The sequence below is a fragment of the Mobula birostris genome, chromosome 10 (assembly GCF_030028105.1).
Source record: "Mobula birostris isolate sMobBir1 chromosome 10, sMobBir1.hap1, whole genome shotgun sequence".
Lineage (NCBI taxonomy): Eukaryota > Metazoa > Chordata > Chondrichthyes > Myliobatiformes > Myliobatidae > Mobula > Mobula birostris.
The window spans coordinates 13210603-13498960 of NC_092379.1; the positions used below are offsets into that span (position 1 = coordinate 13210603).

Here is a 288358-nt window from a genome sequence, read left to right on the forward strand (position 1 = left end):
GTTCATCCTCCCGTGCTTGGGCTCCCATATGACGACAAGGCTGGCAGGTAGCTCGGGGTGGCGTAGACAGTGCCCCGCTAGTTGCAGTCTTCTCGCCTCGATTTTAGTGGTGAGCATCAGTAGGTTGTTATAGAGCTCGACGTTTGTCATGTGCTGTTGCCAACTCACGTCAAGAGCCATCCGGAGCATTCGTGTATAGCAACCGTCGCATCGTCTTGGCGAGCGTCCACGTCTCGCATCCGTACGATCGTGACTCAGTTAAAACTAAGCAAATTTGGTGATAGTCAATCAAATCAAGCTCAGGTTTATTGTCATTTAACTATATACGTGTCTACTGCCAAACGAGACAACGTTTCTCCAGACCAGGGTGTGGAGCACAGCAATACACAGAACACTCTTAGAACACACAATAACTTAGGAAATTAAGAATTAAATCTATAAATGAATTGTAGGGTACAGCACAAGCTAACTAATTGCAATGGATAAAATTCTAAATTGGTAGGTCAGAAGATGAAAACATTTTAAAAGACTATAATCAGGGTGGCACGACAGCATAGTGGTTAGCACAACGCTTTACAGTATCAACGACCCAGGTTCAATTCCTGTAAGGAGTTTGTACGTTCTCCCCTTGGCTGTGTGGGTTTCCTCTGGCTGCTCTGGTTTCTTCCCACAGTCCAAAGATATACCGGTTAGTAGGTTAATTGGTCGTCGTAAATTGTCCTGTACTTAGGCTAGGGTTAAATCAGGAATTGCCGGGTGGTGTGGCTTGAAGAGCTGGAAGGGCTTATTCCACAGTGTATCTCAATAAATTAAAAGGAAACAAATAAAGAATACTTTAGGGAAGGCTCTTGTAAATATGAGAACCTTACTCTTCCCAAAGTATGAGATGGTGCAATGGTCCTTGAATAAGAGCTCCATGGTACAGTAGTTAGCACGAGACTAGCACAGCTTGGGGCATTGGAGTTTGGAGTTCAACTCCAGCGCCATCTGTAAGAAGTTTCTACATTCTCACTGTGACTGCATGGGTTTCCTGTGGGCGCTCCAGATTCCTCCGACAGTCCAAAGACATGCTGGTTGGTAGGTTAATTGGTCATTGTAAATTGTCCCGTGATTAGGCTAGGATTAAATCAAAGGTTGCTGGACGGTGCAGCTCGACGGGCAGGAGGGGCCTGTTCTGCACTGAACAAATAAGTAAATGATTGCTCTTGAAGCTGTATCCTCCTGGTTTAATTCCTACAATCAGGAGAAAAAAAAAGACAACCTCACAACCTTCCCTGACATTACCCCAACTCAATTTCCCAGCTCTACCCGCTCAGATCAATTCACTTTTGCATTTCTTTTTACCCACCGATTTTTTAAGACGTGCAATAAAAGACATTCATTTAAGTCACATCCAAAACTGCCTGTTTTACTTGCTAACAAACTTCCATAAAGCATCGAAGCTGACAGAGCAATGAAGTACCGAGGGAGTGCCACATTGTCACTTGTGGAGATGTTTGGTCAAGCTTCCACCTGTCTTTTCAAGTGGTCATAACTGATCCCATAGTGTTGTTTTGACACAATGCCAGTTATGGCTTTGTGCCCTCTCCAATATAATACTTTATACGTTATTGTCGCCAAACAATTGATAATAGAACATACAATCATCACAGCAATATTTGATTCTGCGCTTCGCGCTCCCTGGAGTACAAATCGATAGTAAATATTAAAAATTTAAATTATAAATCATAAATAGAAAATAGAAAAGGGAAAGTAAGGTAGTGCAAAAAAAAACTGAGAGACAGGATATTTGGAGGGTAAGGCCCAGATCTAGGTCAGGATCCGTTCAGCAGTCTTATCACAGTTGGAAAAAAGCTGTTCCCAAATCTGGCCGTACGAGTCTTCAAGCTCCTGAGCCTTCTCCCGGAGGGAAGAGGGACGAAAAGTCTGTTGGCAGGGTGGGTCGTGTCCTTGATTATCCTGGCAGCACTGCTCCGACAGCGTGCGGTGTAAAGTGAGTCCACGGACGGAAGATTGGTTTGTGTGATGTGCTGGGCTGTGTTCACGATCTTCTGCAACTTCTTCTGGTAGTTTATTTATTTATTCCTCGGTCAACATGGCAAGATAAAGCAACTATTCTTTATCGGATTTCCGCTTCTAGTAGTGTGTTGCAGTTCCAAAACTTACTGCTTCACTTTAAACAAAAACATTTAATTGGTTATTATGTGTTGCAGGGCGCCCAGAAGTTCTGAGCAAATTTTGCATTTCTGATACATAATTGCATATAGAATATGCAGTTGTGAAATATGTGCTTGGATCTGTACTAAAAATAGCCTTTGAACCTCTGTCACATTCTCAATGTATAAAATGTTCAATCTATTTACATGCTTGGATGGTTTTGCTTACAAAATCCAGACAATGCAATTTGAATGAAGTGGCCAACTACCAGAGTGCAACCTCTGTGGAGTTTCAATCACTTTGTAAATTACTGAATTCAGCAGCACGTTTAAAAGCATGCTTTTGACTTATTATGCGCTGACTTTCACTCAGCTCCTCCCAAGGGAACGGAGCTGGTTAGGGCAGGACACCTGTTTTGCTCTTCATTCGTCGCTGCGGTCACAAAGTTTTCACATTTCCTGACCTGTTTTCAAGTTGCTGCCGGCCGGCGTTAAAGTGGCATCCACACCGGACTTCGAGGCGAGCGGTCCCGGGTCCGAATCCGGCCGGCTCCCTTGCACGCTTTCCATCCGTGCTGGGTTTAGCGTTGAGCTATCGACTCAGCCTCGTTAAAAAAAAACAAAGCCTAAAGAAAGGGCAAGGTTGCCGTCTGACGCACCAAGCAAAGCGCGGAGAGGAAGTCAACTTTCAACCTGCTTAGTGGTGCTAATAGGTGCAACTGACAGTGAACAAGTTAAATTTTTTTCTCCAACTTGTACTCCCCTGAGCTCATTACTACATAACTTGTGGTCACTGCTAGGTCTTCTGGATAATCACCGTACTGCAGTCAACCAATTAGGCTCTTACATAGGTGATCTTCTTACATTCACTCCACAAGACTTGGAACACTTGGAACCTGGGACGCATGCTTCTGACATGGACCGAGAAGAAATTCACATTTATTACTGTATCTAGACATGGCAGACAGAATCATGTACACAGCCAGATCCAAGTGAGTACGGGAGGAGAAAAAAAAAATCATTCCATGAGTTGGGATCTCCTCTTCTTGAATGCGGCTCAGAGGGGAAATGCAGAATGCTATTTAGAAACAAATCTAGAGCTGTTGGACTGTATGAAGATTGGGGCTACATGGTGGCGTAGAGGTTAGCACAATGCTTTACAGTACTAGTGAACCGGGTTCAAATCCTGCCACTGACTGGAAGGAGTTCTACGTTCTCCCTGTGACCATGTGGGTTTCCTCTGGGTGCTCTGGTTTCCTCCCACAGTCCAAAGACGTACCGGTTGGTAGGTTAATTGGTCATTACAAATTGTCCCATGTTTAGGCTATGGTTAAGTCAGGGTGGCTGGGAGGTGTGGCTCAAAGGGCTGGAAGGGTCTACCAACACTGTATCTCAATAAATAAATAAAGGTTACTAACTGCCAATGTAGACTGAAGGTGACTAGAGTTAACCACAATAACACTGAAACAAGTTTAAAGGGAATAAACAGGGCTCAGTTATAAATGTTATTTCATTAATGTCTGAGATTTCTGGAAAGCAAGAATTGTTACTCCAGCGGGAGGGAGGAGAAGATGGCGACGCGACGCAGCGCGCGCAGCCGTTCCGAATGAATATCGTACGTGTTAACTAGGGGGCTGTGCACAATCTGGATTTGATGGAGACGGCCGTGAGAAGCACGGAGGAACACCTGGAGGAACTTCTGAAATGCCAGCTTCGCTGCCGCTGCTACTGTGCGATCGAGAATCTCCGGAGGGGAAGGCCCCAAATCCTCGACTTTGCCTGTTGCTGGCGGCCGGGGCTGGGGTCGAAGCGCTCGGCAGAGATGGTGCTCGGTGCTCGGTGTCGGAGAGCTGGTCGGAGGCTCGGAGTTTTCGGACGGACTCGGAGTCGGACTGTGGTCGGATGCTTCCGGGTTGCTGCATCGGCAAGTTGGCGGCGCTGGAGGTTCACCGTCTGTGTGAGATGATGGGACTTTCGAGAGACTTTGAGACTTTTACCGTGCCCATGGTTTGTTCTTATCAAATTACGGTATTGCTTTGCACTGTTGTAACTATATGTTATAATTATGTGTTTTTTGTTAGTTTTTAAGTCGGTTTGTCATGTGATATCATTCTGGAAAAAGCATTGTATCATTTCTTAATGCATGTATTACTAAATGACAATAAAAGAGGACTGCGTGTCCTCATAATCTAATCCAGTAAATTGATATACCAAGCTTGCCAATAATATTCAGCAGAGTCTGGGAGTAGTACATTCATGTCTTCTCCTGCTGTAGCTCATCCATTTCAATGTTCGACGTGTTGTGCTCTTCTGCACACCACTGTTGTAATATGTGTTTACTTCAGTTACTGTTGCCTTCCTGTCAACTGGAACCAGTTTGGCCATGATCCTCTGACCTCTCTCATTGACAAGGCGTTTTTGCCCACAGAACTGCCGCTCACAGGATTTTTTTTTGTTTTTCACAGCATTCTCGAAAAACTACAGACTGGCGTGAGAGCAAATCTCAGGAGATTAGCAGTTTCTGAGATACTCAAACCACCCTGTCTGGCACCAACAATCATTCCACGATCAAAGGCACTTAGATCACATTTCCTCCCCGTTCTGATGTTTGGTCTGAAAAACAACTGAACCTCTTGACCATGTCTGCATGCTTTTATGTATTGATTTGCTGCCATATGATTGGCAGATTAGATACTTGCATTAACTTGCAAGGCTAATGCGTGGCCACTGAGTGTATATTCAGCTGAGTCTAGGAAATATATGCTCTACTTAAAGAGCACAAAATACACCAATAATAAACCATAGATGAAGAAAGACAAGGAAATCACTGAGGACAAAAATAGAAAGATACAAACTAGGACACAGGAAAGATGGAGTGAGATAACTATTTTCAGGTGTATAAGATGATGAGAGGCATCGATTGTGTGTATAGTCAGAGGCTTTTTCCCAGGGCTGAAATGGCTAACACAAGAGGGCACAGTTTTAAGGTGCTTGGAAGTAGGTACAGAGGAGATGTCAGGGGTAAATTTTTTTACACAGAGAGTGGTGAGTGCGTGGAATGGGCTGCTGGCAACGGTGGTGGAGGCGGATACGATAGGGTATTTTAAGAGACTTCTGGATAGGTACATGGAGCTTAAAAAAATAGAGGGCTAAGGGTAACCCTAGGTAATTTCTAAAGTAAGTATATGTTCGGCACAGCCTGTATTGTGCTGTAGGTTTTCTATGTTTCTAACTTCCTTTTATGTTAAGGATAGAAGGGAATTTAAAAAAATGTTCAGAATCTAAATTTTCATAGAACATATGAAAGAATTTTACAGTGTAAAAGTCTTAAGCAGATGTAAAAACATTTGTAAAACTAATATGCTTTCAAAAATAATGAAATGAAAAGTTTCTACATATTTAAAAAATACTATATAGAGCAGTAATCAGTAAAGAAAAACAAAATCATATCAATCATATCAAGGGGCGACCACCCCTTGCCTTCAAAACTGCATCAATTCACTTAGGCATATTCAGTTTTATAGGAGAATTGGCTGTTAGGTTTGTTCTTTTTTTTTGGCGTGTGCCTGCGTGCGTGCGAGTCTGTGCGTCTGCGTGTGCATGTGCGTGCGTGCGCGCGTCTGTGCGTGTGCGTCTGCGTGTCCGTGATGATGGATTTTTCATGGCTTTTTTCCCCCAAGGTGCAGAGCGAGAGAGAGAGAGAGAGACTGTGTGGCGCGCCAGTATTTTCACAGTATTTTCCCTTTGTTTTACGAGGTCGAGTTGTGGTCTCGGCCCTCAACCCGCCACAGAAAGAAAGCGTGCTTGGGAGCGGACTCGACTAGGTTCGAACCCGGGAACCTTCGCTCTCGGGTCCGGTGCTGATGTCGTTTCACCACCAGCCGGTCCCTGTTAGGTTGTTCTAATCATCTTGGAGACCACGCCAAAGTCTTCTGCAGATTTCAGCTGTCTGGCTTGCTTCTGTCTCTCCAGGTAAACCTAGACAGCTTCGATGATGTTGAGATCAGGGTTCTGTCAAGGTCATTCCACCTGAAAACGTTTAAAAAATTCAGGCTGCCTAAGCCATTTGCACAGTACAGCAAAATAAAACGTTCTGCAAGGAGGTAAGTTAGAAGAAGACTAGGATAGATGTAGAGGTTTCAAAGAATGGACAAAGAGAGTAAAATAATCCAGGTAAGAGATGGCACAGCTGCAGTTGTACATTTGGAGCAATTTCTTATAAAAGGCAATGGTGCTAGAGTACTGGCATTTAGCTGACAAGATACAGTATATGCTCTTTAAGAGGAGAGACAGAAGTGACTTGAACATTAGTGGCTGTGTTGGCCTTCATTAGTCAGGGGATTGCGTTCCATAGCCACCAGATGATTTTGCAGCTCTATAAAACATCAGTTAGACCACACTTGTTCCATTCCGGCCACCTCATTGTCAGAAGGATGTGAAAGCTTTAGAGAGGATGCGGAGGTGATTTACCATGATGTTTCCTGGACTAGAGAGCATTCCTTTTGAGGATAGATTGAGCAAGCGAGAGCTCTTCTCTTTGGCATGAAGGAGGATGAGAGATGGCTTGACGGAAGTGTGCAAGATGATAAAAGGCATAGATAGCAGACATCCCACCTCTCCTGGAAGTTCCGGGAGTCTCCCGCATATTGATAGTGGCTCCCTGACGCCTGGAAATTATATACAATATCCCGGAAATCGATTTTTTTGGGAGGGAGAGAGAGAGCGAGCATCCTGATTGGTCTCTCTTCGTGCTAAGAGTGGTCCCCAACCACTGGGCCGCGAGGAAACAATATGATTTGGCGATATGAAATGATATGAGTCAGCTGCACCTTTCCTCATTCCCCGTCACGCACTGTTGAGCTTGAACGCATGTGAGGTCATTACCCGCACGTCATCCTTGTCAGCATGGGAAGAAGATCAAATCATCGAGCTTGCAAATGACAGTGGGCTGAAAAGTATGCTTGACATAACATCTCTGCCGGCATTCTGGATCAAAGTCAAGGCTAAATATCCTGAGATAGCCACGGAAGCACTGAAAACGTTGCTTCCATTTCCAACATATCTCTGCGAATTGGGGATTTCTGCAATGAGTGCAATGAAAACTAAATTGCAGAATAGACTGGACATAAGGAACCCCTTTCCGGTATTGCTGTCTCCCACCACCCCTCGATGGGACCGTCTTGTTGCAGGGAAACAAGCCCAGGGCTCCCACTGATTCAGCGATATTGGTGTGTTGCAATGATTTTATATGTTCATACGAGGAAAATATGTGCTGTGTGTTTAATATCCAAACGTTACTTAAAATGTTATGATGTTATTGACTTATAAGTGACTTATAATTGACTTATCACTATATTCACGTGAGGAAAATATGCGCTGTGTGTTTAATATTAAGTTCGTTAGATAAACACTTTTAGAAATGAAATTGAGTGTATTAGCCACTTATAAGTGACTTATAGTTGACTTATCACCTATATTCTGGTCATGATTAACACGACCCCCCCACCCCCTTCGGCCGGCCCACAAGAACATTGCCAATATTAAACCGGTCCGTGGTGCAAAAACGATTGTGGACCCCTGCTAAGTAGACCTAACAGTTTTCTCTGTGGGCGGGCTTTACAGTCGACCTCAAAAATAATGACAGTGTTGCTCGCTGCACTGTTTGCAACAGTGACTTTTCTATTGCCCATGGTGGGTCAAGACTGTAAAAGACATGTTGAGGTGAGTTTAACAGGTGTCATTCGTTCATTAGCATAGCTAACGTTATTTAAACTAGCTGGCTAACTGCTGAGGAGCTACTCTATTGATGTCCTACATGATGAGGCCAAATTCCCTGTAGACTTACTTAAAGTTGTAATAGAATAAACATGATAATATAATATAATATAAGTACATATTTTAATGTCACATTTTCTGCATATACCCAACTTGGTTTACAGATTAGACAGAATCACTAAACAAAGTAATACATACACCCTTCAAGGTCGACCGGGGGTGGGGAGGATATGGGGTTGCAGGGGGTGGGGTTGCTACCTCCCTGAAATGGTGGTGCTACCTCCCTGAAATGAGTTTTTGCAGGGTGGGATGTCTGAGATAGAATGGACAGTCAGAGGCTTTTCTCGCAGGCCGGAAATGGCTAGTAGGAGGGGGCATAATTGTAAGATAATTCGGGGATTGTAAGAGGTAGGATTTTTACAAAAAGAGCAGTGGGTGCGCGGAACGCCCTGCCATGGGTGGTGGTAGAGGCAGATACATTACGGGCATTTAAGAAACTCTTAGTTAGTGTACAGTATGGATGACAGAGAAATTGAGGACTATGTAGGAGGGAAGGGTTAGAGTGATCTTAGAGTGGGTTAAAAGGTCATGGACAGTGCTGTAATGTTCCCTGTTCTATGTTTTTAAATAATGGAATCAGAGATTCAGCTCAGAATTTGTAATCAGAGTGAAAACAATCGTGTTTTCCTAAGAAGTCGTCAGAAAAACTTGGCAATTTCCGGAGCGGCAATTTCCCCTTTTCTGATACCTGCTCCTCCTGGGCATAGGTTCAAAAGATCTCTGGCACCCATCAACTCTGACGTCAGTGATGCAGCTGAGTACACAGCCCGATTTAAAGAACGTTGCCCTGGGGGCAGTCAGTTGTTCATTCTGTTACTTGTACTCTTGATGCCACAACCACCTTACTCCAAGGCCTCTTGGAAATCACGAAAAATTACGATCATTCCTAGAACCAGAAAAGCACAATTTTTAATTAACTTTATAATGAGATCATATAAAGGCTGTAAGATACCAATATCTAAGTTATCAGCTGAATTATAATAAAATTGTAAGAACCAAGTCACTAATATGTTTAAATATTCATGCTGGCGAATTAGAGCACGCTAACACAGTAGTTTCAAGGAGTGAAATAATTATGGTGTAGCACACCGCTTAAAAATCTCAGAACTCATAAAACAGAATTTCAGGGTATTTTAAAATAAGCTTACATAAGTTCCAATGGTTCTCCTTACATATTTGTAAGTATAAATGGAAATCCTCATTGCTATCAGGTTCACATTTTGATTACGTTGAATCCCACCCAGCCAACACACTTCTCGTCCCTCTTCCCTCCGGGAGAAGGCTCAGGAGCTTGAAGACTCGTACGGCCAGATTTGGGAACAGCTTCTTTCCAACTGTGATAAGACTGCTGAACGGATCCTGACCCGGATCTAGGCCGTACCCTCCAAATATCTGGACCCGCCTCTTGGTTTTTTTGCACTATCTTACTTTCCATTTTTCTGTTTTCTATTTATGATTTATAATTTAAATTTTTAATATGTATTAATTTTTACTATTTTTAATATTTAATATTTGTAATCCAGGGAGTGAGAAGCGCAGAATAAAATATCGTTGTGATGATTGTACGTTCTACTACCAATTGTTTGGTGACAATGAAGTATAAAGTATAAAAGTATAAAACAATAATTTGATTAATGCACACAAAATTCTGGAGGAACTCAACAGGCCAAACAGCCCCTATGAAGGAGAACAAACAGTTGATGTTTTGGCCTGAGACCCCTCATCATGTGTGGGGTAAAAAAGAGAAGTCAGAGTAAGAAGATGGGGGAGGGGAGGAAGAGGTACAAGGTGGTGGGTGATGGGTGACAGTAGGAGAGGGAGAAGGGATGAAGTAAAGAGCTGGGAAGTTGTTTGGTGAAAGAGATAAAGGGCTGGAAAAGGGGTAATCTGATAGGAGAGAACAGAAGGCCATGGAAGAAAGGGAAGGGGAAGGAGCACCAGTAGGAGATAATGGACAGGTAAGTAGATAAGGTGCGAGAGGAAATGGGAATGGAGAATGGAGAAGTTTGGGGAGGAGGCTGGGGGGGTCAGAATTACCAGAGGTTTGCAAAACCTATGTTCATGCCATCAGGTTGGAGGCTACCCAGATGGAATATAAGGGGCTTATCTTCCAGCCTGAGTGTGGCTTCATCGTGGCAGTCGAGAAGGCCACGGACTGACTTGTTGGGATGGAAATGGGAAGTAGAATTGAAGTGGGCAGCCACCAGGAGATCCTGCTTTGTCTGGTGAATGGAGGGTAAGTGCTTAGTGAAGCGGTCTATCAATCTACGTCGTGTCTCACTGATATACCGTGAGGAGGGAGGAGAAGATATGGTATTGTTGCGCTGTTGTAACTATATGTTATAATTATGTGGTTTTGTCACTTTTTTTTCAGTCTTGGTCTGTCCTGTGTTTTGTGATATCACACCGGAGGAAATATTGTATCATTTCTTAATGCATGCGTTACTTAATGACAATAAAAGGGGACTGCGTGTCTTCATAATCATAATAATATACTGGAGGTCGCACTGAGAGCACTGGATACAGTAGAAGACCTCAACAGACTCACAGGTGAAGTGTTGCCTCAACTGGAAGGACTGCTTAGGGCCCTGAATGGTAGTGAGGGAGGAGGTGTAGGAGCAGGTGTGGTACTTGTTCCACTTGTAAGGATAAGTACTAGGAGGGAGATCAATGGGGAGGGACGAATGGATAAGGGAGTTGTGGGGAGCAATCCCTGTGGAAAGTGGGGAGAAGGAAAGGTGTGCTTGGTGGTGGGACCCCATTGGAGATGGAGAAGTTACGGAGAATTATGAGTTGGATGCGGAGGCTGGTGAGGTGGTAGGTGAGGACAAGAGGAACTCTATCCCTGGTAGGGTGGCAGGTGGATGGGGTGAGGGCAAACACGTGCAAAATGGAAGAACTGTGGGTGAGGGCAGGGTTGACAATGGAGAAAGGAAAGCCTCTTTCTTTGAAGAAGGAGGACATCTCATTAATTCTCACCCTGAGCGCAGATGCGGCAGAGATGGTGGAATTGAGAGAAGTGGATGGCATTTTTACAAGTAGCAGAGTGGGAAGAGGTATAGTCCAGGTAGTTGTGAGAATCAGTGGGTTTATAACAACAATTTGATAATCATTACTGCTGTAGAATCCAAGCCCAACAAACCAAAATAATAACGATAAACACTTAACTTGGATTCCAAATGAGAAAATTTGTGCTTGGCCAATCCCATTGTGTTCTTCGCAACCAAGAGTGGCCAATATAGGAAGTGGAATAAAAGTTATCTAGACACAAGAAAGTCTGCAGATGCTGGAAATCCAAAGGAATACACACATTAAATGCCGAAACATCTCAGCAGGTTAGGCTGCATCTATGGAAAAGAGTGAACGGTCGACGTTTCAGGCCAAGACCCTTCTTCAGGACTGAGAAGGAAGAGAGAAGACCCCAGAATAAAAAGGCAGGGGGAAGGGGAAGGAGGATAGCTAGAAGTTGATAAAGTCGGGTGGATTGGAAAGATAAAGGGCTGCAGAGGAAGGAATTTGATAGGACAGGAGAGTGGACTATAGGAGAAAGGGAAAGAGGACGAGCACCGGGGGGAGGTGATAGGCAGGTAGAGAAGAGGTAAGAGGTAAGATAGGAAGGGGAGGGAAAAATTATCTAGAGGTGAGAGAATATAGAATCAGCACAAACTGTGGAATGGATTGCTGACTGGCCTTTAGAGAGCAAGCAGAGAGGACAGTTAATTAGATTGATGGTGAAAAGCAAGACCAAATATGAGTGGAGGACCACCACTATTCAGAAATTATACTGTCAAGATTCTTCCTAGAAAAGGCACAATGTGTAAATATGCAAATGAAGGCAGGGAAAAGTTCCAAACACGATTTTTGGGGAAGTTACAGTAAATTATGAGAGAGAGCTTGAACCATTATTTTATAATTAGGAAATAAATTTTAATAATATCTATTGCATTCTTCTCAGCAAAGGGGGTGCACATTGTTCATAAAATAAAGAATAAGGAGAGTAGCAAAGTGGAGCCAAAACTGACGCAGCTGCATAAAAAAAGGAAGGTCTGTTGTTGGGTATTTTTATAACAGCAGTCAGTATTTGATCCTTTAATTTTTGTAATATATAATTAGAACATAGAATATAAAATAGGACAGCACAGGAATGCAAAGTTGTGCCGAACCAATTAAATTAGAAATCAAATGGCCAACTAAGCTAACACCTTGTGCCCACGCAATGTCCGCATCTTTCCATTTCCCTCACATTGATGTGCCTGTCTAAATGGCTCTTTAAAGTCTCTAATTTATTTGCCTCTATCGCCACCCCAGGCAGTGCATTCCAGGCACCCACCACTCGCTGTGTAAAAAAATACTCGTCCCTCACATCTCCTTTGAAATTCCCTCCTCTCACCTTCAATGCATGCCCTCCGGTAATAGACATCACAACTCTGGGAAACAGATACTCCCTGTCTACTCTAAGTTTAAGGCATCCGTTAGTCTTGCGAGACCATGGATCTGCGCCTGGAAAGTCTTCACTCTCCAGGGCGCAGGCCTGGGCAAGGTTGTATGGAAGACCAGCAGTTGCCCATGCTGCAAGTCTCTCCTCTCCACAACACCGATGTTGTCCAAGGGAAGGGCATTAGGACCCATACAGCTTGGCACCAGTGTCGTCGCAGAGCAATGTGTGGTTAAGTGCCTTGCTCATGGACACAACACGTTCCCTCGGCTGGGGCTCGAACTCACGACCTTCAGGTAGCTAGTCCAATGCCTTAACCACCTGGCCACGTGCCCACACCTCTCATAATCTCATAATCCTCTATCAGATCTCCTCTCAGTCTCCGCCATTCCAGAGAAAACAACCAAAGTTTGTCCAACGTCTCATGATAGGGCAAGCCCCCTAAACCAGGCAGCATCCTGGTAAATATCTTCTGCACCCTCTCCAAAGCCTCAACATCCTTCCTATAGTGTGGCGACCAGAACTGTATGTAACACTCCAGATGCAGCCTAATTAGAGTTTTTTTTTAGAAAGCTGTGACACAACTTCCTGACTGCTAAGCTCAATGCCTTTACTAATAAGAACAAACATACCTTTTTTAACAACCCTATCGACCTCTGTGGCCACATAGCCTGAGTAGCCGTTATACATGATTCAAAATCTGTAGATAGAAACATCAAATTGCTAAGAGCTTCTCCGAGATTAATTTAAAGAGTAAAAGTGTGCTGAATGCATTTCATTGCTGATAAATGCAGGATGATTCACTTTAGAACTAAAAATAGAAAAGAACACATTCCAACTCGTGGAATGTGAAAATGGTAGCAGAGACACAGTAACTATGCAGATTATTAAAGGCTCAAAGTAAAAGTCATTATCAGAGTACATACATGTCACCACATACAACCCCGAGATTTTTTTTTCTGCAGGCAGACTTAGTAAATGTATAGAACAGTAACTGTAAACAGGATCACTGGACAACAATCTGTGCAAATATAAACAAATAGCAATAAATAACGAGAGCATGAAATAACAAGATAAAGAGTCCTTAAAGTGAGACCATTGGTTGTGGGAACATAGAAACATAGAAAATAGGTGAAGGAGTAGGCCATTTGGCCCTTTGAGCCTGCATCACCATTCTGTATGATCATGGCTGATCATCCAACTCAGAACCCTCTACCTGCCTTCTCTCCATACCCCCTGATCCCTTTAGCCACAAGAGCCATATCTAACTCCCCCTTAAATATAGCCAATGAACTGGCCTCACACATAAAAGTTGCTGGTGAACGCAGCAGGCCAGGCAGCATCTCTAGGAAGAGGTGCAGTCGACGTTTTAGGCCGAGACCCTTCGTCAGGACTAACGAAGGGTCTCGTTAGTCCTGACGAAGGGTCTCGGCCTGAAACATCAACTGCACCTCTTCCTAGAGAGGGTTAGTCCTGACGAAGGGTCTCGGCCTGAAACGTCGACTGCACCTCTTCCTAGAGATGCTGCCTGGCCTGCTACGTTCACCAGCAACTTTTATGTGTGTTGCTTGAATTTCCAGCACCTGCAGAATTCCTGTTGTTAATGAACTGGCCTCAACTGTTTCCTGTGGCAGAGAATTCCACAGATTCACCACTCTCTGTGTGAAGAAGTTTTTCCTCATCTCGGTCCTAAAAGGCTTTCCCTTTATCCTTAAACTGTGGCCCCTCGTTCTGGACTTCCCCAACATCGGGAACAAACTTCTTGCATCTAGCCTGTCCAATCCCTTTAGCATTTTATACGTTTCAATAAGATCCCCCCTCAATCTTCTAAATTCCAGTGAGTATCAGCCTAGTCGATCCAGTCTTTCTTCATATGAAAGTCCTGCCATCCCAGGAATCAATCTGGTGAACCTTCTTTGTACTCCCTCTATGGCTTTCCTCAGATTACGGGACCAAAACTGCACACAACACCAGAAATGGAATGAGTGTAGTTACCCCCTTTTGCTCAAGAGCCTGATGGTTGAGGTGTAATAACTGTTCTTGAGCCCAGTGGTGCGAGTCCTGAGGCTTCTGTACCTTGTACCTGATGGCAGCAGCGAGAAAAGAGCACGGTCTGGGTGGTGAGGATCTTTGCTGATGGATGCCGATTTTCTATGGCAACGTTTCATGTAGATGTGCTCAATGGTTGGGAGGGCTTTACCCACGAGGTACTGGGCCAAATCCACTACCTTTTGTAGGATTTTCCGCTCAAAGGCTTTGGTGTTCCCATTCCAGTCAGCACACTTGGCACCACACATCTATAGAAGTCGATGACATGCCGTATCTCCACAGACTCCTGAGGAAGCAGGGACACTGTCATGCTTTCTTCACAATTATATTTATATGATGGGTCCAGGACAGGTCCGCTGAGAGAGTGACACCCAGCAATTTAAAGTTACTGACCTTCTCCACCTCTGATCTTCTGATGATTGTTGGCTCATGGACCTATGGTTTCCCTCTCCTGAAGCCTCCGATCAGTTCTTTGGTCTTGTTGACATTGAGTGAGAGGTTGTTGTTATTACACCCTTCAGTCAAATTCTCAGTCTCTGAACCGCAGGCTGATGCATCCCCACCTTTGATTCGGCCCACGACAGCAGTGTCATCAGCGGCTCCTGCATGGCGCTGGTGCTCTGCTTAGCCACACCATCACAGATGTAAAGAGAGTAGAGCATATCAGAGAATATATTCAACATACAGCCTGAAATTCTTACTCTCTGCAGGCATCCACAAAACAGTAGCGAAACCTCAAAGACAGAGTTACAGAAAAATGCAAGAACCCTAAAGCCTCCTCTCCCCCTCCCACGCATAAACAGCCGCAAAAGCATTAACCCTCCCCACACTTATTCCAGCAGAATCATCCGCCATGCAAGCATCAGCAAAGCCCCCAAAGACAGACCATGATCTACAGTCTATAGAAAACCACTGCTCACCCAACAGGTCAACATGTCACAGGCTCCCTCTCTCTCTTACCAATTGAATTTATGTTGAGACTGAAAGGAAATAAAAATTATGCGAGGATTATACATCCTGCGGTCAGACCTCCTTTGCAATCTTGATGTCCTGGTTTTGGAAAGCGGCAGAAACTCAACATACGAGTAGCTGAACCGAGGGTTGAATACAATGGGCAGTTTCACAGGCGATATTTCCAGTCCCTGCAATTTTGAAAGCCAAGCGGTGATACGATTGAGTTTAAGATTATAGGAGAAACCAGCAGAATAAATATAGGAACTATTTTCGCTGACTGGGGGCAAGATCTAACAGTTGCCTCTGGGCCTTCCACAAGATTGTGTAAACATTTACTGCAGAATGCTTTCTTTACTCCATTTGGCAATTGAAACAGTGTCAGTTACTGATGGAGACAAAAACAAAGTAGAGAGTTGAAGATGCCTCAAATAATCCACTAAATACCCATACAGTCTGAATGAATGAAAGAACCTGCTCCTGTCCAATCTTTTAACAAACTGTCTAATTCCCAATTTGAAAGGCAGAAGTAGGTGAATAAGAAACTTTTTTTCAACCCAGAGGCACTAACCATATTGCAAGTAAGCACACTTTAAGAAATTTTAAAGTGGCACGGTAGCATATTGGTTAGCACGACGCTTTACAGTACGGGTGACCCGAGTTCAATTCCCGCCACTGCCTATAAGGACTTTGGTACGTTCTCTCCTCGTGACTACGTGTGTTTCTTCTGGGTGTTCCGGTTTCCTCCCTCAGTCCAAAGACGTACTGGTTGGTAGGTTAATTGGTCATTGTAAATTGTCCCGTGATTAGGCTAGGGTTAAATCAGGGGGATTGTTGGGCGGCGTGTCTCGAAGCGTCGGAGGGGCCTATTCCACACTGTATCTCGATAAATTAACAGATACATAACACAGAGGCAATGAAGGCCAGCGTTTAAATCCAACTTTCACACTTTACTCCAATCTCCAAAGGAGGTCATCTAAACCACAGGGATCTAGTTAAATACACATTAGCATACTTTAAAAAGTGAATTTTAATTAAAGTTGGAAAGGAGTGCTTAAAAGAATTTACATTTTATTAGCTTTAATAGTAGGAAAGTTCGGATATTATATTAATAAGTCAAACAGAGATGGGTCAAAGGACTTAAGAACGTAAACAGAGAAGCTGGTTTCAGTTAGCTTGAAGAGTTATAGCTTTTTATATCAGTGATCTTTCATGAGGGATAAAGGGGTCAACTTTACTCAATCTATAAATAAACATTTAAATGTATTAGGAAATTGCTGTGAAGTGTTGGCAGAATATGCAACGAAAACAATAACATTCAATAATTATACGGAATAAAGGATTATATAAAAATAAAGTTAGAAATACAGACATGGAATAAAATGTCCATGAATACATAAATACCAGCATGTACAGTACTGTGCAAATGTCTTAGGTACATATATATAGCTAGGGTGCCTCACACTTCTGCATGGTAGTGTGGTAATTTTATGTATTACACTATTCTGCTGCCGCAAAAGAAAACCAAATTTCATGAAATACGTGAGTAATGATTCTGATACGGGTCTCTATTGTGGACTGAGAGTGGAAAGGGGGCAGGGAGAGGGAAGCACCAGACAGACATTCTGTAATGGTCAACAAACAAATTGTTTGGAATCAAATGGCCTTGCCTGGTGTCTCAGGGCTGGGTGTGTCTGCACCCACTCCACTACCCCACCCCTGGCACTCCTTCTCTGCCACCTGGCCCACACCCCTCCTGCAGTGCTTGCAACCTCACCACTCCCAACATCCTTTGATCCTGCCAGATTTACAAACTCGCTCTCCACTACTCATTGACAAAAATCCGTTAGCCTTGCGAGACCATGGATCTGCGCTTGGAAAGTCTTCACTCTCCAGGGCACAGGCCTGGGCAAGGTTGTATGGAAGACCAGCAGTTGCCCATGCTGCAAGTCTCCCCTCTCCACGACACCGATGTTGTCCAAGGGAAGGGCATTAGGACCCATACAGCTTGGCACCAGTGTCGTCGCAGAGCAGTGTGTGATTAAGTGCCTTGCTCAAGGACACAACACGTTCCCTCGGCTGGGGCTCAAACTCACGACCTTCAGGTTGCTAGTCCAATGCCTTAACCACCTCGCCACGTGCCCACACAAATATATTTGACAAAAGTAGTATTGTGCAAAATTCTTAGGCACCTTAACTATATATGTGTGTGTCTGAAACTTTTGCACAGTATGATATTTACACTGTAAACAACATTATAAAAAGTGGTTTAAAATGTTCACAGTGCAGTGACTGAGGAATAGATAGAAAAATAGCATGGGGCTCAGAGAGGCTAATGAGAATGGTCGACCAGATTAACTGCCTGAAGGAAGAAACTTTTAAAATGGTATGATTTTTTTTTTGTTTTATTCGCCCCATGACACTTTTCAGAGGGGAGCTTTTGGAAAAGGCAGCTTGCAGGGTGAGTAGTGCTCGTAATGATTTTTCTTGGTGCTTTATGTTAGACGCATAAAAGTCCTGCGGTGATGATCTTTTCTGCTGACCTGACAGTCCGCTGTAGTGCTCGTATATTGTAAGAATATAACCAGACAGGAACGGCTGATGTGAAGGTGCCCTCTACGATAACCAGTGTGTTCACCAAAACAGTCTTTTTTTTATTATTCTCTTATTTTCTCAGTAAAGAAAGTTGAATGGCGTTTGCAATACTTGCAAACCAGCCATTCAGACAGGTGAATCCACGAATTTTCATTAGGTTTCTATTGGATTATCTCCGCCGAATAATTCACCATTGCGAATTACAAGTCATTACATGGAGTGGATTTTATTAACAGCAGGTTTACTGAGGAAATTGTGCACAGGAATTAATTTAATTCGCATCAGTGGAAAATAATGTCAAAAGGGTTATATTGCTCGACTAACAGCTGTTTTTCTGGGTCACTAATCCAGAAGTACATCAAATTCCACTCCCTCGTCGGCAACTGTAGGATTCAAATTGAAGCATTTAATTAATGGATCTTGGAGCCCTGAAACCACATTTTTGTAAAAAAAATCTGGGTTGGAAGAAAATGACAACCTTGCTCAGTCCAAACCGATCGAATGAGTTGACTCTTCAGTTCAGGGGATATTAGGAATGGACTTGGAGCCATACAGTCATAGAAAAGTACAGCGCAGAAACAGGCCCTTCGGCCCATCTAGTCCATGCTGAACTATATAAACTGCCTATCCCCATTCACCTGCACTGGAACCACAGCCCTCCATACCCCTACCATCCACGTAGAACATAGAACATAGAAATCTACAGCACATTACAGGCCCTTTGGCCCACAATGTTGTGTCAACCATGTAACCTACTATAGACACTGGCTAGAATTTCCCTACCGCATAGCCCTCTATTTTTCTAAGCTCCATGTACCTATCTAAGAGCCTCTTAAAAGACCCTATTGTACCTGCCTCTACCATTGTCGCTGGCAGTGCACTCCATGCGCCCAACACTCTCTGTGTAAAAACTTTACCTCTGACAACCCCTCTGTACCTGCTTCCAAGCACCTTAAACCTATGCTCCCTCGTGTTAACATTTTCAGCCCCGGAAAAAAAAAGCCTCTAGCTATCCACACAATCAATGTCTCTCATCATCTTATACACCTCCATCAAGTCACCTCTCATTCTCTGTCGCTCCAAGGAGAAAAGGCCAAGTTCACTCAACCTATTCCCCTAAGGTACACTCTTCAATCTAGGCAGCATCCTTGTTAATCTCTTCCGCACTCTCTCTATAATATCCACATCCTTCCTGTAGTGAGGTGACCAGAACTGAACTCAGTACTCCAAGTGGGGTCTAACTAAGGTCTTATGTAGCTGTAACATTACCTCACAGCTCTTGAACTCAATCCCACGGTTGATGAATGCCAACACACCATACACCTTCTTAACAACAGTGTCAACCTGCGCAGCAGCTTTGAGTGTCCTATGAACACAGACCAAGTTCTCTCTGATTCTCCACACTGTCAAGAGTCTTACCATTAATATTATATTCTGTCTTCAAATTTGACCTACCCAAATGAACCACTTCACACTTATCTGGGTTGAATTCCATCTGCCACTTCTCAGCCCAGTTCTGCATCCTATTGATGTCTTACGCTAACCTCTGATAACCTTCCAGACTATCCACAACACTCCCAAATTTTGTGTCATAAGCTACCTTAATTAACCCACCCTTCTACTTCTTCATCCAGGTCATTTATAAAAATTACAAAGAGGAGGGGGTCCCAGAACAGATTCCTGCAAGAACACCACTAGTCACTGTCCTCCATGCAGAATACGAACCATCTACAACCATTCTTTGCCTTCTGTGGGCAAGCCAACTCTGGATCCACAAAACAAGGTCTCCTTGGATCCCATGCCTCATTACTTTCTGAAGGAGCCCTGCATGGGGAACCTTATCAGATGCCTTAATGAAATCCATATACACTACATTCACTGCTCTACCTTCATCGACGTGTTTTGTTACCTCCTCAAAGAATTCAGTTAGGCTCTTAAGGCACGACCTGCCCTTGACAAAGCCATGCTGACAATCCCCAGTCAGATTATGTCTCAACAAATGCTCATAAATCTTGCCTCTCAGAGTCTCCTCCAACAACTTGCCCACCTCTGAAGTAAGACTCACTGGTCTATAATTTCCTAGGCTACCTCTAATCCCTCCCTTGAACAATGGGAACAACATTTGCAACCCTCCAATCCTCTGGTACTTCTTCCATCCCTATTGATGATGCAAAGATCATCACCGGAGGCTCAGCAATCTCCACCCTCGCTTCCCATAGTAACCTGACTTATCTAACTTAATGCTTTTCAAAAGCTCCAGCCCATCCTCTTTCTTAATGTCCATATGCTCAAGCGTTTCAGTCCGCTGTAAGTCATCCCCATAATTGCCAAGGTCCTTTTCACTGGTGAATACTGAAGCAAAGTATTCATTAAGTACATCTGCTACCACCTCTGACTCCATTCACAAAGAGGAAGAAACTGTTCCGAAGGAAATTGAGTGAGGGTCTTCAGGGTCCTGTACCTAAGAGGGCATAATAATAGATGCCGCCTTCTGGTGCCATGGTGCAGCTGGCTGAGTCTACAACCCCTCCGCGTGCTCTTTCAATGCTGTGCATTGGAGACTCCGCACCAGGTGGTGACACAACCAGTCAGGATGCTCTCCACTGTGTATCCGTAGGAATGCGCTAGCATCGTTGGCGACGTACCAAATCTCCTCAAGTTCGTAATGAACTACAGCTGCTGGCCTGCCTTCAAATAGAACACAAATGAGGAAGAATGCAATTGTTGACTTCAGCAGGCAAAATAAATAGGTAGCAGATGAACTAAATAGAGTGAGACTGCAGATGCAGAAAGATCTGTATGTTCCACTGCACGATACACCAAATGGTAGCAGCTAATTAGGAAACCTAACAGAATGGTATTGTTTATTGCTTGTGGAAATGTGTACAGACGTCAAGCTGTTATGCTTTGATTCCTACAGGGATTTGCTGAACACAAAACTGGACTCCTTACTTAGTGATGCAAGTACGTTGGAAGTATTTCAAAGAAGGCTTACTGGTCTGATATCTGTAGTGGGTGATTTTCATGAAGAAAGGTAATAGTGGATGGTAATAGACCCTCACCACCCAGGATATGCCCTCTTAGGTACAAGACCATGAAGACCCTCACTCAATTTTTTTAGGAGCAGTTTCTCCCCCTTTGCCATCAGATGTCTGAATGGTCTATGAACAATACTTCATTATAAATAGGCTTATTTCTGCTGGACTTCAGGATGAGCCACGGCTGAACAGATCAGCAGCAATGGAAAGGCATAAACTGTCGATGTTTCGGGCTAAGACCCTGGATCAGGACACTAGTGGAGAGGTGTGGAGACAGACGTTGGTAAGACCTCAGACAAAGTCAGGAATCAAAAGGTTGATCGACCCTCTGATGAGTGTCTCAAGCTGCGTATCCTTCATAGAAACATAGAAACATAGAAACATAGAAAATAGGTACAGGAGTAGGCCATTTGGCCCTTTGAGCCTGCACTGCCATTCAGTATGATCATGGCTGATCATCCAACTCAGAACCTTGTACCTGCCTTCTCTCCATACCCCCTAATCCTTTTAGCCACAAGGGCCATATCTAACTCCCTCTTAAATATAGCCAATGAACTGGCCTCAACTATTTCCTGTGGCAGAGAATTCCACAGATTCATCACTCTCTGTGTGAAGAAGTTTTTCCTCATCTCGGTCCTAAAAGGCTTCCCCTTTATCCTTAAACTGTGACCCCTTGTTCTGGACTTCCCCAATATCGGGAACAATCTTCCTGCATCTAGTCTGTCCAATCCCTTTAGCATTTTATACGTTTCAATAAGATCCCCCCTCAATCTTCTAAGTTCCAGAGAGTAACAGTATAAGCCTAGTCGATCCAGTCTTTCATCATATGAAAGTCCTGCCATCCCAGGAATCAATCTGGTGAACCTTCTTTGTACTCCCTTTATGGCAAGGATGTCTTTCCTCAGATTAGGGGACCAAAACTGCACACAATACTCCAGGTGTGGTCTTACCAAGACCTTGTACAACTGCAGTAGTACCTCCCTGCTCCTGTATTTGAATCCTCTTGCTATGAATGCCAGCATACCATTCGCCTTTTTCACTGCCTGCTGTACCTGCATGCCAACTTTCAATGACTGGTGTATAATGACACCCAGGTCTCATTGCATCTCCCCTTTTCCTAATCGGCCACCATTCAGATAATAATCTGTTCTCCTGTTCTTGCCACCAAAGTGGATTACCTCACATTTATCCACATTAAATTGCATCTGCCATGAATTTGCCCACTCACCTAAACTATCCAAGTCACCCTGCATCCTCTTAGCATCCTCCTCACAGCTAACACTGCCGCCCAGCTTCATGTCATCCGCAAACTTGGAGATGCTGCATTTAATTCCCTCGTCTAAATCATTAATATATATCGCAAACAACTGGGGTCCCAGCACTGAGCCTTGCAGTACCCCACTAGTCACTGCCTGCCATTCTGAAAAGGTCCCGTTTATTCCCAATCTTTGCTTCCTGTCTGCCAACCAATTCTCTATCCATATCAATACCTTACCCCCAATACCGTGTGCTTTAAGTTTGCACACTAATCTCCTGTGTGGGACTTTGTCAAAAGCCTTTTGAAAATCCAAATATACCACATCCACTGGTTCTCCCCTATCCACTCTACTAGTTACGTCCTCAAAAAATTCCATGAGATTCGTCAGACATGATTTTCCTTTCACAAATCCATGCTGACTTTGTCCGATGATTTCACCGCTTTCCAAATGTGCTGTTATCACATCTTTGATAACTGACTCTAGCATTTTCCCCACCACCAATGTCAGGCTTACCGGTCTATAATTCCCCATTTTTTCTCTCCTTCCTTTTTTAAAAAGTGGGGTTACATTAGCCACCCTCCAATCCTCAGGAACTAATCCAGAATCTAAAGAGTTTTGAAAAATTATCACTAATGCATCCACTATTTCTTGGGCTACTTCCTTAAGCACTCTGGGATGCAGATCATCTGGCCCTGGGGATTTATCTGCCTTCAATCCCTTCAATTTACCTAACACCACCTCCCTACTAACATGTATGCAAGAAGTATCGTAGGGAAGGCGGATGAGCTCAGGGCGTGAATCAACACCTGGAATTATGACATTGTAGCCATTAGTGAGATTTGCTTGCAGGAGGGGCAGGACTGTCAGCTCAATATTCCAGGGGTTATGTTGGTTTAGACGTGACAGAGCTGAGAGATTAAAGGAAGAGGGGTGGCAATACTAGTCTGGGAAAATGTCATGGCAATGCTCCATCAGGACAGACTGGAGAACTCGGCTAGTCAGGCACTATGGGTGGAAATGAGAAATAAGAAAGGTATGATCATGTTAATGGGACTATATTACAGATGACCCCAAAGTCCTAGGGATTTAGAGGAACAAATTTGTAAAGAGCTTGCAGACTGTCACAAGAAACATAGGGTTGTTGTAATAGGTGACTTTAACTTTCCACATTTTGTCTGGGAATTCCATACGGTAAAAGGAGTCGATGGGATGGAGTTTGTCAAGTGTGTTCAGGAAAGTTTCCTTCATCAATACGTAGAAATCCCAATGAGAGAGAGTGCAATACAGGATCTGCCGATAAGGAATGAGACAGGGCAGGTGACAGAAGTTTGTGTAGGGGAACATTTTGCATCCAGTGAACACAGTGCATATTAGTTTCAAAGTAAGTACTTTATACTATACTTTATTGTCGCCAAACAATTGATACTAGAGTGTACAATCATCACGGCGATATTTGATTCTGCACTTCGCGCTCCCTGGAGTACAAATCGATAATAAATATTAAAAATTTAAATTATAAATCATAAATAGAAAATAGAAAAGAGAAAGTAAGGTAGTGCAAAAAAAAAACGAGAGGCAGGTTCGGATATTTGGAGGGTACAGCCCAGATCTGGGTCATATGCTAAAAGATAAGTCTGGTCCATGAGTATGAGATTGTAAGATGGAGAGAGGCCAATTTTGAAGGTATCAGAAATGATCTGGCAAGTGTGGATTGGGACAGGCTGTTTTCTGGCAAAGGTGTACTTGGTAAGTTTGAGGCCTTCAAAAGAGAAATTTTGAAAGTACAAAGCTTGTATATGTCTGTCAGAATAAAAGATAAAGGTAAGTGGAGGAACGTTGATTTTCAAGAGATATTGAGGCCTTGGTTAAAAGAAAAAAGGAGGTACATAGCAGGTAGGAACAAATGAGGTTCTTATGGAGTATAAGAAATGAAAGAGAACACTTAAGAAAGAAAGCAGGAAGGCTAAAAGATAACATGAAGTTGCTCTAGTAGACAAGGTGAAGGAGAATCCTAGTGGATCCTACAAATATGTTAAGAGCAAAAAGATTGCATGGGACAAAATTGGTCCTCTGGGAGACCAGAATGGTAATCCATGTGTGGAGTAAAGCAGACGGGGGGGATCTTAGATGAATTCTTTGTATCTGTATTTACTCAGGAGGTGGACACAGAGTCTGTAGAAGTGAGGAAAAGCGGCATCAACTTCATGGACCCTGTACAGATTACAGAGGAGGAGGTGTTTGCTGTCCTGAGGCATTATCAGGGTGGATAAATCCCCCAGAGCCTGACGAAGTGTTCCTTCATACCCAGCGGGAGGCAGGTGCAGGAATTGCTGGGGTCCTAGCAGAGATATTTAAATCATCCTTAGTAACAGGGGAGATCCTTAGCAACAGAGGATAGAGGGAAAGGCAATGTCGTTCTGCTGTTTAAAAAAGGCTCTAAACAGAAAGCACGAAATTATAGGCCAGCCAGTGAGTCTGACATCAGTTGTGGACAAGTTATTGGAAGGTATTCTAAGAGACCAGATTATATACGTATTTGGATAGACATAGACTGATTATGAATAGTCAGCATGGCTTTGTGCTTGGTACGTCATATCTAACCATTGTTAGAGAATTTTTCAAGGAAGTTACCAGGAAAGTGGATGAAGGCAAGGCAATGGATGTTGTCTACATGGACTGCAGTAAGGCATTTGACAATGTCGTCCCAAATATGAGGCCGGTCAAGAAGGTTCAGTCAAAAATGAGGAAATCTTGAGGTGCTGGAAATCCAAGCAATACACACAAAATGCTGGAGGAACTCAGCAGGCCATGCAGCATCTATGGAAAATAGCAAACTGTCAATGTTTCGGGCCAAGACTCTTCATCAGTTCCTGTCATCGTCCTCATGAAGGGTCTCATCCCGAATCATCGACTGTTTTCTCTTTTCCTTAGACGCTGCCTGGCCTGCTGAGTTCCTCCAGCATTTTGTGTGCGTTGCTAAGAAAGTTCAGTCGCTCGTCATTCAGGATGAGGTGGCAAATTGGATTAGACATTGGCTTTGTTGGAGTAGCCAGAGAGTCGTAGTGACTGGAGGCCTGTGATTAGTGGTGTGCAGCAGGGGCTGGTGCTGGGACCTTTCTTGCTTGTCATCTATATCAATGATCTGGATGATAACGTGGTGAACTGGATCAGCAGATTTGCGGATGACACCAAGATTGGGGGTGTAGTGGACAATGAGGGAGGCTATCATGGCTTACATCAGCTGGAAAAATGGGCTGAAGATGGCAGGTGGAATTTAATACAGACAATTGTGACGTCTTGCACTTCAGTAGGACCAGCCAGGGTAGGTCTTACCCCAGGGGTGGCCAACCTTTTACATTCCATGTGCCGATTTTTTCATGCACGAGTTCAGATGCAATTTTTTCACGCATGAGTTCTATATTATCAAATTTTTACAAGAATTGTGGGGGTATAAGAGTTGTATGGTGCATCATGCGTGAAAAAAATTGACTCATGGAATGTAAAAGGTTGGCCACCCCGTCTTACACAATGAATCTTCTCTTTTGATTGTCACCTTGTCGTGGTGGAGAAGTTTGTGTGGTCCTGAGATCCCGAGAGCAATGCCGTCTGGAGCTATGCTCCTGGTAGGGTCACCCATGGTGGTAAGGTCGAGGGTGAGGTCCCTGACGAAGAACAATCCAACCAAGACCTCAACGGTGGAACAGGTGGATGAAGTTACTTCAAACTCAATGGCTGTGAAGGCGGATGAAGGCTGCAACAAATCCTTCAGCTCCAATCGTTGTGGTTTCCATGCCATTGGAATCAGTTGGTTGATTTGTGAAGTATCGTGTGCCTCTTGGAGTGCAATATCAAGTACACGTTAAACAAATACACGCACAGGCGTCTTCACTCTGTGGGCCACTTCTTCAGAACGAAGACCATCATCCTCGACCTCGATGGATAGCCACGACAACGACACAATGAATGGTAGGGCACTGAGGATTGTGGTGGAACAAAGGGACCTGGGAATTGAGGTCCATAATTTGTTGAAAGTTGCATCACAGCTAGATAAGGGTCGTAAAGTTTTTGAGAACTTACTCAAATACACCACTGGGTCATTTCAGACTTTGAAGAGAGTGTTATTCATGATACTGTGGGGAGTGGGACTGCTAACAGTGGGTCTCAAACTCCAAACAATACAGAGAGCACAGCTCCTTTTATACATGTAAAACCGATTGCAAAAACAAAGCTTGTTCGATTCCCTTGTGAACTACCTCAATTCCCTTATGAATTACAAAAAAAACCTAGGTTCACATGCAGTTCTCCTGTGATAAGCTATATCCATAGCAACAGCCAAAGTTAAAAATAATTCTCTTAATAAAGAAAGTTTGTCCCATATCCTTGAGGGTAATTCTTACAAGATAAGCAACTGCAAGTATTTATTCTGAGAATTGTCTCTGCTAAAAGCCAAGGTTGTATCAATGACAAACTAAGTCGCAAACTGGTTTTCATACTCAAAAAAAAACAATATTAACCCTTTATCTATCAAACTCTTTAACTCAAAATACTTTCCTCCACAATCCCCTCCTTTCTGATCGCAGGATCAACGATGAAATTCAGAGTTCGCAAGTGGGGCTTCATAATCGGGTGGTAGGGGTCTCAATTTTAAATATTCCTCTTCATTATACTCCGAGGGAACATAGAAACCGGGCGATTCGTTAAATGGGGTAGACTTACACGTCTGAGCTGAGTGGCCAAAACACAGACTATTACTGTAGCGATGATAATTCAATAATGTGCTAGCATTCCCCACCAACCACTAAAGATGTTGCTGAAGGGTCACCATCCACCAGAAGGACTATAGTTGTGGAGTTTTTCTCCACTCTTACGTATCTGTTCTTCACTTTTTTTTGGGTATGATCGGCCAGGTGGGTTATGTTTTCAAATTCGTCAGGAATATAGATACAACATTCCTGCCTGTAATGGCACCTACTCCTCCTTTCTTAGCTAGCATGATATCTAAGGCCATTCTATTTTGCAAGGCCACAGTTTGGGTGGCTACTACTTCAGCGGTTAAGACTTCAATCTGCTTTTGCGTATCTTCTAGAGCTGAGGCGGTGTCATTAGCTAATTTCTCAAGGGCTGAGGCCATGTAAGTCAGTTCCCGTGCAGCTTTCTCTATCCCATGATAAGGGAAGGCCGTCATCCAGAACGTTTCTGTGTTCGTAATCGCCCTTTTCTTTATCGAGAGGGTAAGCAGGGTTAGTTGGTGAGAGTAACGCACTATAGGCACCACAAATCCAGGTCCAGTTAAAAGGAGGCCAGGGGTAAGCTCGATCCCCACATATACAACATGTGCCTTTTAATAGCCGTGGAGATCTTTCAGAAGTGCTATGGTCACCTCACCATCTACTAGTATCCTCTCTGCACTTATTCCCGTAAATTGACTTGTCTTATCCACCTGACACCAAGCACAACAGTGTCTCTTCCACCTCAGGCGACTGAATAAGTTCGACGTGAGCCCCCAAATTCTCAAGGCCTACCACAGGGGCACCATTGAGAGCATCCTGACTGGCTGTATCACCGCCTGGTACGGGAACTGCACCCACCTTGATCGCCGGTCACTGCAGAGAGTAGTACAGACAGCCCAGCGCATCTGTGGATGTGAACTTCCCTCCGTTGAGGGCATTTACAGCAGCAGGTGCAGAAAGAAGGCCTGGAAGATGATCGGGGACACCAGTCACCCCAACCATAAACTGTTTCAGCTGCTTCCGTCTGGCAAACGGTACCACAGCATTAAAGCCAGGACCAACAGGCTACGAAACAGCTTCTTTCTACAAGCCATTGGACTTATAAATTCACAAGTCTGTACATTACGACGGAGTCATAACACAGAGATTTTTTACTCTCTCACGTTGTGGGATGGGTGCAAGATTTAAATAAATACAAATTCAAACTTTTCAGTTGTTTGAGTAGCTACATGCAATTCAGCACATTAGGGTTTGTTAAATTATAGTTAGGCACGTACCATCCCTGGAAGCAATTACTCCCAGAAATTGACACCCACTTAGACTTATTAGCTCATACTGTGCTGGCTGGCTGCGTCAGCCTTTCTTCTAAGGCCTTGGCTATATTCTGGAAGCATTTCCTGTTCCTTTTCATTGAAGGGTGCTGGCAGTAAAGGTGCACCCTGGCCTGCCTGAGTAGCAATCCCCATACGCACCCAGCAGCTTGAAATACTGTTTCAAGTAGCACACTCATATGCTAAGCCTAAACAACTATTATAAGCCCAGGTAAGTCTAGACGCTAGAGTATAAAGGCAAGTAAGTCCATTTATCGTTAGCCACTTTATTTTTTTCCTTCAGTTTTCTTCGCTTCTGGCGCACCGTTGGACTTCAGAAGAGAGGGCAGATATAGTTCACACTTGGTTCTGTGTACCCAGTGGGCCTTGCCTCGTACCTTGACCGCCGAACGGATGGTTAGTAGCACCTGATAGGGTCTCTTCCGCTTAGGAGAGAGAGAATAATTTTCCAACTGTATGACATATACATAAAAACCTGATTTAAAAGGATATGTATTTTCTTCAACCAACACACATCAAAGTTGCTGGTGAACGCAGCAGGCCAGGCAGCATCTCTAGGAAGAGGTACAGTCGACGTTTCAGGCCGAGACCCTTCGTCAGGACTAACTGAAGGAAGAGTTAGTAAGATATTTGAAAGTGGGACGGGGAGGGGGAGATCCAAAATGATAGGAGTAGGGAGGGATGTAGCCAAGAGCTGAACAGGTGATTGGCAAAAGGGATATGAGAGGATCATGGGACAGGAGGCACAGGGAGAAAGACAAGGCGGGGGGAACCCAGAGGATGGGCAAGGGGTATAGTCAGAGGGACAGAGAGAGAAAAAGGAGAGAGAGAGAAAGAATGTGTGTATAAAAATAAATAACAGATGGGGTACGAGGGGGAGTTGGGGCATTAGCGGAAGTTAGAGAAGTCGATGTTTATGCCTCAGGTTGAAGGTTCTTCCATCTTCTTCCATCAGGATTTTCTTCCCAAGATTTGGGTAGGGCCACTGTCACTCTTTCTTGATTCGTTCTAATAGCTTTGTCTTGGCCTCTTACTATCTCCAAGGTTTTCTCCTCAGTCTATATCAGCGCAGTCTGAGCACTTTCGGGGGGTGGGGGGTAGGAGTCTAGAACCTGCGGGCATCAATTTTTCAAAAACAGTCTGTTTCGTGGTTCTGTTAACATGATTTCTCAAGCTATACAGAGCAATCGCAACGCCTCAGACTATGTCAGTCCTGTGTCTTGGCATCCTTTGGCCTAGGCGTCTTTTAATACTCCATTCATTCTTTCTACTGAGCCTGAAGATTGTGGTTGTTAGGGTTGGTGCCATGCCCAATGCTTTAGTTAGTCTCATTGTGAAATCACTATTAAATTTACAAGGAATTCCAAATCAGGAATAAATACCCACACCAGTATTTTAACCACTGTCCTGGTATCATCTTTTCGTGCTGTAAATGTCCCTACCCATTTGGAAAACGCCCACAACCACCAGCAGGTATTTATAACCCCCACTTGCTGGCATAGTGCAAAGATTATCTGCAGATTCATAAACAAAAGAAAATCTGCAGATGCTGGAAATCTAAAGCCACACACACAAAATTCTGGAGGAACTCAGCAGGCCAGGCAGCATCTCTGGAAAAGAGTAAACAGTCTCGGGCCAAGACCCTTCATCAGGACTCGGCCCGAAACGTCGACTGTTTACTCTTTTCCGTAGATGCTGCCTGGCCTGCTTGGGTCCCTCCAGCATTTCGCGTGTGTTGCTGCAGGTTCATAAATGTTGCTTCTGGGGTGGGCAAATGGTCGAATGTAGCAGGAGACTTCCGCCGGTTCTGTCTTTGGCAAATCTCACAAGTTTTGACCAGCTGTTTTGCTGCCTCTGTCAGCCCCGGCACAAACCATTGTTGTTGTATTTGATGGGTTACCCCTTCTTGCCCCACATGCGCCTATCTAACAAGGGCATGTAGGAGACTACAAGGACAGAAGGGATGTCCGTCATGGGCCGGCCACAATCCACTATCACGGGTGCAATTTTTATTTTTCCAAATTTGCCGCTCTGCTGCATTAGCCACCTGTGTGCTGCTAGCAAAGATTCAAGGGTAGTAATTTCAGATACACTTTGCTGTAAGTTCACAGAAACCATCATGACTCCAGGGGAGGAGGCTGCTGTTTTGACCGCTGCATCAGCGGCAGCGTTAGCGTGTGCAATTGGGTCTGAGTTGCCAGTATGGGCTTCACACTAAATCACTGCAACCTGTTGAGGCAAAAGAGTGACCTGCAGTAACTTTGTTATTAATTGGGCCTGCTGAAGAGGTCATAAATCCTCCATGCTGCCACAGGGTACCCAAATCATGTACTACCCCACAAGCATATCGTGAATCGGTATAGATGTTCACAGTTTTGCCCTCAGCTAAGATGCAGGCTCCGGTGGGTGTAAATAGTTCAGCTGTTTGCGCTGATGTTCCTGAAGGGAGGGAACCCACTTTCGGATTCCTCATGAGGAGTCACCAGCCAAAATCTCAAAATCATCAGGTTTACATGATGAACCTGAACACGTAGAAAAGAATCAGATCTGGGTGATCTAAAAGGGTAGAACTCAAACCAGGACGAGGGGTGGTGCATAGTTAACTCACAACCATGTCGTGCAGTGTCACCATGAATGGGAACAAGGGTGGCCGGATTAAGGACGGCTGCTCTTTTAAAAAAAATCAAATTTGGCTTTGATTAGATTAGATTATGAGGTCACGCAGTCCTCTTTTATTGTCATTTAGTAATGCATGCATTGAGAAATGATACAATATTTCTCCAGAATGATATCACAGAAACACAAGACAAACCGACTGAAAAACTGGCAAAAATTACATAATTATAACATATAGTTACAACAGTGCAAAGCAATACTGTAATTTGATGAAGAACAGATCATGGGCACTGTAAAAAAAAGTCTCAAAGTCTCTCGAAAGTCCCATCATCTCACGCAGACGGTAGAAGGGAGAAACTCTCTCTGCCATGAGCTTCCAGCACCACAAACTTGCCGATTCAGCACCCTGGAAGCACCTGACCACGGCTGACTCTTGAGTCCATCTGAAAACTTCAAGCCTCCGACCAGCCCTCCGACACTGAGCACCATCCCTGCCGAGCGCTTCGACCCCAGCCCCGGCAACAGGTAATAGGCAAAGCCGAGGATTTGGGGCCTTCCCCTCCAGAGATTCTCGATCGCACAGTAGCAGCGGCAGCGAAGCGGGCATTTCAGAAGTTTCTCCAGATATTCCTCTGTGCTTCTCACGTCTGTCTCCATCAAATCAGGATTGTGCACGGCCCCTATTTAACAAATACAATATCATTTCAGAGCGGCCGCGCGTGCTGCGTCGCGCTGCCATCTTCTCCTCCCCTCCACGGATATGAATGCTATTGGCGAATGGAGGGAAGTCTCATGTTTTTCTTAAATGTGACTTGCTGGGGTGCCACAGAGGCAATGAAACCCACACGATTCTTATGCAATGCCTGTGGGGATGGGTCAGACTGGAGAGGAGGGGGTGGGCAATCACGTTTAAAAACACAAGTGATCCTGAAAGGATTTACTCCAGTATCCGGTGTGAAATAAGTTAAGCCCACTGGAAAGGGGTCCTGGGTCCCCTCCCTTAATGGATTTACCATCGGGCCCAACTCTAGACTGGCGGGGGTTATGCCCAAAGACACACGAGGTGCGGAACAGTCAATGAAAAAAAATCTGAGAAGGGATTAGTTGCACTTCAACAGCTGAAAAAAATTCTACCTATGAAGTGCATGTTTTGACAAACCCCGTCAAGAGCCTTGTTCATCGTCACTATCATAAAGCCGACAGGCTGCGGGGCAATTTAACTTTGGTATCAATTCACAAGTTGCAAACTGATCCCATCAAAAAGTCCCCTGATTGGGTTTCGTTTTCGATCAAGGTTTGTAATGTCCCTATCTGGGAATTTCCCGCTAGCCGCCAACTATATCCGGCTAGCGATTCGTTTCGGGTCTCGGCTTGCGGTAATAGTGCTTGAAACCGAGGCACCCTCGGTTCCGGCAGTTTGAGGTAAAACGCATCGGGGTGAAATGGATGCGCGCTTTTAACTTGCACAAGACTTGTCGACCTAACAAATTGGCGAGAGAGTTTTGAGCTTCCACAATTGACTCTTCTACTGTGTGTTCTCCCGTTTTAATACTTACAGGTCTGGATAAGGGCTCTATCACGGGGATTCTGGCTATCACTTTTCCCTCCTTTTGGTAGCGCCGGAATCGATCAGAGCTCTTCTCCATAGGTGCTGCCTGGCCTGCCGAGTTCCTCCAGCATTTTCCGTGTGTCGCTCGGATTTCCAGCGTCTGCAGATTTTCTCTTGTTTGGTATTAAAACTTTTACCAGGTTGATTAATTTTTAGTAGTTTTTGGATGCTAGCTTAGACACAACCAAGTATGGTTTTATCCCCCCCCCTCCCCAGGTGTTTTTGTAGGCAGGGTTTTTTCTGCACTTTCTCTCCTGGTGTACTTGAGACTTAAGATGATAGTCAGCAGGCAGTATGATCTGCTGTAGGTAACTATACATTTAATTCAAAGACCAGATCACTCACGACTGGCAGGAAATTTCTGAACAAAAATTTATTGTACTATAATGGACTGCAATAGAATTTTCTGGCTATCTAAACTCAAGGTTCCTCTGTATTGAACATAAATCATATTTCAAGTCATTTTCTCCAGGGCAACTAACCGAATGCAATGCTTCAAAAATCTTTGGCTTAAAAACGTTTGTACCTCTTCAACACAATGTAATTAATGTGCCTATTAAGTCTTCTTAATTATTTCACAAAGAAGCTAATTTGGTATTTTCACACACATTAATAAGACCATAAGGCCATTAGACATAGGAGCAGAATTAGGCCATCTGGCCCATCGTGTCTGGTTCGCCATTTCATCATGGCTGATCCATTTTCCTTCTCAGCCCCAATCTCCTGCCTTCTCTTCATGCCCCGACCAGTCAAGAATCTATCAATCTCTGCCTTAAGTATACATATAGACTTGGCATCCACAGCCCCCTGTGGCTACAAATTCCACAGATTCACCACTCTCTGGCTAAAGAAATTCCTCCTTATCTCCATTTTAAAAGGACACCCTTCTATTTTGAGGCTATGTCCTCTGGTCCCAGACTCTCCCAGCATAGTTTAATGCTGATAAGTGTGAGGTGCGACACTCTGGTAGGACTAATCAAAATAGGACGTACATGGTAGGGCATTGAAGAATGCAGTAGAACAGAGGGATCTAGGAATAATGGTGCAAAGTTCCCTGAAGGTGGAATCTCATGTGGATAGGGTGGTGAAGAAAGCTTTTGGTTTGCTGGCCTTTATAAATCAGAGCATTGAGTATAGGAGTTGGGATGTGATGTTAAAATTGTACAAGGCATTGGGAAGGCCAAATTTGGAGTATTGTGTACAGTTCTGGTCACCAAATTATAGGAAAGATGTCAACAAAATAGAGTACAGAGAAGATTTGCTAGAATGTTACCTGGGTTTCAGCACCTAAGTTACAGAGAAAGATTGAACAAGTTGGGTCTTTATTCTTTGGAACGTAGAAGGTTGAGGGAGGACTTGATAGAGGTATTTAAAATTATGAGGGGGATAGATAGAGTTGACGTGGATAGGGTTTTTCCGTTGAGAGTATGGGAGATTCAAACAAGAGGACATGAGTTGAGAGTTAGGGGGCAAAAGTTTAGGGGTAACACGAGGGGGAACTTCTTTACTCAGAGAGTGGTGGCTGTGTGGAACGAGCTTCCAGCAGAAGTGATAGAGGCAGGTTTGATATTGTCCCTTAAAGTAAAATTGGACAGCTACATGGACAGGAAAGGAATGAGGGATTATGGGCTGAGTGCAGGTCGGTGGGACTAGGTGAGAGTAAGCATTTGGCATGGACTAGAAGGGCCGAGATGGTCTGTTTCCGTGCTGTAATTGTTATATGGTTATAGGAAACATCCTCTCCACATCTATCAAGGCTTTTCACCATTTGATAGGTTTCAATTAGGTCACCCCCTCATTCTTCTGAAATCTAGCGAATACAGGCTCAAAGCCAGCAAACACTCCTCATATGACAAGCCATTCAATCCCAGAATCATTTTTGTGAACGTCCTTTGAATCCTCTGCAGTTTCAGCACATCCTTTCTAAGACAAGGGGCCCAAAACTGCTCTCAGTACTCCAAGTGAGGCCTCTCCAGTTTTGATATAATTTTAACAGTAGTCTGTGGAATTCAGCATAATTACCCAAAGTTCAAAGTAAAATTTATTATCAGAGTACATTCATGTCACCACATACAACCCTCAGATTCATTTTCCTGCTGGCATACTTAAACAAACTATAGAACAGTAACTGTAAACAGGATCACTTAACAACAAACTATGAATTGCAATAAATAGTGAGAGCATGAAATAACAAGATAAAGAGCTTTTAAGGTGAGAAATTGGTCTCTTTATGCATTACGCATATCCTTATGGATTTCAGACATTAATATAATTAAAACAGGAGTCAGTAGAATTCGACATAAATATCCTTATGCATTTTACACAGAGTAACTTCAATTCAGCTGCACTTTCCAAACCTTTCATGTCTTGTCCCATGAAGTGTCTTGTCCCATTGAGAAATTGAATTCTATTGTACTCTTAGTTGTTGATGTCTTCTCCCATCTTATCTGTTAAAGAACGCCATATGTGAAGTAACAAATCTGAGATTCGTTCTGCATCGATTGTCCTAAAAATGACAAGAGCATGGCAACACATTGAAAAAAACACATATAAACTTTGAATGAAGTTTTATTGTGAACGTGTTTTAATGTGCTGTTTCTTAATTCTCTTAACTTATAATGGTGGCATCCATCATTAAGGATCTCAATCACCCTCTTATCATTGTTACCATCAGGGAGGAGGTACAGGAGCCTGAAGGCACACACTCAATGATTCAGGAACAGCTTCTTCCCCTCTGTCATCCGATTTCTAAATGGACATTGAACCCATGAACACTACCTCACTTTTTAAAATTATTTCTGTTTTGGTGCTGTTTTTAATTTACCTATTTAAATATATACTTGTTGCTTTGGTTTACTTATTTAATTTTTCTATATTATCATGCTTTCATTGAACTGTTGCCACTATGTTTACAAATTTCACTGCATATGCCAGTGATATTAAACCTGATTATAATGTAAGCCTGTTGATGTTTGAAATTGTCAGTATTGTTTCATCACTGTGTTTTAATATTATCCCAAATGAGCCTTAACATGCAAAGAGGATTGATCATCTTTTTGAAAAACTTATGGATGAATAAGTGTGTTGCACACTGTTAAAATGAAGTGTTTCTTCTGATGGCCTATTAACTTAGCCTCGTGATCCATTATAATTTGCTGTGAGCTTGTTAAAAGCACAAACTTGCCTACATGTAGCTATTTCTTGTTTATTTTTAAATGATAGCCTTGAAATTCCTAACATAACTCCTGTACCCTTAGCCCATGACTGGCCCCTTGGACTTCTCGTTTGTTATCTGATAACAGCATTCCACTTTGTTCCATTCTATTGCGAAGCGCCTGATTTACTTCATTAAATGAACTGGTGAGGCCTTTTGGAGGACTGTGAGCAGTTTTGGGCCCCTTATCTTAGAAAGGATGTGCTGACATTGGGGAGGGTTCAAAGACAGTTCATGAAAATGATTGTGGGATTGTAAAGCCTTTCACATGCGGAGCGATTGATGGCTCTGGGCCTGTACTCACTGGACTCATTCCAGGTCTGCAGGGTATGAACTATGACAAAAGATTGAAAGAACTAAATCTTTTTAGCCTAAGTAGACGTGGAATGAGAAAGGACGTGATCGAGGTGTTTAAAATCGTTAAGGGCCTAAGTAAGGTGAATGCCAGCTGCTGCTTCAAAACTAATCCATCAACAAGGACACAGGGCCATAGGTGGAGACTGGTTAAGGGGAGATTTCAGATTAGCACCAGGAAGTATTTCTTTACACAGCGAGTTGCGGACACATGGAACAAACTACCTAGTTGTGTACTTGAGAGTAGTACCTTAAGGACATTCAAATTTAAGCTTGATAGTTATTTCAAGACACGATGTGAATAGTAGGTTGGCAAGCTTTGTTGGGCCGAATAGCTTGTTCTTGGCAAAAACTTTCTAATATTCTAAAGTTTCTTAGAGCAGGGAAAAGTGCTCAAAGTGTGTACATTGTGAAAGCTATTTAATGTCTGTGAGCACAATGTACTAAATTAAGATGGTTACTGGGAAAGTTCAGAGATGCAAGCAAGAATTCAGAAAAATGGGAGGGGGAATCTTATTGAAAACTATCAGATGTTGAAAGCTCTCGAAGGAGTGAACGTGGAGGGGATGTTTCCTATGGTGGGCGAGTTTAAGACTGGAGGACATAGCCTCAGAATGGAGAGACATCCATTTAGAATGGAGGTGAGGAGGAATTTCTTTAGCCAGAGAGTAGTGAATCTGTGGAACTTGTTGCCACAGAACTTGAAGCCCAAGTCATGGGGTGTATTTAAGGCAGAGATTGACAGATTTTTGATTAGTCAGGGCGTGAATGGACACGGGGAGAAGGTAGGAGATTGGGTCTGAGAGGGAACATGGATTAGCCATGACTTGATGGACCAAAGGGCCTAATTCTGCTCCAATATGGTAAAATGTAACAAATTTAGAAGGGGAAAATCTTCTATTGCCAAAATCAATATTTAGCATAAATGATTAAATTAAGAACTGAACGTGATGCTAATCCGTAAAACTTATAGAGTGTTTCTGCTGTTATAATGAATACAGATCCAATTATCATAATCTTACCCAGTAAGTGGTGCCAGAGCAAAGTGTTTAACTCCAAAGGTGTAATATTATCAACAGGTGCTGTTACTGCTCTTGCCACACTTACTATCAGTTACAAAGGTCACTGACGATTAATGACTAATGATTAATTGGGGTGGCATGTTAGCATAGTGGTTAGCACAGCGCTTCACAGTACAGGCAACCCGGGTTCAATTCCCACATCTGCCTATGAGGAGTTTGTACGTTCTCCCTGTGACAGCGTGGGTTTCCTCTGTGTGCTCTGATTTCCTCCCACAGTCCAAAGACGTACCAATTGGTAGGTTAGTTGTTCATTGTGTCACATGACCGGCAACAATGAATATAGAACAGAATTGAGTCAAGTTTTATAAAAACAATCAAACATTTATTATACTCTGCTCAATATAAAAAAAATAAACAAACGAAAATCTTAATCGGAAGTAATCTGCTATGCGGCCATTTAACAAACCGCCACCCAGTACTAGTTCTTAAAGCGATAAATGTGAAAACAGTTCTTAAAGCGGTAAATTCAAACACAGTTCTTAGAATGGTAAATTCGAAAGTCCAAGAGATTTATACAGTCAATGAGGAGACTTTCCTGAAGTAAAGAATTCCTCGAAGACACAATCCTCCAGCAGGATCCTGCCTTGTCCGCAGGATTCACAACGACGGACATGAAACGGTTTAAAGGCACTGACCTTTCCCTCTAGATATTAGATCCTGCACAGCCTTTTCTCTGTCACTTTTAGCAGAGGCTATCTCATGCAGATCACTCTTTCTTGAACGAATTCAATAATGGTTGATCCTTTCAACTGTCGAACGACTCCTTCAGCTTCCTGTCTTCACTCTCCAATACTACTGAAAAGATACATCAACAAACGTGGCAGCAATTGATTAAACTGCCGGCCCAACACTGTTGTACCTTACAATAGAACGTAAAGTCCGTTTTAAATCGAAACTGCGTCATAAAGCAAATACGCAGTGGAGCTGAGTATCTGGCTAACATTCTAACTAGAAAACTAACTGCGTCACCAGGGGTCTACACTTATATACCTGGTGAGAACAGGTCATCACGTGACCTCACATTGGTGGGAAAATTACATCAGGTGACCTCCAAGAGACCATTACATCATCCTCATAAGACAGTCACAAGATCTCCATGAGGTATGTAACAATTGTAGGCTGGCATTGCTTGAAGGGCCAGAAGGGCCTATTCCTCAATAAACCAATATACCAATAAATTAATTACAACCTAATGTTAATTAATAATTAATTAATTGATTGACATTAGGTGAAAAGCAGAACTTAAAATATATGAGGAAGTCTGCGATACTAGAATTTCACCACAACACACACAAAATGCTGGAGGAATTCAGCAGGCCAGGCAGTATCTGTGGAAGTGAATAAACAGTCGACATTTCAGGCTGAGACCCTTCACTAGGACTGGAAAGGAAGGGGGAGACAACAGAATAAAAATGGTAGGAGGATAACTGGAAGGTGATAGGAAAGATCAAGAGCTGGAGAAGAAAGAATCTGATAGGAGAGGAGAGTGGACCATAGGAGAAAGGGAAGGAGGAGGGGGCACCAGGGGGTGATAGGCAGGTGAGAAGAGGTAAGAAGCCAAAGTGGAGAATAGAAGAAGAGGGAAGGGGGTGGGAATTTTTTTTCTCCAGAAGGACAAATTGATATTCATGCCATTAGGTTGGAGGCTACTCAGACAGTGAAATTGCATAAAATGCCAATGTAAAACAGTATATATATCTAATATTGATAAGTGTAAGATATTGATTGTAGCACAAGTTTTAAGTCATAAGCACAAGAGATTCTGCAGTTGCTGGAAATCTTGAGCAATACACACAAAGTTCAGAGGAACTCAGCAAGTCAGGCAGCATCTATGAAGGGGAATTAACAGTCGATGTTTCGGGCCAAAATCCTTCATCAGGGCTGCAAAGGAAGGGGAACAAGGCTGGAATAAGAAGGTGGGAGAGGGGACAAAGTCCTTCATCGCCACCATTCTCTGCTTTGACTTCAGAAGTATGACTGAGGAATGTGTGCGAGTTTTTAGAGACCTGAGTAGTCCTTCCAGGAGAGGCTGTCGTTGCCTATTAACGGGACGCTCAACACATGCACTCATTCCTCATTTTACTTGTGCACAAGGAGTCCAGCATGGCCCCTGTCATCACAATGCTCTGACGTCTGAATAAAAAAGTGTCATTTTTATACAGAATCGACTAGCAGTTACTGATACTGACCATTTGGTAACTGTGTATATTTAAATTCCTTACTTGCAACATCAATCACCATTCACAATCCAGGTGTAAAAAGTCAATAGAAACTATAAGCTAACAATCAATGATACTTTGAAGTTAGTAAAGTAATTGTCCTCTTAGTTGGGGTGTGTGTGTGTGTGTGTGTGTGTGTGTGTGTGTGTGTGTGTGTGTGTGTGTGTGTGTGTGTGCGTATCCTTTCTTTATATTCTTATCTTGTCTCTGATACATTCTTATCTTGTCTCCGTAAGGGAAAAGGCTCTAGTAACCTGCGTTGCAAAAGAAAGCTATGATTTTAAAGGAAGAGGTACAGTTGATGTTTCGGGCCGAGACCCTTCGTCAGAACTAACTGAAGGAAGAGCTAGTAAGAGATTTGAAAGTGGGAGGGGGAGGGGGAGATCCGAAATGATAGGAGAAGATGGGAGGGGGAGGGATGGAGCCAAGAGCTGAGAGGATCATGGGACAGGAGGCCCAGGGAGAAGAAAAAGGGGGAGGGGGGGAAAAACCCAGAGGATGGGCAAGGGGTATAGTCAGAGTCAGAGGGACAGAGGGAGAAAAAGGAGAGAGAGAGAAAGAATGTGTGTATATAAATAAATAATGGATGGGGTACAAGGGGTAGGTGGGGCATTAGCGGAAGTTAGAGAAGTCAATATTCATGCCATCAGATTGGAAGCTGCTCAGACGGAATATAAGGTGTTGTTCCTCCAACCTGAGTGTGGCTTCATCTTTACAGTAGAGGCCCCATCCATTATTTATTTATACACACACACACACGTTCTTTCTCTCTCTCTCCTTTTTCTCCCTCTGTCCCTCTGACTATACCCCTTTCCCATCCTCTGGGTTTTTTCCCCCTCCTCCCCCTTTTCTTTCTCCCTGGGCCTCCTGTCCCATGATCCTCTCATATCCCTTTTGCCAATCAACTGTCCAGTTCTTGGCTCCATCCCTCCCCCTCCTGTCTTCTATCATTTCGGATCTCCCCCTCTCCCTCCCACTTTCAAATCTCTTACTCACTCTTCCTTCAGTTAGTCCTGATGAAGGGTCTCGGCCTGAACCGTCGACTGTACCTCCTCCTAGAGATTTTCCCTGGCCTGCTGCGTTCACCAGCAACTTTGATGTGCGTTGCTTGAATTTCCAGCATCTGCAGAATTCCTTGTGTCTATGATTTTAAAAGATTTTTCTTGCCTGGGCTGTCTGCACTCTATCTTCAATCCATTCCTGCCTGGACATTGTGTTAACCTTTGCCTTGCCACAACTTCACCTGCATATCTGTTGGTGTTAGGATCAGAATCAGGTTTATTATCACTGGTGTGTAACGTGAAATTTGTTAACTTAGCAGCAGCCGTTCAATGGAATACGCAATCTATCAAAGAGAAAAAAAATAAAATAAAACGTAATAATAATAAATAAACAAGTAAATCAATTATGTATATTTTTACAAATGTGCAAAAACAGAAATGCTGTATATTAAAAAAAAGTGAGGTAGTGTCCAAAGATTCAATGTCCATTTAGGAATCGGATGGCAGAGAGGAAGAAGTTGTTCCTGAATTGCTGAGTGTGTGCCTTCAGGCTTCTGTACCTCTTCCCTGACGGTAACAGTGAGAAAAGGGCATGGCCAGGGTGCTGGAGGTCCTTAATAATGGACGCTGCCTTTCTGAGACACTGCTCCCTAAAGATGTTATCTATTCTTTCTGGTGCTACCAGTGAGGCCTTGTCCACGTCAGGTAGAAACAATGCAGCATGAGGGGAGCACTTTGTTGAGAACCTTCACTCTCTGCTGCAAAAAGCAAGATTTCCCTGTGGCTAGCCATTTCAATTTGACTTCCCATTCCCATTCTGACAAGTCTCTCCATGGCTTCCTCTACTGCTATGATGAGGTCAAACTCAAGTTGGAGGAGAAACACTTCATATTCTTCTGGACAGCCTCCAACTTGATGGCGTGAACATTGATTTCTTTAACTTTTGGTTATTCCTACCCCTCCTCTCTTTCCATGCCCCATTCTGGTTACTTCTCACCCCTTTCTTCCAGGCCCTTCTCACTCCTTTCTTGTCCTTACTGGTGCATCACATCCCTCTGGTTTCCCTCCTCCTTTCCTTTCTACGTGCTCTATCCTCTCCTGTTTGTTCCCTTTTCCATCCACCTATCCCCTCCCAGCTTCTTACTTTATCACCCCCACCCACCTACCTCCCTACCTTTCGCCTCAAATAGTCTCAACTATTTACTTTACTTTATCATTTACCAGATTGCACTCCTTCCTCTCCTCCCAACTTCTTACTCTGGCTTCTGTCCCTCTCCCGTTCAATCCCGATAAAGGATCTCGACCTGATAGATTATGAGAGGCCTAGGTATGGTGGATATTGTGTAAAAGTCTTAGGCACATAAATATAGCTAGGGTACCTAAACTGTTTGCACAGTACTGTGTTTGTCAACGTGGAGCAGAGAGCGAGTTTGTAAATCTGGCAGGAGCAAAGGGTGTTGGGAATGGTGAAGGTGGAGTACCATGGGAGGGGTGTGGGGCAGATGGCAGAGAAGGTGGCGCTTTTCAGCCAGTAATTGTAAGGGAGAGAGTCTACCCTCATTACCGAGCACCAGCCACTAGTGTCCATTTTCAATCCGTAGAACAGATCCATAGATCCATAAACCAAATGTATGGTAATATAAAAACAGCAGGATACTCCCAACTGCCAATTGTACATCGGTAACCAAGAGATTGAACAAAAGACCAGCTTTAATTACCTTGGTAGCTTTATATCACAAGATGCTAGATGTAAAGTAGAAATAAAAAGAAGAATTGCCATTGCCAAAACCAACTTCCAAAAAATGAAACCCATTTTTACCAACGGACATATGTCTACAACAACAAGGCTTAGGCTACTAAAATGTTACGTCTGGTCAATCTTGCTGTACACTTCCAAATCATGGACTATAACACCAGAACTTCAAAGAAACTTCAAAGCAACAGGAATGTGGTTTCTTAGAAGAATGCTGAAAATATCATATAGAGATAGGGTAACTAATGAGACAGTACTCCAACGTGCCCATACAAAAAAGATCTTTAATGAGAATACTAAATGAGAAGAAACTTAAATTCCTGGGCCATGTCATCAGAAAGGGAGAAATAGAATGCCATACATTACAAGGCCGTATGCCTGGGAAACGTGGAAGAGGAAGGCAAAGAAGAAAATATATGGACACTGTGAAAGAACTAACAGATCTAAGTGTGTGAGATATCATTGACGCTGCATGGGATCATTCGATGTGGAAAGCCATGATCGTCCAAGCGTGTAACACGCAAGGTACATGAAGAAGAAGAAGAATAGTGCTCCGCTAACAGGGTGGAGGACACAACTACGAGATCAAATTCCAGAGGACAACTCTTCACGAAAATTCTGATGGATTGTCCCGTTTACCGCTGGAAAAGGAAACACCTGAAAAGTTTACAGAAGAGGACTCTCCTCTTGATGTATTCTACCCAATGCAAATCAAAAGTTTCACTATTATGGCAGAGATGATCCAAAGGAAACCAGAGAAGACCCCACACTGTCTCAGGTCTACATGGCAACCTATAATGGCTGGAATGTGCAACAGAAATTCTAATTCCCTCATTTTTACCAGTGTTGGGATGATCTTGCCCTTGATGGGGTTGCCTTATGTAGGGGTTGGGAGTTGTTGCACCATCCCAGCTGAGAGCTGAAGAGTTGGAGGAGCTACATGCTGGTCATCTAGGCGTGGTCAAAATGAAAGCACTGGCTCGAAGCTTTGTCCGCTGCTCTGGGATTTATCAGTGGATCGAGCAGCTTGCCATGCACAGTTTGGGATGCTAAAACGCCCAGAAGATGCCCCAGCAGCACCTCTCCATCCCTGCGAATGTCCTGTGTTGCCCTAGCAGAAGATTCATGTGGACTTTACTGGACTGTTCATGGGCACAAATTTCTTGGTAGTAGCGGATGCAGTTACAAAGTGGCCAGAAGGGTTTCCAACAGCCTCCACTACGGCCACGCACACTGTTGATGTGTTGAGAAGCCTCTTCTCAAGGACTGGTGTTCCAGAACACTTAGTCAGTGACAAAGGACCACAGTTTGTTGTGGAACAGTTTCAGTTGAAAATGAAAGGAATAAGACGTGTTACATCTGTGCCGTACCACCCAGGTACAATTGGCTTTGTGGAAAGGTTTTGTCCAGAGTCCAAAGAACGCACTTCGAACAATGTCAGAACATACCACACTGATGCTAAATCAGAAGCTTGTCTACTTCCTCCTTGCATATCGCAATGCAGCGCACTCCACAACCAACAAATCACCGGCCATGCTGTTCCTGTGTCGTCCCTTGTGCTCACACTTGGATCTCCTCAAATCCAATCAGAAGGAGTATGCAGGACAAACAGCAGGACAATGCAGGACAATTTGAGGGCTCCTCAAACAAGGAGGTTCCATGTTCCGCTCCTGGACAGGCAATCCTGGCAGAGGTGATCAAAAGTGGGTACTTTGTAAGATTATTGACAGATCTGTACTACCCTCCTAAACAGTGAAGATTATGTCTGATGTCATCTGGAGATGATGCGTCAATCAGTTGAGGAGAGCAGAGTCAATCGTTAGAGAAGAAAGGGGTCCCGAACTGTCAGAACCACTTCCTGCAGTCCCAGAGTCAACTTCTACAGCCACCATGGAGGAGGCCCCAGAATCTGAGATTGTTTCACAGCCACAAGTTTCACTGGTCAAGCAGAGTGACCACCCCCTTGTCAGGAAAACGTTAAAGATGCAATCCCACAAGAGTAAGAAATCTTTCACTGTGATTAAATCTTTATGCCTGAATGGGACAATTTTAAATTCACTATGCTGTGGATGTCTACATAGTGTACTCTGTATGTTGTGTGTGTGTGTGTGTGTACAGTATATGTATATGGCTAGAGAGCAATATGTTACATGTTTCAGTTGAGATGCATTCTTTATTGAGTTGGATTTTATAGCTAAGCAGGGAGGAGCGTAGTGCATTTAATATTTCAGTGGTATTGTAAATATATTGTTTGATTAAGCATTCTTTCTTTGTTTATATAATTCTTAAGGGTTATATGGGAGAAGCACGTGAATGGCACACGTCATATGTGAGTGCCTCACTGAAGAATAGTCAAGTACCCCTGGCTCCCGTGTTTTTCTTGTGATCAGTTTAACACTTAACATCATACAAAGTGAATCTAATAATTATATAGAACGAAAATGAAAAGTAAATTTTTTAATTTAAAAGTAGAATGCAAGTTTGTACCTAATTTCCGCGAAAGCTCATCATTTTAACCTACATAATCGGGCTCCAGCATCGCTGCAAATAATAACAAGCACATATGTGAAATTGTTGACTACGAATACGTTGGATAACTGATCATTTACAGTTATTTTCCCACTGTAATCCGTTATCTCCAACGTGTTTGTTTTTAACTCCTTGTTAAAATCTCCTCCTGAAGCCCACCCTCCGCCACCTCCAGTTTAAATTCCAAACGGAATATTTTGGAGGATCAAGAACCAAGAACTCACATCAAAGTTGCTGGTGAACGTAGCAGGCCAGGCAAGTAGAGATGCTGCCTGGCCTGCTGCATTCACCAGCAACTTTGATGTGTGTTGCTTGAATTTCCAGCATCTGCAGAATTCCTCGTGTTGGCACCACCAAGAACTGCTTCTTGCCCGGTTAACACAGATCAGGAGACCTACCCTCATCAGCGGTGTGGACAGATAATCAACATGGTGCCCAAGGAGTGGGTGGAATTGTTAATTTGGGAAAGTATTAGAGCCATTGCCTGCCTTTATTGTTGAAAATTTTGATTGTTAATAAGTCTTAACACTTGACCAAGAGTTGAGAGTAAACGCATGATTTACTGCAAACATCTTTCATTTGTAAATGAACAGAGTCAACGCAAAATTTTATTGTTAATAACTGTATTGAATAAGGACTCACAGTCAACGAATGGTTTTTTTTTTCTGTATGTAATTATTTTTATTTTGTAATATTTCTGAATAAAGTATTTTTGGAAAAAAAAGATCATCCCGGACTCCTCACTGCACGCAAGCGCACTAGCACTGTCGTGGTTTGCTCTCGGTCCAGTGCTATGCATGTGCTGGACGCATGCCGTTTAAGACGCATGCGTACAATGCAGTTGCCGGAAAACAAACGTCGGAGGGGGGGCCTCGAGGGGGGGGCGGTTGCCCTTTAAAACTGCACATGCGCATTGCGTTTCCCGCCGTCATTAGACCCGGCCGGAGGGTTGTGTAAGTAAGTGGTTAGCATCATACGCGGACTTTTTAAAGAGGCCGCTCTTTAATCCTCAATCAATCTCAGTCAAACACGGAGTGATTGTGATTTTCTGTATGATCCTTTGTAAGTTTAAACAGCATAGGTAAAGTAGCTCGGAGGAACTAGGGCTTCCCGCGTTGTTCTGTTATCTGTTTGCTCTTCCTCACAGTTTAAATAACATCTAATCGCTCCCACCATCCCCTTTAACTCCTAACCTTTACTGCTCTGGTAATTGGTTTGTTGTCATTTCAGGCACCGAGACACAGTGAAAAGCGGGTGTTTGCGTCCATACAGACAGATCATTCAAAACATAGTACACCCAGGTCGTGCAGAAAGAAAAATAACGCAGACTATAGTGGAGCTTTACTGTTACTGAGAAAGTGCCAGACAAATACCGTGTATACTATTCAATACTTTAATACAGTCTTCAAAAAGCAAGTATTGAGTTTAAGTCGTCCTTGAGTGTAACCATGAAATTCAGGTTAACACTTCAGTCCAGTGGTGAATTCATGTTGTCCGACCAAGCCCCCTGTGAAAGATCTGGGTAATATTTCCAACTGGGTGAGAAATACCCTGGTCAGTCATGGCATGGGAGGCACCAGAGACACCAGATGTGGAATCTGGAGCAGCGAAAAATCTGCTGGAAGGAACTCGAGCAACATTTGGTGATGGATGTGTAGAATGACATGGCATGAGAGGCAAATGCTGGAATCTGGAGCAGAAAGCAACCTGCTGGAGGGAACTAGGGCAGCATTTGCTGATGGATGGATGTGTGGAATGACATGGCGTGCATGGGCGATGTTGGTGTCCTTGCTTAGAATGGGATTTTGCCACAAGACATTGTGCTTATCTCTGATGAAATGGGTTGTTATGAGGAAGCAAGTATGATATGCTAAGTATCTTAACAAAAGAAAGACCCCATTAGAGTTGTATATTTTTTCCTAATTCTTCATTTCTACCTTGCTTGGAATAGGATTTTGCCACAGCACCTTGTGCTTATCATCAATGGGTTTTATTAATGACACCTTTTCTATTTTGAAAAAAAACATACGTGGTAAACGATCACCACAAACAATGAAGAGGCGAGCGAAGGCGAGGCTGGCTCGAAGGTTGAGGCGTGCGGGTGCAAGATGGATTTGGAGCGAAGTTGAGGCAGGTTCAAGGAGGAGCGGTTGGAGTCGGGGCATGCGAGGCGGAGAAAGGTTGGAGCAGAGGAGCTTCGGAGCCTGTCCACCCAATCCAAGAGTGAGGTCTGGTCGATCTAAATGCCGGGCCGATTTGGAAAGGTCGGATACGGGCCGGAATGTGGCGGCAGGGTCCAGGCCCAGTGTTTGTCGCTGCGGGCGGTTTGGGGTGGGGTGGGGTGGGGGGGTGGTGGCAGCTCTTAGAGGGAGGAATGACCCAATGTTTGGAGGATTTAAACACCCGGCAGGTTGGATTGAAAAGCCAGGGTGCAGGACCCACAGGTGAGGATCAGGCTCTGCAACATTTACTCAGCTCTTTGCTGCACTAAGGTGAGGCTGTGGGCCTGCTCCCCTACTCTGGACTTTGTGTCTGCGGGCCCTGCGACATTTTGCTGCACTGTGCGATGAACTGGAGCTGAGGCTGTGGGCCTGGCTCCCCTACTCTGGGCTTTATGCCTGCGGGCTCCGTGACATTTTCCAATGCCATGCGATGAACTGGAGCTGAGGCTGTGGGCCTGCGCCGGCCTTTGTGTCTATGGACTCACTTCTGTTCTGAATGCTGTTGCTAGCTTTTATTGTTTCCATGTGTTTCATTTTCCTCTCTATGCATATTTTTTAAAAATGGGTTCTTTTGGGTTTCTTGTTTTTATACTATCATAGAAATCTACAGCACATTACAGTCCCTTCGGCCCACAATGTTGTGCTGACCACGTAACCTACTCTAGAAACTGCTTAGGATTATCCTACTGCAAAAATGAGAAAATCTGCAGATGCTGGAAATTCAAGCAACACATACAAAATGCTGGTGGAACACAGCAGGCCAGGCAGCATCGATAGGAAGAAGTACAGTTGAAGTTTCGGGCCGAGACCCTTTGTCAGTCCTGACGAAGGGTCTCGGCCCGAAACGTCGACATTACTCGACTGCATAGCCCTCTAGTTTTCTAAGCTCCATGTCCCTATCTAAGAGTCTCTTAAAAGACCCTATTGTATCTGCCTCTACCACCATCGCTGGCTGTGCATTCCACAAACCCACCACTCTCTTTGTGGAAAAACTTGCCTCTGATATCCCCTGTGTACCTATTTCCAAGTTCCTTAAAATATGCCCCCTCGTGTTAGCCATTTCAGCCCTGGGGAAAAAAGCCTCTGGCTATCCAAATGATCAATGCCTCTCATCATCGTATACAGCTTTGTCTCATCCTCCGTCGCTCCACTTATCTGGGTTGAATTCCATCTGCCACTTCTCAGCTCAGTTCGGCATCCTATCAATGTCCCACTGACAACCCACCAGACTATCCACAATACCCTCAACTTGTGTCATCAGCAAACTTACTAACCCACCTTTCTACTTCCTTATCCAGGTCATTTATAAAAATCACAAAGAGGAGGGGTCCCAGAGCAGATTCCTGCAGAACACCACTAGTCACTGTCCTCCATGCAGAATACGAACCATCTACAACTACTCTTTGCTTTCTGTGGGAAAGCTAATTCTGGATCCACAAAGCAAGGTCTCCTTGGATCCCATGCCTCCTTACTTTCTGAATAAGCCTTATCAAATGCCTTACTGAAATCCATATACACTACATCCACTGCTTCACCTTCATCAATAAATTGAATTGAATTGACTTTATTACTCATATCCTTCATATACATGAGGAGTAAAAATCTTTATGTCACATCTCCGTCTAAATATGCAATGTGTTTTGTTAACTCCTCAAAGAACTCAATTAGGATCATAAGGCATGATCTGCCCTTGACAAAGACACACTGACTATCTCTAATCAGGTTATGTCTCTCCAACTGCTCATAAATCCTGTCCCTTGGAATCTTCTTCAACAACTTGCCCACCCCTGAAGTAAGACTCAATGGTCTATAATTTCCTGGGTTATCTCTACTCCCTTTCTTGAACCAGGGAACAACATTTGCTACCTTCCAATCTTCTGGTATTTCTCCCGTCCATATTGATGATGCAAAGATCATCACCAGAGTATCAGCAATCTCCTCCCTCACTTCCTAGAGTAGCCTGGGATATATTTTGTCCGGTGCTCGTTACTTATCTAACTTAATGCTTTTCAAATGCTCCAGCACATCCTCTTTCTTAATGTCTATATGCTTAAGTGTTTCAGTCCACTGTAAGTCGTCCCCAAAATTTTAAACCCTCCCCAATAGCATTAGCAAACCTTCCTCCCAGAATATTGGTTCCCCTCCAGTTCAGGTACACCCATCCCACTTGTACAGATCACACCTTCCCCAGAAAAGGTTCCAATGATCCAAGAACTTGAAACCCTGCCCCCTGCACCATCTCCTCAGCCACTCATTCATCTGCATTATCTTCCTGTTCTAACCTTCCCCAGCTCGTGGCACTGGGAGTAATCTGGAGATTACCACCTTGGAGGTCCTGCTCTTCAGCCTCCTTCCTAACTCCCTAAACCTACTGCACAGGAACTCTACCCCTCTCCTGCTTATGCCATTGGGACCAACATGTACCACGACCTCCGGCTGCTCACCCTCCCCTTCAAGAATATTCTGCAACCGCCCAGAGACATCCTGGACCTTAGCACCCAGGAGGCAACCCACTATTCTGGTGTCTCCTTTGCTGCTACAGAATCTCCTATCTGTCCCCCTAACTATCAAGTCCCCTATGACTATTGCTCTGCCCTGACTTCACTGTACCCTTCTGAGGCTCAGAAGCTGACCACAGTGCTATTGGTGTGGCTGCTGCTGTCTTACCCAGATAGGTCGTCCCCCTCAGTGGTGTCCAAAGGGTATAACTGTTGCTGAGGGGAACCTGCACTGGCTTGTAAGGAGACAAATTTCAAGGTGGTATAATGTAGACCTACTTTGATAATAAATATACTTTGAACTTTAAATGTGAAGCTAAAGCAAGTATAATATGCTAAACTATGCTAAACATTGTAACAAAATAAAGACCCCATTAGAGTTGCTTTTTGTTCTAATTCTTAATTTCTGCCTAGGCAGAAGGCTATGTTCCTTCTTACTGTAGCTTTGAAGGTACTGAGGAGGATCTTCAAAGTCAGAACAGAAGTTCTACTTAAATTCACCTGAGATTTCAGAAATTGGGGCACATGCGTCAATGCCTGTGGTATTATCAGTGTTAAAATGACGTAAAAGATTGTAAAGCTCATTACTGATGATAGAATTCATACCATGAAGATGGGTTTCTCCTCCAGAAGATGGCTCTTCCAATGACAACTGATTTTGGTGGCACAAGGGCAAGCAGTCAGATCAATATTAAAATATTGCTCTAGATATTTTAAATAATTTAAGAATCAATATAGATTCACAATCAGATTTTCACTGTTCAAATATGTTTGATGTCTATGAAAATATTATTTACGGGACATGCCAATGGATTTGCACAGTATTGAGAAGTCGTCACAATGACTGTCAATTTTATAATCTTAATCTCTGTCCATTTCCAGGGTTGCCAACCTACCTCACCCTTGCTATAATGTTTAAACTCTATGGTCTTTTTTGGCCCATGTGCTTGGCTTACCACTGTGAATGGCACACAGACTTGAGCAAGTTTAGTAATCGTAAGGAATTCTCGGAAGCTATCCTACAACAACACCCAGCTGCCAACCTTGATCTTATATTTCAGAATTTAACTGACCAGGGTATTGACTCTGATGATAAACTTGTAGTAAGTATATTTATGTTAATTCAGAGAACTGAGTTAACTTGTGCATGAATTTTTGAATTTGATGTATGGCTCCAGTTGATAAACTTTATTTTTTTTTAGTTTTTAAGCTACTATTTCAATGAATTATGCTTTTGTGAGCATTTTTGCTTCTTTGCGAACAATACATGGAAATAATTTATTATTGTGCTTAATTAATACTTATTGCCTATTATATCGCTAACATTTAGGACAGTAATGAAGGTCCTCCATCTCTGTCTGTCCATTCTGTCACACACAGATGGAGAAGAATTCTTCATTGCTGTTTCCATAATTGTTTTTTGAGCAGTCAGCGTTGTTAGTCCTGAGCTGGATGCTCAGACCTGAAAGACTGGTCGACCACTCAGTCTGACCTCTAACCATTGACTTTTTTGGCATGGGTGACCCTATCAAGAGCCAAAGCACAAGGCCCCGACTCTAGCCAACATAGCTCTTCAGGTCATTGAGGCACGCAAGCCTCCAAAGCCCATGACAAGGTTGTGGTCCTTTTGGAGTACTTAATTAATGAACCAATCAAAGTCATTTAAAAAATAATTCTCATCACAAACAAGAGAAAATCAGATGCTGGAAATCCAAGAAATCCAACAAACACATGTAAAATGCTAGAGGAACTCAGCAGGCCAGTCGACATTTTGGGCCAAGACCCTTCAGGAGGACTGGAAAAGAAAAGATGAGGGTCGACATCCTCCCCCCACCTTTTAAATCTACTCCTCATCTTTTTTTCTCCAAACCTGCTGAAGGGTCTTTTCCATTGATGCTGCCTGGCCTGTGAATTCCTCCAGCAATTTATATGTGTTGCTTAAAAATGTTTCTTTTTTTCCTCAATGATTTTATTTCAGAGACAGTTTACCCAATATCAACACAGAATAGCTGTGGTTGGCTGGAAGCATATATTGTGGTGGGTTATATTTTCAATGACTAGATAATTGCACTGCAGATTTCAGCAAGAGTACTGGAAAAGTTGATAACTATCTCACCTAGTTTTTTTTTGCACAAAATGAAGAAAATTAACTTTGTTTCTCATATGAAACAACTTGCTTAATTGGAATAATTTCAGTTTAAGAATAAAATGTCTTAGTTTAAACAAAGAAAAGTGTACATAGTAAAATAAGTGGATTTAATCATAACAAGGACTCTGTGTTCATCCTGCAAGATAAAAGATAAATGATTCTATCCAAATTGCCTCATCTAATGTTAACTGGTTTGCCTTCAGTATTAGGAATATCCTGGCTTATGCAGAATTTTATAGTTTTAGTTATACTTACAGTCCCTATTATTGTTGGGCAGAATGCACTGTGAGGTAGCTCCAAAAAAAGACTGCAAGTAACTAATATTTCATTTACAACAGACCTGTTCTTTTATCATTTGTTCTCTTGAATGCTTTGGGGATAAAATCTTTCTTAGATGCTCTTCTTCTCAGACTACATTTCCTCCAGTGGATGTTCTCATAAATCAGGATTCTGTTCCATTGGAGAATCTTCAGTGTTCCATATGTTTTGATTCTGTGAATATCTGCCAGTGACTCCCATGCTTTTTTTTTACATTACTCCCAGATCTAACCAGTGTTTAGATTAATTTTTTAAAAAACAAAGAACTGTAGGAGTTGGAAGCCTGTAACTAAAAAAAACGCTGAAAATATTTGGCAAGTCAATGAGCATCTGTAGGAAGAGAAACAGTTAATATTTCTGGTTGATGCTACTTGGTCCTGTTAACAGACCTTACTGTTATAATGATCTTCTATCATTCATAATCAGTTTCAGGTTTAATAACATTGTGAAATTTGTTAATTTTGCGGCAGCAGTATAATGCATGATATAGAGAAAAAAACTTAAGTACAGTAAGTATGTATGTATATTAAATAGTTCAACTAAATAAGTAGTGCAAAGACATACATTTTTAAAGAAGTAGTGAGTTAGTGTTCTTGGGTTTAATGTCCATTTAGAAATTGGATGGCAGAGGGGAAGAAGCTGTTCCTGAATCGCTGAATGTGTGCCTTCAGGCTCCTGTACCTCCTTCTGCAGCTTATTTTGATCCTGTGCGGTACCCCCGCCCCCCAATACCAGACGGTGATGCAGCCAGTCAGAATGCTCTCCATGGTACATCTGTAGACGTTTTCAACTGTTTTTGCTGACAAACCACATCTCCTCAAACTCCTAATGAAATATAGCCACTGTCTTGCCTTCTTCATAGTTGTATCGATATGTTGGGTCCCGGTTGGGGTCTCAGTGATGTTAACACCCAGGAACTTGAAATGGCTCACTCTCTCCACTTCTGATGACATCAAATTTATGCCTATATTAAATGATGAGAGGCATAGAGTAATAGGATATTTTTTTCCCATCGTGGTGTATAAAAAGAAACATATGTTCAAGATGAAAGAAGTTTTAAAGAGGAATTGAGAGGCAATATTTTTACGTAGAGTGCATTTGATATCAAAGGACGTGGTGGAATCAAATACAATCACTAGGGTCAGTCCTGATGAACGGTCTCAGCCTGGAATTTTGACTGTTTACTCTTTTCCGTAGATGCTGCCTGGCCTGCTGAGTTCCTCCAGAATTCTGTCTGTGTTGCACTAGGGTTAAGAATCATTTAGACAGGCTTTTGAATAGGCAGAGCATAGGAGGCTTTAGTGTGAGTCAACATGGATGCGATGGGCTGAAGGCCGTGTTTTGTGTAGTATGTTTCTATAAATTATGTGCCATCTTTCATGTTGGGGAGAAGCAGGAGAGTATGTTAACAATATTGCATTAAAATACATGTCAAGGATTATTACACTGTAGAAAGAGAAACAGTTAAAATTTCGGGTCAAAAAGCTTTCATTAGAGGTGGGAAATTTGGGAAAAAAAGTTAATTTTATTCTGCAAAGGTGGTGCAGAGGGATGGATAGGACATTAGGAATATTTCTGATGTGGCGAAATTGAGATTAGCCGAGGGATTCCAGTGTTTACAGAGTTTCAGGTTAACATATTAATGAGGGTTGTGAGTGAGAGGTAAAACAAAAGGACTTGTTAAAGCCAGATTTGGGAACAGCTTCTTTCCAACTGTGATAAGACTGCTGAATGGATTCTGACCCGGATCAGTGCCGTACCCTCCAAATATCCGGACTTGCCTCTCAGTTTTTTTGCACTACCTTACTTCCCATTTTTCTATTTTCTATTTATGATTTATAATTTAATTTTTTAATATTTACTAATTTTAACTATTTTTAATATTTGTAATCCAGGGAGTGTGAAGCGCAGAATCAAATATCGCTGTGATGATTGTACGTTCTAGTACCAATTGTTTGGCGACAATAAAGTATAAGGTATAAGTATAAGTATAAATATAGGCTAGAGGTGTCTCTGAGCCTTAAGCGAAAAGAAAAATGCTGGAAGTAGCCAATGCATCAGTCTGTATCTGCGAAGCAAGAAGTGAACCAAGTTGATATTACAAAGTCATAACCTTTCAGAAGAAATGGCCAATAAAAAATTTGCAGTTGCTAGAAAGCTGAAATAAAGATGCACATGGTTATGATAAGAGTCTTGGACTGAAATGTTAACTGTTTCTCTCTTTTCATAGATGTTGCGTGTCCTGCTGAATATTTCCAGCATTTTCTGTTTTCTGATTCTAGAGATTCTTTGTTAGTGTCCATTTATTGGAACCAACAAGTATAACCTCACTATATAAGAGGGGGGAAGAGAGAAAACAGGAAGTGAATGATCAGTTAGCCTGATGTACATAGTAGAGAAACTGCTGGCATCTATTATTAAGGAAATAGTAAAGGGCATGTATAAAATGATAATGGAATTTGACAGTACCAAATATATTTATGAGATATAAGTTATGTTTGACAAAGCTGTTAAAATTTTTGAGGTTGTAACTAGCAAAATAGTTAATAGCACTCTAGTTGATATGTCTCTGTTCCTTCAAAGGACCTTCAATAAAATGTCCCAGAAGACATTACTAAACTCAATTAAAGCTCTCTGTACTGTAGCATACAATGTAGATTGATAATTGGTCAATGAACAGAAAGACCAGAGTAGGAATAATCTGGTGGTTCTTGTGTTGGGAGCTTGCATCCAGTGGGGTGCCTTAGGTATTGGTTTTGGGGCTCCAGCTATTCACAATCTAAATAAAAGCATAAGACATAGGAGAAGAATTAGGGCATTCAGCCCACTGAGTCATAGAAAAGTACAGCACAGAATCAGGCCCTTTGACCCATGTAGTCCATGCCAAAACATTTAAACTACGTACCTCCATCGACCTGCACCGGGATCATAGCCTTCCATACCCCTGCCAAACTTCTCTTAAACGTTGAAGTCGAGCTCGTATACACCACTTGTGGTGGCGGTTCATTTCACACTTTAATGACTCTGACTGAAGAAGTTTCCCCTTATGTTCCCCTTAAACTTTTCACCTTTCACCCTTAATTCATGACCACTAATTGTAGTCTCACCCAACCTTAGTGGAAAAAGCCTGCTTGCACTTACCTTATCTGTACCCCTCATAATTTTGTATACCTCTATCAAATCTCCTCTCAATCTCCTACAGTCCAAGGGATAAAGCCCTAACCTATTGAATCTTTCCTTGTAACTAACTCAGGTCCTCCTGACCTGGCAGCATCCTTGTGAATTTTCTCTATCTTCTCTGCCATTCCATGATGGCTGAGTTATTATCCCTCTCAACCCCATTGTCCTGTCTTATCCTTGTAACCTTTGGCACCCTGACTAATCAAAACCTATCATCTTCTGCTTTAAAGATACTCAATGACTTAGCCTCCACTGCTATCTGTGGCAGTGAATTCCACGGCTGCACCCACCACCCTCTAGCTAAATAAATTGTTCCTCATCTCTATTCTGAATGGACATCCCTCAACATCAATGAATTTGATAAGTAGATCAAGGATAATGTGCTAATCATACAAACATGGGTTGTGGTGAGCTTATAGGGTTGCTTGAGGGGAATATTGTAAGGTCATCCACATTGTTTAAAAGAAATGATGGGGAATATTTTTAAATGTAAAATAATTAAGAGTATTGGTGTTCAGAGGGACCCGAGAGTTGAAGTCAAAGCTCTGTAAGACTGCAGTTATCATGTATATACATATGTTAGCCTTTATCTCTTTCACCAGTCAACTTCCCAGATCTTCATTTCACCCCCTCCCTCCTCCTAGTTTCACTTATCATCTGTCACTTTGTACATTTTCTTCCACACCTCCACCTTATTAGTCTGACTTCTTCCAGCTTCCTTTCCAGTCCTGATGAAGGGTCTCGGCCCAAAATGTCGACTGTTTACTCTTTTCCATAGATGCTGCCTGCCCCGCTGAGTTCCTCCAGCATTTTGTGTGTGTTGCTTTGGATTTCCAGCATCTGCAGATTTTCACATTTTCATGTGTGTAATCTGCCTTTTTACTCAGCTGGGTGTACTGAGGAATGCAGAAAGTGCCAAATCAGATAACAATTCCACATCATGAAGCTCAATAGAAATGAAGAACTGAGATGATTAGAAATCTAAAGACCTCTCAGTGACTCACAGAGCTTAATTTGTCTGTGCCTAAAAAAAAATGAGGTAAAAGCATTTGTACTTTCAGAAGAGCTTTGACTTTGGGGAAAATAGTTCTGATATACAATCTTGTTGATGTTTCTTTTTATTTCTTGCTGAATATTATGGATATGAGAATATTTGCTGTTTACTTTGGGCCACCATATACAAAGAGTAAAAGTCCTTTGTAACAATGTTACCTAATTTTTTAATCTTGTGTTCAGAGCCCAATCAGCTTTTTAAAATTTATGCAAAATTCCCGAATTATAAAGGCTTATTAGGAAAAGGCTATTGATTTCTTTTGGCACTTGGAAGTTCACGTAGATATGTATTTGTTACTTAAATTATTTTGTTGATTGCAAGATCAATTTTTAGTGTTAAGTAATTTGCACAATTTAACTAAATCTTCTTTTACTTTCAGCACTACTATGCTTTCCCTTATTTCATAAAGATAACATTATCCTGTCAAAATCAGGTACTGTGCTATTTATTAAAATCATACAGCACTTACAACTTTCTGCATTTATATTAATAATAACAGGGATATTAAGACTTTTGAAGTGGGTTTTGAAGGGGAGCTGGAATTAAAAACAGTTAGTTGTTGGTCTGAAATCAGCAGCTAAGGGACTAGAGATGAAGAATTTTATAGAAATGGGGAGGACGAGGCCAAAGAGAAATTAAGCTCAAGTGTGAGAGTTGAATTTCTTCTGGAATAGGAACATGTGTAATACAGTGTTGTGAAAGTGGTGCAAGTTTAAAAAATGGGTATCGTTATTTTGCATGAGCTATGCCTAGATATTGGATTTTATTATTTTTGGCGCATTAAAGCATTGTTGTCTATAACACCAACTCCAAACTTTTTAAAAAAGGTCATAAATGCTGTAACCAAATATACAGCAGGATTAGTGCGGAGTCCATTTGAAAAAGGTTTGTTGAGTCACGACCTATGGTGTTCCAATGGAAGCCCTTGCAAATTATTGCACTCAGTGCCAAGTTAAAGCATGACAGTCAGAAGAGGATGTCTGCCTTAAAAGAATTCTTCATGGAAGCCAGGCATGGGGATTGCCTTAGGAGAGAGAGCAGCAAGAAGAGTGCATCAAGGTTCTCAAGGAGAGGTCTTGAAATGCTGGTGATTGAGGCACAAGCCACAGTGGAGAACTTGTGTACAAAGAGAAATGAAAAGGTTTTTAGATATCATTGGCTGGAATTGGAAATCAGGACATTGGACTTGGGTGAAGGGTTTTGGGAGCCCTAAAGTAAGCACATGTTGAAGATGAAGTGTCAAAGTAAATTACCCAGCTTTGGTCTGATCTCTATTAAGTACTGCTGAAGATGTGCTCCAAGTCCACATTCAAAGGCAATACAAACACATCTGAGAAATACAGAGCTAATTTCGGAAATACAGTACCCAAAACAAATTTTGCAGGATTTTGAATCCAATTTTCAAAAATGTTTGTTTAATTGAAATTGATTCATGTAGCATATAAAAATACAAGTTGTCCTAGTTTGAGTGCGGGTGCCTGTTATTGCAATGTTAATTCTGATTTTTTTCTGCTCAAATGCCTGAATCAGGAAAGGCTTACAAACTTCTGTCTGGAAGAGTACTATATAGAGTGAAAACTGATGTGGATATCAAAACTTGCTTCCTGATATTTATAAAAATAATAATTTAAGATTGATTGTTATAGCAGCAGTAGTCATTTTTTGAGTGTAACCACATGTGGGTCAAACTGACTGCACTGGAACTTCCATTTGCTAGTGAGGTATTTTTTTTACATGAATAAATCCCTAGTCCCTTATAAAGTCAACAATGATGATGAGGCTTGATGACTTTTACTGCTGAACGGTTAATAAGAATTATCCTGGGAAGAAGTAGAAATGTTTTGGTTGAAATAATGAGGAGAAGCACATTAAATACTTGCAAGTACTTAATTAAGTACAGGTCTTGTTTGAGGTAGTTAGAGCAAAATTCTTAATGATTTTTCTTAGGGAAGAACAGTGGCAGAGTTTATAGTGCTGTTTTCGCTCAAGTTCGGCAAATGGGTTCAAACTAAACTCCGGTACAGGCCATATGGAGTTTGCCTATTTTCTCTGACGCTGCTGGGGTCTCCCCAGGTGATCCAATTTTCTTCACACGTCAAAGTCAAAGTTAATTTTGTTGTAAGCAACGTGTAGGCACAAGTGCAAAGAAAAACTTAATTGCAGCAGCATCGCAGGCACATAGCATCATATAAACAGCATTCACAAGGAAAGTATAACTAAAATATAAATTATACACAATATCTACAAGATCAATTGTTACAGCTGATTGCAGATTACAACTGTAATGATTACAGCGGGCTCAAGAACCAAATGGTTGAAGGAAAGTAGTTGTTCTTGAGCCTGGTGGTATGGGACTTCAGGTTTCTGTAACTTCAGACTGCTGATAGCTGTGAAAAGATGGGGATTGTTGATGATAGAGGCTGCCTTCTTGAGGCAGTGCTTCCTGGAGATACTAATGATGGTGGGGAGGGACGTGCCTGTAATGTATTCGGCAGAGCCCACTACTCTCTGTAGCTTCTTGTGTTTTTGTACATTTGGATTGCTATTCTTTGTAACTCCAAAAATCATTCGAAAGAAAAACATGGGAGACTGAGGATAATGTGGGTGCTCTTCATTTTTATGTTAGCAAGGTGCGCACATATGAGGTGGTGACATAATGATGAATGCCATTCATGTCCTTTTACGTATAACCCGTAATGAATTGGGTAAACAAAGAATGCTTAATCAAACAATATATTTACAATATTACTCAAATATTACTGAAATATTAAATGCACAACACCCTTCCTACTTATCTATAAACTCCAATTCAATATAGAATGCACCTGAACTCAAATGTGCAATGTATTGCTCTCTAGTCATTTATATATAATGGCAGGTGAGACTTGCGGCTGTGAAACAATCTCAGGTTCTGAGGCCTCGTTGTGGTGGCTGTAGGAGTTGACTGTAGGACTGCAAGAAGTGGTTCTGACAGCTCAGGACTTCCTTCTTCTCTAACAATTGACTGCTGTCTTCAACTAATTGATGTGTCGTCCCCATGTGATATTGAATGCAATCTCCAATGTGTAGGACAGCAGTCTGGTTCTGTCCTTAATCTTTCCAAATACCCATTTTTGATCACCTCTGTAGTCTCTTGCCTCGACTGGTTGATTTGCATTGGTGAGAATCTGACCTCCTTATTTGAAAATCCTTAAGTTTGTCTTAGCTACATATCCAGCATACTCCTTCTGAGATTGGGTCTGAGCAGATCCAGGCTTGAGCGCAAGGGACGACCCAGAAGCAGCATAACTGGTGAGTTGTTGGTTGTGGAGTGTGCTGCATTGCCATCTACAAGGAGGAAATTGGCAAAATCCAGTTTCAGTGTCAGTGTGGTGTGTTCTGCTGACATTGCTTGTAGTGCGTTCTTTAGACTCTGGATGAACCTTTTAGCCAAGTCAATTGTGGCTGGGTGGTGTGGTGCACGTGTAATATGTCTTATTCCATTCATTTCCAAGAATGACTGAAACTATTCTGCAACAAACTGTGGTTCATTGTTACTGACTAAGTGTTCTGGAGCACCAGTCCTTGAGAAGAGGCTTCTCAACACATCAACAGTGTGCAAGGCCATTGGGAGCCCTTCTGGCCACTTTGTGGCTGCATCCACTACTACCAAGAAATTTGTGCTCATGAACAGTCCAGCAAAGTCCCCATGAATCTTCTGCCAGGGAAATGCAGGACATTCGCAGGGATGGCATCTTCTGGATGTTTTAGCATCCCGAACTGTGCATGGCCAGCTGCTCGATCTGCTGATCTATCTCAGGCCACCAGACGAAGCTTTGAGCCAACCCTTACATTTTGACCATGCCTAGATTTTCTACAGCTTCTCAATACTTCAGCTCTCAGCTTCTACAACTCGCAACCCCGTCAAGGGCAAGTTCAGCTTGGTGATGGTAAAAATGGGGGGGGGTGACTAGAAATTCTGCTACATATTTCAGCTATTTTGAGTTGTCATGTAAACCTGAGATAGTGTGCGGTCTTTCTGTTTTCCCTTTGGATCATCTCTGCCGTAATTGGGAGACTTTTGATTTGCATTGGGGAGAATTCTTCAAGAGGAGTGTCCTCTTTTGTAAAGTTTTTGGGTATTTCCTTTTCCAAGGATAAGTGTAATAATCTATTAGCATTTCCATGGTTACTTTTTCTCTTGAATTCAGTCATGTAATTGTGTCCTCCAAGAAACAGCCCATCCATGCATTTGTGCAGCTGCCGTTGTGAAACACCCTTTTCTGGATTGAAAATGGACATCAGTGGTTGATTATCAGCAATAAGGGTAAACTCTCTCCCTAAAGGTCCTGAATAAAATGTTTTGCACCCCAGACTCAAGGCCTCTCAGTCAATCTGTACTTGATTCTTCTCTGCAATGGGTAAGGGTATTTGATGCAAAGCCTATGCAGTGTTCACTTCTGTCACTCATAACATGTGACATGACTGCACATACCACAAGGTGAAGTGTCACAGGCAAGCTTCATTGGATGATGTGGATCATAATGAGTACAGCTACCTCGTACTGCTTTGCTTATTGACATTCCTTCCCGATCTTTAGTATTAAGCTCAAGGATTGAAGCACAGTAGCCAGGTTTGGCAGGTAATTGACAAATCCAAAGGAATGCAACTGTGACATGTCTTTTGGTCCTGGGGCATCCACCACTTATCACAGCACAGTTGTGTAATCCTTATGTGTCAATGGTCTGACCACAGTAAGTGATGCTTAGTTTAAAGATTTCACACTTGTTATGTCATGCTCTGAGCCTATAATCTTCTCATCTTTTCAACACTGTCTTGAGATTTTGGAGATGTTCCTTGTTCTCCTTACTGGTAACAATGATGTGATCCAGATAACATCTGGATGAACACCCAATGCCTGGGCACCTTTACAGCACTTGGTCCATAGCTTTCTGCCAGTGTGCAGCTGTGGATGCTACCCCAAAAATAATCCTATTATAGTGATAAAGCCCTTTGTGTGTGTTTATAGTGAGAAACACTTTGAAATATTCTTCCATCTCCATCTGTATGTAGGACTCAGCAGAAGTTCACTTTGCGAAGTGTTTTCTCCAGAAAGGTCTGCAAAAATATCCTCTATATGAGCAAAGGGTATTGACCTACTTTCAGTACTGGTTTAATGGTGACCTTGAAATCACCACAGATATTGACAAGACCTGTTCTTGGCTACTGGTACTATTGGGGTTGCCCATGGGCTCCATTCAACCTTGAAAAGAATTCCTTCAGCTTCCAAGTGATCTTGCTTACTGGCTACTCTTGATGGATGGTATAAGGAACTGAATGAACTTTTCAAAACTTGGGTGTGGCATTGACATTTAACACTATTTTACCTTTGATACCCTTGAGTTTTCCAGTGCCATCCTTGAACACTGATTTGGCATCAGCCATTACCTTTCTTATTTTGCTTTCAGTTGATCCAATCAGGCTGTTATTGTCTCAGCTACTCATGTCCCCACAATGCTAGCCTTTCTGTTTTTACCACATACAAGCCCATTGTGACTTGTTGGTTGTTGTATTTCACTATTAAAAATATCATTCCCACAAAAGGTATCTTTCCTCCAGTATAAGTTCTTAGTTGGATATCTGCAGGCTTCAGTTCAGTATCTTTGAAATCTCATTGTTAATCATTTTGTGAAATGACTGAAACAGCTGAACCAGTGTCCTATTCCATTTTAACTAATTGGCTGTTCATTTCTGGTGTAAACCATACTTTTTGTCTCTTGTTAGTTTTCACATTGTAAATCTTAAGGCTGCTCAGTCCTGCTTCACTCTCCACATTATCAGATTTTTTGTCAAAAGTAGACGTTCAAAGATTCAAAGTACATTTATTATCAAGGTATGTATGTAGTATACAACACTGAGCATGTTAAACATCAAACCATAGTCTTGAAACAGTCCAGGAATGTTCAGTTTAGTTGAGTTCAGATGAATTTATCTCTGTGTCATTTGTGGACTGCAAGCCACAGAGCCCGTCTATGCCGAAGTGCCCCGATCAAAATTGCACAAAAAGCAATTTGTTTTAAAATGTGCTTATCACCACTGTTACGTTTTGTAAAACCAAAGCTAATTGAAAGAAAAACACAGAATGTTTGTTTCATTCTTACTTTTTTGAGGTGTGCACATATTATATGGTGTCAACATGATATATGCTATTTACGTAGTTTTACATATGAACTCTCATGACAGCAAAGAATGCTTAATTAAACAATATATTTGCAATATTACTCAAATATTGCAGCTTAATGTGAAAAAGACTAAGGAGCTGGTGGTAGACCTGAAGAGAGCTAAGGTACAGTTGACCCTGGTTTCCATCCAGGGGGTCAGTGTGGACATGGTGGAGGATTACAAATACCTGGGGATACGTATTGACAATAAACTGGACTGGTCAAAGAACACTGAGGCTGTCTACAAGAAGGGTCAGAGCCGTTTCTATTTCCTGAGGAGACTGAGGTCCTTTAACATTTGCCGGACGATGCTGAGGATGTTCTACGAGTCTGTGGTGGCCAGTGCGATCATGTTTGCTGTTGTGTGCTGGGGCAGCAGGCTGAGGGTAGCAGACACCAACAGAATCAACAAACTCATTCGTAAAGTCAGTGATGTTGTGGGGATGGAACTGGACTCTCTGATGGTGATGTCTGAAAAGAGGATGCTGTCCAAGTTGCATGCCATCTTGGACAATGTCTCCCAGCCACTACATAATGGACTGGGTGGGCACAGGAGTACATTCAGCCAGAGACTCATTCCTCCCAAGATGCAGCACAGAGTGTCATAGGAAGTCATTCCTGCCTGTGGCCATCAAACTTTACAACTCCTCCCTTGGAGGGTCAGACACCCTGTGCCAATAGGCTGGTCCAGAACTTATTTCATTATTTACTGGCATAATTTACATATTACTATTTAACTACTTATGGTTCTATTACTATTTATTATTTATGGTGCAACTGTAATGAAAACCAATTTCCCCCTGAGAATCAATAAAGTATGACTATGACTATATAACTGAAATATTAAATACACAACATGAATTAACATAATGGATCAGAATATTTTCAATAGTAGATCTTTAGAGGTTTGGTAGTGTTCAGTGACAAATTGAAGCTCTCCAATCTTGTAAGAAATTAAACATGCTGGTGCAGATTCCTTATAGTTGCATCTATGTGTGATGCTCTGGACAGGCCATCTGATATGTTAATGCCCAGGAATTTAAGCTGCTGACTCTTACCCCTGTTGATCCCCAAATATTGACTGGCATATGTCATTCCTCTTTCTGAAGTTAACAGTCACCTCTTCAGTTTTACTGACATTGAGCAAATAATCATTGTTGCAGCACCACTCAACCAGGTATCCTGTCTCTCACCGATAGACTGACTCGTCACCACCAGTGACTCGTACAACAACAATGGTGTTGGCAGTGATTTTATGTATGACATTTGAGCTGTGGTTAGACACACAGTATTGTTTGTGTGTAGAGAGTAGAACCTGTGGACTAAGCACTCAGTTATGTTGTTGGTAGGTGAGGAGGTGATGTTACCAACTCTCACTGAATGAGGTCTGTCAAAGAGGAAATCAAGTATCCAGTTGCAGAGGAAAGTGCAGGGGCCCCAGTCTTTCAGCTTCATGATGAGTTTGGATGAGATGATTATGCTGAGTTGTAGTTGATGTGCAGAAGCCTGACATAAGAGTTTTTGTTATTCAGATAGTCCAGAGTAGAATCACAGCTGTTCTGGCAGAAGGCAAATTGAAGCAGATCCAGGTAATAACAAAGACAGGAGTTAATTCATGCCATAACTAACATCAAGAAGCACTTCATTATGTTTGATGCAAATGTAACCAGATGGCAGTCATTGAGGCAGGTCACTTCGCTCTTTGTGCATTGGTGCAAATGATATCCCTTTGCAGCAGGGAGAAGTTGAATACTCCAGCCAGTTGGTCTGTGCAGGTCTTTAGTGCTTGGCCAGTTATGTTGTCTAGACTAGACGCCTTTTGAAGATGCTCCTTCTTGAAGGACCCTCAGATGTCAGTCTCAGATTACGCTGGACAAGAAAGATTTTGCTTCCCGAATACTTTTGGGTGTATCTTATAGACATTGGGCTGCTGATCATGAAAATCACTGTGAAATTTCCCTATCATGCACCATTTTGATGGGATCTTATAGAAACATACAAAATTTTGAAACGGATAGATATGATAGAAGTAGGAAAGTTGTTTCCATTGGTAGGTGAGACTAGAACTTAGGGACATTGCCTCAAGATTTAGGATGGAAATGAAGAGAAACTGTTTTTTTCCCAGAGAGTGGTGAATCTGTGGAATTCTCTGTCTAGGGAAGCAGTTAGATAGGATTTTACATAGTAAGGGAATTAAGGGTTATGGGGAAAAGGCAGGTAGATGGAGCTGAGTTTACAGACAGATCAGCCATGATCTTATTGAATGGCAGGCAGGCTAGTTGGGCCGGATGGCCTACTCCTGCTCCTATTTCTTATGTTCTTATTTTTGAAATTGCTTATATTTGTTATTTCAATTTATAATCCAAGTCAGGATAACTGATGTTAAGATTAAAGAAGGCACTTTTGTGGGTCCGCAAATCAAACTGGTCATTAATGACAGGCAATTCGAAGAACTTCTAGTGGGATCAGAGGAAATCGCATGGAAGGCATTCAAGTATGTTGCTGAAAGTTTTCTTGGCAACTACAGAGCACCAAACTATATGCAACTGGTTGACAACATGATATAAGCATACAAAGCCATGAAGTGCAACGTGTCACTAAAGATTCATTTTCTGCATTCCCATTTAGACTTCTTCCTTGCAAATCTTGTCACTGTCAGTGACGAGCTTGGTGAAAGGTTTCACCAGGACATTGTGGTCATGGAGAAGCAGTATCAGGGCAAATGGAATCCATCAATGCTGGCTGATTATTGTTGGACACTTCAGCGAGAAGCCTCAGACACTGAATACAAATGAAAATCATCAACAAAACATTTTTAGCTTAGTTGAACTATTTCAAAGTGTCAGCCCTGTTATGCAATTAAAGGCATTATATTCAATAAAAGTTAATTTCTTGTTTCTCTAAATTCTTATGTGACACAAGTAGTCTGAAATTATATTTGTGTTCAGCTTCAAGTGGTCTATCATAAAGAAAAAAAGTACTGAAAAAACAACACTTGGGGGTAAAAATTGTTGCGCAGTGTTGTAGGGTCATCTAGAGATGTGGATCTCATATGGGTGTGTCATAATTCTGCCTATCAAAGCATGGATAAAAGGCTTTGAGCTCATCTGGAAGTGATGGACTATTTAGTGGGCGATGATCGAATGTGGGGAAATAATTTGCTATGAAATTTACTGGGTGAATATGATTGCTCTGTGAACTGGTTGACTTAATGAGCCAAAATGGCTGCCATGGAAATGTGGAGAGGCGAAGCAATAATCAAATACCTAAAAAGCTTTGTAAGTGAATAACGTAGCCAAAATATTTGTGAGTTCATCTTCTTTTGGTCACAAAAGGATCGATTTTTAAACTTTTATTTATCATTTGATCATTTTATTTTACTACAGAATAATTTCTGACTATGTTGAAAATCTACTTGATTTCTGATTAACTCGGTGGTAGGTTAATCAATATTTCCATTATTATGTACCTTTGTCTGTTTGCTCATAATATTACTCTTAAACTGTTTGTTTTTATTCACATACTGTAATTCCCTGTTTTGCAACAATTTTTCTTTTTAGAAAGAAAATGAAATAGCTGCTCGATCTGCATACCTTCAGGGGATGTGTCCTATTGTCAATATAAAATTTCAACCGCCCGTCAATTCAATTTACAATCTGCCAGAGTTGCTGGAGATGTCCATAACTGCAGCAGCAATAGCTAATGATGGTGAGTATACTGTACAAATAAAATGTGCAACTGGAGATGAAGGCAATGCAACAATATTAAAAGAAAATTCGACCACCAAATAAAAAGGGAAAAATATCAGAGGACCAAAGCATAGTTTTTCACCCATATTTCGATCAAAGATTGTACCAGATGACTGCATGATTGTTGATGTAACTCTCCTATTTAAAAATACAGCATGGGAGAGAGCATTAATTCTAATCTGCAGAGGGCAATAGATGGCTTGAAGGAAGTCGACAGGCCTTTGGTATGACTGCTAAGTCCTTTCTAGTGCTGTTTCCCCATACTGAAAAGATAAAAATCAAGTTTGGCACTTATTAGGCTGTTTTATTTTTAACTTCAGTCCAACGGTCCAAAGCGGGAGCTGTAGTCAGCTTCAAAGTTGGCAAAGGCGGTGTGGAGCTATTTGATAGTGGAGTGAGTTTAAATTTGTAGGTCAGCTTGGCCTAAACACCATCAGTCTCAAACATTATTCTCCCTGGGTAAAGCGTGCTTAAAATCAAGACCTAACGTTACAGACAAAAACATATACATACCCTGTAGTTACCTGGTTTGTAATTATGTGTGCATAATAAAGAACTTCAGTTCAAGGGGTTCACCTGGAACCAAAAACCACCATGGTGACATGCTTGTGCATGCACGGGGTTGAGCAGCAGTTCAGTAATAAAATATTCTAAAGTAAACCCATGCCGAGTTTATATTTATTGTGACGCCAAACCAAGCTATCGGACGATTGATGCTAATTGGAGAGATAAGAGAGACAATGGAGAAACATTCAAAATGCTAATAAGGGAGGAGAGAGGGATTAACGGAAAAGAAACACAATTCAGAATATTGACAGACCAGTTACTTTGAACCTGAACTGTTTGATGTTTGATGGACAGGTGATACCCCAGCAGGGGGATAAAAAGAACAGGTTCGCTAAGGCACGCGACACACCACGAGATAACGAGACCCTGGAAGAGCGGTGTGCCCCCACAAGTTGGTAGGAGTTTGGAGGTCCGGTTCGCGGGAACTGACCATAGGCTCACAGGGTGTAAAGGTACGATCGGTGGGAACCTGGTGTGTGTGTCCGCCCTTGCCTGGGTGCCGGGTTCACCACGGAAGAACGATCGTATCCGGAACGGAGGGGTCACAGTCAGTGACACTGTGACCACAGCGGAATATAAGACATCAAAGGGGGTCTGCCCGAAACCAACTGTGAAGACATCAAAGGTCTGACTGAACCAAATTGCATTCCCCCCCCCAACAACGGCACAACAGTGATTACTGCGAACTGTGCTAAGCTGAACTGAACTCTGCGTCACTTAAGACTGATCATTTTACCCCTAGACTGCGATAGAGCTTGGTTGATCCCTATTACCCTAGTTCTGTGTACATGTGTGTATTATCATTGCTAACCTGTTGCATTTATATCCTTACGATTAGAGTACTGTGTTACTTATTTCTTTAATAAAACTTTATTAGTTTCTAGTAATCCACACTCCAACGAGTGGTCCATTTCTGCTGGTTTGGCAACCCAGTTACGGGGTACGTAACATTATTAAGAACAAACATAACACCTGGTTTATCTCTTTTTAGAACATTGGTTTTATATGGTTTATTTTTAAAAGAAAGTTAATTCTACATAAGCTGGACTCTAAGCAAGTATAATAAGAATTAAAAAGTCACTTACTATCTTTCACAAAAAGGACAGACTATAACTCTCAGTTTTTTCCAGTTCTTTGAGGTGTGATCACTGCTATAATGCAGGAAATTTGCACATATGGGGAACAGTCAAGTAACAATATGAAAAGACCAAATAATCTGTTTTAGTGATGCTGGTTAAGGATAAATGTTGGCCAGGACACAGATTAATTTACAATAATGGTATCCTTTATGTACACCAAAAAAGCATGTGGTTTACATTTCACTCAAAAGGTAGCACGGATTGCTCGTGCCTGTTAGAGACTGTAACTTGGGAATTCTTAGAACTTGATGCTAGAGATTTTAGAATTAGTTTTTATGTGATTTAGAATTAGTATTCTAATTAATAAGGTGAAAAGAAACATTAAAATAGCCAAGAACTTATTACACTTGTTTTCAGCACCATTTACTTGGGAGATCATGATGGGCTTGGGTAGGTACTTTGGAACGATTTGAGGGTAACAAGGGATAATACTGCACTCATGGAGTCATGGAGCTATATAGCATGGAAACAGGCTCTTCGGCCCAACATGCCAGCTAATATTTCCTATCCAAGCTACCTCATGACATTTTTTTAAGTTAGTATAGCATAACCTACTAGTCATAACCAGTAAATTTGCTTTGGTTTTTAAAAGAAAATATTTATTGAGATACAGTGCGGAATAGGCACTTCTAGACTTGCGTGCCATGCAGTCGCGGTCCCCCGAGTTAACCCTGGTCTAATCATGGGACAATTTACAATGACCAATTAACTTACCTACTGGTACATCTTTGGACTGTGGGAGGAAACCCCATGTGACTACGGGGAGAATGTACAAACCCCTTACAGGCAGTGGTGGGAATTGAACCCTGGTTGTCTGTAGAAAGATAGAAAATAGGTGAAGGAGTAGGCCATTTGGCCCTTCGTGCCTGCACCGCCTTTCAGTATGATCATGGCTGATCATCCAACTCAGAACCCTGTACCTGCCTTCTCTCCGTACCCCCTGATCACTTTAGCCACAAGGGCCATATCTAACTCCCTCTTAAATATAGCCAATGAACTGGCCTCAACTGTTTCCTCTGGCAGAGAATTCCACAGATTCACCACTCTCTGTGTGAAGAAGTTTTTTTCTCATCTCGGTCCTAAAAGGCTTCCCCTTTATCCTTAACCTGTGACCCCTCGTTCTGGACTTCCCCAACATCAGGAACAATCTTCCTGCATCTCGCCTGTCTAATCCCTTCAGGATTTCATACGTTTCAATAAGATCCCCCCTCAATCTTCTAAATTCCAACGAGTATAAGCCTAATCGATCCAGTCTTTCATCATATGAAAGTCCTGCCATCCCAGGAATCAATCTGGTGAACCTTCTTTGTACTCCCTCTATGGCAAGGATGTCTTTCCTCAGATTAGGGGACCAAAACTGCACACAATACTCCAGGTGTGGTCTCACCAAGGCCTTGTACAACTGCAGTAGTACCTCCCTGCTCCTGTACTCGAATCCTCATGCTATGAATGCCAGCATACCATTCGCCTTTTTCAACGCCTGCTGTACCTTCATGCCCACTTTCAATGACTGGTGTATAATGACACCCAGGTCTCGTTGCACCTCCCCTTTTCCTAATTGGCCACCATTCAGATAATCTGTTTTCCTGTTTTTACCACCAAAGACTGTACTGTAAACCATTGTGTTAACCACTATGCTACTGTGCCACCCCTCTCTGTAAGAGTGACGATAATAAGTTTTCATTCCTTAATTTTGTGATGGAATTAATGTGATTAGGTATTTTCATTCATATGGTTCCAGGACCACCTTTTGTTTTGTGTTGCAGATTCTGAATGTTTGGAGGAAATTTGTGGAGTGGCGTGGTATGTTCCTTTACCTTATAGGAATGGATCCGTGGTATCTGAAGTTACTATCACAAGCAATAAAATTAGTTTTCGTATTCCAGACAAGAAGTAAGCATGACAATATAAAAATTAACCTCAGTAGAATTATATTGTGAAATGATAAGGTGCTATACTTATTGCATTCATCAGTTCCCCATTTAAGTAGTTTTTCACTTCATTAGAACAGAGGGATTTAGTAAAATAACATTAAAACTTTAGATGTATTATGGTATAGTTTTAAAGGCAATGGTGCTAATATGAGTCTTTGTTAGTGCAGGTTCAAACACTCTAATCCAGGGACTTTCAACCTTATTTTAATGTCTTGGACCAATACCATTAAGCAAGGGGGTCTATGGACCCCAAGTTGGGAACCCCTACTTTTGTGGTTGAGCAACTCCTATAGTCCAGTATGTTTTAAATGTACAGATTTGAATTAACTAATTCTAACTAAAATTTAAAATTAACTAAGTTTGTGCTAATGTGTAGCTAATTAACCTGTCAATACAACTTTTTGTGATGTCTGCTAATAATGATATTTGTCAAGAGCAATGTTCCTTTTAAGGGTGGATGGGGGTGTGTGTGTGTGTGCACACATCTTTTGCTACTAGTGCACAAAGGAATTTAAATTGTGCATAAAAAGTTGTCACCCTCTACTCTGTTGGCATGTTAAGTATACGTCCCAACTGTACACAATCACATTTCCTTTTCCATTTTCTAATGCGGACAGTGTTGACAATGTAGAGTTTGTCATGATCTGTCTGTAGATTTTGGAACTGGCTTATTTATACCGCTATTGTTGAAGAAATTATTTAATACACACGTTGTTTTCACTTGGCAAAAAAATGCACAGCACAAGATTTTTGTGGACACTGGTCATTACAAACTAGAGGGAACATTGGGCAGGAGTATTTACAACTTCCGGAAACTTTGGGTCCCAGATAGTTCTATAAATACTTACGCAACCTGAGGAGTGTCTATACTGCTCGGAGGAAAATGATGGGTTTGGGGGAGCAATTCCTGTGGTCCAGATTTTTTAGTGCAAAAGGTGCTAGACAAGAATTTTAACCTGCATTATAAAAATAGACAGTTCCTGTTCCATTAACAACAGTTGGATGCTTTTTGTAAATTTAATGTGAGGTTATTTTGCACCACTAACTGAGATCATTTTCAATCTCTTGATTTAAAAACCTGCATACACAAGTTTTTATTTGATAGTAGTTGTCTGATTCAATAGGGTAATTTTTTTTTATGTATGTTTTCATGAGAAGAATACTTTTCATATTTTAAACATACCTAACCCCAGATTCATTAACAGACTAATTAATGAGCTATCCAAAAGCAAAATATTGTAGATGCTAAAAATCTAAAGAAAAATTTAACATGCCAGAATTATTCTGTAGGTCAAGCATTTGTGCAAACAGAAGCAGACAATGTTCCAAGTTGAGGACTTTCCACTAGTTTTATCATGTCCTGTAGGGAGTATGACAAATCTGTGAATATTTGAAATCTGTGTCAATCCGGTTTGTGAAATGAAGCAGCATGAGCAAATTAGACATATTGACCATGAAACCTGAGGATGTATATTGAAGACCTGGTGTGCTGGAGGAAATGAAAATATTGATCGAAGAAAGGGAGAGGTGAGAAAGTGCAAATAGGATAATGGTGATAGTACAATGTGAGGAATAATCTGACAGTGTTTGCTTAATAAACCATTGTGTGCTAGTTATAATGTTATGGTTGAACACTGGACTAATATTGAGACCTGGAGAATTGATCCAGAGATGAGCTTCAATCTCTCTTCTGGAGAATAATACTTCCAGATATTAGACTGTATAATGCAATTATAGATAGAATAAAAATTATTCATGGTGATTATGATACTAGATGATTGTGGTATAAAAACAAATCCTCCAGAAAGGAAGTTGGTCAACCTTACCTAATATATGATCCTATACCAACTAGTGGACCGATCTTAACTATCCTTTAAAATGGTCTATTTGGGGTTAGGTGGTGGGTTGCAAATAAGAAAAAGTTAGCTTTGGCACAATGAAAACATTGAGGAATAAAGGATAGTTATCATTCAGCAGGTGAATTATCAGTGGTAATTTAGTCCAAGTATGTTCTACTATTGATGCCTATCGATAGCTTCTTCATTAGGGTCTCTTTCCTACACTCTCCACTATTTAAGTGATGTCTTGTGAAATAAGGTGCAACCATTTCCTTTTCCATAAAATTTTCTTAGGTGTGCACTATTTCTCCAATGGGCACAGTGTTTCCCTTTGTGTAGGTGTGGTAAAATTAAATCATGCCTGCTCACATGAAACCTGCTCATGCACAAGAGTATGGACAATCTATATTGAAGAACAATAATTCCATGCTTTTCCATTTCTCCAGAAGTTGGGGGATTAAATTCAAGAGCCACAACATAATGTTGCAGCTTGATCAAACTCTGGTTAGACCACACTTGGAGTATTGTGTTCAGTTCTGGTCACCTCAGGATGTGGACATTTTAGAGAGGGTACCGAGGAGATTTACCAAGATGCTGCCTGGAATTAAAGAGCATGTCCTATGAAGAAAGGTTGAGTGAGATAGGACTTTTCTTTTTAGAGTGATAGAAGGTGAGAGGTGACTTGATAGAGGTGTATCAGATGATAAGAGGCATAGGTAGAGTGAACAGGCTGTGCCTTTTTGCCATGACGGAAATGCCTAATGTTTCAGGGCATAATTTTAAGGTGATTAAAGTAAAGTGCAGGAGAGACATCAAAGGTAAGTTTTTTTTTCTCAGAGTAGTAAATGCATGGAGTCCACTGCCATTTTAGTGCAAATTGATTGAAGTAGTCATAGTCTTGCTAAACTGTAGTTCAAGAACTGAACAATGTAAGGGAAGTAGCTGTTATTGAACCTAGTGGCTTGGGATTTCAGGCTTCTTTACCTCCTACTGATGGTACACGTAAGAAGGTGGCATGGCCTAGATGGTGGGGATCTGGGGACATTAAATGATAGATGTTGCCTTGAGGCATGCCTCCTGTAGATACTACTGGTGTTAGGAACCGATTTGCCCATGATATATTGGACAGTCCATGACATTTTTGAGGCAGTACCTCCTGGCATTAGATTCAAGATTCAAGATTCAAAAAACTTTATTGTCATTCTAACCGTACATCAGCTCTGCAGGGCAGAATGAGACAGAGTTTCTCAGGAGCAGTGAAGAATTTACTTATAATCTATTGAGCGGAGTCCATGACTGTCTGTAGCTTCTTGCATATCACCTACTCCTGGTGCCCCTAGTGTTAATTGGTTGATTATTTTCCTACTGACACAAAGTCTAGCTTTCTGTGCAAAATGCTAACAATTATATTATGGAAAACAGAAATATTGTGGTATTAACATATTTCTTTGCTAGAAATTTAAGGATTTGCTTTCAATGTATTATGAGTGATTTTGATAAGATGTATTTTTCTGTTTAGTTGATACCTAAATATAGATTAAGATGTTTTGTTGTTTAATTGTAAATCGGCTTTTTGTTTTCTTGCTCAACATTGTTTCCTCCAGGATCCTTTTAAATGTTGATGGTTACTTAAATCTGAAAGTGAATTTCCAAGTAGATGTTGACAAGGCTATCAGACAGTTTGACATTGGACATGAGGTTAGCAGTTTTTGGTTCTTTATTATATTAGGTTTATTTGCTTGAATAATTTCAATTAATTTTGCTGAATCTAGTTGCCCTCTGCTATTAGCATGGATATTTATCAAGTTTCTTCCAACCAAGGTATCTTAAGTATTCTATATGCAGTGCTCAATAGAATTGTCAAAAGGCAGCGACTGTGAATCTGAAGAGCATTCTGATGATAATAATAATAATGAGTTATTGTTGCCTGTTATGCTGCTGGTCCTTAGGACAGCAATGAAGGTCCTCCATCTCTGACGGCTTTCAGGGCTTCCTTCATCGTGTCAGTAGCTTCCCCTCGGTTTTACATGCAAGTCCCAGGAGGAGACTCCGGAATACTGTTGCACTGAGATGTATTCTTCATTGCAAAATTCGTAGAGTCATACAGAACAGAAACTGGACCTTTAATCCATCATGTCCATGATGACCATCGTACTTGTCTCATTTACCCACACTTGGTTTGTAGCTGTCTGTGCATTGTCAATTCAAGTGCTTGGCTGCTGCTTAAATGTTTTGAGAGTACCTGCCTCCACCAGCTAGTTAGTCAGTGCTTTCTAGATTCCAACCTCACTGTCAATGAAGGAATTCCTCTTCAGGTTTCTGCTACACTCCTACTTCTCAACCTACAGCTATGCCTTCTTGCATTAGACATTCTCACCATCTGGACACCGTATAATTTTGTATACCTTTACCAGCATGCCCACTCCCTCCCCCTCCCTTGGCCTCTTCAGCTCCAAGGTAAATCAACCCAGTCTATTTAATTTCTCCTTTCAACTGAAATGCTCCAGTCCAGATACTATCTGGGTGAATCTCAGCTATACTCTGTCCATGGTACAGCATCATTTCTATAGTGCGGAGACCAGAACTGCACACAGTTATAGCCTAACCAATGTTCTGTAAAGTTGTGACACAACTTCCTCTGCTTTTATGTTCTGTGCCATGGCTAATGAAGGCGAGAATCGTATATGCCTTCTTCGCCAACCTATCTCCCCCTTCCACCAACTTATGGAGATCTGTGGATTTGTAAACCCCAAGGCCTCTCTGTTCAGCTACGCTCTGTAAATCTCTCCTATTTCCTACATACCATATGTATTATTTGATCTTTCAAAAGGCATCACTTCGCAATTATCGGTATTAAATTCTATCTGCCTTTGCCACATATCTTTCCAGCTGATCAATATCATGGTGTAGCCTAAGATGATCATCTTTGCTTTCTACCATACCACACATTGGGGCAGCACAGTAGCATAGTGGTTAGCACAATTTACAGTGCCAGCGATAGATCTTTGCTTGTTTCATGATCAGCGTACCGTTAAGCATCATACGTTCACTCTGATCCTGAAAAATCCACTCTTTCAGAACATATTCGAGATCTTCATTTTTGTTTGTTGCAGTTTTTTTTGTATTTGTCATTAACTTTTGTTTATTACTTTCAGCGTAGAATTTTAACAGTTTGTCCTTCTGTTTCTTCAGGTCATAGATGGTGGTCATTCCAGCACCATACTCCTCTGTTAGATGCTTCACACTTACACTGCCGTCAAGATTTTCCAGCAACTTGACTTCCTGTGTTATAGAGAAACATAAAAGCTGCTTCTTTAACTTTACTTTAAGCGATTACCCATAGGGGTAACTGCAGGCCTTTTAGACATTTTCAACAACATCTTCCCAACACAGAGCAGAGAATAAACGCAAAACGCGTGGTAATCACCGTGAGTAATGCACAAAGGTCTGGTTCTGATGACTACTGAAAACAGACTGGTGCCAACAGGGAATGTCAGATCACTTCTCAAAACTGTCTGTGATGCATAGGGACCTGTGCTTCACCTGGGTAACTTTCCAGTGCCTTATGGAATTATCTATTTGTGGCATCATGTCAAGGCCCAAAAATAATTCGGATTTCGGATTTTCAGATAAGGTGCACTCAATGTGTATATAACACACTCTTTCCTCCTGACTACACAAATACCAACTTCTAGCTTCTTTTATGCTCTAAGCATAATTTGGCTTGCTGAGCATATTCCAGTAGGCCAGAACTACACAGTAACACATGAAATGAACTCAGAATCTTAAACTGAGCTACCTACACGTGACTGCTGTCTACCAGTGAACTTGTCTTTATTTTATACGTCGTTCTCCACCCTTGTTGCTACCTTGATTAATGTTTCTGTCTTTCTCAAGTCTGATAAAGGGCCCCTTGCCTGAGACAACAAATATTTATCTTTCTACAAATCTTAATTTTTCATCTAGTGTTTTTATATCATGTTGGCTCAGTTTTCCTTATCCCATTTATACAAATCTGGCCTGCTGGGAAGATGATTGCCATTAATAACATAATAGACAGACACAGCAGCTGAGTGTATTGCTAAGTGCCCCCATTTAGCCATTTCAACTCATCCTATCACAGACATTCCTTCTGCTTTACACAAGCTCCCACGTTCTCTCCTACTGAAAAAAATAATGTGTACCTTTCTGTTTCCTGGTTCTGTTGAAGGGCTGCAGACCTGAAACGTTGACTGTTTCTCCTTCTGCAGATGCTGCTTAAACTGCTCAGTTTTATGACCTTTTCTCTTTTTTTCAGATTTGCAGCATTTTTAATACTGTATTTTGCTTCTGTATGACCCTTGATATCTTTTCTCATGTATCATGAGTTGTGAAAGAAAGTGTATAATGCTATTTCAGAAGTCCCAAAGCCTTTGATGTCAAGTGCTTCTTAAGTGTGCTGATGACTACAATGTTCACAAGAGCATTCTGATTTCTTGTAATGAGGACACAATATGTATCCTAAATATTCTGCCTGCAGCCCAAAAATCCAGATGCAAAATAACCTTAAGGCATTTATACTGATGCATTATGCTTTCTAGTATTTTGATATTAAACTTTGTACAAAATCTGAATGCATTCAGCAATCTTTCAATTTTGTTCTGTTTTAGGTTTTAGAAATTGATAATCTAATTCCTATTCCACATAAGTCACAACCCCTCTTCTACTTGACTGATAATAACCCAGTTATGATACTCGGAGGAGTTCCTAATCGCAAGATTGTTCTTTTATCAACCAATGAATTTGACAGTTTTTCTATTTTGGAGGTAATTTTTAATTTCACATGAAATCTTCAGATGCATGTATTTGAACAATATTAGAAAAGGTATATACTCTGTATCACTTTTCCCTACTTCAAGATATCCTAAACCATTTTAGGATGAAAGATGTTCTATTGAAGTTGTAAAAGATGACTTAATAGAGATTTTAACCTGAAATTTATCACTATTGATGCTGTGTCTAGTAACAAGATGTCATTGCCCATTCTTGTGGAGCACTGTAGAGGAACTAGGACCACAGTCTTGGGGTTAACTGCCAATTTTAATAGTGAGGCTACATGGCCTTACTAGCATAGTGCTAGACTGGGATGTTTGCGGATAACTAAATTACCCTGTAATACATCCTCTCCCACCACCCTTGTTTGATTTCCCAAGATCAACTCCTGCAATGCTTTTCTTGATTCTCCTCACTAAATCCACCCAACACCATTGCACTCCTAATTCCCTTATGCTAACTGCTGATTTCTGCTCCATATAAACCCCATCTGGAGGGCAAAATGAGAAAAGATCCGTTTTTCCTTAAAAGGCTAGATTATGGATGCTGGACAACTACTAAAAGAAGTTGATTACAAGAATGGTTAACCCTCCTTTTGGGCTTCTCAATCTCGTTGGTAGGGAAGCTATTTGACTATAATACCATATGCTATACTATAGGAGCAGAATTATGCCTTTTGGCCCATTTCATTATGGTTGATCCATTTTCCCTCTGCCTTCTCCCTGTATTCCTTTGTGCCCTGACCTATCAAGAACCTATCAACATCTGCCTTAAATATATGTAAAGACTTGGCCTCCACGGCTAGCTGTGGCAACACATTCCACAGATTCACCACTGTCTGGCTAAAGAAATTCCTCCATGATGAATTGGCAAATTGATAACAAAATTGGGTTGCCCATGAAAGACAGATGGTAGTGGTGGGGGAATGGTTTTTTTCCTGACAGGAGTTCTGTGATCAGCAGTCTTCTTCAAGCATCATTTGTGGAACTTTTGTTGTTTGTGATGTGTATTGATGGCTTGGATGAAAATGTAGGTATTCTGAGCAGCAAGTTAGCAGATGGCTCAAAAATTGGTAGAATTGTAGATAGTGAGGAAATTTATGGTAGGATATAGATCAGTTGGAAATTTCGATGAATAAATAGCAAATGGAGGTTAATACAGATAAGTGTGGGTTGTTGCATTTTGAAAGATCAAATGCATCAGTAGCATCTACACTAAATGGCAGGACCCATAGGAGCATTGATATATTGGTAGAAGAATACTGAAAGATAAGTCCATAGCTCCCGGAAAGTGGCAGCAGGAGATAGGATGGTAAAGAAAGGTATAAGGCATGTATGTCTTCATTGGTTGGGGCATTGAATAAAAAAAATGTAACACTCAACGTTCGTCTAGGGGGAAACCTCCGACTGCCCGACAAACTGTGTCTCACGTTTGCATAGATGCTGTGTAATGCACCCCGGTACAAACCCTACAACGTACACATCAGACAGTACACAATGTACGATTAAATGATTACACTTTATAAATCTTACTGTGACTATGTGGTTAGTAGGGGAAACAAATATGAAAGAAAAAGGCGCCACACTTATCAGAGTTAATCAGTTTGTGCACAATCGTTGGAGCTCAAGGAACAGAGTCTTCTCTCCACCATTCGATCTTCTCTGAACTCCGCAACCCTCGGACTGGGACCAACCACAGTGGTCTACCAGAGCGCTTCCCGCATGTCCTTCCTCTTTGCCTCTCCTCACCGAAGTCCTGTGCACTCACTCATGTTCTTACACATACAGATAGAATAACATGACTTCCATTGGTTAGTTCCCTGTTATCTATAATTATAATCCAAACATTTCAGCTACAAAGAACGTTACCTCATCAGTTAACTTTACAGAGAAGCCGTTTCATTATAACACTACAGAGAAGCCATTTTATTATTATCAATTAACAGTTAACATTACAGTTAATATTACTGAGAACCCTACAAAACTTTAAGTCATGTTACAGCTGTATAAAACTTTGGTTCAGCCACTTCTGGAGTACAATATGCAGTTCTGGTCACCACACGATGGGAAGGATGAGGAGGTTTTGGAAAGGGCGCAGAAGGGATTCGCTGGGATGTTGATGGGATTGGAGACTGTTAACTATATTAAAAAATGGAAGCACTTAGATTGTTTCTTGTGGAGAACTGGAGGATGAGGGGATACCTGTTTGAAGTTTTAAGATTATGAGATATTGATCGGTAGATCAAGTCTATTTACCAGGATGGAGATGTTACATATTTGACAGCATTAAGGTGAGAGTGGGAAAGTTTAAAGGATATGCATGGACATAGTGCCAGGTGTCTAGAATACACTGTCAAGGACAAAGGTAGAAAATGGTAAATTGGTTTATTATTGTCACATGTACTGAGAGTGAAAAACTTTATTTTTCATGTTGTCCATGCAGATCATTTTGTTACATCGGTGCATTTAGTACAAGGGAAACCAAGAACAGAATGCAGAATTAAGGTGCCACAGTTAATAATTACAGAGCAAATGCAGTGCAGGCAGAAAATAAGGTGCAAAGCCACAATGAAGTGGATTGTGAGGTCAAGACTTCACCTTATTGCACTAGGGGACTGTTGAATAGTTTTATAACAGTGGGATAGAAGCAGTTCTTGAGCCTGCTTTCAGGTTTTGTATCCTCTGCCTGATAGAAAGGAGAAATTGAATGGGTGTAGGTCTTCTTTACCATGGCTGCATGCAATCATAAACGGACACCATGGAGGAGTGATGGGCTGAGCTGTGTACGAAACTCCGCAGAATCTTGACATCTCGGGCAGTGCAGTTGCATGATGTGTCCGAATAGGCTGCTTTCTATGGTGCATCTATAAAAGGAAATATGCCAAATTTCTTTCATCCCCTGAGGGAGTGAAGGTGCAGATGTGCTTTCCCGGCCATGGCATCTACATAGTTCAACCAGGACAGGCTATTGGTGATACTCACTCCTATTAACTTAAACATCTTAACCTTCTTGGACAGCATGCCGAAAGGGCAACGTTACAAAAGTCATGGGGGACTTCAATATGTAGGTAGATTGGGAAAATCAGTTGGTGCTGAATTACATGAGGGGGATTTTCTAGTGTGCCTACAAAATGGCTTTTTAGAGCAGCTCGTGGTTGAGCCCACTAGAGTATGAGATATTCTGGATTGGGTGTTGTGTAATGAACCAGAATTGATTAGAGAGTTTATGATAAAAGAGCCCTTATGGGAAAGTGATCATAATATCATCAAATTCACCCTGAAATTTGGGAAGGAGAAGACTGAGATTTGACAAGTCAGATGTATCAGTATTACAGAGGCATGAGAGAGGAGTTGGCCAGAATTGATTGGAAAAGAACACTGGCAGGGATGATGGTAGAGCAGCAATGGCTGGAATTTCTAGAAGCAACTTGGAAGGCATAGGTTATATACATCCATAAGAGGAAGCAGTATTCTAAAGGAAAGATGACACAACTGTGGCGAACAAGAGAAGTCAAAGAGGGCATATGATAGAGCAAAAATTCGTGGGAAGTTAGAGGATAGCAACATTTGAGAGTCATTTAGACAGACACATGAGCAGACAAGCAATGGAAGTATATGCAACACACATAAAAATTGCGGGTGAACGCAGCAGGCCAGGCAGCATCTATAGGAAGAGGGACAGTCGATGCTTCGGGCCGAGACCCTTCTTCAGGACTAACTGAAAGAAGAGATAGTAAGAGATTTGAAAGTGGGAGGGGAAGGAGGAAATCCGAAATGATAGAAGAAGACAGGAGGGGGAGGGATGGAGCTAAGACCTGGAAAGTTAATTGGCAAAAGGGATATGAGAGGATCATGGAACAGGAGGCCCAGGGAGAAAGAAAGGGGGAGGGGGGAAGCCCAGAGGATGGGCAAGGGGTATAGTGAGAGGGACAGAGGGAGAAAAAAAAAAAAAAAAAATAAAATAAATAAATAAATAACGGATGGGGTACGAAGGGGACGTGGGGCATTAACGGAAGTTAAAGAAATCAATGTTCATGCCATCAGGTTGGAGGCTACCCAGACGGAATATAAGGTGTTATTCCTCCAACCTGAGTGTGGCTTCATCTTGACAGTAGAGGAGGCCGTGGATAGACGTATCAGAATGGGAATGGGACATGGAATTAAAATGTGTGGCCACTGGGAGATCCTGCTTTCTCTGGCGGACAGAGCATACGTGTTCAGCGAAATGGCCTCCCAGCCTGCGTCGGGTCTCGCCAATATATTGAAGGCCGCATTGGGAACACCGGACGCAGTACATCACCCCAGCCGACTCACAGGTGAAGTGTCGCCTCACCTGGAAGGACTGTCTGGGGCCCTGAATGGTGGTGAGGGAGGAAGTGTAAGGGCATGTGTTGCACTTGTTCCGCTTACAAGGATAAGTGCCGGGAGGGAGATCGGTGGGAAGGGATGGGGGAAGGGATGAATGGACAAAGGAGTCACGTAGGGAGTGATCCCTGCGGAAAGCAGAGGGGCGGGGAGGGAAAGATGTGCTTAGTGGTGGGATCCCATTGGAGGTGGCGGAAGTTACGGAGAATTATATGTTGGACCCGGAGGCTGGTGGGGTGGTAGGTGAGTACAAGGGGAACCCTATTCCTAGTGGGGTGGCGGGAGGATGGGGTGAGAACAGATGTGCGTGAAATGGATGCGTTTGAGAGCAGAGTTGATGGTGGGGAAAGGGAAGCCCCTTTCTTTAAAAAAGGAGGACATCTTCGTCCTGGAATGAAAAGCCTCATCCTGAGAGCAGATGCGGCGGAGACGGAGGAATTGCAGGAAGGGGATGGCATTTTTGCAAGAGACATGGTGAGAAGAAGAATAGTCCAGGTAGCTGTGAGAGTCCGTAGGCTTATAGTAGACATCAGTAGATATGCTGTCTCCAGAGACAGAGACAGAAAGATCCAGAAAGGGGAGGGAGGTGTCGGAAATGGACCAGGTAAACTTGAGGGCAGGGTGAAAGTTGGAGGCAAAGTTAATGAAGTCAACGAGCTCAGCATGCGTGCAGGAAGCAGCGCCAATGCAGCCGTCGATGTAACAAAGGAAAAGTGGGGGACAGATACCAGTATAGGCCCATATAGGAAGTATATGGCCTATGTGCAGACGGATGGGATTAGTTAGATTAGCACCATGTTCAGCACAATAGTGTGCCAAAGGTGCTACATTGTTTTACGTTCTCTACCATCACAGCTGTGAGCAAATTTGATTCAATCTTGGCAGTATCAAGAAATGGCTAAGAAAACTGGATGCAGCAAAAACTTTGGACACCAACAGCTTCCAGGCTAAAAGTTTTACTCTATAGCTAGTTGAGGTTTTGCAAAAAAGCTGCATATGGCAAACGTACAAAAGTACCCACTATAGAGCATTCTGTGACATTAAATTGAACTATTAGTCTGCTCTCTCTTGCAAAACACGAGTCTGTTCACTTATGCTTGACATTGATGGGTTTCATTATTACCATGTAAACAATATGGTTGTGTTGGAGTTTGGTGTTTTAATATGAGGTCCTTCTAGAAGTCAGGAATGAGGCATACAACTTGTTGCTTCATGCTCTGTTTATTAAAAGTTGGTAGAACAGCAACAGAATAGTGACAGGGGTTTACTACCTGAAGGTAAAGATAGCACCGCTATCTTATACTCATAGATAAGAAAAATTCCATTCCAGTCTGTAGATAATAAACTAATTAGAAAATACTTATTGATCACTACAGTAAAAATTAACCAAATGAGAAAACACATTTTCACTTAATGCAGAATAAAGAAGCTTCCAGAATTATACTTTGTGTTGCCACTAGAGACATATTAAACTGCTTTGCATAAAATACAGGCAGATAATTAATTAATTGTTAAAGTGCAAAGAGAATAACAATTAAACAGTCTAATCCAAGAGCAAGTTAGAGGCAGGGTGTCCTCTATCTGATTTGTCATTACCTTTCTACCAAAGCACAACCTGGCTGTGTGGTGGAATGCTTTTCACTTATCTGGCAACATTTGATGGCTTTCAGTATGCCTGAGATAAAATTGGTATGACACCCATCATTTATTCCCTCCAATGATGGTTCACCTTTAGTTGCACAACAACTTATGAAAACTTCCTTAACGATATCTTGCAAACCCTCAGCGGAAGCATGGGCAGTACCTCATTCATAATTTCATTACTGAACTGACTTGGAAATTCCATCCCTTTTTCTCACTTTCAAAAATAAAATAAAAGCTATTAATATATGGTTTATTCAGTTTAAAATACTTATTACTACTTTCCATTTTGTTCTGTTTTCAGCTAAATATAGACAGCTGCTGGATTGCCTCCCTTAGCTGTCCACGGGGCCAGTTCTCTGCCTCTATATTTGATGTGATTGCTACTGAAAGTATGTTATTTATTCGTCAGAATCAACTAATGTATTACTTTAAAGGAAATTTCACCTTGCTTCGTGCTAATGATAAAGGATCAGGTATTATCTGTTTTTGCTTTAATATTAATAGTAGGAAAACAAATCTATTATGGAAACAGATACCCTAACATAATAGATGTGTATGCATTCACATAGAAAATAATATCACTGGTATTTCAAATAGTTTAAGTAAAATGACAAGCTGGAATTCACTCTTCATTTTTCACATCCTCTTAATTCATGCCTGGTTCATACATTCTTTCTAGAGGTAAATCAGGAAGAACATAGAACATAGAATACAGCACAGGAGCAGGCCATTCGGCTCATAGTGTTGTGCTGAACCAGCTAAAAAGCAAGCCAAAAACGCCAAAACACTAATCCACCAACACCATGTCCATATCCCTCCATCTTCCTTACAGTCATGTGCCTATCCAAATGTCTCTTAAAAGCCTCAAACACATTTGCCTCTGCTACCATACAAGGGAGTGCATTCCAGGCATCCACCACTCTCTGAGTAAAAAAGTTACCCCTTTCATCCCCTTTGAACCTACCCTCTCTCACCTTCAATTAGACATTTCACCCCCTCTGGTATTAGACATTTCATCCCTGGAAAACAGATACTTCCTGTCTGCTCTATCTATGTCTCTCATAATCTTATAAAGCTCTATCAGAGCTCCCCTCAGGCTCCACTGCTCCAGAGAAAACAACCCAAGTTTGTCCAGCCTCTTGTGATAGCACCTGCCCTCTAAACCAGGCAGCATTCTGGTGAACCTCTTCTGCACCCTCTCCAAAGCCTCAACATCCTTCCTACAGTGGGGTGAACAGAACTGTATGCAATACTCCAGATGTGGCCTAATAAAGAATGTTGGCCCTTTAAAATACTTTGACATTGTGATGTTAGGAAATTCAAGGTTATTTAATGTAATTTCCAGTACATAAGTATAAGGGAGATTGAAGTAATTGTTACTCTGGATACGAAGCAGCCAAAAAAAACACAGTAAGATAAAGTACGCAATGATAAAAAAAAACACAATTAATATAAATACGTAAGGTGGCTTATATATTTAGACTGATTATATGTCCATAAAGTCAGCCAGGCACAGGAGTGTCCGTATAAGAGTTGACTCTGATAGGAAATGCTAAAGCAGTACTGGTTGAGGCGTGTGGAGGGATGGATTAGCCTTACTGCTTGGGGAATTGTGCATACAATGCTTTCCTTCTCAATGCTTCTATACCTTATGTTCGTACTTTATCTACGATACTATGGATGGGACTGAACATATTGTTGATTGCATTCATAATGCCTATCAAAAACTCTGTGACTGTATCAATGACTGATCTGTTAATTCTATATCTAACATGCATTCTTGAAGCAAATAACCATTCATAGCACTTAGGAAACTAAAAATGGAGCAATCTTCATACTTAAAGAACAATCTATCTGGAATTGTTGTTAACTGTTTCAACAACGATAGGATGTTAGCTAAGCTGGAGGTCTGATTATTTTACGTGGACTTCTTCCATTTGAAATTGAAATCTAATTTCTGGAAAAGCACAATGATTAAAAATTACGTAAAATTTTAGATCAGCTATATTCTGAGGCAAAAGTGCATGAATAAGGCCTTAACTTCTCTGTGGATAAGCTTAGATCTTGTAACTATAGCACACATTTCAAATGAAATTAAATAAAAGGATGTCTTGCAGATATAACTTCCTCACGTCTTAGCATCACTTCACAAAAGTATTCTAAGGGATAGTACTCCTGTGATGCTTTTCTTTGGTAATGGGTGGAGTCTGTTTTACTTTTAAAATAAAACCTTTTATACAACTTTTCATTTCCTATACATTGTGTGGAAAATTGTACCTCACAAATTTGATTGAGTTTATTTGAAGAGATGACCAAGTGGATTGATGAGGGCAGAGCAGTATTTGTTGTCTACATGGACTTTAGCAAGGTCTTTCACAAATGTCCGGAAGGGTAGGCTGATCTAGGGTTAGTTGGACAATTCAACACAAATTTGGTTTGGAGGCAAGACTCAAAGGATGCTACAACTACTGATGTTTGTCTTTGAGATGAAATGGTTTGAATAAGATTGTAATTGGCATGGTTAGAAAATTTGTGATGACATCAAAATTAATGGTGTAGTGGGCAGTGAAGAAGGTTACATAAGATTGCAACAGGGTTTAGATCAGCTGGGAAAGTAGGCCAAGGGATTGTAGATGGAACTTAACTCATCAGGATCCTGGAGTATGTTATAGAACCAAGGGTACAAATACATAGCTGAATTTTCAGAGATATGGGGCCCAAAACTGTTGACAATACTCCCAAGTGCAGCCTGACTAGTGTCTTATAAAGGCTCAGTATTGTGTCCTTGCTTTTATATTCTATTCCCTTTGAAATAAATGCAAATGTTGCATTTATCGTCTTTACCACAGACTCAGCCTTTAAATTAACTTTCTGGGAGGACTCCTAAGTCCCTCTGCGTCTCTGTCATTTGAACCTTTAGATAATAGTTCATTCTAAGTTTCTTTTACCAAAATACATTATCATACATTTCCGAACACTGTATTCCATCTGCAACTTTTTTGCCCACTCATCCAATTTGTCTAAGTCCTGCTACAATCGCATTGTTTCCTCAGCACTACCTACCCCTCCACCTATCTTTGTATATTCTGCAAACTTTGCCACAAAGCCATCAATTCCATTATCTAAATCATTGACAAACAATGTGAAAAGTAGCATTGACTCCTGAGGAACACTACTAGCCACTGGCAGCCAACCAGAAAAAGCCCCTGTTATTCCCACTTGCTGCCTCCTGCCTGTCAGCCATTCTGTTATCCATGCCAGTATCTTTCCTGTAACGCCATAGGATTTTATCTTGTTAAGCAGCCTCGTGTGTGGCACCTTATCAAATGCTTTCTGAAAATCCAAGTAAGTGACATCCACTGCCTCTCCTTTGTCCACCCTGCTTGTTACTTCCTCGAAGAACTCTGATTTGTCAAACAAGATTTCCCTTTACAGAAACCATGCTGACTTTGACTTATTTTATCATTAGGCTCCAAGTATCTCAAAACTTCATCCTTAATAATAGACTCTAACACTTTCCCAACCACTGAGGTTAGGCTAGCTGGCCTATAATTTCCTTTCTTTTGCCTTCCTCCCTTCTTAAAGAGTGGAGTGTCACTTGGCAATCTTCCAGTCCTCTGGGACCATGCTAGAATAAGTGATTTTGAAAGTTCATGACCAATGCATTCATTATCTCTTCTGCAACCTCTCTCAGGGACTCTGGGATGTAGTCCACCTGGCCCAGGTGAATTATCCACCCGAAGACGTTTGAGTTTGCCTAGCACTTTTTTCCTTTGTAATAGCAGCGACACTCACGGACCTCTGGCACACTGTTAGTGTCTTCCACAGTGAAACAGATGCAAAGTACCCATTAAGTCCATTTGCAATTTCTTCATCCTCCATTACTACCTCACCAACATTTTCCAGTGGTCCAATGTCAACTCCCACCTCACTTTTACTCTTTATATAACTGAAAAAACATTTGATATCCTGCTTTATATTATTGGCTAGTCTGCCTTCATTTTTCATCTTTTCCCTTCTCATAGCTGTTTTAGTTGCCTTTTGTTGGATTTTAAAAGCTTCCCACTCATCCAAATTCCCACTCACTTTTGCTGCTTTACATGCCCTTTCTTTGGCTTTTACTGTATGCAGTCCTTAACTTCCTTTGTCAGCCACAGTTGCTTACCCTTGCCATTTGAGAACTACTTCTTTTCTGGGACAGACCTATCCTGTGCCTTGTGAACTATTCCCAGAAACTTCAGCCATTTCTGCTCTATCATCCTCCCCGCCAGAATCCTCTTTCAATCCACCCGGGCAAGCTCCTCTCTCATGCCTCTAATTTCCTTTATTTCATTGCAATACTGATACATGTAAGTTACATTTCTCCCTCTCAAATTGCAGTATGAGTTCAAGTATACTGTATTATGATTATTATACTGTGATGACTGTACGTTCTAGTACCAATTGTTTGGCAACAATGAAGTATAAGGTATGAAGTATGATCACTGCCTCCTTAGGGTTCCTTTACGTTAAGCTCCCTAATAAGATCAGGGTTAATATACAACACCCAATCTAAGGTAGCCTTTCCCCGAGTAAACTCAAGCACAAAGTGTTCTGAAAAGCCATCTTGTAGGCATTCAACAAATCCCCTCTCTTGCGATCGGACACCAACTCAATTTTTCCCGATCCCCTTTCATATTGAAGTCCCCCCTTACAATTGTGACATTACCTTTATTACATGCTCTTTCCAGCTCCCTTTGCAATCTCAGCCCCACATTTTAGCTCCTATTTGGAGGCCTATATATGATTCCCATCATGCTTTTTTTTTTACCTTTGCAGTTTCTTAACTCCACCCACAAAGACTGAATATTTTCTGACTTTGTCACCTCTTTCTAAAGATGTAATTGCATCTCTTACCAACAGAGCTACACCACTACCTATGCCTTCCTGCCTGTCCTATCGATACAAAGTATACCCTTTGACGTTAAGCTCCCAACTGCGGCCTTCTTTCAGCCACGACACAGTGATGCCCACAACATCATACGGACCAATCTCTAATTGCACCACGAGTTTGTCCACCTTATTCCGAATGCTACATGCATTTAAATACAGCACATTCAGTCCTGCATTCTTTGCCCTTTTGAATTTTGCCTCTGTGGTACAATTTATCTCTTTGCTCCATCTGTATTTGTACCCAATCATTGGCTTGTCCTTCTTTACATTCATGTTACATCCATCATCTACTTGTAAACCTGCTGGCTCATCCTCAGCTCTGTCATACTGGTTCCCATCTCCCTGCCATATTAATTTAAACCACTCCTAACAGCTGTAGTAAACCTGCCCACAAGGATATTGGTCCCCCTCATATTCAAGTGCAACCCGTTTCTTTTGTATAGATCTCACCTGCCCCAGAAGAGGTCCCAATTATCCAGAAATCTGAATCCCTGTCCCCTGCTTCAATTATTCAGCCACACATTTATCTCATTCTATTCCTATTCCCACTGTCGCATGGCACAGGCAATGATCCCGAGATTACTACCCTTGAGATCCTTCTTCTCAGCTTCCTTCCTAACTGCCTAAATTGTTCTTTTTTTTAAGAACCTCTTTCCTTTTTCTTCTTATTTCATTGGTACCAATCCGTATGACAACTTCTGGCTGCTTACCCTCCCCTTTCAGGATATTGTAGATGCGTCCAGAAACATCTCGGACCCTGGAACCTGGGAGGTAAACTGCCATCCATGTTTCCTTTTCACGTCCACAGAATCACCTATCTATTCCCCTGACTATAGAGTTCCCTCTTACTGCTGCCATCCTCTTCAGTTCCCCATCCTTCTGAGCTACAGAGCTAGACTCAGTGCCAGAGGCACGGCTGCTGTTGCTACCCCCAGGTAGGTCGTCCACCCCAACAGTACTTAAACAGGAGTACTTATTGTTGAGGGGGATGGCCACAGGGGTACTCTCCACTATCTGATGTTCTCTGTTTCCTCTCCTGACAGTCACTCATATACCTGTCTCCTGCAGCTTTACGGTGATACCTCCCTGTAGCTCCTGTCTATCGCAGCCTCACTTACCCTAACAAGCTGAAGGTCATTCAGCTGCAGCTCCAGTTCCCTAACACTGTCTCTAAGAAGCTGCATCTTGATGCACCTGGCACAGATGTGGCCGTGGGGAAGCTGGGAATCTCCTGGAAATCCCACATCTGACACCTAGAGGAGACCACTGACTTTGTAAACGTACCCCCTATTCTCTGTAGAGTTAAATAAGTAATGAACTTACCTACGTACCCTGCTGCCGCCTGTTCTCGCTGAAGCCCTGTTGAGCCAAAACCTTACTACTCTGACTCGAGACTACTCCAACAACGACCGCTCAGCCAGGCGGTACCTCTCTTTTATAGAGACTGGGTTTGTAAAAGCTCTTTGTCGGACCTGCATGGGAACACTCCTGTTGCGTCTGCGTAGTACTCCAATCAACGACTCCCGTCGGAAAACTTGCTGCCTCGTGTGGCTGCGCAGTACTCCAAACAACGACACAATTAATAACGACACGATCACCTACTTAAAGGAAGAATGTTATAAGTTGGAAAAGGTGTAAAAACATTCACAAGCATGTCACTGGGACTGGAGGGCTTTAATTATAAGGGGAGACTGGATAGGCTAGGGCTTTTATTCCCTGAAGTGTAGGAGGCTGATGGGCTGACAGAGCCATATAAAAAGATGAGGGCCATAGATAAGGTCAGTTCCCCCTCCCCCCCATTGTAGAGGGAAGTCCAAAATTGGAGGGCTTATGTTTAAGGTGAGGGGAGGAGATTTTCCATACAGATGGTGTTGGGTATATGGAATGAGATGCTAAAGAAGGTCAATAGATTACAATGTTTAAAAGGCATTTAGACAGTTACATAGATAGATAAGATTTGGAGTGACATGAGTCAAATGCAGGCATATGCTCAGGTAGACACCTTGGTGGCATGAATAATTTAGGCCAAAGAGCCTGTTGCTATGCCATATACATGTATAACTCTATTGAGATAACACTGAGATAGTTGTTGGGAAGTTATTGACTAAGTCTTAAAGTTGAGTTAACGGGCTGCATGAACTTTGTTTTGTCTTCTGGAATTAATAATTGAAATGTTATATTATTACTGAATAGCTTACATATATGAACTACCAAGGTACATAGTTAAATTACTAAGAAGCTCTTTTATTAAAATGTTACTGCCAAATGAAAGCCAAACATAAGTCGTGGGATTGAGCAATAAATTTTTTTTGAAAAAAATTGTTAAAAAAATAAGTCAATAAATTTTTAAAGTAACTTTACAGATTACGAGACCCGACGCAGACTGGTCTGCTGAACACCTACACTCTGTCCGCCAGAGAAAGCAGGATCTGCCAGTGGCCACACATTTTAATTCCACATCCCATTCCCATTCTGACATGTCTATCCACAGCCTCCTCTACTGTAAAGATGAAGCCACACTCAGGTTGGAGGAACAACACCTTATATTCCGTCTGGGTAGCCTCCAACCTGATGGCATGAACATTGACTTCTCTAACTTCTGCTAATGCCCCACCTCCCCCTCGTACCCCATCCATTATTTATATACACACATTCTTTCTCTCACTCTCCTTTTTCTCCCTCTATTCCTCTGACTATACCCCTTGCCCATCCTCTGGGTCCCCCCCCACCTTTTCCTTCTCCCTGGGCCTCCTGTCCCATGATCCTCTCATATCCCCTTTTGCCAATTCCTCTTCCTAGAGATGCTGCCTGACCTGCTGCGTTCACCAGCAACTTTGATGTGTGTTGCTTGAATTTCCAGCATCTGCAGAATTCCTCGTGTTTGCGTTTACAGATTCTTTCCTGTTTCTTTCTGCAATATTCTGTTTTGCATTTCTTTCCTGCTGGTGATCAATTATGCTTCAGTATTTAACCATAGTCCCTTTTCTCATAGTAAAAGAGCATTTTCTACCTTTGAGATTGCTCATTTGATTTAGTTACAGTATCTTAGTAGTTCAACAATTTTATAAGAAAACATGGATCTTCTTGCTTTGCATAGGACTGTCCTATGGTATTTGAGCGTTCAGCCACAAAATCACACAAAGAAACTATTTGGTGTTTAACTCTGAAGGTTTGTTATGTCTTTTGTAAGCTCTATCTTATTTTCTATTTTGCAGGTAGATGGAAACGTGTGTTGTCTAATGTTTGTGTGGAGAAACTAATTCCAGTGTTAGTTATTCAGAAAGGTGAAGAAAAGCTGTTTGCTATTGGAGGAGGCAAACAGAAAGCGATGACCTACCTTGGCACTATCAGAGGTTTGAAATTTAATAATGCACAAAATGCAATAATTAATACTTGCCTGTTAAAAATATAGATAGTTTTTGAAAGTCCATACCACAGTACAGACCCTTAGGCCTACAATGTTATGCTGACCTTTTAACCTACTCCGAGATGAATCTAACCCTTCCTTCCTACGTAGCCCTCCATTTTTCTAATATCCATGTGCCTATCTAAGAGTTTCTCGTGTAACTGCCTCTACCACTACCCACTGCAGGGTGTTCCACACAGTCATCACTCTCTGTGTAAAGAAATTACCTCTGACATACCCCCCCCCCCATACTTTCCTCCAATCACCTTAAAATTATGTTCCCTCGTATTAGCCATTATTACCCTGGGAAAAAGTCTCTGGCTATCCATTCAGTCTATGCCTGTCATTATCTTGTGCATCTCTATCATGTCACCCCTTATCCTCCTTTACTCCAGAGAGAAAAGCCATAACTCGCTCAACCTGTCCTCATAAAATATGCCCTCTTTTCCAGGCAGCATGCTGGTAAAATTCCCCTTGCACCTTTTCTAAAGCTTCAATTTAGAAAATTTGGCAAGTATTAATTTCTTCCAAGTGTTTCTTGGATTTCCTGTGTGTGTCACAAGAAAACAAATCTCAGGGTTGTATATGGTGATATGTATGAAGTTTGATAATAAATTTACTTTGAACTTTTTCATACTTTATAAAAAAGCATACCTTATCGCAAAGCTTTTGATAGATAACGGGAAGGCAATGAAGTAACTTGAATGTTTGCTTGTGGGATGAGGTACTATGGCTTTAACATTACTCCCTTTTGAAATAATTTTGGAGGCTGAAAGCAACTGTTAGAGTTTGAATGGAGCGGACAGCATTAATGACAGGGATTGGAATCTCACAGTTATGTTACACATACCATATATTTTCTTAATATTGTTAGAGGTATTTCCTACTTGATCAAGTCTTTTTGATTTAATGCCAATGTTACTCTCTCTTTTCTGCACTTTAAAATAGTTTGCTGTTCAAGAAAAACGACAACGTCAGAATAGCAATGTTATTTCAGCAAAATTACCAAAATTGGGAATGGCAAAAAAAACCCACCCGTCTTAATTGTCCTGACAGACACACTGTGATATGTAGAGACTGGAGCCAAATTGAACTGTCATTTTGTCTAATTTTTTTGTTCTTTGCCTTTATTGTAATTTTCCTTTTAAATGTATATGTAATCCTCTCCTGAAAGTTACTGTTATTATCTATAGCTACTGTCAAGTAATGTTTTGCAAAACGTAACCATTGCTTTATGACTCTTGTGGTTTCATTAATTTGTCAAAATCACTTGTGATCTTGAGTACCTTTATCAACTCCCCATTTTCCGGCTACAGAACAATCACAGTTACTGTGAATTCCTCACTTAATTCAAGTCACTTATCAATGGAAAGAGCTAAGTAATGTATCTACTCTTAAAGCCAATTTCAAGCGGTTTTCTTGAATATGACCATATAAATGTCAAGGAAATGTATTTATTAAGACAAACAAGAGTCTCGGCCCAAGACGTTGACTGTTTACTCTTTTCCATAGTTGTTGCCTGGCCTACTGCATTCCTCCAGCATTTTATGTGTGTTATATTTACTGTGATACTGCACGTAATAGGCCTTCTGGCCTTTTGAGCTGTGCCATCCAGCATCATCTGATTTAATCCTAACCTAATCATGGGTCAATTTACAATGGCCAATTGACCTACCAACTAGTAAGTCTTTGGACTGTGGGTTGAAACTGGAGCACCCAGAGGAATCCACACAGTCATGGGGAGAACGTACAAACTCCTTAGAAACAGTGGCAGGAAATGAACCTGGCTTGCTGGTACTGTAAACCACTACACTATGTGCTGCCTCAAACTTTCTTTTATATATTGGGCATTGAACTCATGAACTCTACTCCACTACTTTTTAAAATTTTTATTTTTGCATTACTTATTTAATTTAATTAGTTAGTATATGTGTACATGTGTATATATATATGTGTGTGTGTGTGTGTGTGTAAGTCACTGATTTTTCTCTAATATTACGTATTGCATTGTACTGTTGCTGCCAAGACAACAAACTTCACAACATATGCTGGTGATATTAAACCTGATTCTGATGGAATACTTACTTAAATGATTATTTAGCTTTGGGGATTTAACATTTTTACTGTCACTCATTTTTGGGGTACTCTTCTGTTTTTGTGGGTGTCTGCAAAGAACAATTTCAGGTTGTATATCATATGCATTCTCTGATATTAAATGGAAGTATTGAACTATTGAAAATGAGACTTGGTCAAAGAAGGAAGTACTTGATGGCTTAAGATGTGGATTTAGCTTCTGGAAAGAGTTGGTGTGAAAAGATTTAGAAAGGGAATTCCAGATTTTGGAGCCCTAAGTGGTTAAAGGCACGGGTATAACTAATATGACAAATGGAGAAGAAGTTCCAAATCAGAACAAAATTGAAAGATGGGGAATTACATGGATTCCATGAGAGATTTTAACATTTTTGTTTAAAATGTGGCACCGACTGGAGAAACAAACTAATTACACTTCTACTTGATAGCCAAATGGGATAGAGTATAGACAGCAGACTTTAGGATGAAATGAATTTTCAGTTGCGAGGCTATCAGGAAAGTAGTGAAGATGTCGGGGTCTGAGCTGTGACTGTGACTTAGCATGTGACTATTCTGTTTTATATTGTTTATTTATAGCCACGTCAATAAAGTTGCATCTTTTGGGGATGCTTCATTAATTTTGTGATTGTGAATTACTAACCTATTTAACTTGTGCTTTTTCTTTCAGATGGAGAAGTGTATTTTAAATCATTGTTGAATTCTCAGGGCAATACAGTGTGCAGTGTACTGCGACGTAAGATATTGAAAGGAAACTAGATTATTTTTTATTGCAAGCTATTACATAATCATGCTATGTTTTGTTGGTAGTATCATTTTGACAACCATGTCTAATGGATTTAGAGAGCCTCGAGAACTCATTAATTGTTTTGACTCAAAGAAAGTTTGGTGGGGGGGGGGAATGAAGTGTTTTACCTAGAAAGCCTATCTGTATCTGCATAAAAGAGACATTGCACCTTCTCCAGCTCCTCACAGGGCAATGGAACTGGCAGCTGTAGTGACTGAGATCCAGGCATGCATTCAGTCTGGACAGTTTTGCCAAAAGTTGCTCTGAATCTGTGAGCTCTGGATTTTTCAAATCAGCCAGCAGCTGACCTATGCCTTTTAAGCACAGTTTGGCACACTTCCTTGCATTAAGGACAGAACTCTCCTAATCTGTAGGAAGTCAATTTGTTTATGGCCGATCTTCTGTCTTAGTTTCCATTCTCTCCATCTGTCCTTTGATCCCAGACATCTAGCCATGACTTGTAAACATGATAAATTTCAACTTCAAATACTATCTCCTACCAACTGCTCTCCCTGCCACTTTCACTACCACTCTTCCATTTTGTATAAATACCCTATCTTGGTCGGTCCATTAACACTCCCTGAGAGATGGGAGGTACCAATATGTCTCTTTTGCTGTTAGAGTAATAGTACTAGAAATTTTAAGAGGGATATTTATCCCTGTCAAATTCCCTCCATAAGCAAAAGACTGACGAGAGTAAACTTGGATAATTGTCACGGTTGTTTGATTGCACTCCTCCCAGTGTTGGCCTGAACTTGCTTTTTAAATATTCCCTTGTTGAGAAGGGAAAACTCTCGATTTTTGATATGAAAATCTTGTTTCCCTATACCATACAAAGAGCAGTTTGTAAATAGATGTCCTTTATCATGGGCTCGTTGTTGTACCAATAAAACTGTCTTGCAAACTTAGTAAGCACCAACAAGTTGATTGTGATTTTCTTCCAGGCGATTGCCTTGTGCTCTGGGCTGCTTTGGATCGATATAAGAATGCTGCTGTCCTTTTGGTTGAGGGCATAGTAACAGACTATCAACCTGCTTCATATTTCCTGATATATTATTATTTTGGTATGTATGTTATAACAAAGATTTTGATTTTTTGAAAATTGTATTACAATGAAATTATAATATTTTACTCGCATGAGGGGGACTGCTCTTGTCAAGCCCATTGGCTGTAAGAAAACATTTTAATTTTAGAATGGCTTTCCGTTCTATCCCTGTATCATAATTTCTGGAGCCTGGCAAGGATCTATCTTCACCCCATCCTATATATCATCTGAATACTGGCCATCAAAGGTATCACCTGAAAAACGATAGATTTAATTTGTATGTTTTACTTCATCACTGTGTCTCTACCTCTTCCATCAGTCACTCTATTGTTCAATGGTTCAATTATTCTATATAATCTCAGAGAATGTATGCAGTATACAACCTGAAATTCTTACTCTGACAGAAAAAATGTTACACCTAAAGCCCCCCCCAACCACCTCCCATGCATAAGCAGCAGCAAAGCATCAACCCCCCCCCCCACTTGTTCCAGCAGGAAGCATCAGCCCCCCTCACCAAGTGCCATGCAAGGCCTCAAAGAGACCATGATCTAGTGGCCATCAAAAAAACTACATGCCACAAGATTTACCTCTCTCACTCTCTCTCTCTCACACACACACACACACACTCTCTCTCACTCTCTGTCGCTCTCACACTCTCTCTCTCTCTCACACTCTCTCACTAATGAGGGAGAGAGGTATCATTCCTTCAACAGAGAGAGGGTAGACCACCAGCTCGCTGTTTCGATGTCTGCAGCTTTGCCTTATTTCAAATTTCTCTGCCAAGAGGGAGAGGGAGAGACTGACATACATATATATACATACATAAATATGAAGGGACTAAGTAAATTGGCAATGTAAGATCTGGTAATGAACTTCAACTTCCCTTCCCTGAACTGTTTAAAATCAATAGCTTTGTGTTCCTCTATTTGTAAGTTAAGAAACATTAAATAGCATTAAACATTAAAAACAATAAATAGCAACAAAGAGCAGGGGCAGGCAATGTGTTGAGGCTGCATGTCTTGGTAACAGGTATCAGTTGCAGATGTAGGCTGCTTGAGGAACTCCACACAAAGTCGTCAAGCTTCATACACTGCGGCACATTAGGGAGGGGAAGAATAACCTGATGCTATGTTTCAGAAGGCAGTCACACCCCTTAGAATAACTGCATAAACTCAGTCGGTACTCGGGGACAAGAATGTGTGACTGAGAGAGAGGTAGGTAGAGGGGTTCAGAAGATAGTGTTGAAGGAGCCTCGGCCTGTGAACCTGCCTAACAGGATTGAGTTTCTACCTCCCTGTCTGGATGAGAGTAACCTATTCATAGCACCATGGTTCAGGGTTCCATTGAACCGAGGGTGGGGAGGAGAAAGTAAAGAGAAATGTTGTTATAATTGGATACACTTCTCCATCAACAAGATTGAGAGTCTTGATGGCTGTGTTACTTGCATGGTGGCAGGCTTCAGGATCTCATTTGCTCTACAGAGGAACTTGGAGTGGGAGGGAAAACATCCAGTTGTCATTGTCCCTGTGGACCAGAGATATAGGTAGTGAAAAGTAAGAATTTCTGCTGAGGGAATATGAGCAGCTAGGGACTAAATTAAAAGGTCAAAGCAAAAAGGTAATCACCTCTAGATTATTACACGAGCCACAAACATGTTAGCACAGAGTCAACAGATGAAAGAGACAAATGTGAGGTAAATTTGTGGCTAAAAGTTGGATGAGGGAGAAGTGTTTGACTTCATAAGACATTGATACCAGTACTGGGGAAGGATGAAATGTCCATGGTGAGCAGGGTCAAGGATAACCCCAAGATATTTTATACTTAATAAGAAAAATTGTCAGGCCTTGGGGATTTATCCACCCTAATTTGCCTCAAGACACCAAGTACCCCCTCTGTAATACGGTTCATGACCCCACTACTGTTTTGCCTTAACTGTATAGACACTCTGTCCATCTTCCAAGATGTCCCCTAATATCTCCCTTATATTTTTTGTTCTATGTATGGATAATAGTGCTGATGTTGAAGGGGACTAATTTTGTTCCTTGCTATCCTTTTGCTGTTAATATATTTGTAGAAGCCCCTGAGATTCTCCTTCACCTTGTCCCCTGGAGCAACCTAATGTCTTCTTTTAGCTTTCCTGATTTTCATAAATATGGGCATTTATGGTGCCCAAAAATGGAAAAAAAATCTGATCCTTTTTCATTAGAGGTCAATAGATGTTAAATAAATGTGACTGATGTTTCATTTTTGTCTTTTTTAAAATAAATATTTCTTCCTCACTTGTGTCCTCCAGAAACAGCAAATTTCATGATGCATTATGAACTTCCTCTGTATATTCCCAAAGGTATGGACTTGTATTGTATACTGTTATAAATTTACATAGATATTTATTTATATGTTTCTATAAAGTGCAAAAGTTTTACTTAATTGACATAAAATTAAAGCTATATAAGATTTTGTAATTTTACAATATTTGCTTCTGACCAACCAGATAAATTCATTATCAGTTAATCATCTCTGATGCCTTTTACAAATTTACTCACTAAGTGTATTGAAATAACAACATTCATCTTAACATTTTAAAAACTTAATTTGGCACGGGTTCTAAATTCATTGTGCCTATGTTGAAATTCAAGTTCCTGAGTTAATGTCTGCTACCTCTTTCCTCATACGCAAGACAATTGTACTATATTTTAGGTTCAAATTCTGAGGCTGCATCCTCTCCCGATCCCTTCACATGTGCGGTCATAGGTGTACTGTAGTGTATAAATCATGAGGTATCATTGTCAGCCAAAAATTAAATGATTCACATGAAATGTGCAGCTGATGCAGACATAAGACGTAGAAACATAGAAAATAGGTGCAGGAGTAGGCCATTCGGCCCTTTGAACCTGTACCACCATTCAGTATGATCATGGCTGATCATCCAACTCAGAACCCTGTACCTGCCTTCTCTCCATACCCCCTGATTCCTTTAGCCACAAGGGCCATATCTAACTCCCTCTTAAATATAGCCAATGAACTGGCCTCAACTGTTTCCTCTGGCAGAGAATTCCACGGATTCACCACTCTCTGTGTGAAGAAGTTTTTCCTAATCTCGGTCCTAAAAGGCTTCCCTTTTATCCTCAGACTGTGACCCCTCATTCTGGACTTCCCCAACATCGGGAACAATCTTCCTGCATCTAGCCTGTCCAATTCCTTTAGAATTTTATATGCTACAAGGTGCGTTGGTGGCCAAAGTAAATGGTAGAGGAAATTCTCCGCTTTATACTACATGAAACTTAAGGATGGAAATTCTGAGAATATTTGTTGTAATAATAGTAGTTTTAATGTGTAAGAATCAGGGAAAGATCTGCTGTGTGAAATTTTGTATGAGATTAATGTTAAGTAGTGTTAATATTGATCCCGTAAAAACTCAATGGCTGAATAGCATAGCTGTCTGTGAAACCAAATTTGAAAGATTCAGAATCCTCTAAGTAGAGGTTTTCTTTCTCTTTCAGTCCTAAATGGTCATCTCTTTATTCAGAGCTTGTGACCTATAATCCTAGATACTTTACTGTAGTGAAACACAACTTCTTAGTAATCTTGCAACACACACAAAATGCTGGTGGAACGCAGCAGGCCAGGTTTTGTGTGTGTTGCTTGAATTTCCAGCATCTGCAGATTTCCTCGTGTTTGCGTTTTTAGTAATCTTTCCTGTTAAGCTACCTACAACTTCCCTTTTGTCATTGTGTTTCGCTCTCATCCTTCTGCATTCAGTGGCCACTTTATTAGATATCCCCTGTACCTAATATCGTGGTCACTGAGTGTACGCTCTGTCTGCCAGAGAAAGCAGGATCTCCCAGTGGCCACACATTTTAATTCCACATCCCATTCCCATTCTGACATGTCAATCCACGGCCTCCTCTACTGTAAAGATGAAGCCACACTCAGGTTGGAGGAACAACACCTTGTATTCCGTCTGGGTAGCTTCCAACCTGATGGCATGAACATCGACTTCTCTAACTTCCACTAATGCCCCACCTCCCCCTCGTACCCCATCCGTTATTTATTTTTATACACACATTCTTTCTCTCACTCTCCTTTTTCTCCCTCTGTCCCTCTGACTATACCCCTTGCCCATCCTCTGGGTTCCCCTGCCCCTTGTCTTTTTCCCCGGACCTCCTGTCCCATGATCCTCTCATATCCCTTTTGCCAATCACCTGTCCAGCTTTTGGCTCCATCCCTCCCCCTCCTGTCTTCTCCTATCATTTTGGATCTCCCCCTCCCCCTCCCACTTTCAAATCTCTTACTATCTCTTCCTTCAGTTAGTCCCGACGAAGGGTCTCGGCCCGAAACGTCGACTGTACCTCTTCCTAGAGATGCTGCCTGGCCTGCTGCATTCACCAGCAACTTTGAGTTGTGTTGTGTACTTGTGGTGTTCTGTTGCTGTAGCCCACTCATTTCAAAGTTCGACGTGTTGTGTGTTCAGAGATGCTCTTTTGCACACCACTATTGCAATATGTGGTTATGTGAGTTACCGTCACCTTCCTGTCAACTTGAATCAGCCATTCTCCTCTGATCTCCCTCATAAAAAAGGAAATTTTGCTCACAGAACTGCTGGTCACTAGGTATTTTTTGCATCATTCTCTATAAACTCTGGAGACTGTTGTGCATGAAAATCCCTGGAGATCAGCAGTTTCTGAGTTATTCAAGCCTCAAACCAACCTCCTTGACACCCACAATCATTGCATGATCAAAACCACTTAGGTCACACTTCTTCTCCATTCTAGCTTTGTCTGAACCTCTTGACCATGCCTGCATGCTTTTATGAATAGAGTTGTTGCCACGTGAGTTGTTGATTGGATATTTGCATTAACAAGCAGGTGTACCTAATTAAATGACCTCTGAGTGTAAACAGCAAAATTCTCCATTTCCCTGCTGAACATGACCTCCCATTTCATGAACCAAACTACGAACTTTTGATTCACTTCTAATACATACATGCAGTTATGTAGAGAGCCCTAAATGCGATATAAAATTTCAGGTGTGGACTCACTGAAGACACATAGAACTGCAACAAAGATACCTTGGTTTTATAGTCCTTTTCCCTTACAATAAAAGGTAATATGCAAATTGATTCAACTTGCTTACTGATTGCTAATTGATCTTGTTATCTTCCTAATATTGGCATTTAATGGAAACTCAACTCTAATATTATACCATCACCTTCCCTTCTTGGGCCTCTTCTACTTTCAGTATTGTGAAAGTACTGTTCTTTTTTAGATATTCCTGTTCACTCATCCATCTCCACCAATTACCACCTGTTTTCCCACAACTCTAACTACAGGCAATACAACGTGAGCCTCTTCCTCCCTACCGTTCAAAAATGCACCTTTTCTGTATGAAGTACTATCTTAACTGTACATCTTTCACTTTTATATACCTCATCCACAGCTTTTAATAATTATCTCTTTTACTTCAGAGTTGATTTTGAAGCATCAATTTATGTGCTTAATCTGAACTTCTATTCACCTGTGGCCATAATTTTGTCTCACTCCCATTCTGATCTTGATTAGTGAGGGTGAACCTTTGTACTAAATAAAAATACTGTGGATGTTGTTTCTGGAGCAATAAGATCTTGGGGACTAACACCTCACACTTGCCTTTGTCAGTCGGCATTGAACACAAGAGCTGGGACATTGTATAAGAGATATTGGTGTATTTTGTGTGCACTTTTGGTCACTAAGCTATAGGAAGGAAGTCATTAAGTTGGAAAGGGTGTAGAAAGGACTCAAGGTTGTTACGGGGACTGGAGGGCTTGAGCTATGAGGAGAGACTGGATAGAGTAGTACTTTCTTTGCTGGGGTATAGGAGGCTGAGGGGCTTGTAAAAATCATGAGGGGAATAGATGAAAAAAGGTCACTTTTTTCTCTCAGGATAATGAAGTCTAAACCTAGAGAGCTTGGGTTTAAGGTGAGAGGGAAAATATTTAAAGGAGACCTGAGGAACAAGTTTTCACATTGAGGGTGGTGGGTGTATGGGACAAGCTGCCAGAAGGAGTGTTATAAGGCGGATGCAACTACTATGTTTAAAAGCCATTTAAATATGTACATTGATAGGACAAGTTCAGAGGGACGTGGCCCAAACGCTGGCATATAGGATTAGCTCAGCTAGGCAACTTGATTTGCTGTACAAGTTGGACACAAATAACTTTTTAACTCTATAACTATTTGACTAGGTAGATTATATGCTTTTAGACTCAACTGAGTTAATTAGTTTTAGATAATCAGTATATCCAGTAATCAGTGTTGGGCTCGTGGCCAAATGGTTAAGGCATTGGACTAGCGACCTGAAGGTTGTGAGTTCGAGCCCCAGCCAAGGCAAGGCACTTAATCACACATTGCTCTGTGACGACACCAGTGCCAAGCTGTATGGGTCCTAATGCCCTTCCCTTGGACAACATTGGTGTTGTGGAGAGGGGAGACTTGCAGCATGGGCAACTGCTGGTCTTCCATACAACCTTGCCCAGGCCTGCACCCTGGAGAGTGAAGACTTTCCAGGCGCAGGTCCATAACCTTGCAAGACTAACGGATGCCTTTAAATAAATTAAATATCCAGCATTTGGATTTCCAATTTCCACAGCCCACTAAACATCTGTCCAGTAGCTTTGAGTAATTATTCTTTTGCAGTGCTTCCATATCTTTTGTCACTTTTTGTCACTGGACTGTCATGCCAGTATTACTCACCTTTCGTGCCTTGCACTCTGTCACGGACCTCCTGTTTTCTTCGCTGCTTTACTTCTGTATTGAAAAGTTATCTTCAACTTTTCCCCACTCGGTAAAGATAATCAAGCAGACTGATCCTGAATCTGAGCAGCACACACAAAGTGCTGGAGGAACTCAGCAGATCAGGCAGCATCTATGGAAAAGAGTACAGTCAACGTTTCGGGCCGAGACCCTTCAGCAAGGGTGGAGAGAAAAAAAAGATGAGGCATTGAGTTGAAAGGTGGGGGAGGGGAGAGAGATGAGTGAAACCGGGGGGGGGGCGGGGGGGAGGGGAAGGGCTGAAGTAAAGAGCTGGGAAGTTGATTGGTGAAAGAGATACAGGTCTGGAGAAGGAGGAACCTAATAGGAGAAGACTAAAGGCCATGGAAGAAAAAAAGTGCAGAGCACCAGAGGGAGGCAATGGGCAGACAGGGAGATAAGTTGAGAGAGGAAAAGGGAATGGGGAATGGTGAAGGACGGGGGGTGGGGGTGCCATTACTGGAAGTTCGAGAAATCGATGCTCATGCCATTAAGTTGGAGGCTACTCAGATGGAGTATGAGGTGTTGTTCCTCCAACCTGAATATGGCTTCATCATGACAGTAGAGGAGCCCATGGATAGACACATTGGAATGGGAATGAGAAGCAGAATTAAAATGTGTGGCCACTGGGAGATCCTGCTTTTTCTGGCGGACAGAGCGTAGGTGCTCCGTGAAGCGGTCTCTCAATGTATGTTGGGTTTCACCGATATACAGGAGGCCACACCGGGAGCACTGAACACAGTAAATGACTACAACAGACTCACAGGTGAAGTGTTGCCTCACCTAGAAGGACTGTTTAGATCTCTGGATGGTAGTGAGGGAGGAGGCGTAGAGGCAAGTGTAGCACTTGTTCCGCTTGCAAAGATAAGTGCCAGGAGGGAGGTCAGTGGTGAGGGATGAATGGACAACGGAGTCACGTAGGGAGCGATCCCTGCAGAAAACAGAAAGTTGGGGGGGGGGTGGGGAGAGAAAGATGTGCTTGATGGTGGGATCCTGTTGGAGATGGCAAAATTTGGGGAGAATTATGTGCTGGAAGATGAGAGGAACCCTATCCCTTGTTGGGTGGTGGGAGGATGAGGTGAGAGCAGATGTGCGTGAAATAGAAGAGATGTGGTTAAGGGCAGCGTTGATGGTGGAGGAAGGGAAGCCCCTGTTCTGGAATGAAAAGCCTCATCCTGAGAGCAGATCCGGTGAAGACGGAGGAATTAAAAGAAGGGAATGGCATTTTTACAAGTAACAGGGTGGGTTGAGGTCTAGTCCAAGTAGCTGTGAGCATCCATGGCTTTATAATAGACATCAGTAGATAAGCTGAGTCCTGAGATAGAGACAGAGAGATCAAGAAAGGGGAGGGAGGTGTCGAAAGTGGACCAGGTAAATTTGAGGGGAGGGTGGAAGTTGGAAGCGATGTGGATGAAGTCGATGAGCTCCGATTGGGTGCAGGAAGCAGCACCGATGTAGTCATCGATATAGCATAGGAAAAGTGGGGGTGGTCACCTGTGTGGGCTTGTAACATAGACTGTCTCACATAGCCAACAAAGATGCAAGCATAGCTGGGACCCATGGGAGTGCCCATGGCTACACCTTTTGTTGGAGCTAAAGGAGAAATTATTAAGGGTGAGGACAAGTTCCACTAGACGGAGGAGAGTGGTGGTGGAGGGGAACTGATTGGGTCTGGTGTCCAGAAAGAAACGGAGAACTTTGAGGCCTTTCTGGTGGGGGATGGAGGTGTATAGAGACTGGACATCCATGTTGAATATAAGATGATGGGGTCAGGGAACCTGAAATCATTGAAAAGATCCAGAGTGTGTGAAGTGACAATGGATATAGGTAGGAAAAGACTGAACTAGGGTGATCAAACAGAATCGAGGTATGCAGATATGAGTTTAGTGGGGCAGGAACAAGCTGAAACAATGGGTCTACCTGGAAAAGCAGGTTTGTGAATCTTGGGAAGGAGGTAGAATTGGAGGTTGCGGGAACTATGAGGTTGATGGCAGTGGATGGGTGATCCCCAGAGCTAATAAGGTCAGTGATGGTATGGGAAGCAATGGCCTGGTGCTCCTTAGTGGGGTTGTGTTCGAGGGGTAAGTAAGAAAGGGTGTTGGAGAGTTGTTGCTCGGCCTCAGCAAGGTAGAGGTCAGTATGCCAGACTATTACAGCACCACCCTTATCTGTGGGCTTGATGTCTCTGTAACATTTAGCTTTTGCAAGATATGATGGGTAAACTCCCAATTTATTATTAAAAACTGGGAATTATCAATCATTAAATTAGACTTGATCCATTATGTAGGAGTTGGCTATCCTTTCTACCATTTTTGAAGTAAAATAGAAATGAATTGATTTATTTGAAGTACAAGTCATGGAATAGCCATGCTTTCATGATTAATATGGTTTTATGGTCCAAGCAGTTGAAATTTGACTGAGATCCTTCTTCAGGAAGGAGAAAGACAGCAGAATATGTTGGGAAGTCTATGGTTGTGCACTTTGGTAGAAGAAATAAAAGGGCTTATCGTATTAAGACCATTTGATGACTCTGGACCTGTATACAGTAGAATTCAGAAGAATGAGGGGTGACCTATCAATTGAAAGCTATCAAATGGTGAAAAGCCTTGATAGAGTGGATGTGGAGAGGATGCTTCCTATGGTGGAAACAACCAGAGGTCACAACCTCAGAATAGAGGGCGTCCTGTTAGAACAGAGATGAGGAGGATTTCTTTAGCCAGAGAGTGGTAAGTCTGTAGAATTCTTTGCCACAGGCAGCTGTGGAGGCCAAGTCTTCACATAGATTTAAGGCAGAAGTTGATAGATTCTTGATTGGTCAGGGCATGAAGGGATGCGGGAGGAAGACAGGAGATTAGGGCTGAGAGGAAAATTGAATCAGCCATGATGAAATGGTGGAGCAGACTCGATGGGCCAAATGCCCTAATTATGCTCCTGTATCTTGTGGTTTTATTTGCTCCCAGTAATTTAGATTATTGAACTGCTATCTCCTGCTATACCTACGTCTTCAAACTATATTTGCCCAACACATTTAAAAATGTTAAAAAAGTTCCAGACACGTGAAAATCACAGAACTCTACAGCACAGGGATTGGTCCTGTTGTCCCACCTTATCTGTGTTGAACAAGTTGTATATCCACACTGATCCTATTTGCCTGTATTAGTCCTATGTTTCCGATCTAAGTAGCAGTCCTTTTAACATATATAATCATATCTGCTTCCACTACCTCCTCTGGCAGCTTGTTCCAGATAGTTGCCACTCTCTGTGTGAAAAACATACCCCTCAGATCTCTTTTAAATTTTCTCTCTTTTTTCCTTAAACTTGTGCTTCCAAGTCTAGGTTCATCTTCTCTGAGCCAAAAAAAATCTGACTAACCATTCTATTTGTGCCCCTCCTAATTTTATAAACCTCTACAAGGTCACTCCTCAGCCTTCTATGTTTCACTGGGAGTAAACCCAGCCTATCCAAGTGCCCCTGGCAACTAGAGCCCTCAATTACAAGCAACTTCTGAGAGAACCACTTTTGTACTCTCACTATTGCTACCACATATTTCCAGTAGTATGGCAAACAAAATTAAACACAGTACTGCAAATGTGGACCAACCAAAGTTTTGTACAATTGCAACATGACATACCAGCTCTTGTACTCAATGTCATAGCCTGCCACCAGCCTAATTAACTTTTCAGCTGATCCATGTCCCACTATATCCTTAAACAATTTTCTTTGCTATATTTGGCTCTGGTTTTCCTGTTTCCTGCAAACTTACTAATCAGTCCACCTACATTCTCAACCAAGCCTTCTATAGAAGATCTGAGCACAGATCCTTGTAGTACACCACTTGTTCCAGATTTCCGGTCTGTAAAGCACCAGTCCACCACTCCCCTCTGCCTCCTATTGCCCAGCCAATGGTGAATCTGATTCTCTGGTATCATGGCTCAGATTCTTTGTGTCTTAACTTTCTGGACCTACTTACTCTGTGGGACAAAAATTGTGGATACAACTCAGTCGATCATGGGTTAGGCTCTCCCCACCACTGAGTACACCTACACGGAGCACCGTCACAGGAAAGCAGCATCCATCCTCAGGGTCCCCCCACCACCCAAGACATGCTCTCATCTTGCTGCTGCCATCAGGAAGGAAGTACAGGAGCCTCAAGACCCACACCACCAGGTTCAGGAATAGTTATTGCCCCTCAACCATCAGGCTCTTGAACCAAAGGGGAATAACTTCACTTGACTTCACTTGCCCCATCACTGAACTGTACCTACACTTTCAATGACCCTTTATCTCATGTTCTCGATATTTATTGCTTATTTATTTATTATTATTATTTCCTTCTTTTTATATTTATTATGCTATGGATTTACTGATCATGCCCACAAGAAAATGAATTTCAGGGTGCTATACGATGACATACGTGTATTTTGACAATAAATTTACTTTAAACTTTGATATAAACCACAGCTGCCCTTATCAATTTTTCGAGTCATTTTTTCAAACACCAGTCAGATATGTGAGACATGATCTCTTCCTTGTACAAACTGTGCTGACTCCTAATCAATCCATGCCTTTCCAAGTGATCATAAGACCATAAGATATAGAAGCAGAAGTAGGCCATTGGCCCATCGAGTCTGCTCCGCCATTCAATCATGTGCTGATCCAATTCTTCCAGTTATCCCCACTTCCTTGCTTTCTCCCCATAACTTTGATGCCCTGGCTAATCAAAAACCTATCTACCTCTGCCTTAAATGCACCCAATGACTTGACATCCATAGCTGCTCGTGGCAACAAATTCCACAGATTTACCACCCTCTGACTAAAGTACAAACGTTTGTAATTTCTTGGCATCTCTGTTCTAAATGGAGGTCCTTCAATCTTGAAGTCATGCCCCCTTGTCCTGGACTCCCCTACCATGGGAAATAACTTTGCCATATCTAATCTGTTCAGGCCTCTTAACATTCGGAATGTTTCTATAAGATCCCCCCCTCGTTCTCCTGAATACAGCCCAGGAGCTGCCAGACGTTCCTCATATGGTAACCCTTTCATTCCTGGAATCATTCTTGTGAATCTTCTCTGAACCCTCTCCAATGTCGGTATATCCTTTCTAAAATAAGGAGCCCAAAACTGTACACAATACTCTAGGTATGGTCTCACATGTGCCTTATAGAGCCTCAATATCACATCCCTGCTCTTGTATTCTATACCTCTAGAAATGAATGCCAACATTGCATTTGCCTTCTTCATCACCGACTCAAACTGAAGTTTAACCTTTAGGGTATCCTGCACAAGGATTCCCAAGTCCCTTTGCACCTCTGCATTTTGAATTCTCTCCCCATCTAAATAATAGTCCGCCCATTTATTTCTTCCACAAAAGTGCATGACCAGACACTTTCCAACATTGTATTTCATTTGCTACTTATTTACCCATTCCCCTAAGCTATTTAAGTCTCTAATACTATTACTCCACCTATCTTTGTATCATCAGCAAATTTAGCCACAAATCCATTAATCCGCTGGTCCAAATCATTGACATACATTGTAAAAAGCAGTGGTCCCAACACCGACCCCTGTGGAACTCCACTGGTAACCGGCAGCCAGCCAGAATAGGATCCCTTTATTCCCGCTCTCTGTTTTCTACCAATCAGCCAATGCTCCACCCATGCTAGTAACTTCCCTGTAATTCCATGGGATCTTATCTTGCTAAGCAGCCTAATGTGCGGCACCTTGTCAATGGCCTTCTGAAAATCCAAGTACACCACATCCACTGCATCTCTTTTATCTACCCTGCTTGTAATTTCCTCAAAAAACTGCAGTAGGTTCGTCAGGGAAGATTTTCCTTTCAGGAAACGATGCTGACTTTAGCCTATCTTGTCATGTTCCTCCAGATACTCCATAATCATATCCCTAACAATCGATTCCAACAACCTCCCAACCACTGATGTCAGGCTAACAGGCCTATAGTTTCCTTTCTGCTGCCTCCCACCCTTCTTAAATAGCAGAGTAACATTTGCAATTTTCCAGTCATCCGATACAATGCCAGAATCTATCAGTTCTTAAAAGATCATTATTAGTGCCTTTGCAATCTCTCCAGCTACTTCCTTCAGAACCCAAGGGTGCATTCCATCAGGTCCAGGAGATGTATCCACCCTCAGACTATTAAGCTTCCTGAGCACCTTCTCAGTTGTAATTTTCACTGCACATACTTCACTTCCCTGACACTCTTAAATGTCCGGTATACTGCAGATGTCTTCCACTGTGACTACCATTGCAAAATATGCATTCAGTTCCTCTGCCATCTCTGCGTCTCTCATTACAATATCTCCAGCATCATTTTCTATTGGTCCCATATCTACCCTCAACTCCCTTTTACTCTTTATATACTTAAAAATGCTTTTTGTATCTTCTTTGATATTATTGCCACCTTCCTTTCATAATTCATCTTTTCCTTCCTAATGACCTACTGCAAGCTTTTAAAAGCTTCCCAATCCCCTATCTTGCCACGAGCTTTGGCTTCCTTGTATGCCCTCTCTTTTGCTTTTACTTTGGCTCTAACTTCATTTGTCAGCCACGGTAGCGGCCTTCTTCCATTTCAAAATTTCTTCTTATTTGGAGTATATCTGTCTTGCACGTCCTTCATTTTTCACAGAAGCTCCAGCCATTGCTGCTCTGCTGTCCTTCCTGCTAGTGTCTCTTTCCAGTCAACCTTGGCCAGTTCCCCTCTCATGGCATTGTAATTTCCTTTATTCCGCTAAAATACTGATACATCCAAATTTAGTTTCTCCTTCTCAAATTTCAAAGTGAACTCGATCATATTGTGATCACTGTTCCCTAAGGGTTCCCTAACCTTAGGCTCTCTTATCACCTCTGGATCATTGCACAACACCCAATCCAGCACAGCTGATCCCCTAGTGGGCTCAACAACAAGCTGTTCTAAAAATCCATCCCTGAGGCATTCTACAAATTCTCTCTCTTGAGGTCCAATACTGGCCTGGTTTTCCCAATCTACTTTCATGTTAAAATCCCCAACGATTACCATGACATTGCTCTTCTGACGTGCCTTTTCTCCCTCCTGCTGTAATTTGTAATCCACAACCCGGCTGCTGTTTGGAGGCCTGTATACAACTGCAATTCAGGTCCTTTTATCCTTGCCATTTCTTAACTCAACCCATAGAGACTCTACACCTTCCGATGTCATCCCTTTCTAATGATTTTATATTATTTCTTATACACAGGGCTGCACCACCCCTTCTGCCTACTAAACTATCTTTCCGATATACCATATATACCTTGGACGATCAGCTCCCAATGGCAGCCACCCTTTAGCCAAGTTTCAGAGATGGCCACAACGTCATACTTGCCAACCTGTAGCTGAATTTCAAGATCGTCCATTTTATTTCTTTTGCTGCGTGCTCAAATATAACATTTTCAGTTCAGTATTTGTTGTTTTCTGTTTTCACTGCAGCACACCTCTATTGCCCTGTAACTCATCCTACTGGCTGTGATTATGCCTCATCTCCTGCCTGTCCTTTCTATCATTTCTGAAGCCCTATCACTCCAGTTCCCATCCCCCTGCCAAATTAGCTTAAACCCTCCTGAACAGCTCTATTAAACCTGTCTGCGAGGTTTAATATAAACCCTGCTCCTCAGAATCTTCAACAACTTTTTTGCTACAAATGTAAGGCTCACTGGCTTGTAGTTTCCATCTGAAGCAGAAACAATGTTGAGTATCAGGCATTGTTTGCCTGGTTGGGCCAATAATTTGAAAATTCTGCTAAAGGAGCTTTTGAGGAAAACTTCCTAGTTGATATAACTGTATTTGCCCTGCAGGCAGTTTCATTTGCTTATTCTGGTATTTCTTAGCAATGCATCTGGATATAATTTCATAGCTCATTTTCTGATGGTATTAGGTAATAGAAGCAAAATTTGAGACCAAGCATCTATACCGTCTTTCTTGAGAAAAGTGAAAATTGGACAACTGGCTTTTGCAAGTTAGCACTCATAATTCTCCAAAGAGAAAATGAAGGATCCTGAGATCTATATGTTCATCCTTGATTGACTTCTCATTGAGTAAGATCCCAGGATATGTGCAAAGTCTTATTGTTATAGATTTCACTTTGCATAATATTATGCTGTTGTGAGCAAAGGTTGTGATTTAGATGGCTGATTCTAAAGTTCATTAATTATCGAATAATCTTGAACTAATGCTTATCTCATCTCTCATCTCTTCTCACCCCAATCCCATCTCCCTTTCTACAGAGAAGCAAGATTTCGTTTTACTTGTAGGCACTGAAGAGTACTCCAATACTCCGTTAAAGCCAGTGGGTGTTACACTTAGTCATGTGAATTCAATGGCCTACCTGTGGGGAAACTTTTTATTTAGCAGGTAATATACAGTATGTATCCTTTTTTATGTTGCTTTGAATTCAATCACTGAAGTACCATCATCCACATCAATAAATGATGTCGAAATATATTTGTAATTCCTGTGTATTTTTCATGTTTCTGCATTGGACCACCATAAGATATAGGAGCAGAATTAGGTCTTTTGGCCCATTGAGTTTGCTCTGTCATTTCATCATGGCTGATCGATTTTCCTGTCAGTCCCCAATCTCCTGCCTTCTCCCCATATCCCTTCATGTCCTGACCAATCAAAAATCTATCAACCTCTGCCTTAAATATACATAAAGACTTGGCCTTCACAACTGCATGTGGCAAAGGATTTCACAGATTCACTACTCCCTGGCTTAAAAAATAATTCCTCCTCATCTCCATGCTAAAAGGATGCCACTTAAGACATAGAGTAAGACCTGTATAACACATATGAGCAGGATTAGGCCATTTAGATCATTGAGTTTTCTCTACAATTCCATTATGGCTGATTTATTATCCCTCACAACCCAATTCTCCTGCCTTCTCCCTGAAACCTTTGTGATTAATCACAAACCTATCAACTTCCACTTTAAATATACCCAGTGACTTGGCTTGGAATGATTATGCTTCTCTTAAAGGATATAAATGTTGCCGTTGCTTCTTTTCCCATCAATTCAGAGCAACACACACAAGATACTGGCACAACTCAGTAGGTCAAGCAGTGTCTATAGAAAGGAATAAACGGTTGATGTTTTGGGCTGAAACTCTTCATCAGGGCAAGAAAGGACTGAGGAAGAAATTAAAATAATAAAATTAAATAAATTGCATTTGTTTTAATTTAGATGCTTATTTTAACTTGTTAAACTTTTTGACTGTTTAAAGAAAAACTAGCTTGTGTGGAACAATGACTAACAGAATCAACAAACTCATTCGTAAGGCCAGTGATGTTGTGGGGATAGAACTGGACTCTCTGACGGTGGTGTCTGAAAAGAGGATGCTGTATAAGTTGCGTGCCATCTTGGTCAATGTCTCCCATCCACTACATAATGTACTGGGTGGGCACAGGAGTACATTCGGCCAGAGACTCATTCCTCCAAGATGCAGCACAGAGCGTAATAGGAAGTCATTCCTGCCTGTGGCCATCAAACTTTACAACTCCTCCCTTGGAGGGTCAGACACCCTGAGCTGAGAGGCTGGTCCTGGACTTATTTCATAATGTACATATTACTATTTAGCTATTTATGGTTCTATTACTATTTATTATTTATGGTGCAACTGTAACGAAAACCAATTTCCCCCGGGATCAATAAAGTATGACTATGACTATGACTATGGAAAGCAAACTTCGAGAGGAACTCAGCATTGAATTAGCACATGTGGAGCGAATGTGCTATTACTGCAGAGATGTTGCATTTATATCTTCTCATCCTTTGGGCATCAGTTTGAATGTTTGGATTGTTGGTGAAGTAGTAGAGAGTTGGCTTGTATCAGAAAGAGATACAAACTAACTCTCTACTACTTCACCAACAATCTCAAGTTCAATGAGGAAAAACACATACATTTTTTGATTACGGGAAGTCACTTTGTGTCAACTACCCGTTTTTATGACCTAAGCAGTCATAATTTGTATCTGCTCGAGGGGAAGCTATGGGTTTTATTGACATTATTTAGATAGACTGTGGAATTGGCCCTTCGAGCCACGCTGCTCAGCAATTCCGGATTTAATCCTAGCTTAATCACAGGACAATTTGCAACAACCAATTCACCTACCAGCGGGTACATCTTTGGATTGTGGGAGGAAACCGGAGCACCAGGAAGTCACAGAGAGAATGTACAGTCTCCCTGCAGAAGTGCTGGGAATTGAACTTGGATTGCCTGTACTGTAAAGCGTTGTGCTACCCACCATGCTAGGGTGTCCCCATATTTAAATTTGGCATATATTAGGAAATCAGTGGATGTGTTTATTATTTTGTCTTCCTCATAGAATATTGGTTCATTTTCATAGCTAGAAGGTAAGCTACCAGTACCAATTATTTCACTTTTCGAAGCTTGCTGTTTGGAAGAATTGAAAATCGGCCAGATTTACTGCTTCTTAATACTAACATGCAGTAATTAAAGGGCAAATAATTAAAGATTGAGCAGTTTCAAGTTCCTGGGTGTCAAGATCTCTGAGGATCTAATCCGGTCCCAAAATATTGATGCACTTATAAAGAAGGCAAGACAGTGACTATACTTTATTAGGAGATTGAAAAGCTTTGGTATGTCAACAAATACACTCAAAAACTTGTATAGATGTATTGTGGAGAGCATTCCTACAGGCTGCATCACTGTCTGGTATGGGGGGGCTACTGCACAGGACTGAAAGAAGCTGCAGAGGGTTGTAAATTTAGTCGGCTCCACCTTGGGTACTAGCCCACAAAGTACCCAGGACATCTTCAGGGAGCGGTGTCTCAGAAAGGCAGCGTCCATTATTAAGGACCTCCAGCACCCAGGGCATGCCCTTTTCTCACTGTTACCATCAGGTAGGAGATACAGAAGCCTGAAGGCACACATTCAGCGATTCAGGAACAGCTTCATCCCCTCTGCCATCTGATTCCTAAATGGACGTGGAACTTGTGAACACTACCTCACTTTTTCAATATATATTCTATTTTTTTCACACAATTTTTAATCAATATATGTACTGTAGTTGATTTACTTTATTTATTTTTTACTTTTATTATTTTTTATTTTTTCCCCTTATTTATTTATTTATTTATTTATTTATTTTCTTCTTCTTCTTCTATATTATGTATTGCATTGAACTGGGGCTAAGTTAACAAGTTTCACGACACATGCCGGTGATTATAAACTTGATTCTGATTCTGAAACAGAGCTCTCAATCCTGATAAAATACTGAGCCAATGGTCAAATGACTATTCCTAGAGTTTCATGCCATCATTTGTGGGGCCAGCAAGAGCCAAGGAACAGATTCACTTTCCATCCATAAATGGATACTGAAAAATCACCCTCTGTATCTCAGCAATACTGGCATAAGTTAGCAAATACCTGTTGGAAATCATTCATTTTACAAACGAAACAACTACATGTATGGCCAGTGACCTGGAGTGTGGGGGCAGTCTTTTTCAGTGGTGGAGACCATCATTTATGGTGGAAGGATCCTGCAGCGTCTGGTGGGGAGGCTGTTCTCCCTGGGGAGAATATGCAAGAATGGACAGTGTACAACGAGAGCCCAGCCATTGGGTTTAGTGCACCATTATTGCTTAATAAAACTAGAATATATTGCAGTTGAATACCTGCTTGCTCTTAATGTAGTTGCTTTCACACCACCAAAAATGGTGGAGTTTAATGTGTTTCTGTTGGTTGGATCTAGCTTTCTGATCTACTGGTTTAAGAATCACTCCCTGCCCCCTCCCACCACTCCAAAGCCCAGATCTCAGGCTCTCAGTGAAAATGAGTCATATTTGTTTAATATATTAAATGTATGTAAAATTTGTCTAATAGTGATTATAGTATGTCAGTTATATTCCAGCAAGCAGAACGAAAACAGTAAATATGATTCCGAATTAGTAACGTTTTTGAACTCATGACGTTGAAGTTCAGAGTTCAGTTCCGGCATCCTCTATAAGAAGTTTTATGTTTATACCGAGAGCGTGTGGATTTCTTCTGAGTTCTCTGGTTTCCTCCCACAGTTCAATGGCATACCAGTTAATAGACTATTTGATCATTGTAAATTGTCCTGTGATTAGGCAAGGGTTAAACTAGGTGAGTTGTTGGGCAGTGTGGTTTATTGGGCTGGGAAGGGCTTGTATGGTACTGTATCTCCCTAAACAAAATAAAAACCTTACTAACCACAAGTGTCCAAGATTGGTCATGGTTGAGCCAAAATGTTAATGGTTAAGATGAAAAAAGACCAGACGTAAGCCATCAAAATGAAATGTAATGTGTTTCATGTCCAGTTGTGTTCTTGAGTGGCAAGGGTTTTAATTGCCAAAAGAGGTTCAGTCGCAGAAATATAAAGGACAATATAAAAACATGAAAGTATATAAAAATAAAAAACACTTACCTGTGTCTTTGTGAAAATACAAAGATGTTAGGAGAAAGGAATGGGAAAATTTACAAGAGGTATCAAATTTAACTCAAAATATCTTGTCAGGAGGAGTGTGTGTCATGAAAATGAGATGCATACCGCAATGTTTTTATACATTTCACATTCCCCAACTTCTTTGAAAAATAGAGCATTATTGCTAAGTACGTGTTTGTTTTGTGGCTAGAAAACTCTGAAGATTGTGCTCTTTAGTATTGGACCCAGTGAAAAGTCTGAAACTAGTAATATTCTTGTTTCAAATTCTCATCACATCTTCCTTTCACTTCTTGCAGAATCTTCTTTTATTTAGATGTGAAAATGTTGGGTACGTGCCACTTTTACTTCCCATCATTTTGTTTTTTTTTACAACAAACTTAACTTTATTTCACAAAAACAAGAGAATCTGTTGATGCTGGAAATCCAAAGCAACACACATACAATGCTGGAAGAACTCAGCAGGCCAGGCAGCACCGATGGAAAAGAGAGTTGAAGTTTCAGGCAGAGACCCTTCATCAGGACTGGGTGATTTGGTTATCACTCCTGTCTTTTTTCAGGATAGCAGCATTTGGGTACCCATTACACCAGTGCTTGTTACTAGCAAGTCCAAACTGCTGTCATTATGCTGATAACTCCATTTCGCAACTAAACCTTCCATTGTTTGTTCATTAAAGCAATGAAGGAGATTGAACCACCGAGACTCCATTTCACCGATTAAGGCTTGTGTTGTTTATGCTCTGTATTTTTCATCCGATCTTTTTCATTTTTGTGTACGGGGAGGGGGATTTGGGGGTTGATGTCCCTGTTGCCTTTTTGTTTGTTTTTTTTTTCTGTAGGAGAAGCTTTTGCATAGTCAATGAAACATAGGCAGACGTCTTTTTGTACCTGGATGGCTTGTTCACAGATCATCCGTAGCATGAAAATTGCATTTCTGGTTCCAGTGTTTTCCACAAAGCCACATTGTTCTTTACTGATTTCTGGTTTTATACAGCGCCTTGCTCTTATCATGATTACTCTGAGAATAATTTTTGCCATGTGGCTCATCAGGCTTATTGTACGATGTAACTCACATTCTGTTGCTCCCTCTTTCTTTGGAAGTGTGACGAACACTGATTTACTTGAACATCCGATAATGTGTGATCAAGATCGGAAATACAAACATTAAACAAGTCAACAAATTCAAATATTTTGGCAGCCTAATAACAATTGATGGCAGGTGCAACACAGATATCAAATACAGAATAGCAATGGTGAAAGAAGCTTTCCAAAAAATGAAGACCATATTAACAGACAGAAAGATGAGCACACACACTAAAAACAGAATACTACAGTGCTACATTTATTCTATCCTGACTTATGGAAGTGAATCCTGGACCATTTCGCCAGCAATGGAAAAGAGACTAGAAGCAGCTGAATTATGGTTCTACAGGAGAGTGTTAAAAATATCACGGACCACACACACATCGAATGAAGAAGTTCTCAGAAGAGCCCAGGCAGTTTGATCACTCATACCAACAATAAGATAAAGACAACTCAGATTCCTAGGGACTCATCATGCAGAAAGGTGAACTAGAAAAACTCATACTCTCTGGAAAGTTCGAGGGGAGCAAACCTAGAGGAAGACCTCAGCTTATGTACATCAAAAGCATAGCCAGGTGGCTACACATCGAGGAAATGGAAGTCATCCAAAAAACGAAGGATAGATCTATATGGAAAACCATGGTCACCAAAGTCCGCATCGGATATGGTACCTAGACAGACAGACAGACAGTAGGAGAGGGTTGGTGGTTTTTCTGCTGTTCTTTCTTGGTTTTGTGTCTATCTGGAGAAAAAAGAATTTCAGAGTTGTATACTTTGATAACAAATGAACCTTTGAACCTTTGAACCTTTGAATGCCTGAAGCCAGGTCCTTAACGTTCAGAGCTATTTGTGACTTTTTCCCCCCCAAAGGGTATCTGTACGCAGGACTGGTCAGCAACTGTCAGCAGGCTGGATGGAGAAAGAGGTGTTTCCCAGTGGAGGTTGGTTGTAGGGGATTTGCAGCCCGTTCTTTAGCTAGAGCCTTGAGCAGTTTGGGCATCGAGGGAGAGAGGAAGAGCTGAGCCATCTGCAGTACCACCGATGCGGCAGAGAGGGCATCAAGATGGATGTGGCTCAAAAGAGGGGAGCCATGGAGTCGTAAGTAGCTAGCCATCTGGACTCAAGCTGGGGTCTGATCAGCCCCAGCTGGGTCACCTGGAGAAGGTTGTATGATGTTGAAAGACCCGAAATACCCGATGATTCCAGGAACATCACTGAAGATGTGTCCAGAAGCATCAGTAGACGTATGTACACAACAGTAATCTGTTCCATCAAAAGTGATTAGCCTTCCTTCAGTTATGCTAGGGACTGGTGTATCAGTAAGTATGATATAAATAGGCAGGAATTACAGCAACATCCAGCATAAATAATTGATATTTCTATGGAATGTGACATACGTTTGGTTGGGAATAGTTATTTTATGCTACATCTTGATTTTATATTTGGTCAGAAAGTCACTGCTATACTGAGCAGGAGGGGAGGCAAGAAATGGAGCTGTTGATGAATGAGGATTTTGAAAACTAATTTAGTGCAAGGAAGCATTGCTGACAAAGTCTCTAAATGCATTTGGCAGAGTAGTGGTGAGTTATCTCTTCGAACTGCTGCAAACCATCTCATAAGAGAACTCCAGCATTGTTGAAAGAAAAGAAGTTCTAATATTTACACTTAGTGACACTGGATGAATATGGTTACCTGGACATTGATTGCATTCACTGTTCATGGGTAAAATATGTGGCTGTGTAGACACCATTTAGTTCCCTGCCAATGGAATACTAAGTTGATGGTTTATTCTCGAGTGGGATGTGACTGAGACCTCACCCAATTTCTGCATCTCTCAGTTCTTTACCGTGTAGTATTCTTCAACAATGTGAATGTGACAACCACGAAACAGCAGTACTTTGGCTTCTGTGAAGGGAAAAGGTTGCATGGAAGAAGGAGGTAACTCCTTAATCACTCAAAATGATGTGAAGTTTTACTCAGTAAGATACCTAGCTTACTGCCCATTAGTTGGCCGGTGGTGTGTCATCAGTATCAGACTTCGAGGCGAGTAGTCTCGGGTTCGAATCCGGCCGGCTCCTTGCATACTTTCCATCCGTGCTGGGTTGAGTGTCGAGCTAGCAACTTGGCCTTGTAAAAACAGACAAATGCTAAGGAAATGGGAAAAAATGCTGCTCGATATGCCACCAGAGGTGAAAAGGAACAACAACTACTGCCCATTACGCCACGGGCATTTTTGTAGTAATGAAGGTCCTCCATCTGTGGCGGTGTTCAGGGCTTCCTTCGTCATGTCAGTAGCTCGGTTTTCACTACTGTCAGTCATGCAAGCCTTGGTGGAGACTCAGGAATACTGTCACACTCAGATGTAGAAGGATTCTTTATTGCTGTTTCTGTAACAATTTTGTTTTACCAGTCATGGTTGTTAGCCCTGAGCTGAACCCCCAAACCTGCAGGATCGGTGGACCACTCTTGGTCTGGCCTCTACCCTTTGACCTGTTTGGCATGGGCGACCCTACCAAGAGCCAAAGCATAAAACTCTGACTCCAGCCAACGTAGATCTCCATGTCATTGAGGCACACAAGCCTTCAAACCATGACAAGATTTTTGTCCTCTTGGAGGCAATAGGGTACATGGTAGGACAAATTTTGTGTGTTAGGGGCCCAGGAGAACCATTAAGTCCAACATGAGAAGGATCTTGTATAAGGTAGCTATACAGTGGACTCTGAACAAAATCTGGAGGAAATTTCATGATCTCACAAGATATATCAAGGTGAACTGAACAACATGTTTATACTTGCAGAGTGCAGATTCCTAGAGAAAGTGTTTTCAGTGTGGAGTTCTGCATTCTTTATGTGAAATACCACTCATTCGGTAAACAGAGATAATGAAGCAAACCATTAAATTAATTACAAACACAAGAAATTGTCAGTCTGTTGCCTCTTCTACTGCAGTGATGAGGCCACACTCAGTTTGGAAGAGCAGCACTTTATATTCTGTCTGCGTAGCCTCCAATCTGATGGCATGAACATTGATTTTGCAAACTTCCAGTAATTGCCTCCCCCTTCACCATTTCCCATTCCCATTAGTCTCTCTCACCTTATCTCCTTTCCTGCCCATCACCTCCCCCCGATGCTCCTCCTCCTTCCCTTTCTTCCATGGTCTTCTGTCCTCTCCTATCAGATTCCCCCTTCTCCAGCCCTTTATCTCTTTCACCAATCAACTTCCCAACTCTTTACTTCACCCCCTCACCCTCTCCCGTTTTCACTTATCGCCTACCATGATGATGGTAGGAAGATGCTGGAATCAATTATAAAAGATGAAATGGCAGCATACCTGTATTTGGATAGCAGTAGCAGGATAGGTCCGAGTCAGCATGGATTTATGAAGGGGAAATCATGCTTGACTAATCTTCTGGAATTTTTTGAGAATGTGACTATGAAAAAGGACATGGGAAAGCCAGTGGATGTAGTGTACCTGGACTTACAGAAAGCCTTTAAGGTCCCACATAGGAGGTTAGTGGGCAAAATTAGAGCAAATGGTATTAGGGGTAGGGTACTGACATGGATAGAACATTGGTTGGCAGACAGGAAACAAAGAGTAGGGATTAATGGGTCCTTTTCAGAATGGCAGGCAGTGACTAGTGGGGTACCGCAAGGCTCCATGCTGGGACCGCAGCTATTTACAATATACATTAATAATTTAGATGAAGGGTTTAAAAGTAACATTAGCAAATTTACAGATGACACAAAGCAGTGTGAAATGTGAGAAGGATGTTATGAGAATGCAGAGTGACTTGGACAGGTTGGGTGAGTGGGCAGATGCATGGCAGATGCAGTTTAATGTGGATAAATGTGAGGTTATCTACTTTGGTGGAAAGAACAGGAAGGCAGATTACTATCTGAATGGTGTCAAGTTAGGAAAAGGGGAAGTACAACGAGACCTAGGTGTCCTTGTTCATCAGTCACTGAAAGTAAGCATGCAGGTACAGCAGGCAGTGAAGAAAGCTAATGGCATATTGGCCTTAACAAGGGGAGTTGAGTATAGGAGCAAAGAGGTCCTTCTGCAGTTGTACAGGGCCCTGGTGAGACCACACCTGGAGTATTGTGTACAGTTTTGGTCTCCAAATTTGAGGAAGGACATTCTAGCTATTGAGGGAGTGCAGCGTAGGTTCACTGGGTTAATTCCTGGGATGGCGGGACTGTCATATGTTGAAAGATTGGAGTGAATGGGCTTGTATACACTGGAATTTAGGAGGATGAGAGGGGATCTGATTGAAACATATAAGATTATTAAGGGATTGGACACGCTAGAGGCAGGAAACGCGTTCCCGATGTTGGGGGAGTCCAGAACCAGAGGCCACAGTTTAAGAATAAGGGGTAGACAATTTAGAACGGAGTTGAGGAAAAACTTTTTCACCCAGAGGGTTGTGGTTCTGTGGAATGCTCTGCCTCAGAAGGCAGTGGAGGCCAATTCTCTGGATTCTTTCAAGAAAGAGTTAGATAGAGCTCTTAAAGATAGTCAAGGGATATGGGGAGAAGGCAGGAAAAGGGTACTGATTGTGGATGAGCAGCCATGATCACAGTGAATGGCGGTGCTGGCTTAAAGGGCTGAATGGCCTACTCCTGCACCTATTGTCTATTGTCTACCACTTTGAATTTCTCCCTCCCCCCCTCCCAGCTTCCTACACTGACTTCTCCTTTTTCTTTCCAGTCCTAATGAAAGGTCTTGGCCTGGAACGTTGGCTGTTTACTCTTTTCCATAGATGCTGCCTGGCCTGCTGAGTTCTTCCAGCATTTTGTGTGTGTTGCATCAAATTAATTAGTTCAGTGATCCTTCCATTCACATGTGAACCTACACAGAAAAAATTGAGGTGATCTTAATTTTCCCAGCTGATTATTAATTTTCTATATTATTGTTCGAGCTTCTACTGCGGAAAGGTACACGGCTTGCGGTTAAGAATTTTATTTTGCAAACTAATGGAAAGTTGCCATTCTATTATGAACTACCTTATATACTGTATGGCTAGTATATGCTTCTGCTCATCTGGAGGATGAGACTGTATGAGCAGGGCCTTTGTTCACTTGCTCAGGCTTTCCTTATTGCACCTCGGGTGCTAGGTTTCTTTATTTCTCCTGATCTGGCAGTACCCACAGTACATGCTTTGCTTGACTATGCAGCATGCAGCACATAATGTCTCCATATCTGCATGATGTGCACTGCAGGTGACCTGAAAATGAATAAGGCAACAAAATCTCATCTTGCAAAGACCAGTGACTGTTTACACTACCAAGTTGGTTCCATGTACATCTTTCATTCTATTTATGTTCTTCTGCTGTGCTTGGAGGAAATATTGACGTGAGAGAAAGGAAAGTAGAAAGTAGTTCATGGCTCCCACAGTTTACCCTTCCAATCTGTGCGGGCTACTGCAAATGTCAGACAGAGCAAACTCCCTATAGATAAAGGAGTCGTGTTTGCTTCCAGGAAGCATGGCATTCATCCTGATGAATTTCTTCTCATGTACCACAATCACCTACACACTGACAGAGTGGAGAGCTTTCCTCTGCACAAAATCCATCTGTGCATTTAAGATAAGATGTTTTAGGCAGCTAAAAGCAGTTGACAAATGCCAGAATAAATAAGGTACCAGCAATCCCAGGAAATTGCAATACCTGGGATCTTACCTGCACATTACTGAAATCAAAGGAGAAAAAAATAAATCTTCATTAATATAGTTTGGAATTTGCAGTATTGTCATTGGGCATTCACTCTCACCTCAGCTGTAGAATTCAGTTCTTTCTCACTATTACTGAAATAAAATTTGGATTTGAATAGTTCCTATAAAACACAAACTGAGCATTGGTGAACAGCTTATTATCAGTGCAGCTTGTTAAGATTTTTGACATTCCATCATTTTGTTGACAGTGGTAGACAGATGGAGAAACAGTTGGATGGATAGGATTTGTTTTTATTTTTCCCAACATAACTAACAGGTAGCTTTCCAGATTTTCAAATAATCATCTTGAATGATAATTCCCTTATTGTGAAGCTGTGACTACTTGTTTGTGGCTGTCTCACATCAGCAAGAACATTAAAAATCTCTCTATCTACCAGGTCAAGTTTCCTTAGAATCTTACAAGTTTGGGTAAGTCCTTATGAATTCCAAGAAATAGAGGCTCTATCTGTCTAGCCTCTGTTGAAAGGACAATCCTATCATCCCAAGAATTATCCTAGTTGTTGTTCTTTGACTGCCTTCAATGCTATTATATCCTTTATCAGATAAAGGTATCAAAACTGTGCACAGTATTTCAAGTTTAGCTTCAGCAACATCCTCTGGAACTATAATCAATCCTCATTATTTTTAATCTCCAATCCCTTTGCAATGAAGACCAATGTGCTGTTTGCCTTCTTAACTATTTGTTAGACCTGCCTGTGCTCTATCCTTTCTGGCCAATAATCTGCTTCATAATTTCACTTACCAAAGTGTATGACCTCCCACTTTCTCACATTTGACTCCATTTGCCAAGCCTTTGCTAATCACTCAAGCTAGCTGTAACCCATTGCAGAATCACATTGCAAATAAATGCCCTTCTACTTATTTTTGTGTCACTGGTAGACTTGGAAACCTGATATTTTCTTCCTCCTTCAGGTCATGAAAACAAAAAAATAAATGGCTGAAGGCCAAGAACGAATCCTAGGGTTACAAACATGAGAAAGTCTGCAGATAGTGGAAATCCCAAAGAACACACACACAATGCTGGAGGAACTCAGCGGGTCAGGCAGTATCTAAGGAAAAGAGTAATTAATTGACGTTCCAGGCTGAGACCCTTGTTTAAGACTCTATAAACGACACTTCACCTGTGAGTCTGTTGGGTTAATACACTATGTCTTGTCCTCCCGTTGTGGTTTCCTGTATATTGGTGATACCCGATGTAGATTGGGAGACCACTTCGCCAAGCGCCAGAAAAAGCGGGATCTCCCAGTAGCCACACATTTTAATTCCACTTCCCATTCCCATTCCAACATGTCCGTCCACGGCCTCCTCTAATGCTGCGATGAGGCCACACTCAGGTTGGAGGAACAACACCTTCTATTCTGTCTGGGTAGCCTCTAACCTGATGGCATGAACATTGATTTCTTGATGCTTCCTCCCACTTCCCACCATTCCCTATTCCTCTTTTCCCTCTCTCACCTTACCTCATTGCCTACCCATCGTCTCCCTCTGGTGCAGTTCTGACTACCTGTTGTAAAGCCCTCTGTTTAGGCACTAGCCTCTTCTGTACCACCTTGTCAAATGCCTTGTGGAAGTCTAAATACATTATATGTATCTAGAGGTTGGTTCGTTGTGGTTGTCGTAGCTGTAGGGAGGAGAGTGGGGTGGGGCGTTAGTCGGGATAAGCTCCTACTAACTATTAAATGCTCCCTATGGGGTATGACAACCAAATTCAGCCTTCAAATGTGGCTTAGCTACGAAGCTTGTCAGAATCATTTCTACTGACCGGAGAAGGGGCAAAGGTGGGTTACTGGTCTGGACAGATGGGTCTTATTAGCTGTGGTTGGCAGCTCATCTAGGAGAAGGAAAACTCTGGTCTCAAAGCTCTGCTGCCATGCGGCTGTATCTACTCATGGGTAATGCTTCGAGAGTAAACAGCGAGGAAAAATCGCGAGCTGGAATCCCAAAGCAGTTCTACCTTGAGTTCAAAGTGGACTGGCAACTCCTGCAATGCTGCTGGTGCCAAACTGTACTGGTCTTTGCCTTTCCTTTAGATTCATGAGCTGCATGGAAAGTGGGAGTCTGCTGCATGGGCATAGGTTGCTCTGCATGTCGTACTGCCCTGGAACGTGTATCAACTGAATGTAGACATGCAGACAGCTGGGACACAACATCCATGATCGCCCCCAACCAACGCAGGGCCTCACATATCTATAGGCTGCTCTCTGTCAACTCTATATGTAACATCATCAAGACTTGGAACAAACTTGTAAAACATTATTTAGCCTCCATAAAACCATGCTTATATGATTATATTCAGTTTTGCTAAAGAATTAATCATGTCCTCTTTGGTTAGTGACACTAGCACATTGTGAATAATAGATGTTAATCTAAATGGCCTGTAGTTCCCCTTCTTGTCGATTCCCTCTTAAACGAAGGAGTCACTTTGGCTGTTTTCCAACCTTCTGCTGTCTTCATGAGACTTGGCAAGTTTGAAAAAAATTCAACCAATTGGTTTACTATTTTTGATTTGATCTATTACTTCTGTTAACCCAGTTTTATGAATTGGCCTGGTTATCATAGCTACCAATTTCCTTGTCCATGTGTCCTTTATGCCTACACCTAACGCTCTTATTTCACAGCCACCTACCTAGCTGCTGGTAAGGGCTCTGTCAAAATGATGGCAAGATTGTGCATCATGCAGCATACCTCCTCATGTTTTGATGCATATGCTGCAGAATAGTTTAGGAACAGCAATCACCATAATATTCTGATTTACAAAATTTTCTGTGTGTGCATGTGTATGTACCTATGCGTGGGTGATGGAGATCCTTACTGATGGATGCTGCCTTTTTGAGGCATCACTCCTTGAAGATATCTTGGATGCTAGGGAGGCTAGTATAAAAAAATATATTTTAAAAAGGGAGGCTAGAGCCCATGATGGAGCTGACTGAGTTTACAACTTCTTGCAGCTTATTTTGATCCTGTGCGGTGCCTCCATACCAGATGGTGATGCAGCCAGTTAGAATGCTCGTACATTTGTACATTTGTAGAAATTTGTATTTGTCTTTGGTGGCTTACCAAATCTCCTCAAATTCCTAATGAAATATAACTGCAGTTGTGCCTTCTTTGCAACTGCATTGATATGTTGTGCCCAGAATAGGTCCTGGGAGATGTTGACACCCAGGAACTTGAAATCGCTCAGTCTTTCCACTTCTGATCCCTTGATAAGGACTGGTGTGTGTTCCCCTGTCTTACCCTTTCTGAAGCCCACGATCAGTTCTTTGGTCTCACTGATGCTGAATGCAAGGTTGTTGCTGTGACATGACTCAACTAGCTGTTACTGTAATGATTCAAGTGTAGTAGACCACCACTGAATAAAATCTTGCTGTCTACTGTTAGGAATCTAGGTATCCACTGTGACACGCTGAAAATGATCAAACATCAGTTGGATAATGAGAGTATTAAATCTCTCTATGATGCAATCTAAAATTTAGATAATTCCTTGTTAATACCAGCATATTTCCCAGACTATCTGATGTTGTTTCTTGCAAACTATTTATAAAATTTAAAAAGACTTGATAAATAACTTATCAAATAGTTTTTCCTGAGGAAAGGTCTTGGCCTGAAATGTCGAGTGTACTCCTTTCCATAGATGCTGCCTGGCCTGCTGAGTTCCTCCAGCATTTTGTGTGTGTTGCTTGATAAATAGTTTGTCAGGACATGAATAGAGATAATATCACTGATGTTACACAGTGTTATAATATATCTTACAGTGTACCAGATAAACATGGAACAGTGCAGCACAGTACAGGTCTTCTGGCTCATGATGTGCCAATCTTTCAACCTATGCCTTGATCAATCTAACCCTTCCCCACTTACATAGCCCATTCTTCTCCATTCTTCTTTCATCCATTGCCCAAGTGAGAGTCTGTTAAATATCCCTAAAGTGTCAGCCGCTATCTCCACCCCCTGTATGGATTCCAGGCAGAAAATGAGCCACACCCCACTATCGTCCAAGTTTAAAGGGGGTGCAGGAATCAGAGCACTGATGAGTTGAAAAGTAATAAATGGGAATGGAACATGTGAACCAGGGTCGTCGTCATCATCATTTCGTGCTGTGTCGTATGTCATGGACGATCATGGTCTGTAGCTCATGGCAACTTTTTCTACAGAAGTGGTTTGCCATTACCTTCTTCTGGGCAGTGTCTCTACATGATGGGTGACCTCAGCCGTTATCAATAAACTTCAGAGATTGTCTGCCTGGCGTTAGTGATAGTATAACCAGGACTTGTGATATACACCAGCTGCTCATACGACCATCCACCATTTGCTCCCGTGGCTTCACCTGACCCTTATTGGGGGTGGGGGGGGGGTGTTGCACTAAGCAGGTATTACACCTTGCCCAAGGGTGACCTTTAGGCTAGGAGAGGGAAGGAGCACCTTGCACCTTCTTTAGTAGAGCTGTATCCCCACCACGCCACCCAGAGTGCTGCTAAGAATTGAAGCTTAGGGACTTGGACCTTGGTGAGAGGGAGAGGAGTGTGAGAGCAAGACTGCTGAATGAGAAAGAAGTATGACAAATATCGGCTGCTAAACCATATAGTGAATCATAATGTGAACCATAAAGACTTTCAAATTGTGTGATATCAGTTTTACTGTATATCCAATTTAACATGAAATAAGAAACATTCATAAAACATAGGAGCAGAATTAGGCCATTCGACCCATTGAGTATGCCCTGCCATTCCAACATGGCTAATTTATTATCCTTTTCAACCCTAATCTCCTACCTTCTTCCCATAATCTTTGTAGTCTTTACAAAACAAGAACCTATCAACCTTCGCTTTAAATATATCCATTGACTTGTCCTCCATACCTGCCTGTGACAATGAATTCCACAGCCTGACTACCTTCTGGCTAAAGAAATTCCTTCTCAGCATCTCTATTTGAAAGTAACATCCTTCTATTCTGAGGCCCTCTGGTCCTAGACTTCCCCATTATAGGAAGCATCCTCTCCACATCTACTGTATCTAGGCTTTTCAATGTTAAATAGGTTTCAATGAGTTCCTCTCCTGTCCTTCCAAACTTCAGCAAGTACCGGTCCAGAGCTATCAAATACTCCTCATATGTTACCCTTTTCATTCCTGAGCTCATTCTCATGAACCTCCTCTAAACCCTCTCGAACACCAGTACATCCTTTCTCAGATAAGGGACCCAAAACTGCTCGTGATACTCCAAGCAACACACAAAATGCTGGAGGAACTCAGCAGGCCAGGCAGCATCTCTGGAAAAGAGTACAGTCGATGTTTCGGGCCAAGACCCTTCAACAGGACTGGAGAATAAAAGATGAGCCAGAGTTGGAAGGTAGGGGTGGGGAGGGAGAAACACAAGGTGATAGGTGAAACCAGGAAGAGCAGAGGGATGAAGTAAAGAGCTGGGGAGTTGATTGGTGAAAGAGATACAGGGCTAGAGAAGGGGGAATCTAATAGGAGAGGACAGAAGGCCATGGAAGAAAGAAAAGGGGGAGGAGCACCAGAGGGAGGCAATGGACAGGCAAGGAGATAAGGTGAGAGAAGTAAAAGGGGATGGTCCGCCATTTCTAATGGGATCCCACCACCAAGCACCTCTTTCCCTCCCCACGCCCCCCCCCACGCCCCCCTCCCACTATCTGCTTTCCGCAGGGATTGCTCCCTACATGACTCCCTTGTCCATTCGTCCCTCTCCATGATCTCCCTCCTGGCACTTATCCTTGTAAGCAGAACAAGTGTTTCAACTGCCCCTCCACTTCCTACCTCACTACTATTCAGAGCCCCAGACAGTCCGTCCAGGTGAGGTGCAATTTTATCTGTGAGTCTGTTGGGGTCATCTATTGATTCCGGTGCTACCCAGTGTGGCTTCCTGTATATCTCTGAGACCCGACATAGATTGGGAGACTGCTTTGCTGAGCACCTATGCTCTGTCTGCCAGAAAAAGCAGGATCTCGTAGTGGCCACCCATTTTAAATCCACTTTCCATTCCCATTCTGACATGTCAATCCATGGCATCCTTTACTGTCATGATGAGGCAACACTCAGGTTGGAGGAGCAGCACCTTGTATTCTATCTGGGTTGCCTCCAACCTGATGGCACGAACATTGATCTCTCGAACTTCCAGTAATGGCCAACCCCTTTTCCCTCTCTCACCTTATCTACTTGCCTGTCCATTGCCTCCCTCTGGTGCTCTTCCCCCTTTTCTTTCTTCCATGGCCTTCTGTCCCCTCCTATTAGATTCCCCCTTCTCCAGCCCTGTTTCTCTTTTACCTCTCAACTTCCCAGCTCTTTACTTCATCCCCACCCCTCTCCCAGTTTCACCTATCACCTTGTGTTTCTCTCCCTCCCTAGCCCCACCTCCTATCTCTAACTTCCCATCATTTTTTCTCTGGTGCTGTTGAAGGATCTTGGCCAGAAATGCCAACTGTACTGTTTTCCATCCATGCTGCCTAGCCTACTGTGTTCCTCTAGCATTTTGTGTGCATTACTTGGATTTCCAGCATCTGCAGATTTTCTCTCATTGACAGTATTCCAAGTGTTGTCTGACCAATGACTTAAATCCTCAGCTTTATTTAAAGATGAATATAAGTTCTGCCTTGCTTTTGACAAATGCAACATGATAGCTCACTGCCCTATTTCTTATGACTTACTTTGTATTTAAAATGATTGTTGAGCCAGAACCTGCAAACAGTATTTTGAAATGTAACAGAATAAATTACTCAATTATAAAAACTTTGCTTTTTTTTTAGTTACAATCTTGGCACCACATGGCTTGCTGTACCAAAGGTTCCACCTCATACCTTCATCAAATTTTTTATCCATTCTTGGAATGGCGATTTTATCTTTATGACTAATAACGAAGAGGTAGGTGATGCATGTGTTGTTTAGTTCAATTTCACACAACACATAAAATTATGAAATTGCAGAATGAGCAGATTATTTAGCACATGAAGTTGATTCCTTTGAATGATCACATGTAGTTTATATTATCATGCTGTGCACCAATTTCTTTTGGTTCCTCAAATTATTCTCTCAGTTGTAGCTTTTCGCATTTCCTCCTCATTAGGATGAATGGATAAAAAGCAAAAACGATTCGTTTTTTTAATTTGTCCAGTTGCAATTTCGCAAATAATGAGTTTGAGAGTTTCTATAGTATCCACAACTTTCCTGTAGTGAGATGACCAGAAATGAACACAATACTCCAAGTGGGGTCTAAATAAGGTCTTATATAGCTGTAACGTTACCTCACGGCTCTTGAACTCAATCCCATGGTTGATGAAAATCAACACACCATACTCCTATTAACAACACTGTCAATCTGCCCAGCAGCTTTGAGTGTCCTATGGACATGGACCCCAAGATCTTGCTGATCTTCCACACTGCCAAACGTCTTACTATTAATATTATATTCTGTCTTCAAATTTGACCTACCGAAATGAACCACTTCACACTTACCTGAGTTGAATTCCATCTGTCACTTCTCAGCCTAGTTCTGCATTGTATCGATGTCCCACTGTAACCTCCAGACTATCCACAACACTCCCAACTTTTGTATCATCAAGAAACTTACAAGCACATCCTTCTATTTCCTCATCCAGGTCATTTATAAAAATCACAAAGAGGAGAGATCCCAGCACAGATTCCTGCAGAACATCATTGGTCACTGCCCTCCAAGCAGAATACGAACCATCCACAACCACCATTTTCCTCCTGTGAGCAAGCCAATTCTGGGTCCACAAAGGAAGATCTCCTTGAATCCCATGCCTCATTACTTTCTGAATGAGCCTCACAGGGGAACCTTATCAAATGCCCTACTAAAATCCATATACACTACATCCACTGCTCTAGCTTCATTAATGTGTTTTGTTACATCCTTAAAGAATTCAATCAGGTTTGTAAGGCATGATCTTCCCTTGACAAAGCCATGCTGACTATGCCTAATCAGATTATATCTCTCCAAAAGCCCATAAATCCTGCTTCTCAGGATCTTCTCTAACAACTTGCTTACCTTTGAAGTAAGACCTCAGTTTCTTTGAACGACCTCCATTGTTTTCTTTGTTTTGTGGCTATCTGGAGAAGACGAATCTCGGAGTTGTATACTGCATACATACTTTGTTAATAAATGAACCTTTGAACCTTTGATAAAAACTTTGCCAGTAATACTAAATAAAGGATTGAGGTTAAGTCCCTCGTGTTACTAAACTTCAAAGCAAAATCATATATAATTCTGGTTTCACAACTACAGTGAGGATATGGTAGCAATAGAGATAAAAGCAGAAGAAATTTACACAGTGTTGCCTTGAATGGAGGCTATAATTATAAGGAGAGATTTAAATGTTTGATTTTATTCTCACTAGAATATAGAGGGATGAGGGATAACCTTATAGAGGATTACATAAGGGGAAGAGATAAGATAGAGAGTCAGAATCTTTTACCCAGGGCAGCAAAGTATAGATCTAGAGGGCATAGGGTTAAGAAGACAGGGGAGAAATTTAAAGGGGATTACGAGGTACCCTTTTCAGAGCACAGTGGTTACCTACAACAAGTGCTATCTACAATAGCAAGTGTTAACAAGTGTTATCTACAATAAGGTGGTAGAAGCAATGTTTAAAAGGCATGTGGACAGGTCCTTGAATAGGAAAGGCATAGGGAGATAAGGCAAATAGGATTATTGTGTGTAAACTGGTATTGATGAGATGGGCCTTAAGAGCCTACTTCTGTGCTTTATGACTCTATGGATCAATGATTGTGTGGTTTTAATTTTACTGAGTTTTAGTGTAGATTTTAATTTAAAATAGAAGACTGACTATCATTGGATTCTTGTTGAAATTACCTGGACTCAGAAATAGGAAGCCTGATGCAACTTCTTCTGAGAATAGAGCAAGTTTGAAAAAGATGAAGAAGACACAGATAGAAAAATTACTTCCAAGTGAAAGAGGTGGAGGAAAGCACGGAGGATGGAACCAGAAAGTTTAAAACCACACTTCTCCTACAGCTTTACTGAAAATCAATTTACAAGGTGCTTACATTTAATCAAGTAGGTGATTAGCCCAAAAGGAGGTCAGTTTTAAGTATTGGGATACTTGGGTGCCTATGGCATCCAAGACAATCACTTAGTTCCCTACTCCCCCGACCTTTTACTTCTTCTCACCTGCCAATTACTTCCCCTGGGTCCCGTCCTCCTTCCTTTTTCCTATGGACAACTCTTCTCTCCTACTAGATTCATTCTCTTCCAGCCCTTGACCTTTCCCACCCACCTGGCTTCATCCATCACCTTCCCCACCCCCCATCTTTTTAATTCTTGCATCTTCCCTCATCTTTCTCAGTCCTGAAGAAAGGTCTAGGCCTGAAACGTCAATTTGTTGTTTTTTTCCCATAGATGCTGCCTGGCCTGCTGAGAACTCCAGCATTTTCTGTGTGTTGCTTTGGATTTATCAGTATCTGCAGACTTTCTTGTGTTTACACTTAGTTCTTAATTGAGGTCACATAGTTATTGAAATTAAACAGGTACTATGAGATAGAAGTGTCTTTTACAGAACCAGAATTTTTCTTTAGTTCGGAAAAAAGGTAATGAAAGGTAATTGTTCCAAGGCACTAGCTCTTAACAAAGCTGTTAGTGATTTTTGGATTTAGCAAATGGCTTTGGCTACCAGTCTTCTACCTTTGAATATGTGTTGTAGATTTTATTTGGAGTACAGGTCTGAACAATGGGTTCCTCAAACCTATGAATCCCAGTCGAGACGATGCTTGCATCTGTGATATGGATGTGAATCAGGAGGTGTGAAGTTTGTATGTAGTTTCAAAAGAAAGCATTGTCTATACTTTGTAAATATAGTATTGTCCTTTGTGTTTAACACATAAAATATTGAGCCTTACGTCGGGCCAGCAGACCTTTCCACTGAAAGCGTCTCTGTATGATGCCCGCTGTACCGTTTTGTTGAGTAAAGAAGCTGTTTTGTATCTACCAGGAATTTTCTCTGGTGATTTCATTCACACAACAACAGAAGCTGTTTGTCTCGCTTGTACTTTAGACTTTACTGCATTTTCCTGCAGTTTTTATTTTGCAGTTGGCTTTATCAAGGACTCAGAGGATTCATTCTTGTTGAAATTAAAAGATATTTTATTTTGCGTAGTACTTTACCGAGGGCTCAGAGAAAGCTTTCATTCATGCAGAAGCCTGTGGGTTTTGCTTAAGTGGGTTTGAATGACACATGGAGATGCAGCTTTCCCTTCACTAATAGAAAGTGAAAAGAATTGCCCTGCTCTGAACATGGTAAAGTGCAATCAATTAGTCAGTACCCACCACTGGCTTATGTACACTTACACAGGTACTGGTATTGCTACATACCAAACAACTTCCAGCAGCAAGGAATGGATCAAAAAACTTAACACTCGGTTACACTTTATCATTTTCTTTTCAACTCCCATTAAATAAATCAAAGATGGCTATGGATCAAATTACAATCAGAACCAGGTTCAATATCACTGACATATGTCGTGAAATTTATTGTTCTGCCCATTGTGGCACATCGGGAGGCAACCCTGCCATTTCTTTAGCGTTTGTCTGTTTTTTTTATGAGGCCGAGTTGCTAGCTCAGTGCTCAGCCCAGCACAGTGGAAAGCGTGCAGGGAACTGGGCCCATTTGAACCCAGGACCACTCACCTCGAAGTCCGGCACAGATGCCACTGCACAACTGGCCGGCTAATATTAGAGGTACAAAAATGGAAATAACAAAGTGTTCATGGGTTCAATGTCCGTTCAAAAAATGGATAGCAAAGGGGAAGAATCCGTTCCTCCATCGTTGAGTGTTTGGCTTCGGACTCCTGTATCCCCTTCCTGATGGTAGCAATGAGAAGAAGGCATGACCTGGATGATGGGGGTCCTTAATGATGGATCCTGCCTTTTTGATTCATTGCTCCTGGATACTACGGAGGCTAGTGCCCCTGATGGAGCTGACTAAGTTTACAACTTTCTGCAGCTTACTTTGATCCTGTGCTGTAGCAGCCACCCTCCACTCTAGCCAGTTAGCGTAATCTCCATGGTACACCTGTAGAAATTTGTGTGTCTTTGACGACATACCAAATCTGAGCAAACTCAGATGAAGGCACATACAGCCTAATGTTGTCAAGATTTCTTTCTTGGTCAACTTTATTTGCTGTAGATTGGAACTATCAAGAACTAATGCTGCCAAATGGCTAAACCCTAATCACTGCAGTTTACCAACACAACGACTATTCTGATCACAGCACTAAAGTGGTCATTTTCAGTTCTTACTGTGTTCTTGCTAAAATTGTGTATAATTTATGTTTTTCTTATAAATACTGCTTTTGTAATCTGTGTCTGCCATGCTGCTGCAAGTAAATTTTAATTGCATGTGAGGATATGACCATAACACCATGAGACATGGGAGCAAAATTAGGCCATTTGGCCCATCGAGTCTGCTTCGCCACTTCATGGCTGATCCAATTTTCCTCTCAGACCCAAACTCCTGCCTTCTCCCTATATCCCTTCATGCTCTGACTAATCAAGAATCTATCAACCTCTGCCTTTAAATACACCCAATGACTTGGCCTCCACAGCTGCCTGTGTCAATGGATTCCACAGATTCACTACTCTCTGGCTAAAGAAATTCCTCCTCATCTCCATCCTAAAATGACACCCTCTGTCATTTGCTGTGTCTTCTGGTCTTAGACTCTCCCACAATAGGAAACGTCCACTCTATCAAGGCCATTGATCATTTGATAGGTTTCAATTAAGTCACTCCTCATTCTTCTGAATTCCAGTGAATACAGACCCTCAGCCATTAAATGCTCTTCATATGACAAGTCATTCAACTCTGGAATCATTTTCGTGAACCTCCTTTGAACCCTCTCCAGTTTCATCACATCCTTTCTAAGATAAGGGGCCCAAAACTACGCACAGTACTCCAAATGAGGCCTCACCAGTGCTTTATAAATTCTCAACATTACATCCTTGCTTTTATATTTTAGTCCTTTTGAAATGAATGCTAACATCACATTTGCCATCCCCGCTACAACTCAACCTGCAAAATAACCTTTAGGGAATCCTGCACAAGGACTCCCAAATCCCTTTGTACCTCAGATTTTTGTATTTTATAGTCAACCCTTTCATTTCTTCGACCAAATTGCATGACCGTACACTTCCCGATGCTGTATTCCATCTGCCACTTCTTTGCCCATTCTCCTAATCTGTCTGAGTATCCTCTGTTTCCTCAAAACTTCATGTCCCTCCACAAGTTTTTCTATTGTCTGCAAACTTGGCAACAAAGTCTTCAATTCTATCATCCAAATAGTTGAAATATAACATAAGCAGAATCAGTCCCAACACAGAATTCTGTGGAACACCATTAGTCACTGACAGCCAGCTAGAAAAAGCTCCCTTTATTCCCACTCTTTGCCTCCTGCCAGTCAGCCACTGTTTTATCCATGCTAGAATCATTCCTGTAATACCACAGGCTCGTAGCTTGTTTAGCAGCCTCATGTATGGCAGCTTGTCAAAGGCCTTCTGAAAATCCAAGTACGCAACATCAACTGATTCTCCTTTGTCAATCCTGTTTGTTATTTCAAGGCAAGATATTTCCTTGAGGAAACCATGCTGTTTATGGCCTATTTTATCAATTGCCTCCAACTACCCCAAAACCACATCCTTAACAATCGACTCCAACATCTTCCTAATCACTGAGGTCAGATTAGCTGGCCTATAATTTCCTTTCTTCTGCCTCTATATGACAATAAATCACTTTGATGGGAGCAATATCTTGCTGCTTGTATAATGCCAAAATGTCAGTGGGATCACCAAATTTCTACGTAGCTTGAAACTGAGGATGTGACCTTTGTTGGCAGAGAGAAGCAGGCAGCAACACGAGTTTTTTTTCTGTAGTGTAAAGTGAATATTTTGTCTTGTGTAATCCTTGAAGATGAAGTCAGGTTTATTGTTAAATGCACAAGGTCCCCTGGGATCTTCTATTGTATCCTGTGCTCCCGGTGTGGCCTTCTGTATATCAGTGAGATCCGACGTATATTGGGAGACCGCTTCACTGAGCACCTACACGCCATCTGCCAGAAAAGCAGGATCTCCCAGTGGCCTCCCATTTTAACTTTAATTTTACTTTCCATTCCCATTCCAACACGTCATTCTATGGCCTTCTCAACTGCTGCGATGAGGCAATGCTCAGGTTGGAGGAATAACACCTTATATTCCATTTGGGTAGCTACCAACCTGATGGCAAGAACATCAATTTCTTGAACTTCCAGTAATGTACCCCCCCCCCCAACTCTCCTTCACCATTCCCCATTCCCATTTCCGTCTCTCACCTTATCTCCTTACCTGTCCATCACCTCCCTGTGGTGCTCCTCCCCCTTCCCTTTCTTCCGTAGCCCTCTGTCCTCTCCTATCAGATTGCCCCTTCTCCAGCGCTTTATCTCTTACACCAATCGACTTCCCAGCTCTCTACTTCACCCCTCCCTCTCTCCCATTTTCACTACCACCTAGTATGTTGTATTTCTTCCTCCCCTTTCCTCCACCTTCTTACTCTGACTTCTCATCTTTTTTTTCTCCAGTCCTGAAGAAGGGTCTCAGCTCGAGACATCGATTGTTTACTCTTTTACCATAGATGCTGCCTGACCTGCTGAGTTCCTCCGGCATTTTGTGTGTGTGTGTGTGTGTGTGTTGTTTGGAATTCCAGCATCCGTGGATTCTCATTTACAATTAGAACAAAAATAGACAAAGTCCATTGTACTGTACAGTGGTCAAAGTGGTTAAAGGGTTGTTAAAATCCAGTGATTAAGATTGTGCTGTTGGTTCAAGAACTGAGTAGTTGAGGTGGATATAGCTGTTCTTGAACTTGGTGTTATTGAACCAGGGCATCAGGCTTCTGTGCCTCCTGTCTGATGGTCATCATCATGGTCATCATCAGGTGCCATGCCCAGTTTGAGTTTGACTGCCATGGCCCACACACTCCTGTTCCGGGTCAAGTGGATCAATTCACTGGTATCCATTTCCAGTTCTCTGGCTGCTGTCTCCATCATCATTTGTCCTTGCCTTCCTTTTGCTTTCTTCCCTTCAATCTTTCCCATAATTACTGTGCTTTCTAACTCCTCTTTCCTAATCACATGTCCAGCGAAGTTACGTTGCCTTTGCATGATCTTGTACATTATTTCTCCTTTTGTGCTTGCTCTGTTCATGACATCCTTGTTAGATATCCATTGATATTCTTTGCATCCTCCTCCAAAACCACATCTTTGCTGCTTCAATTCATTTCCTCATGTTACTAGATACTGTCCAACATTCTGATCCATATAGCATAACTGGATAAATGTAACATTTCAGTACTGTGAGGTGGGTTGTCATGCTTAGTTTAGTGTTGGTCAGTATACTCTTCATTCTTGTAAAGGAGTCTTTTGCCATCCCTATTCTTCTTTTGATGTCCATGTCGCACCTGCCATCTGATGTCACGCAGCTTTCTAAGTAGCAAAAGTTCTGTACTTGTTTTATGTCTTCCCCGTTTACTCTCAGCCTGCAGATAGGATTCTCCTTCTTTTCGGATATTACCATACATTCTGTCTTTTTGCAATTGATAGATAGACCCATTTTTTCACTTTCTTCAACAACTATATCAATTAAGTTGTGTAGTTCTTCCTCCGTACTTGCAATTAACACAGTGTGTAGCTGCAAGCAAATGGCATGGTCCGGATGGTGAGTATCTTTGATGATGGATGTTGCCTTTTTGAGTCATCACCTCCTGTAGATACTACGAATGGTGGGAGAGACGTGCCCATGATGTACTGGGCAGAATCCGTGACTCCTTGCAGCTTCGTCCATTCTGCCAATTTGAATTGCCATATCAGACCACGATGCTACCAGTCAGGACACTTTCAATAATACATCTATAGAAGTTTGTTGGAGTATTAAGTAACAAGCTGAACTTTGTCAATCTCCTTTGAAAAGATGCTGCCTTGTGATTGCATCTATGCAACTCTGAACAGGTTAACGGCCAGGAATTTAAAGCTGCTGATTCTCTCCACCGCTGATCTGCCACTGTAGACTGGTGGATGCTCACTCTCCTTCCCCTTCCAGAGTCAACAATCAGCTCTTTAGTTTTAGTGATGTTGGGCGAGAGGTTGTTGTTGCAGCACATTCAGCCACTATCTTGGTCCGGTAAACTGACTCAACGCCACCTGTGATTTGAATTTAGAGTTTATTTAAATCTTACATCCATCCCACAACATGAGGGAGTAAAAATCTTTGCGTTTTGACTCTGTTGCAATGTACATACATGTGAATTTTAAAGTTTCATGGCGTGTAGTAAGAAGCTGTCCTGCAGCCTATTGATCCTAGCTTTAATGCTGTGGTAGCGTTTGCCAGACGGAAGCAGCTGAAACAGTTTATGGTTGGGGTGACTGGTGTCCCCGATGATCTTCCAGGTCTTCTTTCTGCACCTGCTGCTGTAAGTGTCCTCAATGGAGGGAAGTACACGTCCACAGATGCGCTGGGCTGTCTGTACCACTCTCTGCAGTGCCCAGCGATCAAGGTTGGTTCAGTTCCCATACCAGGCGGTGATACAGCCAGTCAGGATGCTCTCAATGGTGCCGCTGTAGAGGGTCTTGAGGTTTCAGGGGTCCATGCCGAACTTCTTCACTGGCCTGAGGTAGAAGAGACTCTGTTGTGCTTTTTTTTGCCACACAGCTGGTGTGTACAGTCCAGGTGAGATCACCGGTGATGTGTATACTGAGGAACTTGAAACTGCTCACCCATTTGTATCTTTGATGAATTTGTACATGGTTTAACCATGCAATCGTGTGTGTAAAGGTGGTAGAGCTGGGGACTAAGCATGCAGCCTTATGATGCAGAAGTGTCTATGCCAGAATTCAATCCCCACTAAAGTCTACTGATGAGAAAGCTAAGTATACAGTTGCAGAGAGCAGTGCAGGGGCCCAGGAGCTGACGACTGATGGTTAGTTTGGATGGGATGATGGTGTTGAGTGCTGAGCTGAAATTGATGAACAACAGCCTGACATACAAGTTCCTGTTGTCCAGATGGTCCAGGAGCCGGAGGAATTCCATCTGCTGTTGACCTTTTATGTCTGTAGGCAAATTGAAGTGTATCCAGATCATCCGCTGGGGCAGAAGTTGATTCATGCCATAACTAACCTCTCGAAACATTTCATTACATTTGAAGTAAGTGTGACTGGACAGTAGTTATCGAGGCATGTAACCACACTCATCTTAGGTGATGGTGCAACAGCACATTTTTCAAGCAGATAGGAACCTCAGACCACAGAAATGAGAGGTTGAACGGGTCCTGAAATAATTCAGCCGTTTGGTCCACACAGATCTTGAGTAGTCAGTTAGGTACGCCATCTGGACAAGATGCCTTTTGTGGATCCGACCTCAACAGAAGCAGACGATATTCATCAAACAAAATTGGTTCCTTCTCCTTAACAGGCCTTTGGTTTGTAGCAATTTCAGCAATTGTATAGTTATGTGCATGTTATGCTGGCAATATTGTTCTGGATTAATCATTTTGTGCTGGTTTTTTGCAACCAAATGTTCATGAAAATTTGGCTGTTGGACTAGTTGCCCCTTCTGGTGTGACTTGTGGCTCAATTTCTGCAACCAGTGACCTCATAAATGATATGACTGAGTGAACAATCAGCATCTAATGATAACACTTCTGTTCCCTGAGCTATCGATGAGGAGTGCTGTAGAATATCACTGAGCTGGTGTTTTCTTCCCCCTTCCTTTTCTGTCCTGGTGAAGGGTCTTGGTCAAAAACAGACTCTTGGTTCCTGGAATAATTCAGAAGATGTATACCTCGGATGGCTGGTGATTAGGCTGAGCTGTTCTCCGATCTTGGCGATTTACTTCCAAATGTTTCATCACCATGTGGGGAGACATTGTCATTGTGATGCGTCTTCGTCATCGATGTTGCCTGACCTGGTGAGTTCCTCTAGCACTTTAGTGTGTGTTACTCTGGCTTTCCACACTGTGGAAATTCTTGTTTTGTACTGGTGTTTTACTGCCTACTTCATTAATATAACACAATTACCGAAACAAATTAAGGAGGAGTTGAAGTAATCTGGATTCAGCCATTTGAAGACCAGCTCCACTAAAAAGCAACTCTTGAATTTCCATGTACCACTTGCCACACACACCTTAATAACTACAAACATATCATTTTCTTTTATTCAACAACCTTTGATGCAGAAAATTGGACTTTGTACTGCTCATTTTTTGAGATGCTACCTGCCTTTTAATATTTTGAATAAGGAGTCTGAGATAGACAAGCACACTTCTGAAGTAAGGGTATATAGTGATTTCAGTGTCTGCATCAAACTGCTTCTGGCAGTATATAGACTGGGCAGATTATGACCCCAGTTAGCATACAAAGCTAATTTTGAGTCGGCTTTATTATGTTCAAATTCATTGTCCTTACGTAGATACTACTGTGTCCCAGCTGGGCTGAATGTGCGTTTAACAGCATGACGACTCTGATGGGTTTCCAGTAAATTCTCCTTTCTGAATTCGAACATTAAAAGCAGAGGGGGTGCTGATGTAGCTGGATGTTGTGTAAAGAGAAGCAGGTGTTTGGAAATTGCTTCACCAAGTTTTGTACCTGAAACTTTTAACTTTTCTTGTTCCACAGATGTTCCTAATCTAAGCGTTACCAACATTTTTCAGTTCTGTTTCAGATTTCCCGCATCTGCATTTTTAAAATATTTTAAATGATTTATGAATAAACACAGTTCTGTGTATTTGAAAACAGGTTTAGCCCCGGTATTGTACTGACACCTGACTTTCCAGTGGAATTTTTGTTTGCACTGGAATATACCTCCAAGAGGATCAACAATGGTTTAACACCAAAATTCATCCTAGTATGGCTTTCAACTTTCCTAGTCTAAAAACAACAGTTCTTATTTACTCAAAGAGAGCCTAACTCTTACTAGCATTTCACCCAAAATCATTCTGTTTCAGATCCATCAGCAATCAAGCTAAGTTCTTTGTCTTTACTAAAATTGACGATGTTCTGCAACCACAAATGTCATGTATGTGCATGGACTGTTTTGTCTCTAACCAAGGTCATTATCTCTCTCAGATTCCTGGTTTTGGATCATTCCAGGCAAAGAAAAGGAAGTTGGAATACAGTGTAGGGAAGTGTGGAGTTATGCACTTTAGTAGGAGGAATAAAATGTAGACAACTTTCTAAACAGTAAGAAAATTCAGAAATCAAAGGTGCAAAGGCACTTGGAAGTCCTAGTTCGGGATTCCCTTAATGTTAAATTAGTAAAAAAAGGTAAATGTGATGTTAGCATTCATTTTGAGAAGACTAGAATATAAAGCTCCATCAGCTTTATAGACTAGACCATAAGACCACAAGACAAAGGAGCAGAAGTCGGCCATTCGGCCTATCAAGTCTGCTCCACCATTTTATCATGAGCTGATCCATTCTCCCATTTAGTCCCACTCCCCGGCCTTCTCACCATAACCTTTGATGCCCTGGCTACTCAGATACTTACCAATCTCTGCCTTAAATACACCCAATGACTTGGCCTCCACTGCCGCGGTGGAGCTGTGGCATTTAGAATATTGTGAGCAATTTTGGACTCCATATCTGAGGAAGGATGTGCTGAGAGGTTCCAGGGGAGGTTTACAGGAATTATCCCAGGAATGAAAGGCTTAATGCTTGAGGAGCATCTGATGTTTCTGGGCCTGTACTTGATGGAGTTTAGAAGGATGAGATGGGGTCTCATAGAAACCTAATGGATACTAAAAGGCCTGCCTAAAGTAGATGTGGAGAGGATGTCCATAATGTCTTTAAGAAGGGAGGAAGGCAAAAGAAAGGAAATTATAGGCCGGTTAGCCTAACCTCAGTGGTTGGGAAAGTGTTGTAGTCTATTATTATGGATGAGGTTTTGAACTACTTGGAGACTAGTGACATAATAAGTAAAAGTTAGCATGGTTTCTGTAAAGGAAATTTTGCCTGACATATCTATTAAGAGTTCTTTGAGGAAGTAACAAGCAGGGTGGACAAAAGAAAGGCAGTGGATGTCATTAACTTGGATTTCCAGAAGGCGTTTGATAAGGAGCCACGCATGAGGTTGCTTAACAAGATAAGAGCATATAGTGTTGCAGGAAAGATGCTGGCATGGATAGAGGAATGGCTCTCAGACAGGAGGCAGCGAGTGGGAATAAAAGAGACCTTTTCTGGTTGGCTGTCAGTGACTAGTGGTGTTCCTCAGGAGTCAGTTTTGGAACCGTTGCTTTTCACATTGTTTGTCAATGATTTGGATAATGGAATTGATAGCTTTGTGGCAAAGTTTGTGGATGATATGAAGATAGGTGGAGGGGTAGGTAGTGTTGAGGAAGCATTGTGATTGCAGCAGGACTTAGACTAATTGGTAGAATGGGCAAAAATGTGGCAGATGGAATACAGTGTTGGGAAATGTATGATTATGCATTTTGGTAAAGGAAACAATAGTGCGGACTATTATCTAAATGAGGAGAATGTTCAAACATCAGATATGCAGAGGGACTCGGGAGTCCTCGTGCAAGACTCCCACAAGGTTAATTTACAGGTTGGGTCTGTGGTGAAGAAGGAAAATGCAATGTTGGCATTTATTTCAAGCGGAACAAAATATAAAAGCAAGGTGATAATGCTGAGCCTTTATAAGACACTAGTCAGGCCGCACTTAGAGTATTGTCAACAGTTTTGGGCCCAATATCTCAGGAAGGATGTGCTGTTATTGGAGAGAATTCAGAGGAGGTTCTCGAGGATGATTCCAGGAATAAAGGGGTTAACATATGAGGAGTGTTTAGCAGCTTTGGGCCTGTACTCACTGGAATTTAGAAGAATGCGGGTGGACCTCATTGAAACCTACCGAATGTTGAAAGAACTAGATAGGGTGGATGTGGAGAGGATATTTCCTATGGTGGGGGTATCCAGAACTAGAGGGCACAGCCCCAAAATTGATAGATGGCCCTTTAGAACAGAGGTAACGAGGAAGATGTTTTGTCAGAGAGTAGTAAATCTGTGGAATGCTTTGCCACAGACTGTGGTGGAGGCCAAGTCCGTAGGTATATTTAAGGTGGAAGTTGATCGTTTCCTGATCGGTCAGGGCATCAAACAACATGGTGAGAAAGCAGGTGTAGGGGGTTGAGTGGGATCTGGGATCAGCCATGGTGCGATAACAGAGCAGACTCGATGGGCTGAAAATCCTAATTCTGCTCCTATGTCTTATGGTCTTAGAAGTAGGAGAGCCTATGACCAGAGGGCAGACCCTCAGAATAAAGGGACATCTCTTTAAAACTGAGATAAGGGGGAATTTCTTCTGCCAGAAAGTGGTGAATTTGTGGAATTTATTGTCAACAGGGCTATGTAGGCAAAGTCATTGGGTGTATTTAAAGCATAAATTAACAGGGTTTTGATTGGTAAGGTGACTAAAGGTTCTAGGAAGAAGGCAGGAGAAAAAAAAAAGTCAGCTATGATTTAATGGTGAACCAGACTTGATAGGCCAGATGGTCTACTTTTGCTCTTATATCTTAATGATGGGTGCTATATATGTTGTGCTTTGTTCTTTTTGAGTGACGACTGCCAAAGTCATAGCTAGAAAGCTAGAAGCCTGCAGCTGTAAAACCTTGCTTTCATTAGGAGAGTAGCTTGTGATGAATCCGTCACACAGCAGCATTAGACAGGGAACCTGACTGAAGACAGTGAAGTTCAGGAGACTTTTGCACACAACTTTTCAGCACCATTACAATGTATTACAGTGCCTTCAAAGATCAGATCTTTGGAGGGTTCAGCAAGCACCAGTGCTTCACTTCACAGAAAAAGATAGATTGATATCTGCCAAGTGCTGCAGCAACAATTGTAACTTCTGAATAGAGCTCAGCAGAAATACCTGTAGCTATCAACATTTATCTGCCTGATTAAGTCCTTTGTGTAGCTCAAAGTATAAAAAATATCCTATTCTCTTGCATGGCAGCAGTTTTGCTCCTTTGTCTTCCTGCCTGGGTTCATTTTACAATGTTCTTTCTGTCTCGCCATATTCAAATCCCTTCTCTGTGTTCATCAGTCTCGTTTGCCAACTGCCAATATAAAATTAATTGATGGTCTCATTTTCAAAGGTTCAAAAGGTTCAAAGCTTCATTTATTATCGAAGAATGCATGCAGTATACAACTCTGATATTCATCTTCTCCAGATAGCCATGAAATAGAGAAAACCATGGATGTCATTCAAAGAGAAGCAGTAAATTCACCCTGCCACACACCAATAAGTGACAACATGATCATCAAAGTCTCAAACCCTACTCCCCCCGCACAAAACACAACAAAAACATTGACCCCCCAAACTCCCGCTCCCCTTGCACAAAATGCAAAGAAACCCCCCATCCCCCTCCCCCGCACAAAAAGACTATGAGAAAGAAATGGCGAAAACACAGCATATAAAACTATAAGCCTGGAAAACATCCATAGTCTAATCCATAATCGCAGAACCTCAGTAACATCCTCTGGCATCGTCAAAAGAGAGAGAGACAGACGCCACTTGAACTCAGAGGCCTACCTGCTGGGCCTGGTGAGCCACCACACAGTCTCCTTTCCTGGCAGCAGTGATCAAAAGGCAGGCAGTCCCCATCGCCATTTCCTCTGCTTTCACTATGAAGGTTTCAGTTCTAGGATGTGTGAATAAAAAATGCAAAATAAATCTTAGAGTGTATGTTTGGTTACCCAGTTTCAGTCAAAAGTGAAACGTTACCCTAAGTAAAAGGCCCACGATTGGAACTCAATTCCTGACCAAACTACTTTGGCCAAAATGCTCTTTATCCAACAACTCCCCATTGGACTTCTCCTGGACCTAGCTCCATCTAGGGAAGCCCTGCTCTGTGATGGCCTGGCCCCAGACTTGGCCTGCTCCATACTGGTGGAATATGTAAAATAAAGACATTTGCTTACACAAGGCGCACTCAGTAATAAAGAATGCCTTGGGTCTGAGGCACCACTGAAATCTCCTGCTGTATGCTCCTGACCAAATGGTTACAAGAGGAAAATCCACTTTGCAATGTATAGGAGTAGAACCTGGTGTGGTCTTCTGCTGCCATAGCCAATCCACTTCAAGAGTTGACATGTTGTGCATTCAGGGATGCTCTTCCTGTCAGCTTGAATCAGTCTGGCCATTCTCCTCTGACCTCTCTCATTAACAGTGTGCTTTTGCCCATAGAACTGCAGCACACTGAATGTCTTTTGTTCTTTTTTTGCACCATTCTCTGTAAAGTCTAATGGCTGTTGTATGTGAAAATCCCAGGAGATCAGTAGTTTCTGAGATACCCCGTCTGGCGTCAACAATCAGTCCATGGTCAAAGTCACTTAGGTGACAATCCTTCCTCATTGTGATGTTTGGTCGGAACAGCAACTGAACCTCGTAACCCTGCCTGTATGCTTTAATGCATTGAGTTGCTGCCACGTGATTGGCTGATTAGATATTTGCATTAATGAGCGGGTGTACCTAATAAAGTGGCTACAGAGTGTATTTCAGCACTTTCAGTGCCACAGGATCACGGTTGCAAGTTTTTCAATAAACCTAAAGCCTACTGTGAATCAATTATATATTGCTTTTTAAAGTGGTTGATCAATTTCCAGAATATGCTTCCTTTCTGCATGAAAACCCTTCTCAACAAACAACCTAGAAAGGAGAAAATGAATAATTATGACGTGTAACAGTGTAGGACCTAAGAGTGATAAATTTTACAGTTAAATGTTTTTGTGGAACCATGTATATTGACAATTCAGCTATCTCGAAGATGTATTTTTTGTTTAGCTGTGGTGTGGGAGAGATGGCTATTCAGTACTAACTTGCATCCGCCCTTCAAAAAATTGGAATACTTTTGTGACAATGCAGAATATAAGAGGCATAAATGTACACTACAAAAATGAGACAACATTAACTGTCTTCTATGACAGACAAAAGAATTTAAAAGAGGCAAGTGTGATGATTTTTTTACATTATTTATGGATTTTTATTAACCTGGTAACAATTGAACCTCTTCCTATCTCCCCATGATGACTCTAGGCCTGTATTCGCTGGAGGTTAGAAGAATAGGGAGAGATGTCATTGAAACCTTTTGCATATTGACAGGCCCAGGTAGAGTGAACATGCGAGAATGTCTCCTGTAGTGGGGGAGTCTCAGGCCAGAGGGCGCAGCTTCAAAATACAAGGACATCCCTTTAGAACAGAGATGAGGAGCAATTTCTTTAGCCAGAGGGTAGTGAATCTGTGGAAATTTATTGCCACGGACGGCTATGAAGGCTAAGCCATTTAGGCATATTTAAAACAGCGGCTGATAGGTTCTTGATCAATCAGGGTGTCAAAATAAATGGGAAGAAGTCAAGAGAATGGGGTTGAGAGGGATAATAAATCAGCCATGATGGAATGACGGAGCTGACGATGGGTCAAATGTCCTAATTTTTCTCCTTTGTCTTATGGTTTTATGTTACAGTACTTTCCTATGCAGCTGTGGAGATGCACCACCTATCCTTTCAGCTCTTCCCTTCCCACTATCCAGGGATCTGAACTTCCAGATGAAGTGGTGATTCTCTGGCACTTCCTCAATCTCATGCACAGTTTTTGGTATTCACAATGTAGTCACCCCTATTTTGAAGAAACCAAACACAGATTGGGTGCTCTCTATGTAGAGAAACCATGTTTATTCTGGAACATCTATTCGGAACTTCCAGTTTCCTGCCACTTTAATTCACTGTAGCACACTTATTCGGAGCTTATTGTCTGTGGTCTCCTACACGGTTACAATGAGGCACAATGCAAGCTTGAGATAAACCCTCTTCTTTGTCTAAACACGTCTCTGATCTCAGGACTCAATATCAAATTCTGCAACTGTAAGCAACTCTTTTTCTTCGTGTGAGACCTTTCTGCCTATAATCAATTTGGCTTATTTTTCACTTATTAGTAAAAATCTGGCCTGCAAGGTGTGTCCCACGGTTACACGACACTATCAAAGACACATGATGTGTTTCTAACTGCTGCTTTGTCTGGTACCTGTTAACGCTTTTAATCTTGCCATTCTGGATATATTCCCTTTATTCTACCCACCCTTGCCCCTTCTCTCTTTCCTACTTCTGATAAAAAAAAAAGCCCTGCACCTGAAGCATTATTTTTCTTTCCTCAGTTGCTAGGATCAGGTCCTGATGAAGGGTCTCAGCCCAAAACGTCAACCATTTACCCTTTTCCATAAATGCTGCCTGGCCTGATGAGTTCTTCCACTCTTCTGTCTATGTGTGTTGCTGAGCTTTTAATTCAGATCTCTGGCATCTTCAATTTTTAAAAATTTATTGTCCAGTGCCAACAATTCAATGCTTTCTGTTTTTCACTGTAGTTTGATGTCATAGTATTTTGACTAGAAAATGATACAGGTCAGAGTTCTTCTTATATTTTCCCATGTGGTCAAGATGTACTAACTTAGTAGAATAGAAGGCTATGTGCTAGGGAAATTCTAGGCAGTTTCTAGAGTAGGTTACATGGTTGGCACAATATTGTGGGCCAAAGAGCCTGTAATGTGCTGTAGATTTCTATGTTCTATGTTTTATGTATATATAAACTTCTTGGTGGGAAAGTACTTGTCCCATTTTGCTGTTTTATAGGTTTAATCTGTCTTGGCCCTTTATTTTCCCCTCTGTTATTGCTACACAGATGTTTCATTGATAATAAAGTGGGCAGAAAAATGGTTTGTAGAATGTCTTACTGAGAACTTTGCAATGGAGGCAGAGCAGTTGCAGTAGAGGATTGGTAGCACAATCGTCGAAAGGACATGAGAATTGCAGGTGTGTCAAACAATAGATGATCCAGATTCAAGCAGAAAAATCTGCAGGAATTCTGCAGAATGGATGTGAAATTCAGTGACAGACAGAAATTGTAACTCACAATGTTTGTTTGTACGGAGGGTGTTTATATGATTTGACTATGTTGAATTTAGACCAGCTGTCAAGAAATTTTCCTTTTGGATTTTAGATTGTATATGCAACTCTTGAAAATGGTACTACAATAATTTTCAAAAGATCTATCCCAGTCGATGAAATATTATCATATGCGGAGCCCTTCCCTTTGCCTTCCTACAATGATATCAACGAGTAAGTCAAGTTCAGGTTTAATCATAGACTCGTTATATTATTGATAATAACATAAAGGTTAGCTTTTTATTCCATCCTGTATTGAAAGGCCTGCCATTTTGGTCCTGTAGCATATGATATACGAAAATATATTCCTCTGAGTCTTGTGTTACCAAGGCAAATATGGTGCAAAATGTATCTTCTTACTTTGTGTTTCCATTAAGTCCAAGAATGTGAATGAAAGTAAGATGGAGAATTTGCATCTTAAACCTAACTTAAACCCTTAGAAAACATCCAGGCCAGATACGGTGATGATGTGTTTTAAGAGGTTGGTGATGAAACATATCAACTCCTGCTTGAGTAGTGACTTGGATCAACTTCAACGTGTCTACCAGAACAACAGGTCCGCAGCAGATGATATACCTTGGGCTGTTCACTCAACCTGGAATATCTGGACCGATGGTGCATATAGCAGGATTTTCTTTATTGACTACAGCTGGGCATTCAGTACTATCATCTGCTCAAATCTAATCAATAAGCTTCAAGGCCTTGGCCTCAGTACCTTCTTGTGCAATTGGATCCTTGATTTCCTTACTTGCAGATCCCAGTCTATTCAGGTTGGCAACAATGTCAGCACTGGTGTACCACAAGGCTGTGTGCTTACTCCCTGCTCCCCTCGCTTTACACCTCTGACTGTGTGGCAGCACAGCTCCAATGTCGTATTTAAGTTTGCTAATGACCCCACTATCGTTGGCTGAATCAAAGGTGGTGATGAATTAGCATATAGGAGGGAGACTGAAAATCTGGTTGAGTGGTGCTGCAACGAGCAACCTCTTACTCGATGTCAGCAAGACCAAAGAGCTGATTAAGAGCTGGAGGAGGAAACTGGGTGTCCATGAACTTGTCCTCATTGGGGGATGAGAGTTGGAGAGGGTCACCCAACTTTAAATTCCTCAATGTTATAATTTCAGAGGACCTGTCCTGGGCCCAGCCTGCAAGTGCAATTACGAAGAAAGCATGGCAATATCTCTACTTGCTTAGGAGTTTGTGAAGATTCAGCATGGCATCTAAAACTTTGACAAACTTCTACGGTTTGGTGTGGTGGAGAGTATATTGACTACCTCCATCATAACCTGGTATGAAAACACCAATGCCCTTGAATGGAAAATCCTCCAAAAATGTGGATAAAGCCCACTCCATCACGGGTAAAGCCTTCCCCACCATTGAGCTCATCTACATGAAGCATTATCACAAGAAATCAGCATCCATCATCAGGAACCCTCCACCCAGGTCATGCTCTCTTCTTGCTGCTGCCATCAGGGAGAAGGTACAGAAGCCTCAGGATTCACACCTCCAGGTACATGAACAGTTATTACCCCTCAACCATCAGGCTCTTGAATCAGAAGGGATAACTTCACTCAACTTCATTTGGCCCATCACTGAACTGAACTCACAACCTATGGACTCAATGTCAAAGACTCTTCATCTCATGTTATTGACATTTATTGCAGAAAAAGAATACAATTTCATATTTAAAAGTCTCCGTGTATTTAAAATCTTCTTGAAACTTGGAAGAGTTGGAAAAAAAACTGAATGAAACAACATAATTGAAAGGCTGATTTGTTGGACTACAAAAAAAAAGCCACCAACACAGCAGCACAGGTAATATGAAAAGGTGTCACCATACTTGCAAGGAAATGTATAATACCAAGGAGGTTTTGTGACAGTATTAAGATTTGTGAAGGTTCAATAGTTCAATTTAATATCAGAGAATATAAGGAGAATACCACCTGAAATTCTTCCTCTTTGCAGACATCCACGAAACAGAAGAAAAACTCCAAAGAATGACTGACAGAAAAATCTTAGAACCCCAAAGCCTTTCTTCACCCTCCCACATACAAGCAGCAGCAGAAACAGCAACCCTCCTCCTCCCCCCACTTGCCTTAGCAGAAGCATCAGTCTCCGCCCCCCCCCCCACCCACCATCAACCATGCAAGCAATAGCAAGGCCCCCAAAGGGATTCCAAGACCATAGACCATAAGATATAGGAGCAGAAGTAGGCCATTTGGCCCATTGAGTTTGCTCCGCCATTCAATCATGGGCTGATCCAATTCTTCCAGTCATCCCCACTCCCCTGCTTTCACCCCATACCTTTTGATGCCCTGGCTAATCAAGAATGTATATCTCTGCCTTAAATGCACCCAATGACTTGGCCTCCACAGCTGCTCGTGGCAACAAATTCCACAGATTTACCACCCTCTGACTAAAGTACTTTCTCCGCATCTCAGTTCTAAATGGACGTCCTTCAATCCTGAAGTTGAGCCCTCTTGTCTTAGACTCCCCTACCATGGGAAATAACTTTGCCATATCTAATCTGTTCAGGCCTTTTAATATTCGGAATGTTTCTATGAGATCCCCCCCCCATTCTCCTGAACTCCAGGGAATACAGCCCAAGAGCTGCCAGATGTTCCTCATATGGTAACACACATAAAAATTGCTGGTGAACGCAGCAGGCCAGGCAGCATCTATAGGAAGAGGTACAGTCGACGTTTCGGGCTGAGACCCTTCGTTTTGGCCCGAAACGTCGACTGTACCTCTTCCTATAGATGCTGCCTGGCCTGCTGCGTTCACCAGCAATTTTTATGTGTGTTGCTTGAAATTCCAGCATCTGCAGATTTCCTCGTGTTTGCGTTTTCTCATACGGTAATCCTTTCATTCCTGGAATCATTCTTGTGAATCTTCTCTAAACCCTCTCCAATGTCAGTATACCCTTTCTAAAATAATATAGAATATAGAATATAGAACAGTACAGCACAGTACAGGCCCTTCAGCCCGCAATATTGTGCTGACCCTTAAACCCTGCCTCACATATAACCCCCCACCTTAAATTCCTCCATATATCTGTCTAGTAGTCTCTTAAATTTCACTAGTGTATCTGCCTCCACCACTGATTCAGGCAGTACATTCCACGCACCAACCACTCTCTGAGTAAAAAACCTTCCTCTAATATCCCTCTTGAACTTCCCTCCCCTTACCTTAAAGCCATGTCCTCTTGTATTGAGCAGTGGTGCCCTGGGGAAGAGGCGTTGGTTGTCCACTCTATCTATACTTCTTAATATCTTGTATACCTCTATCATGTCTCCTCTCATCCTCCTTCTCTCTAGAGAGTAAATCCTTAATCTCTGATCATAATGCATACTCTTTAAACCAGGCAGCATCCTGGTAAATCTCCTCTGTACCCTTTCCAATGCTTCCACATCCTTCCAATAGTGAGAAGACCAGAACTGGACAGAGTACTCCAAGTGTGGCCTAACCTGAGTTTTATAGAGCTGCATCATTACCCTGCGACTCTTAAATTTTATCCCTCGACTTATGAAACCTAACACTCCATAAGTTTTCTTAACTACTCTATCTACCTGTGAGGCAACTTTCAGGGATCTGTGGACATGTATCCCCAGATCTCTCTGCTCCTCCACACTTCCAAGTGTCCTGCCATTTACTTTGTACTCTGCCTTGGAGTCTGTCCTTCCAAAGTGTACCACCTCACACTTCTCTGGGTTGAACTCCATCTGCCACTTCTCAGCCTAAAAGGAAAATCCTGTCTGACTAACCTACTGCAGATTTTTGAGGAAATTACAAGCAAGGTAGACAAAGGAGATACAGTAGACATGGTGTACTTGGAGTGGGAATAAAGGGATCCTATTCTGGCTAGCTGCCAGTTACCAGTGGAGTTCCACAGGGGTCAGTGTAGGGACTGTTGCTTTATACGATGTATGTCAATGATTTCGACTATGGGATTAATGGATTGTGGCTCAAGTTGCCAAAGGTACAAAGATACATGGAGGAGCAGGTAGTATTCAGGAAACAGAGAGCCTGCAGAGAGACTTAGATAGTTTAGGGGAATGGGCAAAGAAGTAGCAAATGAAATACAATGTTTTAGGAAACCATGTTGGCTTTGGCCTATATTGTCATGTGCCTCCAGGTACTCTGTAATCTCATCCCTAACAATCGATTCCAACAACTTCCCAACCACTGATGTCAGGCTAATAGGTCTATAGTTTCATTTTTGCTGCCTGCCACCCTGCTTAAATAGCAGAGTAACATTTGCAATTTTCCAATCATCCAGTACAATGCCAGAATTGATCGATTCTTGAAAGATCCTTGTTAACGCCTCCACAATCTCTCCAGCTGCATCTTTCATAACCCAAGGGTGCATTCCATCAGGTCCGGGAGATTTATCCACCCTCAGACCATTAAGCTTCCTGAGCAGCTTCTCAGTTGTAATTTTCACTGCACGTACTTCACTTCCCTGACACTCTAAAATGTCCGGTATACTGCAGATGTCTTCCACTGTGAAGACTGATGCAAAATACACATTTAGTTCCTCTGCCATATTTCTGTCCCTCATTACAATATCTCCAGCATATTATGGCATGCTGTATACAACCCTGAGATTCATTTTCTCCAGATAGCCATGAAACAAAGAAAGCCATGAGAAACAGCAAACCCACCCCCTGCATAAAAAAGAATGGCAATACGATCATCAAACCCACAAGCCCTCCTCCCCCCTGCACAAAACGCAACAAGCACATCAACTCCCCAATTCCCCTCCCCAGCACAAAAAAAAACGAGAAAAGAACAAGTGAAAACACAGAATATAAAAACCATAAGACTGAAAAAGTCCATAGTCCAAATCCATAGACGCAGAGCCTCGGTAACATCTTCCGACATCATCGAGAGAGAGACTTCTCAAATGCAGAGGTACAGCGATATGCCACATAGTCTCCTTTTCCGGCAGCAGAGAGATCCCATCAGTGCTCAGAAGGTAGTCAGTGCTGAACCCTCACAGTTAGTCTCACAGTTTGCAAGAAGCTTGCCATTTACAGTTATATTTTAACTATGACATCAAATATTATGTGAAAATCTAAATGAATCCTTCTTCTGTTACAGCACGAATAGCCATCTCACATTTTTAGACAATTGCCCCTTTGGAATAATCAAATTTCAACCCAGGGAATCAAGCCAATTTTTCAACCGAATTCAGATATACACAGCCAGACCACCATGGATCTTTTCCAGCACTGGTCTGCACAATGATCTCTCTCTGACTGTCTATCAAGGTCTTCTCTATGGGCTGTTATCCCTGCATTCAACTTATTATAGTGTAAGGAAATGTATTATGCTAAACACATGTAAAATGAGTATATTTCAAATGTACTTAAGTGGTTGTAAAATGATTTGAGATGTTTCAATGTTTGAAAATCTGTTACGTAAATGCTTTCTTTCTATTTTAAATTATTGATTATAAGGTCACTTGGTTGACCAAAACATGGATTTCAATATGATTGATTGGTGGAATTAACCAGACAGGAGTTATTGCAGTACCAATGAATAATTATATACTGTTAAAATTATTTTAGAGCTTAAGGAAGTTCTGCTTATCCCAAATCAACGGAAAAGTGCATGGAAAAGTAAAGCATTGGTTTGCATGAGTTTTTCCACGACATGTGTCTCATATTAAACATTAGGAGCTGGTTTAAGGAGGAGATTGATAGGTATCTAATTAGTCAGGGTATCGAGGGATATGGGGAAAAAGCTGGAAACTGGAAGGAGATGGGAGAATAGTTTAGCTCATGGTGGAGTAGCGGAGCAGACTCGAATGGCCTACTTCTGTTCCTTTGTCTTGTGATCTTGTGAACTTGAAGAGAATACTGTCCTTCCAGGTGGGTGACACTTTACCTGTGAGTCTGTTGGAGCCATCTACTGTACCTGGTGCTCCCAGTGTGGCCTCCTGTACAACAGTAAGACCCAACGTAGATTGGGAGACTGCTTCGACGAGCACCTATGCTGTTTTGGGAGAACAATCAGGATCTCCCATTTCATTTCTACTTCCCATTCCCATTCCCATTCTGATGTCAATCCATGGCCTTCTCTACTGCTGCAGTGAAGCCACACTAAGGCTGAAGGAGCAACATCTTACATTCTATCTGGGTAGCCCCAACCTGATGGCACGAACATCGGTTTCTTGAACTTCTGGTCACTGCCCCCGTCAATATTCCCCATTCCTGTTTCTCTCTCTCATCTTATCTTCTTACCCACCCATCACCTCACTCTGGTGCTCCTCATTCCCTTTTTTCCATGGTCTTCTACCCACTCCTATCCTCCAGCCCTTTACATCACCCTTGCCCCCTCCAAGTTTCACCAATCACCTACCACCTTGTACCATAAGACCATAAGGTATAGGAGCAGAATTTGGCCCATCGAGTCTGCTCCACCATTCAATCATAGCTGATCCTTTTCTCCCCTCCTCAGTTCCACTCCCTGGCCTTCTCCCCGTAACGTTTGATGCGGTGTCCAATCAAGAACCTATCAAGCTCTCTCTTAAATGACCTGACCTCCACAGCTGCCTATGGTAATAAATTCCACAAATTCACCACCCTCTGGCTAAAGAAATTTCTCCATATCTCTGTTTTAAATGGACGCCCCTCTATCCTGAGGCTGTGCCCTCTTGTCCTAGACCCCACCATCATGGGAAACATCCTTTCCACATCTACTCTGTCTAGCCCTTTCAACATTTGAAATGTTTCAATGAGATTCCCCCTCATCCTTCTAAATTCCAGCGAGTACAGACCCAGAGCTATCAAATGTTCCTCATATGATAACCCTTTCATTCCAGAATCATCCTTGAAAGCCTCCTCTGAACCTTTTCCAAAGCCAGCACATCTTTTCTTAGATGAGGAGACCAAAACTGTTCACAATACTTAAGCTGAGGCCTCCTCAGCATCAAATCCCTGCTCTTGTATTCTAGAACTCTTGAAATGAATGCTAATATTGCATTTACCTTCCTCACCACTGACTCTACCTATAAGTTAACCTTTAGGGTGTTCTGCACAAGGACTTCCAAGTCCCTTTGCATCTCAGATTTTTGGACTTCCCCCCCATTTAGAGAATAGTTTGTACATTTATTTCTACTACCAAGTGCATGACCATGTATTTCCAACATTTTATTTCATTTGCCACTCTTTTGCCCATTGTCCTAATCTGTCTGTCCTTCTGCAGCCTAGCTGTTTCCTCAACACTAACTGCCCCTCCACCAGTCTTTGTATCATCTCCAAACTTGCCAACAAAACCATTAATTCCATCATCTAAATGATTGATATACAACATAAAAAGAAGTGGTCCCAAAAATGACCCCTGTGGAATACCACTAGTCCTATGTCACTAAGTACACCATAATCTCAACCTTAACTATTGACTCAAACATCTTCTAACCACTGAGGTCAGGCTAACTGGTCTATAATTTCCTTTCTGCTGCCTTTCGCCTTTCTCCTTTCTTAAAGAGCGGAGTGACATTTGTAATTTTCCAGTCCTCTGGCACCATGCCAGAGTCCAATGATTTTTAAAAGAACATTACTAATGCCTGCACAATCTCTACCACCACCTCTTTCATAACCCTAGGGTACAGTTCATCGGGTCCGGCTGACTTTTGTACCCTTGGGTCTTTCAGCTTTTTGAGCTGAAAAAAATCCCTTGTACTAGTAACTACACTCACTTCTCTTCCCTCACATCCTTCAACCATCTCGTACACTGCTGATATCTTCCACAGTGAAAACTAATGCAAGATATTCATTTAGTTCATCTGCCATCTCCTAGTCCCCCATTATTATTTCTCCAGTCTCATTTTCTAGCGGTCCTATATCCACTCTTATCTCTTTTTTTTTATATACTTGAAAATGCTTTTACTATCCACTTTGATATTGTTTACTAGCTTGCATTCAAATTTCATCTCTTCCCTCCTAATGACTCTTTTGGTTGCTTTCTGTAGGGTTTTAAAAGCTTCCCAATCCTCTGTCTTCCCACTAATTTTTGCTTTGTTGTATGCCCTTTCTTTTGCTTTTACAATAGCTTTGACTTCCCTTGTCGGCCAAGGTTGTACTATTTTACTATTTGAATATTTCTTTATTTTTGGAATACGTATGTCCTGCACTTCCCTCATTTTTCCCAGAAACTCACACTATTGCTGCTCTGCTGTCATCCCTTCTAGCATCTCCTTCCAATTTACTTTGGCCAACTCCTCTCTCATACCACTGTAATTTCCTTTACTCCACTGAAATACTGCTAGGGCAGACTTTACTTTCTTCCTATCAAATTTCAATTTGAACTCAATTATATGTTGATCACTGCCTCCTAAGGGTTCTTTTACCTTAAGTTCCCTAATCACCTTTGGTTCATTAAATAACACTCAACCCAATAGAGCGAATCCCCCTAGTAAATTTAATGACAAACCGCTCTTAAAAGTCACCTTGCAGGCATTCAGCAAACTCACTGAATTGAGATGCATTTCCATTTACTTTCCCAATTGACCTGCATGTTAAAATTTCCCATGACTATCATAACATTGCCCTTGGATATTAGGGAGGCTGGTACCTGTGATAGAGCTGACTAATTTCACAAGCTTCTGCTACTTATTTCAATCTTGGTCAGTAGTCCACCCCCCCCCCCCCCCATACCAGATTTTTTTTTATTCCTATTTCTCTACAAAATTCAAAGGTTACCCTGAAATCTCCATTTTATGTGGAAAATGTGACAGCAAAAGGGATAGGTGAAATTGTGAGGTCCATGTCCTAATGTCATTAGGTTAAAGAACGGTGTAGGAAAGTAGTCAGTTGAACAAAGGTGAATTGCACATGGAAGTGCCAAGGCTAATTTCCTGGATATCTTTTTGCTTATACCTGACTGCTGATATGATGTAATCAACTTAAAAACTATTTAATGCACAATTAAACATAGGCACTAATAACATTTCTGAGTTTAGTTTCTTAGAAAATTGATTTCCCTCCTCCCCAAATCCAGCATTCTTCTCTACCTGTACTTTCAAATCCGCCTGACATCTTGAAGGCACCAATCAAATTCCCTTTAAACTTTCAAAATTCCATGCAATGTAGCTCGAGATTATGGAGTATCTCTTTATAATTTAGCTCTTGGAGGCCATATATCACAAAGTTCATTTGATGTTTGAATAAAGATTGAAGGATTGGGTATCACTTATTGAAATTGGTTTATCCTGAATGGTGGCATAAGCAACTTTAGATGAGGAAATTGGGAGCAAAAATGAAATTATTCGAGGAACTCAGCAGGTCAGCAAGCATCTGAGCAGGCAGAAAGATTATCAACATTTCCAATCCCAATCCTGCATCAGAAGTAATAATGTTAGAGGGAAGATGGGAAAGGGGATGAGAAACCCATTGGGTTAACTGTGTGAGTGTTAGGCCAACGGAAACAGATGGTGTATGGGAAAGAAACCAGATAAAAGAGTTATTGGGGAGGGAAAGAGGTTGGAAAAAAAGGCGGTGGTGGGAAGTCTTGGGTGGATCAGAAGGAAAGCGACAAGAAGTGAGGGCTTATTGAAAATAGAAAATTTACTCTTATTGACATACAGTTGTAGATGTCCCCAGTGGAATACAAAGTACCATTCTTCTAGTTTGCATTTTGTCTCACCCTTGCACTGGAGAAGGCTGAAGAAAGGCAGGTTGGTGAGAGAATGGGAGAGGGAGTTGTATTTGTCTGCAATGCAGAACAAAAGATAGCCAATGTGGTTGGTGAGCAGGTGCTTGGGAAAGCAGTCACCTGGTCTACGCGTAGTCTCATTGATGTATAGGAAGCTACATTTGTGAGCACTGAATGCAATAGACAACTTCTCTCACACCACTTCCCTTTCCTACCCTATCCACCAGTTAACCAGTTTGTTTCCCCTCCCCCCCCAAAAAAAATCTCGACCTCAAAAAAATCCCTATGATCCCTCATTTATCTGGTTCCACCTTATCATCTTCCTTATTAGAGATGAGAAGGATTCAGGGAAATAGGATAGATTTTATCACATAGAAGACAGAGTTGGAATAAATGTATTCATCCAGTGTACCTGATGCTCCTGCAGTGGCCTCCTGTATATTGGTGAGACCCGATGTAGATTGGGAGACCGCCTCACTGAGTATCTATGTTCTATTTGCCAGATAAAACAGTATCTCCTGGTAGCCACCCATTTCAATTCCACTTTCCATCCCCATTCTGAAATGTCAGTCGATGGCCTCCTCTACTGCCTCGATGAGGCCACACTCAGGTTGGAGGTGCAACACCTTATATTCCATCTGGGTAGCCTCCAACCTGATGGCATGAATAGCAATTTCTTGAACTTCTGGTAATTGTCCCCACTTTTCACCATTCTGCATTCCTCTTTCCCTCCCTCTCCTATCTCCTAACCTGCCCATCACCTCCCATTGGTGCTCGTCCTCCTTCCCTTTCTTCCATGATCTCTGGCCTCTCCTATCAGATTTCCCCTTCCTCCAGCCCTTTAGCTTTTTCACAAATCAACTTCCCAGCTCTAAACTTCAGCTGCTCAACTCTCCCGGTTTCACCTATCACCTACCACCTTGCACTTCTTCTTCCCCTCCCCTCACCTTCTTACTCTGACTTTTCCAGTCCTGATGAAGGGTGAAAAGGGTGATGAAGGGCGAGGGGCCCAAAATATCGACTGTTTATTCATTTCCATAGATGCTGTGTGATCTGCTGAGTTCCTCCAGCATTTTATGTGTGTTCCATTGGAATAAATGAGTCTTTTTCTGACTGAAAAGATGTAACTAATGGAATGACTCAAGGATCAGCCTTGGGACTCAATCATTTACTGCTTATATTATTGACCTTGAGGAAAAGGCAGTGTATAAGGTACTCAAGCTAGCCGATAACAAAAAAATAATGGGAGGAAATGTTGCAACGGGGATATTTTGACTGCAACAGGATATAGACAGGTGATTGAATAGGTGAAAAAATGTCAAATTGAGTGTATTTGGGAATAGGAGACTATTATCTGCATGGAGAGAGACTGAAAATGAGTGGAGCACAGAGACATAGAGGTGTTTTAGTGTGTATGAATCAAATCATAAATGATAAACAGATAAATTGAACAAGTAGCTCGAATGGAAATTAAATATTCACCTTTTCTCCAAGGACATTAGAGTAGAAATAGGGAAGTATTGTTACAATTGTACAGGATATTTGTGAGTCTTGGAAGCACAATCTTCATTTGATTCTTTCAGAAAGGTTTTATTACCATCAGAGGATATCCAAAAGAAATTCACTGGGTTCACTTCTGAGATAAGAGGATTCTATTCCACAAACGGCTAAGGAAGTTGGGTCTGTAATGATTCTCATGAGGCATATAAAATCTTAAAGGGTATCATGAGATGCTTATATTCATGACATAGTCTTGAATGAGTGAACGTAGAAGAAAATGGGGCAATAATATAAAACTAAAGTCAACAGGAATATCTTCTCCCTGAATATGATGAATCTCTGGAACTGGATTATGGAGACATCTCATTGGAAGTATCTAAAGGGCAAGTGGGTGTGCTTTCGTAAGATTGGGGAATTGAATGCAATGGGGGGGGGAATAAAATGGTTTCAAAGTAAATATGTGAAAAGATAGGTCTAATCTATGGGTTGACATTCTAACTTAGAGAAAGGCCAATTTTAATGGTATCAGAAATGATCAGGCAAGTGTGGATTGGGAAGGGCTGGTTTCTGGCAATGGTGTACTTGATCGCCTTCAAAAATGAAATTTTGAGAGTACAAAGCTGCTATGCGTCTGTCAGAATAAAAGGTAAAGATAACAGGTTTAGGGAACCTTGGCCTTCCAAGAGATATTGAGACCCTGGTTAAGAGAAAAAAGGTGGTTTATTGTATGCATAGGCAGGTAGGAACAAATGAGGTGTTTATAGAGTATAAGAAATGCAAGAGGACACTTAAGAAAGAAATCAAGGAAGTTTAAAAGAAAACATGAAGTTGTTCTAGCAGACAGGATAATGGAGAATCCTAAGGGCAAAAGGATTGCAAGGGACAAAATTGGTCCTCTGGAAGACCAGAATGGTCGTCCATGTGTGGAGCTAAAATAGATGGGGGGGTCGTAAATGAATTCCTTGCACCTGTATTACTCGGATACAGAGACAGATACAGAGTCTATAGAAGTGAAGCAAAGCGGCATCAATTTCATAAACTCTGTGCAGATTGAGGAAAATCAAGGTGGATAAATCCTCAAGGCCTGACAAGGTGGTCCCTTGGACCCTACGAGAGGCAAGTGCAGAAATTGCTGAGGCCCGAGCAGAGATATTGAAAATATCCTTAGGAACAAGAGAGGTACCAGCATAAAAATGTCATCCAAGGTGTCCAGGCATATTCGGTTTTAGTTCAATCTAACACTGTGTTGTTCGTTATCTGCAGGCCACCTCGATTAAAATTGCACAAAATAGCAACAAAAGAAAAGGTGCAACCAGAAACCAGAAACACATTATAAAGTGAATTACAGAGTCCGATCATTTGTGTAAATATGGGAAGTGGCTGCTGGCAATTGTGTCTTGTCTTCTTGCCACAATGCAGCTTGAATAGAAATGGGGTCAAGGTCCGAGTAGAGACTGACCCCACATTTTCACAAATTGGTTAATTGGAAACATGAATTACAGCACAGGTCTATCATATCCACACTCATAGTTATCCCAGTTCGCATCTTTTAGTCCGGAGGGTTGGAGGTGATAGTTTTCATCTACTGATCCAAGTTCTTTTAGTCTCCATCTATCATAAATTTATCAATAGTCTTCAATACTAATACATGGCAGAATTTGCCAGATGAAGGGTTGAGAATTATAATTTAGAATATTGTTAATTGGAGCATTTTTTTGCACCACATATTTAATTTAACTATTTTATATATATATATTTACTGTAATTCACAGTTTTTTCAGCTCTCTCAGTTATCATGTATGGCATTGTACTGCTGCCACAAAGCTAACAAATTTCATGACACATGCTGGTGATATTAAACCTGATTCTGATTCTGATAATTGGCGCAGGTCTGCCCAATGAACCAGCAAACAGAGTAGATCTTCCACATGTAGAAAGTGAGGGCGTGGAGGGGTGGAGTGATGAGTAGTAAATGTTCACTCTGTCCATCGTTCTGGTAGGCCCATGGGAAGTTTCAAGTACATTTATTATCAAAGAATGTATAAATGGTGCAACCTTGAGATGTGCTGGATCACAAGTAGCCACGAAGCAAGAAACCCGAAAGAATTAAAGAAAAAGAAAATAAAAGACCAACATGATGCGCAAAAGAGAGAAAAAAACTTGCAAACAATTGAAGGGGCTCAAATGATAGCATCATAATCTTTTTTGTAATTCTCTGTTGTGGAAGTCTAGGTCTTTGCCAGATCTTCTAAGGATAGAGAAACAGTTTGTCATTTATCTACCAGCTGCATAATGGTGCTTCAGATAGAACAGCTGCCTAACAACTCCACTGGCCGAGCTTTGACTCTGACTTCTGGTGATATCTCTTTGAAGTTTCACTGTGTCTAAGTGGGTTTTTCCTTTGCTTACTGTTTTCCTTCCACATCCTCAAAGGATAGTAGAATAATTGTAAATTGCCCATAATGTATGTGGGTGATAGATGAATTTGGGGTGGTGTAGGGAGGGAGGGAGAAGTGCAATTGGGCTTGTTAGAGTAAATTGGTGCAGGGAAAATGGTTATGGCCATGGGACTGATGGAATTGCTCTGACACCCAAACAGACTTCCTACCTCATGAGAAAATATAAAATAATATAGCAAGGCCACGCGGAAATTGACAAATGCATCCAAACTTTCTGCATAAGAATTTCACTTATCACCTGCTAAAGGAGCTGACAGAAATCCCATGGAAATAGAAGGCCGAACTGTTTCATGTTAAAAAACAGTTTCAAAGATTTAAATCACACACATGATAAAATCTGCAGATGCTGAAAATCCAAGGCAAAACACACAAAATGCTGGAGGAACTCAGCAGGTTGGGCAGAATCTACGGACATGCATAAACAGTCAATGTTTTGGGCCAAGCACCTAGGTGTTCCATCTGCCAGAAAAAGTAGGATCTCCTGGTAGCCACCCATTTCAATTCCATTTCCCATTCACATTCCGACATGCCAGTCCATGACCTCCTCTACCGCCACAATGAAGCCACATTCAGGTTGGAGGAGCATTGTATTCCACCTGGGCATCCCACAACTAGACGGCATGAAATAAACATTGATTTCTTGAACTTCTTCTAATTGTTTGCCCCCCCCCCCACTTTCACCACTTGCCATTCCTGCTTCACTCTCTCACTTTATCTCCTTAACTGCCCGTCATCTCCCTCTTGTGCTCCTCCCCCTTCCCATTCTTCCATGGCTTTCTATCCTCTCCTATCAGATTCCCCCTACTCCAGCCCTTTATCTCTTTCACCAATCAAATTCCCAGCTCTTTACTTCACCCCCTTTTGTTCTCTCGGTTTCACCTATCACCTACCACCTTGTACTTCTTCCTCCTCTTCCCGCACCTTCTGCTCTGACTTCTCACTCTTTTTTCCCACCCTGGTGAAGGGTCTCGGCCCGAAACATTGCCTGTTTATTCACTTCCATAGATGCTGCCCGACCTGCTGAGTTCCTCCAGCATTTTGTGTGTTTTACCTTCAAAGACTTGACACAGGTTGTGATTTTCCTGATAGAGAACTGACGGCTTATTTATTTCTCTTTCAGCCTTATGCTGATCCGGTTCATGATCCAACATGGAGATGGTGGAAAAATTCATGGCAAGCTCAGGTGTGATGTACAATGTAGCTAGTCGAAAAATATTTCTGAAGTAACAAATAATTATGGAATCAGTATAAAGTCATGGAACATTTTTGTTTTTCTGAGGAATACAGTTGTTCCTTCTGTTACAAAGTTATATTTTACAGAGAGGTTTGAACATGTTGAGAATTTTAATTATACCATTAAAGGTTGTTATTGCCAAGTATGTTCCATTGAGTCTTTCAAAAGTATATGAATTCTATTTCTGTACAATTAAAATAGAGATTAACTTGTAATTAGTTATTTTAGATGGAGGATTATATGCAAATTTTGATTACTTGACAGCCTTAATAACAATGTTCAAAACAACATCGACTGAGAAGTTAAAACCCCAAATAGTTCAAGCTCTTGAGTTATAATTGTATGAGAGTTTGCTCTCGCTTTTGGGTATGAAATGAGCTTGTTTACAGATGAATCATAGGTGTGTACTGATTTAATTAATGTGTGAGCCTGGTGGTGCAAATGATGTTTCTGGCATTTGAAGGCACTGACCTTGACATATCAGTTAAATCACTAAATTCTTAGGAGCACTATTACTGGTACTGACACATGGCTCCAGATAATTTTGATCTTTCAATTGCTTTTTCACGGAGGACGATCTCCTTATTGCTCTGAAGTAGATTGTACCTATTTTCCTTTCCATTTCCTCCACTGAAAGGTTCAGAGGTTCATTTATTATCGAAGTATGCATGTAGTATACAACTCTGAGATTCGTCTTCTCTAGATAGCCACAAAACACAGGAAACCCCCACCCCACGCAAAGAAAAATTGGGCAAACGGTAACAAGAACATCAAACCCCAAACCCCTAGTCCCCTCCCTCGCACAAAAGTAAATGAACAAATCGCAACAAATGGCAACAAGAACATCAAGACCAAACCCAGAACCCCTCTCCAAGACCTCCCATTAAGGATCCAAAAAGTCTGTAGGCCGCATGCTCCCAGATTGTTTCAAAGCTATTTGAACTGGCAACTTTCATGCTAGATTTTCTACCATTGCTTCTTAAAGCCATGATGATCCTTGTTCAGGAGACCTAGAGTAACCTCAACTAGTGTTACACATACGTGGGTACCCTGCCAAGGTGGTAATCAACAACAGCTAAGGTAGTGTTGGATGCTTCATTCATGTGGATGAGCGGGCAACACAGAATTTCGAAAATTTCTAGATAGGCTAAACTAGCACCAGTTAATTCTTTATTATGGTGATTTCTGATGAGCAGAACCTGACGTAGCTCTTTTCTGAGATCAAGTACAGAAATCACTAAACTATCAGTTATGTGCAAAACATAACTGAGGATCATAGAGTAGGAGCTGTATGTAAAAGACAAAAGATGGTAGTTAAGTCACAGTTGTATATTTTGGCTGGGCTTCGCCTTGAATATTGTATTTAATTTTGAACCTTCAATCGACCAAAAAACTTGTAGGAATAGGAGATGACCATAAACCCCCAGAATCTGCTAAAGACCATCTACCTCAACTTTACATATACACAAGGACTCTGCTTTCACAGCTCTCTGTGGCAAAGAACTCCAAAGACTTACAACCTTATAAGAGAAGAAATCGTGTTTCCTTATTCTGAAACCATGCCCCCCTCTGACCCTGGGTTCAACAATGAAGGGTCTGTTTCTATGTTGTACTTTTCTACGACTCTCTTCGATGGAGTAGGCTGCTTAAATGGCTCAGCATGGAGTAGATGGGCCGAACAGCCTCTTCCTGTGCTGTACTTTTCTATGACACTATGACTCTAATGAACACTTACTTTGTCTACTCTCCTCAGAATCCTAAATGTTTCAGTCAGTTTGCCTGTCATTCTTATACGCTTCATCATACCATTGAAATAAAAAAAACAAAAATGATGGTTTAAGACAGTGGAATATTTCTCCAAGTTCTGCTCCATTCCATATTTTCAGGAATGGGAACTTTGCTGTGCTGGATGAAGTGTATTTGATCTGGAATAGAAACTGCTCCTCTTTCTACATAGGCTACTTAACCTACTGAGGATATCCAATAGTTTTTAAAAAAATTATTTCAGATTTCCAGCCTCTGCATGTTTGTTTGGATTATTTTATCCTATTTTTATAAAGATCCTAGCCAGATGCTCAACAATCTCTTCCCTCGCCTCGTGGAGCAGCCTGGGGAATATTCCGTCAGGCCCCGGGAACTTATCCGTCCTAATGTATTTTAATAACTCCAACACCTCCTCTGCCTAATATCAACATACTCCAGAACATCAACCTCACTCATATCGTCCTCACCGTCATCAAGTTTCCTCTCATTGTTGAATACTGAAGAGAAGTATTCATTGAGGACCTCGCTCACTTCCACAGCCTCCAGGCACATCTTCCCACCTTTATCTCTAATCAGTCCTACCTTCACTCCTGTCATCCTTTTGTTCTTCACATAATTGAAGAATGCTTTGGGGTTTTCCTTTACCCTACCCACCAAGGCCTTCTCATGCCCCCTTCTTGCTCTTCTCAGCCCCTTCTTAAGCTTCTTAAACCTCATGTATACTGCCTTCTTCCACCTGACTAGATTTTCCACCTCACTTGTCACCCATGGTTCCTTCACCCTAGCATTCTTTATCTTCCTCACCGAGACAAATTTATCCCTAACATCCTGCAAGAGATCTCTAAACATCGACCACATGTCCATAGTACATTTCCCAGCAAAAACATCATCCCAATTCACACCCGCAAGTTCTAGCCTTATAGCCTCATAATTTGCCCTTCCCCAACTGAAAATTTTCCTGTCCTCTCTGATTCTGTCCTTTTCCATGATAATGTTGAAGGCCAGGGAGTGGTGGTTACTGTCCCCCAGATGCTCACTCACTGAGAGATCTGTGACCTGACCCGGTTCGTTACCTAATACTAGATCTAGTATGGCATTCCCCCTAGTCGGCCTGTCAACATACTGTGACAGGAATCCATCCTGGACACACTTAGCAAACTCTGCCCCGTCCAAACCCTTGGAACTAATCAGGTGCCAATCAATATTAGGGAAGTTTACAATACCTTTCCTTAAATCAGGGGACTGAAACTATTCATAGTGCTCTCAACATGGGTTATTTAGTGCTCTGCACATTTACAGTACAACTTCCCTACTTTTATACTTAAACCCCCTTGAAAAATAGCCAATGATAGCCTTTCCTATTACCTGATGCACTTCTGTACTGGCTTTATGTACAAAGACTCCCAAAATCTCCTTTGTATATTTGAATAATATTCTCTTGGTCTTCCTTCCAAAACAACTTTGCATTTTCCCACATTATACTCACTTCTGCCAACAATTTTCCCACTCATGTAAGCTATAACAGCCTCTCTAAACTATTTTGTATTCTCCTCACAACTTACCAACAAACTTGGCTAGGATATGTTAACTTTGTTCCACCAAGTCATTAATTTGTAAGTGATAAACATAAATCCTGCTGCTGCCTGTAAGGAGTTCGTACATTCTCTCTGTGACTGCGTGGGTTTCCTCCAGTCCAAAGGAGTGCCGGTTGGTAGGTTAATTGGTCTTTCTAAATGGTTCTGTGATTAGACTAGGATTAAAATCAGAGGTTTGCTAGGTGGCACAGCCCAAAGGGCCGGAAAGATCTAATCTGTGCTGTATGACAATAAAATTTTAAAATGACTTTGTAGATGCTGGAAATTCGGAGTAACATGCACAAACCGCTGGAGGTTCTGCTGGGTTCCTCTAGCATTTTGTGTTGTGTTACTCCATTAATTGCTAAATACTTGTGGTCCCAGGACTGATCCTTTTGGCACCCTGAAAGAGACACTGCTTCTTGCTAATCTTACTTCCTGTCAATTCCACCATCCATACCAGTAAATTAACCCAACACCATGTGCTCTTTTCTTGTGACTTAACCTTCTTTGAGCTAACCTGTTGAGGATCTTCTGGTATATATATTTACTGCCTTACTGATTCCTACACTGATTAAAATTCTATCAATATTCTCTAATAGAGCCAGCTGATGGTGTAGTGGCATCAGCACTGGGACTTTGAGCCCAGTAGTCCTGAGTTCAAATCCAGCTGGCCTCTTGCACGCTTTATATCCGTGCTGAGTTGAGCACCAAGCTAGCAACTCTGCCTTGTAAAAAAAAACACAAATGCTAAGGAAATGGCAAAAAAAAAATGCTTCTGGATGTGCCACAAGGCAGTAAAGGAACAACAAAAATAAACTCTAATAAATATGGGTTTTTCTCATAGTGTTGACTTTTCTCAATTTGGTCAACATTTTCAAACTGTACGGCTTTTATTTCCTAAATCGATTACGCAGTTTCTCCAACAATAAATATTAGGCTTACTGTTACATTTTTTTGTATCTCTTCTTATTTTTGCCTTGTTTGGGACATATTGAGGAATTACCATTATTGGAAATAACTCGGAAAACGTGTAGCTCGGGTTGTTGATGGTTGAATTGAGTTGTTCTCCGGTCTTGGCAATCCACTTGGTGATGAAACGTTTGCAAATGGTTTGTAAAGATCAGAGAATAACTCAACCCAATCGCCATTATATCAAGCAACACACACCAAAAATGCTGGTGAATGCAGCAGGCCAGGCAGCATCCATAGGAAGAGGTACAGTCGACGTTTCGGGCCGGGACCCTTCGTCAGGACTAACTGAAAGAAGAGATAGTAGGAGATTTGAGAGGGGGAGGGGGAGATCTGAAATGATAGGAGAAGACAGGAGGGGAGGGGTGGATCTAAGAGCTGGAAAGTTGATTGGCAAAAGGGATACCAGACTGGAGAAGGAAGAGGATCATGGGACGGACGAAGGGTACCGAACCGAAACGTCGACTGTACCTCTTCCTATAGATGCTGCCTGGCCTGCTGCGCTCATCAGCATTTTTTGTGTGTGTTGCTTGAATTTCCAGCATCTGCAGGTCCTTGTGTCTGCACCATTATATCAGGTCAGAAAAAAGTTAGATTGCAAGGAGAGGTTGCATAGGTTCTTTAATACCATGAAGTTTATGAAGATTATGCAAAGTTTTTAAGAGGATTAAGCAGTATAATAGAATATGAAGAAACTATTGCTTATTTTGGTTGTAGACCTTTGAGTGGATTAAGAACTACAAAAGCGACTATTTGCCTGCCGGAAAACAGGATTGCTTTGACAGAAAAATTTTGGTTAATCCTTGAGGATCCATTATAAAATGTTATGTTGCTGGAAAGATGCCCAGTGAAAATGGAATTGCAGCAACATGTAATTTAAGTCTTCTGTAAAACAACTTGGGCTAACTTGATTTTCAAACATGCAATTTATCTTTGGTTACAATTAGCATAATGCTACTCCTATGACCTTCAGAGTCATCTTAATATGTAGGATGGTATAACTTTATAACATAATAAAGTCTTCATATTATGTCAGATAGCTGCTATTGTTTTTATCCCTCATGTCATCTCCCCACTCTCCCATATAGAACGTCTTATCTTAATGAAAATTTAATTCTTAATTTAATGATACTTTTATCTTTCCAAGCATTACCACGTATATCTGGCCAATAACAAACTGACCAAAGGTGGTCTCTACGTGGAAGCATATGATTATCGAAAGACATTTAAAAAGCTGATGTTTGAAATATTGCCCTCTGTCATTTACATGGACAAAAGCAGCATGTATAATTTCGACATCTACCTCACTGTGAATACTGGTGAGTCAAATCAGTTTTTCCTTTCTCAATGCCAGAATTACTTCAACGTATGGAGTCAAAATAATGGGTTCCAAGAAGAAAAAAAATGTTATGTAACATTAAGGATGCTTTTTTTATTTGAAGATGCAGTGCAGAATAGGCCCTTCTAACCTTACGAGCCACATTGCCCAGCAACTCACTGATTGAATCCGACCTTAATCACGGGACAATGTATAATGGCCAATCAGTCTACTAACTGCGTATGTTATTGACTGTGGGAGGAAAGCCACACGCGGGGTTGGGGGGGGCGGCGGGGGAGAAGGAATGTACAAACTTGCTTACGGAGGATGCCAGAATCGAACTCTAAACTCCAAAGCCCTGAGCTGTAATAGCGCCATGCTGACAGCTATGCTAGCATGGCCCCCTTTCGGGCAGGGTCATTTTAGTTTAAACATTTTATTTTGCTGTTAAGAGATAGAAGTCTCATCAGTTTCACAGGCTCAAAGCATGAATATGATTACAGAGAGGTGAATTATGATTATAAATCTGAATGTTTCAGTGATAATGCCAAGACTTTGGTGATCTTTACAACAGCCTTTGTGTTTCATAGATTTACTATTATTTTAAAAATTAGCCTTCATTTGAAAAATATTGTTATCACTTTACATTTCCAAATATATTCTGTCAGCTTAAAGGGTGGAAGAGTTCTTAAATGCAAACTGCACCAACATTTCAATAGTTCAATGGCTTCATTTAATATCAGCGAATGTATATAGATAGATATTTTATTGATAAATTACAGTGTCGCAGTAGCATTACAAGTGCACAGACATACAAATGTTATGAGAGAAGTAAGAAACAATAAAAAATAAGTTACCTCAAGCAGTCTATCAGGAGGGGGTCATCACTTCCCCGGCTATAGGTTGACTCATTATGGAGCCTAATGGCTGAGGGTAAGAATGACCTCATATAGCACTCTTTGGAGCAGTGCAGTTGTATAGTCTATTACTAAAATTGCTCCTCTGTTCAGCCAAAGCGGCATGCAGAGAGTGAGAAACATTGTCCCGAATTGCCAGGATTTTCTATAGAGTCCTTTGTGCTACCACATCCTCCAGTGTGTCCATTTTGACTCCTATAACAGAGCCAGACTTTCCAATCAGTTTATTGAGCGTATTGGCATCACCCGTGTTGATGCCATTGCCCCAGCACACCACCACATAAAAGATTGTACTTTTGACAACAGACAGGTAGAACATGTGAAGGAGAGGCCTGCATATTCCAAAGGACCTCAGTCTCCTCAGGAAGTGGAGGCAATTCTGGCCTTTCTAGTACACAGCCTCTGTGTTGATGCTTCACTCAAGTCTGTCATCCAGGTGCACCCCCAGGTACTTGTAGGTCCTCACCACATCCATGTCTTCACCATCAATAGTAACAGGAAACAATGCAGGCTTAGCCTTCCTAAAGTCCATCACCATCTCCTTTGTCTTACTGATGCTGAGCTGCAGATGATTCAGCTTGCACCATTTGACAAAGTCCTCCTCCAGGGCCCTGTATTCATCCTCCCATCCTCCCTTTATACACCCAACTATTGCTGAGTCATCAGAGAATTTCTGCAGATGACATGACTCTAAAGTCCAAGGTATACAGGGTAAACAGGAAGGGAGCCAGTACAGTCCCCCGTGGGGCACCAGAGCTGCTTATAGCCATTACTGACACACAACTCTGAAGCTCCACAAACTGTGGCCTACCAGTCAGATAGTCCATTATCCAGGATACAATGGAAATGCCACCCTGCACTGAATGGAGCTTTTCTCCCAGCAATGAGGGCTGTATGGGATTGAAGGCACTTGAGAGGTCAAATAAAAGATCCTCACAGTGCTGCCCTGCTTATCCAAACGGGAGTAGGCTCTGTTCAGCAGGTAGATGAACGCATCGTTGAGTCGAATGTGCTCCTGGTAGGCAAACTGCAGGGGACTGAGGGCTGATCTGACCTGGGGTCTGAGGTGAGCCAGGACCAGCCTCTGTAGGGTCTTTATCATGTGTGAGGTCAGGACTGCTTAATGGTAGTCATTCAAGACTTTTGGTTGGCCCTTCTTGGGTAGTGGGACAACAAATGATGTTTTCCACACAGTCGGGTTGTATACAGTATACAACCTGAAATTCTTACTCTCCACAGACATCCACAAAACCCAGAGAAAAACCGGAAGAATGTATTTCAGAAGAATGTTAGTACCCCTTCCACACACAAGCAGCAGCAGCAAAGCATCAACCTTCCCCCCCTCCCCTTCTCCCCCACTTGTTCCAGTAGGAGGAAACAGCCCCCATCTCCCCACCACCCACTAAGCAAGCAATAGCATAACTTCCAGAGGCCATGATCTAGGTCCATAAAAAAACTACAGTCCATAACCCAACACTTTCATCTCTCTCTCTCTCTCTCCCTCCCCTCCCCCCTCGCCTCACTTCTCTCTGTCCCCATCCCTCTCCCGTTCCCCTCTCCCTCTGTCTCGCTCCTCCCCTCCTTCCCTCCTTCCACAGCGAGAGGGAGACCACAGTGGTTCAGGAGCCCATTAGTTATAGAGGAATGAACCTAGTGGTGTGGAACCCAAGGCTTCTGTACCTCCTGCCGGGTGGTGGTAGTGAGAAGAGGGCATGATCTCGATAGTGGGGGTATTTGATGGTAGATGCTTCTTTTTTGTGCTTCATGTAAATGTACTCAATGAGGGGAGGGCTTCGCCTATTTTGGACTCACCTGTATACACCACTTTCTGTAGCCTTCTTTGTTCCTGGGCATTGCTCTTTCCATACAGGCCGTGATGCAACCAGTTAGGATACCCTCCACTGTGAGTTAATAGAAGTTTGTCAACATTTTTGGTGATTTCTAAGGAAGTAGCAGAGCTGTCATACCTTCAGTGTGATGATACTTAAGTACTGGTCCCAGGACAGTTCGTCTGCTATGTTGACACCATAGAAATTAAACTACTGAACCTGTCCACTTCCGTTCCCCTAATGAGGACTAGCGCATGGGCCTCTGGCTTCCTCCTCCTTCAGTTGATAATCAGCTCTTTGGATTTGCTGACATTGAATGAGAGGTTGTTGTAGTGGCACCACTCAACCAGACTTTCAATCTCCCTGCTCTATGCCAGTTTGTCACCATCTTTGATTTGGCCACCAACAAACTTAAACACAACACTGGTCATGATGGCGCCAGCGAATAACGATTCCTCAGGTGACTGTCTTCCCGATAGTCCACAAAACAGTTTATTTCCCTTCTTGTGCAACTTCTTTTTATTTTAAATGTGTTTCTGGACTGTTAGAGCCTGCAGTTTACAGTTTGGAGATTGATTGAGTGATCCAGGAGATGAGCGTGGGTGGCCTCGAGGTGAGGCTTAGTGAGCCCATGTTCAACTCCATTTCGCTGATTAATCACCGACTGAAGCGTCGAGGAGGCAAATGCAAGTGTTCTGCGCTGACCTACTGCCTTTCACTTGCGGTTGTGACTGATTTCTCGCTGCTGCTGGAGAAGATGTCTGTGTTTGATGGCCTAGCTCCCATGCTGCTCTACCTCTGCATTTGAGTGGCCTCTCTCTCCCTCAAGGCTGCGGGAGGACGTTACCGGTTCTGTGATTTATGGAGCGAACTGGACGCTTTTTGGTTTTATGTCCATTTCTGTGTTTTTTCCCATGATTTCTTGTTGCTGTTTCAGCAATTTAATTTGGCGCAATTTGTAAGTTTTCTTTGTATGGGGGTGGGGGGGCAGGCGCAGCTTGGAGTTTGATATTCCTGCAGTTCGCACAATTTGTTTTTCTTCATGTGTGTGGGAGGGTTTGTGTGGGGGGTGGGGGAGAGAAGGGGAATTTGATAGGAGAGGACAGAAGGCCATGGAAGAAGGGGGATGGGGAGTGGCACCACAGGGAGGTGATGGGTATGTAAGGGGATAAGGTAAGCAAAGGAAACAGGAATGGGGAATGGTGAAGGGGGGGTGGTGTGTACAATTACCGGAAGTTCGAGAAATCGATGTTAATGCCAGCAGGTTGGAGGCTACCCAGACTGAACATAAGATGTTGCTCTTCCAACCTGAGTGTGGCCTCATCGTGGTTTAATTTGACAATTGCTGCTTCCTGTGCACCTAATTTTGCCAAACCAAAGTCGCCATAGTGACATCCAACTTGAACAAAACCAGAAGATATTTAATAAGTAAGGTTGTAACAGAAAAACACAACTGATTAGAAAGCAGAAGTGAGTACTCAGCTGACTCGCTGTATTTGATGATATTTTAGCCATGATAATCAAGCTGAATTTTCTATGCTTTCGATTATGAACAAGACTGGGAAACCCATTCAATTTAAATTGTATTGAAGTATTGATCCAGTGAAGCCATTGCTATTTGTTAATAGGCAGCCTGTGTCTCTCCTGATGTCTGCTTTCAGGCAGAAGATTACACATATGAAAAACAATGAATAATTTGGAATGGGTTTTGTGATATGATTGTATTTTTGGTACCTTTTCCTATATTTTCTATTTGCATTTAAACTCATAGTGTTAAAATTTCCCCATATATCTATCTGATTTCCTTTAATAAAGTCGGCTAGTCATCGTTACCTACACTCAGTGGCCACTTTATTAGGTACACTTGTACAACTGATGGTATTGCAAATATCTAATCAGCCAATCATGTGGCATTAACGGAATGCATAAAAGCATGCAGACATGGTCAGGAAGTTCAGTTGTTGTTCAGACCAAACATCAGAATGGGGAAAAAATGTCATCTAAGTGTGTTTGACCGTGGAATGATTGTTGGTGCCAGATGGGGTGGTTTGCTGATCTCCTAGGATTTTCATGTACAAAAGTCTCTGGAGTCTACAGCGAATGGTGTGGGGGGGGAGGGGAAGTCATCCAGTTAGATGCAGTTCTGTGGGCAAAAACACATTGTAATGAGAGAAGTCAGAGGAGAATGACCAGGCTGGTTCAAGCAGACAGTAACTCAAATAATCATGTGTTATAACAGTAGTGTTCAGAAGAGCATCTCTGAATGCACAATATGTTGAACCTTGAATTGGATGGGTTACAGCAGCAGAAAGCCATGAACATACAGACAGTGGTGAGTTTATTAGATGCAAGAGATGCCTAATAAAGAAGCCACTCAGTTTATAAGCAAGGGATAACAAAGTTAAATAGCGGGTTAGTAATGTACTCTACATAGAAAAGTAACTCTGATCAAAGATACCAACAGCATTCCTTTGTGATTGTGACAGTGGTAACAACAGTGACAGTGGTAATTCCAATACCTGTCCTGGTATTGGAAAGTGATGTCACAAAGCAAATGTGATATAATACGCAAATTTTACAATCAACTTTTCTGTCAAGGGGTACAAATTGTAAAAGATGAAGCATAATAACAAATCTGTTTATACAGCATCACCATCATCAGAAAATTGGTACATGTGACCTTACAATCAGATACAACAATATTGAAGACGTAACATGGAAGGTATCCATGTATCTGTATCTATGATATCTATGATATCCTGATATCTATGGTCTAAATCCACAACCTGCAGTTCTGAATGCATTCAGGATTAGCCAACATTAGGTCATCAGTTTCTGATCAAGAATTTCTGTTTTCTGCTGTTTTTGAACTTGAGATGTTATGCTTGTACACTGTTAATACCATAATATCTTGGCCCTTTGATAGCTCTTGCACTGACCTTCAAATTAAAATTTAAAGCTAGCTTAGCAGTTACAGCTCGCGCATTGGAGTTCAGAGCACAATTCCGGAGAAAGGACTCTCTACATTCTTCCTGTGGCTGTGTGGGTTTTCCCTGGGTGCTCTGGTTTCCACCCATTGTCCAGCCATGTACCGGGTAGGGTTAATTGTCCCATGATTAGGTTGGGGTTAAATCGGGGTAACTGGGACATTGTGGCTCGAAGGGCAGGTAGGCCCTATTTCATGCTGTATCAATAAGTAAATAAAATAAAATTTAACAGATCATAGCCTTTCTTTAGTATAAATAACAGATGTTTGTTCCAACGAGTTGGACCATATGGACAATCTGTGTTCTTTTATTGTAGGAGAGGCGAGTGAAGAGTACGAAATCAATCAGGCATGGTTGTTTGCCCAGGTTTCCTCTCCAAAATATGTTCTGGCTGAGCTAAAGAGAGAGGAGCTAATGAGCAGTGGGAATCTAATATACAAGGTACTTACCAGAGTGTGGAGGCATACAAAGAACATAAGGAAAACTGGATTATACCATATTCTGATAGTCATTTTTAAAGTCACAAAAAACACATTAGTAATGCAGCATACCTTTTGTACTTATATTAAAATTTGAAGGCAGGAAAAGGAGACAAGTAGTTTTACATGGACACCAGTAGTTTGCATCATTGTGAACTCAATGGTTGAACTGGTGGTGTTGTAAGCAGTGGTGCAGCAGCATGAAGTGACTGCACCAACTCCCACCAGTGATCAAATCTGTGAATTTATTTGGAATGAATGCTTTTGTTATGGTATAGTGTGCTGCAAACTGTGTTTAACTTCTAAAGAAAAGAAAACTTACTTTGCATCTGCAGTCTTACTGTAAATTTCAATTAAGTAATCTATTTCTTTGCCTGTTTGTCTCCAAATCATAAACCAGTGGAAAAGTGAAGAATCCGAAAGCTTATACTGAAATTCATCAGTATAATGTTTGTTCAGTTTGCAGTTTGACTCAAATCGTATATTTGTTTAAGATGCAGTGTGGAATAGGCCCTTCCAGCCCTTAGATCTGATTTATACTCGTGCGGCAAATCGACGCCGTAGCCTGACACGCACCTCTCCCAAAATGTAACTGCGCGTCATGGCGACGCAGACCGCAACAACTGTGATTCGTCCGCTTGGTAGCATCGCATTCCCTCCTATGCTGCAATAGCTTCCCTTTGGTTGACTGAAGGGCAGGGAAGGAACTCTAGCTGCAGTGCTTTCCATAAAGCTTTACAGACCGCTGAAATTATGGAGGACACATTTCGCTTTTACGAAAAAAGACTCTTGCTTTAAACTGCTGCGTTCACCAGCAACTTTGATGTGTGTCGCTTGCTTTAAACTTGTTTACCCCGAGAAAGACTACCATGACCGTGAAGCCTTGCACGGGTAGGTGTGTGCGCATGCGTGACGTGCGCGAATTGCAGAGCGAGGCAGACACACCAGCACACAAGTATAAATGCTCGCAACGGCGTAGCCGACTTGCGTAGGCTCCAGCATAAACTGGTACACTCAAGTCTAAATCAGCCTTTAAAGCTGCGCCACTGAGCAACACCCGATTAATACTAGCCTAATCACAGGACAATTTACAATGGCTGATTAACCTACTAACTGGTACATCTTTAGACTGTGGGAGGAAACCGAAACGCCCGGAGAAACCTTATGCATGCTATGGAGCGGACGTACAGGTTCCTCACAGATTGGGTCAGCACTGTACCGTAGTGATTAATACAACACCTTACAGGGCAGTGCAGACAGCATCCGTGGAAACGATCAGTCAACGTTTCAGGCAGGAACCCTTCGTCAGGACTGTAGAGGGAAGGGGCAGAGGTCCTATAAAGAAGGTGGGGGGAGGGTGGGAAGGAGAAGGCCGGTAGGTTCCAGGTGAAAAACCAGTAAGGGGAAAGATAAAGGGGTGAGGGAGAGGAAGCAGGGAGGTGATAGGCAGGAAAGGTGAAGAAGGAATGGGGGAAAGCACAATGGGTAGTAGAAGGAGGTGGAACCATGAGAGAGGTGATAGGCCGCTGGGGGAGGGGGCAGAGTGACATAGGGGTGGGGGAAGGAAGGGGGAGGGAATTACGGGAAGTTGGAGAATTCAATGTTTATGCCAAGGGGCTGGAGACCACCTAGATGGTATATGAGGTGTTGCTCCTCCAACCTGAGTTTAGCCTCATCATGGCAGTAGAGAAGGCCATGTATGGATATATCCGAATGGGAATGGGAAGCAGAATTGAAGTGGGTGGCAACCGGGAGATCCTGTCTGTTGTGGCGGATGGAGCGGAGTTTGTACGTTCTCCCCATGACCACATGGGTTACTCCGGTTTCCTCCTACAACCCAAAGATGTACCAGTTGGTAGATTAATTGGTCGTTGTGAATTGTCCCGTGATTAGGCTATGGTTAAATTGGGGAAATACTGGGCGGTGCGGCTCAAAGGGCCAGAAGGGACTATTCCACGCTGTATCTCAATAAATAAATAAATGTCAGAATTGCACTCCGAGCTCAATGTACCTAATTAAGAGACAGCAGAAAGTTCCTCAATTTTTTGAGGAAATATTGTCATTTGTTTTCTGTACTATTTATATGCTTTTTTCCACTCAGGTCTCACTGAAGGACCAAAATTTTTATCAAGGACAAAGTTTGTCAGGTGAAGATCTGGTCTTGGTTTCAGTTTTAATAAAGGTAAGGTTAACCTGAACTAAAGGGATAATGGTGCAAGCCAAACAAGGTTATGGTTGAAAAAAACTTGAGGCAATAGAAGCAGTGACATGAAGCTTGATGACAGATATATACTCTCAGTAGCCACTTTATTAGGTACCTTCTGTATCCAGTAAAGTTGCCACTGAGTGTATGTTCCCAGTCTTCACTGCTGTAGCCCATCCACTTCAGGACTCTATGTGCTGTGCATTCTAGATGCTCTTTTGCACACTACCATTGTAATGTGTGGAAATTTGAGTTACTGTCACCTTGAGCCAGTCTGACCATTCTCCTAGGACCTCTCTCATTAACAAAGCATTTTCACCCACAGAACTGCCGCTTACTGGATGTTTTTTGTTTTGCGCATCATTCTCTGTAAAGTCTAGAAAATCCCAGGAGATCAGTGTACCCGAACCTCCCCATCTGGCGCCAACAATCATTCCACCGTGAGTTACTTAGTTCGCATTGCATCGCCATTCTGATGTTTGGTCTGAACAACAACTGAACTCCTAGCCATATCTGCGTGCTTTTATTCCTTTTAATTATTGCACAATCCTCTGTAAGCTCTAGAGGCAGTTATGTGTGAAAAACCTAGCAAATTCTAGCAGATCAGCAGTTTTCAAGATGTTCAATCCACCCCGTCTGGCACCAACATGTCAAAGTCACTTGGAACACATTCCTTCCCTATTCTTCCCCATCTTGGCATGGTCAAGAGCTTCAATTGAAGAGAATAAAGTCATTTCTTCCTCATTCTCCGCAATCTAAACAAAACACTGAAGGAATGCAGCAGGCCAGGCAGCAAAGTAAACAATCGAAGTTTCAGACCAGGACCCTTCATCAGGACCCATTCTGATGTGGAAGGAACGTGACTGAAGTGACTTTTATTCTCTGAACTACTAAACCTCTTGACCATATCTGCATGCTTTTATGCATTGAGTTGCTGCCATGTGATTGGCTGATTAGATGTTTGCATTAACTAAGACATAACATCACCTGAGAGAAGCATTGTATCAAAGTGGGAGCAGAGGCATGTTTCTATTTTAATAAAATAGCCCTTCTAGCCAATAATGTGACAAATGCAGTTATGTATTGATCTGATACAGAAATACCATGAATATGTTGAGGAATTATACCAAACAAAACAGTCAATTTATTAGGTTGTAAATTGATTTTTAAAGCTTTAGAAATTGTAGAAAAAATAGATTTCCAAAATTGTTTTAATACAGAACATGACCAAAACATATGTCTCAATGTAGCTATCTCGGTTTTGCATCTATCATACTGACTGAACTTTTGATCCTAGATTTGACTTCGAGAAAAGGGGGGGTTCTTTTGCCCGTTATTATCATTTGATTTGAGTTAATAAAGATGGTCCTTTACTGATGCTTGGGTATATGGATTTGGTTGGCGGTTTGATGTCTTTTTTTTATGGAAGCTTGTATAGCGTATAGCTCCAGGTTTGTGCTCAAAATGTTTTTTTTTCCCTTTTTTTTGTTATTAGGGTTTTGTTTTCTGTTTTAGTTAGTAGGGGTTCTTTTTTTTCTTTCTTTTTCCATAAAAAAAAGCTTTAATAAAAAAGAATAGATTTCTTTAAGATTTAAAAAAAAGATGTTTGCATTAACGTATGCACTCAATCAAGTGGTCACAGTGTATTTCATAAAGCCTCTTCACAAAGGAAAGGAACTAGACAAGGCAAAATATTTCTAAAGGGAACAGATTACGCAGTTCCATATTGGTTAGTGGGGCTCTTAAGAGTTCAAAGTAATCACGAGTTGTGAGGGTGTGTTAAAGTTGAGAGGTTGTGAGGCAAGGAAGTTAAAGTTAATGGATGAGCATAGTTTATTGGAAAAAGAACTAAATCCTCCAATACATAGTTCACAAAGACCTGGGTTCAAGGAGGTGTGTGGTGACAAGAATATGTAGATTTTATAACCTTGCTAACAGATGATTGAAGTTTATCTTCTTGAGTTTGAAAAGTTTGGAAAATAGGCAGAACAGTGACAGATGGAATTTAATGCTGGTAAGTGTGAGGTGATATAATTTGGGAGAACTAAGCTGGGACATGCACAATGCATGGTAGGGCCCGAATGAATGTTGAGGAGAAGAGGGAATTTGATGTACAAGTCTATGGGTCAATGGAAATGGCAGCGTAGGTGGTTAAGAAGGAAAATTGCTTTTTTGAGTAACACACACAAAATGCTGGAAGATCTCAGCAGATCAGGCAGCAGCTATGAAAATGAATAAACAGTTGACGTCTGGGGCTGAGACCCTTCATCAGGTCTATGAAGGAAGGGGAAAGAATCCAGAATAAAGAGATTGGGGGAGGAGAAGGAGGACAATCTAAAAGGCGATAGGTGAAGTCAGGTGGGTGGTAAGGGTAAAGGGCTGGAGAAGAAGGAATCTCTTAGAAGAGGAGAGTGGACCATGGGAAAAAGGGAAAACAGAGGGGCACCAGGGGGAGTTGCATTACTTAATGAGTGTTCATATTCTACTGCTAGATATGGAAGATGCTGCCACATTTATCTCTCTAAGTTGTAAGGGGGGTTATTCCAGTAATTAGACATAGGAGTGTTCCTGCTTTGTGAACATTTGGAAGGCCATGGAACTGTGCTATGGAGCTAAGGATTGTAGCAATACTCAAAGGTGGTTTAACATTACCTTCTTAGAGACAGTGAGGGATGATCCATAATTATTGGCCTTGCACATGAAACCCAATCCCAGAAAATGAATAACCGAAAAAGTCATGCAAAACCTTATCGAATGCTTTTCGAAAATTTGTGCATTAACCATAGGCGATCTTTCATTTTTAATGGCAGCACAGAAGGTGATTTGGCCGATAAAGTCCATGCTGGCTTCCAGGGTGATCTCATTCTGCAACATATTTCTCTGCAACCATCCTCTCACATTTTCCCATTACAATCTCATTCCCCTCAGACACTCATGTGATACTTTGGTGGGGACTATATACAGCAGTCAATTAATCTAACAACTGGTATGTCTTTGGAAAATGGAAGGAAAGCAGAGTGCCCAGAGGCCCATACCATCATAGGAAGGGTGTGCTGATACCCACATAAACGGCACCAAAGACCATAATGAGATCTGGATCACTGAAACTGTGAAACAGGTAGCTTTTAGGTTCTCCCATGACTGCATGGGTTTTCCCTGGGTGCTCCAGTTTCCTCCCACATTCTCAAGTCATATGGATTAAGGCTAGTAAGTTGTGGGCATGCTATGTTGGTGCCAGAAGCATGGTTGACACCTGAGGGGTGCCCCCAGCACATCCTTGAACTGTGATAGTCTTGACACAAAATATGCATTTCACTGTATGTTTCTATGTACATGTGACAAATAAAGCAAATATTATTTGCTGTTTAAAGTTCTAAAGCTTTGCTTCATAGCTGGAAACATTGGCTGGATCAATAGTGGGATGGGCTTTGATCAAACTCTCTACTTCTCCCATGTCTGGTTAAGTATCGAGGCTTCAGAGTTGGACGGCTGGGGAAATTACTGAAATTGTCAGGGCATCCACACGATAAAAAGCAGAAGGCTTTGCAATATCAGATCCATCTTGTCAATAAGAAAGGAGTTGTCTTCAGTCATAAACCACTCAGCAGTTACTTTGAAATAATTGAACAGGCTTGTTTTCCCTCCTGTTAAGGTCTAATTGTATATTCTATTTGAGAAATTTCCAAGTAAGCTTGCAGTTTGCTTATGTATTTATTTATTGATAAACCTGGACCTGGACAGTATCCAGGCTCGGGCTGACGTGGCAAGTAACATTTGAACCACGCAAGTGCCAGGCAATGACCATCTCCAACAATAGAGGCTCTCACCATTGTCCCCTGACATTCAGTGGCATCACCATCATTGAATCCCCGACTATCAACATCTTGGGGGCTTATCATTGGTTGCAAACTGAACGGGTCTAGCCATATAAACACAATGGCTACCAGAGCAGGTCAAATTCTAAGAATTCTGCAGTGTGTAACTCACCTCCTGACTCCCCAAAGCCTGTTCACCATCTACAAGGCTCAGGTCAGGAGTTTAATGGGATACTGGCCACTTGCCTGGATGAGTGCAGCTCCATCAACACTCAAGAAGCTTGACACCATCCAGTACAAGGCAGCCCACTTGACTGGCACTCCTTCCACAAGCATCCAATCCCTCCACCATCGACAAACAATTGCAGCAGTGTGTACTATCTACAAGATGCACTGCAACGACACAGCAAAGTTCCTAAGACAGCACCTTTCAGACCCACGACCACTACCATCTAGAAGGACGAGAACAGTAGATACATGGGAACAGCACCACTTGGAAATCCTCCTCCAAGTCACTCGCCATCCTGGCTTGGAAACATATCGCCATTCCTTCATTGTCACTAGGTCAAAATCATGGAATTCTCTCCCTAACAGCACTGTGGGTGTACCCACATCTCAGGGACTGCAGCGGTTCAAGAAGGCAGCTCATCACCACCTTCTCAAGGGCAACTAGGGATGGGCGATAAATGCTGGCTTAGCTGGCAATGCCCACATCCTATAAATGAATAAATTTTAAAAATTACAACATTGTTTCAGATTTCTGGATCATTGGGATCTCATCTAGGGAAGGTATGACATGTACTAAAAGGACGGATTACACCTGAACCAATATAGGAGGGGGACCAATATCCCTTATGGCAGGTTTGCTAGAACTATTACGGAAGGTTTAAACTAAGTTGGCAGAGGGATGGTAACTGGAGTGATAGGGTTGAAGATGGGGCTGTTGGTATACTAGTCGATGCATTATGTCGTGAGACTGTGAGGAAGGGCAGGCAGATGATAGGGCAAAATTGCAGTTAGTGGGATGAATTGAAGTGTAAATAGGACAAAACTGCAAAGGGTGATGAATCCATGACTGAAAGTGTTATATTTGAATGCACACAGTATACGGAATAAGGTAGTTGACCTTGTAGCGTAATTAGAGATTAGCAGATATCATGTTGTGGGCATCACTGAGTCGTGGCTAAAAGAAGATCATAGTTGGGAGTTTAACATTCTTGGATACACATTGTATTGAAAGGACAGGCAAGTAGGTAGAGGGTGTGGGGTAGCTGTATTGGTAAAAAATGAAATCAAATCATTAGATAGAGGTGACATGTAGAGGATGTAGAATTCTTATGGGTAGAATTAAGTAACTGCAAAGGAAAAAAGACCCTGATGGGAGTTATATACAGGCCTCCGAACAGTAGCCAGGATAGAAACATAGAAACATAGAAAATAGGTGCAGGAGTAGGCCATTCGGCCCTTCGAGCCTGCACCGCCATTTATTATGATCATGGCTGATCATCCAACTCAGAACACCGCCCCAGCCTTCCCTCCATACCCCCTGACCCCCGTAGCCACAAGGGCCATATCTAACTCCCTCTTAAATATAGCCAATGAACTGGCCTCAACTGTTTCCTCTGGCAGAGAATTCCACAGATTCACCACCCTCTGCGTGAAGAAGTTTTTCCTAATCTCGGTCCTAAAAGGCTTCTCCTCTATCCTCAAACTGTGACCCCTCGTTCTGGACTTCCCCAACATCGGGAACAATCTTCCTGCATCTAGCCTGTCCAATCCCACTTTCTCTGGCTAATTTGTATGCTTCTTCTTTGGAATTGATACTATCCCTAATTTCTCTTGTCAGCCACAGGTGCACTACCTTCCTTGATTTATTCTTTTGCCAAACTGGGATGAACATTTGTTGCAGTTCATCCATGCAACCTTTAAATGCTTGCCATTGCATATCCACCGTCAATCCTTTAAGTGTCATTTGTCAGTCTATCTTAGCTAATTCACGTCTCATACCTTCAAAGTTACCCCTCTTTAAGTTCAGAACCTTTGTTTCAATGGGACATAGAAAAGGCATGTAAAAAGGGCGATGTTATGATAGTCATGGGGGATTTCAATATGCAGGTAGATTGGGATAGATTGGAAAAATCAGGTTGTTGCTGGAACCCAGGAGAGGGAATTTGTAGAGTGCCTGCGAGGTGGCTGATTAGAGAAGCTTGTGGTTGAGCCCACTAAGAGAAAGGTAATTCTGAATTGGGTGTTGTGTAATGAACCAGATTTGTTTAGGAAGCTTAAGGTAAAGGAACTTTTAGATGTCTGTGATCATAATATAATAGAATTCACCCTGAAGTTTGAGAGGAAGAAGATAAAGTTAGATTCACTATTACAGTGGAGTAAAAGAAATTATAGAGGCATGAAAGAGGAGCTGGCCAAAGTTGATTGGAATAGTACACTATCAGGGATGATGACAAAACAGCAATGGATGGAGTTTCTGGGGGGAAACTTGGAAGGCACAGAACAGATATATCCCAAAGATGAAGCAGTATTCTCAAGGGAAACTGAGGTAATCATGGCTGACAAGAGAAGTCAAAGACGGCGTATAAGCAAAAGAGAGGGCAAATAATATAGCAAAAAAATTATTAGGAAGATAGAGGATTGGGAAACTTTTAAAAATCAACAATAGGCAACTAAAAAGACATAAGGAGAGGAAATTTGAAGATAAGCTAGCCAATAATATAAAAGAGGATGTCAAGAGTGTTTTTCAGATATATAAGGAGTAAAAGAGAGGTGAAAGTAGATATTGGTCTGCTGGAAAATGACTTTGGAGAGATAGTAATGGGGGACAAAGAAATGGCAGATTAACCAAGTAATTATTTTCCAACTGTGAAAGATAGCAGCAGTATTTCAGAAATTTGGGTGTCAGGAGGAGAAGTGAGTGTATTTGCTATTACTAAAGAGAAGGTGATTTGGAAGCTGAAAGTTCTGAAGATTGATAAGACACCTAAACTAGATGGACTACATCCCAGGGCGCTGAAAGAGATAACTGAAGAGATGGTGAAGGGTAATAAACTGTCAAAGATGGAAATGACAGAATGGGGAAAGAAGGTGTTAAGATACAATAATAGAAAGGAAAATCTTGAATTAAGAATATAAAATAACATACCTACTAACTAGAAATATTTCAAAAACTGTATCAAGATGAACCTAGCTGACCTAGCTGTAGTGGAAAGACAGTAAATGCATGAAGAAGACTGTTTAATTCTTCACTTTACAACGTGCATTGCAGAGCAATGATAGCGCTTGTATTAGAAACGTTGTCTATAGGAGGAAGCCCTGGGGTGTGGGGGTGGGGGGGGAGGGGTTCACTTATTAACCTTACTCTTGACGTGTCGGAAGAACTTTGACTTAATGCTAACCTCCTTCTCTTTCTCAGGTAGTAAATTCCGACTTTGCCTGCTTTTCAGAATTTGGGAGTGAAGTTACGATGGAGGTGATTTTAAAAAAAAAACCTTTTTATTTGTACAAGAGATTTAATGCAGTTTCTTACAAGAAACTTGAAATTAGAATGTCAGGTATCTCTCTCTCTCTCTCTCTCTCTCTCTCTCTCTCTCTATATATATATATATATATATAGTAAATACCTAGGAAGTGTGTGTATATATATACAGGAAATACCTAGGGAGTTTGAGAGTTTGGCATAGTACTCCAGTAATTTTACATATTGCACTGTACTGCTGTCATGAAAAAAAAACAAATTTCATGACATATGTGAGTGATGATAAACCTGATTCTGATACGGATCTCTATTGTGGACTGAGAGTGGGAAGGGGGCAGGGAGAGGGGAATCACGGTTGGAAAAAGGGGAAGGGAGAGGGGAGGGAGTGGGAAGCACCAGAGAGACATTCTGTAATGATCAGTAAACCAATTGTTTGGAATCAAATGACCTTGCCTAGTGTCTCAGGGCTGGGTGTGTCAGTACCCTCACCATCCTCTGCCCCGGCGCACCTTCCCTGCCACCGGTTGCACACTCCTCCTGCAACACTCCACCCTCGCCATCCCCAACATCTTTTGCTCCTGCCAGATTTCCAAACTTGCTCTCAGCCCCATGTTGACAAATTCAGTACTGTGCAAAAGTCTTAGACACCCTAGCTATATGCATGTGCCTAGGACTTTTGCACAGTACGCAGTTTTGTATGTAACTGGAGATTATTCCCCATGTTTGCAGGCTAAGTACACAGAAAAGCATAAAAGGAATATTTATTTCTGCTTCTCAGGGTAGCATACAGTTGACGGTCTATGTGGGATGCCCGCCTGGAAACAGACTCGTTTTTGACATTGCCTACAGTCTCAAATACATTGTGAATAAATCTAAAGTGCACTTTGACTGTCTTGAGCATGATGAAATTCCGTGCTTTTATTACGAACAACGTAAGTGTGTCATACTCCTTCCAAAATGTAATGGTAGAATTATAGCACAGAAAATGGCCCTTCTGGCCCACTTCATCTATTCTGATCCCATTAAACTGTATAATTGTTATTTTCTTTGCAGTTTAACTTTGAGTCATGGAGTCCAGAGAAGTGCAGCACAGAGACAGGCCCTTTGGTCATTCTAGTCCATGTAGAAACCGTGTAGAAACTGCCTGTTCCCATTGACCTGCACCTAGACTGTAGCCCTCCATACCTCTAACATCCTTGTACCTATCCAAACTTCGCTTAATGTTGAAATCGAGCTCGCATCCACCGCTTGCACTGGCAGCTCATTTCACACTCTCATGATCCTCTGAATGAAGTAGCTTCCCCTCATGTTCTCCTCGAGCTTTTTACCTTTCACCCTTAACCCATGACCTCTGGTTGTAGTGCCACCCAATCTCAATGGAAAAAACCTTCTTGCTTTTACCCTATCCATACCACTTGTAGTTTTGTATCCTCTATCAAATCAACTCTCAAGCATAATTTTCTTATGTTTGTTTGTATTTTAGAAAATTACCCATGGATATGCAATTGTTCAGTGTGTTTCCTCACAACACGCTGGAGGAACTCAGCAGGTTGGGCAGCATCCATGGAAACAATGAGTCAATGTTTCGGGCCGGAACTCTTCATCAGGACTGTAGAGGGAGGGGGCAAAGGCCCTATAAAGAAGGTGGGGGGAGGGTAGGAAGGAGAAGGCTGGTAGGTTCCAGGTGAAAAACCAGTAAGGGGAAAGATAAAGGGGTGGGGGAGAGGAAGCGGGGAGGTGATAGGCAGGAAAGGTGAAGAAAGAATAGGGGAAAACACAATGGGTAGTAGAAGGAGGCGGAACCATGAGAGGGATGATAGGCAGCTGGGGGAGGGGGCAGAGTGACATAGGGATAGGGGAAGGGAGGGGGAGGGAATTAACGGAAGTTGAAGAATTCTATGTTCATACCAAGGGGCTGGAGACTATCTAGACAGTATATGAGGTGTTGCTCCTCCAACCTGAGTTTAGCCTCATCATGGCAGTAGAGGAGGCCATGTATGGACATATCTGAATGGGAGTGGGAAACAGAGTTGAAGTGGGTGGCTACTGGGAGATCCTGTCTGTTTTGGCGGATGGAGTGGAGGTGCTTGACTTCCAACTTACAACTTCCAACTTCCGTTGATTCCCTCCCCTTCCCCTATCCCTATAGGAGAATATCTCCTTCGTTCTGGAATGAAAAGCCTCATCCTGAGAGCTGATGCAGCAGAGACGGAGGAATTGAGAGAAGGGGATGGTGTTTTTACAAGTATCTCCTCAGCTTTTTATCTCTAGCCTTGCTGAAGGGTTTCAGCCTGAAACATCAGCTGTACTTCTTTCCATCGACACTGCCTGGCCTGCTGAGTTCCTCCAGAATTTTTATAAAGTCAGAAGTATCATAAGCAGCCATAACCAATATATAAAATTATAAGACTACTGAACCAAGTTTGATCTTTTAAAAAAATTTCAAATAGTTTTACTGCAGGTGGACATCCTGTGGTTTCCCTGTTTTTCACCTGCATTGAAACAAAATATCCTATATCTTACTGTGGGCACTACCAAAGGAAGCCTAATGATAATACTAGAAGATTGTGTGTGTCGAGCCTTTCTTTCTTATCTCTGTGCCAATGCAAATCAGTGACAAACTTATGAGAAAAAAAACAAAGAGGCAAAGTTTGGAAGAAAAATATTTTTGACTAGGAAACCAGAATCTTTAAAAGAAAGCGAAAAATAATGAATGATTTTATTTACAGCTTGCACTGATTAAGGTATTTAAATAGAAATAATTTTGTTTATTACATATGATAACGTAACTCTTCCATATGTATATTATGTTTCATGAAACAAAATAAGTTTTTATCTCATATATATATTGTACATATATGTTAAAACCAGATTTGCATATCTTTGCAGCATTTTATCCCTTCTTTTTAATTCAAGATTTGGTGATAGGGAAATCTAATCGATTTTTGGGCAGGTAGGTGAAAAATTAAATTGGGATATAATATCCTTTTTATTAAACGCAAAAAAGCCCTTCTGATCTTTTTTCCTTTGTTTACATGAAAATCCTGTATATTTTAATTTCCTAGTTATACCTTTAAAGTCATTGGGGGTGGACCGTATAGAAGAAGTAATATCAGGAAATTCAGTCCACAAGAGATTCTATTATACAACTCAGTGAATTACAGGTACTCTTACACATTCTGTATATACGAAAATTTCCAATATCTACCATATATCATTTCCATGAGGTAAAAATTGTAAATCTTATGTTACACCTCCTTAAAAGTTTAGATTCCTATAGATATAGAAAAGTATGTACTTTTGCAGGGGAGTATTAAAATGGGGCAGGGCAAATTATAAGACAAGACAAAGGAGCAGGTTGGCCATTTGTCCCATTGCGTCTGCTCCGCCATTTTATCATGAGCTGATCCATTCTCCCATTTAGTCCCACTCCCCCGCCTTCTCACCATAACCTTTGATGCCCTGGCTACTCAGATACCTATCAATCGCTGCCTTAAATACGCCCAATGACTTGGCCTCCACTGCTGCCCGTGGCAACAAATTCCATAGATTCACCACCCTCTGACTAAGAAAATTTCTTCGCATTTCTGTTCTGAATCGGCGCCCTTCAATCCTTAAGTCATGTCCTCTCGTACTAGACTCCCCTATCATGGGAAACAACTTTGCCACATCCACTCTGTCCATGCCTTTCAACATTCGAAATGTTTCTATGAGGTCCCCCCTCATTCTTCTAAACTCCAAGGAATATAGTCCAAGAGCGGACAAACGTTCCTCATATGTGAACCCTCTCATTCCCGGAATCATTCTAGTGAATGTACCCTCTCCAACGTCAGCACATCCTTTCTTAAATAAGGAGACCAAAACTGCCCACAGTACTCCAAGTGAGGTCTCACCAGCGCCTTATAGAGCCTCAACAGCACACCCCTGCTCCTATACTCTATTCCTCTAGAAATTAATGCCAACATTGCATTCGCCTTCTTCACTACCGACTCAACCTGGAAATTATGAGAGAATTAGGCAGGCAACAGCTACTTCTGGACATGTCCATGTCTGATAAATGGAGGGTATCCATTTGAAGCGAAGAGAGTAGGTCCAAAGGAGATTTACAGAGCAGGTTTTATTTTTAACACGGAGAGTGATGGGTGCCTGGTTGTGGTGACGGGGTGGATGCTGGAGGCGAATATGATGGATGCCTACAAGTGGACGGATATGGACATTATGTTGGCAGGAGGGAGTGTTCTAGTTGAGCATTTGGTTACTAATTTAATTATTTTGGCACAACAGTGTGGACCGAAGGCCCTGTTCCGAGGCTGTACTAGTCTATGTTATAATGTGTACAACATGTAAACTCCATTAATTTTATACAGCTAAGCAAAATACTCCACACTACCATGATATAAAATAGTATTGATAACATTATATTGTATGACAAAAGTGAAAGATCAATTTGCTATTTTGTCTCTGGTAGGAATAGCTATGCAGCAATATGGAAAACTATAACAAGCAACCCAAAAGATGAACAATATACAAATCAAGGTGTCCCTATTTTGCAAAGTGATACCTTTGGAATTAGGTGAGTGGAGGTGTTGGAAAGTCAACTAATATAAAATATTCTCCAATATTTTACAGTTTTATTTATTGTATTAGTTAGAATTGACAGTTGAAATGGACCAAACTAGAGATTGATGGCAATCAGTACTGAGTAAATTTAAGCCATTGAAGCAGGAAGCAAAAATAGAACAATTTCGTTAGAGTTTGTTCTCTATAAATTCATGTTGGTTTTGGATTGCATTGTCACTCCTTCAATTTTATTTTAATCAAAGTTATTTTAAAAAGAACAATGATCCATTCACAAACAAGAGAGAACCTGCAGATGCCGGAAATCCAAGCAACACAATCAAAATGCTGGGTGAACTCAGCAGGTCAGGCAGCATGTATGGAAAAGTGTAAAGAGTTGGCATTTCAGGCCGAGACCCTTCATCAGGAAGCAAAGATCAGAAGAATTTCTTTAGAATTTGCTCTGTATGAATTCATGTGCAGTATTTCAAAGAGTGCTGCATTCTTTCATTCTCACAAATTATTGACCATATCCATTCTTTCCTTTACTTCAATTCAATTCGACTTCCATTGTCATTCAACCATACATGAATATCCATGAATACAGCCACATGAGACACTGTTACTCTGAGGTCAAGGTGCCAAACACAGCACAAAGCACACACAGCATGTATAAGATAGAAGGATACAGCCACTCAAAGAGTGCAAACTCAAGCCATCCAACGCCACCAAAATAAGCAGATGACCACAACAGAGCTTGTCTGCTGAGTGAACACTAGGGGCAGCACTGACTGCATCTTGGATGCCATGCCACACCATCCCTGGTGGAGTGCGCTGACTCTGACACCTCACCCTGCCAGCTGTAAACAGGCGACACTGCAGCTTGAGGCCTAGTCCATGCATTAATGCAAAGTGTTATTGTGTCGAGTACAGATACAAAGCTAATGAAATGCTGTTAGCATCTGACCAGAAATGCAAAGAATAGTGTTATTTACAAAACAACTGTGAATAAAAATTAAGTGCTACAGCACATGAATATAAAAGTACTGAGACAGTACAATATGGGTGTAATACTGCTTAGCCATGTGATGAGAGGTTCAGCAGTGTCACAGCCTCGGGGAAGAAGCTCTTCCTGTGCCTGCTGGTGCGGGAGCGGAGGCTCCTGTAGCGCCCACCGGATGGGAGGAGAGTAAAAAGTCCATGGTTAGGGTGAGATGCATCCTTGATAATGCTTTTTGCCTTGCCGAGGCAGCGTTTATGGTAGATGTTCTCAATGGTGGGCAATTAGGTGCCAATAATCTGCTGGGCAGTTTTCACCACATGCTGGAGTGCTTTGTGGTCCAATACGGGACAATTGCCATACCACACTGAGATGCAGTTGGTGAGTATGCTCTCAATGGTACAGCGGTAAAAGTTCATCAGAATCCTGGGACAGAGGTGAGCTTTCTTGATGCTCCGCAGGAAATAAAGGTGCTGTTGCGCCTTTTTGGTCAGGATGGAGGAGTTCAGGGACCAGGTGAGATCCTCGGAAATGTGGACACCAAGGAATTTGAAGCATGATACACGCTCCACTACAGTTCCGTTGATGTAGATGAGGGGGTGAGTGTAACTCCTAGCATGCCTGAAGTCCACAATGATCTCCTTGGTTATCTGGGTGTTAAGGACCAGGTTATTGTCGGCACAGGTTGTTGTTGAATGAAAGGCTAGACTAACAGGTTAATCTTCCGGGATATTGAATTTTCAGGTGTCACAGAGGGAGATGCAAAAATGAAGGGGTTGTCACACTGCTGATTAGGGAGAGCAGTACTTAGAGGTATTGTCCTGAAGAGATCATCTAGTGAGTTGAATTTAGGAGTGAGAGTGGAGTAATCACTTTGCTAGCTTTATACAATAGGTTTCTCAGTCCTCAGAAGGAAAAGAATAGCTTCCTTTGTCACATGCACAATGAAAATTACAGTGAATTATGTCAATAACTAACACAGCAAGCGTAGGCATGCTTCCAGCACCAACGTAGCATACGAACAACTTACTAACGCTATGCCTTTGGAATGTGGGAGGAAACTGGAGCACCCAGAGAAAGCGGACACAGTCATGGGGAGAACATGCCAACTCTGTACAGAGAGCAGTGGGAATTGAACCTCTATTTTTACTGTAAAGGTGCTGTAAAGTGTTACACGAACTGCTGTGCAACTGTGCTGCCACTAGAGGAATAAATATGCAAGCAAATTCCAAAAAGGTATAAAAGCAATTAGCTTACTGTAGTTGGGAGCTTTAACTTTCCAAATATTGATTTCCATTTCCCTAATGCAAAGGGCTTAGATGGAGCACAGTTTGTTAATTCAGTTCAAGATTTTGAGACAATATCTATTTTGTCTTACCAGAGAGGGGTAACTTAACTTCCTCTTAGGTGGTGGAACACCATGGAAACAATTACCATGATTCTGTACGTTTCAAGCTAGTTATGAGAAAGGATAAGTTTGGTCCTCAAGTTAAAGTCCCAAAATGGGGCAAACAGGAATTTTAATGCAAGGGAGGACTTGACAAAAGAAGATTTGGAGCAGATACTTGAAGATTAAATGAATCTGAGAAGTGGAATTCTTTTAAGAGGGTGTTAGCAAGAGATTAGGGACAGCATATTCCAGTATGACCATAAGACCATAGGATATAGGAGCAGAATTAGGTCATTTGGCCCAACGAGCCTGTTCTACCATTTCATCATGGCTGTTCCATTTTCCCTCTTAGCCCCAATTTCTTGTCTTTTCCCCATAACCCACACGTCTTCTGCTCTCGTCCTTGTCCGCTTCAACCTTGCTTGATAGCCCAAATGGAGAGAAGCAATGATCATAGCCGCATCATTCTGCTGCAAGCCTCATCAAATTCTCTCAAAGGCTGCAAAGGCTAGGTTGCTCAGTCAAAACACATCCTCAAAATGTAAATCACAGTTCTAATGGCACACAGCTTAGTAGTAGAGTCATACTTGAAAGAAGAAGAAATAGTTTTGTGGAGGATACATAATACTGCAGTTTAAGAAGGGTGGCAGGGATAAACAAGATAACTATAGGCCATGAGCCTTATGTCAGTAGTAAGGAAATTACTGAAGTAAGATCTAAAGGACAGGATTTATGTTAATTTGAAAAAAACAGAGTCTAATTAATGTGAGTCAGCGTGCCTATACTTATTTAAGAAAAGAGTATTTGAAGATCAAGGCCTCAGACATATAATTACCAGGTAGCAGCGATCTCTGCCCTCCTTTACACTCCTGAAACTAGGGCTTCCTCCAGCAGACAGTTGACAGCATAGACAGGCCCTAGTTACGCTCAGCCAACTACACTGGATGGGCCATATCATTCTCATACCTGGCACCAGGCTTCCAAGAGAGATGATATTCTGGCCTTCGCCATGGGAAGAGGTTACCAGGTGGGTGGGAGAAAATGTGCCCGTGGATCAAGCTCAAAGAAATGCTACATCGCTACTGGCTTCTAGAAATCCCTGATCCATGACTGCTCAGAGTAGAGAACGTAGAACACTGAACAGTACAGCGCAGGAACACGCCCTTTGGCCTACAATGTATGCTGAATTAATTAAATAATTAATCAAATGGCCAACTAAATTAATCCTGTCTATAAAGAATCCATATCCTCTCCTTTCCCACACATTGATGTGCCTTTGAATGCCTTTGTTGTATATTATTTGCCTTCACACCTCCCCAGGTAAGGCATCTCAGGTATCCACCACTCTGTGTGTGTAAAAAAAATCTTGCCTTGCCTTTGAACTTTCCACCTCTCACTGAAGGTACCACCTTCCCTCTCGGTATCTCTAGGTATTGGACATTCCAACCAGGTGAGAAAAAGATACTGGCTGTCTATTTACAGTATGTCTTTGAAATATCTAATATCAGAGGGCCTGCACTGAAGGTGAGAGGAGGTCGGTACAAAGGGGATGTGAGGGGTACGTTTTTCACTCAGAGAGTCATGGATGTCTGGAATGCACTGCCTGGTATGCTGGTGGAGGGAAATATATTAGTAGCTCTTAAGAGATAATTGCATGGATGTTAGGAAGATGAATGGATATGGGCATAATGTAGGTAGGGGGAATAGTGTTCACAAACAAGAGAAAATCTGCAGATGCTGGAAATCCAAGCAACACACACACAAAATGCTGGAGGAACTCAGCAGGCCTGGCAGCATCAATGGAAAAAAGTACAGTCGATGTTTCGGTCCGAGACCCTTTGGCAGGAATAGTGTCCAGTGGCTTTTAATTTGCTGTTTAGCTGGCTGAGCACAACATTGTGGGCCGAGTGGCCTGTTCCTGTGCTACACTCTTCTATGTTCTGTGCCCCTCATAATCTTATAAACCTCTATCAGATTCCCCCTCAGCCTCTGCCGCTCCAGAGAAAACAACCTAAGTTTGTTCAATCTCTTCGCATGGGCACAATAGGAGCAATCCAATTGGTATTGAGAACCTCTAGGTCATGCATCGGGTACACACAGAGGCTCTGCAAAAGGTGCAATTCACAAGCTAATTTACCAGTCCATTTGCTTACGTCCTACCCTTGGAAGAGTCTGCACTTCTCACATTGGCTTCATTAGAATCCATAGACCTAGTATGGAAGGAAGTCTAAAGCTAACCCTAATCCTCAGTCCCAAGGCATTAAGCATTTTTCTGAACTATGATCACTACAATCCACAGCCTGTAATTTCCCTTTAAGAAACGTACTTTTGAACCGACTAAGCAAACTAGTGATCTCCTGAAGGATTCGGCAAACTTGACTCTCAGGAATGTAGATAGGGCACCTTGAAGTGGACGAAGGCCAGCCATCACCAGAAGAGCAAGCAGTGGAGTGGACTTCAAGCCAGATTAATGTGTGGAGGCCTGAGAGCAGCCGGCAAACTGGTGTACAGCCCACACACTAACCTGTCTCATTTGCCTGCATTTGAACTGTCTCCCACTCTTCCTGCGACTGCCATCAGGCGGGAGGTGCAGGTGTCTGAGGCGCAACACCATCAGGTTCAGGAACAGTTATTGCCGTCAAGCATTTGGGCTTCTGGACTGGCATAGGTAGTTTCACTAATCTCAGTGATGAACTTACTACACAACTTGTAGGCTCACTTTCAGGGACTCTGCTGTTGTTATGTACGGTTTTCATAGTCGTAGTCATAGTCACAGTCATACTTTATCGATCCTGGGGGAAATTGGTTTTCGTTACAGTTGCACCATAAATAATAAATAGTAATAAAACCATAAATAGTTAAATAGTAATATGTAAATTATGCCAGGAAATAAGTCCAGGACCAGCCTATTGGCTCAGGGTGTCTGACCCTCCAAGGGAGGAGTTGTAAAGTTTGATGGCCACACACAGGCAGGAATGACTTCCTATGACACTCTGTGTTGCATCTCGGTGGAATGAGTCTCTGGCTGAATGTACTCCTGTGCCCAACCAGTACGTTATGTAGTGGATGGGAGACATTGTCCAAGATGGCATGCAACTTGGACAGCATCCTCTTTTCAGACACCACCATCAGAGAGCCCAGTTCCATCCCCACAACATCACTGGCCTTACGAATGAGTTTGATGATTCTGTTGGTGCCTGCTGCCCCAGCACACAACAGCAAACATGATAGCACTGGCCACCACAGACTCATAGAACATCCTCAGCATCGTCCGGCAGATGTTAAAGGACCTCAGTCTCTTCAGGAATTAGAGATGGCTCTGACCCTTCTTGTAGACAGCCTCAGTGTTCTTTGACCAGTCCAGTTTATTGTTAATTGGTATCCCCAGGTATTTGTAATCCTCCACCATGTCCACACTGACCCCCTGGATGGAAACAGGGGTCACCGGTACCTTAGCTCTCCTCAGGTCTACCACCAGCTTCTTAGCCTTTTTCACATTAAGCTGCAGATAATTCTGCTCACACCATGTGACAAAGTTTCCTACCGTAGCCCTGTACTCAGCCTCATCTCCCTTGCTGATGCATCCAACTATGGCAGAGTCATCAGAAAACTTCTGAAGATGACAAGACTCTGTGCAGTAGTTGAAGTCCGAGGTGTAAATGGTGAAGAGAAAGGGAGACAAGACAGTCCCCTGTGGAGCCCCAGTGCTGCTGATCACTCTGTCGGACACACAGTGTTGCAAGCACACATACTGTGGTCTGCCAGTCAGGTAATCAAGAATCCATGACACCAGGAAAGCAACCACCTGCATCGCTGTCAGCTTCTCCCCCAGCAGAGCAGGGCGGATGGTGTTGAACGCACTGGAGAAGTCAAAAGCATGACCCTCACAGTGCTCGCTGGCTTGTCCAGGTGGGCGTGGACATGGTTCAGCAGGTAGACGATGGCATCCTCAACTCCTAGTGGGGGCTGGTAGGCGAACTGGAGGAGATCTAAGTGTGGCCTGACCATAGGCCAGAGCAGCTCCAGAACAAGTCTCTCCAGGGTCTTCATGATGTGGGAGGTTAATGCCACTGGTCTGTAGTCATTGAGGCCGCTGGGACGCGGTGTCTTCGGCACAGGGACGAGGCAGGACGTCTTCCACAGCACAGGAACCCTCCGGAGCCTCAGGCTCAGGTTGAAGACATGGCGAAGTACTCCACATAGCTGAGGGGCACAGGCTTTGAGCACCCTGGTACTGACACCATCTGGTCCTGCAGCCTTGCTTGGGTTGAGACGTTTCAGCTGTCTTCTCACCTGTTCAGCTGTGAAGCCCACCATGGCGGTTTTGTATGGGGAAGGGGTATAGTCATGAGAGCAGGGTGGTGGACTGTGAGGAGGGGTAGGAGGGGAGAGTGGAATATGTGTTGGTTGGGGGCCGACAACAGATGACTCATTTGGGGGATGGGCAGGGGCCACAATGTCAAATCTGTTAACGAACAGGTTAAGTCGTTGGCCCTGTCCACACTGCCTTCAGCTCCTCTGTTGCTAGTTTGCTGGAACCCAGTGATGGTCCTCATCCCCCTCCAGACCTCTCTCATGTTGTTCTGCTGGAGTTTCCACTCAAGCTTCCTCTTGTACCTGTCTTTAGCCTCCCTGATCCTAGCTTTCAGGTCCCTCTGTATGCCCTCAGCTCCTCCCTATTTGCATCTCTAAACGCCCTCTTTTTAGCGTTCAGGATGGCCTTAATGTCCTTTGTTACCCATGACTTGTTATTTGAATAACAAAGGACAGTTCTTGTCGGAACATTGCACCCATGGAATCTATTGGATTTCTTTGTTTTCCTCTAGGTGCCAGCAAGAAAATGAATATCAATGTTGTATATGGTATACATTCTAACTGACTGCCCATTATGCTACTGGCATTTAGGCCACCAAAGAAGGTGCTCCATCTCTGGTGGCTTCCTTCATCATGTCAGCAGCTTCTTCTCAGTTTTCACTGTTATTAGTCATGCAGGACCCAAGAGACTCCAGAATACCATTGCATTCAGACATAGGGAATTCTTCATAGAAGGATTCTTTGTTTCATCAGTCAAGGTTGTTAGCCCTGAGCTGACCCCTGAACCTGGAGGACCAGTGGCCCACTCTTAATCTGTCCTTTACCCCTTGACCTGTTTGGCATGGGTGACCCTCCCAAGAGCCAAAGCATAAAGTCCTGACTCCAGCCAGCTTAGCTCTCCGGGTCATTGAAACACACAAGCATCCAAACCACGACAAGGTTGTGGTCCTCTTGGAGGATGGTATACATAATTTAATAATAAATTTACTTTGAACTTGAACTTGGTAGGGTTTAGTAGATCTACTAGGACTTGATGTTTCAATCCCTATGGTAAGTTGGCACTCTCGATGTTGGCAGTGGGCTTGGAGTGGTGACAAGGAGGGAGGGTAGGTACGTCATTGCGATCATCAGGTGGGCACCCTCCTTCTTTGACGTTTCGTTGGTAAGCCCATGACGTCTCCAGAGGGCTCAACGGTGCTACCTGGCATCCCAGTTGTTGAAAAGTTGTTAATTTTCAGAAACAGCTGAGTGAACTTAGAAAAAAGTAGAGGGCTATGGGTAACCCTAAGTAATTTCTAAGGTAAAGGCATGTTCAGCACAGCTTTCTGGGCTGAAGGGCCTGTACTGTGCTGTAGGGTTTCAACATTTTTATGCCCTTGCACATGATTACAGGAAGGTAAAGCATGTATTGCAAGCAATAAGGAAAGCAGCTTTATTGCAAGACAATTTGAGTGCAAATATTTAGTGCACTTACAGAGGACTCCGGTGAAACCATACCTAGAATATTATGTACATGTCCGATCTTTATTCTGAAGGAAAGTTAAGTTCTGGTCAAGATGGTGCCTGCGTACAATGTCCCACGGTCGACATTTTCTAGATAGACCGCAAAACTATTTATTTCACTTTCTTATGTCTTTTACATATGTCTTTTGTCTTGAATATGTTTCTGGAACTGCTGGAGCCTGTGATCTGCAGTTTGGAGATCATTTGTGGGATCCAATGTTTAGTGGTCTCAGAGGATTCTGAGAGGCAAAAAGTGCGGGCCTCAAGGCGAGGAAACTGCGGGTAGTGCAAGCCAATATTCGACTCTATTTTGCTGATTAAAGTGACAAGGGAGATTAAAACATTGGGGGAATGTGGAACTTGAGCATCGGCTGTCTGCCTTCTGATCGCTGATGGGTTGCTCTACTGCTGGAGATGAAAGCCTGTGTGGCCTGTCACTCTGCCTGAAGAATGTTACTGAGGTTTTCTGTGTTTTGAATATGGCTATGGATATGGATATGGATTTGGACTATGGTATATGGACTTCTTCAGTTTTATAATTTTTTCTTATTCTCTGTTTTTCACCCATTCTTTCTCTTTTTTTCCTGCGAGATATGGAGTCTGGGGATTGATGATCTTGTTGCAATTATTTTTTGTTAGTTTCTTTGTTCATGGAGAGGTGTATTCGGAGGCTGATGTTCTTGTTGCATTTCTTGTGGCTGAGGAGATTTTGGGGGTTGGTGATTGTGTTGCTGTTCTTTTTCTTTTCAAGTGGCTATCTGGAGAAGAAGAATCCCAGAGTTGTATACTTTGATAATAAATGAACCTTTGAATCCTTCTAAAGAGAGTCCAATGATCATCCATTAGATTTATTTATGGGATGTTGATAGTTGTTCTTTGAGAAGAGATTAAGCCAGCTGCATCTGCATTTTCCTAACCTTATTAGTGAGTGAATGAATGAGAGAGAGAGAGAGAGAGAGAGAGAGAGAGAGAGAGAGAGAGAGAGCGAGCGAGAGAACTAGCTAGCTAGCTTGTGGCATGTCAAATTGTTGGGTGAACAATAGTTTTTTGTTGGACGACAGATCATGCTCCCTCTTTGAGGGCTTTGTGACTGCTTGCTTGGTAGGTGGCGGGCACTGATGCTTCCTGCTGGAACAGTGGGGGAGGGGAGGGGGAGGGGACTATGGGGTTCTAATGTTTTTCTGTCATTCATTGTTTGGGGCTTTCTTCTGTTTCGTTTGTGAAGAGTAAGAATTTCAGGTTGTATACTGTATACATTCTCTGATATTAAATGGAACCGTTGAATAATTGATCCATTCCATTTCTGATGATACTTCAGTAAAAATATTCTCAACTCTTTGTAACTTAGACTGATAAGCCTCACCTAATACAGGAAGCATCACAATTATCAGTAGGTTAACTAGTTAATGGAAGGTAGTAGAAATTTAAAGGAAAATGAATTTTAAAGAAAGGTGACGAAACAATAATAAGTGTAGTAGGATGTAAACTGAACGTTACTGAACTTTTTTGGAATATTTTTGCTTTAGGTGGGTTTGCCAAAAGAACTCGCCTTGCAGTGATATACCGGCAGAAGGACTTAAAGGGCCAGAATATTTTTTTCTTATTGAAGTATCTAATAGGTAAGAGAATATTATTTTTTATGGAATAAAAATGGCATATTGCTCCAGAAAGTTTGCAGAACAAAGATAATTTTCAGATAAAGATGATCTTCCCAGGTTATGTTGTAGTGGTGACCATTTCTGGTGGGAAATTTACAGCTCATTCCATATACAATTCACCTTTATGCTGCTGATGTTGTCTCATAATTAATGACACTAAAATGATGTCACAGATTTTGCAGTGAGTGTCTCAGAGCTGTTCCTATGTTTGAGTGATCAGAGGCTTGCACATGTTGTTCTGGTCAATATTGTGTGATTCTTGTCAAATTAAGTAATGCAAATTCTACATGCATGCATGCATTAGATGACTGGTGATGGTATTATTGATACAACCCCATTTTGACACCAATCCTGAGCACTGGGTTATGATGGTCCAGTTGAAACTGCAGGAAAAGCTCTCAGCCATACCAATTTTCCAAACTCTCTATTTCAATTGATCTTCAATGATTTCTAGTTTTGATTGAACAAGAGGTCATGAGGGAAGAGTTCTGCTGGAGGGGATAAAATCTCCACCGTATGCACAATGCTACAAAAGCAACTCAGTTGGAATCTTACAAAGTCATACATAATGTGTGGTCAAGTTGGTCAATGCTGCACATGATGTCCCATCTAACCCGTTCCCATTTGCCAGCATTTGGCCTCTAACCTTTTAAAACCTTTCATTTATTTATTGAGATGCAGTGCAGAGCTGGTCCTTCCAGCCTGCTGAGCCACGCTGCCTAGCAATCCTCCAATTTAATCCTAGCCTAATCACAGAACAATTTACAATGACCAACTAACCCACCAACTGGTACTTCTTTAGACTGTGGGAGGAAACCATTGCAAATTCATGAGTCTCCTGCATCAGAGGCTGGCCGATTACAGAGGCTGTTACAAGGGCAGAAATGACTACTAGATGTTCTGGGTTTTAGATATTTCGAAAGGGACAGGAAGGGAGGTAAAAGAGGTGGGGGAGTGACATTGCTAATCAGGAATAGTATCATGGTTGCAGAAAGGAAGGACTATGTTGAAGAATCATGTACTAAGTCAGTCTGGGTGGTGAAAGTCAGAAATAGGAATGGAGCAATCATTCTACTGAGAGTATTTTATAGAACCCCAATAGCAGCAGAGACACTGAGGAACAGATCAGAAGGCAAATTTTGGAAAGATGCAAAAATAATAGGGTGTTGTCATGGTTGACTTCAACTTCCCTAATATTGACTGGCATCTCCTCAGTGCATAATATTTAGATGGGGTAGAATTTGAGAGGTGTGCCCAGGAAAGATTCCTGTCGCAATGCGTATGTGGACAGGCCAACGAGAGGAGAGGCCATACTGGATCTAGTACTAGGCAATGAACCTGGTCAGGTGCCAGATTTCTTAGTGGGTGAGCATTTCGGATACAGTGACCACATTTCCCTGACCTTCGACAGGCCTTGGACTAGGATAGGAGCAGATAGTATGCAAAAGTATTCAAGGGAGAGGGTGAATTATGATGCTATTAGGCAGGAACTTGGGAGTGTAAATAGGGAACGGATTTATTCAGGGAAACACACAACAGAAATGTGGAGGTTGTTTAGGGAGCACTTGCACAGGGTCCTGGATAGGTTTGTCCCATTGAGGCAGGGAAAGAATGGTAGGGTGAAGGAACCATGGTTGCCCAGAAATATGGAACACCTAGTCAGAAGGAAGAAAGAAGCACTCTGAAGGTTTAAGAAGCAAAGATCAGGCAGGGCTCTGGAGAGTTACAAGGTAGCCAGAAAAGAACTTAAGAAGGGACTTAGGAGAGCTGGAAGGCCTTAGTGAGTAGGATTATGGAAAACCCCAAGTTGTTCTATATGTACATAAAGAACTGGAGGGTGACTACAGTGAGAGTCAGACTGATCAGGGATAAAATAAAGAACATGTGCCTGGAGGAGGAGGTGGAAAGGGAGGTTCTGAATGAATACTTTGCTTCAGTATTCACCAGTAAGAGGGACATTGACAAATATAAGAACAGTGTAGAACAGGCTGCAACATATCAACATTAAGAAAGAAAATACATTGGAATTTATGAAAAGCATTAGAATAGATAAGTTCCCAGAACTGGACGGGATGTACCCCATGTTACTAAAGGAAGCAAGGCAAGGAATTGCTCCTCTTTTGGCGATGATCTTTGCATCCTCATTGGCCACAGGAATTGTACCAGAAGTTTGGAGGGTGGCAAATGTTATTCCTCTGTTGAAGAAAGATAATAGGAATAATCTTGGGAATTATAGACCACTGAGTCTGATATCAGTGATGGAAAAATTATTGGAGATGATTCTTAGAGACAGGATTTACGAGCACTTGGAGAAGCATAGTCTGATTAGGGATAGTCAGTACGGCTGTGTGAGGGACGTAAGTCTGATTAAATTCTTCAAAGAAATGACGGGACAAATTGATGAAAGTAGAACAGTGAATGTGAATGGATTTTAGTAAGGTGTTTTTAGGGGTTCCCCATGGTCGGCTCATTCAGAATGTCAGCAAGCATGGGATCCAAGGAAACTTGGGTGTGTGGATTCAGAATTGTCTTCCCCACGGAAGGCAGAGGGTGGTAGTAGATAGAGCATCCTCTGGAGATTGGTAGCCAGAGGTGTTCCACAGAGGTCTGTTCTGGACCCCTGCTCTTTGTGATCTTTATAAATGACTTGGATGGAGAAGTGGAAGGATGGGTTACGGATGACATGAAGGTTGGTGGTGTTATGGATAGTATAGAAGGCTGCAACAGGACATTGATAGGGTGCAGAAATGGGCTGAGAAGTGGCAGATGGAGTTCAATCTGGAAAAGTCTGAAGTGATTAACTTTGGAATGTCGAACTTGAAGAAAGAGCACAGAGTTAATGGAAAAATTCTTTGCTGTGTAGAGGAACAAAATGATCTTGGAGGTCCATGCCCCTCAAAGTTACCATGCATATTGATAGGGTTGTTAAGAAGGCATTTGTTATGTTGGCCTTCATTAGACAGGGGATTGTGTTCAAGAGCCGAGAGCTAATTATACGGCTCAGTAGAACTTTGGTTAGACTACACCTGGGGTATTGCGTTCAATTCTAGTCACCTCGTTATTGGAAAAATGTGGAAGCTTTAGAGAGGATGCAGAGGAGATTTACCAGTATGCCTCCTGGATTACAGAAAATGTTGTACAAGGCAGGGCTTTTTTCTTTGGAGCAAAGAGGATAAGATGTGAGTTGATAGAGATGTACAAGTTGATAAGACACATAAGTAGATTGGATTGCCTGTTCCTTTTTACCAGGGAGGAAATGGCTAATACATGAAGTCATCATTTTGAGGTGATTGGAGGAAAGTTAAGGGAGGATGTCAAAGGTACAGTAGATTTTTTTTTACAGAGTGGTGGGTACATGGAATGTACTATCAGGGGAGATGGTAGAGACAGACTCATTAGGGACTTTTGAGAGATTCGTAGATAAAAACATGGTTGTAAAGAAAGTGAAAGGCTACGTGGGGCAGAAGCATTAGAATCATGTTGGAGTTGGTTAAAAGGTCAGCATATCGCACGCCTAAGGGCTTGTACTGTACAGTACTGTTCTATGTTCTGTATGTTATATATTTTACTCAAAGAGATGGAAGTTTCCTAGTTGGGTAGAGGGCGGCAGATTCTTCAGTGACACTCTAATCTCTCAACTGGTGCTGCCTAGATTCTGACCTCTTCAGAAACTTGTTCCAAACATGAACACAGGAACTGATTCTGGAAGTAATATGGGAGCAACTGCCTTTGACGTCAAAGCAGAGGATGACTGAGTGTAACTTCCAGTAAAACAGAAGTGGATGGCCAAAGTACAAGAGAGAGGTTGATTCACTTACACCTGTGATGGGTTTGGGCAATAATATTCGATGGCTTTGGAGATCAGAAGTTTACATATATAGTTCTGATCAACACTGGGTACTGCTAATCGTGATCCCTAATTAGGTAATGCAGTGAGTAATTTGTTAGATGTGAAGCCGGCAGGGTAGAACGCAATCCTATTATTAATGTCAGTAGCGTGGAAAGGGATAGAGCAGGAAACAGGAAAAATAGGTTATATTTAGTCAAGGATACATTCACTGAGCTATAGTGGATTCCTGTTAATTGGGACACATCGGGACCAGTACATTTTGGCCCAGTTAAGCAGCTGTCCTAATTAGTCAAAGTTTCATGGAAAGAGCTAAGGTGATATAAAGATGACAAACTATTGTTCAACTGAGTGTCTATTTGTTTATTTGTTTGTTCATTCATTCATTTTGAGATACAGCATGGAATAGGTTCTTCTGGCCCTTTGAGCCATGCTGCCACCAACCCGCCGATTTAACCCGAGCCTAATCACAGGACAATTCACAGCAACCAGCTAACCAACTAACCAGTATGTCTTTGGACTGTGGGAGGAAACCCATGTGTTGCATGGGGAGGACATACAAGCTCCTTACAGAGGAAGCCGGGATTGAACTCCAAACTCCAAAGCCCCAGCTGTAATAGCGTTGCACTGTGGCACCCTTAATTGTGTATTTAAACAAAATGCACAACAAATTAGAACACTATCAATGCTACTACAGTACTATAAAACAGTGTATTAGTTCCTAATCATTATCGACAGAGGAGCTCACTATATACGGTTATAAAGAAGGCAAATGCAATGTTGGCATTCATTTCTAGAGGTGTTGAATACAAGAGCAGGGATGTGATGTTGAGGCTCTATAAGGCACTCATGAGACCACACTTCGAGTGTTGTGTGCAGTTTTGGGATCCTTATTTTAGAAAGGATATACTGACATTGGAGAGGATTCAGAGAAGATTCACGAGAATGATTCCAGGAATGAAAGGGTTACTGTATGAGGAACATCTGGCAGCTGTTGGGCTGTATTCTCTGGAGTTCAGGAGAATGAGGGGGAATGTTTTAGAAACATTCCGAATGTTAAAAAGCCTGAACAGATTAGATATAGCAAAGTTATTTCCCATGGTAGGGGATTCTAGGACAAGAGGGCATGACTTCAGGATTGAAGGATGTCCTTTTAGAACTGAGATGCAGAGAAATTACTTTAGTCAGAGGGTGGTAAATCTGTGGAATTTGTTGGCATGAGGGGCTGTGGAGGCCATGTCATTAGGTGTATTTAAGGCAAAGATAGATAGGTTCTTGATCAGCCAGGGCATCAAAGGGTATGGGGAGAAGGCAGGGGAGTGGGGATGACTTGAAGAATTGGATCAGCCCATGATTGATGGCGGAGCAGACTCAATGGGCCAAATAGCCTACTTCTGCTCCTATTTCTTATGGTCTTATGGTCTTATCCTGAAGTGTTCTTTAGATTAACAAAATCAGCACAGGTTTGAATTAGAAACATAGAAACATAGAAAATAGGTGCAGGAGTAGGCCATTCGGCCCTTCGAGCCTGCACCGCCATTTATTATGATCATGGCTGATCGTCCAACTCAGAACCCCGCCCCAGCCTTCCCTCCATACCCACTGATCCCCGTAGCCACAAGGGCCATATCTAACTCCCTCTTAAATATAACCAATGTACTGGCCTCAACTGCTTTCTGTGGCAGAGAATTCCACAGATTCACCACCCTCTGAGTGAAGAAGTTTTTCCTAATCTCGGTCCTAAAAGGCTTCCCCTTTATCCTCAAACTGTGACCCCTTGTTCTGGACTTCCCCAACATCGGAAACAATCTTCCTGCATCTAGCCTGTCCAATCCCTTTAGGATTTTATACGTTTCAATCAGATCCCCCCTCAATCTTCTAAATTCCAACGAGTACAAGCCCAGTTCATCCAGTCTTTCTTCATACGAAAGTCCTGCCATCCCAGGAATCAATCTGGTGAACCTTCTTTGTACTCCCTCTATGGCAAGGATGTCTTTCCTCAGATTAGGGGACCAAAACTGCACACAATACTCCAGGTGTGGTCTCACCAAGGCCTTGTACAACTGCAGTAGTACCTCCCTGCTCCTGTACTCAAATCCTCTCGCTATAAATGCCAGCATACCATTCGCCTTTTTCACCGCCTGCTGTACCTGCATGCCCACTTTCAATGACTGGTGTATAATGACACCCAGGTCTCGTTGCACCTCCCCTTTTCCTAATCGACCACCATTCAGATAATAATCTGTTTTCCTATTTTTGCTACCAAAGTGGATAACTTCACATTTATCCACATTAAATTGCATCTGCCATGAATTTGCCCACTCACCCAACCTATCCAAGTCACTCTGCATCCTCTTAGCATCCTCCTCACAGCTAACACTGCCACCCAGCTTCGTGTCATCGCAAACTTGGAGATGCTGCATTTAATTCCCTCATCCAAGTCATTAATATATATTGTAAACAACTGGGGTCCCAGCACTGAGCCTTGCGGTACCCCACTAGTCACCGCCTGCCATTCTGAAAAGGTCCCGTTTATTCCCACTCTTTGCTTCCTGTCTGCTAACCAATTCTCCATCCACATCAATACCTTATCCCCAATACCGTGTGCTTTAAGAATTGAGTTGACTTTATTACTTAGGTCCTTCACATACATGAGGAGTAAAAATCTTTATGTTACGTCTCCATCTGAATGTGTAATATACAATTTTTAGTCATTTGTAACAAATTAAGTGTACAACAGGACAGTCAACATAGCATAGAAATATAATAGTGTGAGCGTGAGTTAATCAGTCTGATGGCCTGGTGGAAGAAACTGTCTTGGAGCCTGTTGGTCCTGGCTTTTACGCTGTAGTACCGTTTCCTAGATGGTAGCTCAGGGTGACTCAGGTCCCCAATGATCCTTCAGGCTCTTTTTACACACCTGTCTTTGTAAATGTCCTGAATAGTGAGTGGGAAGTTCACATCTACAGATGCGCTGGGCTGTCTGCATCACTCTCTGCAGAGTCCTGCAATTGAAGGAAGTACAGTTCCCATACCAGGCAGTGATGCAGCCAGTCAGGATGCTCTCAACCGTGCCCCTGTAGAAAGTCCTTAGGATTTGTGGACTCATGCCAAACTTCTTCAACCGTCTGAGGTCAAGGAGGCACTGTTGTGCTGTTTTACCACACAGCCAGTACATACAGACCACATGAGATCCTTAGTGATGTGTATGCTGAGGAATTTAAAGCTGTCTCCATTCCTCTTGTAGTCCACAACCAGCTCCTTTGTTTTTGCGACATTGTACGAGAGGTTGTTTTCTTGACCCCACTATGTCAGGGTGATGACTTTTACCCTGTTGGCTGCCTCATTATTATTTGAGATAAGGCCAATCAATGTAGTATTGTCAGCAAATTTAATTAGCAAATTGGAGCAGTGGGTGGTGACACTGTCAAGGGTATTCAGAGAGTAAAGGAGGGGGCTTCGTACACAGCCCTGAAGGGCTCCTGTGTTGAGGGTTAGAGGGGCTGATGTGAGGGAACCCACTCTTACCACCTGCTGGTGGTCTGACAGGAAGTCTAGGATCCAGCTGCATCTCGTGTTGATAATCGACTGCCTTCATACAATACTATCGATGATTACATTCTCCAAATCTTCATTTTCATTGCAACATTTAAGATTATTGTCAATACCTTCAAATCCTTCATAGTTCCTAATTTGTAGAAATAGTGAAATCATTTTATTTTCACTCCTGGCCTTATCTGGCATTTCCAACCCTGAATGTTTGAAACCACAGTGAGCAAGGCAGTTCTGAATTGTCGTACTGCTTACTTTTCGTCAATTATCAATGATGGAAATCATTGTGTTTTTTAACACAAGCAGATGCAACTGACACTATTTAAAAACTGTTTGCTCTAAGCATGGAGTAGAGTCTAAAAACCACCCTGTTGCTAGTTAGAAACTGTTCGGCAACAGTCTCCTGCTCCAGTTAAGTGGCATAGTGTGCTAAATGAGCAAAGTGAATCCTGGCTATTTTCTCAGTTAGTTTTTGTTCTTTAATAAGCTGCTGCCCCGATTAACCGATGGGCTAATTAATGGAAATCCACTGTATTATCAAATACTCCACTTGAGCCGTTGGGGCTAGACAGCATGGAAATCCAAATACAAACTGTTATTTTGTGGGTTTGTCTGCAATCATATAGGGCAACTTTAAAATCAGGTGATGGTAGGTAAAACAAAAGCAAATTCTTTGTTTCAAATTCAGTTGAAGGGTGACTTGTTAGGGTGTGTACAATTTCTATAATTGTATTTTTACATATGAATATACAAAGTTAATGGTGGCAATGATCTGAGTAATTTCTCAAGTCCCGATGTCTTAAGAGGCTGTTCTTTGTCATGTACTTCCAGTTTTCCCTGCCTTCTTTACCTCAACTACTCACGCATTGCCTGTCTCTCATAAATCTTACACTTTTAAATGCTTCTCCTAGTATTTTTTAGATTGTCTCATGCCATTGGCAAATCCCTGTGTTTACCACTTATTTTCCACTTCTTATACATATGGGTAGTTTTTCCTCTCTTTCCTAATATTGAAATAAAATTTTGTTGTTGCGTGAATGAGCTCACCAGAGAGAGTCACTGGTAGATACAAAGCAGCTTCCTTATTCGACAAAACAAGATACAGCAGGCATCATACGGAGACACTTTCGGTGGAAATGTCTGCTGGCCCAATGTGGGGCTCGATATTTATTTGCTAAACACACAAGACAATTCATATTTACAAAGTATTGATAATGCTTTCTTTTGAAGCTACATATAAACTTCACACCTTCTGATTTGCATCCATCCCACAGATGCCATCAGGTCTGTGGACTGAGATTCACAGCTTCTAAGAATGCATTGTTCCAAATCAAATCCACAATACATTTTCAAGGAACAGAAGACTGGTAGCCAAAGCCATTTGCTAAATGTAAATGACCTAAACCCAAAAATCACTCCAACAAAATCTCACATTTTTATCATTTCTTTTCCACAATGGGTGCTCCCTAAAACTTTGAATGTTTCCACAAGACCACAAGACAAAGGAGCAGGTTGGCCATTTGGCCCATTGCGTCTGCTCCGCCATTTTATCATGAGCTGATCCATTCTCCCATTTAGTCCCACTCCCCCGCCTTCTCACCATAACCTTTGATGCCCTGGCTACTCAGATACCTATCAATCTCTGCCTTAAATACACCCAATGACTTGGCCTCCACTGCTGCCCGTGGCAACAAATTCCATAGATTCACCACCCTCTGCCTAAAAAAGTTTCTTCGCATTTCTGTTCTGAATGGGTACCCTTCAATCCTTAAGTCATGCCCTCTCGTACTAGACTCCCCCATCATGGGAAGCAACTTTGCCACATCCACTCTGTCCATGCCTTTCAACATTCAAAATGTTTCTATGAGGTCTCCCCTCATTCTCCTAAACTCCAAGGAATACAGTCCAAGAGTGGACAAACGTTCCTCATATGTTAACCCTCTCATTCCAGGAATCTTCAAGTGTATCTTCTCTGTACCCTCGCCAATGTCAGCACATCCTTTCTTAAATAAGGAGACCAAAACTGCCCACAGTACTCCAAGTGAGGTCTCACCAGCGCCTTATATCACATCCCTGCTCCTATACTCGATTCCTCTAGAAATGAATGCCAACATTGCATTCGCCTTCTTCACTACCGACTCAACCTGGAGGTTAACTTTAAGGGTATCCTGTACGAGGACTCCCAAGTCCCGTTGCATCTCAGAACTTTGAATTCTTTCCCCATTTAAATAATATTCTGCCCGTGTATTTTTTCTGCCAAAGTGCATAGCCATACATTTTCCAACATTGTACTTCATTTGCCACTTCTCTGCCCATTCTTCCAATCTATCCAAGTCTCTCTGCAGACTCTCCATTTCCTCAGCACTACCGGCCCCTCCACCTATCTTCGTATCGTCAGCAAACTTAGCCACAGAGCCATCTATTCCATAATCCAAATCGTTGATGTACAATGTAAAAAGAAGCGGCCCCAACACGGAGCCCTGTGGAACACCACTGGTAACTGGCAGCCAACCAGAATAGGATCCCTTTATTCCCACTCTCTGTTTCCTGCCAAACAGTCAACGCTCTATCCACGTATGTAACTTTCCTGTAATTCCATGGGCTCTTATCTTGTTAAGTAGCCTCATGTGTGGCACCTTGTCAAAGGCCTTCTGAAAATCCAAATATACAACATCCACTGCATCTCCCTTGTCTAGCCTACCGGTAATTTCCTCAAAAAATTGTAATAGGTTTGTCAGGCAGGATTTTCCTTTAAGGAATCCATGCTGAGTTCTGCCTATCTTGTCATATGCCTCCAGGTACTCTGTAACCTCATCCTTGACAGTCTGTTACAAGTCTTTCTTATTATGTTCAGTGTCCATAGTTGCATTACCTTTCATCAATAGAATGATATGACTAGTTGGATACTGACGCAAACATTTTCTGCTGTTTGTGCAGTACAACATTGAGAGCATTCACAGACATAAATTACTCTTTCAGTCACAAACAGCTCTCCAGTGTCCACCTGTCAAACTGCATCCAGCCGTAAACTGTCACAGTTAAAACTAGTTTTAATTTTCTTGCAGGGGGATCGATACAAGTACATATTGTGACTACAAACTGGAGTTTATAATTCACGTACATGGTTTACCACTCAATCCTCACCGCGCACTTTTATTCATGCTAGTAAGTAGCAGAAATGGTAACGGTTGTTTATTTGTTTGAGCTGGCTCCAATTCCAGTTCATTTTCACCACATAAATTGTACAATTTATTAATAAATCAGTAAATGCTATAAATGTTCACCTGGCAGACACCATATGTGGAGAGAGAAATGCTAATTTTTAGTTGATGACTTTTCATCAGACCTAAAATTTTAACAACTCTTCACAGATCCCTTTCTTGTGTTATTTTTGAGAGGTGAATCACAGATATGCTGCAATACCCACTGGCATCTTTAATAATTGCACACTATTATAACTGCATTGTTCCATGTTTGTATTTTATTAAGCCCTTCTGTCGTAAAATGTTTTTTTAGAAAATACACTAAAAATAGTGGTAAAATTGTTAAGGATTTTAATAGATTACAATAAATAAATCATGAGCATTTACCATCATTTCCTGTGCAAGTAACAACTTTGAAACTTCCACACGTATATACTGTATGTATAAAGTTGTAAATCCAGAATTTGTTGCATGTATATTGCTGCAGGGCAGTAAGATATCATCAGTCGAGATTCTTCTTAGAATCCACTTGGGAGGAAAGAATTCAGCTCGGTACATCCCACTTTTATCTTTCACCCATCTGTGCCCATCGGGGAAGTTGAAGGGAACTGCTCCCTTTGATTTAAGTGAAAAGAAATATGTACAAGGGTCTTAGGTAAAGGTCAGCTAAATAAAAAATATTTAGATATTATTAGTTTCAAAATGCTGAAATATTTTGCAAGATTCATAAAATATGCAGTAGCTTATTAATTTAGATTTTTTATTGTTTAAAGATATTTAGAAGTATTTGGAAGTGTTTAAACATGGTGAACTGTTTTTATTTGATTTTTATCAGCATGTTTTATTGATTTTGAATGACTTTGATGCTTAGTTTTGTTTTATGGCTTATTAATTTTTTGGTAAGTTTAGAAGTCTCAGTATCATTAACAATTTACGACTTTGACAACTCCAACGCAGAAACCGTGACTCATCCAGCTGGCAATTTCTTTCCTCACTTGCAGCTGGGAAATAGCCACCTCTTATCATGCTAGTTGCCCCTGTTTGATGTGCAGGGCCTCAGCACAAATGCTCTAGTGCTTCTCAGTGGAAACAATTTCGTGAAAAGTGAATAGTATTGAAGTAACTTTGGGGTAGTTCTTCGTATGTTCAAAGAGCTTATAAATTTCAGGTGCTGGTAGAAACTGGCGACTTGGCTCTGGTGACAAAACATGATCAAACAAACTTCTATGCTCAGTGGAACACAGCAGGCCAGGCAGCATCTATAGGAAGAAGTATAGTCGATGTTTCAGGCCAAGGCGCTTCGTCAGGACTAACTGAAAGAAGAGATGGTAAGAGATTTGAAACTGAGAGGGGGATGGGGAGATCTGAAATGATAGGAGAAGACAGCAGGGGGATGGACAGAGCTAAGAGCTGGAAAGTTGATTGGCAAAAGGGATACAAGGCTGGAGAAACATAGAAACATAGAAAATAGGTGCAGGAGTAGGCCATTCGGCCATTCGAGCCTGCACCGCCATTCAGTATGATCATGGCTGATCATCCAACTCAGAACCCTGCACCAGCCTTCCCTCCATACCCCCTGATCCCTTTAGCCACAAGGGCCATATCTAACTCCCTCTTAAATATCGCCAATGAACTGGCCTCAACTGTTTCCTGTGGCAGAGAATGCCACAGATTCACCACTCTCTGTGTGAAGAAGTTTTTCCTAATCTCGGTCCTAAAAGGCTTCCCCTTTATCCTCAAACTGTGACCCCTCGTTCTGGACTTCCCCAACATCGGGAACAATCTTCCTGCATCTAGCCTGTCTAATCCCTTTAGGATTTTATACGTTTCAATCAGATCCCCCCTCAATCTTCTAAATTCCAACGAGTATAAGCCCAGTTCATCCAGTCTTTCACCATATGAAAGTCCTGCCATCCCAGGAATCAATCTGATGAACCTTCTTTGTCCTCCCTCTATGGCAAGGATGTCTTTCCTCAGATTAGGGGACCAAAACTGCACACAATACTCCAGGTGTGGTCTCACCAAGGCCTTGTACAACTGCAGTAGTACCTCCCTGCTCCTGTACTTGAATCCTCTTGCTATAAATGCCAGCATACCATTCGCCTTTTTCACCGCCTGCTGTACCTGCATGCCCACTTTCAATGACTGGTGTATAATGACACCCAGGTCTCGTTGCATCTCCCCTTTTCCTAATCGACCACCATTCAGATAATAATCTGTTTTCCTGTTTTTGCCACCAAAGTGGATAACCTCACATTTATCCACATTAAATTGCATCTGCCATGAATTTGCCCACTCACCTAACCTATCCAAGTCACCCTGCATCCTCTTAGCATCCTCCTCACAGCTAACACTGCCGCCCAGCTTCGTGTCATCCACAAACTTGGAGATGCTGCATTTAATTCCCTCATCCAAGTCATTAATATATATTGTAAACAACTGGGGCCCCAGCACTGAGCCTTGTGGTACCCCACTAGTCACTGCCTGCCATTCTGAAAAGTTCCCATTTATTCCCACTCTTTGCTTACTGTCTGCCAACCAATTCTCTATCCACATCAATACCTCACCCCCAATACCGTGTGCTTTAAGTTTGCACACTAATCTCCTGTGTGGGACCTTGTCAAAAGCCTTTTGAAAATCCAAATATACCACACCCACTGGTTCTCCCCTATCCACTCTACTAGTTACATCCTCAAAAAATTCTATGAGATTCGTCAGACATGATTTTCCTTTCACAAATCCATGCTGACTTTGTCCGATGATTTCACCGCTTTCCAAATGTGCTGTTCTCACATCTTTGATAACTGACTCTAGCAGTTTCCCCACCACCGACGTTAGGCTAATCGGTCTATAATCCTTGGTTTCTCTCTCCTTCCTTTTTTAAAAAGTGGGGTTTACATTAGCCACCCTCCAATCCTCAGGAACTAGTCCAGAATCTAAAGAGTTTTGAAAAATTATCACTAATGCATCCACTATTTCTTGGGCTACTTTCTTAAGCACTCTGGGATGCAGACCATCTGGCCCTGGGGATTTACCTGCCTTTAATCCCTTCAAGGGAGAGGATCATGGGACAGGAGGCCTAGGGAGAAAGAAAGGGGGAGGGGAGCACCAGAGGAAGATGGAGAGCAGACAAGGAGTTATTGTGAGAGGTGACACTTCACCTGTGAGCCTGCTGGTGTGATATACTGTGTCTGGTGTGGCCCTCTATATATTGGTGAGACCCGACGCAGAGTGGGAGACTGTTTCGTTGAACACCTACGCTCTGTCCGCTAGAGAAAGCAGGATCTCCCAGTGGCCATACATTTTAATTCTATGTCCCATTCCCATTCTGATATGTCTATCCACTGCCTCCTCTACTGTCAAGATGAAGTCACACTCAGGTTGGAGGAACAACACCTTATATTCTGTCTGGGTAGCCTCCAACCTGATGGCATGAACATTGACTTCTCTAACGTCTGTTAATGCCCCTCCTCCCCTTCATACCCCATCCCTTATTTATTTATTATTTTTCCCTTTTTTTTCTCTCTTTTTTCTCTGTCTATCCCTTTCACAATAACTCCTTGTCTGCTCTCTATCTTCCTCTGGTGCTCCCTCCCCCCCTTCTTTTTCCCTAGGCCTCCCGTCCCATGATCCTCTCCCTTCTCCAGCCTTGTACCCCTCTTGCCAATCAACTTGCCAGCTCTTAGCTTCATCCCTCCCCCTGCTGTCTTCTCCTATCATTTCGGATCCCCCCCCTCCCCCTCCCACTTTCAGATCTCTTACTATCCTTTCAGTTAGTCCTGACAAAGTGTCTCGGCCTGAAACATCGACTGTACTTCTTCCTAATAGATGCTCTCTGGCCTGCTGCGTTCCACCAGCATTTTGTGTGTGTTGCTTGAATTTCTAGCATTTGCAAATTTCCTCGTCTATGCTCAGTATAGCATTGGAGTCCAGAAGAACAGTCCTTGACCAAAATGTCAACTGTCCATTTCCCTACACAGATGCTACCTGGCCTCCAGTACCACCAGCAGTTTGTTTCTCTGCTTCAGATTCCAGTATAGGTAGTGACTTGTGTCTCCATAGCATTGTAGTCAAGCATTGTTGTTGATGCAACATCCAGGTGAATGAGATCATTTCCTTGAAGTGTCTTGTGAGTAGATAGCCTTTAGGGGTTCAAGAGGGTATGCAGGCTCTTCCCCATGCTTGACACTATGGTCTTACTATACCTCATCTATTGGTAATGGTAGCACTCTCACTTCTGAATGAAAAGTCATGGCTTTCCCCTTACTTGAGATACTTGAGCACAAAATTAAGGCAAACCAACTAGTGTAGGATTAAGAGTATGGTACAATGCTTGAGGAGTGGTCTCTGAATGAAATTTTAAAATAAGAATTCTATATATTCTTTCCCAGATGGAGGTAAAAAAATCAATTGTCTTATTTTGAAAGTAAGTAGGGAAGTTCTATTTGGTGTCCTGGCCAATATCCATCTTTCAGTCATCGTGGGTAAATCTGATTCTGCTATTAAATTATTATTGTTTGCAAGATCTAACTGCTTGCAAATTACTGAGGTAAATGTTTTGTGGATGATACGTACTGTAGCAATAGCTGTAAAAATTCTTTGGATGTGTTATGGTTGTGAATGGCATACTCTAAATGAAACTCATACTGTTACTCAGGTTTGAGAGACCTTGGATTAGGTTATGTTGAAAATCAATACAGCATTGAACCAGGTCTTTCCATCTACCTGACCATCTGCCATCCCTCTTTACCCTAATCCTCTCTTATTTTCCCAACATTTCTATCAACTACCCCTAAGAATCTGCCCATATGAGAAATGTATTAACGGTCAATTAACATAGCTACCTGTGCACGTTTGGGATGTGGCAGGAAAGCAGAGCGCCTGCTGGAGACCCATAAGGTCACAGGGAGACAATGCAATCTAATCTCCACATAGACAGACTGAAAAGTCAGGATTGGATCCAGGCGTCTGGGACTTCACTAGCTATGCCGTTGTGTTGCTTTTTGTTGGGGGTTCTTGTATTACTCGATAATTATGACCTAAATGTCACTTGCCAGTTATTAAAAGTTCTACAGGTCCCACATGTGTTGACATGGGGTTCTTACCTGTTTAAACACGAGGCATAATCAGAACACTGATAGCATGATTATGGAGCTGGCTAAGTAACAGACAATGGGGGTTTGTGGTGAGTTGTTTTCAGAGAGCAGAGAGAGGTATAAACTGACATTTTTCAAGGATTAATGTTGTTCTACACTGACATAAACTTGAGAATGCAGCTCCCCAAGTCTAAGTCAACTTAGCTACAAGGTTAGATTAGAGATGATGGTATGGTACAGTGGTTGATAGAGTTGCTGAAGCTGTTTCCTCACAACTCCAATAATTTGGGTTCTATCCTGACTTTTGGTGCTGTCTGTGTGAAGTTTGAACCTTTTCCCTGTGACCCAATGTTTTCAAGATTTATGATTCAAAACATATTTATTATCAAAGAATGTATAAATTATACAACCTTGAAATTTGTCTGCTTACAGGCAGCCACAAAGCAAGAAACCCAAATAACCCAATAAAAAAAGACAAAAAACCACTGTGTAGAGAAAGAGAGAGAGAAAATAAAAACACAAATCATGCAAAGAATGGAAGCAAGCCAACAGCATTCCAAACCAGACTGAGTCCCCAGATCTGCCCCCGAGGCAGCCTGAGTAGGCCCAATCCTTGGGCTCAATTCATCAAACTAGCGGGGCAAAAACGCACTGCAGCCAGTTCGGTTCACAGCCTCAGCACTGCGGCGACAGCGAGTGAAATCAGCCCAAAATTCGTGTGAGAGTAAATGGAATCAGCACGATAGGACCATAAGACATAGGAGCAGAATTAGGCAATCTGGCCCGTCAAGTCTCCTCCACCATTTAATCATGGCTGACCATTTTTTTTCTCCTCCTCAACCCCAGTTCCAAGCCTTCTCCCCATAACCTTTGATGCCATGTCCAGTCAAGAACCTATCAATCTTTGCCTTAAATACACCCAACAACCTGGCCTCCACAGCTGCATGTGGCAACAAATTCTATAAATTTACCACCCTTTGGCTAAAGAAATTTCACCACATCTCTGTCTTGAAAGGGTGTCCCTGTATCCTGAGGCTGCGCCCTCTTGTCCTAGACTCTCCCAGCATGGGAAACATCCTTCCCACATCTACTCTGTCTAGGCCTTTCAACAATCGAAAGGTTTCAATGAGATCCCCCCTCATCCTTCTGAATTCCAGCGAGTACAGACCCAGAGCCATCAAACATTCCTCATATGACAACCCTTTCATTCCTGGAATCATCCTTGTGAACCTCCTCTGGACCCTCTCCAATGCCAGCACATCTTTTCTTAGATGAAGAGCCCAAAACTGTTCACGATACTCGAGGTGAGTTTTCACCAGTACCTTATAAAGCCTCAGCATCACATCCCTGCTGTTGTATTCTAGACCTCTTGAAATGAATGCTAACATGGCATTTGCCTTCCTCACCACCAGCTCAACCTGCAAGTTAACCTTTAGGGTGTGCTGCACAAGGACTCCTAAATCCCTTTGCATCTCAGATTTTTGGATTTTCTCCCTGTTTAGAAAATAGTCCACACATTTATTTCTACTACCAAAGTGCATGACCATGAATTTTCCAACATTGTATTTCATTTGCCACTTCCTTTGCCCATTCTTCTAATCTGTCTAAGTCCTTATGCATCCTACCTGTTTCCTCAACACTACCTGCCCCTCCACCAATCTTTGTATCATCTGCAAACTTGGCAGCAGAGCCATCTACTCCATCATCTAAATCATGTACATACAGCATAAAAAGAAGTGGTCCCAATACCAACCCCTGTAGAACACTAGTCACTGGCAGCCAACCAGAAAAGAACCCTTTTATTCCCACTCTCTGTCTCCTACCAATCAGCCAATGCTCTAACCATGTTAGTAACTTTCCTGTAATACCATGGGCTCTTAACTTGGTAAGCAGCCTCATGTGTGGCACATTGTAAAAGGACTTCTGAAAGTCCAAATATACACATCCACTGCATCCCCTTTAATCTCCTCAAAGAATTCCAACAGGTTCATCAGGCAGGATTTTCCCTGAAGAAAACCATGCTGACTTTGTACTATCTTGTCCTGTGTCACCAAGTACTCCATCACCTCATCCTTAACAATTGACTCTAATATCTTCCCAACCACTGAGGTCAGGCTAACTGGTCTATAATTTCCTTTCTGCTGCCTTCCTCCTTTCTTAAAGAGTGGAGTGACATTTGCAATTTTCCAGTCCTCTGGCACCAATGATTTTTGAAAGATCATTTCTAATGCCGCCACTATTTCTAATGCTACCTCTTTCAGAACCCTAGGGTGCAGTCCAATTGGTCTGGGTGACTTGTGTACCTTTGGTCTTTCAGCTTTTTGAGCACCTTCTCTCTTGTAATAGTAACTGCACCCACTTCTCTTCCTTCACACACTGCAACATCAGTCATGCTGCTAGTGTCTTCCACAGTGAAGACTGATGCAAAATATTCATTTAGTTCATCAGCCATCTCCTTCTCCCCTATTATTATTTCTCCTGCCTCATTTTCTAGTGGTCCTATATCCACTCTTAGTTCTCTTTTATTTTTAACACACTTGAAAAAACTTTTACTATCCACTTTGATATAATTTGCTAGCTTGCTTTCATATTTCATCTTTTCTCTTTTAATGATTTTTTAGTTGCTTTCTGTAGGTTTTTTCAAAATTTCCCAATCCTCTATCTTCCCACTGATTTTTACTTTGTTGTATGCCCTTTTCTTTTCTTTTATAATGGCTTTTGCTTCCCTTGTCAGCCATGGTTGTACTATTTTACCATTTGAATATTTCTTCATTTTTGGATACATGTCTCCTGCACCTTCCTCACTTTTCCCAGAAACGCACGCCATTGCTGCTCTGCAGACATCCCTGCCAGCAGCTCCTTCCAATTTACTTTGGACAACTCCTCTCTCATACCACTGTAATTTCCCTTACTCCATTGAAATGCTGGTACATCAGACTTTACTTTCTCCCCATCAAATTTCAAGCTGAAATCAATCATTTTGTGATCACTGAGGGTTCTTTTACCCTAATCGCATCCCAATCCATATCTCCCAATCCAGTATAGCTGATTCCCCAAGTAAGCTCAACAACAAACTGCTCTAGAAAGCTATCTCTTAGGCATTCAAGAAACTCACTCTCTTGAGTTCCATTACCAACCTGATTTTCCCAATTGACCTGCATGTTAAAATCTCCCATGTCTACCATGTCTTGCCTTTTTGACTCGTTTTTTTCTAACTTCTGTTGTAATCTGTGGTCCACCTCCCGGCCACTGTTACCCATCAATGCCCTTTTACCCTTGCAAGTTTCTTAATTCAACTCACAAGGATTCAACATCTTCCAATCCTTTGTCACAAATCACATCTTTCTACTGATTTGATGCCATTCTTTACCAATAGAGTCACACCACCCTCTCTGCTTACTTTCCTATCCCTCCGATACAACGTGTAACCTTGGACATTCAGCTCCCAACAACAACCAACAGACCCTTGCCTCTGTTCCAGACACTTGATCTTCTTGTCTACCTGGGCCGACATTTAAATTGCCCAGGCACCAGGTAGGCCAAGCTCTAGGACCTGGCTCCTGGCGTCCCAATATGCTTGTGGTGCACAGCCTGAAATCATTCTTGATCTCACCAGATTATCTCAGCTCTTGGAGGAATCCAACCCCGCACCCAAGTTAGGTGCATGGGCATCGAAACTCTTCCGCATCGACTCTTCTCCAAATCACTCATTCCATCTCTGGCAATGATACCAACTAGGTCTGTGACCCCGGCTCGAACGAATTGCACCTTGCAAAGGCCCAGCTCGGCTCATCCCCCAACCAGCCTCGACTCCACCTGCCTCCTCACTGTCTACAACGATATCACCACAATTTGCCTCAGAAAAGATGTTATAAGTAATGTTTTTAGTCAAATCTCTTGCCTTTCAATTTACCAGTAAGCTGTTAGACATCTTCGGTAGTGTCGTCTTAAACTGGAAACTATTTGGTGTTCCACTTTCCTTCCATGTTCCAAAGATATGTGGGTTGAAAGGTCAATGGAAGTTCTTTGTACTGCATAAGTAAGAGGTAGAATCTAGATGGATTGATGGGAATGGGGGCGGAGTAAAATAGGACATATCCTCAAGATCTGGGGGAGTAGATTTAGGACAGAGATGAGGAGGATCTGCTTTTCCCAGAAAATGGTGAATCTGTGGAATTCTCTGCCCAATGAAGCAGTGGAGGCTGCCTCAGTAAATATAATAAATGGATCTTTTGTGGTCAATGTGATCACACTAGGCTGAAGGATCTGCTTTCTTTTAAGTAAGCTTTCTTTGGAGAAGAGTCAAAGAAGTTTCGATAGAAATCGAAAGCTGATCTAAAAATGAAAATGATGGCAATTTCTGTCACTTTTACCAGGATTTGACCCTTCCAATTCTGAAACGTATAGAATTTCTAGTCATCCAGATTTTATCTCTAAAAAGCATTCAAGTTTCAGGAATCATAGGCAAAATCAGATTCTCTAACACCTTTTGTTATTTCTTTTAGAATACTCTGAAATGATTGGATGTGGCTTTATGATATGTCTTTCTCCCTTTTTCTTTCATTAGATTACATTGTCCATATTGTGGTCAGTCCTACTTTCTTTCATTATCTATCGTTGCTACCACAGATGGTTTAAAAATAAAATTAAAAGGTTATCATTGGATGAATCAATGATCTTGCCTGATCGCACAGGTAAGTAATTCACATATTAATAGGTGAAATTTGAATTGCAGCTTATGTTTCTTATCTACAACAAATCCTCATATGTAACGATCTTTCTGGAGTCACTAGATTCTGGAATGGTCTGGAAGACTGGAAAATTGTAAATCTCACCCCAGTCTTCAAGAAAGGGGAGAGTCAGAAGAAAGGGAAATTTCTTCCAGTTAGTCTGACCGCAGTGGTTGGGAAGATGTTGGAGTTGATTATTAAGGATGAGGTCTCAGGGTACTTGGAGGCACATGATAAAATAAGCTGTAGTCGGCATGGTTTCCTCAAGGGACAATCTTGCCTGACAAGTCTGTTGGAACTCTTTGAAGAATTAACAAGCAGAATAGACAATGGAGAATTGGTTGATGTTGTGTACTTAGATTTTCAGAAGGCCTTTGACAAGACACCACACAGGAGGCTGCTTAACAAGCTGTAAGCCCATGGTATTACAGGAAAGATTCTATCACGGTTAAAGCTGTGGCTGACTGGCAGGAGGCAAAGAGTGGAAATAAAGGCAGCCTTTTCTGGCTGGCTGCCGGTGACTAGGGGTGTTCCACAGGGGTCTGGTTGGGACTGATTCTTTTTACCTTATATGTCAGTGATTTAGATGATGGAATTGATGGCTTTGTTACAAAGCTTGCAGATGATATGAAGATGGGTGGAGGGGTAGGTAGTTTTGAGGAAGTAGAGAGACTACAGAAGGACTTAGACAGATTAAGAGAATGAGCATAGAAATTGCATATGGGAAGTGTATGGTCATGCACTTTGGTAGAAGAAATCAAAGGGTTGACTATTTTCTAAGTGGAGAGAAAATGCAAAAAACTGAGGTGCAAAAGGACTTGGGAGTCCTTGTGAAGGATACCTTTGAGGTTAATTTGCAGGTTGAGTCTGTGGTGAGGAAAGCAAATGCAATATTAGTATTAATTTCAAGAGGACTAGAATATAAAAGCAAGGATGTAATGTTGAGACTTTATAAAGCACTGGTGAGGCCTCACTTGGAGCATTGTGAGCAGATTTGGGCCTCTTACCTTAGAAAGGATGTATTGAAACTGGAGCGGGTTCAAAAGAGGTTTACGAAAATGATTCCAGGATTGAATGGCTTGTCATATGAATAGTGATTGATGGCTCTGGACCCGAATTCACTAGAATTCAGAAGAATGAGGGGTATCTAATTGAAACCTATTGAATGTTGAAAGGCCTTGACGTAGTGGATGTGGAGAGGATGCTTCCTATGGTGGTCTAAGACCAGAGGACACAGACTCAGAATAGAGGGGCATTCTTCTAGAACGATGATGAGGAGGAATTTCTTTAGCCAGAGAGTGGTGAATCTGTGGAAATTTTTGCCACAGGCAGCTGTGGAGGCAATCCTTTATGTATATTTAAGGCAGAGGTTGATAGATTCTTGATTGGTCAGAGCATGAAGGGCTACAGGGAGTAGGCAAGAGGTTAGGGCTGAGAGAAAAACTGGATCAGTCATGATGAAATGGTAGAGTCTGCTCCTATATCTGATGGTTTTATTTGTGAATTTGTGAAGGACATTGCTCATTGTGAGATTGGGTTGTGTAGTTTAGGATATTTTGTTCGCTTTTGTTTTGATTGTTTCTGTTCAAAAAGCCAAGATTCTTGTAGTCATAACTTTTGTATATTGTCTTGCTATTTCTATATTGTTGTCTACATGGATCCCCAGACATTCCTTCAGCAGTCTTCCTTTCTCCTGATTTCTCATATGATGCTAAGAAAAAAGCAATCCAGGACTGTATAGGAGGAGGAGGTGAGGGGTTAATAGGAGGTCTTTCAGAGCCGATGTAAGTGTAGTCAAAATGATTCCCTTTTGAGCTCTGGATATCTGTAGTTCTGTTTCCGTGGTAATAGATCAGAGGGAATGCTTGCAGCCAACTTATTCATTTCAAAAGTTATTACACAAGTACATTTTTATTGGAATATATTGCAAAGTGTAAATGTAAAACGTTCTTGCATTAGAAACTTCACCATTCCATAAAAGAAAAAAACATATTCTACAGGTACTTGAAACCAGAAATTCAGTAGAGGATCTATTAAAGAGCAGATGGTAGGTTGAGAGATACAAGAGACAGCAATTTGCAACCATAACGCACATGGGTTTTTTCAAAACTGTTAACACCATTTACAGTGCAAGGTCTTAATGTCCCACCTCACTGAAAGCCATGTACATGGTTGAAATCATTCAGGAAAAAAGGTGTACTCAATGCCCATTGGAAGAAGCAACATGAAGCCCCCCTCACCCACAACTCTTAGGCTTTGAGACTATCGACAAAAGCCTATTCACCTTGCTGATGCTCCTTACTGACAAGATCTCCAAAAAGCCATATCTCAATGAAAAAGTGAAAAGGCTTCAGGATTGGGTGGTATCCCCACTGAAGTTCTAAAGCTCATTAGTGAAGATCTTTTTCGGCAGTCTCAACCTCAACAACAAGAATAGCAACTAAACTTTTAAGAAGGCTACCCACAGTCAGTGTTCCAAAAGTCTCATTATTTTAGTAAGTACATATTCTACTGGTTGCTATTTTTAATGCTCTCATTCTATTTTCAGATTTTGAGTTCAGACTAGACTTAAGATAATTTAATTGCTGTTTTGCTTAATTTAGTACCCAAATTGAAATCAGTTTGTAACATATTGTCCCCTAACATTTGAGCCTATTTTCGTTCCATAATAACTGAACCCAAGTTGTCTCCTTACAGTGCTTTCTACATGACTCAGAAATTTTAATATTGCAGGAAATATACTGCTGTGATACTACTGCTAGCTTTATTCCTCTCAGGTATAAATGACTATAATATATATACAAATGTGAAGTTTTAGTAAGTTTATCGATGACAGTAGGTTAGGTGGCATCATATACAATACGGAAGGCTATCAAAAATTACAGGACAATCAACTAGATGTGGTCCAAGGAATGGTAATGACATTCAGTTCATACAAGAGGAGTTGCAGTTTAGGGAATCAGAACAGGGTAGGATGGGAGGGCCCTGGGGGGTGCTGTTGAAGAACTAGAAGTTACAAGTACGTAGTTTCCTGAAAGTGGCATCACAGACAAGGCGATGAGGAAGGCACTTAGCCTTCATCAGACAGGGTACTGAGTATACAGGTTGTGAAGTTAAGTTACAGTGGTACACTGGTGAGGCTCCACCTGCTGTATTATGCACAGTTTTGGTTCTGTGTTAAAGGGCATCATTCAGCTGGAAAGAATGCAAAGAAGCAGCCAAAACTCCAGGGCCTGAGTAATAACATAGTTCAGGTCAGCTCAGGTTAGCTCGATTATTTGGCTTTATTTCTCTCTTTTTATTTATGTTTAAAATTAAAGTTTAATGTATTTTAATTAAGATATTTTTATTTTTAACTATATTTTTCAGTGTTTGAATTTAAGCCCATTTAACCTGGTTTAAGTGTCTCTGAGTCAGAATAGTTAGGGTTAGGATCTTGGGTTCTGTCGCCTGAGGGCAGATTGCCAGTTATGCCTCCCCCCCCCCCCTTTATGAAGAGGCCATAGAGTGGAGATGTGCAGTGCAATAGATCTCACTGTGCATGGAGAATGTGCAGGCAGGTATTGGCTAGACCAAACACAATCTGTTCAAGGGCAGTTCATAAAGAGAGTGAAATATACTTTCCATCATAAATAATTTGATCTGTGTTTTGATGTGGTTAACGTGGCAGTTTCAAAGATTGACTTTCCTGGAGCTCATTTTGCACTTTGTTTTTAACTGTGTCAAGTTGCCAGGTGCTGGCACTCAACCAGTCAACCCCAGTTGAGATAAAGAGTTCTTATTTCATTTCAGCATGAAGTTGAAACTATTTTTTTCATCTGCCCCTCAGCTGAATTATTGGCAAGCAATCCAAGGATGTCAAGCAGTCAAACTATCTGATGCTAAAGTGAGCTGGCGCCCTCTACATTTTAATTAAAGCAGGAGTTTGTCAAAATAAACCAAAAGTGAGCAAAACAGGAATCTTTCTAGTATTCATGACTTTTCCTGCAAGTACATTATTCCCTTGTACTCCTTCAAATTCGTTACTACAGCAAATGTTTTGTAGAATGTAATTATAATTCTGCCTCTTAATGATTTTTCTTTGGTCAACCCTTAATAATAAAGTTCTTCTCGTAAATTGTTTCCCCAAAATATTCTTCCTTTGTGTTTTTGTATTGGGTCTCTATTCAGAAAGTTTTCTTCTTTCCTGATTAAAGAGATAGATCCATGCTACTTGTGTGAATTTAATATTTTCAATGCAGCTTTTTGTTCCTCTCCTAAAGTACCGACTTATGCTACAAATCTCACAACTTTCCCTGATCCACACGTTATTCTCCAACACTCTAACACAAAGATTCAAAATACATTTATCATCAAAGTATGTGTGCAGTATGCAACCCTGAGATTCGTCTTCTCCACAGACAGCCACGAAACAAAGAAACACCATGCAACCCGTTCAAAGAAAAAAAACATCAGCACCCCCCCACCACCACATGCAAAAAAGCAAAAATTACACAAACGGCAAAGAAATGAAAATCCACAGAATATAAAACACTAAATTGAAAGCGTCCAGGCATATTCAGTTCAGCTCAGCTCTAGTTCAAATTAGCCCTTCCCTTCTGATTCTTGTTTAAATGGATTTGAGTTGGCAGATTGATGTTTTTCTTTTATGGAAGCTTGTATGGCGTATAGCTCTGGGGTTGTGCTCCCAGTGGGTTTTTTTTTTCAGTTTTTTTGTTAGTAGGGGTTTTTTTGTTTTAGTTAGTAGGGGTTCTTTTTCCCTTCTTTCTTTTTTCCAAAAAAAAAGTTTTAACATTTTATTTTTTCTTCTTATTATTGATATATTGTTTAGCTTTGTTAATCAGTTATTTGATAATTTAATTTCTCATTGTACATATTAACATGTTGACTTGATTATTTTAATGTATTTTTTGTTGATCTTTAATAATAATTAATAAAAAAAGATTTAAAAATGTAAAATGTAAACTAGCCCTGTGTTATTCATTATCTGCAGGCTGCCCTGACCACAATCTCCCAAAATAGCAACAAAAAAAGGAGTGATCAGAAACCAGAAAAACATCATAACATGAACCACAGAGTCCAATCCACAAACCCCGTCAATTAACCTTTGCCCAGAACCCAGGTCTCCGGTACTGTCCTCCGACAGCATCGAGGGAGGGAGAGACCACTCAAACGTAGGGTCAAATGTATTCAGTTTAGCCACTGAATACCAGCAGTAATTTGAATGTAAAGGCCTTACTGCTAACATAAATTTTCAGTGGCTTTCTTTCTATACTTTCTGCCAGGAATCATCAAAAAAATCACTCTCCTGCCCTCACTGTGTGTGTGAACACAGCTATGCTGCGAGCTAAACAACTTATCAAAAATCACCCAAGATGGAAACTTCCTTTCGGGTTTTTAATGAGATCTCTTTTCTGTGAAACTTCATAGAGTTAAGTAAAATATGTATTAAATTCGATACAGAATCATTGTGAACCTGAATATACAAATACTGTTAATTATTCTCACTACCAGTGTTAACCACGGTAATAGAAGAAAGCCCATACTCTGAGTGGAGACATCAGGACGCCGTCAAGACAGCGTTATTTTTAGCAGGCTTTCTTATTTTTACGAGGCCGAGTTGCTAGCTCGACGTTCAACCCAGCACGGATGGAAAGCGTGCAAGGGAACCGGCTGGATTCGAACTCGAGAGCCTTCGCTCCGAAGTCCGGCGCTGATGCCACTACTCCACCAGCCGGCTAACCAAGGTAATACACATGCATAACACATCATTACTATGCCATGGTAACAAGAATAAACTCATGGTGCAAAGATAAACATAATACTTCCTTCAAAAGATAGACTTGATAGTGGTATACAAAATTATGAGGGGTATAGATAGGGTAAATGCAAACAGGCTTGTTTCCACCGAAGTTGGGTGGGACTACAACCAGAGGTCATGGGTTAAGGGTGAAAGGTGAAAAGTTTAAGGGGAACATGAGGGGAAACTTCTTCACTCAGAGGGTCGTAAGAGTGTGGGATGAGCTGCCAGCACAAGTGGTGCACGAGAGCTCTATTTCAACATTGAAGAGAAGTCTGGATAAGTACACGGATGGTCATGGTATGGAGGGCTATGGTCCTGGTGTAGGTTGATGGGAGTTGGCAGTTTAAGTGGTTTCGGCATGGATTGGTTGGGCCAAAGGGCCCCTTTCTGTGATGTACTTTTCTGTGACTCTATTCAATGTTTACCAATACGACCAAATACTTTAAACTCTGTTCAAGGGCAAATAAAGAATGGATGGAGATGTATGTCTTTCAACTGTGTGCTTTAAATCTGAATAAAAACTAACCTGCTTAGGAAATGATATAATAAACTGCTTACATACAGGAAGTGAGCTTCATACAAAATGAACTGCACCACTAGAGGCTAGAACAATCACCCACTCTTTCTCCAGACCAGCGAAGGTACGATTCGGTAACCCTGGTGGCTAAACTTCTACTCCTCCTGATTTCTGATCATCTTCCAGTTTAAGGGGAATGCATTTGTGAGAAAGAGTTTCCACTCTGAGCAATGCTAGTTACAGAACACTGAAAATATAAAGCAATTTAAAATCTAAATTATATGGCTATCTTGAGTCTGGCTTCTCTGAAAATAAAAGAAAATTGCGAACATTTGTTGAGGTTTTCCAATCAATTATTTAGCTTTAAAGCTAAATCTACCTCATGGCAGGAGATAGAAGCATAGATTATCTTGTATCTGCAGCAGACAACATTAATACTTTGGGCAATATCTTAAATATAGCATCAATGATCAAATTTCTGGCATCGGTACCAAAAAGGTAAATTAAGTCTAGACTGAGATTCTTTAAAAAACTAGAATGAAAGCAAAAGGACTGATAGCTTCTAATTATCCAAACAACTACTTGTAAGGTTTTGTTTCTTACACAGTGATTTTCTAGTCATATTTTAAGGCGATCCTGCTGAGAATTCCCTCTCTGAACTAGCATGGTCTTTCTGTTTATTCACTTTCCCTGGGGGACAAATCTACAGTACTGTGCAAAAGACTTAGGCATAACGTCTAAGACTTTTGCACAGCACCGCAGTAATTTTACGTATTGCACTGTACTGCTGCCGCAAAAAAAAAAACAAATTTCATGACCCATGTGAGTGATGATAAACCTGATTCTGGTCTGGGTGTCTATTGTGGACTGAGAGTGGGAAGGGGGCAGGGAGAGGGGAATCATGGTTGGGAAAAGGGGAAGGGAGAGGGAAGCACCAGAGAGACATTCTGTAATGATCAATAAACCAATTGTTTGGAATCAAATGACCTTGCTGGGTGTCTCAGGGCTGGTTGTGTCTGCACCCACACCACCTCCCCCCACCCCCAGCTCCTGGCACTCCTTCTCTATAACCTGTCCCACAACCATTCCTGCAGCGTTCCACCCTCACCATTCCCAACACCCTTTGTTCCTACCAGATTTACAAACTCACTCTGTGCTCCACCTTGGCAGATACAGTGCTGTGCAAAAGTCTTAGGCAGCCTAGCGATATATATATATATATATATATACATATGTGCCTAAGACTTTTGAACAGGACTGTATGTACCACCCATCAAGTAGTACCTTACTGTGGAATAAGCAGGGTTAATAGTGGATGGACACACTGGCTGTTTAATAGGGCTGAGATGATACCGTTCTGGCATATGTTGCTATGAAAACTGTAGCCAGCTTTGTATTGTGACATTATAGGGAGTTGTCTATCCCAGCATGTGAAGACAGACTCCGGCGGATTGAGCGGGCGAGACCAACGGAAGGTCCAACGGTCAAGAAGGTTGTCTCTGCAAGCGTCGTGGAACGTGTAGAGCAGGACAAGACACAGAAGACGTCCTGGTCATCCACTGCGCCTCGTCCCATCTCTAGCCGTCTAGACTCTGTCTTGCCACTGGATCCAGATGGGAATTGGGAAGAGAGAGTGAGGCTGACGCTGTGCAACTCTCCCTCACTTAAATCCAAATCAAGCGCTGGTCTTGACACCATCATAATGGTGTCGGGGTCTTCATCGACGACAACGATGGACGAACAACAACAACAGTATTGTGACATTCAATTTAACTTCACTACAGAACAACAAACTATAATGGTTATTTTCTGTTAAATTATGGAAAGAATGATATAAATATAAACTTGTGAGTTATGCATGTCCCTGTTGCCGTTAGCCACTACACCAAGAGGCACGGTGTACAAACTAATGAGGTTGTCTTTCAAAAGGAAAGAAAATATCATTAGCCACTTGAGTGAAATATGCTTGTTTGGAATCTTCTTTGACAAATGTTACACTTCACCTGTAAGAAACCTGAGTGGGCATCGAGCAGGAGTGCATTCTCTGTCATTCATACTCAATACACATTATCGTTATTGCCTGCAATTTTCATAAAACCATAAGACCATAAGGCATAGGAGGCCCATTGAGTCTGCTCTACAATTCCATAATGGCTGATTTATTATCCCCCCTCAACCCCGTTCTCCCGCCTTCTCCTTGTAATCTTTGACGTCCTTACTAGTTAAGAACCTATCAGCTTCTGCTTTAAACATGCACAATGACTTGGCCACAGAGCTAAAACTATGCTTGTGCATTTGGCATTTCTGATCAAGGGCAAATTTTATCCAGACTGACACTGGAGAGGGTTCAGAGAAGTTTCACGAGAATGGTTCCAGGAATGAAAGGGTTACTGTATGAGGAACATCTGGCAGCTCTTGGGCTGTATTTCCTGGAATTCAGGAGAATGGGGGGGGGGGGAGGATCTCATAGAAACATTCTGAATGTTAAAAGGCCTGAACAGATTAGATATGGCAGTTATTTCCAATGGTAGGGGAGTCTAGGACAAGAGGGCATGACTTCAGGATTGAAGGACGTCGATTTAGAACAGAGATGCGGAGAAATTACTTTAGTCAGAGGGTAGCAAATCTGTGGAATTTGTTGCCACAAGCAGCTGTGGAGGCAAAGTCATTGGGTGTATTTAAGGCAGAGATAGATAGGTTCTTGATTAGCCAGGGCATCAAAGGGTATGGGGAGAAGGCAGGGGAGTGGGGATGTCTGGAAGAATTGGTTCAGCCCATGATTGAATGGCAGGGCAGACTCGATGGGCTGAATGGCCTACTTCTGCTCCTGTATCTTGGTCTTATATGTCAAGAAGACAATCTCTCCCTCAATGTCACAATTGAAGCCTGAGCATGGAGAATAAAATTCAGCAGCCCACCTCCCTGACTTTCTAGTACTTCGCTTCCCTGGAGCACTGTCCCATCAGAAATCTACGTTAAGTCAACTCCGACTTTGGTGTTTTGCTCAATTTTAAAGTATTTCTCATTGTAATGTTTATTTTTAATCAATATCTGACAACTGAATCTGTCCTGCGGTATGTATTTATCACAATATATCGTAATTAAATGTTAACTTACTCGAACAGCAAAAACATTAACCTCATAATCCGCATCAGCCTTTTGGCCTAGAAAATAAATTAGGTAAGTACATGTTTTGTTATGTGTTTTGCAATTGATTTGAGGCAGCAAATTCATCATGAAATGCAGTGAAATTGTATTGTGATGCCTTGGCAGACGGATGCTGCTGAATGTGCCAGAGTGAAGACAATCGATATATAGCCGCTATTTGATATCACTGCGACGGCAATGAAAGTGGCTGATATGCAGCAAAGAGTGAAGCCGATTGATTGCGTGTTAATGAGCTTGCCTTTCCTGGAGCTGTTGCTGAAAAGTTTGTCAATGAAACCATACACACAGTCAGTGCCCACTTTGTTAGCTATTTCCTGTACCTAATCGAGTGGCCACTGTTTGCATGTCAGAATCAGAATCAGCTTTATTATCCCCAGCATGTGACATGAAATTTGTTAACTTAGCAGCAGCAGTTCAATGAAATACATAATATAGAAGAAAAATAAATAAATAAGTAAATCTTATTCAGTATACTTTATATAGTATACGTATATTGAATAGATTAAAAGTTGTGCAAAAATCAGAAATACTATATATTTTTTAAAAAAGTGAGGTAGTGTCCAAAGTTTCAATGTCCATTTAGGAATCAGATGGTAGAGGGGAAGAAGCTGTTCCTGAATCGCTGAGTGTGTGCCTTCAAGCTTCTGTACCTCCTACCTGATGGTAACAGTGAGAAAAGGGCATGCTCTGGGTGCTGGATGTCCCTAATAACGGACGCTGCCTTTCTGAGACACCGTCTTTGTGGTCTTCTGCTGCCGCAGCCCATCCACTTCAAGGTTCGATGTGTTGTGCGTTCAGAGATGCTCTTCTGCACACCACTGGTGTAATGTGTGGTTGTTTGAGTTACTGTTACCTTCCTGTCAGCTTGAACCAGTCTGGCCATTCTCCTCCAACCTCTCTCATTAGCAAGGCATTTTCACCCACAGGACTGGTGCTTACTGGATGTTTTTTTTTGTTTTTCACACCATTCTCTAAACTCTATCGACTATTGCACGTGAAAATCCCCAGAGAACTCAGCTTATAAGATACTTAAACTACCCCGTCTGGCACCAACAATTATTTCACAGCCAAGATCAATAGATCGCAGCAGCACACACAAAATGCTGGAGAAACACAGCAGGCCAGGCATAAGTAAAGGCATCCGTTAGTCTTGTGAGACCATGGATCTGGGCAAGGTTGTATGGAAGACCAGCAGTTGCCCGTGCAGCAAGTCTCCCCTCTCCACGCCACCGATGAAGGCATTAGGACCCATACAGCTTGGCACCTGTGTCGTCGCAGAGCAATGTGTGATTAAATGCCTTGCTGAAGGACACAACACGTTTCCTCGGCTGGGGCTCGAACTCACAACCTTCAGGTGGCTAGTCCGATGCCTTAACCACTTGGCCACATGCCCACACAGCAGGCCAGGCAAGCAACAATGGAAAAGACTAAACAGTCAACGTTTCGGGCCAAGACTTAGATCACATTTCTTCTTCATTCTGATGTTTGGTCTAAACATCAACCGAACCTCTTGACCATGTCTGCATGCTTTTATGCACCGAGTTGCTGCCACATCATTGGCTGATTAGATATTCGCATTAACGAGCAGGTGTACAGGTGGACCTAACAATCCTCAGTGATGAACCAGATGCCTATCGCTTTAAGTTGATGCCATTTTTTCTCTTGAGGGTTTCCGATAGGAGGATATCAAAAACAAGAATGCATGCATTTAAGGTGAGAGTGAGGAGTCTAAGGGGGAATTTGAAGGGAAAGGTTTATTTTTACTCAGAGAATTAGTTGCTGGAGGAGGTGGTGGAATCAAATCCGTTTAGACAGCCACTTCTGCAAGTAATAGGGACCTAATGCAGGTAAATGGGATTGTAAATGGTCAAAAAGTTGACATGAACGTGATGGCTGACGGGTCTGTTCCGTGCTGACCAACTCTGTGACTGTGATTAATGTAATCTATTCCGATGCTTCCATGGCTGCTCAGTGGAAAGCTACAAGCTGACCTCTTGCATCCATAGGCTACCACTGCAAGTTTTGACATTTCAAGTTAAGTCCACTGCTTGCAGCAGGATTCCCACTGAGAACATTTCCTTTACGATCTCCCACCAAGGTGGAAGGTAGTCTTTGGGGTCTCAGCCAGAACCGTCAGCTATCTATTCATTTCCATAGATGCTGCGTGACCTGCTGGGTTCCTCCAGCATTTTGCGTGTGTGTTGCTGTGGAGTTTCAGCGTCTGCAGACTTTCTTGTGTTTAGTCTTCGGTAGTTAGTGCATCTTACACGACCTTTCAATTTCATACTTGCGCTGGTCCAGTGGTTTGTACCACTTTTATGTACATCTTCATTTTCCAGCTGGAAGAAAGCATATATTAGATTAGATTAGATTATGAGGACACGCAGTCCTCTTTTATTGTCATTTAGTAATGCACGCATTAAGAAATGAAACAATGTTCCTCCGGTGTGATATCACAGAAACATAAGACAGACCAAGACTGAAAAGCTGACAAAAACCACACAATTATAACATATAGCTACAACAGTGCAAGCAATACCGTAATTTGATAAAGGACAGACCATGAGCAAGGTAAAAAAAAGGTCTCAAACTCTCTCGAAAGTCCCATCATCTCACGCAGACGGTAGAAGGAAGAAAACTCTCCCTGCCATGAGCTTCCAGCGCCACAAACTTGCTGATGCAGCATCCTGGAAGCAACTGACCACAGTCCGACTCTGAGTCTGTCCGAAAATTTTGAGCCTCTGACCAGCCCTCTGACACTGAGCACCGAGCACCATCTCTGCCGAGCGCTTCGACCACAGCCCCGGCCGCCAGCAACAGGCAAAGCCAAGGATCTGGGGCCTTCCCCTCTGGAGATTCTCGATCGCACAGTAGCAGCGGCAGCAAACGGGCCATTTCAGAAGTTTCTCCAGATGTTCCTCCATGCTGCTGACATCTGTCTCCATCAAATCAGAATTGTGCGCGGCATCCTACTTACAAATACAATATCATTCACCGGAGAGGCTGTGTGCGCTGTGTCGCGCCGCCATCTTCTCCTCCCTCCCCAAGCTGTTGAATTTCTATTAGTGGAGATGCAACCTTGGTCTGCTTGAGTTAAACTCTGAGTGTGGTAATAAGTGGACTTCCAGGAAACAAGTCTCACTGCATCTGGTTCTGTGCTGCATGTTGAGAAGTTGTCTGTCTCTTGATTTTAGTAAAGGACGCAATTCTTGGAACATGCCCACACAGTCCTTGCAAAACCACTGTGACGTGGCAAGCGAGAATGAAAAGTGGTTAGTTAAAACCACACAGCTGGGCAACCGGCCACTTGGCCCACCCAGTCCATTCTGTCAGTGGGCACCTCTCCTTCATTAATCCCACCATTCAATACTTGGTCCATAGCTCTCCTTGCCTAAGAGGTTCTAGGTGTTTCTTAGTGCTGTCAATTACCAAGCTTCAACCACTCTCTCAGACTGCACCTTCTAAGTCCTTGACTCCCTCTGGGTGAAGAAGATCCCCCTCAGGTCCCCTCTAATCTCTTTCCCCTTACCCTAATTATATCTGCCTCTGATGAGAGGAACTGGTGGCATGGTGGAGATATGTCCCTTCAAAAGGAGGTGTAAGTCACTCTTTCCCTCCGTTTGCCTGCAGGTCACCCTTGGGCAAGGTGTAGCATCTCCTTAGCCACCCCCTCCCCCATGCGAAGCCACGTGAGCTGGTGGTGGATGGTCGTATGAGAGCTGGTGCATATCACGAATCCTGGCTTATGTGACCACTGACACCAGGCAGACAATCTCTGACAGGAGAAAATCTGCAGATGCTGGAAATCTAAAGCAACACACACGAAATGCTGGAGGAACTCAGCAGGCCTGGCATTTCAGAAGTCTATGGAAAAGAGTAACCAGTTGACGTTTCAGGCCGAGACCCTTCATCAGGACTGGAAACGAAGGGAAGGAGTCAATAAGAAGGTGGGGGGCGGGGAGGGATGGAGGAAGTACAAGGTGGCAGGTGATAGGTGAAACTGGGGGAGGGGAGGGGTGAAGTAAAGAGCTGGGAAGCTGGGAAGTTAATTGGTGAAAGAGATAAAGGGCTGGAGAAGGGGGAATCTTACAGGAGAGGACAGAAGACCATGGAAGAAAGGAAAAGGGGAGGCGCACAAGAGGAAGGTGATAGGCAGTTAAGGAGATAAGGTGAGAGAGGGAAACAGGAATGAGGAATCGTGAAGGAGAGGAGAGGAATCCATTACCAGAGGTTTGAAAAATCGATGTTCATGCCATCAGGTTGGAGGCTACCCAAATGGAATATAAGGTGTTGCTCCTCCAACCTGAGTGTGGTCTCATCCTGGCAGTAGAAAAGGCCATGGCTTGACATTCTGGAATGGGAATGGGAAGTACAAATGAAATGAGTGGAGATCCTGTGTTGGATGGAACAAAGGTGCTTGACGAACCTAATGGCATGCTGGCCTTCATAACAAGGGGGATTGAGTACAAGAGCAAAGAGGTCCTTCTGCAGCTGTACAGGGCCCTGGTGAGACCACACCTGGAGTACTGTGTGCAGTTTTGGTCTCCAAATTTGAGGAAGGACATTCTTGCTATTGAGGAGTGCAGCATAGGTTCACAAGGTTAATTCCCCGGATGGTGGGACTGTCATATGTTGAAAGATTGGAGCAACTGGGCTTGTATACTCTGGAATTTAGAAGGCTCAGAGGGGATCTTATTGAAACATATAAGATTATTAAGGGATTGGACACGCTGCAGGCAGGAAGCATATTCCCGCTGATGGGTGAGTCCAGAACCAGAGGCCACAGTTTAAGAATTAGGAGTAGGCCATTTAGAATGGAGTTGAGGAAAAACTTTTTCACCCAGAAAGTGGTGGATATATGGAATGCTCTGCCCCAGAAGGCTGTGGAGGCCAAGTCTCTGGATGCTTTCAAGAAAGAGATGGATAGAGCTCTTAAAGATAGCGGAATCAAAGGTTATGGGGATAAGGCAGGAACTGGATACTGATAGTGGATAATCAGCCATGATCACAGTGAATGGTGGTGCTGGCTCGAAGGGCTGAATGGTCTACTCCGGCACCTATTGTCTATTGTCTATTGTCTATTGAAGCGGTCTCCCAGTCTACATCAGGTCTCACTGATATGCAAGAGGCCCCACCGGAAGCACCAAAGCAGTATTATCCCATCAGACTCGCAGGTGAGGTGTTGCCTCACCTGGAAGGACTGTTTGGGGCCCTGAATGGTAGTGAGGGAGGAGATGTAGGGGAAAGTGTGGCACTTGTTCCTCTTGCAAGGATAAAATTATAGATATTGGTGGGGGATCACCTGCCTTGTAAAATCACTGCCCAGTAGAAGGCAATGGCAAACCACTTCTGTAGAAAAAGTTGCCAAGAACAATCATAGTTGTAGAAAGACCATGATTGCCCACGTCTTACGACACGGCACATAATGATGATGTCATATGTCACGGCACATGATGATGACATCATACGGCATAGCACATAAAAATCGATAAGCAGAAATGATTCCTGCAGTGTACCTTAGCTCCACTGCTCATAACTTTGCATACCTCAATCATGTCCCTCTTAACCTCTTCCCCTCTGTGAGGAACATATCTAGCTTCTCAGAACCTGGAGTTTCATTTGAATAGGTCTCAGTGATCTTCCTTACTTGCAGGTGAGGGCCAAACCAGGAGGAGTTGCAACCAGCTGCAGTTCAAGCTGGGAAGGATCCAAGTAGCCTGAATAGTTATGTTCATTGTCATGGTTATAGCTCTGCTAACAGGTCCTTGCTTAAGCCTGGGGCTCATTTATGGCTCTGGCAGCGGACATGTACAGACGTCAAGCACTGACATCACACGTTGTTCCTCCTACTGGTAGGGAATGTAGGAACAAACCTCTTTCTGAACACAAGAGGTTCTGCAGAAGCTGGAAATCCAGAGTACTGCACACAAAACGCTGGCGGAGCTCAGCAGGTCAGGCAGCATCGACAGAGAGGCCGAGACCCATCAACAAACCCTTTCCACGTTCTCCCATTGAGAGTCTTACTGCCCTCCCCCCTCACTCCCGACAGCAGATTGTCTTGCTCTCTGAGCTTTCTGTCCCTCTGCCAGTCGTCATAACGTAAGAGCAATCTCTGTTAATATACTCATTTATGCTGAAGCCTTATCCAGTTGAATTGAATTGAATTGACTTTATTACTTACATTCTTCATATACATGAGTAAAAATCTTTACGTTACATCTCTGTTCAAATGTAGAATGTGCAATTATAATAATTTATAATAAATATTATGTACAACAGGATAGTCAATATAACATAGAAATACAGTTGCGTCAGCATGAATTAATCAGTCTGATGGCCTGGTGGAAGAAGCTGTCCTGGAGCCTGTTGGTCCTGGCTTTTATGCTGCGGTACCGTTTCCCGGATGGTAGCAGCTGGAACAGTTTGTGGTTGGGGTGACTCGGGCCCCCAGTGATCCTTCGGGCCCTTTTTACATACCTGTCTCTGTAAATGTCCTGAATAGTGGGAAGTTCACATCTACAGATGCGCTGGGCTGTCCGCACCACTCTCTGCTGAGTCCTGCGATTGAGGGAAGTACAGTTCCCATACCAGGCAGTGATGCAGCCAATCAGGATGCTCTCAATTGTGCCCCTGTAGAAAGTTCTTAAAATTTGGGGGGGGGGGGCCATTCCAAACTTCTTCAACCATTTGAGGTGAAGGAGGCGCTGTTGTGCTTTATTCACCATGTAGCCGGTATATACAGACCATGTGAGATCCTTGGTGATGTTTATGCTGAGGAACTTAAAGCTGTTCACCCTCTGAACCCCAGATCCTATAATATCTATAGGGGTTAGCCTGTTTCCATTCCTCCTGCCATCCACAACCATATCCTTTGTTTTTGTGATGTTGAGGGTGTCAGGGTGATGACTTCCTCTCAACACTTCTGTTCTTGAACACTTTCCATGCCTCTCCCTGTTCCCTTTTTTGAGTTAAAGTGTGTCTAGAAAACACCAAGCATTTATACATATTCGTACTTATGCATTAGTTATTCAGTATTTTCTTCATTGCAAGGATCTTTGTTAACTGTTTTTACAGAAATGTTTTCCTTGAGCAAACTGCAGGCTCCAGAGATGCGTGGAAAGAAATTATTTTTTAAAAGAAAAACTCTTGTTCCTTGAAAGAACTCCTTCAGTTTTTTTTTGCTGGAGGCAGACATCAGCATGAAAGGCAACCAGCAAAACATTTTCAGAGATGTGCAAATATTATCACACACACACGGGTTTGAAACAGATAGAGAACAGAGATCCTAGGCTGAATTTTAACCTCCCATCATTGGGAACAGAGAATGGGGTCCAGCATCAGACAGGATTTTTTTCCCTGAGTTGTTTGTCGAACTGTTGTAAAACATCCACAATATTAGCAAAAACAAAAAAAAGCCCCTGGAAGTCCAGAATAACATACACAGGGTGCTGGAGGAACTCAGCAGGTTAGGTTGAGCCCCTTCAACAACCACCTTCCATGGAGCAACTCAGCCAGTCAGGCAGCATGCAGTATGTGAGGCAAAATGGACCCCCTGGCCTTTCTATTTTTCCCTCCACAGATACCACCTGCCCCGCTGAGTTCTTCCAGCACTTGATTTTTGCTCCAGATTCCAGTATCTGCAGACACGAAGAAATCTGCAGATGCTGGAATTTCAAGCAACACACATAAAAGTTGCTGGTGAACGCAGCAGGCCAGGCAGCATCTCTAGGAAGAGGTACAGTCGACGTTTTGGGCCGAGACCCTTCGTCGGGGCTAACTGAAAGGGGAGCTAGTAAGAGATCCTCTCATATCCCTTTTGCCAATCACCTGTCCAGCTCTTGGCTCCATCTCTCCCCCTCCTGTCTTCTCCTATCATTTTGGATCTCCCCCTCCCACTTTCAAATCTCTTACTAGCTCTTCTTTCAGTTAGTCCTGACAAAGGGTCTCGGCCCGAAACGTCGACTGTACCTTTTCCTGGAGATGCTGCCTGGCCTGCTGCATTCACCAGCAACCTTTATGTGTGTTGCTCCAGTATCTGCAGCCTCTTTTGTCTCCATCTTAGCACAGAGAATCAGATTATACTGTTCACCAAATGGTGGCTCTTATAGAGGGGGACAGAATTGTATGTAGAGCACACCTATAAGTCAATCGGACTGACAATCTGCATTGACCATCGACAACCTGTTTCCATTACTTCCATTTTGATATTTTCCTAAGTCCCACCATTCACCTACACGCTGGGCAATTTACATTGGCCAATTAATCTAACAACCCGCATGACTTTGGGAATTGGACTGAAGCCCAAAAGGTAATGGGGAGAATATGTAAACTTCGCATTGACCAGGATTGAACTGGGGTTGCTGTAAATACGAAGCAGCAGATCTCCTAACTGCGCCACTGTCTTCCATGGAGACCTCCTAATCTCTGTACCTGTACGTTTCAACCTAGAGGTCAGGTAGTTATGCAATTGATGCTCTGATCCACTGTTGCACCCACTACTGAACGCAGTGGAGAGCACTGATGTTCTGTCTGAGCTGGACTCTTTGATTTCTGGTCAATGTAATGTGGCCCATTCATTTGATATATGGAGTCCCAGTCAAATAAAGTTCATTGACATGCAGACAAGTACAGTGAGGTATTTGAACAATAAAAATCTTGCTTGCAGCTGCACCACAAGCACACAGAATTGAATTGAATTGAATGATCTTTATTGTCATTATACATAGGTAAAATAAAACTCGGTTTGGGTTCCTCTCAGGCAATTAAATAAAGCGGTAGATAAAAACAAGACAGTAATGGAAAAACAGTATTAAATAGATAAGTAGCAGAAAATAAGTCGCAGCAGCACCAGAATATCACAGTAATGCACAAAGTGCCATTAGTGCAAGTATTTGAGTCCCTGTGTGTGCATGTGTGTGCTCACAGTTTCAGTCATTGTTCTGTGGGAGTGGTGTGATGGAGGCCACAGCTCTGGGATAGAAGCTGTTCCTCAGTCTATTTGTTCTGGCTTTTAGTGTCCTGAACCTTTTGCTGGAGGGCAGCGGGTCAGACAGGGAGTGGCTGGGGTGTGTGGTATCTGGTTATGCTGATTGCTTTCCTCCTGAGTCTGCTGGACTAGATGGTGTCCAGTCCTGGGAGCTGCATCCTGACAATCCGCTGGGCCGCCTTCACCACGCGATGCAGGTCTTGTCGCTCAGCGGCTGTGCAGCTGGCATATCACACCGTGGCGCTGCTGGTCAGGATGGTTTCGGTTGTGCCTCTGTAGAAGTTAAGCAACAGCTTCTGTGGGAGTTTGGCCTGTTTCAGCTTTCTGAGGAAGAAGAGTCTTTGTTGTGCTTTTTTTTTTACAAGCAGCGAGGTGTTGGTGATCCATGTCAGCCGTTTTGCCAACATAACTCCAAGGAACTTTAGGTTTTCCACACTTTCCACATAAATTATAATAAAATATACAAGACAGTAAAGGGAAGAAAGAAAGACTGTGTAAAAGCTCAGACATGATCAGAGTCAAATCTGTTGTAGAGCAAGAGGCGGTTCATTGCGTTCCATTAGCCTGGAGTGGAAATACCAACGCCCTTGAACAGAAAATCCTACAAAAAGTAGTGGATATGGCCCAGTCCATCATGGGTAAAGCCCTTCCCACCAGTGAGCACGTCTACATGGAGCACTGTCGCAAGAAATCAGCATCCATTAGCAAGGGCCCCACCATCCAGGCCGTGCTCCCTTCTTGCTGCTGCCTTCAGGAAGACGGTACAGGAGCCTCAGGACCCACACCACCAGATTCAGGAACAGTTAATACCCCAGAACCATTCAGGCTCTTGAACGAAAGGGGATAACTTCACTGGAAATGAAATGAAATTAAATTAAATGCAATACCTTTATTGTCATTGTATAGCACAATTTGTCATGCACCAATACAATGAAAATGAGTTTGCTTCACTGAACTGTTCCCTTATCCAATGGCCTCACTTCCAAGGACTCCTCATCTCATGTTCTCAATATTTATTGCTTATTTATTTATCTTTTTTCTTTGTATTTGCATATTGGTTGTTTGTCCATCCTGCTGGGTGCAGTCTCTCACACAAAATGCTGGAGGAACTCAGCAGGCCAGGCAGCATCTGGGAAAAGAGTACAGTTAACGTTTCGGGCCGAAACCTTCACGGGAGGAATTCAATGCATGAAGACAATGAACAGTCAGGATGGGAAACAGTTTCTTCCCTCAGGCCATTAGGCTTCTGAACTCCCTGTCGCGTCGCATTCAAAGTGTCACCGGTTAATCTGTTCCGTACCTCACAATATTTAATTTATGCACTTTGATTTGTTATTTATGTGTGATTCTTCTGTAGATTTTCTCCTTACCTTCATGAGTTATTGTGTGTTATGTGTACTACTGTGCTTTACACCCTGGTTCTCTCGTTTCTATATACATTATATGGTTATATACGGTGTATACATGTATATAGTTAAATGACAATAAACTTGACTTGACTTGACTAGAAGTTCAGACCACTAGACCCTGAGATATAGGAGCAGAATTAAGCCATTTGGTTCACTGAGTCTGCTCTACCATTTCATCATGGCTGACCCAGTTTTCCTCTCGGCCCCAATCTCCTGCCTTCTCCCCATTTCCCTTCATAACCTGACCACTCTATCAACCTCTGACTTAAATATAAATAAAGACTTGGCCTCCACGGTTGCCTGTGGCAAAGATTTCTACAGATTCACCATGCTCTGGCTAAAGAAATTTCTCCTCATCTCCGTTCTAAAAGGATGCCCCTCTGTTCTCTGGTCTTACAGTCTTCCACCATAGAAAACATCCTCTCCACATCCACTCTATCAAGGCCTTTCAACATTCGATAGGTTTCAATTAGGTTACCCATCATTCTTCTGAATTCTAGTGAATACAGGCCCAGAGCCATCATACACTGTTCATATGACAGGCCATTCAATCCTGGAATCATTTTTGTGAAGCTCCTTTGAACCCTCTCCTGTTTCAATACATCCTTTCTAAGGTAAGGGGCCCAAAACTGCTCACAATACTCCAAGTTAGGCCTCGCCAGTGCTTCATAAAGGCTCAACATTACATCCTTGTTTTTATATTCTAGTCCTCTTGAAATGAACGCTAACATCACACATTTGCCTTCCTCATCACAGTCTCAACTTGCAAATTAACCTTTTGGGAATCCTGAACAAGGACTTCCAAGTCCCTTTGCACCTCAGTTGAGATACAACAAATATTGGTGGAGTAGAGAGAGGTGGGGGGTTGTCTTAGAATACAGCAGGATATGGATCATTTGCAAAATGGTCGTTAATTCCGACAAGCATAAGAAGAATCGGGTGATACACTTTGAGAGTGCAGCAAAAGTAAGGCATACACAGCGAATGGTAGGGTCTTGGAGAGCGTTGATGATCAGAGGGACTTTGGATGAAAGTCCACAGATCTCAGGGAGTGGTAGTGCTGGTGAATAATTAGTGAAGATCCTCACCTTCACTGGCCATGACATGGTTTGTGAGCACTGGGATGTTGTGCTATAACTTTGTAAAACATTGGGTAAGCCACACCTGGAGTATTTTGTACATTTCTGGTCAACTTCTGGAAGGATGTTACAGCGCAGGAGTTTCCAACCTGGGGTCCACCAACTCGTTGCTTAATAGTATAAGAAAGTTTGGGAGCTCCTGTTACAGTGCAGAAGAGACTCACCAAGATGTTGCCTGGGATTTGTGTTATTTTTCATTTGGAGATTCAGCCTGGTATCAGGCCCTTCTGGCCCAACAAACCTGCACTGTCCCATTCAACCCACGTGACCAATTAACCTTCTAACCCATACACTTTTGGAACGTGGGAGGAAACCAGAGCACCCAGAGGAAACCCATGTTGTCATGGGAAAAATGTCTTTACAGACAGTAGCGATATTGAATGGGGTCAAAATTGTTACGCTAGCCTCTGCAGTACCATGGCGACCTAGAGCAGGGACAGATAGGATGGAGTGTTTCAGTTACAAGGAGAGCCTGGAAGGGTGAAAAGGAATACATAGTTTATGAAGGGCTAGACAGGGTAAATAGTATTTTTTTCTCTCATGGTGGGAGTGACTAAGACAAGAGGGCATAGGTCTAAGGTGATAGGTCAGGGGTTTAGAACATATCTGCAGCTAACTACAGAGAAGTTTGCTGGAGCTGGGAGCGTTCAGCCCGAAGAATGAGCAAAACAGTTAGTTACATTTCCAGCGGTTTTCTCAGATTCTGCTGCTCACTAGCACACTAGGTGGGCTTTACCGTGGCCAAGTGAATCAACCAATCATATCATAAAGAAAGAATCTGCAGATGCTGGAAATCTGTGCAACACACACAAAATGCTGGAGGATCTCAGCAGGCCAGACAGCATCCATGGAAAAAAGTACAGTCGATGTTTCAGACCAAGACCCTTCGGCAGGACTGGAGAAAAAAAGATGAGGGGCAGATTTAAAAGGTGGGAGGGGGAGGAGAGAGTGAAAGACAAGGTGATAGGTGAAACTGGGAAGGGCGAGGGATGAAGTAAATAGCTGGGAAGTTGATTGGTGAAAGAGATACAGGGCTGGAGAAGGGGGAGTACGATAGGATGGGATAGAAGGCCATGGAAGAAAGGAAAGGGGGAGGAGCACCAGAAATGGGCAGGCAGGGAGATAAGGTGAGAGAGAGAGAGAGAAAGGGAATGGGGAATGGAGAAGGGTGGCATGGCAGGGGGTTGGGGGGGGGGGCGCATTACCAGGAGTTCCACCACATCTGCTCTCAGGATGAGGTTTCTCATTCTAGAACGAAGGAGATTTCCTCCTTTTTCAAAGAAAGGGGCTTCCCTTCCTCCACCATCAATGCTGCCCTCAACTGCATCTCTTCCGTTTCACACATGTCTGCTCTTACCCCATCCTCCCGCCACCCTACCAGGGATAGGGTTCCTCTTGTCCTCACCTACTGCCCCGCCAGCCTCTGCATGCAGCACATAATTCTCCAAAACTTACGCCATCTCCAACGGGATCCCAGCACGAAGCGCACCTTTCCCTCTTGCCCACTTTCTGCTTTCCACAGGAATCCCTCCCTACACGACTCCCTTGTCCATTTGTCCCTCCCCACTGATCTCTCTCCCGGAACTTATCTTTGCAAGCGGAACAAGTGCCACACCTGCCCCTACACCTCCTCCCTCATGACCATTCAGGGCTCCAAACAGTCCTTTCAGGTGAGGCGACACTTCACCTGTGAGTCTTTTGGGGGTCGTCTACTGTATCCGGTGCTCCCGGTGTGGGCTCCTGTATATCAGTGAGATCCGACGTAGATTGGGAGACCGCTTCACCGAACATATATGCTCCGTCCGCTAGAAAAAGCAGGATCTCCCAGTGGCCACCCACTTTAATTCTCATTCCCATTCCGATATGTCAATCCATGGGGTCCTCTACTGTCGCAATGAGGTCACACTCAGGTTGGAGGAACAACACCTTATATTCTGTCTGGGCAGCCTCAACCGGATGGCATGCACATTGATTTCTTGAACTTCCAGTAATTCTCCACACCCCGCCCTCTCCTTCAACAGTCTTCATCCCCTTTTCCTTCTCTCACCTTATCCCCCTGCCTGCCCATCGCCTTCCCCGGGTGCTCCATCCCAGCCTTTTCTTTCTTTCATGGCCTTCTCTCCCGACCTATCAGACTCCCCATTCTCCAGCCCTGTATCTCTGTCACCAATCAACTTCCCAGCTCTTTACTTCCTCCCTCCTCCTCCCCGTTTCACCTATCACCTCGTGCTTCTCTCTCCCCTCCCCCACCCACCTTTTAAATCTATTCCTCAGCCTTTTCTGTCTCCAGTCCTGCTGAAGAGTCTCGGCCTGAAACACCGACAGTACTCTTCTCCATCGATGCTGCCTGGCCTGCTGAGTTCCTCCAGCATTTTGTGTGTGTATTGCAACCAATCATATCCTTGGGATTTGGGAGGGAACAAGAGCACCCAGAGGTGTTTCATGCAGTCACGTGGGGAACGTGCAAACTCCACACAGACAGCGCCGGAGGCTGGGATCGAACCCTTGCTGCTGAAGCCGTGAGGCAGAAGCTCGACAATTTCCACCATTGTGGCAGCCGTCATGTCATAGAGTACTGTTAAAGAATAAAGTGCAGGTTGATGGATTAGCTCCATTTATGAACAGAAATGGGCGCACATTAAATATTTACTGTAAATGAAGAATTTATATCTGGTGTGGAATTCAATTTTCAGGTAGCTCTGCCTTCCTAAAAGCCTCTTTGCGTTATAGAAAATCGTGCCATAAAAAGCAATATATTTGAATGGAAGGAAGGTGTCCAGGGGCTGGAGAGTTTCAGACTCGCAATAACAAAGCCACCTTTTCCACCTGATTTTCTGAAGTAAAGGTACTTTTAAGTTTATTTTGTTGCTGCAAGCTAACAGAACTAAATACTGTATACTATATTGTTTAATAGAGCATTGATGCAAAGGTATCAATATCATTTGTCAATTTTGGCTGGATTCTCACAATGCAACTGCCAGCCTACTCGAAAGTGGCAACGGTATCTGACTATTGCAGGAGGTGGTATGGGAACAGGCTTTCTGCCGCAAGACAGCCGTTCTCAGAATCAGGTTTAATATCACTGGCACATGTCGTGAAATTTGCTATGTTTGCAGCAGTACAATGCAATACATAATAGTAGAGAAAAAAAGCTTTGAATTACAGTAATTATACAGTATGGATAGTTAAATTAAATAATAGTACAAACATTTAAAAAAAGTAGTGAGGTAGTGTTCATTGGTTCAATGTCCATTTAGAAACCGGATGGCAGAGGGGAAGAAGCTGTTCATAGAAACAGAAAATAGGTACAGGAGTAGGCCATTCGGCCCTTCGAGCCTGCACCGCCATTTATTATGATCATGGCTGATCATCCAACTCAGAACCCCGCCCCAGCCTTCCCTCCATACCCCCTGATCCCTTTAGCCACAAGGGCCATATCTAACTCCCTCTTAAATATAGCCAATGAACTGGCCTCAACTGTTTCCTGTGACAGAGAATTCCACAGATTCACCACTCTCTGTGTGAAGAAGTCTTTCCTCATCTCGGTCCTAAAAGGCTTTCCCTTTATCCTTAAACTGTGACCCCTCGTTCTGGACTTTCCCAACAGTGGGAACAATCTTCCTGCATCTAGCCTGTCCAATCCCTTTAGGATTTTATACGTTTCAATGAGATCCCCCTCAATCTTCTAAATTCCAGCAAGTATAAGCCTAGTCGATCCAGTCTTTCATCATATGAAAGTCCTGCCATCCCAGGAATCAATCTGGTGAACCTTCTTTGTACTCCCTCTATGGCAAGAATGTCTTTCCTCAGATTAGGGGATGAAAACTGCACACAATACTCCAGGTGTGGTCTCACCAAGGCCTTGTACAACTGCAGTAGTACCTCCCTGCCCCTGTACTCGAATCCTCTTGCTATGAATGCCAGCATACCATTCGCCTTTTTCACCGCCTGCTGTACCTGCATGCCCACTTTCAATGACTGGTGTATAATGACACCCAGGTCTCGTTGCATCTCCCCTTTTCCTAATCGGCCACCATTCAGATAATAATCTGTTTTCCTGTTTTTGCCACCAAAGTGGATAACCTCACATTTATCCACATTAAATTGCGTCTGCCATGAATTTGCCCAATCACCTAACCTATCCAAGTCACCCTGCGTCCTCTTAGCATCCTCCTCACAGCTAACACTACCTCCCAGCTGCAAACTTGGAGATGCTGCATTTAATTCCCTCGTCTAAGTCATTAATATATATTGTAAACAACTGGGGTCCCAGCACTGAGCCTTGCGGTACCCCACTAGTCCCTGAATCACTGAGTGTGTGCCTTCATGCTCCTGTACCTTCTTCCTGATGGTCGCAATGAGAACAAGGCATGTGCTGGGTGATGGGGGTCCTTAATCATGATTCTGGTTTAAAAAAAAATTCCCTCTCCCTTCCCTCTTCTTTCATTCTCCACGTTGGCCCTTTGCCTCTTCTCACCTGCCTATCTCTTCTCCCTGGGTCATCTCCTCGTTCCCTTTCTCTTATAGTCCACACTGCTCTCCTATCAGATTCCTTCCTCTCCAGCCCTGTGCCTCTCCCACCCACCTGGCTTCACCTATCAACTTCTAGCTAGCCTCCTTCCCCTCTCTCCCACCCTTTAATTCTGCCGCCTTCCCACTTCCAGCTGTGAAGAATGGTCTCAGCTTGATATGTCGACTGTTTATCCATTTCCATAGATGCTGCCTGACCTGCTGAGTTCCTCCAGCATTGTGTGTGTGTGTTTTTATCTACTGATGTCGACTATAAGCCTACTGATTCTCACAGCTATCTGGATTATTCCTCTTCTCGCCCTGTCTCTTGCAAAAATGCCATCCCCTTCTCGCAATTCCTCCGTCTCTGCCGCATCTGCTCTCAGGATGAGGCTTTTCATTCCAGGATGAAGGAGATGTCCTCCTTTTTTAAAGAAAGGGGCTTCCCTTCCTCCACCGTCAACTCTGCTCTCAAACGCATCTCCCCATTTCACGCGCATCTGCTGTCACTCCATCCTCGCGCCACCCCACTAGGAACAGGGTTCCCCTTGTCCTCACCTACCACCCCACCAGCCTCCGGGTCCAACATATAATTCTCCGTAACTTCAGCCACCTCCAACGGGATCCCACCACTGAGCACATCTTTTCCTCCCCCCCTCTGATTTCTGTAGGGATCGCTCCCTACGCGACTCCCTTGTCCATTTGTCCCCCCCATCCCTCCCCACTGATCTCCCTCCTGGCACTTATCCTTGTAAGTGGAACAAGTGCTACACATGCCCTTACACTTCCTCCCTTACCACCATTCAGGGCCTCAGACAGTCTTCACCTGTGAGTCGGCTGGGGTGATATGCTGCGTCTGGTGCTCCCAATGCGGCCTTCTATATACTGGCGTGACCTAATGCAGACCGGGGGATCATTTCGCTGAACACCTACGCTCTGTCCACCAGAGAAAGCAGGATCTCCCAGTGGCCACACATTTTAATTCCACGTCCCATTCCATTCTGATATGTCTATCCACGGCCTCCTCTACTGTAAAGATGAAGCCACACTCAGGTTGGAGGAACAGCACCTTATATTCCATCTGGGTAGCCTCCAACCTGATGGCATGAACATTGACTTCTCTAACTTCCGCTAATGCTCCACCTCCCCCTCGTACCTTATCCGTTATTTATTTATATACACACATTCTTTTCCTCTCTCTCCTTTTTCTCACTCTGTCCCTCTCACTACACCCCTTGCCCATCCTCTGGGCTTTTCCCCCCCCTCCCCCTTTCTTTCTCCTTGGGCCTCCTGTCCCATGATCCTCTCGTATCCCTTTTGCCAATCACCTGACCAGCTCTTGGCTCCATCCCTCCCCCTCCTGTCTTCTCCTATCATTTTGGACCTCCCCCTCCCAGTTGCAAATCTCATACTAGCTCATCTTTCAGTTAGTCCTGACGAAGGGTCTCGGCCCGAAACGTCGACTGTACCTCTTCCTAGAGATGCTGTCTGGCCTGCTGCGTTCACCAGCAACTTTTATGTGTTTTGTGTGTATTGCTTTTTTATCTGCTTTTCAATTTCCATAGTATCTCTTGCAGGGACTCCTGATCTCTTTATATGCCACAGACTAATACCATTAAACGAGGGGTCTGTGTACCCCAGGTAGGTAACCCAGTTCTAATTCCCAATTGAAATTGTGTTATAAACAGTTTCTCCAAATATACGTAAACGCGTGGCCAAGTGGTTAGGGCATTGGACTAGCGATCTGAAGATCGTGGGTTCGAGCCTCGGCCGGGGCAGCGTGTGTGTCCTTGAGCAAGGCACTTAACCACACAATGCTCCAGTCTACCCAGCTGAGAATGGGTACCGGTAAAAATGCTGGGGGTTCACCTCGCGATAGAGTGGCGTCCTATCCGGGGGGGGGGGGGGGGAGTCTTGTACTCTCAGTCGCTTCACGCCATGGAAACTGGCATAAGCACCGGTCACCGGTCTGATGGACCACAAGGCTCATGACAGACTTTAATCTTTAATAGACACAAGCAGCATTCCATAAATTTGAGTGTCAAGGGCAGAGGTGAGTAAAGTCACTATTTCTTCAGGCATGCTCACTATTGGAGAACATGCCTTATGAGAACAGGTTGAGTGAACTCGGCCTTTTCTCCTTGGAGCGACGGAGGATGAGGGGAGACCTGATAGAGGTGTACAAGATGATGAGAGGCATTGATCGTGTGGCTAGTCAGAGGCTTTTTCCCAGGGCTGAAATGGCTAGCATGAGAGGGCGTAGTTTTAAGGTGCTTGAAAGTAGGTACAGAAGAGATTTAAGGGGTAAGTTTTTTTACACAGAGAGTGGTGTGTGCGTGGAATGGACTGCCAGCAGCAGTGGTGGAGGTGGAAATGATAGGGTCTTTTAAGAGACTCCTGGATAGGTACATGAATCTTAGAAAAATAGAGGGCTATGGGTAAGCCTAGGTAGTTTTAGGGTAAGGACATGTTTGGCACAGCTTTGTGGGCCGAAGGGCAAGGTAAGCTGTAAGGTCTGAAGGCGGATAAGTCAAACAGATCAGGTAGGCTGCACTCCAAGTTCTGAAAGAGGTAGCTGAAGAGATTATGAAGGCATTCGTCATGACCTTTCAAGAACCACTAGAGTCAGGAATGGTTTTAGAAGAAGGGGAAATTGCAAATGTCACTCCACTCTTTAAGAAGGAAAGAGGCAGAAAAGAGAAAATTATGTACCAGTTAGCCTGATTTTAATGTTTGGTAAGATGTTAGAGTCCATTAGTAAGGATGGTGTTTTGCTGTATTTGGAAGTGCATAATAACCGAGGCTGAGGTCAGCACGGTTTCATTAAGGGGGGATCTTTCCTAACAAATCCGTTGGAATTTCTCGAGGAAGTAACAGGTAGGGGAGACAAAGGAGGGTCAATGGGTGCTGTTTATGTGGATTTTCAGACGGCCTTTGACAAGGAGCCACACATGAGGCTGGTGAAGAAGGTAAGAGCCAATGGTATTACAGGGAAGATACCCTGAGACAATAGGCTGGTCCTGGACTTATTTCATAATTTCCTGGCATAATTTACATATTACTATTTAATTATTTATAGTTCTATTACTATTTATTATTTATGGTGCAACTGTAACAAAAACCAATTTCCCCTGGGATCAATAAAGTATGACTATGACTGTGACTATGACTATAATATAAAAGAAGAAAAAAATAAAATAATGATAATAAATAAATAAGTAAATCAATGACAGTATACGTATATTGAATAGATTAAGAACCGTGCAAAAACAGAAATAATACATATTAAAAAAAGTGAGGTAGTGTCCAAAGCTTCAAAGTCCATTCAGGAATCGGATGGCAGAGGGGAAGAAGCTGTTCCTGAATCGCTGAGTGTGTGCCTTCAGGCTTCTGTATCTCCTACCTGATGGTAACAGTGAGAAAAGGGCATGTCCTGGGTGCTGGAGGTCCTTAATACTGGATACTGCCTTTCTGAAACACCACTCCCTAAAGATGTCCTGGGTATTTTGTAGGCTAGTCCCTAAGGTGGAGCCAACTAAATTTATAATCTCTGCAGCCTCGTTTGGTCCTGTGCAGTAGCGCCCCCCCCCCCGCCCATACCAGACAGTGATGCAGCCTGTCAGAGTGCTCTCCACAGTACATCTGTAGACATTTTTGAGTGTATTTGTTCACATACCAAATCTCTCCAAACTCCTAATGAAGTATAGTCACTGTCTTGCCTTTATAACGTTATCAATATGCTGGGACCAGGTTAGATCCTCAGAGATCTTGACACCCAGGAATGTGAAGCTGCTCACTCTCTCCACTTCTGATCCCTCTATGAGGATTGGTATGTGTTCCTTCATCTTACCCTTCCTGAAGTCCACAATCAGCTCTTTGGTCTTACTGACGTTGAGTGCCAGGTTGTTGCTGCGGCACCATTCCACTAGTTGGCATATCTCACTCCTGTACGCCCTCCCATCACCACCTGAGATTCTACCAACAATGATTGTATCATCAGCAAATTTATAGATGGTATTTGAGCTATGCCTCACCACATAGTCATGAGTATAGAGAGAGTAGAGCAGTGGGCTAAGCACACACCCCTGAGGTTCGCCCGTGTTGATCGTCAGCAAGGAGTGTTCCCAGGAATGAAAGTGTTAATGAATGAGGAATGTTTGTTGGAGTGCAAATACACCTATATCTGGAAAGTTCAACTGCTGGTGAGTCAGTATCCTGGCAAAAACTACACCATGAAGACAAAAGAACACCCCAAACAACTCCATGAAAAAGTTATTGAAAAGCATGAGTCAGGAGATGGATACGTACAAGAAAATTTCCAAGCCACTGAATATCCCTTGGGGTACAGTTAAGTCAGTCATCAAGAAATGGAAAGAATATATCACAGCTGTAAATCTGCCTAGAGCGGGCCAACCTCAAAAACTGAGTGACCGTGCGAGAAGGGGTCTAGTGAGAGAGGCCACCAAGAGACCTATGACAACTCTGGAGGACTTACAAGCCTCAGTGGCTGAGGTGGGAGAGACTGCACGTACAACAACTGTGGCCCAGGTCACAGCTCTACGGGAGAGTGGCAAACAGAAAGCCATGGTTGGAAAAAAAAATCACGTGAAATCTTGGCTAGAGTTTGTTAGAAGGAATGTGGGAGACTCTGAAGTCAGCTGGAAGAATGTTCTATGGTTTGATGAAAGCAAAATTGAGCTTTTGGGCCATCAGACTAAACTCTGTTTGGCGTAAGTCAAGCACTGCACATGATCAGAAACACACCATCCCTACCGTGAAGCATGGTGGTGGCTGCATTATGCTCTGGGGATGCTTCACTGCATTAGGCTCTGGAACACTTGAGAAGGTAGAGGGTAAAATGAATGTGGCAAAAACAGGAAAATCCTGGAGGAAAACCTGATGCAGTCTGCAAGAGAACTGCGACTTGGGAGAAGATTTGTTTTCAACAAGACCCCAAGCATGAAGCCAAAACTACACAGGGGCTTCAAAACAACAAAGTTAATGTCCTGAGGTGACCAAGTCAGAGTCCAGACCTCAATCCAATTGAGAATTTGTGGCTGGACTTGAAAATTGAATTGATTTTATTTGAATCGAATAAAGGGCTGTTCACTCATGATTCTATAGAAGCATAGAAAACCTAGAGCACAATACAGGCCCTTCGGCCCACAAAGCTGTGCAGAACATGTCCTTACCTTAGAAGTTACCTAGGGTTAGCCATAGCCCTCTATTTTTCTAAACTCTATGTACCCATCCAGGAGTCTCTGGAAAAACACTATTGTATCCACCTCCACCACCGTCGCCGGCAGCCCACTCTATGTACTCACCACTCTCTGCGTAAAAAACTTACCCCTGACATCTCATGCAATCTGACAGAGCTTGAGCTGTTTTGTAAAGAAGAATGGGGAAAAATTGCAGTGTCCAGATATGAGAAGCTTATAGAGACCTATCCACACAGACTCGAGGCTGTAATTGCTGCCAAAGGTGCATCTACTAAATACTGACTTGAAGGGGGTGAGTAATTATACAATCAATTATTTTGTGTTTTATATTTGTAATTAATTTAGACCAATACGTAGAAATTTGCTTTCACTTTGACACAGTCTTTTCTGTTGATCAGTGTCAAAAAAGCCAAATTAAATCTTCAAATTTTTTTCTCTATATTTATTTATCACGTATTTTATTGTTTTCCTACTGTAAAGTTAACAGATTTCACAACATATGCCAATGATATTAAACCCGATTCTGATTCCTGAAACACATTGCACCTGTAACTGGGTTTTACATGTCATACCCAACATAGCCACAAGATGTCAGCAGCATTTCACCTGTATCAACTGTGTTACAATGGCTTCAATTCTGTAAGCACTTTGGACTTGACACTGAGATACATCCTAGGAGGTGCTGGGACACATCATCAGTGATGTAACCTGGGACTATCAGGTGCTTCGGGTCTTCCAACATCAGACATTCTTGCCCAGGCGACCCAACCAAGGTTGATCAGGCCCTAGCTTGTGTCCCAGCAACACTGGTCCATGGGTCTCATCTTTTGACCCATAGCCATCTGGAGGCTGGCTCAGCAGCCTCTGTGATGACCCTAATGGATCTTCTCTTTGATGCCCCCTGTAATGCCTAGGAAAGAGTAGGTTTTGCCAGCAAAACTTCTACATCCTAAACTCTATGTTAATTTTCAAGTAGGGTGCCATGCACAATTCTGATTTGATGGAGGCAGGCATGAGAGCACGGAGAAACATCTGGTGAAACTTCTGAAATGCCTGTTTCGCTGCTGTTGCTACTGTGTGGTCCAGAATCTTCGGAGGGGAAGGCCCCGAGTCCTCGGCTTTGCCTGTTGCTTGGCGGTCGGGGCCGGGGTCGAAGCGCTCGGCAGAGATGGTGCTCGGTGTTGGAGGACTGGTCGGAGGCTCGAAGTTTTTCGGACGGACTCAGAGTCGGACTGTGGTCAGGTGCTTCTGGGATGCTGCATCGGCAAGTTTGCGGTGCTGGAGGCTCATGGCAGGGAGAGTTTCTCCCTTCTACCGTCTGCGTGAGATAATGGGACTTTCGAGACTCTTTTTTTACCGTGCCCATGGTCTGCTCTTTATCAAATTATGGTATTGTTTTGCACTGTTGTAACTATACGTTATAATTATGTGGTTTTTGTCAGTTTTAGTCTTGGTTTGTCCTGTGTTTCTGTGATCTCATACTGGAGAAACATTGTATCATTTTTTAATGCATGCATTTCTAAATGACAATAAACGAGGACTGAGTGTCCTCATAATCTAATCTAATCTAATCTATGTTCATCATGTAGCTGGCTTTCTCTTTCTCCATCTTCATCTTCAGCCACTCCTTCTGATGGCTTGCTGGAGTCCACTTAACCTGTCAGTGTTCTGCTACTCTGCCTGAAGTGGGAGTTTCTGGTGCTTGGCGGCCATCTTTGCAGGTTTTTATTAATGATAATTTATCCTGCCTACGCACTGTATGTTAATAAATCTATTGTACATCTTATAAGGAATAAATTCAGCACCAGAACCTGAATGATGTGTACACGGGTTTGTACCTAGTTATTTCCTCATTGACATTATGTCTTAGTTTCAGAAGGTGTACCTCCATCAAGAGGATTGTGACATTTTAAAAAATGAATGAATAATTACTGATAATGACGGGAATCAATCAGTAGGAAAAAAAATGTTTCAGTATGGGACCCTTGAGTAGTCTTCCACAGATGCTGCCTTACCTGCTGTTTCCAGCATTTTCAGTTTTTTTATTCCAAATTACCAGCATCTGCGATTTTAAATTTTTTTATATTTCAGGATGGTGAACCACTTTCTCAAGAACAATTGAGGTAACAATGATTCCTCCATCCGTATGTGAATTGGAACTGATCAGCAAACGATCTGCTGGAAGAACTCAGCAGGTCGAGCAGTATATTCAGCTCATGATAAAATGGCGGAGCAGACTCGATGGGCCGAATGGCCGACTTCTGCTCCTTTGTCTTATGGTCTTATGGTCTATAGTCATAATCATACATTATTGATCCTGGGGGAAATTGGTTTTTGTTATGGTTGCACCATAAATAATAAATAGTAATAGAACCATAAATAGTTAAATAGGAATATGTAAATTATGCCAGGAAATAAGTCCAGGACCAGCCTATTGGCTCAGGGTGTCTGACCCTTCAAGGGAGGAGTTGTAAAGTTTGATGGCCACAGGCAGGAATGACTTCCTATGACGCTCTGTGCTGCATCTCGGTGGAATGAGTCTCCGGCTGAATGTACTCTTGTGCCCACTCAGTACATTATGTAGTGGATGGGAGACGTTGTCCAAGATGGCATGCAACTTATACAGCATCCTCTTTTCAGACACCAGTATCTGTGCAGAGAGAGGAAATTGTCGATGTTTTGGGTGAAAACCCTGATATAGGGTTTTGATTGGAAACATTAACAATTCCTTTCCTCCTTTCAGATGTTGCTGGAATCCCTGAGTTCTTCCAGCAGGTTATCTTTTCAAGATTCTAACAAGCACTGCCTTTTGTGTCTCCATGGTGGCTGATATCCTTTCCATTCTACATCCTGATTTGGCAGTATATTGTCATTTCTTCGTCAGTACGGAGTCAAAACCCTGGAATTCTGGCTCAGGTTTAGAAATTTATTCACCAACAGTTCAGAGGTCATGGAGATAGACTTTACAAATTCTCCTAATTTCCTAATTGTGCTCTTTTTCTCTCTCACTCTTTCTCTCTTCCTATCTCACTCTCCCTCGCGCACTCTCTCCCATTCACACTCACACATAGATACATAAAAGCATGCAAACATGTTCACGAGGTTTAGTTGTTGTTCAGGCCAGACACCAGAGTGGCTTTGACTGTAGAATGATTGTTGGTGCCAGATGGGGTGGTTTGAGTATCGCAAAAACCGCCGATCTCCTGAGACTTGCATGCACAACAGTCTCAATAGTTTAGAGACTGGGACAAAAAACAAATTACATCCAGTGAGGGCGGTTCTGTGGGTGAAAACACCTTGTTAATGAGAGAGGTCAGTGGACAATGGCCAGACTGGTTCAAGCTGACAGGAAGGCAACAGTAACTCAAATAACCACCTGTTACAAAAGCTGTGTGCAGAAGAGCATCTCTGAATACACAACACGTCAAACCTTGAAGTGGAACAGCTACAGCAGCAGAAGACCACAAACGTACACTCTGTGGCGTACAGTATATCTCTCTTTTTAAAATCTTCTCATTGCTACCATCAGGAAGGAGGTACAGGAGTTTGAAGACACGCACTCAATGCTTTAGGAACAGAGACTTCCTGCCTGCCATATAATTTCCGAATGGTCCATGAACAGCACCTCACTATTCCACTTTTGCCCCATTTGTTAATTATTATGGCTACTTACAGTAAATTTTTGCATCTTGCTCTGTACTCCTTCCACACAAGTTAACACATTTCACAACAAATGTCAGTAGAGTAAACCTGATTCTGACTCTCTAGAACAGAGAAAACAGTTTTCATTGAACCAATAGCTGGAGTCTACCAGCTGTCAATCAAACTTCATTATCCAATCACAGGGGTAGAACTGACTCAATGCCTCTGACAACTCAGATTTTGATACAATGACTGATTAACTCAGATGTTCTGACATTTTGCAGGACACTAGTTGACACACTCTTCAATCTGCTGTTACCCCATGAGAATAATGCTTCCCAGGGGACCGAGTAGCCCCCGCCCTCCTATTTACAAGTTTCTGCTCAATCTAACTTTGGTTCTCCATGCAGTCAATAACATCTAAATCTGTGCCTATGTGTCCAAATGTATGAGATGAACCTGCAAACTATTCACAGTCTTGTCACCGATCTGTTAACTCGTTATTATCATGTCCCATTGTACTAATGCAAATATAAAGCACCTTGGTCTGTGGACGTCGTCCGGCTAGTGGTCACTGGTGGTAGTACCTGACCACCTTCCCGTGGGCTTCGAGGAATGGCTGTCATCAGAGGCCTTGCCCTTCCAGTCCAAATCATAACTCCATCTGCAGACAATAAATAAATCTGCCCTCTCCCTCCGTCCTTCCCTTTCTCCCAAAGTCCACTTTCCTCTCCTATCAGATGACTTCTTCACCTGTTTACCTCTTCCACCTATCACCGCCCAACTCCTTACTTCATCCCCCCCCCCACCACCTTCCCCCTCACCTGGTCTCACCCATCACCTGCAAGCTCGTAGTCAGCTCCCTCCCCCACCTTTCTATTCTAGCTTCTTCCCTCGTCCTCCTGTGGAAAAATCTCAGCCCGAAACTCTTTATTTCCCTCCGCTGCCGCTGCCTGACCTGTTGAGCTCTTTCCAGCGTTTTGTGTGTGTTGCTCTGAATCCAAGAGCACTATAAAGAACTGACACGATGAAAGGTTAAAGGTGCCCTATTGATTTTTGGGATAACATTTGGTTCCAAATCAATCTCGACTGCATAAAGTTACAAAGAATACGCAGAAATGAAACAAACCATTTGATCTAAACATCCCATGGTTGTTTATGCTCTCTGCAAAGCTCTTATCACCACTAACATTTGAACTATGTTAGCCTCTCCTCCATTTCTTTCACTCTAAAGTCTGTACTTAGCTTCAACTGAATTGCATCCAAACTATGCTTTGGTTACCTGCCTTACTATTATTATCAGCAGTCCCCGGGTAAAAGTTCCTTCTGAATTCCCTGGTCAATTTATGGGAGAGTTCATCATTTTTAGTACCTTCACGTGATTGCGTAAACGAGGCACTTGAGTAGATAATAAAATTTTATTTTTATTTTTTTTTATTTAGAGGTTCAGCTCAGTAACAGGCTCTCCCAACCCAACGATCCCGTGCCACTCAATTACACCCATGTGACCAATTAACCTCCCAGCCCGTACATCTTTGGAACGTGGGGGGAGAGTGGCGTACCCAGAGGAAGAATTAGCAAACTCCTGACAGGCAGTGGCGGGGATCGAACCGGGGTCTCCGGTGTTGTAATCGCATCACGTTAACCACGATGCTACCTTGCTTTAAGAACTCGGTACAAGACATGAACTAGAAAGGTCCAGCATTTAAATAATATTTACCATTTTCAGATACAACTCTTCGCAATTTACAAAGGAAAAGACTGGCAGTTTGACGTCAGGCACAATGGTGCATCTGGCCCTTCGATTATCTTGGTCTGCTAATGTTATGAATACTTACTTGGTCCTGTTGTATCTCCCAGGATTCATCAATTATCATGTAAGTCAACTTGCTCCAATGAGGATCTCTCAGATATTTGACATTGGTTTGAAATATTTCAAACAGATAGATATTCGTCATGCACTTGGCTATCTTCTGGCAATAGTTTGGCAGCAGAAAAGGTCATGAATGTGACTGTCAGTCTTATTCAGATTAAGTGCAGTCTAGTGTGTGCAAAATGATCATCCAGTGACTGGCTTACCAAAGAACATCTGGCTGGGATCAACCCGTCAGTCGCTGGATAGCTCCTTTGTGAGGTTTTTCCATGTTTTCAGATGTGAGACTTGCTGTCATTCCACTGGAGTCATTGCCCAGCAATCATAACACGTCCGTCTTTCACCATCCTGGATACTCCCAGAAGATCTGTGTCAAGCCTCTTGCGCTTCCCTGGAGCCCACTTTGGAAAGGACTTCCATAGGTGGGGCCTCCATCCTTTCTCAGCATCTACAATCTTAGTACCTGGCCAACTTGTTGCGGTGGGCGAGGAGTAACACACACAAAATGCTGGAGGAACTCCGTAGGTCGCGCAGCATCTGTGGAGAGGAATAAACAGTTGATGTTTCAGGCTGAGATCAGGATATCTTAATGAAGGGTCTCAGCCCAAAACGTCAGCTGCTTATTGGAGTCCTGATGATAGATCTCGATCTGAAACGTCAACTGTTTATTCTTCTCTATAGATGCTGCCTGACCTGCTGAGTTCCAAGAGCATTTTCTGTGTGATACTCTGGATTTCCAGTACCTGTAAAACGACTTGTGTGGCATAGATACAGCCCGTATTTATCAGGATGGATATATTATTCACAGCGATTTGGAATAGGTATCTGAATTACCTCCAAATGGTAACCATGGTCACAGGGATGGGCCCTAATTATGTCTACGTAGTAGAACAGTCCATGTTCCAAGCCTTCCCTGGTTATGTTTCCCAACTCTTTCTTCTCTATATTGACAACTGCATTGGTGCTGCTTCATGCACCCATGCTGAGCTCATCAATTTCATCAACTTTGCTCAAACCTCTACCCTGCCCTTAAATTCACTTGGTCCATTTCTAACACCTCTCTCCCCTTTCTCGGGATCTCTGTCTTCATCTCTGGGGTCAGAGTGTCTACTGACATCTTTTATAAACCTACTGATTCCCATGGTTATCTTGACTATATTTTTTCCCACACTTTCTCCTGTAGATACGTTATTCCCTTTCCCCAATTCCTTCGTCTCCAGAGCATCTATTCCCAAGATGAGGCATTCCGTTCCAGGACATCAAAGATGTGTTCCTTCTTCAAAGAATGTGTTTCCCTTCTTCCACAATTGAGGCTGCCCTCACCTGCATCTTTTCCATTTCCCAAATGTCCACGCTTACCCCATCTGCCTGCTGCTTTAAAAGTGATAGAGTTCCTCTTGTTCTTACCAACCACTCCATGAGCCTTCCCATCCAACGATCACAGCATTCTTCACAACTTCCACTGTCTCCAAAAAGAATCCTGCCACCAAGCCTAATTATTAGAGAAAGGGAAATTTGGTGCTGGGAGTGTAGCTCTTGGTTACACCCTGAAGGGCCATGCGGACTTGGCTCTGTTTAAGATCTCCTCAACCCCTGCCCTCTGAGATCTCACCTCCAATTCTGACCTCCTGTTGACGCCCAGCTTCCTTTTCAAGCCTATTAACGGCCACACAGCACTGCTTTAGACTTATCTCTCAGAACAGCCTTTTGTCATCAGCTCTAAGATCTTTCGTGAAATGTAATCTGATTACACTCCAGTGCGGCATCTTTAAATGTTCTCCAAAGGATATTTTTCTAAATAAATGCAAATTATTGTTCCAGACACAGTGGCAGTTCTAATCATGATAAATATGCCTGCTGATCCTTTCTGAATATTTCCTTCACATGCGTGGACTCTCCCAAGCGTGTCTAATATAAGCAGCAGCTCCTATTCTGGCTGAATAATGGTTTAAAGGGTTTCACTGGTTGTGCTCCAACGTGACAGCAAATTTTACTTTGCATTTTCACCTAAACTGTTCCTGAGAATTCAAACCAAGGCTCCAACTGATTTCTCAGGTTGTACCCCAAAGTTGAAGGGTCTAACGTGCGCTCTAACACTATGAAATCCTCGGCAATCCACACTGATCAGCTGTGCGAGATGGGCCACCATATTTGGTGCGTTACACTAGCGGCTGCATTTCAAAGACTCTATTTCAGTTATCACTGAAGGTTCCTTAAGGTTTTTATAGCCAGGGGTGTTAATAAGGATAAGTCCCTGCTACCTATTAAATGCTCCCGATGGCGTACGGCTCAAATAGCCTCTGACAACCAAGTCCATCTCCTGGCCTTCACGTGTGGCTTAGCTACGAAGCCCAGCAGAATCATTTCTACTGACAGGAAAAGGGGCAAAGGCGAGTTACTGGTGCTTTAAAACCAGTCGCTTTGGGCAAGTGGGGCTCATCAGTCACGGTTGGCAGCTCATCGAGGAAGAGGAAAGCTCTGATCGCAAACCTCTGCTGCCTTGCAGCTCTACCCACTCATGGGGAAGGCTTCGGGAGTAAACCCCGAGGGAAAAATCTGGAACTGGAGTCCCTGAGGCAGTCCTACGTCGAGCTCAATGCTGACCGGCAACTCCTGCGATGCTGCTGATGCCAAACTGTATCGGTCTCTGCCGTTCCTTTGGATTCATCAGATGCCTGGATGGGGGAGCTTGCTACATGGGCAACAACTTGCTCTCCATATTGTACTGTCCTGGCTTGAGTATCTAGACAGTTGGGACACAACATCCATGGTCTGACTGATGGAGGCCTCAAAAACAACTATCAGTGAAGGGTTATCGGCCTTCAACCATCAAGACTCCTGATCTTCGCTCACCTCAACTCTGCACAGATTCCACAACCTACGAACTTACTTTCAAGGACACTACAACTCATGTTCTCAGTCTTATTTTTACTTGCAAAAAAACATTTTGGTTGCTTACCAATCAATTCAAGCTTAATCGTCATTCAACCATACATGAGTACTCACGAATACTGCCAGACGAGATAGCGTTACTGTGGGGTCATAGTAACACGGTACCAACAGCCTCACACAAGATGTCAAGCATAAATGGTACCACAATCACGGAATAGAAGAGTCCCAAAACTCATGCTATTAGTGCACTGTCAACCACTGGGCGGGTGGGGGGGGCACAGCAGTGACTCCAGACACACTGTCTCCCCCAGTGGAGCACACTGGCCCTGACGCTCCCCCACCCCCCCCGCGACACCGCGGCTTGAAGTCCAGTTCTTGGACATGCAAGACCACAAGCACATATAGAACATCAGTAAAAGTATGACGACGCAGAATATACATGTATACCATGCAGTACACCCCCAGCCCTTCGAAGTCATCAGTTGACCCCAATAAAGAGCATCGGCCCCGATGTCTGCCAGGCAGCACCCCGGCTTGAGGCCCAGTCCTCGCAGAGGCAAGTGCATATAGAATATCGGAGCTGAGGTGAGTGAAGTGCAATCTGCACAATTGGAAATGGTAACAGCTTGGGCAAGTTGCAAATCTCGCAACTCACATCGGACGGATAATTGGCACTGTGCCGGAGCCAAGAACAGGGATATCAGGGCCGGCTCTTTCTGAATCTTCTGCTGCTGGGATCCGTTACCCCCGGTGTGATTCAGGCTGACGAACTCACTGCGCATTTCCCCCTCGGCTGCTTGATTTGAATTGCTCCGTGTGCGACAGATTGGTCTGAAGTAATGCTTTGACGTAGGAAAATTGGAGTACTTACTATCCCAGTCATTAACAGCTGGATCAGGGTTAGGCTCCTCGAATGGAGCGATGGTAGGAGAGGCAACACAGCCTTCAGTGGTTAGATAGACTGTCTGCGATTAGCTAATTGCCTTACATTTTGCTACTAATGGTTACGAAAGAATGCGATGGATTCACGTACCCTAATCCTTCTTGTTGTTTTGATTAATTGCTATATTCATTTATAACGAGTGTGAGTTATATATCTTGACATGGAAGTTAAGTGTGTCTGCTGCTTCAGCTGAAGGAGTTCCAGGTATTCAGCAGGGGCAGCCGAGCCATCTGGCTGTGTCCCCAGTAAGTGAAATTCTGAAAATTCAAATCAACATAGAAGGCAAATTAAAAAGGCAGAAAAATCAGAATTAGTCTATCGACAATTCCCTTGCAGTTAGAACACAGAAGATAGACAGTACGGCAAAGGATAGGCCCTTTGGCCTATTTTGTTGTGCTGAACTAATTAATGAAGATGAGTACATAAACTGCTTGGAAAATTAAACTTCATCAAAGGAAATGCCTCAACCCGTTTACACAGTGTGTGTGTGGGCACGTGGCCAAGTGGTGAAGGCATTGGACTAGCTACCTGAAGGTCGTGAGTTCGAGCCCCAGCCGAGGCAACGTGTTGTGTCCTTGAGCAAGGCACTTAATCACACATTGCTCTGCGACGACACTGGTGCCAAGCTGTATGGGTCCTAATGTCCTTCCCTTGGACAACAATGGTGTCGTGGAGAGGGGAGACTTGCAGCATGGGCAACTGCTGGTCTTCCATACAACCTTGCCCAGGCCTGCGCCCTGGAGAGTGAAGACTTTCCAGGCACAGATCCATGGTCTCACAAGACTAGCGGGTGCCTTTAATTTACACAGAGCATTACAGCAAATACAGGCCATTCAACCTTTGATGCCATACTGACCTTTTAACCTTCTCTAAGATCAATCTAATCCTTCCCTCCCAAAGGGTTCTCCTTTTTCCTGACATCCTTGTGCCTATCTAAGAGTTTCTTAAATGTATAGAACTGCACATACATACTGCTAGGGTGCCTATGACTTTTGCACAGTTCTGTATTTGTCAGTGAGGAGTGGAGAGCGAGTTTGTAAATCTGGTGGGAGTAAAGGATGCTGGGAATTGTGAGGGTGGAGCACCGCGGGAGGGGTGTGGGACAGCTGGCAGAGGAGGAGTGCCAGGCGCGGAGGGGTGGTGCTGGTACACACCATGGAGATCTGTAGGTTGAGCTGCAGCTGTAGGTCATGGACTTTGACAGGACCCCAGCCATCTTGAAAAGAAAAAATAGACATGAAAAGAGAAGGAAAAAAAATTGTTTTGTGGACAAGCTGGAAGATATCGCCTGGGTCTGCAAAAACCTCTGTTTCTGAATCTTTGTTGAAGATCCTTCCCTCATTGCATGCTGTGCCCTCTTAGTGTATTTTCATATCCAGTACTGTGTGCTTTGTCTCCTGATGCCTCAGTAAGATTTTTAGGTGCCCCTGTGTCTCCTTTCAGGCTCCCCAGAGTGGCATTAATAACAGTACAACCCCTATTCACCATTCGGGACCTGCACCATCCTAGACACATCCTCACACACCTGTCCTCACAGAGGGATCAGAAGGGGAAAGAGTGAGCAACTTCGTGTTCCTGGGTGTCAATATCTCTGAGTTTCTATCCCGAACCCATCATATCGATGCTACAAAAAAGGCAAGACAGTGTCTATATTTCATCTGGAGTTTGAGGAGATTTGGTTTGTCACCAAAGGCACTCGCAAATTTCTACAGATGTACCATGGAGTGCGTTCTAACTGGCTGCATCATTATCTGGTATGGGGGTGGGGGCTACTGCACAGGATCAAAATAAGCTGCAAATTGTTGTAAATTTAGTCAGTTCCATCATGGGCACTGGCCTCCGTAGTGTCCAGGACATCTTCAAGGAGCGATGACTCCAAAGGGCAGCATCCATCTTTAAGGACCCCCACCACCCAGGTCATGTCTTGTTCTCATTGCTACCAACAGGGGCGAGGTACAGAAGCCTGAAGACACACTCAATGATTCAGGAACAGCTTCTTTAGGTTTTAGATTATGAAGACACGTAGTCCTCTTTTATTGTCATTTAGTAATGCATGCATTAAGAAATGATACAATATTTCCTCCAGTGTGATATCACAAAACACAGGACAGACCAAGACTGAAAAAACTGACAAAACCACATAATTATAACATATAGTTACAACAGTGCAACAATACCATAACTTGATGAAGAAGTCCATGAGCACAGTAAAGTTCAAAGTCTCTCAAATGTCCCACATCTCATGCAGACGGGAGAAGGAAGAAAAACTCTCCCTGCCATGCCGACCACAATCCGACTCTGAGTCATCCGAAAACTTCGAGCTCTGATCAGCTCTCCGACACCGAGTACTGAGCGCCATCTCTGTCCGAACGATTCGACCTCCTTCTCGGTCGCCAAAAGCAGGCAAGGCCGGGGATTTTGAGGCCTATGCTCCGAAAGATTCACGACCACGCAGTAGCGACAGCAGCGGACGGGCGTTTCAGAAATTTCTCCAGATGTTTCTCTGTGCTTTCACATCCATTCTCCATCAAATCAGAATTGTCCACGGCCCCTATTTAACAGATACGACATCACTTTTCACCAGAGAGCTGCGCACGCGCAGGTACGTCGTCATCTTCTTCTCCCGCGTCACTTCTTCCCCTCTGCCATCTGATTTCTGAATGGACAGTAAACCCATGAACACTTCCTCACTAATTTTTTATTTCTAATTTTACACTACTTATCTAATCTAACTGTGTATATATATTTACTGTAATTCACATTTTTTCTATTATTCTGTATTGCATTATACTGCTGCTGCAAAGAAAAAACAATTTTATGACATATTTCACAATGATTGTGTGGATAACCAACGGCTTTTTCCCGGGGCTGAAATGGCTAACATGAGGGGGCATAATTTTACGGTGCTTGGAAGTGTTCGTCCATCGTCGACGTCCATGAGGGCCTTGACACCAGATGGTGTCGAGACTAGCGCGTGATTTGGGTTTAAGTGAGGGAGAGTTGCACAGCGTCAGCCTCACTCTCTCTTCCCAATTCCCATCTGGATCCAGTGGCAAGACAGAGTCTAGACGGCTGGAGATGGTACTAGGCGCAGTGGATGACCAGGACGTCGTCTGTGTCTTGTCCTGCTCTACACGTTCCACGACGCTTGCAGAGACCGCCTTCTTGACCGGTGGACCTTCCATTGGTCTCGTCCGCTGAATTCGCCGGAGTCTGTCTTCACATGCTGGGATAGACAACTCCCTATCTCACCGAGAGTTTGAGACCCGCCGGCTACCCTCACCTGGTTTAGCCGGCTTGTGGAAGCCGTTGCCCGGGGTGTGGCCGCTGTCGCATGCAAACAGCTACGGGGAGCCACAGGTGAGAGCTGAGCGCCAGGTGGGGAACCAAAGGTGGACTAACCACCTTGAAAAGGACGCGGCATGTTCCCCCACCAGAGGTGCTACCCCTCCCTGACACCCTGCTTGGAAGTAGGTACAGAGGGGATGTCAGAGGTAGGTTTTTCAAACAGAGAGTGGTGGGTGCGTGGAATGCACTGCCAGCGGCAGTGGTATAAGCGGATTTAGTAAGGTATTTTAAGAGACTCTTAGATAGGTACATGGAGCTTAGAAGAACAAAGGGCTATGCGGTAGGCAGAGTCTAGAGTAGGTTACATGGTCGGTACAACTTGGTGGTCCGAAGGGCCTGTAATGTGCTGTAGATTTCTATGTTCTATGTTCTACGCTGGTGATATTAAAACTGATTCTGATTTTCATTGCTACCACCAGGGAAGAGATACAGGAGCCAGGAGACCCACAGTCAAGGAGTTAGGAACAGTTTCTTCCCCTCTGCCATCAGGTTTCTCAATGGTCCATGAACTCATGAGCACCGTCTCACTATTCATTTTCTACACTATTTTATTTTATTTTAATTGCAATTTGTAGTCATTTAATGTCTTGCGCTGTACTGCTGCCATAAAAACAACAAATTTCGCGTGTCAGTGATAATGAACCGATTTAGATTCTGAGTCTAAACGTTCTCTCCAGAGAGATTTTCACCCGCTCTGTCCTGCCAAGCAATAACTCTTCACTCGCTGGCAGCACACTTAGCTTTCACGTCATTCCCAACATCCCTCCTACCTCCTCAGCTACCCAAAGGAGCAATGCTTCAACCGGGACTGGTGACCCTTTGTGCCCCCAGTCCCTGGCTGATGCATGCACCTGGTCTGCTTTGGTTGTGGAGTTCAACTTCCAGGCCATGGCTGAACCCAGTCGCATGGCACGTGGCTCACTTTTGCATTGGGGGGAAAAAAAAATACTTATGCTTAAGGAGTAGAGACTTTGTCTGCTTAGATTATGAGAACACTCAGTCCTCTTTTATTGTCACTTAGAAATGCATACATGCATTAAGAAATGATACAATGTTTCTCCGGAGTGATATCATAGAAAACAAGAGAAACCAAAGACTAACACTGATAGAACCATATAATTATAACATATAGTTACAGCAGTGAAAAGCAATACCATAATTTGATGAAGACTTTAAATGGTCACCAACATATTGTTGAGGACAAATTGTATCCTGGTTTGCCTTCCCCACTTCCTGTGCTACTGGTTTTCTGTCTTTCTGATCTCCATCCTTAGACATTAATTCTCTCCACAAATGTTGCCTAACATACTGCGTGTTTCTGACATTTTCCATTCTTCATTCCACAGCAGTATAACTCCTCATAAGTGTCCATTTCAAGATGCTTTGGGATGTCCTGAAAGACATGATGGAAATGGAAATCTTTCTTCGATTTCTCATCATCATCCCTCCTGCTTTTGCAGTAATGCAGTGAATGGACGCCATCATAAATCATCATCATCATGTGCCGTGTTGTATGACGTGGGTAATCATGGTCTTATGACCATGATTGTTCTTGGCAAATTTTTCTACAGAAGTAGTTTGCCATTACCTTTTTCTGGGCAGTGTCTTTACAAGATGGATGACCACAGTCATTATCAATACTCTTCAGAGACTGTCTGCCTGGCGTCAGTGGTCGCATAACCATGACTTGTGATCTGCACCGGCTGCTCTTACGACCATCCACCACCTGCTCCCATGGCTTCACGTGACTCTGATCGGGGTGGGGGGGGCTAACCAGGTGCAACACTTTGCCCGGGGGTGACCTGCAGGCTAGCGGAGGGAAGGGTAGCACCTTACATCTCGTTTGGTAGAGACCTATCTCCACCCCACCACCTGTTTGAATAGACACGAGGTCAAAATCATAAATATGGTGGAACGATACTGTTCTGGGCACACCTGCAAGGTCTGGCCCCTTTGTACTGAGCAGTTGGAAAATTAGTGCTGGTGCTGTGTTAAAAGCAACAGGTGTTCCTTTCTCTGTTGTCCAACACAACTTCCCTGAAAATCCAATCCTCCCTAAGTTCAGAGGGAGTACTTTCCATTCTTGTTTCCTTTAAGCTAGTCTCACACTGAGAGTTATGTTGCTCCTCTTCTCGCACTTTGGCGCATCGGGCAGAAACCTATCCGTTTCTTGAGTATTTGTCTGTTGCCTATGAACAGATGCTTGACGTTCAACCCAGCACAAGTGGAAAGTGCGTAAGGAGCTGGCTGGATTTGAACTTGGGACCATTCGCCTCAAAGTCCGGTACTGATGCTGCTACACCACCAGCCGGCCCATCAAATGGACACTAATGTCCATCAAATAAGCATTTGAGCAACTTCACCTGGGATCAGAGACTTTCATAGATAGGTGTTATTGGTCTGTCTGAAATCAGGGAGATCATTGGCAGAACCTTAATTGTTCATTTTCTTCCATTTTGTTGGTCAAAAAGAGATAAAAGTAGAATTAAGACACACAGAATGCTGGAGGAACTCAGCAAATCAGGCAGCATCCATGGAGGGGAATGAACAGTTGAGATTTTGGGTCTCCGCGTCTGCAAAATCTCTTGTGTAAAAGCAACATGAAGAGAGGTTGTGTGAATCGATATTGGTTCAGCATTAATAACCATTTGTGAATTTGTTCTTTACATTATTGATTTAATAATTATTATTAATATGTTAGAGAAATGAATTTTCACTTAGTTGTTACCGGCAGTGAATTTCCATGATGCCAAACTCTCTCTTCAGAGAATGATTGTCATCAGCCTCCTCCAGGCGAGGGCTCCTGGTGCTCTTTATCAGGGAAACAACTGGCTCCTACGTAATGGGTGAGTCAGCCTTCAGATACCCTTCACTGCTGACATCATCGCAGCACTTAACACCTTCTGATATTGACAGCCGCCCCATTGTAACATGTCTCCCATTGCTGACACAACTCACCATGGAAACACATCTCTGAGAAGCCTTACGTGTCACCATAGTGACGTGGTGACAAATGAAATCATGGAGACATATCTTCCCAAAGTCCCCTAAGTAACACACCCACCCATCGAGACACATCTCACCAATAACATCCTCCCATCGAGAGAGACATCTCACAATGACATACCCTTCTACAGAGAAACTTCTTACCAATAACACATCCTCCCATTGAGAGACACAGCTCACCAATGACATATCCTCCTATAAAGAAACATCTCACCAAAGACACATCCTCCCACAGAGATGCACTTTACCAATACCAAGTCTTCTTATAGTAACATATTTTCATGCAAACTTATGAAGCAGGGGCTAGAAGAGACTGCTTGGTCCCTCAAACACCTTCCTCCATTTTCTAGGATCATTGCTGGCCTGATTTTAATCACAGCCCCATTTTCCTGTCTATTCAGCAAAACCTTTCACATCCTTGCTTATCAACTCTCTATTTATCTCTGCTTTCAAAATATTCAAAAACTCTGCTTCCATCGCTCTTTAAGGAAGAAAGTTCTGATGTCTCAACTTTTTGAGGGAGCCAAAAAAGGTCATCTACAATTGTTGTAATAAAAATCTGTGCATATTAATTGGCTGGGATATTTAGGGAGATACTCAACTTCTCAGTTCTGTGGTCTGATGTTCTTACCTGCTTCAAAATGGTGTCCATTGTACCAATGACCAGGAAAAACATGGTAACCCACCTGAATGCTGGAACTGTCTGTAGCACTTACATCAACTGCAATCAACAGCTTTGAGAGGTGGGATAATGGTGAGAAGTTATCCTGCTTCAGGGATGACTTGCATCCACTTCTGTTTGCCTACCACCACAACAGGTCCACAGTAGATGTAAATTCTCTGGCTCTTGACTTTGCCCTGGACCATCTGGGCAACAGGACCTCAAATGTCAGGCTGGTTTTCATTGACTACAGCCTGGTATTCAACATAATCAGGAAGCTTCAATATCTGGGCCTTTCTACAGCTGGAACTTGACTTTGTCATTGGAAGACCTCAATCCGAGAAAATTGGTAACAACTTCTCCTCCTCACTGACTATCAATACAGATGCACCTCAAGCTGCAAGGTTAGCCCTTCTCTTCACACACACGACTAAGTGTAAGCACAGCTCCAGTGCCATATCCAAATTTTGGAGTGATACCAATGTTGTTGTGTAAATCACAGGCGGTGAGGAGTCAGCTGGAGAGAGGTAGGGTTAGCTTGCTTGATTCCTTGCAACACACACAAAATGCTGGAGGAACTCAGCAGGCCAGGCAGCTTCCATGCAAATGAGTAAACAGTTGATGTTTTGGGCCGAGACTCTTCATCAGTCCTGATGAAGGATCTTGACTGTTTACTCTTTTCCCTAGATACTGCCTGGCCTGCTGAGTTCCTCCAGCATTTTGTGTGTATTACTTCTGATTTCCAGCATCTGCAGATTTTCTTGTGTTTGTTGCGTGATTACTTGCTGCGCCTCTACGCTGGTCTTTTATGATTCTTGGGTAGAGTCAGGGAAGCAGTTCCTGCAGCCAACTTGTCCATAGTGACCAAGGTGCCTTTCTGATCTAAAACACAAACAAGAGAAAATCTGCAGAAGCTGGAAATCCAAGAAACACACACACAAATTGCTGGCGGAACTCAGCAGGCCAGGCATCATCTCTGGAAAAGGGTACAGTCGATGTTTTGGGCCGAGACCCTTCAGCAGGACCCCTGAACCGTCGACTGTTTACTCTTTTCCACAGATGCTGCCTGGCCTGCTGAGTTCCTCCAGCATTTTATGTGTGTTGTTTTTAGCCTGCATTTAGTCCATATCTGTTATGGTACGCACCTGACCGCACCTTTTCCGGGGTTTAGACGCTCCGATTCACCAGAGTATGGATAGTCGGCATGGTCTCTTTAAAGATTCAGGCTCACTCCGCTGATTGGCAGCCATATTTTGGCGCCAGGATTTGGACATTTAAGGGGCACCAGAATTCACGTTCGAGGCTCAGACATCAGCTCAACTTTAGTTCAGTCTGCGATTGCATTCAGGATTTCTGTCTCATTTGGATTCCGGTCTAGTTTCACGGGGTTCTAATTTAGGATCTAGTCAAGAACCCTATTCTTGTCTCAGTCTCGAAATCGCGTCTCGATTCTAGTCTCGGATACCCCAGCATTTGGGTATTTGCTATCCTCGCCTAGAACTTCCATCACAATATCCTTCCAGACCTTTCCTATCCATGAGCACAAACCTAACCCTAATGAAGTAGGACATCTGGTTAACTTTCTCTCTCCTGGAACTCTACAATCTCTCCCAACCTGGATAGTAGATTTAATTTTCTTTCTTTTTTTCCAGACAACATCTCGCTATCAAAGTGGCACAACATGTCATTTCAACCCAATTCCCCAAAGTATCAAATCTTGCCAATGATACACATCACTGGGACGTAACACTTTACCATTGTACCCGGTGCTTAAATCGATCAGATCTTGGGTCTTCCTTGCTCTCGGTACCAGGCCCACTGCCTCACCTCGTCTTGGTTCTGCCACATCCAATTGCCTCCAAGTCCAAAGGGAAGTTACAGACTATTACTTGCAATGATTTTTTACCAGAAAAAGAATGATTAACAAAATACCCAGTTGTTTTTGTTTTATTAGCCTCCAGCCAGAAGTCGCTGAGATTCACCAGTGCCACCTTAAACCGGAAAGGTCAGGGAGAGGCTGCATCGAGGTGGCAGGGTCCAGGCGCCAGAGTGTATCGGGGCAACTGAACCCGATGTTTGGACGACGATTCAGGTGCCAGACCAGATTGAAAAGGTCAAGGTGTCGGGGCCTGAGGTGAAGAATAGGCCGATTCAGTTCACTGTTCCGTGTCGTTTACTCACCTCTCTGCTGAACTATGTAGATCATAAGACCATAAGATATGGGAGCAGAAGTAGGCCATTCAGCCCATCGAGTCTGCTCCGCCACTCAATCATGGGCTGATCCAATTCTTCCAGTCATCCCCACTCCCCTGTTTTCACCCCAGATCCTTTGATGCCCTGGCTAATCAAGAACCTATCTATCTCTGCCTTAATGCACCCAATGACTTGGCCTCCACAGCCGCTCGTGGCAACAAATTCCACAGATTTACCATCCTCTGACTAAAGTGTGTCTCAGGTTCCCTTTGTGGGCTTCAGTTCAGAACGCTATTCACTTGTGGTTATTGTTTGCATTTTTTTTCTTTTCTCTGTACATTGGGGATTTAATAGTCTTTTTTAATGGGTTATTTTGGGTTTCTTTGTTTTGGGGCTACCTATTAGGAGGTGAATCTCAAGGTTGTATAATGTATACGTATACATACTTCAAAATTTTATTGAATTTTGAGCTCTGAATACATCTGCATGGTGATAGTTTTCTCCACAGTGGTATTCCTCAAGGTGACAAAATATGTTGAAAGTGGTGTCATAAGTAGATAGGGTCGTAAAGAGAGTTTTTGGCATGTTGGCCTTCATCAATCAATGCATTGAGTCCAGAAGATGGGATGTTATATTGAAGTTTTATAAGACGTTGGTGAGGCCTAATTTGGGGTCAATAAATAAAGGCATCCATTAGTCTTGTGAGACAATGGATCTGCGCCTGGAAAGGCTTCACTCTCCAGGGCGCAGGCCTGGGCGAGGTTGTATGGAAGACCGGCAGTTGCCCATGCTGCAAGTCTCCCCTCTCCACGCCACCGATGTTGTCCAAGGGAAGGGCATTAGGACCCATACAGCTTGGCACCGGTGTTGTCGCAGAGCAATGTGTGATTAAGTGCCTTGCTCAAGGACACAACACGTTCCCTCGGTTGGGGCTCAAACTCACAACCTTCAGGTAGCTAGTCCAATGCCTCAACCACTTGGCCACATGCTCACAATTTGGAGTATTGTGTGCAGTTTTGGTCACATATCTACAGGAAAGATGTAAATAAGTTTCAAAAAGTACAGAGAAAACTTACAAGGATGTTGCTGTGTCTTATCAGGAAAGATTGGAAAGATTGAATAGGTTAGGACTGTATTCCTTAGAATGTAGAAGACTGAGGAGATTTGATAGAGGTATATAAAATTATGAGGGGTATAGATAGGGTTTTTACACTGAGGTTGGGCAGGAGTGCAACCAGAGGTCATGGGTTAAGGGTGAAAGGTGAGTAGTTTAAGGGGAACAAGAGGAGAAACCTCTTCACTCAGAATGTGGTGAGAATACAGTGCAGAACGAGCTGCCAGCACAAGTGGTGGAGCGAGCTTGATTTCAACATTTGTTTGGATAGGTACATGGATGGGAGGGGTATGGAGAGCTATGGTCTCGGTGCAGGTCAATGGGAGTAGGCAGATTAAATAGTTTCAGCAGGGACTAGATGGGCTGAAGGGCTGTGTTACTGTGCTGTACTTCTCTATGACTCTATGGCATGTCACACACCATAGACCAAAGTCTCACCAGAGTGATGTGTCTTACCACCACGGCTCACCTCAGCATGATCAATTGTTGTCACACAACACAGTCTAGTGTCATTGTATAGTGGTGAATGCATAAATATCAGCATAGTATGTATCTTACACACGCTGCAATGATCTTATTCTCTATCTTCGTTTTAAGATCTTTTTAACTTTAGTTCTCCACTCCTCTTTGACAAATACAGTACTGTGCAAAATTCTTGGGCACATACAGTATATACAGCTGAGGAGCCCAAGACTTTTGCACAGTACTGTATTTGTCAAAGAGGAGTGGAGAACGTGTTGGTAAATCTGGCAGGAGCAAAAGATACTGGGAATGGTGAGGGTGGAGTGATGTGGGAGGGGTGTGGGACGGCTGGCAGAGAAGGAGTGCCAGGGGCGGGGGTTGGCGCAGGTGCAGACACACCTGGCCCTGATACACCAGGCAAGGGTCATATGATTCCAAACAATTGGTTTATTGATCATTACAGAATGTCTCTCAGGTGCTCCCCTCTCCCTTCCCTTTCTCCCAACCATGATTCCCTTCTCCCTGCCCCCTTTCCACTCTCAGTCCACAATAGAGACCCAGATCAGAATCAGGTTTATCATCACTCGCATATTTCTTGAAATTTGCTTTTTTTTGTGGCTGCAGTACAGTTGAATACATAAAATTACTGCGGTACTGTGTAAAGTCTAAGGCATGCTAGCTATATATACATGTGCCTAAGACTTTTGCATGGTATTATACACCGTACATTAACAATGTTGGACTTCTTAAGTTTCCAATCTATTGGAATGTGAACTCTTCTACCTTTTTCATATTGCAATAATCACAAATTTGACTCTTCCTTTAAAAATTACTTTCTTGCTTGTCCTGCAAGAGTTTTCTTATTGTCTACTACTTCTAATGTTCTTGATGGACACCGTGAGAAATGGTTAGCTAACGTGAGCTTCAGTAATGAGTTCCCAGAATTCCTGAGGTTATTTACCAATCTACCGGCAGCCCAGGGAGTAACAGGTTCCTCCCAGGAAAGAGCTCTGTTTGGGGGCTGGACAGACGGCATTGATCACTCTCTGCCACAATTGAGATAAGGCTGAAATTTCCCTCTAGATTTGAAGCGATTTTGTGTGTCAGTAATTTGTGTGAAGTGAGTTTGTGTGTGTGTATAGTGGGTGCCTCGGTAGCATAGCGGCTGATGTGAGGCCTTACAGCGCGGGGTGTCAGAGTTCAGAGTTCAATCCTGGCGTCCCCCATAAGGAGTTTGTATGTCTTCCCCGTGGAATGCACAGGTTTCCCCCATGGTCGCCAATAACCTCCCTTACTCCAGGTTAATTGGTCACTGTAAATTGTCCCATGGTCAGGCTCGGGTTAACTCAGGGGTTGCTGGGTCTCACAGCTCAAAGGGGCCGACTGGTGGCGCAGTGAGATCAGCGCCGGCCTCCGGAGCGAAGGTTCCCGAGTTCGAATCCAGGTCGGGCCACCCCCGAGCACATTTTCCTTCCGTGCCAGTTCGAGTCTCGAGCTAGCCACTCGGCCTCGTAAAAAATACATGGTCGAATCAGGAACGTTCATAACGTGACCCGGTTAATCCTGACACCACGTGCCAGACAAGAATGGCTGAATGTCTGGTATGACATGCCTAAAAAAAAAAGCTCGAAGGGCCAGAATGGTCTGTTCCATGCAGTATCTCTAAATAAATAACCAGACAAATAAACAAATAAACTTATATTGGGATCCCTGACTTGGTGAATTTTTGTTAAGTACCCACTTGTGACCCCCTTTCACCCATTATCATTCAAAACAGAATCACCAATTTTGAAAGGAACCAGTGCCATTAGATATTTGCCGTGTAGGTACGTACCACGTGGAGAGGTAGAGCTGCTGAGAGACTAGGACGATGAATTGACCTTCTGCTCCATCGCCGGACCCCACACAGAAAGTATAAAGAAACTGCCCAGCTTTTCCCCAGAGAATCTGTCTCGGTAACCCTACAGCAGCCGTAAGAATCTCAAAGTTGGATAACTTATACACACTTTCATAATAAAAATGAACTTCAAACTTTGAGGAATCCAATGATTAAGAAGCGTTAAGCTTCTTTTACCAAAGCAAACGACTGAGTTCACTGAGTGCAAATGATTGAGTTCACTGTGAAATTAGAAAAAGAGAAGCCAAAATCTGATGTGTCGGTGTTTCAGTGGAGTAAAGGAAATTACAGTGGCATGAGAGAGGAACTGGCCAAAGTTGACTGGAAAGGGACACTGGCGGGAAGGACGGCAGAGCAGCAGTGGCTGGAGTTTATGCAAGAAGTGAGGAAGGTGCAAGACAGGTATATTCCAAAAAAGAAGAAATTTTCGAGTGGAAAAAGGATGCAACCGTGGTTGACAAGAGAAGTCAAAGCCAAAGTTAAAGCAAAGGAGAGGGCATACAAGGAAGCAAAAATTAGTGGGAAGACAGAGGATTGGGAAGTTTTTAAAACTGTACAAAAGGAAACCAAGAAGGTCATTAAGAGAGAAGAGATTAACTATGAAAGGAAACTAGCAAATAATATCAAAGAGGATACTAAAAGCTTTTTCAAGTATATAAAGAGTAAAAGACAGGTGAGAGTAGATATAGGACCGATAGAAAATGATACTGGAGAAATTGTAATGGGAGATGAGGAGATGGCAGAGGAACTGAACAAGTATTTTGCATCAGTCTTCACTGAGGAAGACAGCAGGATACCGGACACTCAAGGGTGGCAGGGAAGAGAAGTGTGCACAGTCACAATTACGACAGAGAAAGTACTCAGGAAGCTGAATAGGCTAAAGGTCGATAAATCTCCTGGACCAGATGGAATGCACCCTCGTGTTCTGAAGGGAAGTAGCTGTGGAGATTGCGGAGGCATTAGCGATGATCTTTCAAAAGTCGATAGATTCTGGCATGGTTCCGGAAGACTGGAAGATTGCAAATGTCACTCCGCTATTTAAGAAGGGGGCAAGGAAGCAAAAAGGAAATTATAGACCTGTTAGTTTGACGTTGGTGGTTGGGAAGTTGTTGGAGTCGATTGTCAAGGATGAGGTTACAGAGTACCTGGAGGCATATGACAAGATAGGCAGAACTCAGCATGGATTCCTTAAAGGAAAATCCTGCCTGACAAACCTATTACAATTTTTTGAGGAAATTACCAGTAGGCTAGACAAGGGAGATGCAGTGGATGTTGTATATTTGGATTTTCAGAAGGCCTTTGACAAGGTGCCACACATGAGGCTACTTAACAAGATAAGAGCCCATGGACTTACAGGAAAGTTACATACGTGGATAGAGCATTGGCTGATTGGCAGGAAACAGAGAGTGGGAATAAAGGGATCCTATTCTGGTTGGCTGCCGGTTACCAGTGGTGTTCCGCAAGGATCAGTGTTGGGGCCGCTTCTTTTTACATTATACATCAACGATTTGGATTTTGGAATAGATGGTTTTGTGGCTAAGTTTGCTGACGATACGAAGATAGGTGGAGGGGCCGGTAGTGCTGAGGAAACGGAGAGTCTGCAGAGAGACTTGGATAGATTGGAAGAATGGGCAGAGAAGTGGCAAATGAAGTACAATGTTGGAAAGTGTATGGTTATGCACTTTGGCAGAAAAAATAAACGGGCAGACTACTATTTAAATGGGGAAAGAATTCAAAGTTCTGAGATGCAACGGGACTTGGGAGTCCTCGTACAGGATTCCCTTAAAGTTAACCTCCAGGTTGAGTCAGTAGTGAAGAAGGCGAATGCAATGTTGGCATTCATTTCTAGAGGAATAGAGTATAGGAGCAGAGATGTGATGTTGAGGCTCTATAAGGTGCTGGTGAGACCTCACTTGGAGTACTGTGGGCAGTTTTGGTCTCCTTATTTAAGAAAGGATGTGTGGACGTTGGAGAGGGTACAGAGAAGATTCACTAGAATGATTCCGGGAATGAGAGGGTTAACATATGAGGAACGTTTGTCCGCTCTTGGACTGTATTCCTTGGAGATTAGAATGAAGGGAGACCTCATAGAAACATTTTGAATGTTAAAAGGCATGGACAGAGTGGATGTGGCAAAGTTGTTTCCCATGATGGGGGAGTCTAGTACGAGAGGGCATGACTTCAGGATTGAAGGGCGCCCTTTCAGAACAGAAATGCGAAGAAATTTTTTTAGTCAGAGGGTGATGAATCTATGGAATTTGTTGCCACGGGCAGCAGTGGAGGCCAAGTCATTGGGTGTATTTAAGGTAGAGATTGATAGGTATCTGAGTAGCCAGGGCATCAAAGGTTATGGTGAGAAGGCGGGGCAGTGGGACTAAATAGGATAAAATGGATCAGCTCATGATAAAATGGCAGAGCAGACTTGATGGGCCAAATGGCCTACTTCTGCTCCTTTGTCTTATGGTCTTATGGTCTTATGGACTACAGATGCTGGAATCTGGAGCTAAATATTCTGCTGAAGGAAAAAGCTGATGAGCTGACAAGTTCAGATGAAGGGTCTCAACTGAATATTGATTATCTAATTCCCTCCACAGATATTGACTGACCTACTGGCTTCCATCAAATGCTTCTTTTTGCTCAAGTTTTTTCCTCACATGTTATTTTAACATTTCTAGTTATTGATTAGTGATTTGCAGTTGGCGGGGTAGAGATACGTCTCTACCAAAGGAGGTGTAAGATGCTCTTTCCCTCTGCTAGCCTGCAGGTCACCCTCGAGCAAGGTGTAGCACCTGCTTAACCCCTGATCAGGGTCACGTGAAGCCATGAGGGCAGGTGGTGGATGGTCATATGACCAGCAGGTGTATATCACAAGTCCTGGTTATGTGACCACTGACGCCAGGCAGACAATTCTGAAGAGTATACTTTATACTTTATTGTCGCCAAACAATTGGTACTAGAACGTACAATCATCACAGCGATATTTGATTCTGCGCTTCCCACTCCCTGGATTACAAATATTAAATACTATAAATATTAAAAATAGTTAAAATTAGTACATATTAAAAATTTAAATTATAAATCATAAATAGAAAATTGAAAAATGGGAAGTAAGGTAGTGCAAAAAAACCGAGAGGCAAGTCCAAATATTTGGAGGGTACGGCCCTGATCCGGGTCAGGATCCGTTCAGCAGTCTTATCACAGTTGGAAAGAAGCTGTTCCCAAATCTGGCCGTACGAGTCTTCAAGCTCCTGAGGCTTCTCCCGGAGGGAAGAGGGATGAAAAGTGTGTTGGCTGGGTGGGTTGTGTCCTTGATTATCCTGGCAGCACTGCTCCGACAGCGTGCGGTGTAAAGTGAGTCAACGGACAGAAGATTGGTTTGCGTGATGTGCTGCGCCATGTTCACGATCTTCTGCAGCTTCTTTTGGTTTTGGACAGGACAACTTCCATACCAGGTTGTGATGCACCCGAGAAGAATGCTTTCTACAGTGCAACTCTAAAAATTAGTGAGGGTTTTAGGGGACAGGCCAAATTTCTTTAGTTTTCTCAGGAAGTAAAGGCACTGGTGGGCCTTCTTGGCAGTGGACTCTGCTTGGTTGGACCAAGTCAGGTCTTTGTGATATTGACCCTGAGGATCTTGAAGCTTTTGACCTGTTCCACTTGCGCACTACCGATGTAGATAGGGTCGTGCGGTCCGCTACTCCTTCTGAAGTCAACAACCAATTCCTTCATCTTGCTGATGTTGAGGGATAGGTTATTGTCTTCGCACCATGCCACCAGGTTCTTAATTTCCTCTCTGCACTTAAACTCATTGAGTATTGATAATGGCTGGGGGGGTGAGTAGGGGGGTCAACCATCTTGTAAAGACACTGCCCGGAAGAAGGTTGATTTTAAATCTCTGCTGCTTTGCAGCCATACCCACCCATGGGAAAGTTTCAGGCATAAATCCCAAGGAAGGAATCCGGAGCCAGGGTCCCTAAGGCATTTTGATGTTGTTTATAACTTCACTCTGGCAACCTCTGCGATGACACCCGGTGCCAAGCTGTATCGGCACTTGCCCTTCCCTTGGGCTACATCAGTGACAGCCCACTCTTCAATTCTTCCCGCCCGGGCTTGTGCCCTGGAAAGGACACAGTCCACCAGAGGCGCAAACCCACGAACCCCTGGGATAGATGGCTGCCGACAAAATAGATGCTGCCTGGCCCAGTTGAGGTTCTCCAACATCCTGATGACCCTTCCCACAGTTCCTCTAAAACCTCCATATCCTTCCTGTGATATGGTGGGGAGAACTACATCTAGCACTCCAAATGTGGCCTAGCAGTAGTTGTGTATTGGGTTTGGAAGCATGCGCAAAACTACCTCCATCTTGCTAACAGGACTAGGTATAAAAAAAAATAAAGGCATCCGTTAGTCTTGTGAGACCATGGATCTGTGACTAGAAAGTCTTCACTCTCCAGGTCTCAGGCCTGGGCAAGGTTGTATGGAAGACCGGCAGTTGCCCATGCTGCAAGTCTCCCCTCTCCAGGACACTGATGTGTCCAAGGGAAGGGCAAGGGCTGATACAGCTTGGCACCGGTGTCATCGCAGAGCAATGTGTGGTTACGTGCCTTGCTCAAGGACACAACACATTGCCTCGGCTGGGGCTCGAACTCGTGACCTTCAGGTCGCTAGTCGAATGCCTTAACCACTTGGCCACGTGCCCACACAAAACAGGACTAGGTAAGTGCTACATGTTGAACAGGAGAAGCTGAGCAGCTAAGGAGTGATTTTTCTGTGTGGGTGATCTGTTAGCTTTTTGTGTGCGTCAGAGGAGGTTGGGGTTTGATGCTATTGTTGCTGTTTTTTTGTGGGGGAGTGGGTCAGGTTCATGATGTTATTGTCGTGGTTTTTACTTGCAAGGGAGGGGTTGGGGGATTTGGGGCTTTGATGTTCGAGCTGCCGTTATCCGTGTGGACAATCTGTTAGGTTTTGTGGGAGGCAGGGATGGGGGGGGTTGGTGTTTGCAAGTTTTTGTTTCTTTTTCTATTTCACACGGGGGGTGGGGTGTGTCTTTTCTTTCAATGACCCCCATGGTTTTTCCATAGTTCGATGTTGTGTATAACAGTGGTCCCCAACCACCGGGCCGCAAAGCATGTGCTACCGGGCTGCGAGGAAACGATATGATTTGGCGATATGAAACAATATGAGTCAGCTGCACCTTTCCTCATTCCCTGTCACGCACTGTTGAACTTGAAACCCCCCCGTCGGCCGGTCCGCAAGAATATTGTCAATATTAAACTGGTCCGCGGTGCAAAAAAGGTTGGGGGACCCCTGGTGGGTTGGTGGGGTTCCAATGTTGTTTGTATTGTTTTTTTTAGAATTGCTACTACCATATTGGTTTTGTGTATTTTATTTAATTAAACTATATATATATATATATTTGTTTACTCAAATATTACTGAATTATTAAATACGCAAACACTACCCCAGTCACTTTGGCTGGTTATAAGCTGATGGGGAGTACGGGGGTTGGGGGCAGCTAGGGACACCTATGGTAGAGAAACCAAAAGTGGGAAAGTTAAAGCTGAGATGCTTTTGGACCAGGTCAATGGATGGAAATAGCAAGGAAATGGATGATGGTTGAATAGGCTGGTGAGCTAAGAGGATTGGTGGGGTGAATACAGAAATCTCCCCTGATCTTCCTCAAAGGGCACATGGGTCATCGGAGGACAATCCCACCCAAGAGACGGCAGCCCTGGCAGTGCAGCACCACCTCACGCACTGATTTTGAGTTCGCGTTCTGGGACCAGGGGCTTTAAATCACGAGCTTCAATCTCAGAGGCTAGCAGGCTCCCACCCTGGCCCCATCCATATCTTAACTTTGGGTTTCCCGAACCTGTAGTTGCTTTTTCATGTTTTCGTTTACCGTAATATTCTGACTGATTACATCTCAAACAAGGGAAGATCTGCAGACGCTGGAAATCCGAGCAACACACACAAAATGCTGGAAGAACTCAGCAGGCCAGGCAGCACCTATGGAAGAGAGTACAGTCAAACTATATATAGATTAATTAAGCTTTCTTGTTCATTTAAATAATTCATTACAGGTTATATGTGAAAATACGTCGCCATGCGATGCGTGCATGCCTCGCTCAAAGTAAAGATAAAGCCAGACTTGTATTCCCAGACTTCCCATGTTTTCTTGGGATTAATTTAATGTTTTGAAGTTTTGAAGTTACAAAACGTCACAGTAGCACAGTTTCAGACTCTTTCTGTCCCATCGAGACCACACTGTCTGATTACACTCATGTGACCAATTAACCTACGTCTTTGGACTGTGGGGTGGAGGAAGCCTGCGTAGTCACGGGGAGAAACATACAAACCCCTTACAGAGAGTAGCGGGAATGAGCCCAGGCTGCTGCGCTACCCTTCTTATCGATGGTTTTTACCACCAATAAACTTTAGATTATGAGGACACTCAGTCCTCTTTTATTGTCATTTAGAAATGCATACGTGCATTAAGAAATGATACAGTGTTCCTCCAGAGTGATATCACAGAAAAAAAACAGGACAAACCAAAGACTAACACTGACAAGACCACATAATTAAAACATATAGTTACAGCAGTGCAAAGCAATACCATAATTTGATAATGAGCAGACCATGGGCACGGTAAAAAGAAAAGTCTCAAAGTTCCGATCGACTCCCGATAGTCCCGGGACGGCAAAAGGGAGAAACTCTCCCTGCCATAAACCTCCAGGCGCCAACAACTGCCGATGCATTGGAAGCACCCGACCACAGCCAACACTGAGTCCGTCCGAAAACTTCGAGCCTTCGACCAGCCCTCAGACACCGAGCACTTCGACCCTGCCCCGGCCGCCGAGCAACAAGCAAAGCCGAGGACTCAGGGCCTTCCCCTCTGGAGATTCAGGATCACACAGTAGCAGCGGCAGCGAAGCAGGCATTTCAGAAGTTTCTCCAGATGTCCCTCCGTGCTCTCATGTCTGTCTCCATCAAATCAGGATTGTGCATGGCACCCTACTTGACAGATAACAGACGTCACCACCGGAGTGGCCGCTGCGCGCTGCGTCGCGCCACCATCTTCTCCTCCTCCCAAAGCAGAGGAGAAAGTCGGGGAGGTGGAGATGCTTGGGGATCATGGTGGTTTTAAAAATGTAAACACGAGGAATTCTGCAGATGCTGGAAATTCAAGCAACACATATCAAAGTTGCTGGTGGGACACATTCTTTCTCTCTCTCTCCTTTTTCTCCCTCTGTCCCTCTGACTATACCCCTTGCCCATTCTCTGGGTTTTCCCCCCCCGCCCCTTTTCTTTCTCCCTAGGCCTCCTGTCCCACGATCCTCTCATATCCCTTTTGCCAATCACCTGTCCAGCTCTTGGCTCCATCCCTCCCCCTCCTGTCTTCTCCTATCATTTCGGATCTCCCCCTCCCCCTCCCACTTTCAAATCTCTTACTAGCTCTTCCTTCAGTTAGTCCTGACGAAGGGTCTCGGCCTGAAACGTCGACTGTACCTCTTCCTAGAGATGCTGCCTGGCCTGCTGCGTTCACCGGCAACTTTGATGTGTGTTGCTTGGTTGTTGTGGCTGTTTTACTAAGTACTTCAAGAAGAAAGAGCAAAGAAAGAAATAAAAAATGCCACAAACAAAACCTTGGAGGAACTCAACAGGCCAGGCAGCATCTATGAGAGTGCGTAAACAGTCAACATTTACAACCCTTATTGGTGGTTGTGTTTTCAGCTGCCAGAGCTCTAAACCTTTTTATCCCATCCCTAAGAATCTCCACCTCCCCAACTCCCTCCTCTGCTTTATTAGGATGCTGCTTAAACCCTACCCCAAGCTAAGCTTTGGTCATCGGTGTAACATCTCCACGTGTGGTCCTACATGTTGTTGAAGTCCTCCTGTTTACTGCATTAAAGGCTTTGAATAAAAGGAATTTGTGGTTGTTGGCTTCCAAACCACATCTATTCCCCAACGATCTTTACCAAAGTAGGTCGTGAGTTATTAATTCTTTGTTAGTTCTGGGTACTTGCTGAGCTCAGATAGCGTTTCCTACAATACATTAGTGACTGCACTATACTAGTTGTGCAAGAGACCCTGCTGATTAAGGAAAAGTTTTCCTCTCTCCAGCTTCATGTTCTTTGCGTTGTAGTCCCTCTAGAGGAATCTGTGGGATTATATCATTCTTATTTTTCTTGTAGTATAATTTTCCTATGCTTGAGAATAATGTTTACATAATCACCTGTATGTGTGTAACTATTCAGTGATTGTAGCACTGTTAATTCCGTGTTTTTTTACAGCCTGTGTCATGTGTGGGCACGTGGCCAAGTAGTTAAGGCATTGGACTAGCTACCTGAAGGTCGTGAGTTCGATCTCCAGCCAAGGGAACATGTTGTGTCCTTGAGCAAGGCACTTAATCACTCTGTGATGACACCGGTGCCAAGCTGTATGGATCCTAATGCCCTTCCCTTGGATAACATCGGTGTCGTGGAGAGGGGAGACTTGCAGCATGGGCAACTGCTGGTCTTCCATACAACCCTGCCCAGGCCTGTGCCCTGGAGATTGAAGACTTTCCAGGCACAGATCCATGGTCTTGCAAGACTAACGGATGCCTTTAAATAGGTTGTGGGAACAATCCAGTGATGGGGTGAGCTTTTTCAGGAGCCTGATCTTGAGGGGTAATAACTGTTCCTTAACCTGGTGGTGTGGGCCCGCAGTCTCACCTTCCTGATGGCAGCAGCGAGGTGAGGACATGGGCTGGGTAGTTTTGGTCCTTGCTGATGGGTGCTGCTTTCCTGCGACAGCACCCCACGTAGATGTGCTCAATGACGTGGGGGAGGTCCTTGCCCGCGATGGACTGGACTGGGCAGCACTGGGAGGGCGGGCCAGCCTCACAGACTCGGCGAGTGAGCCTGCTCAGCGTTCCCTGATCTGCTCGGCTCAACGTAGACCATGATTGTTGCAGCTCAGGGATGGTGGGCGCAGTGAGGAGAGGAGGCACGCGGGCCATTCTGCCCATCGAGTCTGCTCCATGGCTGATTTATGACCCCTCTCAACTCCATTCTTCTGCCTTCTCCCCATAATCTTTGTTACTGCCTGTTACGCTGCTGGCATTTAGGGTAGCAATAAAGGTCCTCCATCTCTGTCTGTCCTTGGCCATCTGGTCTTGATCTTGGCGGTGTTCAGGGCTTCCTCCATCACGCCAGTAAATTCCCCTTGGTTTTCACCGCTGTCAGTCATGCAAGTCCCGGCTGGAGACTCAGGAATGCGGTCGCACTCCGATGTAGAAGGATTCTTCATTGCTATTTGTGTAACAGTTTTGTTTTGACCAAACAGGGTTGTACCTGGAGGGACCGGTGCTTGGTCTGGCTTGGAGTCTTTGACCTGTTTGGCATGGGTGACCCTACCAAGAGTCAAAGCACAACCAACTTAGCTCTGCAGGTCACTGAGGCATGCAATTCTCCCAACAAGATTGTGGTCCTCTTGGAGGACGAAAGATAAAGAAAACAATAATAATAATAAAAATACACAAATTAAAATACATAGCCTATATACATTTATTGTTTGAAAGTGATGTTAGGCTGTACATAAGGTGACTGACAGGAAATGATGACCTTGACTAATCAAGAATTGAACAACCTTTGCATTACGAATACCCAGTAACTTGACCTGCACAACCATCTGTGGCAATGAATTCCACAGATCTGCGTCCCTCTGAGATTCCTCTCATCTCTGTTCTGAATGGCTGTTCCCTCATAGACTCATCCTCCCCACATCCACTCTTATCCACGTCAGGGGTTCCCAATCTCTTTTATGCCATTAAACAAGGGGTGCGTGGACCCCGGGGTTGGGAACTCCTGATCCAGACCTTTCGATGTTCGATAGGTTCAATGAGATCGGCCCTCATTTTTCTGAACTCTGGCGAGTACAAGCCCAGAGCCGTGAACGTCTGAGATAGACAAACTCCACTGGAGGGATGTCATCTGCTAGCTGACCTTAATCCTTGAAGCTCACTGCTTGTTTGCTGAAGATGTCTGATCATGTTACCACAAGCATATTTGTCACACTTCTGAGGCTCTATATCAATAACTTTTTTACTTTTTTTTCAGCTGCCAGGATCCTGGGCTCTTGAATTATTTCTAAACCATTCTGGCCCTTTTCTCCTTTCAAATATAGTTAGACTTTTTTTTTCTCCCCCGCTGCCCCGACAGGCTGTGAAGGATGTGGTAAAAAACTGTTCATTGATCTACCTGGATAACCAGTAGTTTTAATTTAGTTCAAAGTAAATTTTATTATCAACGTACATATCTGTTAGCATATACAACCCCGCGATTCATTTTCTTGTGGGTATACTCAGTAAATCTTGCGGGTATTCATAAAAATACAAAAACACAATGGAATCAATGATAAGTCTGCACCCAGCAGGATGTACGTGTGTTGTCATATACCACCATGAGATTAACTTCCTTGCAGGCATTCGCAGAAAATGCAAAACCATCCTCAGATCAATGAAATATAGCCGCCGTCGTGCCTTCTTTGTAACTGCATCAATATGTTGGGCCCAGATTAGTTCTTCAGAGAAGCTGACACCCGAAACTGGAAACTGCTCAATTTTACCACTGCTGATCGCTTGGTGACTGGTGTGTGTTCCCTCGACTTGCCCTTCCTGAAGTTCACAATCAATTCCTTGGTCTTCCTGACGTTAAGTGCAAGGTTGTTACTGCGACACCACTCCACCAGCTGATCTAGCTCACCCCTGTACGCCTCCTCGTCACCATCTGAAATTCTGCCAACAAACTGGTAAATTCGTAGATGGTGCCTGAGCTCTGCCTAGCTACAAAGACCCGGGTGCAGAGGGAGTAAAGCAGTGGGCTAAACACGCAAAACTTTGAGGTACGCAAGTGTTGATTGTCAGTGGAGAGGAGATGTATCTGTGTTTTTTTAAATAGAACGTAGAAAATTACAGAACAGTACAGGCCCTTCAGCCACGATGTTGTGCCAACCTTTTAACTTAGTCTACGATCAATCTAACCCTTCTGTCCTACAGAGCCCTCAATTTTTCCATTATCCACGTGCCTAGCTAAGAGTTACTTAGGTGTCCCTAACGTATCTGCCTCTATCACCACCCCTGGCAGGGTGTCCCATGTAAAAAAAAGCTTACCTGATACTTCCCTCCAATCACTTTAAAATTATGCTCCCTGGTATTATAAACACAAAGCTTTCTGCAGGTGTTGGAATTCCAGAGCAACGCACACAAAATGCTGGAGGTCCGAGACCCTTCATCAGGACCGGAAAGAGGAAGGGGGAAGAACCCGGTGTAAGAAGGTGGGAGGAGGGGAAGGAGTACAAGGCAGAAGGTGATAGGTGAAGCCAAACATGAGGAACTCTGCAGATGCTGGAAATTCAAGCAACACACATCAAAGTTGCTGGTGAACACAGAAGCCCAGGCAGTATCCCTAGGAAGAGGTACAGTCGACGTTTCGGGCCGAGACCCCTCGTCAGGACTAACTGAAGGAAGAGCTAGTAAGAGATTTGAAAGTGGGAGGGGGAAGGGGAGATCCAAAATGATAGGAGAAGACAGGAGGGGGAGGGATGGAGCCAAGAGTTGGACAGGTGATTGGCAAAAGGGATACGAGAGGATCATGGGACAGGAGGCCCAGGGAGAAGGAAAAGGGGGATGGGGGGAAAAACCCAGAGGATGGGCAAGGGGTATAGTCAGAGGGACAGAGGGAGAAAACCAGGTAGGTAGGGAAGGGGGATGATGTAAGAAGCTAGGAAGCGATGGGTGGAAAAGATAAAGGGCTCAAGAGGAAGAAATCTGAGAATGACTAGGAGAGAGGAAGTGGATCGTGGGAGAAAGGGAATGTGGAGGGGCACCAGAGGAGGTGGTAGGCCAGTGAGGAGAAGAGAGGAGGTAAGAAAGGGCATGGAAAGAAAAATTGAAGTAATAGGGAGGGGAGGGGTTTGGGAAAAACCACCTGAAGTTGGAGAAATTGATGTTTGTGCTATCAGCGTGGAGGCTACTCAGACAGGATATAAGGTGTTGTCTCTCCACCCTGAGAGTGGCTTCATTGTGGCAGTAGAGGAGGCCGTGGACTGACATGTCAGAATGGGAATGAGGATTGGAATTAAAATGGTTGGCCACAGGCAGTGGAGGTGCCCAACAAAGCAGTCTCCCAATCTATGCCCGGTCTCACCAACGTAAACCCTTGCATGAGCCATTTCTGCCTCGGGGAAAGAGCCTCTGGCTATCCACTCAGTCTATGTCTCTTATCATCTTGTACATCTCTATGAAGTCACCTTTCATCCTCCTCCATGATAAAAGGAAAAGCCTTAGCTCTCTCAAACTATCTTCCCACCTAAATGTTCTAATGGGTGGTTGGGCGGAGATAACTCTCTGCCAAAGGAGGTATAAGGCGCTCCCTCCCTCTACTAGCCTACAGGTCACCCTTGGGCAAGGTGTAGCACCTGCCTAGCACCCCCCACCCCCGATCAGGGTCACGTGAAGCCATGGGAGCCGGTGGTGGAGTGTCGTACGAGCAGCCGGTGCAGATCACAAGTCCTGGTTCTGCGACTGCTGACGCCAGGCAGACAATCTCTGAAGGGTACTGATAATGGCTGTGGGGGGGGGGGGGGGTGTCACCTGTCTTGTAAAGACGCTGCCCAGAAGAAGGCAATGGCAAGCCACTTCAGCTGAAAAATATGCCAAGAACAGTCATGGTCATGGAAAGGCGACACGGGAAAATAATGAACAAACAAAATGTTCTGAACCTTCAACCTATCTAGGCATTTTGCATCTAAGCAGCGGTGATGCAAATAAGGCTTATCTTGGAGTACTGGTTGTTGGTAGCAGCCAGACTGTCTTGCGTTATCAGTGACAGGATGAATCCCATACCATTGATTGTATGACCCCTGTCAACTTCCATGGCAGTCTCCTAATAAGACTCCTAATTAGGCCGTAATCATGTGTTGTCAGGTTACAGTCTTGCCTGAGTTTTTACATGACAGTTATAGGCTCTCCCCTCTAGGTATTCCTTCATATTAGACTAGTTACTTAGCACAAATGGTGTTTTGATTGTCAGAGCACGCGATGGTTTGAAGGACGCCCCGGGCTAACTCCTGAAATGAATCTGTGATCATCCCATTGTGATGACTCATTCTACTCGTTAACTGCAATCATCTGGGTTCTGACCTCATTTATATAAAATTTCTCTTTAACGTTCCTGGCCCTTAACAGGAACATTTTCCCTCCGTAATTAGGTGTTCAATAATGAATGATAACGAGCAGTAAAATACACCTCCAACGACTTCAGTTTCGGGCTTGAAGACTGTTTTTTATATATATATATATAGCACCTGCAGTCTTATGGCAACGCGAGGAGGAATGCTGAAGCTAAGCTGGGAAATCGAACCTCACTTTTGTAGCACTGCACACGGGCTTCTTATTGAACTCCCCTTCCAACACTTGAACCAACTGAAGTTGAAAACAAAGCACAAAAGACATCTGCTGCACCATTGCACATTTTACGGATAAATATCGAGCTCGAACCTTGCCTGGTAATCAGCAGTCAGTGAGAGTAGGATGAGAAAATAAATGAAACAACTCTGCAGAGGGTGGTGCGGACAGCCCAGCGCATCTGTAGGTGTGAACTTCCTACTGCATAGGCAGGACATTTACAGAGACAGGTGTGTAAAAAGGGCCCGGAGGATCTTTGGGGACCTGAATCACCCCAACCACAAACTGTTCCAGTTGCTACCATCCGGGAAATGATTTATTATATTATAGGCATCCGTTAGTCTCGTGAGACCATGGATTTGCGCCTTGGATGGTTTCCAGGGCGCAGGCCTGGGCAAGGTTGTATGGAAGACTGGCAGCTACCCATGCTGCAAGTCTCCCCTCTCCACGCCACCGATGTTGTCCAAGGGAAGGGCACTAGGACCCATACGGCTTGGCACCGGTGTCGTCGCAGAGCAATATGTGGTTAAGTGCCTTGCTCAAGGACACAACACGCTGCCTCAGCTGAGGCTCAAACTAGCGACCTTCAGATCACTAGACGAACGCCTTAACCACTTGGCCACGTGCTGGGAAATGGTACCGCAGCATAAAAGCCAGGACCAGCAGGCTCCGGGACAGCTTCTTCCACCAGGCCGTCAGACTGATTAATTGATGCTGACGCAATTGTATTTAAGTTATATTGACTGTCCTGTTGTACATACTATTTATTATAAATTACTATAAACTGCACATTGCACATTTAGACAGAGAGGATTTTACTCCTCATGGATATGAAGGATATAAGTAATAAAGTCACTTCAATTCAATTTAACCTATTTACATACAACATAGAACATGGAACATTTGGCCCAGAAGGTTGAAACCAACCTAAAATCAATCTAATCCTTCCCTCCTACATATTCCTCCATTTTCCGAGTTTGGAAATCTGGTGGGAGCTAAGGATGTTTTGGATGGTGAGGGTGGAGCGCTGCGGGAGGGGTGTGGGACAGATGGCAGAGAAGGTGTGTTAGAGGCTGGGGGGGTACAGACACACCCAGCTCTGAGACACCAGGCAAGGTCATTTGATTCCAAAGAATTGGTTTATTGATCAATACAAAATGTCTCTCTGGTGCTTCCCGCTCCCTCCTCTCTCCCTTCCCCCTTTCCCAGCTGTGACTCCCCTCTCCCTGCCCTTTTCCCAAACAGGATTCCCCTCTTCCTGCTCCTTTTCCCAACCATGGTTCCCTTTTTCCCAACCATTTCCCCTCTCCCTGCCCCCTTCCCACTCTCAGTCCACAATAGAGTCCCAGATCAGAATCAGGTTTATCATCACTCACAATATGTCATGAAATTTGTTTTTTTTTGGGTGGCAGCAGTTCAATGCAATATATATAGTTACTCAGTACTGTGTAAAAGTATTAGGCACCCAAGTTATATATATATGTATGTGTAAGACTTCTGCAGAGTTCTGTATCTGCCTCTACCACCACCCCGGCAGGGAATTTCATGCACCCATCATTCTCTGTGGAAGAAAATACTCCAACATCCTCCCTGTACTTTCCTCCAATTTCCTTAAGCTTATGCACCTTGAATTAACTATTTCTGCCCTGGCTATCCACTTGATAACTGCCTCTTTCTCTTAATGGTCCAGAAAGCTTATCACGTAAACTTTCTCAGATCTGTCCGCGGTCCTCATCCCTCACTACCAGTCCAACAGTTCTTGCAGATCCTGAGTCGTTACAGTTCTCTGCTGTTGCCTGTCCTGGATTTTCACCACTCAATTATTGGCTGCCAAACCTTCAGCTACTGAGGGTCAGGAATTCCCTCCCTAAATCTCTCCTCCCTTCTTCTCCTTTGGGGCACCTGTTGCTTTGCCGAATCCTATTGTTGCAGTACCTCATTTGGCTCTGTTTCAAATGTCTTCTCCAAAGCAGTTTGAGATATTTTACTTTGTTAAAGGTGCTTAATAAAGCCAGATTGTTAAAGCACAACATTAATGGTAGACTGGAGAGTGAGAAACAAAATCCTGCTTCCCCCTATAATTTCCTCCAATCTCCTTAAAATTATGCCACCTTGAATTACCCATTTCTGCCTTGGCTATCCAAGTCTGTCCTTACTTGCTAAGGGCAAGGGGTGGGATGGGGCTGGTTGTCCTTCTCATTGGTTTCCCACACCCTTATGCCTCAAGGTCTAGATAACGATGAGGTCTTAGGCATTGTAGTGCAGAGATCCCATCCCTGAAATGACAGAAGGTATAAATAGAGTTTAAGTTCGTCTTTCTGACACAGCTGGCAATACACTTAACCTTTCCTTTCATGTTTCCAACCTGCAGAGATCTTTACAACCATGAAAACTGAGGTAAGTAAAAATACAAAATTATTAAAATCGATTTAACTAGTAAAGCACAGTAGTTAACTTGGGGCCTGAGGAGATCTAGGGAAAGTTTCAATAGGTGAGGTCTTCATCTCTCTCCAACTAAAGCTTAAGGGAAGATTGAAATCACTGAGGTGAATGCAGAAGGTGAGTGTCTGTTCAGCACTGTCTCCCAGCCGCTCGTTAGCTGCTGCCGGAGAAGATGTGTTTGTTTGGTGGTCTCTCACTCTCTCTTTCACCCGCTGCTCCCAAGAGAGTGTTTGAATGGTCTCTCTCTCCCTCGACACTGTCAGCGGATGGTGCCAGAGCAAGGCGTAATCAACGCGGTTCGTAGATTTAGGCTCTATTTCAGGTTTATGATCTATTCTAGTTTCCAGTTCTAGTTCGGGTCATACTTTTGTTACTACATTTGGGTAATTTTTGAATCGGGGCGGCCTACAGATAATGAACCCTGAGCTGAACTTAACTGAAATACGCCTTTTGATTTTGTGTCTTATACTCTGTGATTTTGCTCTTTTTTGCTGTTTGTTCGATTTTTTTTTGATACGTGTGGGGAAGGGAGTTTGATGTTTTCCTTTGGATGGGTTGCTTCCATGGTGTTCTTTGTTTCATGGCTGTCTGTGAAGAAAATGAATCTCAGGGTTGTATACTAAATACATACTTTGCTAATAAATGCACTTTAAATCTTTGACATTATTCCCTAGAGCGTAGATGATTGAGGGGAGATTTGACAGAGGTATACAGAGTTATGAGGGATATAGATAGGGTCAATTTTCCACTGAGGTCAAGTGTCAAGAGTGAAAGGTGAAATATTTAAAGGGACCATGAGCGGGAACTTCTTCACCCTGAGGGTGGAGAGAGTGTGGAACGAGCTGCCGGCCTAAGTAGTGGACATGGGTTTGATTTCAACATTTAAGAGAAATTTGGATAGGTATCTGAATGGGAGGGGTATGGAGGGCAGGTCATTGGAACTAATTTAGCATGAACTAGATGGACTGAAGGGCTTGCTTCTGTGCTGTAGGGTTCTATGACTCAAATTTAAAACACCAATAAGAAAATATTCAAAAAACAAAATTATCCAAAGAAGATGACATTCCTCAATAGTTTGGTATATCCACAACGATTCTCACCAATTTCTACAGATATACTATAGGAACCATCGTATTGAAATCCTCACAGCTTGGTACAGCAACAGCTTTTCTCAAACCGCAAGAAATTGCAAAGAGTAGTGAGCACAGCCCAGTTCATCACACAAGCGTCTTCTCTTCTGTTGACTCTCTCTACCCTTCCTGCAGCTACCTTGGGAGTGCAGCTAGAGTCACCAAAGACCCCTCTGAACCCAGTCATTCCTGCTTCTCCTCCTTCAGTCCAGAAGATTCTACAAAATATTGTAAGCATGTACTGCCAGGATCAAGAACAGCTTTTATCTCATTGTTATAAGACTTTTTATGTGATAAAAATGAATTTTCATAGTCATAGTCATACTTCATTGATCCCGAGGGAAATTGATTTTCGTTACAGTTGCCCCAACCAAGAATAGAGTATAAATATATCAATATAAAACCGTAAATAATTAAATAGTAATATGTAAATTATGCCAGGAAATAAGTCCAGGACTAGCTTACTGGCTCAGGGTGTCTGACCCTCCAAGGGAGGAGTTGTGAAGTTTGATGGCCACAGGCAGGAATGACTTCCTATGATGCTCTGTGTTGCATCTCGGTGGAGCGAGTCTCTGGCTGAATGTACTCCTGTGCCCAACCAGTACATTATGTAGTGGATGGGAGACATTGTCCAAGATGGCATGCAACTTGGACAGCATCCTCTTTTCAGACACCACCGTGAGAGAGTCCAGTTCCATCCCCACAACATCACTGGCCTTACGAATGAGTTTGTTGATTCTGTTGGTGTCTGCTACCCTCAGCCTTCATCCCTCGGTCTGTCTCATCACGACCCTCGCACTATACCTGTCTACCTGCACTGCAACCTCTCTGCAACTCTAACATTATATTCTGCATTCTGTTTTTCCCATTTGCGCTCTCTCTACGGAATGAACTGTCTGGACAACACACGAGCAAAAAGCTTTTCACTTGAGCAGTTTAAGGGCGCTTATCAGAGAAAGGATGTGCTGGCTTTGGAGAGGGCCCAGAGGAGGCTCAAGAGAATGATCCCGTGAATGAACAGGAGTGTTCGATGGCTCTAGGCCTGTACTTGCCAGTGTTTAGAAGAGTGAGGGGAGATCTCAATGAACTCTCACGAATATTGAAAGGTCTAGATTGAGTGGACGTGGAGAGGATATTTCCAATGGGGAGGGGGAGTCTAGGACCAGAGGGCACAGCCTCAGAATAGAAGGACTTCCCTTTAGAAGAGAGATAAAGGTTGAAGGGCAACAGAAGTTCCTCAACCTTGTGGTGCAGGACATAAGGCTCCTGTACCTCCTTCCCAATGGCTGGGGAACTCGATGAAGTGGTCAATATAAAGGCAGCAATGTGCAGTGGTGTGCAAAAGTCTTGGGCACATATACACTGGTGCTAGAAAGTTTGTGAACCCTGTTTAACCTTCTCTATTTCTAAATAGAGTGGCCAAGTGGTTAAGGCGTCGGCCTAGTGATCTGAAGGTTGCTAGTTCGAGCCTTAGCTGAGGTAGCGTGTTGTGTCCTTGAGCAAGGCACTTAACCACACATTGCTCTGCGACGACACCGGTACCAAGCTGTATGGGTCCTAATGCCCTTCCCTTGGACAACATCGGTGTCGTGGACAGGGGAGGCTTGCAGCATGGGCAACTGCTGGTCTTCCATACAACCTTGCCCAGGCCTGCGCCCTGGAAACCTTCCAAGGCGCAAATCCATGGTCTCACGAGATGCCTATTTATCTATATATTTCTAAATATGACCTAAAATGTGATCAGACTTTCATGTAAGTCCTAAAACTAGATAAAGAGAACCCAATTA

At 42.7% G+C, this 288358-nt stretch overlaps 1 protein-coding gene across 5 annotated transcripts; it reads left to right on the forward strand.

Moving 5' to 3' along the window:
• Window positions 1-45687: 45687 nt before the first annotated feature.
• LOC140204440 (cation channel sperm-associated auxiliary subunit gamma-like) lies at window positions 45688-222366 on the forward strand. 5 transcript variants are annotated; one of them, XM_072271159.1, is made up of 30 exons: window positions 45692-45713; window positions 50359-50579; window positions 56557-56610; window positions 65938-66085; window positions 69599-69725; window positions 73209-73302; window positions 76254-76409; window positions 82726-82897; window positions 90572-90709; window positions 93521-93586; window positions 94582-94701; window positions 96976-97026; window positions 109721-109847; window positions 127487-127601; window positions 143571-143732; window positions 145776-145894; window positions 150824-151037; window positions 160460-160522; window positions 166031-166202; window positions 172251-172375; window positions 174515-174595; window positions 181856-181912; window positions 182697-182850; window positions 184808-184871; window positions 184984-185082; window positions 186387-186491; window positions 196209-196301; window positions 206805-206904; window positions 216606-216732; window positions 220598-221509. In XM_072271159.1, exons 2-30 carry the CDS (start codon window positions 50388-50390, stop codon window positions 220645-220647), a joined length of 3345 nt encoding a protein of 1114 aa, XP_072127260.1. In that variant the 5' UTR covers window positions 45692-45713; window positions 50359-50387; the 3' UTR covers window positions 220648-221509. The 5 variants fall into 5 exon arrangements, 4 of the variants coding, with proteins under 4 accessions (XP_072127262.1, XP_072127260.1, XP_072127261.1 ...); XR_011887612.1 differs by lacking the exons at window positions 143571-143732; window positions 145776-145894; window positions 150824-151037; window positions 160460-160522 and adding an exon at window positions 222283-222366 and having other exon boundaries at window positions 220598-220712; XM_072271161.1 differs by lacking the exons at window positions 143571-143732; window positions 145776-145894; window positions 150824-151037; window positions 160460-160522 and having other exon boundaries at window positions 45688-45709.
• The last annotated feature ends 65992 nt before the right edge of the window (window positions 222367-288358 follow it).

Coding starts and splice junctions, on each gene's coding strand:
- LOC140204440 (XM_072271159.1), top strand. CDS start 50,388: ATGTTTAAACTCTATGGTCTTTTTTGGCCCATGTGCTTGGCTTACCAC. Junction 109,848..127,486: donor GGAAACTTTTTATTTAGCAG/GTAATATACAGT, acceptor CTTTTTTTTTAG/TTACAATCTTGGCACCACAT. Junction 127,602..143,570: donor TTATGACTAATAACGAAGAG/GTAGGTGATGCA, acceptor TTTTTTGTTTAG/CTGTGGTGTGGGAGAGATGG.